The 288,358-nt window shown below is 39.3% G+C and overlaps 4 protein-coding genes across 45 annotated transcripts in view; 2 read left to right on the top strand and 2 right to left on the bottom strand.

The window, feature by feature from the left end:
• Nucleotides 1-124,159, top strand: part of RIMS2 (regulating synaptic membrane exocytosis 2) — a 437,579-nt gene extending 313,420 nt beyond the window's left edge. For 16 of the 38 annotated variants that reach the window (XM_042839675.1, XM_042839688.1, XM_042839681.1 and 13 more), the window contains 5 exons: nucleotides 117,263-117,404; nucleotides 118,291-118,403; nucleotides 119,104-119,205; nucleotides 120,670-120,809; nucleotides 121,253-124,159. In XM_042839675.1, the coding sequence (XP_042695609.1) occupies nucleotides 117,263-117,404; nucleotides 118,291-118,403; nucleotides 119,104-119,205; nucleotides 120,670-120,809; nucleotides 121,253-121,471 (716 nt within the window). In that variant the 3' untranslated portion in view covers nucleotides 121,472-124,159. Of the gene's footprint in view, nucleotides 1-359; nucleotides 393-15,675; nucleotides 15,766-24,212; nucleotides 24,255-33,369; nucleotides 33,406-37,433; nucleotides 37,535-57,067; nucleotides 57,241-75,514; nucleotides 75,757-104,553; nucleotides 104,684-117,262; nucleotides 117,405-118,290; nucleotides 118,404-119,103; nucleotides 119,206-120,669; nucleotides 120,810-121,252 lie in introns of those variants that run through there. The other 22 variants (XM_042839672.1, XM_042839670.1, XM_042839665.1 and 19 more) reach the window with 10 other exon arrangements.
• Nucleotides 124,160-153,311: 29,152 nt separating this feature from the next.
• On the top strand, nucleotides 153,312-163,638 carry LOC122155145 (dendrocyte expressed seven transmembrane protein). 2 transcript variants are annotated; one of them, XM_042808926.1, is made up of 5 exons: nucleotides 153,312-153,441; nucleotides 154,459-154,511; nucleotides 158,808-159,864; nucleotides 160,433-160,747; nucleotides 161,481-163,638. In XM_042808926.1, the coding sequence occupies exons 3-5, from the start codon at nucleotides 158,845-158,847 to the stop codon at nucleotides 161,562-161,564; spliced, it is 1,419 nt and encodes a 472-aa protein (XP_042664860.1). In that variant the 5' UTR covers nucleotides 153,312-153,441; nucleotides 154,459-154,511; nucleotides 158,808-158,844; the 3' UTR covers nucleotides 161,565-163,638. The 2 variants fall into 2 exon arrangements, with proteins under 2 accessions (XP_042664860.1, XP_042664861.1); XM_042808927.1 differs by having other exon boundaries at nucleotides 153,312-153,445.
• Nucleotides 163,639-167,733: 4,095 nt separating this feature from the next.
• On the bottom strand, nucleotides 167,734-199,370 carry DPYS (dihydropyrimidinase). Of its 3 annotated transcripts, none has more exons than XM_042808924.1 (10): nucleotides 199,020-199,369; nucleotides 195,670-195,828; nucleotides 194,026-194,205; nucleotides 193,330-193,519; nucleotides 183,458-183,614; nucleotides 182,040-182,181; nucleotides 180,874-181,016; nucleotides 171,634-171,841; nucleotides 169,361-169,462; nucleotides 167,734-167,858 (listed from the first exon to the last, which is right to left on the bottom strand). In XM_042808924.1, the coding sequence occupies exons 1-9, from the start codon at nucleotides 199,272-199,274 to the stop codon at nucleotides 169,388-169,390; spliced, it is 1,509 nt and encodes a 502-aa protein (XP_042664858.1). In that variant the 5' UTR covers nucleotides 199,275-199,369; the 3' UTR covers nucleotides 167,734-167,858; nucleotides 169,361-169,387. The 3 variants fall into 3 exon arrangements, with proteins under 3 accessions (XP_042664858.1, XP_042664857.1, XP_042664859.1); XM_042808923.1 differs by having other exon boundaries at nucleotides 169,372-169,462; XM_042808925.1 differs by lacking the exon at nucleotides 194,026-194,205 and having other exon boundaries at nucleotides 169,372-169,462; nucleotides 199,020-199,370.
• Nucleotides 199,371-205,459: 6,089 nt separating this feature from the next.
• LRP12 (LDL receptor related protein 12) lies at nucleotides 205,460-256,110 on the bottom strand. Of its 2 annotated transcripts, none has more exons than XM_042833507.1 (7): nucleotides 255,996-256,110; nucleotides 226,231-226,287; nucleotides 220,184-220,319; nucleotides 218,092-218,294; nucleotides 210,507-211,608; nucleotides 209,763-209,895; nucleotides 205,460-208,677 (listed from the first exon to the last, which is right to left on the bottom strand). In XM_042833507.1, the coding sequence occupies exons 1-7, from the start codon at nucleotides 256,072-256,074 to the stop codon at nucleotides 207,814-207,816; spliced, it is 2,574 nt and encodes an 857-aa protein (XP_042689441.1). In that variant the 5' UTR covers nucleotides 256,075-256,110; the 3' UTR covers nucleotides 205,460-207,813. The 2 variants fall into 2 exon arrangements, with proteins under 2 accessions (XP_042689441.1, XP_042689447.1); XM_042833513.1 differs by lacking the exon at nucleotides 255,996-256,110 and adding an exon at nucleotides 235,405-235,435.
• Nucleotides 256,111-288,358: the final 32,248 nt, after the last annotated feature.

The raw sequence follows: 288,358 nt of genomic DNA, 5'->3' as shown, positions 1-288,358 counted from the left end.
TTAAAATAGGAAAGGCCACAAAGATATTTCATAATTCATGCTTTACTGATACTGTTGTTATGTTGATCTTTAATGTCTCATAAAAGCACTGGTCAATGGAGACATCTTCCAAAATGTTCAGAAAAAGGACTGTAGACATGTTTTTGATAGCAAATACATTTTCACCTTTCCACTTTCAATAACTAAATGTGTTGTGCAAAATCAGTTTAAATGGTCATGTGCACTCCTTTTCTATTTTTTTTAATCCTTCTGAACATGTATATTGTATCTTTTATGAAACTTATGTTGTTTTTAACCCCTGTGCTTTGGTTCCCTTTTTTTTTGTTTCTTTTTTTTGTTTGTTTTGTTACTTTCCCTAGACAATGGAGACAAGGAGATAGAACCTTATGAAGGTCTGTACATAAAGGAGGGTTCGTTTTTCATCCGAAAGCCTTTTTGAGAGGCTGTATTGGGGAAAAATAAACCCACTGCAATTGATGTTACTTTATTGCATAGACATAGACAGAAACATTGTGATAATCTTTTTTATATTCAGACCTATGACTCATAGGTATTACGGGATTCTAGATGAAAAGAGAATGAGTGGAATTATCTGAACACCATAATCACTGAAAAGTACCTAGACATATACCCGTTTTTAAAACAAAGGATTTACACTAAACAAATAAGACTATTTCACGTTATGTTGAAGCCAGCTAATCTACATATTTGCATCTTTTTTCAGGATTAGTACTTCATGCAGATACTGACATCTAAGTACATGAGGTTATTTAACATGTTTGATGTCAAGCATACACTGAATCAAAACCACATTTTTGTTGCAAATGTAATTTATGCAATTGTTGAATTAGTAGATTTTTTTAAGAATATAGGAGTAAAAATTAATTGAATCAAGATAGTCTTTTAAAAAGAAGGGATAATACTTCCTCTTGAAATTGTAGTCCCTTGTATTTTTTTCAATTGAAACCATTTAATTTGCTTAACCGCACAGAAGATATCAATTGCAGTCCTTTGTTATATCACTGAGGGTCTTACATGTAGTATAACTGTATTTGTCTCATCAGACTTTTTAATTTAGTATTTACAATGTTTATGGTGCTTATTTCCATTTTGGAAGCAAAACTTCATGACAAGAAACTGTTTTCTCAGATCATCACACTGGTATATTCATTTCTCCGTCGTCTTACGTGTTGTGAAATGCTAATATGAAATACAGTTAGATGTGCCAGGAAATAATCACATCTAATCACCTGATATTTACTGTCATTGCTATACACGCTTTCATGTTTTACCACTTACCCTGCTCTCTGCTTAGCATATTAGACTGTGAGCTCTCCGGGGCAGTTATTGTGAAGTACTGTATATTTGTACTGTGTTTGATTAGAGAGAGTAGCAATCTTATTTACAACATAGGTTTTGTAGTGAGAAATACAATAAACACAATGAAATAATTATTTTTTATAGCATTGCTATAATTAATTTCTCTGGTAAGTACTGATGGGACTTGAGAAACTCTGTTTGTCTTTACTCAAAGACTGAGTAATATTTTTCCATACCTCTGTCTAAAGTGTTTTTTTTGGAAAATATGGGCAATGGAAAATTTTGAAATCCACAGTTAGCAGAGTTTCAAAGTGCAATGAGTGTCATGAGAGACTCAAGCCACAGTACCAAGACACATTACATATTTTATTTTACGTATATAAAGGTGTTGTTAAAAACAGAGTCCGTAGTTATCCAGCTTTCACACAGTATTCTGTGTAATTTCCTGTTGTGAATTAAGAAATCATATTCCAATTACAACGTAATTTTATTCTGAGGCCTTTTCTATCCATGTTTAGGATTTTACATTTTCTCTTAAGGTAACTAATCTTCTATAAAAAGAATAACCCTCTACAGGAACAGAACATTACCTAACTTTTAGCAACGAGAGACATAATTACAATTAATAATAGTTTTTGACTGTTGGAGAATTGCATTTTACAAAAGGTTATTTCAAGCAACTGAAGTGCAAGAAAAAAAAGCAAACACTGAAATTTGGTAGACTCAAAAACGCTGACTTGTAAAGGGGTTTATGTTATTATTTCACAAATAAATCAGTGAGTAAATCTGAAAATCTTACAGACATTTAAGTAGACCAGTATGTGTTATTATATGATCAGCTAATAATCGGAAGAGTTATCTTAGTAAGGAAGGTTGTACTAGAGAATGTCATTGTCTCAGAGAAGTAGTCCGTTCTGTTCTTAGAGAAGCACATAATTAATGTAAATGAGGGTGAGGATTTTTGTATTGCATGGAAACATGCTGGGGAGGTTAATCTTTCTGTATTTCAAAATGAAGGATGTTATTGTTGACAAAATTAAGTAAAATTATACTGATGAAAGGAGTTAATTAAATATATGTTTTAGACAAACAATTGTTAGAAGCCATTTGATTTTTGTAAAAGAACAAGAAATGCCTCTGTAGCTCCTGCATTATCCTCACTGAATTTGTATAAATTTGCATAATCTGTTATATTGCTGTGATTGCATAACATTTCTTAAAATATAGTGGAAGTGCTGGGACTCAGGTAGAAGTGAAGAAGCTATTTGTAATTCAGAAGTTCTTGTTCCAGTGCAGTATTCCATATGAGAACCTTGCTTTCAGCCATGTGACTTGAACAGGAAGGGAAGGAAGCTGCAGGAAGAAAACTCTGGGTACTTGTTTTACAGATTAGGATCAGAATTTAATGAAATTGGTTTTGAGATTTAGTTCAGTGAACTGCACATGGTTGCAGATCTTTGCTCCAGGACATTTGAATTTTCTCAATATGCCTTATTTCAAAACTCCAGAAGAGCTAGAGAAGTTTATTTTAAGAAATCTATCCAGGTAGCTATGAATGTCCATTCCTAATAGTAGAATGTTAACATCCATGCCTTCTTCTCAATTCCCTTCAATAGCAGAACATGCAGATATGATCAGCTATATTCCATTTACAGTCTTTTATCATCATACAATAGTGGCTAATTCCTTAATCAGTGCAGCTGCCACACATTCAAGTGTCAGATCAAGCTGTTCAAAGAGTCACTGTATGTATCTGAAACACAAATCAGAGAGCTGGAGCACCTCACCAATGAAGAAAGGCTGAAGGAGCTGGGTTTCTTCCATTTGGAGAAGAGAAGGCTCTCAGGAGAGTAGAGGAACAATATTATTAAATTGAACCCCATTTTAGCATTGAAATGGTTATATACTTCTTAAATGTTCTGTACTACTTATATGATAGACAGTAAGTGAATACTGTAATATTTATAACCTCTAAGTGTTATCAAGATTTTTTTCTCTCGTTTGTGGCCATATATTTCTTCTTCCTTACAGAAGAATGAACTGCTTGCTGCTAATTGAAATAGGTCAACATAAAGTGATCTTAAAAGTATTCAGTATTAGCCCTTTTGATTTGCTGTTAATTACAAGCCAAAGAGAATGTATTTCTTCCCTGAAGGAGATTTTTCCTTTTCATTCTTCAGAATAAATATAACCATTTCTTTCTTTATCTCTGTTAAAAAAAGCCCACAACATCATTCACTCAGACAAAAGACTAGAAAATTATGTCAAGCCACACAACTATGATAAAACTTGAAAGTATAAAATTGAAGTGCTAAGAAATTTAGCGAACAGTAGAGCTCAGACAGAATTTGCTGTTCTATTTATGCTCTGTGGTTCAGACTGTAATTACATGATCTCATAATAATCTGGTGTCTTGGGTAAGTTATTTCAGAGACCATTAAAGCTGGCATTAAATACTTATTAGCGGCCTCCCCTAATTTCAGATATGGGTGGCCTTATTCCAGAATAAAATTACCTACAAATGGAATTAACAGCAGTAGATGATTAACTTTAATCAGAGATAGCTGACAGCCATAACTCCTACATTTTCATGTTTTTGAAAAGAAAATAGCTGTACTGATAATTGTACTGTTGTATGGAACGTGAGTTGCTGAGATAGAGTGATAGTTAAGAAAACAGAGCTACTGTTTACTATTTTCTCTCAATCAGAACATTGTTTCCTGTGACCTGAGACATAATTTAGCAAAATGAGAAGGAATTTTACTTTGTGTTTTTTAGCAATCTATCATAGCTTGACAGAATGTGGAAAAATTACAGAGAACCTGTATTCACGCTGGTCTTAGTTCTATTCTGTTCCGCCAGCTGTGTTTTCACAGCCTTTTAAAAATACATGGCATAGTGGTAGTTTACTTTGTACGACATGATTGATCATATATATATTAAGTAGGACAGGAACCTGGACTAACTTCAGGAAGGTTAAGAACTTCATGACTGAGTCAAACTGCAGAATAAAAAATGCAGAAGTATCTTTGCGCTCACTCCCTTTTTGTGCATGTCTTTCTGTGGTACTGGCTGTGCAATGCTAATTCTTGCACAGGGTAACTCTTGCATTATGTGTACTTGACAGCAAGTGGCTGCTTTGGATGAAGCTGCCTCAAGTAGTTGATTTCTGCTGGGAATTTGCAAAAAATATACCTTTGCATTTTACTTGTGGATGCTTAGTTCACTTTCTGGGGAAGTGGCGGATTTCAGCCCCTGACTGCTGTGAAGACTATTAAAATATTTTGTTTGCATTACTACAATTTCCAGTGAAAAAATTGAGGAAATGCTACCCATAACACAAGGCTGATGATTACTTGAAAGGTTCATAAGAGCCATAAGTAATGGTTCACACTTTGCTCTTAGAATGCCAGAAGGAGGAATTAAACACTTCTGTCTTCATACCACTTGAAGGTATTAACTTCTAGGTTTGAGTCTAGCAAGGGCATAAAAAAAAAACAATGAGCAAACAGTCATACAGCTGTGCTCATGACAACCATGCCTTATTTATATGCTGGGGTACAGACGTGCCAAAACCATTTTAGTTCAATTCTCACAGAAAAATAAATTGTGGAAAGTGCTTGGCACAGCATTTATATGTGACTTTTTTTTTTATAAGAGAAGTTTGACTGTAGACATGCTATGTCTACTAAATATTTTTCAACGTGGACAAAATTTCAATTGAAATTTAAATATCATGCTTTTAACACGAAATTGCAGAACAGATATCTCGGTAGAAATTAGTTTCCATTATGTTGGCATTGATTTAATCTTTCTTAATCTTTCTCCCTATTAGCAATCACCTGCTAAAATGAGCAGTTCTAAAATTGTGATTGCATGCAAGCTAATACTGAAGTAGAATAATTCAATGATTTCTGTAGTTACTTATACAAATAATGAGATAACTGTAAAGAATCTGTAAAAAGAGTACAAAAAAGTCAATAAGAATTATAATTTGAACATTGAAGAGCTATAGTATATTACATCAATCAGAAGGTGCCTAATAACTGGCATTCAAGTGAAAGCAGGATTATGCTGCACAATTTATTCGGCTCAACTTTGTGTTATTTCTGCTGTTAACTGATATTAGGTGAGTTTTGTCATGAAAGCAATTTTTGTTTCTTCATTAATGGGATAAAACAAGTGGACCTGTGTTGCTTGTCTTTAGTCATATATATACCTTCACTGTTGTTTTCAGCTAAAACAGTGTTCTCTACGATTTAGGTATGCTCTAGGCAATGGTTTTTCTCTACCTGTAAATACTGATGGAGAAGTGCTTGTCTTTATGAATTCTGTGAAATCCAGGTGCAGAGCCAATTACCTGGAAAATTGAGGTGTTGTTTTTTTCCAACCTGGAAAAATGTTTGAATTGTTTCTCCTGCACATACTGAGGTAGTGAGTATACCCACTTGCTTAGGATTTGTACACAGTTTTAAATATGTTTTTTGAGAATGTGGACTTGGTCCTCTATTGCTATAGAAACTAAAGCAAAGCCGAGCAGTGGATGCTTGTGAACCAGTGATGTATCAATATATGTCTGCTTTCTCTGCCTTGGTATTTAATGTCTACTTTTCAGTGTTTCAGTAATTTATTAAGTAAATGACTGCATATGACTGTCATTACTTACAGAAGAAACTCACTGAAGTAGTTAGAGATGATACTAAATATAACAAAAGCATTTATTTAATCTGTAATTCACTCAGAAAATAATGTATGCTGCAGACTGAGGGTTTGTATGTTATTGTGGATGTCTTTTGTTTGATGTTCACCTCTTATTTGATCAGCTTGTAACAGAGCATGCATGTTTTTGTCTTGCTTTTTTCCCCCCTTTCATACCTTGCTTATACAAATGCAGCAGGAGATGAAGAAAACAAGCGTATTGGAGTACAGGAATCAGAGGCTGAGGCAGGTCTGTGTGACCACAAGTGCCTATCCGCTTTAGAAACATTTTCCCATGAGCATGTAGGGAACCTTTGCTGGCCAGCTTGTTTTAAAACTAAAAATCCAGAGAAAAATTTTAAGCTCAAGACAAATAAATTAAATATAGCATAGTTTATTTACCAGTTTGTGAATGCTGCAAATAGGCCAGCCTACAAAAATCATTTTACATTTTTACCCTCTGTCTGAAAGTACTCTTCTCTGTCACTACTATCAAGTTACAGCCGTAGCCAGATCTTAGACATTGTACCCTCTACTTTTCATTCATACTTTGGCAGGCAAGGAAGTCAATATTATTGTAGCATAATACTTTTTCTTCCCAAGTTTGTATATGTGGAGTGATGACGCTGAACAAAGAGTGAAAAAGGGCATTACATTGAAATTTTTAGAACAATTTGCATGATGTCCCTCATCCTGCTGGAAGACATTTCAGTCATCAGACAAAGGAAGTTAGCATGATGAGAGCTGATAGATGAAGATCAAATCAAATATGTGAATGCTGCTTGAACTCAAATGCTATGTGATTAAAATATGAGTTTACATTCAAATTCCAGAAAACACACTTCCTGTGATTTCAAAGAGAAGCAGAGATTTTTCAACCATTGTAGTTTATGCTCTTATATATTTTTCTTGATGGAAGAATCATAGAAGCATAAATGTTCAGTTGCAGATCACATCTTGGTCACATCTTGGTTAATAGGTCACATCTTGGTTTACTCTTCAAGTTAGATATCATTTTTTTCAAAAATAATTTGTATCCCTGCTGATAATTTTCTATGACATCATGTCAGCTATGACGGATGTGGAAGAGCAGCACAGATTAGCTTTTGCGGTTGTAAATATTTGAGGTAGGTCAGTGTTAAATTTAGCTGCCTAAAATTAGGAAGTGTGGTCCGTAGCTCAGAGCTCATGGAGCACAGCCCAGAGAAAGACAAGTGTAGTGCAGTTATTCCACAGTTAAGTGGAGAGAATTTGGTGCTCCTGTAGGAACCCCCAAAGATGTGAATATCTGAGCCAAAAACTCATCTAGTGCTAGCTGGTAGGGAAAGTTAGCAGTTAAGCATAAGTGTGCCTGAAATCCCATCCTGCTGAGCACTATAACTGCCTGAATCACAGATTATTTGGAATCCTATGACCAGGATCCTGCTCCCCTTGTTAGTTAATAGAAGAAAATATGAATCACCATTTTCTTCTTAAAATTGGAAATAATTACTGAGATAGGCTCATTACTTGTTCAGAAATCTGAGTGCTGCAATAATTTTAAGAGAGGGCATCTGGTAAGCAGAAAAGTTTTTTAAATTGTAGTTTGTACTAAAGCATCCAAAGTGTCCTTTAAGATCCTGGCTTTCCCTTTTTTATGTTATAGTGCAGTGTACATTCTTCTTGCTTTTGCTGTGATTTTGTCTGTAAGTGTGCATTGTTCACTCGTATGTGTGTACTGTTCACTCTGCGTTTTGTGATATTCAAACATAGTGCATGGAATTGTGCTAACATAGTTTGCAAAATATTTGTGTGTGCTGTAGTTATATTGCTCATTGTGACATCTGTTCCAGTTGTTAATCATCATTGTCTGTTTTTAATGTTATAAAGATTGTGAGGAAAAACATCAAACCCCACCTGTTAATGGGAGAAAAGGCAAGTTGTGATGGTGTCATTAGTGAATTGTGGATGTTTTTGTTTACTTTGTTTTTTGCTGCACGTTTGTGTGTTCTATAGTTCTACTAGATCAAAATCAGTAACTTAATGTATGTTCAGTTTTATTGTGTTGTTTTACTTACACTTAAAGTCATTCTTTTCAGCAGTGGTTTTAAAATCTTTCCTAGACTCAGAAGCCCAGAAATCTGTTTCTGGTGTTAGCTCTGTTGTTGAATACCACCTGGATATGTAATCAATTTGCCTATTTAGAATAAGTGGGATTGTTTTTGCACTTTTCCTCATTTAGGAATTCAGTTTGTCTTACCCTAAAAAACCAAGTATATTTCACGGATATCTACAAAACAGTCTGCGTATCACCAGGGCTGTATTCTGTTACCTTCCTTAGCTGTGTATTTTATAAGTTTGGCACAAGTTTACTAATACGGACAGAGCAGTACCATTTTTATTAGCATGTCCTACTAGAGAAAGTTTTCCACTGTTAGCAATCAACTCTATTGTCTATTTTTTTTTTTGTATTATATATTCTATTTCATGTGCTGTAGAAATAAGCTTAATGCAAAGCACTGAAATGTTGATATAGAGATATAATTTTTTATTTAAAAATAGACAAGGTTAGTTGTAATGAACAACACAGCTGCTTACTTGAAATTTTAACCAAGTTCATGCTTCTAAATTGCTGTGATAGATTTGAAAAAATGTGTTAGAATTTATCCAAGAACTTCTAAAGCAGTATATTTAGACTTAATCTCATCAATAGTGAAATATCACCTAGATAGTGCCTTGGCTTTATTAAAATTTGTATAATTACTCTTACATTTTCATCTCTACCAGGAGTCCCTGTGAGTCATAGCCCCAGCTGCACCATTTTGTGCTATACCTGGTTTTCTCTATGCTGGAATATCATAGCAGGGGGAATATAGCTCTTGGGGAAAGCTGGGCTTCAGTTTTGCCAGTGCTTATTTACTATGTTGGGAGATATATTATTTTTAATATGTTGCTTATTTTTCTCTTCCTTGCACACAGTGTAGACTGACTGTATGGGATGCCTTTGCAGAAGGGCTCAGCCCGTAAAGCATTGACTGGGGGCACATCTCTAACTCTATAGCTGTGCCAAAATAGTTCTGAATGAAGTTGAAATCTGGAAGTCAGCTGCTGTGAACATACTTCATTTTACCTACTAGACTGCTCTTTTATTTTGTGTGTGTGTTATACTTCTAACATCCAAATTCTAACCCTGGGAAAGCTGGAGGCTTTTGCCATTGACTTGGCTAGTTTCACAAAACAGTAACCAGTGATGAAGTAAAGCTAAAGGTGTTTCCATTCTTAGTTTATTTTCTACTCCTTCATCAAAACCTGAAAGACATACTTTGCAGAGTAAATTAAATCATACTAACCTGTATTAGTTTAATATGAATTTTTTTTAATTTCCCTAATGGGTTAATTTTGTTATACAACTTCCTTTGCAAGGGCTCTTTTAGTCCAAAAAAGTGGTTAGTGTCTAATATTTTATTTTGAATATTTATTACAAAAAACATGATCTTTTCAGTTTTACTCATTATTTTAGTATTTTTTATGTGTTTTGTATGACACCTTTTGATCATTTGTGTGTGTATTTCTGGTATTTCTGTCTTTTACTGCTTTAATTTCAGATACTTAAAAGATGCTATAGTTCCTGAAGCAGAATTTGAAACCTTTGGGGTTATCAGTTCCCTCATTCTAAAGAATGTTTTACATAGTTATACAATAGCTTTGTTGATATCATGGGAATCAAGAATGCTTCCAAATTTTATCTTCCAGATTAGAAGTGTCTGGAGTCTACTTGTATATTACATGTATACTGAGACAAGACCAAGCCACCATGTTGTCTCCTTTCCATGCACTGTGCTTTCCATATATGTGGGGGCCCACTGTGGGGGCACTGCAGTCCGTATGCCTGGAGGACTAGCACAGGAATTTCAAAGGATAGAAGTCCAGAGTGGCACACAGTTTAGGCACAGTCTAAGAATTTAGGTGATTGAAATGCAAACCAGGCAGAATAAAAGACCCCAATCAAAGAAGTGATCCCAAGTGAACTTGCAGTACACATGTATACATATGTTTTTTTTGAAAAACAGGCGTGTGGCCATTATGCCAGAGGGACTACCATCATGCTGGCTGATCTCAGCATCTTCTTCTATCTAACATCATTTGAGATTCCTACACTTTGCCTGATTGACTAAACAAACAGCCATGAGTCTCATGGACTCTCTATTTCCCTGGCCTGTGGAATTTAGACTTCACTAAGAGACCGTGGCAGCTTCTGAATTTAGCATGAAGAATGATACTAAATGTGTATAATGTGTGCTGTGAGTATATCTGACATATCTTTATGCATTATGAGAATGTGTTATGAGAACTTAGGGAGATTAATGCTAGATTTTAATTAAATTCTAGTTTGCACAAAGTAAGGTTTAAGTATTGTATTGAGCTATTGAGATTAGTTGTAGGAAAGCACATATCTGCGTTCATCGCTCTGGGAAAAAGTGGAATGAAAAAACCCACAGGAACACCAAACCGAAGTGATGCACCCATAAGATTCTAGAAGCTCAGCCAGAGCCAGGAGTGGGGCACCAGGAACGACACGAGACAGACCATCCCTTGACCTGTCCAATGGCTTACATGTAAGAAAAGCAGGACAGGGCTCAGGACCATTCCCAGAACCCACTGAGAAAACCTAATGTGTCCCTGATGATGAAGCAGGACCAAAACTAGCAGGTGTGGCTGGGACCATTTGCAAGAGCTTCAGTTTGAAAAAGTCCTAGAGTAAAAGAGGGGAGACTGAGGTATCTTCCAGCTTTTTGGTGAAGGGCTCTGCTGCTCATGCTTCTCAGGCAGCTCTCCCTTATCACAGGAAGGCAAATGAATTCCTCAGCTCCTCAAGTGCACTCTGTTCCCTGCCAAGAAACATGAGCATCATAATAGGCCAGAAATCGTAAGAAATAGCACTCAAATCAAAGGCTTATCTATTCAATTGGGTGGTGTAACTTGTTGGTAATAACAAACCGTATTAGAAAAAAATCCCCCCTCAAGTTTATGATTGGTCGAGTATACTATAGGTACACATTTGTAACAGAGATGTGATGATGTTTTAATTCAAGATATCGAGTAATGCTTTGTATGAATCATTGTTTTATTTCAGAATTCGCATTAAGAATTTCCATTCATGAACTCAAATTTAATATTACATGTTTTAGAGTGTATAAGCATGGAATACATGGGCAGAATAGCCTGAAAAATAAACCAAATCCCTAGACCATGTTAAACCTTGCATCCTGCACTCTGCCAGATATATTTGTAGGCTGTTCACATATCTTTGTGTGCATGGAGCACTCACTGACACTCCAGGGAATGGGAGTGCAAACTTGAACAAAGCCTATAGAAGGGAAGTGCAGAGCAGGAGCTTGTATTTTGCTCTGCTTTTATGTTGGTCGTTAATTGTAAATTGCATTATTTAAGTTAATTAATCATTAGACTGGCAATATATTTTGACTTTAATAACAACATGAAGACCATACTTAGTCTGACCAAAAATCCACCTGACCTAGTGCTTGGTCCTCAGCAGGACAGGTCAAAGTGCTGGGGGAAAGGAATATGAGCAGAACAAATAGGTAGCAATGCTTAACAGGGATTCTGGGTTCCCAGTCTCCAAGGTCTTGTGCCTGATGTCTTGCAGAAACATCAGAGGTATCTCTGTGTTATCTCCATCTCTTCCATAAGCTCTTTGCACCCCTTCTCCTGCCAAGGCATAACCCTGCAGTACTTACCCGAACAGGTCAGTCAGGAGAGCTCTATTGGGAGATATTCAGAATAAGCTTATTTTTAACAGGCCAGCAGACCAGCTCTATTGTATTCATTTCCAACGTGTTTCAGGCGTATAACCAGAAGAGGGAGCAAAACTGCCATATTTTAAAAACATCTAAGAAAATAAGAAACAAACAAGTCGTTCTCTACCCCAAACAATCCTAGAAGAAAGCCTTGATAGTGGCTTAAATATAATATCTTTGATTTATTGTAGCTAAATAGACCTTATTAAATATTAGTATATTTAATGTACCATTAATGACTGTATTTTTTTCTTCTGGTATATTTAGATTTCTGTGATGTTTCTTCATGTTTGACGATCTATGATAGCTTTTAATGTATTAACATGATATTTTGAGTTTTAGCCAGGGGTGGTCTGTGGCTGTACTAGACAGTGTGCTAACAAGTTTACTTTGTGATTTTACTTGACTGCATCTACTAGTTTTCTTTAAAATAAGCAACAGAAGATGATTATATTATTCCCCATATAGTGGGACCCGTTAGTAAGATAGTTAAAAATAAACGATGAGCCTGCTACTGGATGACTGGAATTGTTAATTGATTTTCAAATACAAATAATTAATGTATTCTTCAAGTCATTTATATCATTTATATCAAGCCATTTCATATCGAGAAAATATTTATGGAATAAAGGAAGCAGCTACAGTGCACTGCAACTTTTGTTACACTAGTAAGGATAATATGAAATATCCTTACACAGCAATATTTTTTATGAAGCCCACTTTTTTTTTTTTTCTTCAGAATATGCAGTTCAATAAGGAACATGAGAGGGAAACAATAAATAATTAAGTTGTGTAAGACTTTTTAATGCAATGCTGCATTAGTTAAACCCACACTGTGATGCTTAAATAGCCATTCATGAACAACAGATTATTTTGAAATGCTGTTAACATACCTCAGCGTTCATATCTCAGCATTCATTTGCTGTGTTGGCTCTGTTTGCGTGGAGAAAATCTTAGATGAGCTGTTGTGATGTCAGTGGTGTCAGAAGCTAAGCAATTGTGTTCTCTGGCACGGTGTAGAATGCAGGTACAATATTACCTGCAGATGTTCAAAACATTGTTTGATGTTCAAAACATGTCAGAAAAAGACTGTGAATTATGCTGTTTGTCTTTGGAAACTGCACTGTTGTCTAACTCTTGCTACAGCAAGGTTGTGGAAACTTGAGCCCTGAGACATCTGAATGTTTCCCTGATGCAGGATCAGCAGGAGGCTGCCTTTACTGCTGACTGTGTCACATGAAGCTGGCTTTGATGCCATTAACAGCACGCTAGCAGTGTAAGGTGGGATTGGATTCCTCCCAGCTGAGATGCAGTACAGCTGGGACAGTTCTTCTGTCATGACATGAAACCACTTGCTTTCCCTTGGTGGAGGTTTGTCACAGATGAGAGCATTTTTCTCATGGTGGACTCTTGAGAGGGATGGCTCCTTTTATTGTTTTAGGGACTTTATTTTGTGAACTAAAACATATAATGTGAATTTGCCTTTCCTGTAAGGAAAATGCAGTTACACTATAATTTAAATATAAGTCTAATTAATTCTTCTTACATTCTTAATGCATGAGTTAAAGGTCACAAGTAAGCACGTCAAAATGTAGTTTTTCAACTTTTGACATTTATCCCACGGGTTCACTAGGTTTTTGCTGTACTTCTTTATTTAATAAGTACTGGCCAATCCACTTCTGACTGATTTTTACAGTAGTTATCACCATACATTATTGAGAATATAATTCCTTTTTGAGCATTCATTTTATAACGTACAAAATAGAAAGTCCTGAGAATTTTTCATTTGCAGAAGAAGATACTAAATTATGTCCTTATGAAAAAGTGAAGACTATATGATAATTAAAAATCTATAAGTAGAAAAATACAGATAAAAGGGGGTTCACAGAAATAGTTGAGGCTGCAGAGAGTAAAAGCTGAGCAAATTTAATAAAAAAGGACAAATTACAAATGTAACGTGAGAAAATCTAGAAGAAAGGGTAATAGATTAAAAGGCTATTACTGTCTGTAGTGCAGAGAAAAGAAGGGAGGAGCTAGTATTTGCCTAAGAAAATCCTCTGTCATTAGCATCTTGAAATTTTGCTGCATCATCTTGTAGTTCTGCAGTTTGCAGCATCATTGTAGCTCAGCTGTAACACTGCTAGTGCTTTCCTAATCAGAAAAGATGGATATTAGCAACAATTCTTATTAGATGCTACTTTCTTACTTCTAACATAGAATATTAATATAGAATATTTAATGTAAAACATTAAACTTTAATATAGAATGTCCGTGTAATGTAAGAAATGATTGTACTGAACTCCCCTAGGAAAAAGGAAACTTCTATGCATCACTGATTAACTTATGGATAAATGTGTATTTTCATAGAGAAAAAGAAAAGATCATGTTTTTGTTAGGAAGAAGCATAAAAAAAGATTTCATTTTCACAGCTACAAAAACAACATTCCTTTTGAAGTTCAGCAATACACAGAGTACTAGAAAGGTGACAGTTTCTATTTTAGCGTGCGTATCTGTGGTGTCATAAAATCATTATCCTGAAAACTCTATTGATGTGTTACCTGAACTCTACAACTCCATCAATTTCAGAAGCCAAAGCTGCCTCTCTTTGGACAGCAGCCTGTTATAGAATAGCCACTGATGGGATGTCTACAGGATGACTGCAGATGACATTTTTATGTGCATACATTTTGAATGCTAGCTATCAGTCCTCCTCAATTAAAGAAAAAAGAAAAGAAAAGAAAAGAAAAAGAGATGCAATGAGATAATCTCACTTTAGGTCAATGTTTTATTTTAATTAATAAGATTGAAAATGTGTGGATCTGGGCAGCCTGATTTAGTGGTTGGTGACCCTGCCCATGGCAGGGGGGTTGAAACTAGATTATCACTATGGTCCTTTTCAACCCAGGCCATTCTGTGATTCTATTATTCTATCTCTATTGTATTATTCTTCATCACTGGCTATTTCTGTGATATTGTACGAGTGGTTATGACTGTGCTTAATGTCTGTGAGGAACTTTGAGTTTTGCAGAGTAAGCAGATTCACAACAGCCTAAAGCAAAAATGGAGCCTAGTGCGTTTATCAAATTGATTGGTCCCAAATTGGTTTTGATATGAGATACCAAAATGTTTCAAACCTATACTTTTATGCTAAACACCCAGTTTAATCTTAATCAAGAATATGGAATAGCATTTTTTGAGTGCAGTTAGGTTCAGAAGTGATGGTTTCAGAGTATAGGAACTGTAAGTAGGAGGAGAGTTTTTATCGAGTAACTTCATCTGCCTAAAATACCAACTGAATTTAAATCTAATCCCAGATTTAAAAAATGATTTTGACCTACATTTGGATTAAATATTTTTAAGTATTACACACAACTCAATTTATTGAACACCTTTCCAATTTAAAAACAAGCATACATGGTTGCTGGTTTGGTTTTGCCTTGTTTGTTTGAATTATACTTTTATGAAGTCTTTCATACAAAAATATTTTTGCTTGATGTCTTTTTAAATTCAGAAAAATAAGCCAGTATCCTAAGAATCTATAAAATATGCTGTATTATTTAAAATGAAAGAAATTATTTTGTAAATCACATCAACTTTTAAAATTCTAGTTGTTAAGTATAAAACCAGAATATTTGATATATATTACACCAATATTAACATAGATACTTATAGTGTATCCTTTTCTGTGTTTAAATTGTTGGCTAATCCTCTTCAACACAGACCTCTAAATAAGGAACTATTTTAAGTTTTTACTATGTTATTGATGGTATTTTGTTTAGATCAAGTTATCCCAAATGGTATTAGGGTATCTTATAACATAAGTCATATAATATTTCTGATTTTTTTTGGTTTATGCTAGAAGTTACATGGGAGGACCAGCAGAAAAAGGTGAATGGTACAATAACTGATGACAAACCATTGCCGAAAAAGAAACACCATTCTGAGCCAGGTTTGTCAGGGTTTTGAAAACCACATGAAAGCATGAGACAATAAAACCACATTTCATGCTTTTGTAATGCGTGTGCTTGATGGTTTTTTGTTTTTGTTTTTGTTTTTTTTCACTTTGGTGTGGAATTTTTAGTATGTAGAAAACAATTAGAATAGTCATGTAACTAGTTCTGTTTTAGAATAGCAAAAATAGATCTGCTTTTGTAAATAATTGTGTTAGAATGCACATGCATTAGTAAAGAAATACTCTGGCATAATAATAGTCATTAATATTAGACTTAGCTTGATTTTAAGCTTTGAATTTTGTTATGATTTATGTGTGTGTGCAAGCCTCGGGAATCCAGGTGTAAGTTATGCTGATTCTTAATTAGATTGCTGAACCAAGGTATCTACTGCATGTATGGTGGGAAAGTCATCTTGTGAAGGGTTGAAACGGAAACCTCTTTGTACCATCAAGTATGACAGAAATAATAGAAATAATGTCTTTTTTTTTTTTTTTTAGCACAAACTGTATTTTCCATATGTCTCAAGTTCTTAAATCTATCTTTCTTCTGGAACTAAAAACTTTCTTTCACCCCAAACATAAAGTGCAATTATTCAACTCTGTCTTCATTACTGCAAATGTGTAGCAATAAGAAGCAAATCTAACTGGGGTAATGATAATGCTGATGGTAATATAGTGTTGTTCTCTCTGAATCAGACAACAAAAGGTGCTAATCACAGCACTTTAGCCACTTGCAAAAGACACTGTGATGTTACAATAAAGAACACATTGCAAAGTATAGGGATGAGCACAGTAAGAATGGAAGGGAAGACTAGACAAATTGTAGGTTTCATTCTGTATTAAAATATTCATTTAAATGTTGATTCAAATGTCTTCTTAAGTGAATGGGAGTTTTTCAGTCAGAAAAGTACATAGGTACAATTCTGGGCTGCAGATCTCTTTCTGTTGGCTATAATAACTGTCTCACTCTAATAGCAACAGTTTTTGAGTCATTTAAATTAAAGTTTACATGATTGGCCACTTGTACCGCCTTCTAAGTTAATGCTGTAGTCTCAGTTTTAGTCTTTTCTACATGCTGAATACCTCTAAGTTCCCTGTTGAATCTGAGCTACTGCACATCTTAAAATTCAAGAATTAGGAGCAAAGAGGAGCAGCAAAATCCAGATTGTCTGTGTAAAGTAGGAACTGACGCATATAGCTGCAGAACGCGTTTCAGTTTCCAATTCCCTGACACTTTAATGCATCAGAGGAAGTTACAGGATAAAAAAAAGCACTGCTTGTGAGAGCCAGAAGTGAAGTGCATCTTCTTTTCCAGCTGACTTAGCCATTGCATGACAGGTTGAGCATATATTTGCAGATCTTCGCTGTAGACTTTCCAGGGCAATTTTGGCAGAATAATCTCTCTGCGTAGATTTTTTTCATCTCCATCTCCCACCTGAGGTAGGTTTAGAAATGTGGTACTCTGTTATCTAGGCAGATGGCACTTGGCACATCCATAATTATTAGCAATACTTGTTTAGAGAAAACTTCCGTGTTTTTACAAACAGGAGATTGTACTTTTCTGCCTACTCTTGAGACATTGGATAGACATAGATTCTGGAGTATGACTGAAATCTTGCAAGACTGGAAAACAGATAGCAGAATAGCAATAGAAAACAAATATGGGCATTGAAAAGCAGTCACTTACATGTTTTGTGTATCAGACCACTATCTGTGTGATTTTTTGAATCTTATTTCTTCCTCAAGAACACTGTCACTGACATCAAATACTGCAGAGAATACACAAAGTTGGTTTGGAAAGCCACAGTCACAGTTGTCAGAACTTAGAATGGATAAAGACTTGAGCAAAAATTTTGCTCTGCACTTCACAGTCCTAGGTCTTTCTGTGAAGACTGATGCCTGACAAAAGCACAGTTTGAACTTTATGTTTTCAGGAATGTCTTTCATGCACGGGTGGGTCAGTGATATGTGATGCAGAGACATCTGAGGTGGTTCTAAACACTGATGCTTTTCCAAGCAGATTCTTTCTGTTTATTAAACAAACAAACAAACAGAAACAAAACAAAAACCAGAAAAAACCACGAACAACCTACATACTGAAAAGGCAAGAGATGCAGTGGAATACCAGTGTAACACAAGCATGTGTTTCAGGCTTTACCAGAGAAGATGCTGATGAAATTCCTATATACCAGAAATCAACATGTTTTTTTAACAGTGCCTTAAAACTCATAAATTCTGAAGTAATTGGCCAGACTGTTGTTCAGTATATTACAATGAGTCAGTTTCATTTATACAAAGGTTTTGAAGGATTGGAAGAGCAAAATTGCAGAACCATAGCCAAGAGTAATATTAAAATTCAAGCCAGGGATTGAATGTCTGTGCCCTTTCTTCAGCCCACTATAGCACTCTGTGTTCTCAAGATGCAGCAGAATCGAAGAGAATGTAGAATAGCCATTTGTTCCTGTCTGGTATATTAAGCATTTCTACTTTCAGTGCCCCTGCCTCTCAACCATAATAGAAGACAAACTAAAGAGAAGTCTAGTCCTGTAATCATATTTCCTTGATCAATGGAAAAAAAAGAATGCAGGCAATTTCACATGCTTTTGCATTTTTATAAATGCTTCTTTAAGAGAACAACTTGGAAAAGTAGGCTGTGGGTTACTGAATGTCGTCTATTGGTAAAAATATGGTTGGACAAGATAATGTTTTTCTTTTTAAAAAAGCAATTATTTTCTCCTAGTATCATTATTTATCTTTTCTGAATGCAGTAAGGTTATTTAAGGAAAAAAGCACATAGTTTAGGGCACCACAGTAGTGTTACTCGTTTCTGTTTCCTATCATCTGCTGGATAATAAGCAAACAATAGGATTCACCATCCAAAGTTTGGAAAGTGAATTTAGTCTGGAAAACTGTACTTTCATCCAGAGATGATGCAGGAACTACCTACGTGTGATAGCAAGGAGAGTATTACTATTTTTACCTTATTCATACTTGTAGCTGATATACTTGACATGGATTATCTGGAAACCATCCTATGATGGTTTCATTTTTGTTGCCTTTGAGGTGGTTGTAATGTCGTCAAATATTCAGCCTTTGTCACGGGTATGTCTATTTTCTAAGCAATGGTTGAGTAACACAACCAAGGGGAAATGCTGACATATTTTAATATGATTGACCAAAAAGAGACCAGTTAATTGAAATGTATTTATACATTTCAAGATAGCAAGAAATCAAAATGAAGTTATCTTATTATTTGGATTATATTATTATATTAACATTCTCTTGTTATATTTGGATTAGGTTTTGTTGGTTTTTTTTTTTTAGACTATACTGAGCTTTTAGAGGATCTGCAATAAACACATCCTAAAATTCCAAGGTGGCACTTACTTACAAATGGAAGTCTTTGTATACTCTGACTGCCTTTCAATTGGAAGGGAATGGCTGGTTTTATCGTTGGTGGAAGTATTCCTTAACTACACACAGAAAAAAAACTTTTCAGAAATAATGTTACTGCAGTTCAGTGATTTACCTGCTGTCAGTTGAAATAGTAAATGATTAGTCAAAAATAAATCAAAACAAAATGATGGCTATTTTACAAGAAGGTTGTAGTCAAAATGGGAAGCATTAAAAACAGTGCTGGGAACTCGCTGGTTGTGAAGACAAAGTGGTGTTAAGACACTCAAAGAGGAGAGCACACAGGCATTTCATATTGTGAGTACAAGACAAATCAAAGACTATGGTTAAACAAGAATGCCTGTATAAAATTGGCTGCCTTGGAAAGGAGAGGAGCAGAGTGAAGTCAGAGATAATGACTGATAAAGAAGAAAAGTTACTAAGCAGAAGAGTTTTCAAAAAAAAGGAATTGGGAAAGGAAAAAGTTGTCCAGAGCCCTAATGCAAGGTTCTCAGTGCTCAAGTAGGGCTGAAGAAGAAAACATAGAAAAGGGTCTTATGGAGGTGCTGTGGGGCTTGAAAAGCAGTGAAGTGGGTAAAATTTATAGAAAGATTTATACATTACGTGCCATTCTGTGACACTGTTTTATCCAGTGAGAAGTGAGAAGTCCGATGGAATATGTGGTAGTAATAACCTTTCTTGCAAAATTATGAGCGTTCCCCTACTTTACAGAGGCTCCTCTTGAATGAAGTTGTATATAAAGCAAGTTATTTAAAATAAGCTTTCCAATGTATTTACTTAAAAGTTGCTTTCGTTGTTCTTCTGTACCACTTTGGAGGTCAGTATGCCTATTTGTATGAAAGTAACAAAGCTGGATTCAAGAGACAAAGATACTTTATTATGAAAAAATGGCGCTGTGTGAATTGGAATTGCAGATGTGTATGTTGCACTTTGGTGTCTCAGCCAAATTGCATGGAGTGAAGGTTTAACTGTTGTTTATGATGGGTCATAATTAGTTGAGGCAGCTTGAAAATTCCTTATAGCACATATACATTCTTTCATGTGTATGCCCTTTTCCTGTGTTTTGGAAACCACTTGGAAACCAGTCTTAACAATGTGAACTCCTGGACTACCTAATTCTGTAGGAGCTAAAACGTAATGACATAATTGGGATAAGAACAGAAGTAAAATAAGGAAATACTTAGTTCAGGATAGTTCATCTATCCTTTATATGCAATACAGAGTGAATTTGTATCCTATGCTGATAATTATCTTCTCTTGAAGTAGTATTGATGTTTGATTATCTAAATTAGCAAGAAAATCATAAAAGCTCTCTAAGTTTCTCATTTAGTTTTTCTCTCAAGACTTACAAAAAAGTAATGCAGTCTACACAGTTTCTTTTGATTTTGTAGAGTTCATGCTACTGAGAATATTTAAGATTTCTTCTAAGATGTTGCCTTCTGCCTTCTTTGCTGTTATTCTTAACTCCTGGTAGGAAAAACTCACAGCTTCCTTGTTCTTAGTGTTTTCCATACCATGTATTATATATATAGCATGTGTTAAATCTAGCCTGTAGTAGATAGTTGCCCAATTAAATGTCTTCCATCTTCCTAGTATTTTCTCTGCTTATATTTTTGAGGAAAAATATTGGCATCTGTCCAGTGTGCAGCTGTGGTTTTGTGTGTGTGAATTTGCACTTTAAGATGAAAAACTCATCTTTAACTGGTAGCTGGTCCCTTCATGAAAAAAAAAAAATCAGAAGTATGAAATGAGTTCTGTATGTATAGGAAGGATTACAGGAAAACATAATTTAATGGTATTAAATAATGTTATAGAAAAGTAATTTTATTGACACTCTAATGTAGTCAGATAGCCATTTGGCAATAATTTATACTCTTAATAATTTGGCTGTCTACTCCTCCTCTTTTTCTTGTATCCTTAGCATGTTACTGTGTAAAGAGCATCCATAAATGAGACTTTCTGAATCTGCAAGACATGAGTGTTTGTGAGGTCATCGATGCAGTGGAAGATTGTTGCTTTTAAGGAGCAGGAAAAAAAAAAAAAAAAAAAAAAAGGCTTACATCTGTTGGTCCTGTTCTGTAATTTCAAATGGGTGTTATGCTATGAAAAGTTTCAAACATACTTTTTAAAAAGAAGTTCCTAAATACTTAGGAATAGTTATCAATAACTGCCATTTCTTAAAATGAAAAGTTCTGCATCAAAGCACGATAAAATAGTTGGCATTTCTCTTGTTTTCTCGGATTTCCAGTACAAGTGACTGTCATTTATTTTAGAAGTTTATTTATTGAGAGTTTTGCTTCTAAATCTGTACACAGTACCCTTACACATATCACACTCGCCCATGAGGACGAATAATTCATCCAAATAGATGCTACCTCCACAGCAAAGCAATAACAATGCAAGTGAAGACTGACTATTGACATTAAGTATATTTAATAGTTTTTTATTTCATGATTTTGTTGGCAGATTCTAATACTTTTTTTTTTATCAACAAAGATCTAATGTAGTGGATTAAAAGCTACAGAACTAGCAAGTTTTCAAAGTGTTGCTTGGGATTTGTGGAGCACCTTCTGAATCAGGAGGAGACTGATACGCACAAGTATCACTGTGTCTAAACTAATGCATCTATTAGTACTTTCTTCTTGACATCATTAATGGAAAGATGTTTGTGCATTACCATACTACAAATCCTTCTACTTCATTAATACTTAAACAATTAATGGTCAAATTGCATACTGTCTCTGATTTTCCATTCTGGCTTCTATAGAATTATACTTCTTACACATGCGATCAATAAAAACTTAAAACTGAAAATATATTTGTAAACTTTTTTTTGTTTTGTTCGGCATTTTGGTACGTAAACATTATGCTCCTAACAAACACAGGTGATTTTCAATGTGCAGTTTTAAAAATATGCCGACATGTGTGCCTGATACGCAGCCAAATACTAATTAGTTGGTTCTGAAATCTTCAGAAGGAGTTTTACTGCTTTTCAATTGTGTCATCACTAAAATTTACTGATGTTACTAGAATGCCTTATATTAACATATCAGGATGTTTTCTGGATCTGGAATAATTGTGGTTCCAAGCAACTTTGAAAACTTCTGAAGTTTTTTCTATTTCTCCTAATTTAATGTAATGTGATGTATGTCTCAGAGATATACATTCCTGCAGATACTAAAAAAACACATAATGGTGTCAGAGACTTTATAATGCAGTATTTGACATAGAAGCAGTGCATGCTTCAAGGCTATAGATAATATAATATATATATAGATGTGAGAAAACATTTTCTGAAAAAAAAAGTAAGTTGTAATTTTTAGATGGGTTTTTGGTGATGGAAGTGAAGATTTATTTATTTAAATGGTTTAGAAATTATAACCACACTATATCAATACAGGCTGTGTAACACCAAGGACGAGTAGATCTTTTTGTTTGCTTATATGTATTTCACACTACAGATTTAATGCACTTGCACAGATAAAAATATAGTTATACACTGATACTTTTTTTTTAAGCAATAGATGACATAGCATCCTTTGTCAAAACTGTCAGCTGCTATGCTTTCACAAGATCTGTCTCACATACAACACTTACACGTGATCATCTAGTAAGCAAATTTAATTGCCTAAAAGTGCATTCTAAATATATGCTACAGTCTGCTTGTGTTTACAACAAATTTTTTGTACAGTCTTGGTATTTGATGGATGAAAATGATAACCTGCTAGCTATAGAATAAAATGGTGTAAGCATAGAACATGAGGGTTATCAGATGAAAATTAGTGTTGTCTTTCATTTCATTTTATGAATTTATATTGCTTATTCTAACTTTGCGTATTTTCAGTGGTGTCTTGATATTGACTGTAAGACGTGGATAAAAGTACGCACAGTATATTTTTAGTGATGTCTGAACTTTTCTGAAATTCTTAATCTAATATCTCCAGTGTTACTGAATTGTAAACAATGTTTAGTAACTCAGCAAACTGCAAGCTGAATTTAGATCAGGGCTTATATGGATACATACAGTATTTTTAATTCTCATGCTTTTTGTAAGAATGCATGTGTTTTGTAAGTTCATGGTAGCTTTATAGTTCTTTTTAATAATTATTATTTTTCAAGATGAATTCCTTCCATTCTTTTACTATAAATAGATGTTCAGTACAGAAAATGACACTGTCCCTCAGATTTCCTCTGTGTCTGAAATGGCAGTGTGTTTTGAATGAAGTAATACAGTAAGTAATGAGAGAGTTGTTTTAGCATTTAATTTGCATGCATTTCCAGTAACTTAGACTGCTGTGAGACGAGTAATACTTGGTTTTGAAAGAGTATCTGCTTGATACATGAGAGTTAATACCTATATGTTCTTTTTTTTTTCACATTCAATATTTTGTTCTTTATAATACCACCATTGGCAGAGTGCTACAATAACATGGTCCTTTCCAGAGTGTGTTATGTGGATCCTGAAATTTCTTCAGCTTGTATGCCCTTTTCCAAGCAATCTCTTTCTGTTTTGTTTTCCTTTTTTGATATGTGAAGTTTGATTTAGTGTGAAATAAAACTATTTAATAGTAGAATTATCTAATAATGCACTTCCATTCCGGATTTCAAACTGAATTTCAGTACTTGAAAAAAAATTAATATTTGCATTCGAGGAGCTTACATTCCAAAAAGTTGAACAGGTGTGAACACAACAGTTTCTCTCGTTAACGCACTTTTTACTATCCAGGTTTCTTTTCAGCTTCATTGCAAGGATTGACTTTGCTCTCAATGATAACATTTGTTATTTCCTCAGCTCCTATACTAACTCTATCTTTACTCTTCTTTTTCAACAACTGTAGTTTAACCACTTCTTTCTCAGCTTGCTTTCTTCTTTTGGTGTCTTTGTTTTTTTTTTCCCCCATTTACTAACTCTGCTCTGCAGACTTCTCTCTAAAACAATTTCTGGCCCTTTCCCTCAGTGTCAGTTTTAACCTTCTGAATACATCCTCTCACGCCCATCTCCTTTGTCTATGTCTGTCCATTACACGATGTGATCACAGAAGAAGCGGAATCATCAAGGAGAAGAAACTCAGGTCTGTCTCTTCTACTGCTTTTTTCTGTGCTATATTTCATTTTACCTTTCCTATAGATTCTATCCTAGCTCACCTCATTTACTTTTCACTCTTTTCTCCTCTTAGTATATTTGAGCATAAGCAAACTGTAGAAGTTTAAGACAGATCAAGATATTTATGTAATTTATATTACCCGTGAAATATGAACTCTACGAAAAACTTCAAAAGGCAACTGAGGACACATGTGCCTACCTTAAGATTTTGAACTGATTAAATTTATCTCAGTGTTTGTTTCCCATCTCCAGTATCTATATGTTAAGCCTATAAGCTTCCAGCTAGCACACGAAAACAATCTCTAATTTGTTTTATCTTCACATTTGGAAACTTCTACAGAAAATAGAAAACTCAGACATAATATTCCCAGGAAGACATAATTCGAGAACTGAATAATCTCAGAAAGTTACATTTCATGCACTGAAATCTCAAACTTAGCTTCATTGAACAAGACCCATTTTTGTTAGGAATTATTAGTGATCAAAAGCTGTTCTCTCATGGCAAAAAGTTTAAAACAGAACAGTTTGATAACAGAGTGAGAAATCAAAACATGAAAGGAAATCTCATACAGCTGTACTGGTCGTGGCTTTTCTTTTATAATGTGCGTTGTTTATATATTTTGTATCAAATATTAAACTGCCATTTATTGAATTTTCCATGCAGTACATTATATTATATATATACTCTTGCTCTGCTTGTTCAGTCATACTATGTCAGAACAACGAAATTCCCCATTTTTTAGTGGATCAAATTGACACATGAAATTTAAATTTTACACTTATTCCATCAAAGCTCTCATTTTTTTCCCTGCTGTTATCCTGATGAATAAGAGAAGCCGCTTTGATGCTCTTTAGCTTCTAAAATCTGAAAGAATTTCTGTGACTGGTCCATTAAGTTTCGGTAGGATTTAGTCAAATATTTTTTATCATTCCTCTGCTGTGGCTGGCTCCTTCAGAACTCAGTTTTACATTTGCTATCACTTTTCATGAGTTCCTAGAGTTTCTCTATGCTGCCTCTCAGAAGTTAGTTACTGTGGTCTTCAAATGTAACAAGATAGAAATCATTTAAGCTGCAAAGCAGGGGTTGACAGTGGATAAAGAGAGCAAGTGCTATTGAGAATTAAGTGATCAAGGTCTATTTTCTGTAAATCATTACTACTGGAAAGTAATAAATTCATGCTGTAGAAAGATTGGGCTTACTTGTCCCATGCTAAAGATCCATTTCTGTGAGATTATTCTGAATCTCTTTCATTACCAAAAAATAATAATAATAATAGCTTTTTTAAAAAGTTAAAAAATGAGTCACTCAGTCCTCTATTTGTTCATAATAAAGGAAAAGGAAAGTTGTGGATGCTTTTATTCAGGAATCCTGATTTATGAATCCTAGATGATTCTTGGTAAGAACAAGACCTAAAAATGGTATCTGCTGTCTCAGGAAAATATATATTTTTATGACATATATTTCTTGAACAGATTTGAGAAGACAAATCGTGTGTTGTTAACTCTTCTGGACATTCCACTTGAGATAAATTTCTGTAAAGCAGTGTTTTCCTCTTTGACAGATTTAAGCAAATACTTTAAGCTCTCGTAAAGTTAATTGTCTAGCCGAGAAATTCAGAAGCATGGTGAAAGGCATAGTTGCAAAACTTACTGCCCTTAAGCTTAAAGCAACTACCTTGCTCTGCGCATAGGAACCTGTTTTCAGATGTACATTTAGGAATGGTTCCCTGATGAACTTCCGTGCTTCACCTCAATAACATCATAGCTCCAGGTTTCGCTAAGTTTGTGCAACTGTGCACACAGCTACAGGCATGAGTGTCTTGTCAAAGACATACCTTCAGAAGATGTTTCCCCTCTGGGTTAGAATTCACTTTTAGAAGTGTTAACCTAGGATTACCCATTTGCGGGTTTTCTTCTGTAAATGGTTTTCACAGTACCAAGCTACTAAACACTGAGATGGATGAAAGGATTAGCTATTGATTGAAGGTGTTACTAGAGCTATAAATGTTGAAAAAAGCTAAATACCTGAATGTGTGACAACTGTACTGAAATAAAAATATTACTTTTTGATGGACGTTATCATCTTTCACTGCAAAAATGAGAAAATTTTATTCCTTTAAAAATATCTAGAATTTTTTAGTGGGTATGTCCTGTAAGAGTGCATGTAAAGTTCATGCTGTGTATTTCAAGAACAAAGGCAATTTCAAATTGGTAAAAAAGCAAAACATTCTTATACAAATTTTATTATAGGAAAGCACTACATGTTGATATCATCCTTAGTGATCAGTGTTTTCCTTTGCTGAATGAGGAGCTTCATAATGCAGTTTTCACAATTTGTTTCTAAAATTGGATTTTGCAAATAAAGAATGAAAGAATTTTAGTAATAAACTGGGGGCTGTTCTTTTCATCAGCATTTCTGGGGAACAAGTTGCTGATGCATCAGCAAAATGCAATGATGTTCACTGTGATCTTTAAGCATACAGAAAACATTCATGAAATGAACTTCTAAATGAGAGCTAACTTGAGTAATGGTAGCCCAGGCTGGTCACCAAGACTAGGGAGAGGCTGAGCCATGACAGGCTAAGGGCAATTAGTGTAGAAGTAGCATAACTACCACTGTCAATCATTGCTAGGTTTACTCCAGGTTCTCAAAGGTGATGCCCAGTCATTGCTGTTTTTTTGAGGCAGTGGATGGAAGTCAGGAGGTGGGGTACTGGAGACAGCTCTGGCTCTGACAGATGAGAAAAGCCAGGAAATAGAAATTCTGGTTCTTCTTTACTATCTTTGGAGCAGAACTCTCTTTCTCATAAAAGGGGCATAAGAAGGACTGACCTGAGTTTTTGCTAACCTTTGAAAATGAAATTCAAGTAGATGAAGACTATTTGTTTTCTGTTTTGTCATTTTAATGTAAGATTTGTTTTACAGTAACTTCATAGCTTGGGGCAAAACTTAGGAAAGTTGAAAACTCTAAATTGTGTGACCAAATCAGAGCTGGCAGCCCAGGACAGTGGAGAGCCAAACAGAAAAGAGCCTGGAAAATGAACTGAGGAAGCAAATGCAAAAAATGTGTACGATTGAGATAGTTTAAGAGACTAAATACAATGGAAGAGAAGGACTGTTACTTGTTTTTGTTCTTATGTGTAGTATCATGAGATGTTTTTGGAGCCTTTCAGGAGTGAGCCTACTCTTGTGTACTTTATAAATAAAATGTGACACTCCTCTATTTTTTGAGTTGTAGTCACTATTCAGTGACACACTTCCCCTTGAAGACCAGGATAAAGCTTTGTTCTATTTCCATCTCTCACATGTTGAAAAGGAATTCCTGGAAGGAATCTATAACATTTTAGTTCAAATGTGGTTAGATAACTTGTGCATCTCTGAAGGGTTCTGTGATATTTAATTTCAAGAGTTTGTTTAAAATCTCATATCTTAGATTAGACACTTTAAATGTCTGAGTTACAACTCTCTATTTGAACAGCAGAACCCAAAGGGATCGTTCAACATCAAATTCAGCTTAAAGGTATTTATTATACTAACAGATGTATTGGGTTGGAAAGCTGGGGGACTCTTTGTTCTTATTTTTATTTCTTAGAATTAACACCAGAAACTGTGAAGGCTTCAAACCCTGAAATAGCCATCTGTACTGGATTAGGAAAAAAAAAGGCTGGATTTCAGACCGGCAAAGAAAATAGTCAACATATCAGTTTATAGAATTAAAAATGAGAGCATACCAGTAAATTTGCAGTATTTTATACATTATACATGTGCAACACAGCATTTTTAGTAAAACTCTAAGAGCTGAGTTTGTAATTCTTTTGTCTTGCATGAAGGTGAACACACCAGTGTTGTTTTCATGCCTTAGCTTAAATCTTTAACCATATTTTTGTCTGTTGACACACTAATGAAGATTTCTTGCATTCTTAGGATGGCTGAAGAATCTCTATTAATAGTTTTTTGCTTTTCTGAAATCAAGCATAGTTATCTTCAAGTGTTTGTGCCTACATATTGAAATGGCTCTGTCAAAATGTGAAATATTCTGTGGTTATACTGTGAAGCATGGTTGGTGGTAGGAATTCTGAGGTGCTTGCATGCTTGGCTAAAAAAGAACGGTGACACTGGATTAGGGCTTTTCGTGATGATGATGCAGAGCTAATAGCATGGCTGATCTGAATGGAAATTTGTGAGAACAGACTATAGGAGCCACTAGCCCCACAGAGATTTTTCTTCTACATTCTCAGAATCCTATTTCATATCCTTTACAAAGAAAGGTTTTGCCACAGTTCTTGGTGGAATTGAAATGTAGTGCTTTAGCTGAAGTTCATCTTGCTGCTTCTGCTTTAGTAACACCTATTTCCATGTGGGATCTCAGTATTTTTCAAAGGCCACAAAAATGCATGTACTTGTGAGGCAGCAAGGACACACTCATAGAGTATCTTGCAAAAATCACCTTGGAAAAGGATCCATGGGTAAACATGCTATTAAAGTTTTCGTAATAATCCTAATTCTTGTTTAATAAGCATGCAAAATAGAACTTCCCAGCTTGCTTCAAAAGCCCTTTCTCCCTTATCAGCTGCACTGGTTTATCCCCAGTGATGAAGACCTTAGCTGACCCTGTCAATTTATGAGCCCATGGTTCTAGAGATTCTTTCACTTTCTAGCCCTGATCACCCTATCTTATTCAACTCTATTACTAAGCAGCACCATGTATTGTGCAAATAATAACATTGTTAGCATGGTTTCAGCATTATGATAAAAATTTGTTTAATTGGTGAAAAATGTCCCTCAACTCTCAGTCTTTGTTTAGTAATGCCAAGTTTGAAGCTATGAATTTTTTAAAAACAACAAAACCATCAAGCAGTTCCCAAATAGAAAACAGGAATGCAAAGGCATGTTCCCCCACTTGGAATCTGACTAATTGAATTGTCTTCCTCCTAGCATTCCCTTGTAAGGATGGTAATTGACACTTTGGGCTCATATAAAGCAGATCTTCTACATTTCTGTAGTTTTCAGTCACATCCTTTTCATCCAAATTGTGGAGTATAGCACAGACTTTTTGGAGACGCCTTGTTTGTTGCATCAGTATCTTCTGCACATTTGCCACACCTTGGACATAAAGCCCTGGAGAGAGGCTCAGGAAACCCTTACATCAAACATTCTTTAGCCATTGGGTAGTTGTATTTTTCACAGGTTAGACAGCCAAAATGACTAAGTTCAGGGCTAATTTCTTAGAGGTAGAACTGGAATTGAATTGCTCTGTAAACTGGAGGAAACGTAGTTCTTTGATTACAAGGCCTTTAACTGACTGCTTTTTCTGTTCAAAGCAAATAAATCCTGTTTTTGCTTCTAGGAAACAGCCTTGTTTCCTTTGCTTGCACTGATAAAAATACTATTTCAAGGAAGGTAGAAGATTGATTTTCCTGTAGTTTCACACAAAACTTTTTAAGAGAAATTTTTTCTACCACCTATGCAAAGAAGTCATGCTAGTAAGAAATCTGACTACCATTTCTAAACATACTTGTAAAGTTAGGGATCTACATATACATTTGATATTTTCTAAATAAATATAATTTATTAATTCCTACCATTTTGAAAAATCAGATTAAGTTTTTCATCACAGATCTAAAGGAATGAATTTATCAAGTCTTAAAAAATAATTGCAGATTTCATCTTGAGTCAGCAAAAAAGACAAGCAGAAACGTAAGACATTTCAAAATTGTTGTTGTCGTCGTCCTATCTTATGTCTAAAATTAAAGACAAACAAGGAGTTCTGCTTCTTCCCGAAGCAGTTGTGTTCTAATAAGATGAACATCTGTCAGAATTGAAGGTTGCAATTACTTCCATTCAAAGCAGGGAAGTTTATTTCAGAGTTCATTTCAGAACCCACTCCAAGCTCATGGAAATCTCTCTGTTCTGGATCCCAGGTAAAAGAATTATTGTTAAAGTGATCCCTGTACATCTAAAAGTCGTTGCAGGAGAGACAGTTCAAGGTAGAGCCAGACTCTAACCTTGAGTTTTGGGCCACCAATTATGAGAGAAGAAAGAAGCCCTGGAGAAAATCTGTTCAACTCAGCAACTCCTGGTGGCCTTATGGCTACAGTGAGGCTCACCCTCAACTTTCTCAAAGAAGGGAGAAAGATCCTCACTTGTGAAGCAATTGCTGAATGCTGCTACCAGTAATCATAGTTGGGGAGAAGTGTGCAGTCCCACTTCTTCTGTAGAACTGTTATTCTTTTCAGACAGTTGCGGAGATGATGACATTTTGTTCAGGGGCATTGGAGTCCCTGCTCCATGGGTCTTCTTGGGGTGAGGGTGACAAAGTGTGCTGGGGTGCTCTGGCTGTGGCACCTTTAGGTGCCCATCAGATCCTTAGATCTCACCATGTTAAGGCATATACAAGTTAATATAGCTGGTCACAGCTATTTTAGATCAGTTCTTTTAGAACCACTCTTCTATGAGTCTCTTGCCTACCATTATCTTCCCTTTGCATTCTCTTTCTTTATTTTATCTCACGGAAAGAGTATATGTACTTGCTTTGTAAACTAAGCTTAATTCAGGTGATGAAGAAAACTACTGACTGATGATAGTGATATTGAAGAAAACATCTAAATGAGAACTAAAAAGACTTAGGAGTGACTGTTGTCTTTTTCATCTTAAATCATTCACCTTGAAACATTTCTAAATCATCTCATTGGATTTTTTTTTTTTTATTTTCAGCATTTTCAAATCATTTTTGGGGGTGTTTTTTGTTTGATTGTTTGCTTTGAATTTGCGCATCTAGTAACCAGGGGAACCCAAATCATTATTTACTGTAGTTTCATTGTTCTGAACGTGCTTTGAATTCATTTAAAAGGGGGTGATTAAGCCCAGAATTGCTGTGAAGGTTTTTGCTGCTGAGAAGTTAGTATTGTTTTATTTGCTCAGTGGAAAATACTGATACTGTTCAGTTTTGCTGTTTCCCACATTGAATTGCGATCTTTCTCAATTCAGTTTTCTGTTCTTCCTAGTACTTCTTTAGAATACAATACAGTTCCTGTTTACAAATCAATTGAAACCTCAGTTTCAAGAGTGAGATCCTTCCCATAAAAGTCTGAACAATTTATTTGTTGTAGAGATTTGTAAAAAATGTCACAGCACTTTAATTACACTTTTGTAATTCAAAAATCTAATAGAATGTCATGCTTGATGAACCTATGGTATTCTTTTCTGTAAGTCAATGTGGAAATGTTTATATATATATATACTTTTAAATAGGAGGCATGATCAAGTGGATCTTGGGTGGGTTTCAAGTTTACCATATTTTGACTGTCTTCATTTTAAAAGTCATGGTTGAAAAGTCCTGTGGCCCAGTCCAATAGAAAAATGGACTAATAAGCATTTTTATAAAAGGAATTTTGCTATGTAGTATTATATTTCTGTATGATGATACTACAGCCAAAGATTTATTTTCAACTTAAGTATGAAATAAGTTGGAAGTTTTATCATCTTGCCTGTGTTCAAACTGGAGGGTATTTTAATGGCTGTGACTTAATTTTCATCTATTTTACATTACATTGAATTGTTGGTATTGCTATCAAATAGCTTTTGCCTTAAAAAGTAATATGGCAGTAGAAGACAGCATTGTACTCATAGCTTTTATATCAGTAATATAGAAAACAGCATTGTACTCACAGTTTTTTTATCAACAGTAATTAAAAAAAAAAAAAAATTGAAAAGCTTAAAATGCAAACACAACTCTCTATTTCTGCTGTTTTCATAGCAATTACCACAGTCTCCAATGTGGTATTGGCCAGACTACCCAAGGACAAATGAATGTAAAGGGCCTTATTTATATTGCTCACAAAATGGGGCAGAAAAGAATAGGGAATGGATGAGGTCTCAAGAACTCAGTGGGTATTTACTGATTTTCAGAAGTGTAGGGTTATGACTTACCATATCCTCCTCCCATTAATTTGTCTAACAGTTCCACTAGGAGTTGCCAGTAGGTAACCATCCTGATAGAACATCTCTGTTTCCTTCTTCAACTGGTAACAGCTTGTGTATTGCAAAGTGTAAAGTAATTTTGTGAGCTACTTTCAATAACCTGTAATTCTGGAAAAATACTTAATTCTAATAGTACATAGTATTTTATTTTGTGTCAGGGGGCAAGATTGCTCCATAGTCATGAGATCGTGGTAACTGAAATTAATATAATTTTGGCTTAAAGTAAGAAAAAGAAGCAGTGTGCTAAAAGTTAATATGTTTCTAATTAAAGTAAATTTCTTTTGACTTAAATTTCTTTCACATTAATTACCAAACTTGGATTTCAACTTGTAGTATTTATGTGCTGCCAAACTATTTGATAGGGATCCAATGTGTTTTCATTTCTCTGTGACAGAGGAATGCCCTGAGCCATATACAACCTTTGATAAGCATTCAGAATAATTGTTAGCATCAGTTTGTTGGATTTACGAGCATAAGCTGAGTTCTGAGGTTTGATGTTAGAGCCTTTTGCACTTCATCATGTTTTAGCTCTCAGATAAGCTACAGCAATATCATTACTAAACCTTTTAACCTGTGGAAGCTATGAGAATTGATTAAACCAAGGAAGATTTAAAGCAATTACTGAAAACCATTCTGACACATCCAATTTTTACGCTTGAACCATTAGACTGCACATCGTGCGTGTGCTGCATAAAACATACACCGCTAGGAATTTTTTTACTTTTATTGTTGTCATCCTGTCGAATGAAACTGTAAAGTAACTATGTCTGACACCTGCCTTGCTGTCTTTTGTACTGAGTGCATTAATGATTCTGGAAGCGCACAAAATAGCCATGAGTTGCCTCCAGTGAGTCCATGATAAGTGTGCACAAATGTATTCAGCAGCATGCAGTGAATATGCCTCTGGATGTAGAGCACCATATTTGGCTGGTTGACTAAACTATCAATTTAGATTAATTTGATGGTCTTTATTCATTTTTCCTTTCCAATGCATGCTTCATTGTTGTTACTTTTATTATTATTATGCATTTCCTCTCTCACCCTTTTTTTTTTGTTGTTTGTTTGTTTGTTTTGTTTTACATATTGCTTTCATTTGTTTTTAGAAGAAAAGAAAGCAGATCCAGAGAATGGGGATACAGGTAGGGAGACTTATTCAAAACATTTTTGTACTTTTGTCCTTAAGTCCTTTGATCTACGGTGTTTAAGTGAATGTGTATCCTGGAATTGGATCAAAATGTTGATTTATTTTTGTGATTTCAAAGTACATATTAGGACTTTCCTAAATGTAATTCCTTTGCTTTCTTAAGGGAGCCAGTTTAGAGGGAAAAATGGGAAGAGACCAGAATCGACTCAAGAAAGCTCTCATACACTTTATGACCTATTTTCTCCACACCAGCCCAGGCATAGAAAGTGCACAACTGCACACTGCCTCCTTCCTCTCTGCAGCAAGTTTCTGACCTCCAAAATCTCACTGTTTCTGTAGTCGTCTCTAGTTCTTGTCCCTTTGCTGGAGCCATTGCTCTGGGTAGGAAATGCAGTTGATTTTGTATGCCTCTTCTCCATGCCCATCCAAAAGTAAATCCATCATAATATTTTAAGAACTCTACTTTATTTACATACCCCAGATTTCCCTTTTATTCTCTATGTCCCAGATGCCCTATTGCACAGTGTTTTACAGGCATCTTCTCCAAATGTGTCACTATCACCTGTATCATAACAGATAGAAGAATTTAATATTTCTCACTGGAGCAGGCAATGAAAGAAGCAATGAACATAGTTCAATTTCTTAGGCTAAACTGGATAAGAAGGCCATTTTGTAGGCATTTTTGCCTCTAGATGTGGTCCTTGGGCTGTCAACTGAAGAGTCTTACCCTAGAGAATAAACAGTGTTTGACTTGAACATCCAAGAGCAACCTCTAACGCTGAGATGAATGGTTGCTTATTTCTTTGTAAAAATGTGACTGTACTGAGGTAGAAAAGCTAGACGTTAACCACATTGTTGGTAACAGCCCCTTACATTTTTTAGAAAAAAAAATAGTTTTCAGTTTTAATGAAAACGTTAATGCTCAATTAGCTGAATCGTATAAGGTTTCAAGTTAAAGCATTAAAATAATGGGTTGCATTTGAAGTTGGAGGAATGATTCTAGTGCTTGCAATGAGCTCGTGACATGTTACAGGTTTGCTGCCATAGCTGGCCTTACTCTTGGCCTTATTCTGGCATACTTGTTGGCTCCTGGCATTTTGGGATCACCTTTGCACTGTCACGTTGCTATTTTCCCTTGGGATATTCTCTTCTAACATTATGGAGTTAACATATTATGAGTCAGCGATAAACTCTCCATCAGATAGCAATTTCTCCATGCTGATGATCCTACATGTTCACAAATACTGATAACAAATAGTTCAGATTCATCTACACACACCTCCTATACAATTCCTGATTACGGGAAGGTCCTTAGTATGGGGCTGATGTTCAGGCTTGGTTATCTTCATCATGTTAGGAGTGGAAGCTTCTTAATACACCATTTAGTGGACTCTGTGGCAGTAGTTACTACTCATGCTAAATCACCCACTTAAGTTTCAGCAAAGTAGAAGCAGAACCAGACATGGCTGTAGCCCTGCATTTGCACTGCATATTGCAACAGCATGTGTGCACTGGACCATGTGTTCACAGGCTATGGCCATGAGACTCTTCCAAACTTTCTTGCTCCCATGCAGCTCACAGCTGCATCTGGCATTAATTACATGAAGATTGTCTCTGGCAGCAGTGCTGTGAAGTCTTCCTTCATGTCAGCTCTGTTCACAGCAGAAGCATAGCTGAGCTTCTACATTATGAATTTCCATAAATATGAATGCCCTCAGAATTCCCTCTTTTTGCATATAACTTTATTCATCTATTTGTTAAAGGCAGTTTCAGTAATAGATAGCAAGTTAGATTTTAACAAGCTTTTATGGGCATTGAATGGCTTTTTTTTTCCTAAGTTTTGTTGTTATTTTTTCTCTTGAGACCAAACTGAATCACCAGCTTTGCCTGTTGTGCTACAGGGGATCCTGCTTTCAATCGTATTTTGGAACAGTTGATTTTGCAGAACACGTGCAGTTGAATTTGTGGAAACCTGTCTTTCATCTACCCATAGATCATAGAAAAGAAAGAATGTTTGCTCAAGTAATTGTGAAAGTGTTAATGTGTGATCAGGAGGAGTTATTCCACCACTCCTTGTCATTTACTGCAGGTTAGCAGGCTGTCTGTGGACAGAGAATGTGATAATTTTATATGAAAAATTTGTAAGAAAAATTCACAAGACTAACTTGGTGTTGAAAAGCATTTCCTTTGTTGCATTATTGAGGAATACAAGTGGATTTTTAGCATAATTTCAGTAAAGAGTGATTTATTTCTTTATACAAAAGAAGTTAGATTATTTTACTTCAGAAATATTTCTGTTCGCTGAAGAAAAGTACCAGTTTGCAGCTCAGAGTTTCTGTTTTAAAGAGAAAATATTATATTGTTTTTAAAACCAAAGCCTTAGTAAAATAGCTGCAGCTTAAGGATAACTTGGCAGGTATTGATGAGGCACATTTAATGGTTGAGGTAAATAGCAACAGGAGAAACCAGCTATGTTTTATTTTAGGAATTTTCACCTGCAGTTGTATTTTCTGTTATATCTCTTCCTATGAAACACTACTTACTCTTTTTCATTCATTTTTATTGATTCACATCTCTCAAAGATTTATGTGAAGTCTTTTCACTCACTTTGTAAGGAATACAGAGGGAGAGCTGGAATACAGAATTCAGAAGCTGAAGGGTTTATAGATAACAGTACAGTTTAGCCCTCTTCTTGCCCTCTCCCTTCTGGATTTTCCATGGGGTATTGCAAGATGTATCTGGAAGGCCTTTTCTCCTGATAACGTGCTACTGTTGTTACATTGCACAGAAGGAAAATACAAAGCTAAGAAGCACTGCAAAGGCCCCATGGAAAGTCTCATTTTACTATTAGATCGTGACTTTAAGGTTTAGATTTTAAGTCTTATTTGCAGAGTAAACACTGGTATCTAATATTCCAGTCCTAGTTCCACAGATGACAGTAAAGATTGTTAAATGAATATGAAGTATAAAAGCTACCATTTTTGACTAATGGGATTCTGAAAATCTAATCCTAAGCAACCTTTGGGTTAAAAATACAGAAAGTTTAAGATAAATGGCAGTCTGAAAAAATAAATGAATAAGTCCTTTTTAGAATTTGGGGCATTATAACATGTTGAAGAGGAAGAGAATCAAGCGTCTGTGTGTATAGTAGATAACTATGTTTTGCTATGTTTTGTTGAACAACCTTTTTTTTTTTTTTTTTTTTTTTTACTTCTGAGCTGCTCTCTTCCTCTCATTTTTCTGTTTCTGTTTCTCACACTTCCACTTCAGCTTTGGCACTTACTTCCTTATTATTTTGCTTAGGAAATTGTGCTGTACCAATTGGCAGAAAACAGTTGGTGCCTGAGTCATATTTTAAGTACCCATCTCTACTTTGATTAATCATGTATTTGGTCCAAGAATAGTTAATCCTGAAATCATTCTTGAAGTTTTGTGTCATTAGAATGTAATACAGTGATACCACTGGATGGCTCTTTATCATTCCTTTCTATCACTTTAAAATATTTTGAGCAAAATAAGAGTGAACTTACATGGTAAACAGCAGCTCTGACAGGCCGTGGTTGTTATTTGATCAGTAATTCAGTACGAAAATGCTTGTGTCACACACAAAAAATAAAGAACTAGGACCTCCCCCCAAAATAAACACAAAGATGTTTGCATTCCTTTTTTGATTTTAATGGAAGACTGAATTTCTCTTGAATATTTTTGTAGTAAAATTCTGTTCTGTGGAAACGTTCTATTCCATTTACATCCATTTCTTCTACAATGTTGGGTTTATTTGACTTGTGCAGATAATCCAATGCTTAATAAGTCTCTGCTGAAGTACTTACTCAGATACAGTTTTCCTTCTTTTAGAAGTTTCTGGTTTTCTTCAAAATTGTAATTCAGAAAGTAAAATTATTTATGTCATAATTTAAATAAATCAGATTTCATTTCTGTTAATACTTTTATGAGAATAATGTTGATCTTGGAATTGAAGACTACTTTATTTATTTATTTATTTATTTATTTTTAACTCAACAGGTTCGATGGATATAGAAGAGAGAAACCGACAAATGAAAATGAGCAAGTACAAACAGGTAGCAGGATCAGATTCCAGGCTGGAACAAGATTATCATTCTAAGGCAAGGGAGTTTTGTTTTGAAAAGCAACAAAATATGTTAAATGTTACTTTTAGAAAATAATAGATGAATGGGAGGTAATTTCTTCAGTAGAAGATTCTTTCCTGTCTGTAATAAAATTATCGCAAGAGTGCAGTAAAATTCTTAATGCAGAATGTTCTTGATTGTTAAAATTTAAGAAAGATTAGTTAAACCAAATAAAAATGGCACTGTAATTACCTACTGGAATGAACAGTAGGGTCATGATTTAAAAGCTCAAAGAGAAGGAAGGAAGAGGTTTATTAAGTGGTACATGTAGTGAGAGTTATTGAAACCTGTCCGTGGGTTCAAAAAGGTGAACACAAGGTTATCTTGGTCTACTGAAAATGAGAAGTTATAGTGTTACTTCATTTAATAAGGGCAATGCAGCTGATGGAAAGGTGCTCTGTACATCAGCGCGGTCTTGTACACCGATTGTGGCTATGTGCCAGAATTCTGAATCGTTGTGTCGTAGTACAGCCCCAAGTATATTATCTAAAATTTCCTGCTATCTGGAACAGGGTCATGTCATATACATTGTGTTAATTAAAATAATCAAGATGTTTTCAATTTAAATTCTATTATACAAAAATAATTTAGTGTCCTGTAAAATACTTCATTAATTAAGGTCAGATTGTAAGTGAGAAACACGAGACTTCTGACCTACAAAAGCTGTTTGAGGAAGAGAAATCTCTTTCAGTCTTTATTTCCAGGATATCATTCCTTTCCTTAAAAGATCAGCAGTGATTTTAAAGCCAGCTTTTTAATATTTGAAGGCAAAATATCATTAAATCTGTTAAGTATTATTTGTTTTGCAGATAATGTAGACTAACTTACTCAAGATAAGTCCTTTTGAAAACAAAACAAAAGTGATTCATTTTTGGGAAAATAGCGGAAGTTTTTTTCAAAACCCTGACAAAATGGACAAAACTATTAATATAAACAGAATTGACAAAGCAAAACAAAAAACCACCTCTGAAACATTTTAACTCTATAGATGTGCTGCTTGATTTTTTGCATATTTTCCCCTCACTTTTTAGTACAGAAGACAGGATTTTTGATTAATGCATGGGAGGGGCTTGGAATGCTGACATGCCTAGATGCTTGCTTTGTGTTGACGTGACAAAATTATTTTCACGTGTCTATATTGTCTGCTTTGAAAAGTGTTACTTCTTCCAGGTGAGCGAGGTACTGCGAGCAGACCTCATGACTGTTATGATTGTATGTACCATAAAAATACGAATTTGTGTATTGTATGTATAATCAGACTTACTCTGCTGATTTCCCTGCTCCCTCATTGCTTGACTGAAATTTGAGTCAGAAGGAGAACTGGTATGGAGTAAAGAGAATAAATGGGCTCTGATGTGAGGAAGCTGAATAGAATATAATTACTTAATGGAGTATTTCCTACCTTATTTTATCATTTCACCCACACCATATTATTGAGTCTCACTATACATTTTCTACCATTTTTTTATTAAAAATTGACCTACAATATTATTGGAATGTATTAAAGAGGAAAATTTTAATGGATTTCTTTTATGAAAATGGTGGTTTATTGATTGCACACATCAAACAATTTGTCTCCAGAAATAAACAATTAATTTACTCTTCTGCCAAAGTGTAGTTTCAGTATTTGGAAATGAGTTATTTATTCTATCTCTGAACTCATGGAACACGGATTGTTCACCTATATGTATTAATTTAAAAAGTATTCTTAAAATTCTAGTTTTTAAGCTATGTCAGAACCATAACTCTCATTTGTTGTATGAGAGATCTGTCTTCATTTTTTCACTGCTTCAGTTTTCTTTAATTGAGCGTTTATATCATTTAGAGGCAGAAAATGAGTAAGTACAGTTTATCTACCTAATGTCTTCAGAAATTCTCCTGGAATCATGAACTAAAGCACATATGTAAAAATGCTGAGTGAAATCTCCTGTTCAATGTACTATACAGTGACTTTGACTTTTTTGTACTGTCTGCTGGCACAGCAGGTCATCATGTGTGTCATGCCTGAGAAAAATGTCAATAACTAAGCATTAGGTGACATTCAGGACAGCTAGCAAATACAATTTTTTTTTGTATTTCTGTTTTATGTCTTTCTTTATAATGAAATAAAGAGCAACTGAGTGTCCCTACATTAAGAGAGAAACACCCCTCCTTGCTGAGAAAGCAAAAGATCTAGTAGCAGCATTAGGACAATATTAAAATAGTTACCTGGTTTTGTTTTGCATCTGGAAGGCAGTACAGGAATCTTTATGTGCTGGTGTGATGTACAGTCATACATTACGAAGCTGGTGAGAAAAGTTTATTGTGATGTGTGTTCGTAGAAGCAGTTAAAATAAGAAACTGACCTTCCTTTGTGTTTTTTCTTTTCTAGTGGCTGATGTAATTGCAGATTGTATTTTTATTATTGGCATACATGGCTCATCGGTTTTTTTAAAACTAAGTCTTTTGTTTCCATAGTGTTTTGAGTGCATGAGTTTAGCAGGTCATACATGCATTGTGTAAGAGTTCTTTTCTTACATGGAAAAGTTGCTTTGGTCTGATTTTGGGACAGAATTAAGGAAATCAAAAAACATATTTGATTTTCATATAAACACATTTGCTACTGGGGAGTTATGAGAGGAAAAATAATAGGTGTATAAAGGATATGATTTTTTCTGTGAAGAAAGGCTGAGGGAACTGGGCTTATTTAGCTTGGAGAAGAGAAGGCTCCAGAGAGACCTCATTGTGGCCTTCCAATATTTGAAGGGAGAATATAAACAGGAAAGGGTATGACAAGGGTGGATAGGACAAGGGGGAATGGTTTTAAACTGAGACAGGGGAGGTTTAGGTTAGATATTAGGAGGAAGTTTTTCGCACAGAAGGTGGTGACACACTGGAACAGGTTGCCCAAGGAGGTTGTGGATGCCCCATCCCTGGAGGCATTCAAGGCCAGGCTGGATGTGGCTCTGGGCAGCCTGGTCTGGTGGTTGGCGACCCTGCACATAGCAGGGGGTAGAAACGAGATGGTCATCGTGGTCCTTTTCAACCCAGGCCATTCTATGATTCCATGATAAAAGTATTTTTGGTATTATAACAAATGGTTATTCTGAGTATTGAGTACTAGTAGAGTTGTACAGGAATAGATGCTGAAGTCTGAATTTTAGGGCTGGTGAAAGTTGACAGGTTCTGGTGACGCAGAAAAAAACACAGGAGCATGAGAGCTTTCTACTAGGGAAAAGTACAGCTGTTTGCCATATTATGATTGTGCAACATTAGCCTGTAATTTTCTTCAAGAATATTTCTAAGGCTAGTTTATTCTTTTGCATAAAAACTAGGCTTCCTAGTTCTTATGTATTCCAGCAAGATGAAATGCTGAGTAGAGGGAAGAGCCAAGATCATCATCTAGAGAGGCTGAGCCAGCAGTATACTGGGTTTGTTTTGGTCACCTTTGGTTTAGCTGGCTTTTGAAGCTGATTCCCAAACTACCTCTTACAACTTCTCTTTCTTTTTGCTTGGTGCTGCTTCCATTAGCTCTCCTGGCAGGCAAATCAATTGATGGTGCTGTAGCTGGTAACTCCTGCCGCTGGCCATTCCCATTACTGCTCAGGTTCATGAATCCCTGCTGACAGATGAAAGGAAAAAGGTGGAAGGAGTCATAGTGTGCCTGTCTTATTGCTGCCATGAGTAGGATGTGATCAGTGGGTTGACTGGGGAAAGCTGAAGGACTTTGTTATTACTGAACAAAAAGTGAGAAGATAGTTTGCAGTATGAACTCAGTGTAGATGAAGTGATACCTCCATCAACTGAAGCCCTATTATCCTCTCCAAGGGATATCAGTAATTAAAAATATTGCATGTCAGAATAAAAGAGGTTGTTTATACAGGAGTTAGAATAGAATAATGAAATGTGGTTGTTTTCTGCAGTATGAAATGTAAAACAGAGACTGGCAACTAGATGACACATTTAAATGTAAAAGTATGAGGCTCATTTTGTTTTACTGGGAGAAGACAATGACCTACAAATAGGCATACAGAAATCCAGTTATATAACTTAGTAATTAGCATATCAATTAAGGATTTAATATACTAAAGCAACAAGAAACAAAATTGGGGTATAAACAGTAGAAGACAAGATAAAATCTGAATTTTTAGCAAGCAGGTGAAGAGAATATTTAGCCAAATATAGAAAAGAGAACACCAAAAAAGGAGTAATAGAAAACACCAAGGAGAAATTTTCAACTTCTGCTTTAATGATTCATATTGATGGTAAGACTCTACATCATGAGCTACCTGTCATGCTCAGTACCTTTTAATCAATAGTCATGTTTCAAGATTTAGAATTCCAGATACTGTGCATCATAATTATATAAGCATAATTCTGTGTCTAGTGTAGGAGAGTAGTACATGACAGGGCAGAATGCTCCTTTGTGATCTTCTCAAGCCTTAGCAAGACCAAGACAAATTAGCCTGTGACAAGGAAGGCTTAAACATGTGTTCTCTTCATTTGACAAGTACAGACACAGCGAAAATGCCCTTGGAGCATGCAGGTGCCAAAACGTTGCAACTGTTCAGCCTGGGCCACTTAGATGGCCATCTTTACAGTCATAGGAGAGGAGAATAAATAAAGCTTATGGTGAATGATCTGAGGAAAAGAAAAGGAGATGGCCATGGGATGGGATGGACCATCCTTACGGACTGCCTGGGTGTGGGAATGTGCAAAAAGCAGGATCAGCAGTCTGGCTGGTGAAAAGGTTGAGTGTGAAGCAGGTCTCCTTTGCTCCCAGGCTGGTCACAATGTGCACAATTGTCCAAGAGCTGCCTTTTTCCTCCAAAAAGTGCAGTGAGTGGCTGTGGCAGTCAGGTTACCCGATTGATAGTTTGTGCTCTTCTGCGATCTCTGAGGATTTCTACTAAGCGAGATAGAGAATCTCTCTTTCTTGTAGTGCTGATAGCAGTTATACTTTCAATCAAGTATTGTATTTTAAATAATTTTAATATTTATAGAATAAACCAATGACACTGTAGTCCTTGTTCCTAGAAATACAGGATTTTAAGATTAATTACAAGACTTAAAAAGCCAGGAAGATTAAATAAATTCAGAATCCTATACTTGATCTGTATAGTCTTGGTAATGTGGGAAACATCTTGTTTCACTGATGTTTTTATTGCACTCTTGTATTTTGCTGGTGAGTTAAAAACAGCTCAGTGACATTGAATATAGATGTGGATTGGTGAAATTTCCAGCAGGTTTTTCTTTAGTGATATCCAAAATCTGAGAAATAATTTGTCTTATATAGTGGTGCCAAGCTGCCATGTTTCTCCTTCATTTAGTTCAAGCTCCCTTTTAATCTACTTTAATTTGGATGCTTTTCTAATTTATTTTTGCATCTTGAGTATCTGTGTCTCTAGCAGAGGTTTAGGGTAGTCTGACATGTTATACCACGGTCAAGACAAATACTGCATTCAGTCATCATGGTGATGGCTGCAATATAAACAGATTAAATGGACCAGTACTGGCTGCCTCGAGCTGTCTGCTGTTGCTTTGTGCTATCAGCCATTTTCTAAGTTTTTGTGTAAGCTTATTGTATGTCTGGATAACAAAGGTTAAATACATAATAAAATGTACATAATGTATGCTGTAATGCTAGGACGAATCTCAAAGAGAAAAAAAAAATGAGTCCTGAAAATAAAAAATAAAATATTCAGTTTAATTACATCAAACTGATGTATATGAAGTATTTATCAAAATGCCTATCAACAGATTTCCACCAAAAGCCAGCTTCAATGAAGTAGTTGTAGCTATTCCATTAAAAATCACATTTAAAAATCACTTGAATGCTGTCCTGACTAATTTCCAGTGAGAATAATCACTGCATTTTATCTTGAATCCTTTTATCCTTTTTGTAATAGAACATGTTTTCCTCAGAGAACTGTTTGATATAGGTCCATGAATTGCTAAACTGATTGTCTCTTTGGGTTCTGAGCAGTTATCTTTTCATAGTAAACTCAATTATTTCTGTTTATGTTTTTTTCCCCCCTCAATTTAAGCAGTAAAGTTCCGAGATGCAATTGAACTGAATAACAATTCATGTACCAAGTACTGTGACTGTGTTTTGAGTTAATTCTCTAATATGTACTGGAACTGATATTATGCAGATAATGGATGAGAAGATTCAGAGAAAACAAGAAAGAAAATTAACTGGGAAATATGTACTAAATGCTGTAGTAACATTCAAAAATGAGGGATGTGGGAAGTTAATTGAATTGCTACAATAGGCAGGAAGCCCCCAAAAATTAGAATAATAGTCCATAATAATATGCATCACATCTAGCAGCAGTTTATGCTCCTTAAGTCTGTGCCAGGCAGACTAGTTGGTAATTCATATTTGGAAGATGACATGGGCAGAGCCATTGTTCCAGCTCAGCCAGAAACATGCTTGCTAAATCCACTGCTAGGTTATTGACCTTGAGGAACCAAGGAAAGCATTTCGTTCAGTTGGAATGGATGCACCTGAAATCCCAGTGCAGTGCTGGCAAGGAGCCTGCTTAACTGCTCAGGATTCGAAATGAGAAAAAAGCAGGACCTGCCTCACAGGGGTGGTTCAGAGACCACAGCCACAGCCCGCACTTGGGTTGTCCCCCAAGCACAGGGCAGGGACAACATGCAGGAGAGCTCTGGCTGCCCCATCACCTCCCACCCCGACCTCCCTGTCTGCCACAGCTCGTGGAGCTCCGCCACCAGCACCAGCTCCAGCCGCTCCTGGCATACCTCAGGAGGGGGTTCACCCAGAGTTTGCTTTGGTCGTGTCTTTGCTTTGCTTTGATCTATTTGTATTATGAGGGTTGTTCTTCTTTGACAGCTGCCCCGGAGAAATCAGTGGTAATTTTGCCAGTTTACCAACCTTAGCCTGAAGTTCAGATTTTTGGATTTGAGGATTTTTTTGCCATCTATCATCATGCAATAAAAATGCTTTGTGTCTCCATGGGATTTGCCCAAGGCATTGCAGTTTTTTAGTTCTTTTTCTGGAGTATCTTAAATATGGAAGCTCTTGCAGTTTGTTTTAGCAGCTTTGTGGCTGCAAGCATCCATACTGCAGGTAGTACAGGTGAAGAATTTAGATGTATATGAAGCACACTAATGTTTTTCTGTAAAAGCAGACAAGGGAGTTAATCAAAGTAGGGTCAGCAACTTCAGGCTCAGAATTGAGAATTATTTCCTTTGTAAAGACTTCATGCCTTCAGCAACACTTCTGGTGAAAATTACTAAAGGTTACTAAAGGACAGAATTACCTCTGAGGCCATTCTAAATTTTGTTGGTTCTGACTTTCATTTGGAAGTAAAGTCTAAGCTTATAGGCATTAGTATTGATGTAGTGTTAGCAAATAGAATATTGTCCATAGTGATAAATAAGAAATAATATTATCCTGCTCCTACAGATGGAAGTCGTTGCTTTACCAGTGATTTCAGTGGCAGCCTAGAATAGGTGAATAATAACAAGAAAGTAAAGAAAAAAAAAAAAAGAAAAAAATAAGCCATTCTGAAAATTCAAGCCCTACTTTTGAACAAAGTAATGATGTACCCCATTCTCTTTTTATTACAGTATAAAGTAGACTGTAAAATAGTTACGTTATTGCAGCAAACTCATTTTACTAGTAGTATTCTGAGAAAGTATAACATTAAATTCAAGATAAAATTACAAATTAAGTTAAAATAAGATCTACATAAACAGAACCTCATCTTTTCCCCTAGATAAATATTGTTCCAAATCTTTGCCTTGAATATGTATATTTTCATTTAATAAGCTTGAGTATCATATGTGAAAAGCCATTTGGAAATTGTGTTTCCTCCAAAGCCAGTGTATCCTGAGAAAAAATTCATCTATCATATAGGCAACAGTTCTGTCATGTATATCTTTTGGTATATCTTTTGCCTTCAAACTATGTCAAATCTTTAAAGGGATTTCTATTAGCTTCCTTACATACAGTATCTGGAATCTATTAAATTTTACAAAAAAAAGGATGCATCACCCTGTTTTTTTTCTTCCTAGAATGACAGATGACATCAGGTGAAAAACAATTCCAGTGATCTGCGTACTTCTGCAGTTTAATCTGAAGCAAGTAGCGAATTATTAGTATCTGCACATTACTTAGCTTGCATATGATTTTCTAAAAACAAAGTCGAAAACACTGACAAGATTTTCTATGTGTAATAGAAGATAACGTCAATTCATTTCTGGTAAACAGGCTGAGTTTTAGTTTCGAGAATTCTAAAGAGGTAGCTTGGGTGTTTTTTAGGAGACAATGATAGAAATGTTTGCTTTTCCGCTCTAAGCTGGTTTGCAGTCACAAGAATTCAGAAATGCTAATGCTATGCTAAAAAAAACATCTGTAAAATCAAAAGAACGTTCAGGGTTATTAAAATTCATTCACATCAGAGATCTTCAGAAATGTTTACAAGAAGTTACTGACCCCAGGAATAGTTCCCACATAGGTAACTGCTTTGTGAAATGATTTACATTCCCTGTGCAGTTTCACTTGAATTATTTTGTCTTTGTTTTCTGGAAATGTTCCATATGAGTATCCTGCTGCTAAAGAGTTTTATGAGGTAAAGCTGAAGTTGTAGGTAATGGTGGTAGACGTTGAATATTTTCTGTGAAAGTCAATTCAAATTAGCTTTGCAAACAAGCAAAGAGCTAAATAATTATAAAATGTAGGAAGTTACATGGAAGACATTAGTGATATATATGTTTTAATTACTTCATCTTCGTGAACTGAAGTATAATGAATCAAGAAGAAAAAAGAGGGCTGAGGTTTTTTATTTTCCAGGAGCAGTCTGCATGCTCCTGATCTCCCAGCATCCTTTTATTCCCAGCCTCTCAAAATAACAGGGATGGAGGTGCTGAGGAAATACATTTTAGAGAAAAGTAATGTTTTCTAAGCAGTTTAACTTGTTGACAGGGAGAAAAGGAGATAGTGCTGCCTACATCCGATAGATTTGTTTCTCTCTTAGCTAGATACGAATTTGAAAAAAACAAAACCTAAAATGTAGACAAATGATTGGCTGAGCGTATGCATTTATTGTGTACTTGACTTGTTCAAAATGTATTGTAAGGATCAGTGAAAACAAAAGGTTAATAAAAAGTTACAGGATCTTCCCTCAAATCATACATGATTTTTGAGGCTATTCTCTTTGATTTCTGTTTATTTAAGGACTTACAAAAAGGTACATTTATATCCTATTCTTGTATAACTCATGGTCCTTAGGCACTTCTGCTTACAGGAATAAGCGCCCACCAGATGGCCCATGTGTCAAACCAGCTGTTCTGTTCAGCATGAATTCCTTCAATGGTGCTGTGTCCCAGGACAAATTTGGTGAAAGTCATGTTTCAATGTTACATAGAAAATGTTCTGTTAAAGGCACAACGCCATACTCTTGTTCTCAAACCATCAGGTTTGTTGAAATGCTTAGCAGACTTCTGGGATTAAATAAGAAAAAATGGTTGCCTCTCTATCTTTCTTATTTGCTTTTTCTTTTTTTAATGAGAGGCACGTGACTGAAAATAAATAATGGAAATGTTAAGTGAGAACTCTTTAGAATGCATATTGTTTAACTCCATTACTTGAGTTTGTACAGGAACATCTTGGAGAAGCTGAAGCTAGGTAAAATAACCAGAGACCTGAGCACTTCTTAAACCAAAGAGGACACATGCTTTATTATCCTCTTTAAAAATTAAACTGCTGCCTAGATGGCAGCACCATAGGAAATGCGAGGGCAGTGATGACACAAACGATGTATGAACCACTTGAGGAACAGAAGCGAATACAGGAAGTACATTTTGATTCTGTTTCTCCCTACTTTTGTGAAATCACCACGAGTGGAAAAAATTAATTTTTTTACAGTTGACAGTGTCCATGATGGTGCATCTGGGCACAGTGTTACGGAATACTGAAGAACTGGTGATCTCCATTAGAAATAATTTTCTTCCTATGTATAAGATGATCGTCCAAAAATTAACATGTAGCAATTAAAAACATGCTGGGAACTTTGAGAGGAGTATTACATCAAAAGTTGATTACCCACACTCACAAAGCCAGCCTTTGAGCCTCTTCCTCTAAAGTGAAGCTTAGTGACTAACTCTACGCTGTTTTAAGCAGCAGTCAAAAAATCAGGAAGTCAGGAATATGAAAGGCAATTTGGAGAGCGATTGTTTCAAGTAAATCTTAAAAATATGCTTGTTTTACTTTCCATTTTTCCTGCTTTTCTGAATTTTTTCATGTCAGAAAAGGATGACTGTTGCACATCCTTTCACCTTTAATTGTAATTAAAGGATTCCTCTTCTGAAGTTCTTATTTATTTACTTTCATATTAGGTAGACTCGTTTATTCAAGATCTTTGCTCTTCTTCACAAGTATTTGGAAATATTCTGGCTATGTGAGAGCATTCCGTGGTTTGGCTCGTCAAGGCAGGTTTAATCTGTCAGAATCAGCTAGGAGCATGGAAATGGTCATCTTACATTAATACCCAGTGTTTGTAAATTCTTCATAAAAATCTCAGTTGTCTTTCTTGATAAATAATATAAATTAATTGTCTTACTTAGTATGTATTTACCTATATGGAGTATGTCAGGCATACCACCCCAGGATGCTGACCAGTGCTAGTAACCTCCTGTTATTATAGCTTGATATATCGAGTAATGTTCCTATAGCTTGATGATTTGAAGTTGAAGCTCTCTGTGAATTGTAACTCCAAAGTAGTTTTTGATGACTTTCCTCTTTTTGGAATCTTCCACTGTGTTCAAGTGGAGGAGAATATTTGCAGCAAGAAATATGAGAGTTGTGAAAACCCCTGGTAAAACCAAATAGAAAGCAGTGGGAAACTCACTTTTCTCCCATTGAAGAGAACCACAGCAAAGTATAGGTGGAAACAACCCATGTAAAGCAGTTTGCAGTGGAATTTTGGGCAACAAAGTGCTGTGGTGGGCAAGTGCTGCCAGGTAATAAGAGCACAGCCATACTTATGTGGCTCTGGATTGAACTTTGGAGGAATTACAGTGGATAGTGGGAAAGGAAAATAGGATATGAAGCTTTCTAAGGAGGTGTAAGAGCTGGCATTTGAGCTGTGAAGAAGGGATGCTGCTCCCTGTCCCATTGCTTCCTATCTCTGTGCGAGCTTTTACCCCTGCACAGAGCTGGGACAGCTTTGGAGCAAGCAGCAAGTCTTTTTTTACCCCTGTAATGCCCCATGTGTAGGGGGGAAAGAGCAGCAGGGGCCTGAACAGGTCCTTTAGAACATGGTTAGTGGGCAGTATTGGTGGTAGGTGGACTAAATGATCTTTGGGGTCTTTTCAAACCTTAATGATTCTATTAAATATGAAATACGTGCTTGACTGTTATAAGCCTTCGATTTTCACGCCAGTGGATAAATAATCTAGAATTGCTTTTTGAGTTTTTAAAGATGACACTTAAAATTGTTCAAGGTTCCTTCACTTATTTTTACCATAAAAAGTATTTTAACCCATTGTATTTTTCATTGTCAAGACAATATTTTTAAAATATGGTAACTTCATACATCCCAGCAGAAAGTTTTCAATACCTTCTCCTTTCAAAATTAATAAAATGTCATCCTGACTTAAAGTAACTTTAAGAAAGAACACTTAATTCCCTAGACTGGATGCAGCTGTCTTTGTGAATTATCTCTGTATCAGTAGAGATCAAGATGTTCTTAATTTCAGAGTAGTTATCACTGCAGCTAAGATTAGAATTTGTCTTGATCTTCCTAACATCATAGTGCATAAAAAATAATGTAAGAATGAGAGACTGCTTAATTTTTCTAGCTGTCTGCAGGAACAGATCTTTGAAGACAGAAAAGCAGTTTAAGTTTTGTAGGCTAGTTAATTCTTAAGCTCATTGAAGGACTCAAATACTTCTTAAGCCTTACTGCTTTTATATTTACAAATATTTGCAGGTCCTGTAAGTACTCCTTGATGTAATCCCTGAACATTTTCTATTCTACTGTATTATTTTATACTGTATGCTGAGGAATTTCTTCAAAAAAATGCACCACATGAAGTAGGCAATTTTTTTTGCTTTTGTCTTACTTCCAGGTTACCTCCATCTAGACTTGCAGTTTTTCTTAAACAGTGATCCACTGGTGGTTTCTGTGTTGCTGCTGCACCTGCAGTTTCTTCTTTAGCTTCAGGATCCCCTTAGCCACAAGGATGACAGTCACTTGGGTTGGAGGGAACATCAAGAAATGTCCAGCCATAAGATTGACCTACCGAGTCCCATCGCAATAGCATGTCCCTTTGTGCCAATTCCACACATCTCCTTGGACAGGGACCCCACCACTTCCCTGGGAAGCCCATTCCGGTGCTTGACTAACTTTTCCTTGAAGTAATTTTTTCCAGTGTCCATTCTCTTCTCTTCAATTTGAGACAGTTATCCATGTCTTGTAAATGGCATCTCAGTAGGAAATGTAATGTTCTAGGCTAATGGTCTAATGAGTGCTGAGTGAACAACACTCCCCTTGATCTGTTGATTATGTTCCAGTTAATACAACATAGGCTACCTTTTTTTCTGCAGTGGCCCACCTCTCAACTTTTATCTTTCTCATTATCCGGTTTTCATTTACTAGTTTGACAGAAGGATGTGGTTTGCAACATAGCTTAGCCCCTTAGCGAAATCAGGTTCTCAAGATTCTTAGGTATGTAGGTTTTAAGACCTCCTTTTTTAAGAGTGTAATAAATGAGCATGTGTTAGTGAAATAAGTAAATAGGGGACACCAAGTCAGTAAGGGAGAGTCATGAGAACTCTTGAAATACTAGTTTTCCATTTGCTAGCTAGAAATATAGACATTGTTTTTTAACACTGCATAGAAATTAGTGGCCTCACTTTATGGGAAAGAGATTAAGCTGGTTTAAGAGGTGAGTTTTACAGACCAGGTTATAGTCAGTTCCTCTGATTAAGGAAGTAGTAGACTGAAATGTTACAAAAAATGAAGAAAAAAATACTGTGGAATTGTTAGAATTGGAATGGACCATTGAAGGTCAACTAATTCAACTCCCCTGCAATGAACAATGACTGACAGTTTCAATTGCCTAGAAACTGCATGAGTGCATAGTCCAGGGTGGAAGACTTGTAAGAATAGATTATCCTGTCACCACAGACCCTGCTACAGTATCTGTCCCCTGCTTTCTTATAGCCCCTCTTTAGATACTGAAAGGCCGCTATCAGATCTCCTCTGAGCCTTCTCTTCTCCAGGCTGAACAGCCACAGCGCCCTCAGCCTGTCCTTGTAGGAGAGGTGTTCCATCCCTTGGATCATTTGTGTGGCCCTCCTCTGGATGTGCTCCAACAGGTCCATGTCTCTCCTGTACTGAGGACCCCACATCTGGATGCAGTACTCCAGGTGAGGCCCCACCAGCGCAGAGTAGAGGGGCAGGATCACCTCCCTTGCCATGCTGGCCACGCTTCTTTTGATGCAACCTATGATACAGGTGGTGTTCTGGGCTGTGAGGGCACACTTCTGGCTTTTGTTCAGCATACCATGCAGCAGTACTCCCAGATCCCTTTCAGCAGGGCTCCATCCTTACATCCCGCAGCTTATGCTGACTGCCCAGATGCAAGACCTTGCACTTGGCTTTATTGAACCTCGTGAGGTTCTCATGGGCCGGCTGCTCGAGCCTGTATGGGTCTCTCTGGATAGCATCCCATTCCTCAGGCATGTTCTTTGCACCACACAGCTTGGTGTCATCCACAAACTTGATGAGGGTGCACTCAGTCCCAGTGATGTTAGCTGAGGAATGTGAGCACAGAGGACTGTAGGTCAGTGCCTCCCCAGGACACTCCTGTGCATCCAGCTGGGCTTGCTGGCTCAGCATTATACTGCTCCAGAGTGGTGACTCCTTGTGTGACTCTGGTCTTTCTTTTTTGGTACTTCAAGAATGTGAAGAGACATAGCTGAGCCAGAGCCAGGGGACCAAAGGGACCCTAATGCAAGACAAGATGGGGAGGCAGGGTTGAAACAGTGCCAGAAATGCAGGGCTGGGAGAGCAGGATCCAAGAATTAGGAATAAAAAGAGGGGGAAGGCTGGGCTGGGCTCCAGGACAAGGAGGCAGCAAGGAATGAGTCTGAGCTAGAACTGGTTGGAGCTCCTTATGGTGGAGTCCAAGACAGCTGCTGAGCTTACTGTATACTTAATATCAGAGCAGTGCAGGAATTGCAATCCCAGGTTAGTCTTTGACTCTGCAGAGGGCCCAAGGGCTGCTGCGTGCAGCACAGCTCCAGTGGGGCTGGTGGAGGCTGCACACTGCCTGCTGCCCAAGGCCTGGCAATGCTGTCAGGTGTGTGCCTCCAGCACAACCCTCATCTTGGCTGTACCTGTGTGCCAGATACACAGAAAGACATGTTCATGCTACATACTTGTTTGTATCCAGCACTTTGCAAAAATTACTTAGAATCTTTTATTTTATATAAATGTACTGTTAAATTTATAAGTAAGTGTTCCATTTCATTTTAAATGGCACACTTCGTTGAACAGCAATCAGCAAAGGATTTTGAAACAATCTAATAGCATTCCTTCAAATGATCTATGGTAACTAAAATTTGCAGTGCCTTTCAAGGCTGTGATCTTGAACCAGTAGCTCCAGTAAAAATTATAGAACATTTCACACAGTTGCTGTTCTCAGGCTTCTCAAAAGCTTTTGTCATCGAGGCAAAGAGCTATTGAAAACAATCCAGAGCAGTTCTTTCATCTTCTTGTAGCACAATAGACAATTGTCTGAAATGTCTTTCCAACATTTTGATCAGTAAAAGCATTGAGCAGATTTTTATGTTCCTATGGAGCTGCTAGCAAATAAAAGCTGATGACTAGGCTGTAAAAAAGAGAAAAAAAAATAATTATAAAATAGAAAGATTGGTGGAAATGACCAACGATTTCAATTGCCTGGAAACTGCACGAGTATATAGTCCAGAATGAAAGACTGGGAATAGTAGATTAAAGTAATAGGAAACATACAAACTCCTTTTGAATTAGAAGTTCCAAAGCAGTTTCTTTCAAGAAACAGTGTGAGAGTAGTTGTAACTGGATGTGACCTGCAGTCACAGAACAAGAGGCTGGGAGCCCTGCAAGGGCTATTGCATTAGGAGGCAGAGCAGGTATTTGTTTCTCAACTTTAACAATCTTGAATTCATCACTGCAGGAAAGTAATTTATTGCAGTCGCAAAGTATTGGTGCAAACACCAAGCATGTCTTTTTGTTACTGGTTCCAACTGATGATTTTATTACTATAGAGGAAAGGATTTTAAGTAACTCTCAAACTTATTTGCCTGATTCTGTAACCATGAAGTTTATTCTTTTCTTCAACACAACAAAATAAGACAAGATCATCTTACTATGAAAAATGCCAGGGTGCATTTTCATCAAGCCCTCTGCTTGCAGCACACTGCCCGCTATTGAAACATCTGCAGGCAGGGAAGTTTTACTGCACTATGGGTCATAAAGTCTGGTGTCTGGGCTGCATTATGTGAGTCTCAATTGAAGTAAGACAGACATACATTTCCAGCAAAGGGAAAGTTGGGACATAATTTTCCTCCTGCAGTAGCTGTTATTAACATAATAATAATGCTAATAATAATAACAATAAAAAGAAACAGTATTGCACAGTAGAGAGGTGTGCTTCTCTACAGAGTAGGCCTTATGATGGTCCAAGGAGGGGGGAGCACATGAAGTTCTAGTATTAGATATAGAGGTTGGTGGTCCTCCATGTAGCAGGGGGGTTGGAGCTTGATGATCATTGAGGTCCCTTCCAACCCAAGCCATTCTGTGATTCCCTTGCTGTCTCCATGTCCGTGCTTTCTACTGATGGAAACCAAAGTGTGGAGGGGAGTTGTTGGGTCAGAGGATCCAGCCTGGGTCCTGCTGTAGCCAACAACTAGCCATGAGGACATGGGTTAGTGGGCACAGTGGTCATGAGCTGACAGCTGGACTAGATGATCTTAGTGATCTCTTCCAATCTTAATGATTTGGTTATTCTATGGGGACAGCACCCTTGTGGGTGCTCCCAACTTGCTGGCTGCTGCAGCAAGATGCAGGACAAGCGGGGCAGCAGGAGGGGATGTGGCAGCTGTATTTCAGTGAGTGGATGGCACTTGATTAATAATGAATGACCTTTTCAGTCTAACAGTTGGTCTCATACAGTAGGTGACATTTTGCGTAAAAAGAATAAGTTAAAACTCAGTGGAATGAGACCAAGGAAACAAAAGAAATTTCTGAAGTTCTAATGCCTTTGGGCAACTTTAGCCACACAATAACTGAAGAAAGGATTGTGTAAAATTGTGCAAAAAAAAGTTGCATTTTACAGTCAATGAAGTGGATGGTTCATTAAAATCAATATTCACACAACATAAATGCCATTTTACTTTTGAGGCAGAGAGCAGGGCAGCAGTATGGAAACTGCCTTATATTGAATTGCAGATTCAGAAACAGATGTAAAACTGAAATACCATAATAGCTTCTATCAGACAAGCAGTATTTCCTTTTGCATTTTGTGCTGCAGGTACTGGAACTCTAACATACAATACACTTAAAATTGCAATCTGGATTTTATCTAAATCAAGTTATATGTAAGTTCAAAAGTACACTGTTGGGGTTAGAAACCAGCAAAACAATTTGACATAGACTTGATGGATGAGTTGGAGAGATTTGTTTTACTGAGGTATCTGGCAAGGTACACAATTTCGTTTCATTTTCTAGATTTTGCTGTGGCAGAATATTAACAGTTGTGAGACTGTAACTAAGAGAATGTGTAAATATTTCACAGGGCTTTCAAAAATAAATATTTTATATTAAGACACGAATATGAAAAGATGAAGTTAATTTCAATCCTAAAACATCCAGAAATAGTAAGGGCCGAATAATATTTCTATGCCCTCTGGCTCAATCTAAAATACTTTCTGAGAGATACCCCTACATATAACAGAGAAAAAAGAGGCATGGTAATAACCTGGTAATCATTTTTCCCCTTATATTTCCGGAATTACTCGCTTTTAATTTGCTTTTGTTGCCATAGCAATTCTTAAATGTCTATCACTAGGTTTTATTGCTACTTGCTGGCTTCTTAAAGAATAAAACTACAATTAGATTGTTTTATTTATGAAAATGTTTGATTTGTTTTGCACAGTACAGTTCTACAAAAAAAAAAGTATCTTTAAGAACTGGAAAGTTATTTTTCCAGATGTAGAGGTAGAGCAGAAGAAACCATAACCACAGGTTTTAGAACCTGTGAGCATGCTGCAGAATGATTCCGTGCAGTGCTGATAGCATTTGTGGCTTTGCTGCTTGTAAGTGTTTAATTTGGAAAGGCTCATTTCCACTGACTGTGTGGGGAGCTCTGCGAGGGATCTGAGGGTCAAGATCTGTCATTCTGTGGTCACCACAAGTAATTATTTGTCCCTTAATTGGGATGCAGTTAACAATTCCATGAATTATTCACATCTGATACTATGCTCATTTCCCCAGAGGATGGCCACATCAGAATTGTAGTGCTAACTGTGCTTCGTAGGGTCGCTAGCAATGGCGAGGCTGATGGGCATGGCCTCGAGCTGCCAGAGTTCAAGGAGTGTTTGGACAGCACTTTCAGACACAGTCTGAATTTTGGGTGGTCATGTGTGGAGCCAGCAGTTGGACTGGATCACCTTGTGGATCCCTTTCACCTTGGGATGTTCAGTTATTTTATGAGTACAGACACATTCCAGAAGGCACTCTGTTTTGTATTCTCCAAAAATCTGATCAGTTGCTCTTTGAAAAGAATTACTGCAAGAGAGGTTTAATGTTCCTCCATCTTTGATGGTCAGAACAGTTGTTAAATTATTGTTTTTACATTCCCAAATCAGTAAAAGTACATACCATTTTCATCAAACAAAAATATTAATGGTGTCAAAAAAAAATCTTCAATACATGTTATACCCTTTAAATGATGTAATCAGAGAGATCCTCTATGTCTTTAGGGCTGGCTGAGTGCTCTCCTACACCTTAGGGCTGAAGAAGAAAGTGGTGACAGGTCTGTAAATGAACCCAAATACTGGAAATCAGGATGGATCAGGGAGGCAACTGCAGTATTGGCAACAATTTTAGGCAGACATGCAGCCCAGGTTGAGCTTGGTCATTGCCCACAGCAGGTGTGCAGTGTAACCTGCTCGAGCATTTTTTCTTGTCTTTGGTTCATTTATCTGTCTTAAAACAGGCAAGATAACTCATTATTTCCAAGTGCAATATCCTAGCCTACCTACTAGCAGGTACTCAAATGTTATTCTGAAATGCTGCAGTCTTTCTGATTATTTCTCAGTGTCCCTTATCACTTGTAAAGCACAGAAGCAAATGATCTGTGGACTGCACATAGTATGGTTTTTCAAAAACTGTGAAGAGGATCTGAGCCCAGCATTGCTACTCCCCAGGAGTTCAAGGTTTTTTTCTTTAAATCCTGCCTGTGCTGTACATATTTTCAGACTGTCCTCATTCGATGTCAGCTTGGTGCTCATTGACAGTTTGTCCTGCGGAACTGTTTTTCTGAAAAGATTATGAATAGTAACCCACTGCATTGCTGTGTACACAGAAATGTCTGCTCATGAAGAGGAAGAGGAAAAATCTCTGCTATTTATTTTATATGCACAACGTGCAGTGCAGAGTGTCAAAGACTTAGCATTTCTTTAGAGTATACTGGTGTATCAAGAACAAATAGCCATATTTTGGTCAAATCAAACCTGGATACCTCTGCACTATTAAGCTCTGCTTAATAGTGCATATGCCTCTGCTGATGGCCAGTCACCTGCTGGTTTTGCAGTGACAGCATACGGACACAAGTGAGAACATTTGAGGCATCTATTCATTATCAGTGCAAATAATCTCTAGCTCTCTAGTCCCATTTCTTTGGTCTCACATCCATTCGGACTTCCCAGACCTGCAATACAGAAGGCCATGGGCTTTGCTTGTTTGCAGAGCTACGTCATGATGTCTTTTACTTGGATAATCTCATCTATCTATTCTTATAAAAAGAAAAGTGCTATCATTTGTCAACCAGAAGTTCTGGTAAATAGGCTAGGCCCCAAAAGAGACAGCTTTTTGTAGGCAGTGTGAAGTGCATCTGCTTCCTGGTCAATCTTTCATGAGCCCAGCAGCTGCAGGCACGTCACCAAGTCCCCACTGTGCTGTTGTGCACTGCTGAAACAGCTGGTGAGAGCACTGTGCGATGGGGCAGACGTCTTCGCTCAGGTTGGCGAAACCCTTGGAGAGCTGGATGTTTGTACAAGTTAACGTATGGATGAAACCGCAGAGCTAATCACTTCAATTGGATATCAAAGCAGAATAAAATTAATATGAAGCAAGACACTTTTTGTATTCTCTACTAGTTAAAAACTTCACTTGAAAGATTCAGACAGTCTGGTGACACAGGCAGTTTAGATGCCATCAGGGAGCATCGCCATAGCTGATCTGTGGAAGTGCCACTGACAACATCTCTGTCCCTTTCCTCTTGCAGTATCGGTCAGGGCGGGACGCTCAGCGAGGCTCAGACAACATTTCCAACAAGTCCTCAGACAGCGATGTCAGCGATGTCTCGGCAGTGTCTCGGACGAGCAGCGCTTCTCGTTTCAGCAGCACGAGCTACATGTCGGTCCAGTCAGAGCGGCCCCGGGGAAACAAGAAAATAAGGTGAGCACAGGGAGCCCTGGGGCAGCCACAGCTGTGGGGTTTCAGTAACTGAGTGCTTCAGTATTTGTGATTGAGAAGAATGTATTGCTGAAGTTGGAGTTGGCAGGAAATATGCACAATACCGCTTTAAATATCCTTTTCGTCTCATGATTTTTGAATTTATTATGGTATTTGTTTTTAGCAAAGTTTAGTCATTTTGAGTTACAATAGCATATGTTGTAGCAACAAATGTATGCTATCAGCAAGCATGCTTAGACATGCTTAGCTTTGCACTTCTTAGTAACAGTTGTTTAAAATAGTTAAGATAGCTGAAAAGAAAGCTTAGCATCAAATTACAGACAATGCCAGAGACATGATAATGTACTTTTTAAGCTAGAGCTGCTAACTGTTATAGGAGTCTGTATTAATACTACAGACCCTGGTCCAGCTCAACAGAAGGCATAAGACCACTCAGTTGTCAGCAAGGTGTGCTCAGCATGTCTGTGAGCAAAGCATCTCCTTTGCGTGCCCCTCCTGCACTGTCAGTGGAGCTTTGACTGCAGAACAAACAGAAAGTCATTTTTCTCAGCAGGTGTAACCCACCCACGTCTGTCAGCAAAATTCAATGCCAAAGATCTGTCCCCTGGAGAGAAGTAATGTATTTCATAAGATATTTTCAACATCTGTTTCTATGAGCAATGTTAGGATATTGTTTCTGTCCAATGGTTATGCTTCCTTTTATAAATGAGATGTATTGCTATGCAACTTCTATTCAAAGAGGGCCTTACAGGCTGTCCTAAGAAAACATCCCAGTGTAAAGCTTTTCTGGTGCAGGCTGGAGGGCTAGCCAGCATGTGGCTACTTAGTGGCTACTTCCACTTTTGGTTTTTGTTCTATTCCTTCTATGTTCCCTTTCTTTTGAGTCCATGCATGCTCTTCTCTGTGGCCCTAACTTTACTTTATCCTTTTCTTTTTTCCTTTTGCATGCTTTGCTCAATATTTTGTTGACTTCAGAAGGACAAGGAATATAGAGGAAAAAAAAGAGGGAGGGTTGGAAGGGGATGAACAAGATGAAATATTTCCTGAGGAGGAGGAAAAAGAGGAGGAGGAGGAAAAAGCAAAGGAGCAAGAAACTGATGAAAAAGGGGAAGGGCAAGAGGTGGCAGAGAACGGTGATCAGGAAGAAACCAAGGGCTCAGGGCAAGATGAAAAAGCTCAAGAGGATCAAGCTGAGGAAGGGAAAGAGGATGACAGGTAAAACATTTCTAGTTCTGAAGACCTACTGACCTGCTTCCTGCTGTACCTGAACCCTCCCTGCCTTCCTTTTTTTTTTCTTTCCTTTCCTTAGTTTATTGCCTGCGGTGTCTGTCACTTCTTTTGCTTTCAGCTGTGATGATTTCATGTTGAAACAAGTTTTAGTCTCAGCTTCAGTGAACTTGTTCTTCATTGCAAATGATGCAGTGCACTAACTGAATGCATCATTTTGTATGCAGCTACAGCATTTTATTTTTTAAATTGTTGTAGACTAGAGCTTGAGTTTGACTATAATAAACAATACAAACTGTGCCTCTTTATATTATCTGCTTGAATTATTGGTCATGGACAAATCCTTTGTTGAGTTACCAGTATCAAAATCATCTTTACTCTTTTTTTTTCTGGCAGTAGTAAAGGAAAGAATTTGAATTTTTTTTTGTAAACCTTTTCACATGGGCTGATAAATGTGCATGTTGATGGACAATAATTGACATGGATAAGCAGAGTTTTTCCTTTTCTTCCACTCCATATGAATAGCTGTTGTGGTTTGCTGCACTATCGAGGGGTCATGCAGCTCTGCTGCTGTATTGTGTCCAGAAGTATTTCAGCACAATCGGCTCTAATTTTATCAGATAGCATTCTAGCTTTACACATTTTACCACAATTCCTTTGAACCATGACTTCTAATTAGTGACATTTTATATTGCAAAATCCATGTAATTTGCATTATGAGAAATACAGTGTTCTTTCCTTCTTCATTTGTAAAAAAAATTGAGTTTGAGTTTTGTGAAACACATCAGAAACTCTCAGGAAAAAAATACTTTTTCCAGCAAATGCTTCACTGCCTATAGATAGCTTAATCTTGTCAAGCTGTTCTAATGCATGTTAAAGTGCTCTGCTGCATTCCACTTCCATTGCTGCATACATCCACCTGTACGTGCCTGTACATACACGCACATGCAGACACACACAGTCACTTCTTTTATTTCAAACAAATAATTACTCACATAAAGTGTTCTGATAGACTCTTCCAAACGGAGATGAATGAACCAGTTTGCCTGTGGTAGAATGGAGCAAAGGTCATAAAAAAAAAAAAGAATCAAAACGTGCAGTGTTCAATCTGGGGCAGTATGGGGAGATACTGCCACTCACTGTATATGTTGCCATCATTTCTTCACTTGTGTGAACACCTTCTAAATCTCAGCAAAAGCATCTGTTTAGAAACAGCTGTCTTTAAGACTGCCTTGGCATGCTTGCTCCAGGGACTGCTAAGCAAATCTTTTGGTAGTGTGGGTACTTTAAGGACCTTTTTCTCTCCTGAATCTCATTAAGTTTCCATTTTAGTGGGATCATGAAGTTCTGCCTTTTACAAAGCAGGTCTCTATTCCCAGTTGACAACATTCATTCAGGTTACCCTTCAGCCAAAAATGCTGCCCCTCACAGAAAATAAAGTCTTCCTTGAGAAGGAACTACTTTTTCTCTGTGCCAGCTCATCCCTCTGCCTGATGGCTGCTCTCAATCTCGAGGAAGGCAGAGAAGTCAGGATCCCTTCTTGGTATGAAACAAGGCATCTCTGCAGCTGCTCTTAACAACTTCATTTTTCCAAAAATGCTCAACACCAGTGTTGAACAGTCAGCAAAGCATCATTTAATAATTAACCATATCAATAGGTATTTGCGGTACCCAACAGAACTGAAGCAGCCATCTCATCCAACAAAGAACAGCAGACAATTACCTCCTAGACCCTGAGATTTTGGGCATCACAAAAGCTGCAGAGGAGATGGGAATTTGTATTCGCAGGCGTTGAACAGCAGTCACCTTTCCTCTGGGGAACTGGGAGGCAAAGGGGCTGCTCTCAATCACTCCATCATCAAAAGTGAGTTCTTCAAAGGCATATTGTGCCTCGATATTGTACATTTCAAAGTCACCATGCTTATACATTTTGTGAGTAATGCTAATAGTCACACTAATGGTTTCAGTCTGCTGAGATGATAGGTGGGTTCAAAGTAGCTTAAATGACCATGAAGACAGATATCCATCATGACTGCATCCCTTGCCTGTTTCATAGAGTTACTCAGTGCAATAAACTGCATTAGCTCTTAGAGCACTGGAGTACAATAAGTCAATCAATCTTTTTGGCAGCAATAGCTGCAAAGTCAGATTTTGCCTTCACTAAACCTCTTGGAACTACAAATTGGCATATGGTTGATGTACAGAAAAATCACAACTGTGCTCCTTCTTGGCAATGCATGCTAGTAAACAGAAAGCATGGATCAAGCTTCCCCTCTGCAGTTTTTAAAGACTCCTTATGTATTGTTATCTGACATCATTCTTATTCCAACTCCCTGATATCAGAAACAACCTACGTCTTCTGTGTGAGCATTTTTATTGCAAGAAATCTGCTTAAGAATGCCTCAAATCTTGACCTTCCTTAATTGTTTTCTGACTATCAATCCACCATAGTTATGTTTGCTCACATCAGCGCACAACTGCAGTCACAGAACAGGATTTCACTGTGCTACAAATACAGAATAAATAATTCAAGTACAAAATAAAAATATAGGCTGTGTTCCAAGCACAGGAGTCAAAATCACAAGATGAGAAACAGAGAGGGGACCACTGGAGAATTAGGAGATGTTCCACATGACAGGAGACAGTTACAGTACTGGGCTGGGGACATCTTGGCAGCTGGGAGCACTTGGGGGAGATATGAAAAAAGGAAATAAGTGAGTTTTGTGAATGCTTCTGGAGAGCTCTTTTCAAGCATTTGAGGCACGTAGGAAAAAAAACATCACTAAAATATCACAAGTACATGATCAGCAATGTGATAAGGAGCAACTGCTAAATACTGGAAAAGAAAAACATTGTATGTACAGCTGGAGAAAGAAAAGTGTGTCTTGTACTGATGCACAGCAAGGGGCTGAAAGGCTACAGAACTTACCTACAGTATACTTGAAGGGGTTAGGTTAGGTAAATTGTCAGGACTGGAGAAAAGCACTGCAGTAACTGGCATATGAGATGTGAGAGTGGATTCAGTATGTGAATGAACAGAAAGGGTAGAGATGTAAAATTGTAAGTATCTGCAAGTCACAAAAATGCGGACCTAATAGGAAAGTAGAATTCAAAGTGCTGTCCAAAGAGCAAGTCTAACTGACATGCACTGTCCACGTGACTGGGAAAAGGAGCAGAAAGGTCTTGGAGGGAAATAATGAATTTACTGATACTGAGTTGAGATTCGTGATTCACAGAATCACAGAATGGCCAGGGTTGGAAGGGACCTCAAGGATCACGAAACTCCAACCCCGTGTGCCACATGCAGGACCACCAACCTCCCCATTTAATACTAGACCAGGCTACCCAGGGCCCCATCCAATCTGGCCTTGAACACCTCCAGGGACGGGGCATCCACAGCCTCTCTGGGCAGCCTGTTCCAGCACCTCACCACTCTCTCTGTAAAAAACTTCCTCCTGACATCCAACCTAAATCTCCCCTCCTTCAACTTAAAACCATTTCCCCTTGTCCTGCTGTTATCTACCCTTTCAAAGAGTTTACTCCCCTCCTTTTTGTAGGCTCCCTTTAGGTATTGAAAGGCAGCAGTCAGGTCACCCCGCAGCCTTCTCTTCTCCAGGCTGAACAAGCCCAGCTCCCTCAGCCTGTGTTCGTAGGGGAGGTGCTCCAGCCCCCTGATCATCTTCATGGCTCTCCTCTGGATCCTCTCCAACAGCTCCCCGTCCTTCTTGTACTGGGGCTCCAGACCTGGACACAGTACTCCAGATGGGGCCTCACAAGAGCAGAGTAGAGGGGGACAATCACCTCCCTGTCCCTGCTGGCCACCCCTCTTCTGATGGAGCCCAGGATACCATTTGCAAGGGCACACTGCTGACTCATGTTAAGTTTTTCATCTATCAAGACCCCCAGCTCCTGTTAGTGTAGCAGAAGGAGGCAGGTGAGAAGGGAGGCAGTTTTAATTGCAGAAGCAATATTTTGATGTAGTGTTGGTAAGCAAATGTTGATTTAGGGACAGCAATATAGGGGACAGTAAATACTGCCCTGGGACCATCACAGTCATCCGGCTGAACAGAAAATTCAAGTCTACTCATGCAGATGTTAAATGGAAGATTGGAAAGAGGGCAAATTTGAGACATGGTAATAGCAAAGCAAAGGAGACCAATATAGTTCTGAAATCTTAAGATATCATTAAAGACCTTGCCAGGTGCAGTTTCAACTGAACAAACACAAGCAGTAAAATTTGTTTGTTTAGAAAGTGTTTGAAACGGGAGTGGAAAACAGGAGCTCAACAGAGTTATTTTAAACAATGTAAATATTTTTTCTTTCAATTAACACGGGTGAAAAGGAGAAAGAGGATGTGACTGTACTTGTAGAACTGATGAGAGCAAGACTAGAGGTTTGTTCTACTTTCTAAAGGGATATGTTATAGCATGTTTCTACAATTTTGGGAAAAAGACAGCGGTGATATATATATATATACATATATATATATAGGAAGGTGACACAAGAATGAAGGTTTACAGTTGAGAAAGTCAGCTGGATTGTAATTTTGCAGAATTACTCTAAGATTCAGATGAGAAGATGCAGAAAGACTCAAAGACTCAAAGAAACAGTGCAGTATGTAGTTTTAAGTAATGGGATTGTTCATACAAAAAACTTCTTTCTCTTCCTAATAGTTCTTCATGCTCTCTGTGCCCTTTCCTTTGTGGGATGTAAAGATTCATCTCAAATTCAATTTCTAGTATCTTTTGTGTCATTCAATCAAAAAAAAATCTTCAAAGAATTTAATTACGTAGGTTTTAAAACTGTTGCCTGATGACTATTTGTTCCTTGCTTTTTCACTGTATTGTAATCTTTGTATTTCAGTTTTTATGACGTGCTTCTTTTATACGTGCTTCTACTTTTATACTTTTATACGTGCTTCTACTGCGATTGCAGCTATTATCAGTTAAATGCAGTGTTTTGTAGTCTGTGCTAGCTGCTCCATAGAGGTGGAAACTAGTAATGCTTTTTGAAAATCTATATTCTGGTAAAAATATCAAAAATTGTCCAAAAGCCAACAAGCATCAAAAATCTATTTTCAGTGTGTTTGCGTTGTTTGATTTCTCAAAACGGTTTCAGAAAATTTGTAGTGATTGTTCCAACTAAACTAATGGATGAAGGAAGTTAATTGTGCCCAACGAACTAAACTAATGGATGAAATGTATTAATTGTGCCCAAACTTTCCTGCCAAATAGGCCACGTGCTTGCAATGGCTGTGAAAGCTGCATCCTGAGACCCTTTCCAAACTGCACAATACTGTACTAAGTTGCAGTGTGTGCAATCTGTGTCCAATAGTTCTAGCAATGGTTTCCTAGAAAAAAAGCGATCTGTGCTTCTGTTGGTCAGCTAAACCATACCCTTTTAGTAGGCCAGACCCTTCTTGAAGCACAAAACGGGGTTTGCAAGGTGGTAAAGCCTAGGTCATGGCCTCATTACATGGGGAAAAAGTGTGATCAAAAGCATGCTTCCTCCCAAGGGTAAGGCCCTGAGCTTGGACCCTGCCAGGCGGGGCTGCAGTCAGGAGGAGGTATGAGGCCACCAGCCTCCCCCACCACTTGGAGGGTGCACTTCTTGACTTTGCTGTAGCTCTTAGCCCAAGGTGTTTCTTAACCATCAGAAACAGTGTTCTTGCCACTCCTGGGATCAGACTGGCAAGCTGCCATACAACATAAAGGGAGGTTTAAGTTGGATATCAGGAAAAAGTTATTCACTGGAAAGCGATCAGACAATGGAACAGGCTACACCGTGCAGTGGTCGTGGCACTAAGCTGCCAGAGTTTCAGAAGTGTCTGGACGAAGCTCTCAGACATTTGCTCTTATTTTTGAGTGGTCTTGTGTTGAGCCAGGAGTTGGACTTGATCCTTGTGGGTCCCTTCCAACTTAGGATATTCTGTGATTCTATGAGTCTGACATTCACTAGCTCTTTTCAAATTCAAAATGCTTTGTTAATTTGAGAGGCTGGGGCATGTATAATGGACAGAGGCCTGAAACAACAAGCAGCAACTTAAAATCTGTGTTCTTCTAATGTAACTCTTCTGTATGCTTCTCATTAGACAACCAGATGGCTGCTTAAATACAGCTGGTCTGTGTCTCTGAAATCAAAGTACCTATTTTCTATTTTCCAGTAAGATTAGAATTATTGGGCTATACAGATTTTGTTAGCAGTTAATGACAAATGACCCTATTTCAAGTAAGGATCCAAACCCGTTGTTTTTTTTATGTAAATTTTAAAACTTAATTTAGTATTCTACATTCGAGAGATAAAAATCCATACAGTAACTGTGTCTGTAGCAATGGACACAATAATTTATTTCATGTTTTAAACTTTGGCAGATGACCTACAGAAGAAAATTATTTTTGGCTTCTGTAGAAATTATTGAAAAGGACACCATATCAATGGTTAAGAAATGAATTGTATTAGTTCATATATTGTTAGTGACATCTGTACTGAGAGCAGAATATAAACCATTTAAGAAATCTAGCAATCTCATCTGTTTTTGAGTTAGTCATCACTACCTATCAAAACCTTAGAGACCTGGTTTCCTGGAAAAGATACAAAATTTGTACAGATTTCTCTACAGATGGTAGACTTAGTTTTATCTGCTGGGAAATACTAAAATAATGAATTTGGAAGTACACATTATTAACAGGCAGAGAGTGAAAATACTTTGTCTACAGCTCAGACTTTTTGTGTTTGACAACAATACAGTATTGTTGAGAATGCTTCCATCTCCATGAAACACAACCTGCAGTTCAGCCTCCATGGTGCATCAACTCCAACCTGTGATTCAGAAAGCACTGATATACTCATGTCACTTAAGGTCATTCAAAAACAGTGCATCAGTAGGCTATAAAATATAGAAGTGCAGATGAAAAGCCCTAGAGACATGCAAGAAATAGAGATAATCAAAAGAAATAAACTGAGGATTTGAAACAAATCAAAATCACAGAGTCATAGAATGGCTTAGGTTGGAGGGGGACTTAAGGATCACCTAGATCTCATCTCCTTGCCGTGGGTACAGTTACCACCCACCAGATCATGCTGCCCAGGATCCCATCCAACCTGGCTTTGGATGCTACCAGGGATGGGGCATTTACAGCCTCTCTCAGCAGCCTGTGCCAGCACCTTACCACCCTCTGGGTAGTAATTTCTTAAAATCTAACCTAAATCTCTCCTTTTTTAGTTGAAAGTCATTCCTGCTTGTCCTATCAGACTATAAAAGATTGGTCTCCCTCCTGCTTGTAAGCTCCCTTCAAGTACTGGAAGGTCCCAGTGAGGTCTTCACAGAGCGTTCTCTTCTCCAAGCTTAGCAAGTCCAACTCCCTCAACCTTTCTTCATAGGAGAGATGCTCCAGCCCTCTGATCATCTTTGTGACCCTCCTCTGGACCTGCTCCAACAGTTCCACATTCTTCCTGTACTGGAGTTCCCAGGCCTATCTGATGTTTAGGTTGCTTGACTAAACATCTGAACATTTTGGTTCAGTACTATCACTGTACCTGCATAATAGTCATACTCAGCCTATAAAGTCCTTAAAGTGCTACCCAAACAAGCATTTTCTCCAAACATACATAGCATGTAAGTGTACATAGTTCCTCAGCAAGAAGCTGTGGCCATGGGCCTGTGCTCCATAGGTCAAGAAACCTGCAGACCTGGGTTCAGAAAGTGCATGGCAAGTTTCTTCACAACCTTTTCTTTTTCTGATGCTTTTAAGTTTTCTGTATGGTTTTCCAGTTTTCTCCGGAGGCCCAAAGTGACTCAAAGTCATTTTGTCAAAGTGACAGAAGTCAGGCAGGCAAGATCGTGATGTCCCAGATAATGTCTCTTCGGCTGAGGTAATTATGGCTTCAGATCTCTTGCTCGTGTCCATTTAGCTCTCAGTCCCAGAAGATCAATTCGGAGAGATGCTGTAGGTTTGAGAAATGTTAGCAGTGTCTATTCTGACCCTGATTTTCTGGAGTCCTCAAGCAACCTGAATTTGCAGGGGAAGACATAAATGCAGAGCTGCTTTATTGTTTAGATTCCCCCCGCCACACACGTGAGCAGTGCAGAGGGACGAGGAGTGAAGCATAGCCAGGTTGTACAGTGCTGATCAAAGCTTTTTTGACTTCCATGAGCCAAGTACAGAGGCAGCTTTAGTCAAATCCACGTTTGCCTACAGCCATTGATTTGAATAATGGCTTTTCAGGACAGCTATTTCTTCCCTGTGCATTTTGTGATCTTCTCCTATATACTCTCAGTAGCACATCCAGTCCAGTTCTTATATTACTTTCTTCCAAAGTTTTCCAGCTGTTAATGTTTTTTTCCCAATAAGAAAATAGTCCTTATAGGCAGTTTCAGTTTAGCTAAATCCTGGTTCCTCTTATCCTGAAGATGTCTTTTATCTCTATGTATTTTTGAGAATTTCTACTTTGAAATTTGATTTTTCCTCCCTTTAGGATTTAATTTTACAATATTTCTCTGATGATTTTGGGTTATGCATACACAGTGGATTTAAAATTAGGTTTATCAATTTACTGCTTGTTTTTAATTCCAGTGAACTCTTTTCATTTCTTCAAGGAATAAATCGGAGTTGTTTTAGGCAAGCTTGTGGCACAGCTGTATTTCATGACTTAGTAAGCACTGTTAATGCTGAAAAGAGAACGATCCCTCTCTTCCATCTCTTTTCCATCTCAGCTGGAAAACTGTAATTCTGTAATATGTTCAAATAAGCACATACCATTCAACCTGTAGATTAAATAGATGCAAGTTGTATTTTTCTAGAAGACACTCAATTAAATCACATTGCCCGTTGTCCGTTTCAGTTTGGAAAGTCTGTTGTTCAGCTGCTTCATATGAAACAAATGGTGAAATACGGAGTTATTTTTATTTTCAGATGTGCACACATGTTTTCTTTGAAAAGTATACATAACAACGTACATTATAATCACTGTTTTATTCACTAATTAATCATAAAAAGATATATTTTCCACGTTCAGCCCAAGCCATTTAAAAAATTCAATTCCAAAATTGTTTTCCACAAATTTCCCAGTTACAATTTCCATAAAATAAACCTGTTAATTTAGTCAGTCCAGTAGGTATTAGAGATTTATATCACAAATGACTTAATAGGATAATTTTCAGCAAAGTGATCTTCAGGAGACTAACGCAGTATAATTGCAAACCTGTAGTGTTTTTCTTTGATGTGAATTGACGTGCATTGGCTACAAGCACTGTTCCCATGGAAATATTATTTCCTGCATCACAGCTGTCCCCATAATTCTGTTTTTGTTAAATATCTCCAGGAAATTAATGAAATGAAAATGTCTACAAATGAGGAAAGAGTTCCATTAAGAATGGCATCATAATTCCTATCCTGCTTGTAAAAATCTGTAAAAAGAATTGTCAGTTGTTGTCCAGTCTGGTAAGAGATGTGTACAAGAGAATAACTCTGTCAGCAATTGAAGAATTGTTAAAATCCTTTCCCTACAGCATCACAGTACATGGCTGTGCTCCTCACTCAGCTAAGTGTAGTTTTACATTAGCAGATGCTTTATTTTCTTTAGGCATAATTGCCAGAGAACTAAGGTGAAAGGCAGGGCAGGAGTGGTACTGACTTTTCATTGGGAAAAAAAGATACCTGCAAGATCTGACAATTGATCTCAGCGTAAGTATTTAGCTGTCGTGAAGACTTTCTCTGCCAGTGTTTTTTGATCTTTCATTGGTTCATCACAGATACCTGCAAGTATTCAGCTGTAATGGAAACAAAAGTCCTCAGAAATCCTACTAATCTATCCATCCTATCTAAACTATCCATGCAGTGGATGGTATTGCTGTGTAGTGGAGTTGAAAAATGCTGTGCTTAATAATATTGCTTTCGTGAAGTGTATTTTTTTAGTAAGTGAAAAACAGAAAAAAAAATCAAGATTCTGAATAATTTTAGTCTATCAGTCATACACAGGAATGGATAGAATAGCATTTTTAAGTCTAGGAATGTAAAATGAGACAGTGGCAAAAGATGTCTAAGAGGATATGATCAGTATTTTTTGACTGTGGTGTCTGAAGAGAGCATTTTTCTTAAAGGTTGTATAAAAATCAAGTTTGAAACATTTTAACTGGACAGCAACTATGTAAGACATTTGTCTGCTTCCAAACTGAAAATACTCTTTCTCTTTGTTTTGGGCTTGGGTCTGTTGGCTATTTATATATCTTTTTTTTGTGCGTGGAGAAGATCTGTGCATTTTCCTAGTTCAGCTTTTTTCCTTGTTTCAGTCACTGCTGCCTGTTGGATTGCTTAGTATACAGAAAGTATGTGCAGTGCTGTGCTATTAAACAACAGAGGATGCCTGAAAAAGTCTTATCAAGGTTCTTTAATCTCTGGGACTTTGCAATTGTTGGTTTTTTTTGTTTGTTTTTTTCTTTTTTTTTTGCAGCAGTAACTTGGGAGAATCATAGCGTTCAGTTTAGGATCCTGTTGCACTTGAAATCTCCCATCTTAACTGAAACCTCATAAACTGTTGCCTTTCTTCTTGATCAGGTATCAAAGAAATGGGTTCTCTGAAGCATAAGATACTAAGACTGAACCAAAGATCTTGTGAAAACTGTTTCCCTACCTCCCTTCTCTGAAAATTTCCTAGGGCAGCACTCCCTTCTGGTTATGTGTCAACTCCAAAGAGATAGCTTTCCAAGCAGCACGTCACAGGCATTATATTCTGAGATAGTTTCTCTGCCAGTGTTTTTTGATCTTTCATTGGTTCATCACAGATACTTTCAAAAAATGGGGGAGAAAAACACAGGTGTGTCTGATTATCTGCTGTGGCAGGAGTCTGGAAAACCTTTATAGCAAATCTGATTCCAGAGAAAATTGCACTCCCCATTTTGAAAATGAGTGGATTTTTAACAAAGAGATCCCAATAATTCTTGCCTCAAGAAATCAAAAAGCATAATACTGCATTTTCTAGAAAGCTTTATACAAACAGCAGCTTCATACTGACTTAATGGTTTTTGTTGTTTTTGTTCTTTTTTTTTTTTTTTCCAAAAGCATTCAGAAAAAGCTTATGGGCTTGAATTTAAGAACAGTCTGAGATTTGTTATATAGTCAAGTGAGTTCAAGACTGTCCACGTCAGTAAACAAGACAGGGCCAAGCATAGTCTTAAGCACTGTTCCATGGTCACCCAAACTGTGTAAATTGCATTGTCCTTGGCACAGCTTTGTGCCAGACACACCAATGACGTGTCCCCAGTGCAGAGCAGGCACAATTCAAGAGACAGTGTGGGTCAGGCGCTTTTTGCTCTAGGAAACCTGACAAAAACATGCTTGGGAAGCATGCAGGTTAGTTGTGTGCACACAGGCTTTCAAGGTCAGAGAGGTCAGAGAGCCCACCTGACCCATGTGACACTTGAGGACATTTTTCCTTGTTCATTGGAAAACTGAAGCATCTAAAACAAGTTTCTGGCCTACCCACACAAAGATCTGACAGTGTTTCTCAGTGTCCTCAAGTGTTTTCCTGTATGTAGGGCAGTGCAGGAAGCAGTGTTCCCGTGTGAGCTTTGCTGTCATCCTGCTCTGGTTGCCTGGTTGGTCCCCACAAGCCAAGGGCAGTGCGTGGCCTGGCTGTCACATTCTCTCTGGTTGTTTTTGGGCAGGGGCTGCCTGCACCTGGACTGGTGTGATGAGGTGATTCTTGTTTGGATTCTCATGAGGGTGATTACTGCGCCATCATGCACATGGCTGGCCTAGCACAGTTTGTATAATTTTGTGGGTTTATTTTTTCCCCATGTGGATGTATATTCTTGTTGTAGAGGATTTTCTTAAGTTGAATACCTTATCAGGTATCTTGAAAACTGAATTTGTAGTGCACCTCTATTTCTTGTTTCATTTTCTCTCATAAATTTAAGACGTTGTTGAAAATGCCTAACTGTGCAATGTGTGTCTGTGTGTATGTACATAGAAAGAAAACATCACAGATGAGTCATTTCTGTTTCCTGTTAAGAGAAAAGTTTCTAGGAGTTATTAACTAAGACATCTTTTTGACAGTCCTGTTATCTTACAATGGAACATGACCTGACATATAACATCCTATTCTTTTAGGAAAAAGTTCATTTCTGGCACTGTCAAAAGGCAGCCCAAGTGGATAACTTCAATGGTGATGATACCAAGCATTTACCAGTAATCAGTGAGCGAAGGCTTGAATGGCCAAAAAGAGTTCAGAGTATGGATGAAGGAGCAGACTTGCTCAAGAGCACTGCAGATTTACTATGGAACACAATCAGCTTTTCAGACCTCTCCTAGTACCCACTTCACAGAGCGTTCCTTAGAAAGAAGAACTGAAAAAATAAATGAAGCCACTGCTATGCAATAGCTTTCTCCGGGAGCTGTTTGCAAGCTAGGAGCATAAAAAAGATGCATCTCCTTCTGCTTTTATGAAAGAAAAAAACTCAAAAAGTTGAATTAGAGCAAGTATTTTTACAATTGTACTTGGAGGGAGCAAATTGATTTTGGTGAATGAATGTCAGTATTCGCCATTTGTATGAGTATTTGCAACATCTACTCTATACTAAATTTAAATCTCTTTTTTCCTTACTTGAATCCTTTTCCCTTTCTCTTAGCAGTCACCAGTTCTATAGCTGGTATAAAGAACCTGATTAAACGAAACTAAACAAAATCCACCACAGGTGTATACAGCAAAACTTGATTCTGTGAACAAAACCCTTAGACAGAAGCAAAAGAGCCTATTTTTATAATGCATAGTGCTTTCATAGCTTACTGCCTAGTGAAATTATAGCAACTTTGTCTGCATGCCAGCCATTTTAAGCACATGAATTTCTTTAATATGTGCAATTGTAGCAAACTTTTGCATTTTAATAGAATTGTACATTTTAGGATATGACACATGAAGCACCTCAATATGGTAAATGCACATTAGACACAGGAAATGGGAACTTTCTTCCCACTGTTTTATGAGAAAAAGAATATTTCTGTTATCACTGCTCTGACATAAGACCTGTCTTCGGTGTTAATATCACTTATAAAGCAATGGCATAATTACTATTTTTCTATTATAAAATACAACAGCAGCTCACTTACTTTGTGGATAGGGAGGAAACAGCATGAAGCAGTGCCAGGGGAGGTTCATGTTGTGTGTTAGGAAAAGGTTTTTCACTGAGGAGATGGCTGGCCCTGAAAAAAGCATCCACAGGGCAATGCTCATGGCCACAAGCTGCCACAGTTCAAGGAGCAGCTTGTATCCGAATTACCTCCTGCAATATGCCAGAGCGCACTCCAGGGAGACCTGTCTCAGTTTGGACAATGATCTCACAAGTAGGGGTTGAACTGTGGGTGCTCCTTTGTGGAGCCACAAGTTGGGCTCAGTACTCTTTGTGGTCCTTTCCAACTAAGGATATTCAGTGACTCAGTGACTCTTGAAAATTATATCATTGGAATAGGTTTTCCTTCAGGCAGTAAAACTACTGATCCTCCTATCAATCTGTGGGAACAAGCTCACACATGAAGTAAGCGTTTCAATACTACTGTCTGTCTCCAAAAGGGCATTGATAAAATCTCTCCCCAGCAATCTGTTTTAGTAACTAAGTAGCTTTTAGTTTTCTACTCCTTGGCCAAATAGAGTTCTGACAGACAACACTGTGAAATTAATCATGTTTCCTTAGAAAACTTGGGTTAAAAATAGCGTTCCTGGGTAAGAGTCTTAATTTCCGCTTCTTAGAAGAATACAGCTGAAGATTCTACCTCTTCCCAACACTGTCTCTTCTAGATCTCTCTGATATTTTTAAAATGTGTGATAGCATTCAAACTGAGAATTAGTTCTTGTGGTATCTCCTCCCTGAGAATGCAAACTCTGAAGGTGTTATTTGAAAGAAAATACATCATGTGATGTTATCATTTTAGAAATCAGTTACCATAGTGTTAAAAAGCCCCAGGAATGCAGGTCCAGTCTTTTTCATTTCCCCTCTTTCCTTTATACTCTTACATATTCTAATCCACTTCAAATTTTCCAGTGTGTGTCAATGTGTACTAAGAAGAAGAGGAGTTAAAAAAGGATACAAGAATACGCATTCAGGCTCTCACTGTGTTCTGATCTTTTTTATTAGCTGTCCTGTCAAAGTCACTCTCAGCTCTGTTTTGTGCCTGTATATCTGTTGAACTGAACTTTCATTCATATTTTTCTTCATAACTTCCTTAGGAAGCACACCCATTATTTTTGGACTAGATTACAAAGACAATTCTATAAACTAGCTGTTGTGTTTTCCACTGTGTTGTGGCTTAACTCGAGGCATTTTGTGCCTTCATGTAAATGCAGCTGTCAATTAAAGACCAAAAAGCTTTCTGGGAAACTCTCAAATATCTTAAATAATGGCATCCTCGTTCCAAAAGTGACGCTTCATCCCATTTCCCCTTGAATCAGTGCAGAGATGCAATGATCCCTTTGCTTTTGAAGTACCGCATTAATTCCATAGTTTTTACAGGGGAGACCTTATCGTCCTCTGTAACTACCTGAAAATACATGCTGGCAAGGAGGAAATTGGCCTCTTCTAGGTAATAGGGATATCATGAGAGGGAGTGGCCTCAAGTTGTGCCAATGTATGTTCAGTTGGATATTAGGAAAAACTTCTTCCCTGAAAGTGTGCTCAGGCACTGGAATGGGCTCCCATGGAGGAGGTGGAGTCACTGTCCCTGGAGGACAAGAAATATGTAGACGTGCTACTAAGGAACATGGTTTAGTGGGGAAATATTGGTGGTAAGTGGATAGTTGGAATGGATGATCTTAAAGGTCTTTTCCACCCTTGGTGATTCTGTGATTCTATAAATCGATTATAGGAGCTAAATAAGCAATATAAATGTATATTTTTAAAATAGCTTTAGATTGTTATAGGTAAGAGGAAGACTGTGTCTGCGTCCAGAAAAATCCACTCCAAAGCCATTTGCTGAGAGGTGAAGTTCCAGGAATAGTCTAAGTATGTTTTTGAAAATGCATTTGGAAAGCAAAAATAATCTTTCTTAGCATTTATATAGTGGTGTTTTTACACACATACATACACACAAAGAGAACAATTTCCCATTTTCCAAAAATATTCCATTGTTTTTTTCTCTACAGATTACCTAGCACCGTATCTACTATAAACTTATTAGTGAGATGCAGTGAACAAAGTGCTAAGTTCTGTGCAAGAACTTCACTGAAATAGAAATATTCTACATATATATTATCAGTCCCACATTTGCTTAAGAGTTTCCTGGTCTGGATGTTTGTCAGGGCAAGATTTGGATATGTAGTGCTATCATCACTGCAGATCGTTTCCATGCAAAAGAAATCATCTTGTCCCTTAACTTGGAGCACTCAGAGGACAGGTCCCTCTGGAGTGTGCTCTGGCATGCTGCAGGAAGTAATTCAGATGCAAGCTGCTTATAGCCTGTAGGAACAGTCTGTGATTAAGAACAAAATGTGTTTTATCATTAAATTCCATTTTATAGGTAAATATGATGAGTCACATAGTGTCCCAAGTGTTTTATAACATATGTATATAATACATGCATTTGCTGCCAGGAAGGGAATAAAAAAATTAAAATTGGTTCATCACTGTGTAATTTTATCAAAATCATAGGATAATTTAACTGAACTCGATTACTGAAAAATCCAAGAAATGTCTGGATGTTTAGAAATGGAAGCTAAGACTTCAGACTTTCATTTAGTTTGTTCATGAATCAAGTATGTGCTTCCCTGAGGAATACAGGTTTGTGTGTTTGTATGTGAGGCAGAACACTTAGGGGGTCTACAGAACATAAATTTCCCAGGCAACATTAGGGGGTCTTTGTCTGGGTCAAGACGCACTTTAGCCTTCTGTCTGGCAGACTAAAAACTCTTTTTCAGTGTGTACCTTTTGAGCTGCAGCGTCCCCACTGGTGAATTTCTGTGCAGCGCTTGTTCAAATAGAGAAATAAAATGTTTCAGTAATGTGAGATCAAATAACCTGAGAACTTACCATTAAATAATTATTTTGCTGTAAGAGCTAAAAGTTGGGACATCAGTAAAGAAATGGAACCACTTCAGGTTTTTGACTGTTTGTGTTTTTATTCTTTAATTATTTGGTGATAAAGACACTATTGGAGGGACAGCAAATGCCCAACATCACACTGCTGCTATCTCATCTCAACAGGCAAAAGTACATAACAACTTACCACTGCCACAGATAAAGCTAAACAAACTTACAAAAGAGATCTGTAAGGAATGGAATCATCAATTAGAAGAGCATTATTTTGAAGCAGGCTTATTTTCACCCAGCCTTTTTTTTTTAAACCCTTTTTTCAGGTCAAGTGATGCTGAAAGAAAACCGTAAGAATAATACAGGAGAGCCAGGCAGTGGCTTTTCTGTAGCTTACCGATGGGTCTTGAAGACCCTTTGCTCAACTGTGGACAACACTTCTGATTCTAGCTAGTGACTATTTACCATTATAGAAAATTATAACTCTAGTTGAAGTATGAACTATAAATGACAGTTCCTGTATTTTATTTTCCTTGTGTCTCTTGCTGTGTTCAGGTAATCCCTACTTAAGCCATTTTCAGAAGCTTCTTAGCTGATAAACTAGATGATCAAGTATTCATGACCTAATTTATCAAATGTGGAGAGCAATGCTCTGAATGTATGAATATATTTCTATTCTTGCATAGTTTCTAAAAAATGTAAACAGTGGTATACTGATAAATTAATTCTTTGATATGCTTGTGCTGGTAATGTGTTTTAAGAAAACCAGTAAGTAAGAATGTGTTATCTAAAACAAAATTTTGATCAGTCACAGTGTTTGATCAATTTCATCTTCTGATCAAACAGGAACCTAGCATTAAAGCCGCTTTTTACCTCTAAAAACCAGCCCCTACCTGTGTGAATTAGCTGCTGTTACCCTCCAGTCTCCCAAAACTTTCCTTCTGAAACCTGTCCTTTTCTGTCTTCCCCTTTTTACTCTTCTGTGTCTGCGCTGTTTATCCATCCACTGGCTGATAGTGTCTTTACATCCAAAATGCAAAGCAGACAGATGGGCGCCTCAGGAAAGAACATGACTAAGAGCACCAGCATCGGTGGGGACATGTACACGCTGGAGAAGAACGACGGTAGCCAGTCGGACACGGCAGTGGGCACCGTTGGAGGAGGCAGCAAGAAGAGACGCTCCAGCATTGGCGCCAAGATGGTGGCCATCGTGGGTCTCTCGAGGAAAAGCCGTAGCACATCGCAACTCAGCCAAACTGGTAGGAACTGGATCTTTTTTTCCCCTCTGGAGTCATCACTTAAATGTGCATAATATGCATTTATTGTGGTTTATTCATTTGGCTGTCCTGTTGAAGTTGCCTGATCAACAGTATTCTAGTGAAAGAAGAAAATGCTCAAGCATTTCTTTTTAACTGGATATTCACTAAACTTGGTTTTTAGCAAAAATCCTTTCCAGGTTGGACTGAGGCTTGTATTTCCTGCTTGCTGGACCCTACTTAACAATTCCTTTGCTTCCCAGGAGCCAACTTGAGATGCTGTTCTTACATTTGTGGGAACTCTGAATGGGAGTTTGTGCATGGTCGCTGAAATGCAGTTGCAAAATTCCTTCTCTTTTGTAACATATAGAGCCTGTTTATTTCAACACGTTCTTTTCTCACATTTGAACATGCACCCTTATTTTGAAACAAAACAATTTCCATGAACCAAATGTTTTGTTGTATTTTAGTGCAGCAGTAGAGTCGTTCTATTAATTTTTAATATCTTTCTTTTCATCCTACAGGCATATTCACTATCGGTAAATATTTTCCTCATTTTTGTTTATGTCAGTTAAAATTCAATACTGAAATATTTTATCTAGGAAAAGTGGAGAGTTTTTTCTGTCTGATAGCTAAAGAAATATACAATTATACAATTTTTTAATTTCTCCTATTCCAGAGAAAATCCATATAATGCACTCTGAAAAGCTCTCATTGACAATTAAGGAATCTGTATAGGACAAGTGTATTTTATATGGAAAATTATTGCTTATATTTGAATACATATTCATATTGTATATACATATATATAAATGCAGTTAAGCATGTTAAATGTGTGCACATACATATATTTATATATTTCAAGTTATATACATGACTTTTATTATATGTTCAGTATCTAAGCAACATTATTGTCATATGGTTCAGTCTGAGTTCACAAATAGCATTCAGCCATGTGCAGTCCCATCAGGAGGTGTCTGTTCTAAGCACTGTATCAATATTTATGAGAGATTTTTTAGTTCTTTGCAAAGTTTGCATTTATTGTGAAACCAAAGTTATAAGAGTTTCAAAATGCAAGTACATGGAGCGAATTGATGTCTTGCAGTGTCATAAATTGTGGCACGTTTTGTAAGTAAATTTTTGTTCATGGAAACAGCAGAACTTAAGAGGGGATTCAGGAAGTAAGAGCTTGGAAGAGAGACAATAGTACAGAAAAGAGAAGTACAGAAAGAGAGCAGAGAAAGCTTGCATCTTACTGAATGTGGAAAGAGTCAGGAAGGAATAAGAAGCAGAGGGTTAAGAATACGGACATGGAATGCTCTGAAAATCATGTAGACACTGATGAATCCATGGTAGGCAAGTCTTTGCAGCAGTCTTCTGCTTTAACAACTCATTTGGAGGTTACTGAAATGACAGTTTCATATATGTATGTTGTTTTCTCTTAGCTCAAATGAATGGGAACATTGAAGTAATCTTTACACAGATCTGTTAAATATCATGTGGATAGTACATCAGTATATAACTGTATTAATGTACGTGGATATCAACTCATACTTATTGCTCTACATAACTAGTTCTGATCTGTTTTTATCATTTACTCTAAAAGATACTAAATGAAAGCTCTCAGCTCTCTGTGTGTTGTTCAAATATAAATCTCAGCACTAAAGAGAATCAGTAGCACTATGTAGCTGCTTAGATTTGATTTACATACCATGCTGATTTAATTTTTTGGGGTAGTACTTTTAATCTGAAGTTTCTCTGTTTTATCTGATCAATTACCCAACATCTGGTAGATACTCAAGCTAGGGAAAAACTGTGAAATGTAACTCTTTCAAAACTTCTCAAGGTCTCTTGACCCATTGAGTGTAAGAGGATATTCTGAAAAACTGGTGACTACTAAGCTGTATGTCTCCTGCAGCAGAAACCCCAAAGCCCACATGGTTCAGGCTGGCAGTTCTCCCTCAGCTGCTCCATGAGAGATACCTGCACTCAGGCCTGCGCTTGGCCCAGCAGGGCTCTACAGCCAGAGCAGCTCCTGCTGCTCCTTCTAAAAAGGCCCCTTGTGTGCAGGCTGGGTATAGGCTGCTTTGTACAGCTGTTACTGCACACATGTTCCTGGGGTGCACCCAGGCTGTCTCTGTCCTGGGACCTGGAGGGGCCTGTCTGGTGGCCATGGGGCTGCACCTCACAGGACAGGAACGTGCATCATTGAAATGGTTGGGTCATACGAGCATGTTGGTGATACAGTCAGTAAGCTGGTGGCTACATGTTGGGAGAACCTCTAACACTGTGTCTGCAGTGAGACAAGGCAGTGGTCTGTTGGGTAGGTGAGGGGCAGGTCATATCAAGAAGTTTTTGTCCTGCATGTCTTCAGCATCCATCAAGAAATTTTAAGGAGAATATTGGACGTGTTAGACAAGAATGCCGGAGGTTTAAAGCTTGCAATTACTGCATGTAATGAATTCATAAATATTGCCTAATTTATCTCATTCTGTTCCTGTTTTGTCATGGTAAGTGCCTGAACAAGGAATCGTGTTGGCACAGGCACTAATACAAGGCCTGGTATTGAAATACAGAATGTGCTGTAAACTTTCTGTGAGTAAATTTTCTAGAACTGCAAGGCAGGGGATACTCCACTTGCAAGGCACTGTTACTGTATACAAACTGGTCAAATTATAAAGGATACTTGGGTAGCTTATGAAGATATTGTACTATTTGATTAGTCAGCTATGTGTCTCCTTACTTAGCACATCAATATCGTGAGATAAATATACAGAAAGTTGTGATCATATCACAGTAACTTTTATTATATTTTTTTTTTCTCATATTAAAGTCAGTAAGTGCCTTGTAGCATCCCTGAAATTTCTTTCTAGTGTCTTGTTAGGCATACTTGTGTTTCAATCGTTTTCTTCATTCATATTTTATAACTAAATCTATGCCAGAAATTTTTGAAAATGGGTCATTGTAGCTGCTGTCATACATGTGAATCAGGCATACAATGAATGCCTTAAAAAAATCAATTTTTACTGTCATTTCAATTCAATGTTATTGCTGTTGTATGGCATAGTACCGTATATCGACACATGAAATACGTACAACCAAAAGTATTTTTTATTCTCGTCTGTATTTCTAGTGCATCCCAGTGGGAAATCTTTGGTTTTTTGAATAAAGGGTGTGTTGATTTGTTGTTATTGGTGGGATGAAAAGGAGTAGCAGTATTAATAATTATATAATTTATTATCCGTCAAAAGCATTTTGATTTCATTCAGTTATGGTTGGTGTCTATTTTATGTTGGAAGACATCTAAGGAGCATGTAGAATACATTTGAAATATGACAAAAACTTGAATAAGCAGTAGAAGCAATGCTGTATTCTCCTCAGAGATACAATAATACAGCCTTAAAATGCCTAGAAAATTGATAATCAATTAACTTTACTGAACAATTTCATCAAAGGTTATTTATAAGAGTAGAATAATAATTTAGGAAGTTGGGCTGACCTGTGTTCATTGACACAGCCACTAAGAACTGATCTTTTTTGTTGATCTTGCCAAGAGAATCCAAGTATTCAGTACATACGGGTGAAATGTTCTCAAATCCATTACATGAAAAGATCTTAAATGGTGCCCTATGAATCACTCTCCTTAAGGAAAAAGAAATAATAGAAAAAACTGCTGGCATTAACACCACAGGAATACAGAAAACAGTGAATCAAAATAGACAAGACTAATTTTCTGCTTTCCATTTTTGTTTAAGGAAGCATTGCAATTTATTTATTTGTTTGTTTGTTTGTTTATAATTTCATATTAGCTTTCCTCCGTGTTAAAATTTGTAGCAGTAGCAGTGCTAGTTGTTCTTTTCTATTATTTGACTTAATAAAAAAATTAAGTGTGAGAATATATAGCATATCTTGTAATTTACTTCAACGCAATTAAAAACAAAGCCTGTAAATCTCTGTAATTTATTTATCCTTGAAATTACGTTAATGGTTGGCTGACACAAAGGTAATTGTACTTAAGATAAGTTTTACTTAAGATGAGACTTAGTAAAATACAGGATATTGTAGAATAGATTTGGCAAGGTTAATCAGACTTGACTATTGTTCTGATTTCAGTATGTTTTCACTGCTACAAAAAATCACTGAAGGAATAATCCCCACACTTGATTCAAGATAGCATTCCTAGAAGGCTTGCAGGTTAGGAGGAGTTTATGTTATGACCTTTAGGTTTTAATTCCACAGGCATTTCTCCTGGTAGAAAATCTGTCTTCTTTTAGGTAAATAAAAGACAAAATGCGGATCCCAACTAGCATCTCAGTGGTGTTTGCTCAGCTGCTCATATCTGAAATTCAGTACTTTTCCTGCTAGACAGCCCCAAGAGAACTGATGACCAGGCTTGCATACAGGTGCAAACCTGTAGTCGGCCATTCAATTTAGATCATGAGTGAAATCTTTGTCCTCTTCTGACTATCCTGTCTTGCTTCTAACTCAAATGTACCCTCTCTGCCAGCCAGACAGGCGGATAACTTATTTAGCTGATATTAATCTCCTGACAAATGTTTTGCCTTCTTTAATTAGCTAAGTCCCACTGTGCTTATATGCTAACTCTACCTAAAAGCCTAAGCAGTTCATGTTTTCAAAAGATTTTTTAGCTGCTAGACCACACTGTGACCTATACATATGAAAACATTTCCTGTATGCACATTCAGTCACATGTACAGAGTCCTGTACATTCTCAGCATTTGAGAATGCCATGACATAGTTAGGTATCTGACTGCAATAGCTGACCTCTATTAAAATATGTGATAAAAGAGAATGCACATAATGTCATGACTTGATATGTACTAGTGCAGTAATGCCTGCAGAGAGGTGTGACCATATGTTTTGAATGGGATTTTATTTTCTGCGTGTGTCTTAAAATTATGGATTCTGTGTAGTTTATAGAGTGTTGAAACTAAGGACTGAAGTGCTGCGTTAATATGTAGAATGTCTTAGGTCTGTTGTGAACCAGCCACATAGCCCATAAACTCATTTCCTCAATTACGGGTATGACTGAAAGCAATCTGTTGGGAACATTGGTCTTTTCACATTTCTCTGTTCAAAGTTTGAATTTTTATAAAGAACAGTTTTCTACCACACGTGGTACATGTTTCCTATTAAAAAGAGTATGATTATTAACTTCCAACAGTGGAGACTGAAGGAGAAACTTCATCAATTGCCTTTCATTGTCTAAAATGAGGAAAATAGGGTGAGCAAACAACTTTCCAAATTAGAATTGGGTTGGTTTTCATAGCACATATCAGTGTTTTCTATCTCTATAATTAGCTGATGTGGCCAAAACTGCAGCTGAAATGATTATGTATTATTTTTAATTTTTTAATTTTTATTTTTGGTTTTTTTAAAAAAAGAAATCACGTAATTCAGGTGATTTGAATCAAGTCTTTTGTGTGGTATTTTATTTTCTCTCCTATTCAAGAAGCAGATTAGCACTGTTAACAAACAGCATTAATATGTAGTATCATACGTGTAACAATATTCCTGATGTATAATCTGATTTAATTTCAAAATAAGCTCATATTACTTTGATAGAAATATAGGATTAGTAGTTGACAAAGAGATTAAGGCCAATTTGTTCTACTGATTAGTTGAGACTCATGACCTGAGTCCTTTACCAAGGAGAAAGTGCCATTATAATGAACGCATTAGCATGAACATTAATCAGCTGTTACTAAATAAACTCTGGAGAGTATGCTGACAAATAAATAGACACCCGTGAGCTTTCCAATTGACTGTGGTAGAAGTAAAATAAACTCCATGGTTGTACGCATTTGCATGATAAAAAACGACTTATATTTCTAAAAATAACTTTGTTGCCAACCCTTTCCTTAAAAAGGCCACTTACTTATATTACCACTTGGTCTCATTAACAAGGGAAAAAAGCAGCAAGCTCTAAGTGAGATCAGAACATTTAGCTTGACCTTCTACAAGATTTTCACACCTTTCATAATTAGAGGTAAAAATAGAGAGAGAAATGTAGGGTGTTCTTTCTTGGTAAGAATACTGCTAAGTTGTCTGTTCTTATTCAGAGCAGAATTCTCATAAGATTCCCGCTCAAAAAAATACATATCTCGTTAGGAAAAAAAAAAAAAGTTTAAAGCTGTTTTATTTCTGTATTCACAGTAAACAAAATTTGTTCTTTCTGTTGTTGCATAAGCAAAACAGAATTTTTTTATGCTTCCTCTTGAATTAATTTAATCTGGAAATCATTTCTATTTTATGCTATAGGAGAGATATTCAGCAGAATAATTTAAGCTGTCCATAAATTTTTGTTTGAGGAATACTTTTGTAACTTCATAATCCTTTAGTTAACCTGCATGTATGAATTTTTTGTCGGATACTCTGTGTAAAAGGGCTCTGCACTCATAGAAACTAGAAAAGAAGAACTTCATAGGCAATTTTGTACTTCTCTGTGGGCAATTATTCACTTCTCAGCCAACCTGAAATGTCCAAGATACTCACCTACTTGTAGTTCCATGTATCTTTATGGTTTATATTTTAGAGAATAAGTTATTTCCAGTTAAATTAAAATTTCTAGAATTGCCAATTTCTTTACATAGCCACCTCAATGACTATATGCTTATATTGTTCTAGAATGATAATACTCATCCACATGTTGCTCCATGAAGCACCTTCATTAAACAGCACTGTGCCCTGGAGGCTGATTTATTGAGATCAGGAAGAACAAAGAGGGCTTTCATACCTTGCTCTAGGACAGGTCTCAGAACCAGGATTCTAGCACCAAAAATAAATACAACATTCATATTTATAGGTTCATTACTGCTGCATCTTTTTAGATTTAATATTTCATAGTAATATAGGATTTTATTCGGTGTACTTGAATGCAAGGAAATATTAAAGGTGCTGTAGCAAGTCATAGCTCGATATTGAATTTATGTGTCTAACAGTGCTCAGGCAATGAGCAATAACATTAGTCCTCCTTTGATAATGCAAATTTATTTCTAAGGATAGAAGACATTTCCTAAAATAATTACCTTCACATCAAAAAAATCACAAAACTGTTCCTGGAGGTAAAGCTGGTATTACAGTCATGCTTTCCAGACTAATTCTGAACAGTTCTCTGGCTTCAACTGATATCATAGAATCACAGAATCACAGGGTTGGAAACTACCTATAAGATCATCTAGTCCAAACGTCTTCTCATTACCCCATGATCAGTAACAGACCCCCACCAAGATGTCACCCCTACAGGCCCTACCCCGATCCTTACCCATAGACACTCAACTCTGTCATTCCCAACCCCAAACTCTTCAACATCAAAACAGTCTTTAATATAAAGGGCCACACCACCACCCTTCTTTCCTCACCTACCCGTTCTGAAGACCTTGTAGCCATCCATCACAGCACTCCAATCATAGGAGTGGTCCCACCATGTTGGTAATAGCAGCAAGATCATAATTAGCCTGACTCACAATCGCTTACAACTCTTCCCGCTTGTTGCTCAAGCTGTGTGCACTGGTATGTAACTTATGTGGATGCTGCAGTATTTTGAAAGTTTAGTTTTACTGCAGTCTCATATTGCCCATTTCTGCAGGCTGTCATATGCTCTACGATAAGTAAAAACTCAAACCTGTGCTCTCCATAGAGGTAGAAGTTCTAATACTTTTCAAGCACTGGAAAACATACATTTCTCATGGGAAATTAGTCAGATATTGAGAATACAGTTGTGTGCACTGGATTCCTTGTGATGATTTCCCTTGCCATGAACTGGTATATGCTTCTTAGGCATCTCCATTTTGATTGGCTTTTTCTGCCATGAACGAAGTGTAATACTGCATACAAAACTTGTATGTGCCACTAACAGAAAACTTGTATCAGATAAATTGTATTAGCAAGAGAGTAATTTAAAATTAACTAAAAGCACCACTGTTATTTACCAGCAACCATTGGATAAGGGTGCTGAGCCATCTAATTACCCTAACCACTGGCCTACAGACATGGGTCCCTTGTCAGTGCTTTATTTGGTCTTTTTTGGGTGCTGGCAAACAAAAAAAATTGTTTGCAAAGTGTGGGTCAGGCCTGTGTCAGATGGTGTGTGCCAAGTATCTCCAAGAAGGCAGGAGGTACATCAGTCTTCAGTAGCAGGAGTTGGGTTCTGTATGTCCTCCATCATGGGAACACCCTCTTGCTTGCAACACAGAACTTTCTGCTTCTCTAGAGATGTTACAAAGGAAAGCAGCGGCCAGCACTATATTTCTTCAGCACAATCCATTAACTGAAGTATGTAAATCTTAGCAGATTTGTCCCTGAGACAGAATATGCAGAACTTGCATTTTCTGAATGCTGCTGTGTAGGCTCAGTCCCTGCTGTCTTCATGTTGGCAAGAGTCAGTCAATTCTCAACATGCATAGAATCAAAATTAAAGGGAAAATTAAAATAGAAAGCTGATTTATTGGAAATCTATGCATGCTGAGGTTCTGGGCAGAATTTTCACATTTATTTCCTTGGAATGAGTTGCCAAATTTTAAATATTTTATACACTGGAACCCCAATTTAACCATTTTTTAATTCATATCTGAACTTTGCGGTCTGTACAGAGAAGTGTGACAATGACCAGGAATGATAAAAGAAGGAACAGCACTGAGAAGAAAATTATTTTTTCTGTCTTTCTGGGTGCATCCTGCTTTTTAACTGTCTTACTCGACAACACCAGGTAAAAGGAATTCTTTTTCTTTTTGATGAAATTGAAGTAAAACATAAACCACATCCTTATACCTACCAGTTACCAAATGTTTTGACAGTAAGTAATGAGAGTTCTGAAGTCATCACAGGTGCATCTAAATTTAGTGCAAACTTGAGAATCCACTTCAAGAAGGACGGTGCTGAACTGTATTTTTTTTTTGCTACAGGTTTTTATTAGGATACAATTGAGGAATTTCTAAAAGATTTTTCTTTAATGTCAGTAGGGATTCTAGTAGTGCATTTTGATTACTGCTTTAAAAAGTGATGGAATTTTCTCTAATCCTGATAAAGTTCAAATTCAGTTAAAACAGTCTCTTTCTTCTTGAGGGTACGTATGCTAAGTATTCTAGGAAATGAAAAATCATCATTGAGCACATGGCACAGGAGGAATAGAACATGCAAGTTGTTCTCAAACAGTTCTCTTTGGAATATGTTTAGGAAAAGCTGAATGGTTTCTTAAAAAATAAAAGGCAAAAATATTCCTTGTCAACTAAGTAATTCTCTATTTCAGATTTTTCTTATGTATTAACATACACTGCACTTAACGTTTGGGTTACTTGGTTCAGTTTACGATCTCTGTATACTGTGAATTACAAGACCAAAACTTAAGCTCTCATCCTACAGACTCAAAATTCATTTTTTGTATGGATAAATTTAAAGTGGAGGAAGAAAAAGGTTTAGGCAGGGTTTTTAAGATTACCCTGTTTTAAAAATGTTCTAATTTTCTTTATGAGGTTGAATAGTGGTTACAAATATTGGAAATAAATGAGTGCATGCGCTTGCTATTAAGCTCCTGACACAGAAACAATCCTCTTTTTTGCCTCAGACCTCTTTGTTTGCTAGGACCTCTAAAAGATGTGATCTGGAGGAACCCTTCAGCCATCTTGCTGCAAAATACCTTCTTCCAGCAGTTACTAAACTTTGAGTTTAACATCTTTATCTTGTCAAAGTCACATTTTCAAGTGTGAGGGGATAGGAATACCAGAAAGTGTAGAAAATCACTTGCAATTAAATGGGTAAAATACATAGTATTCCAGAGAGTTAGATTTTGCCAGGCAACAGGAACGATTATCTGAGCTGTTCTATCAGTTACTCAGCAGCTGAGGACTTTGCTGCTGTAGGAGTTACCTTTAAAGGCAGCTCTTCTCAGCTAGCTCACAAGCTGGACTCATCGTAATCAATTAATGTACTGAAAGAAGCCAGGTGCCAACAGCAGCTCCACATTAGAGGTCAAGCAGCGTGAAAATGAACACATCAGTCAATTCAGCAGCTTCTTGATGGAAATGTCTGTAAGCGCTCAGCAGAAGTCATTTGCTTGTATGCCTTTTACTCTTCCATTTAAGCAACTGCTTCCAAGCAGCTTGTTGGCAGATTATAGGAATTGTTGAACAGAACCCCACTGGGAAGAGGATTCTTTGTAATTTTGAAATGAGTTTTCTCAGATGGCTCAAGTTGGTGCCTGGCTTTTGCCACCATGCTTGTCTCTCAGTGGGGAGATGAATTTAAACATGTTCCAGTTCTGTCCATGTAGCATATTCTCAGCTTTCCTGGACTGAGAAAGAAACGTGCTGTCATTTGATTTTACCTCAGTGCCAACCTGTACTTATGTGGGGTTCAGAGATACGCAGTATATATGGAAAGGAATCTGCAAGTTTCCCACTGGTGACACCTCTTAAGTCTTACAGTCACTTAAATGTACAAAAAAAGATCATCTCTGGTCCTGAGCAGGATCTGGTGGATGGCCACACGGCTAACATATCTTAAGCTTTCTTCAGAGCAGAATCTCCTCATCCTTAAAATCTATTGGACTCCTCTCATGCCCACACTGTTTTCTGAGCAGCACACTTCTGGAGAAAGGTCAGCTAGCTGGGTCAAATCACTGACAGGCAGCTGGCTAAGAAGTAATCAGGGTGGTTACGGGTAAGTGTCCTGCCCCTTTAGCCTTCACTACTATAAATGTAGCTTAAGAAAATTGGATTCATGCAGTCATCCCTTTATGAATGGGTCTATAGAGGATTTATTAGCCTGTGCATACCCTCCATAACACCTTGTAGTTTTATACGCCTCAGATAATTTCATCTACATTTGAATGAACCAACCACAGAGATAATTAAATCAGGAGGATAAGGCAGATGGCAGAGGAACGTGCTTGTAATACTTCCATGTAAATTGTACTGCAGCCTCTATCTCCATGTTAGTTACTCTAAGCTTTATATTTTTGTATTCCATAATTGCTTTTCTTTCCTTTTATATAGAGATGTAGTCAGGACACAACCAACTGAAAGCACAGTCAGTGATCACACAGGTAAAACGTTTGAAAATCCTTGAACTGAGTTTCCATTAGCTCTTTGGCTTGCCTCTAAAAATTCTGATCTCATCCAAAAATACTTTTTAGGGAACTCCTTATCTAGTTTGGGTTAATTGTCATTCTTCCCTGTAAGAGAATTAACCGCATTTTCCAGTTCCACCTTCAGCCCACTTCTTCCTGTCTTTTCTTCACCTCTCACCTTGAGCTGTGGCACATCTGTCCAGTCTCTAAAGAGAAGTGAATACGTTTCATTGCTTTTTTGTCTTCAGCAAAGAGAGAGTTTAGATCTCACTGAAAGTAAGTAGACCTGACATGAAAGCAGATGAGAAAGCAAACATTAATACAGTTAATTCCTGGCAATGTTCATTCTAGAAAAAGGACTTAAGAATTAAAAATATTAAGAAGAACCTGTTCTATCAATTCTCATGAAAACTGAGACCTATAAGCACTGACCTTAGTACAGTATGAAAGGAAGGTACTAATAGCATTGAATATTATCAATATCAAAGGAAGTTACCAGGGTTTACGTTACTGGTTAAAACGTACGGCTCCAGGATGAAGGTATCCACATCTGTGGCTGGTAGCAGACAGCCTGCTGAGAAGATCTGCATCAAAGATGAACCACAGAGTGAAAGCAGAAGTGATCGGTGAGGATGAACTACAGCAGTAGGCAGCAAGGCAGGCTTTAATGTGACTGAAGGAGTCAAGAGGTGAAGGAAGTGGAGTATGGAGAAATTCAGCAATTATACCAGTGAAAGAAGTAAGGAGAGGACTCGATGTCACTATGTATCTGGCTGTTGGTAAGGTGTGGGAATTGGAAAGGAGGGAATCGGGGAGAACAGCAGCTGGGGAATAATATAGTTAGGGAGAAGAGCTTTTGTGAGTGAGAACTGTGTAGGACTGCTTAGGGTGGCTATGAAAATCTTGATATAGCAGAGTATGTGAGGAGCTCCAATAGAAATGCCTTTTTGTCTGGTAAGCTTTCTTCTCACCTTCCTTCTAATTGATTTTTTGTTATTGTTTGAGCTTACACTCTATGCACTAACAAATAATTAGCTTTGAGCTAATTATTTATTGTTAGTGCATCACCTGTTGTTTTGTGTTGGTTCTTTTTGTTTTTTAAATATAAAAAAGTTATAGAGGTGTTGTTTCTAAAAAATACCAATAAATGAGGGCAGAAATTGAAAAGCACTGCTTTGTTCGGACAGGAAATCAGTTTCACAGACCCACCATCAATACAATAAACAGCAACTACGAAAAGGTAGCTTTGTTAAAAATTCTATTTATTTGGAATCAGAAGTTTGGTATCAGATTTTTATCTGTCTAGATAAAAGCTGCCTTTTGAGGTGCCTTTCTGCCATTTAATTTTGTACTGAAAATCATGGAGGGAAAACAGGCAACACTTTCAAACAGATTTAGCAGCCTCAAAGAAAGCAAGCCAGATGTAAATATGTGTACAAATTTGAGGTATACACATTTCTGATACATATGTATTTGTATATAATATACAGGTATACATATTACATTCGTATATATATTTTTATTTTTCTCTGAAATTGTTCTGCAGGTAACAGTGGTGTTGGAAACTGCACCTCTCTTCTCAATGGTGCAATGATTTCACCTCTTTTACTCAGCATACTACAATTGCCTAAGCAGCTCTCTTATCTCTTTCACACTTCTCCTGCTAACTGGGACACGAACTGTGTGAGTGGTGATTGGCACAGTCCAGCCTAAAGTCGGGCTTCTGAGTTTTGAAGCTCTTTGCAGCCGTTTATTTTTATTAGGCTTGTAGGAAACTAATGTCTTTAAGGTGTCTAAAGATATTGGAACTGCAGTTGTTTAATAGGTTCACAAGTTAGCAAGGAGAAAAAAATATTCACATGGGATAGTTTTTTTTTATACGGCACAACCATAGAAGAGCCTTTTCCTTGGGGGATGTATAGAAATTGCATTTTCTGCTTTTGTAACCAGCTGCAGTACTCTGTCAGGTCGCAGCACTGGGGATTGTTGTGCTCTCAGTGCCTCCGGGCTGGATAATGAATATTGATAGTGTGTTTAAGCTCTGACATGAAGCTTTTCTCATCTTCGCTTCTCAGCCTAGACTAAGCACAGTGTTGCCAGCTGGATATGCGAAGTGGCTTGGTTGTGAAGTTTGTTGTGGTGTTTTTTGGGGGTTATCTTGTGAATCAAGCAAGCTCCCAGTTAAACTGAAAGCTACATCTCACCAAGTGAAGCTAGAAGAATTACTTCCTACCAATTAATGGCATCTTGAATATAATTAAAAAAAATCATGGAACATACAGAACTAAAACTAAATCTGGATTAACAGATTTCTCTGTTTCTAATTTCTGCAATTCTGGTGAAATCTGATTTCTATATATCTCCTCCCCTCCAACCTTGCTTGTCCCTTCTGAACGCTTGTAGCCATCAATAGCCACATTCCAGTCACTGGAATCATCCCACCAGGTTTCAGTCGTGGCAACTATACTGTGGATTTCCACTAGCATGGTGGCTTCCGAGTCCTCGTGTCTGTTTCCCAAGCTGCCATTTTGTTGGTGTAGAGGAACTTCAGCTGATCATCTGGTCTGATCACTTTCTTAGAGGATAGCTCCTTAATTCCTTTGAAGTATTTGCCTCTAGTCTTCCTGTAACCTTCATCATCATGAGATAGAGCAGTTTGAGGGCCCCTCATAGCACTTGTCCCTCTTACTTAGCTGTGCTGTCCTGTGCCTTATCATGGGCAAGCTCACTATCATTCCCTTCCCCCTTCAAATCTAGTTTAAACTGTACAGACAGTTCCTGGGCCAGAATTCTTTTCCCTCTATGGTGGACTCCATCAGCAGCCATCAGACCAGGTGCTGAGTAAACTGTCCCATGGTCGAAAAAGCCAAAGTTCCTGCTGTGGCATCAGCCTCTAAACACAGAGTACTTACTTTCACTGGATAGGATTATGACTTGATAATTGATATTGCTGCTCTCTGGAAAAAAGCAGACAACTGGCAGATAACTGGCCTGCAGTTAAAACAAACTGCAAACAGCATGGTTGTAAGTTAAACAATATCTTATAATAAGCCCCTTCCCCAGAAATAGACAGGTCCAGTCCTTATGTTCTACCATCTGCACACATTTCTTTCCTGCAGCCCTGGGTATGCTAGTTTTTCCTGTATGTTGGCAGACCCTCATGTACTCAGCAGTTAAAATAATCTTCCTTAATCGCTTCCCTAATCACCTTTCTCTCATTTTTTATCATTGCCAGTGCCCTGAACTCGTGCAACCTTCAGGATTGTTTTTCCTTTGCTTAGCTTTGTTTCTTTCTGACAAAGCTAGGTGTACAGATAATATTTAGGTTGAATAAAAATCAGGAAATTATGTTTTTTTACTGTTGGGGTAGACAGAAGCAAGGAATGTGTTATCAGTATCTATTTAGAGAGCACTTATCAGTCAATTCCTTTGCTTCATTACAAAATACAGTCTTGCACACTGTCAATCTTGTTAGATGGTCTCTCTTTTACAATTGTAGGCCTTCAGACTCAGGTTAGCTGTTTTTCAGTTGTAGCAAACAACTGCCATGCATTGACTTTTTGCCAATGAATATATATATCTGCATAGCCTATTTGGTATTGCAGTACCAAAAAATAACGTTTTACTTTCACATTAGCAATTAGCAGGAGGTATGTGGATATCTTTATGAATGTTACTGCATTTTACTTCATCTGGTCATAGTAAATGCTCAGAATTAACAAGTTCTGTTGCAAGTAATTACATAATATGGTTTTAATAATTTAGAGAAGGACTACTGTGTTTCCTTTTATCTTGTGAAGGCAAACAATACTGTATTTATTCACAGAAGTGGTGATTTGCAGTAATAAAAATACAGTATATGCATACTTACAAAACATTGTATCAGCAAGAAGAAGGCAAAAGCAGAGTGGATCCATCTCACAATACAAGTATTTGTGCCAGTGAAGGCCATGTGTTCTTTTAAAACATTTTAATATAATAAAAAACTGTTAGCATAGAGGAACGATTACAATATTACTTGCATTTGTACTGAAAATAAATTGCCAGTAGAGACAGACATTTGAGAACCGTAAAAGGAACGGGAATGCAGCTTCATTCCATTCTCAAATTCATCATTTAAAGGTTCTGAGCATGAACATTGTCTTCTGATTTTGCAGAGGTATTTAATGCAATGTTAAATAATAAATGTGTAGTCTTGGGAGTGCAGCTTTTTTAAAGAAAAGGTCACCAGAAGTATCTCAGTCACGAGGAACACAAAGCACAGATGTGTTCCTTGCTACTTACCTCCAAAACTCTTTAAGAAACCTGTTAACCTGATCTTCATATCACCATTTACCCAGATTCGTCATATTCAGCACAGATACATAACATTCATATTATTTTGCATCGGCATCATTATTTGCTAGTACAATTAATCTGCTTTTAACTGCTACCTCCCACCACCTTTCTGACTGTTCTGCAGTCAGACCCAAGAATCTCATTAGCTGATCTTTTCAAACAGGATTGTTGCAAATAATTAGATGCTGTGGCTAACTCAGTCTCCATGACTCTTGTAGACGTACAGTGAAACAGGGCAGTTGTTACAAAGGGTCTAATGCCACTTAATGAGTGACTGGAAAAAGTATCAGTAAATACTACGTCTGTTCAAGCTTGGTGGATTCAAAAGTCCCAAAGGAAGGGACTAGCCTCAACAGCCTAAGAGACCCCTTCCAGCCACATGTTGCTGCCCAGAAGACTGTCTCTCCCTATCCTTGGTCAAAGTGCTAAGTCAAATTTTGGATTTACATTGCAGTAGCTGAACCTAAACTCAAGAAGGGAAAGTTTAGATCGGATTCTTTACAGAGAGAATGGTGAGGTGCTGGAAGAGGCTGCCCAGAGAGGTTGTGGATGCCCCGTCTCTGGAGGTGTTTAAGAGCAGGTTAGATGGGTCCCTGGGCAGCCTGGTCTAGCACTGGATCTGGAGGTCGGTAGCCCTGCCTATAGCGAGGGGGGTTGGAACTTGATGATTGGCTTGGAATCCCTTCCAACCCAAGCCATTCTATGATTCTATGCCCTGAAATAAATCGAGGCTAAATTTTCTGTGTAGAAATACTTGCATTTTAAATACTGTTAATCTGGTATTATTTGCATACCTCAACAAACAGTATTTCGTACTATGATTCTCAGCAAATTTATTTCCATTTTTTTGGAAATAAATGGTATCTCAATATAGCAATGCTTTTAAAAAAATAAACAAGTTGGTTTTTAAATTTCAAACATCCTATCTTTAATTTTTACTGAGAGTTTATTGGGATTAAAAAATACAGCTTTTTCCTCCTATGTTTTCTTTCTCTTCAAAATCATAAGAAAGAAGGAAAAGTTCACAGAATAAGTTAACAGATAGCATATTGTGACTCTGTGGGCTCTCAGTAAAAACTTGAACATTTGAAAGTGAAAGATCTTTCTCTAAAAATATTCTTATGGCTTTGCTGTTTGATAGATTAGGTACAACTGATATTTGGCAGTGGAGTAATTGCCAAAAAAGGAGGCCGTTTTCAAGGTAGTCATGACATAAAACACATAATTCTTAATAATTTGAAAGTGTCTCTTTAAATTGTGTGTTTGGAGGAAAAAAAACAAAAAACAAAAAACTATCAATGATAGAATGGCCTCTTAGAAAGCAAAAAACAGCCCTGAAGTGAAGGTCACTTACTGTATGTAACCCCAGATGCAGTTAACAAGGTTTAGGACAACAGTAAGAAAGCACAAGCCAACAAAAGAAAATAAAAGTCTGAAAGCTCAGAAGAACCTTTGATAAGTATTAATTTGAGACCTGCCAGCCTGTGAGGTGTTGAGCAGAGGTTCTGTGTGCCCTTTGGTTGCCCTGCAGCTGCTGTAGGGCAGGCCTTGCAGTGCAGCCACATGGCCACTGTCCAGGACTGTCACTCCTCCTGCAGGGTCCTGTTTTCTTAGGTCCTGCTAAGAAGGGACTCAGGGAACTGGGAAAAGCAACAGCTGCCTTACTTGACACTTTAGTCAGCTAACAACTGAGCCCTATTTCCTGTAACTTGAGCTTTGTGTGCTACCTGAGCATTCAGGAGCAGACAGGAATATAACCAAACCCTCCGTGGCCTATGTAATGGAATCATTTTAACAGGAACTGATATATTTCTCTGTTAACAGTTTCACCCAATCCAAAGAAATAAATTAAATCTCTCCGAAACTGAACAGTGGTTCAACAGGTCTCAAGAGACAACCCTCACAGCGTGATCTGCTGCTACTTCCACAGTCTGTCTTCTTTACTTCCTCTTCCTGTGTATCTTACAGATTCCATCACAGGCAGTATTTCATTTGCTGACTAAAGTTCCTTTCATGACAAATTTGTCATGCTTCAAATCTTTTATTTTCTATAAAAAAAGCCCATCTTTCATACTAAATTCAAAAGGAAAACTACTGCACCTTTTATTAGTCTTCCAGCTGGCCTCTTTGTTTACCTGCATATCTCAAAAATAGAATCACAGAATCATAGAATTGCTCAGGTTGGAAAAGACCTTAAAGATCATCAAGTCCAACCATGACCTAACCATACTACCCTAATTCTAACAACCCTCTGCTAACTCATGTCCCTGAGCACCACATCCAAATGGTTTTTAAACACATTCATGGTGACTAAACCACCTCCCTGGGGAGCCTATTCCAGTGCTTAACAACCCTTTCTGTAAAGAAGTTTTTCCTGCTATCCAGACTAAACTTATCCTGGCACAACTTGAGGCCATTTTCCCTCATCCTGTCACCTGTCACCAGTGAGAAGAGACCAACCCTGCTCTCACTGTAAGCACCTGTCAGGTATTGGAAGAGAGCAGTAAGATCTCCTCTCAGCTCCTCTTCCGCACACTAAACAGCCCCAGTCCTTTTTTTCCTAGAGTGTTGATTTTGCAAATGGCCATCCAGGAGTATTTATGTCGCTGCAAACTTTCATTGGTGTCACCGACACTCCACAGGCATTAGGGTTTGTGTCTACAAGTTCCTTTACATGACTTGAGCTAGTAATTTTAAAGTTGTCCTTCTGGTTCAGCCTCTGTCATATTCCTCTTGTAAGGGTAGGGAAGAGGTGACCAGATTTGTGTTTGAGATATACCAAGCACACCCCAGAACGTCAGAAAATGTTTTTTGTTGGTCTTCTACAGCCTCACTGGGGTAGCCCAAACAACATGAAAGGGAGGATTTTTCCCTCCTGGTTGAAATTTGGAAGTGATGCTCAGTGGTTTCTCCAACTCCCATATAAAAAAATTCCTTGCACAATTCACATCCAATTCCAGAGTAAGGTATTTCCTACTTAAACATTTGTATCTTTGATTCTTATCATTTGTTGCTGTGTGCCCAAGAAGCAGTTGATCTTATTTTGGCATTTATTTACTTATCATATTCATTTAACATTTCAGTTCTATCTGCTGTGTGCTGGCTTCCTCTGATGGATCTCATTCCTTGTTTGACAAAATGTTAGACACTGTTGTTCCTTAATTTTGTCATAAAATTTTACTTATCTTTAAAGATTTTCCTACCTAGGAAATCTGAAGATTCTGTTTTTCTTCATATGGTGTTCCATAGGGAAAATTATGCTCCTTCTTTGTAATATTCTCCATTAATTATAAATTAACTTCAGATTGGTATATTTGACTTATTTCTGTCCTACAAGATGCAACACAAAGCAAGTACAGAGCCTGAGTCAAAATTTGTAAACTAAGAGAGGCATAGGTATCTGAGTTTTGGCACCCACAGCTGATTGCTGCTTTCTCAGACCACTGTCCGAACACAGGTTTTTTCAGTGCTCCAAAACCAAACCAAAATATTTTCATCACTTTTTAAAGATCAGAAATTGTTCAGAAAATGCAAAAGTTTATTTCTCGTAAAGTCATCTGAAACGGAAGGTGTGATTTAATGTTTATCTGCCTCTTGTTTTAATGCCATAGTTAAGCTCTTATGTTGTTTTTCATTTTTTATTTTTCCCAAGCAGGAAATCATAGTTATTAGGAAAAGAATATAACAAAACTGAGCAGAAAGTAAGTGCCATTATTCTGCCTTGTACATCTCTGATGCTACTCAGCTTCAGAAAGGGCACAGAGCCAGAGCAAGTATGGGGAAATGCAACAAGGGTGATGAAAAACATAGATGGAATTTTTTAGCTAAGAAAAAAAATGACTGAAGGAAATGATTGATGGCTACAGGTGACTACAAAATTATTTATTCAGTTTTCGTAATACAAGTGACAGAGAACTGCATGCAAATGCCAGGGGAAAAAAAAAAAAAAAAAAAGCCAAGAAAAGAAAGTTTTCCTTGCAGCACAAAGTTAAACTGCAGGACCTGTTCTGTGGATTATTGTATGAGCCAAATATATGCATGCTCAAAGAGAGAAAAGGCAAAATGAGGCTTGGATCTAGCCATGGCAAGAAGTACAAAAGCCTTTAACTGAGAAAGGAAAGGTTGATGAAATAGAGGGGTTTCTTACTATAAATATTTTTTTGTTTTCTTGCTCTTTTATTTCTCTCTCACATGCAGTTCTCAGGCATTGGTATTAGCCATGCTGATAGACAGGATATTGAATAATTGGGCCTTTGGTTTGTCTTGTTATGGCTATTTTCATTCTCTGGGTTGTCTGTATTTGTCTCTGGTTCCCTGTTTGGTCTGGCACATAAAAACAGGAGGCTGATGGCCATTGGCCCTTGTGGATGTCAAAAATCTGAAGTTTATGTGTGGTTTATTCAGAACAGCATTCAATACTGTGGAGGAGCATCTCTCTTTTCCTTCCTCTGACAGGTTATCCATAAGTTTATTTGGCTTTTTGCAATAGTGTGAGTAACTCATGTTAATGCTGTTTTTCATTATTCGATTTTAACAGCTTAACACTGTATTAAGATACTTCTCTTTAGTTCTATTTAAGAATAATTACCTCTCTCCTAAGAACAACATTCTAGCCATATTGTTAGCTTAATTATAAAAGATGTTATAAAAGAAAAAACGCATAATTCAGCTGATTTCTGTGTTTATCTTATAGACTTCTATGAAACCCCAAATGTAAAGTTAACATAGAGGAGGTCAGGGAGTGTCCCTCTATTACACAGGTGTAAGCAAAGCCAAGACACGGCCTCGTGACTTTAACAGACACCAGCACCAGCAGTTATCTGTGCAGTATATGTGCTTTCTGTCACATATTACACTGCAGAGCAGAATAAGATTTAAATGCCAGTTTAAAACATAATTTCATGTCACATTTGTGTTTAGAGAGCACTTTTCCCTCTTCATGCCTGCAGGACTGAAGCCACATATATACTAAGTGACCCTGAATCCAAAGATAATCCCCAAACTGACCACAAATATTAAAATTATTAAACATGGAGTGACTGACTTAGAATAGTGTGTAGAGAAAAATAGGAGATGTTTATTCACCAAACTATATGAAAAAATTACCTTAAGGCCCACAATTGTAAAATTAAGAAAAGAGTAAGCTATCTTTGACGCACTACATAACAGTCAGATGTAGAAAAGCTGTATTCAAATAACTCATTTGCATTAGTGGGTTGCTTCTATTCTAACTGAATTTTGTAGAGCTTTCTAAACAAGAATGCTGGTGCAGAATTCTGATGGAAATCTGACATTTGTTAAATCCACAAAAGATTATTTTAGAAAGTAACAATAACCAGTATTCATACAGAAAAAAAAAAAAAAAGGAATTTTAATTAACAAAATGTGTATCTATTTTATTTTGTTTCTGAAACAAAAGGAATGGGGCAGAGGGGGGAGAAATAATCAAAGAATTATTGGCTTGACTTACTGGGTTCTGAGAAGCCAGAGTTCCTGACAGATCTCTAAGTAGGAGGGAGAGTTTCTCATCTCTGTAAAACAGCTTACATACTACTTAGCTGAAGTTTATGGGAACATAGTTTAATGATTTTATTTTTTTAATAAACACTGGTTTCATTGATTCTTTTTAACATACAGTTTATATGTAAGATTATTTTGTTACTGTTGAAATATGTTAAACAGATGGGCTGTTGTCTTGATTGCTTTTTTCACTCCATCTACTCCTATACTTTCTGTGACATAAAACTGTTAGTATGGTAGAGATGCAAATGTGTGCAGATAATCGTGAAATAACATTTCTTATGCATGTCTGTGTGCATGTATTTATATATTCATGTACATACACATGTACGTTCACAGAGACAGACACATATGCATATAGGAGCAATTCCAGCGTGGTGGGCAGTAGCCTGGGCTGGGTACAGAAGGCAAGCTGCCTGTTGGATGTCTGCGAATTGGCCCATGGCTTCAGAGTGGGGAAGCCATGGACCTCGGAAGTTTTCTTAGGTTATATGTACATGTGAGAAGGTAGAGTGTGTTAGTTATTTCTGGGAAGGCTGCAGTGATGTTTTTGACAGAACTAACTGTGGAGTAGGAGAGCTCCGCATGCAGGGTGGTTTGGCAAGGCAGGAGCATGCTGCCAATGCCTGCATCTGGCCAGACCATACACGTACCACTAGCCACACACACACCCAAGAAGTGGTGGGGGTTTGACACAGGATGATCTGCAAAGTGTGAAAGGTTTATGAGAGTTTCAGGTTACTCACAGCAATTAAAACTTTACGTACAGTCTTTTGAATCATATTTGAACTCATATTTGAACTCAATACAATGTAACGTGGCTGATTTGCAGCTTTCAGACAGCTTACTTCTAAGTTATCTGTAACAGAGTGAATAATAATATAATATAATAATAATAATAATAATATATTATAATATAATAAGTTGTTTGGCAAGTAAACATTGTATTTTGTACCTGCAGTCAAATTTATGCCTGGTGGTTTGACATATCCAGTAGTGTCATATCTTAAAGAAATAAGTTTCCCCTGATCAGCCTTAAAGCACATGGGCTTGCTCACTGGCATTCAGTGCAGCTGGCACCAAATTATGCAAAGCCATACTGTGCAACTCTCTCACCATCCAGAACACTATTTTGGAAGTGATTTCTGTCCACTGTAACTACTGAACCAGGGCTTTATGGGAGGAGCACGAGTAGTTCAGGCTGATTGATACCTTGTGAGAGACTTCTTACAGTGTAGCAGTAAGTGATCAAGAGCAGTGCCTCACATTGTGCCTCAGTACAGCACTTACTCACGCAGATCTAGCTGTAGATTACCAGAACAAAAACAAGTGAAAGAGAAAAAAAGTGTTTTTCATCAGCAATGGGATTTGGGGATTCATGTGACTATATGATCATGGCTGAAGAGACACTGCTGTGACTCAAACACCATGGAAATGAGAGCAGTGTAATGACAAGAGCACACGTTCCCCAGCAGAAAAGACAAACAGTGTGAAGTATTATAAAATAAAGCTAAAATTTGAGATTTTGTCAGTTAAACATGACATCAGGAGATAAAAAATATATATTTATCTTGCTCTTTTAGATCTAAATCTAGAGCCATTTTCATTGTTCTTGCTGGATGGTGCACAAAACTGGCTCAGCCTCCAGCACTGTCTGTGGATTCCAAGTAAGGTGTTTCCTTAGCGAATTGAACACCAGGAGACGTGCAGGCGTTTGGAAGGAGGATGCTTTGCAGGTGGATGTGGTGTGTCCCTGCAGGGCTTTACGCAGCACAGCTGTGTCTGTTCTGCACTGCAGTAATGCAGAGGGATGTGGGGTAGGATGTTTCCAACAGGTTTTCGCTGCAGTGTCAAGAAAAACAGGTAACATATAGGCATAGAACTTTGCAAAATAATCCCTGCTTAATGTACATTAACCTTTTATAGGTTCTACCAAAATTAGTTACTGACTTTGCAAGATAAATGTTCCCTTCCACTGCTGACATTCAGACTCACCAAAGCTTTTGTCACTCAATGGTAATGTAATAGTCTCATGGCAGACATCTGACCAGACCTGCATTTTAGCAGCAGTCTCAGCTCTAGATGTTGCAGAGACAGGGGTCAGTGGGTGGCAGATATGTACCTTGCTTTCCCCCATTTTCTTTTTTCACTTTCACCTATCAATGGCAAAACACATTTAATCTCAGTAATTTTATTTTGTCCTGGAAAAACAAAAGCTCAGAATAACAGGGTGCTTTTCCACAGTATCTCTTGTTAGGTAACACCAGCAGATTGCTGCATCAACACAGTGCATTCATTACCTCTGCACATTCATTGTTGCAGTACACTGTGCTCCCAAACTGTTCAAGCACAGCTTTTCCGCACTGCTCTGGTCACTTAGCTGCTAAAGGCTGAATTACAGACAGAAACAAATCATGTTTCGTGAAGTTCCAGTTTCAGAAACAAATTAGATTGACCTCATGTAGGACATTTTGAGAACCTTCTATGGAGTACACAGGCAGTGGAAATAATATTTGAGAATATATGTGAATACCTGCAGCTTGTTTCTAAGCTGGTGGGTTTCATTATAAAGAGGGTTATTCTGTGCAGATTTTCTGTCTCAGAGAAAAAAAAGGTGGATTGACATCTAAGTAAAGAGCAGATAGCCTCTATGCATGCTTTATCAGGATTTTTTAACAGCTTAATATTGTTTTCTGTGGGGTTCTTACTCAAAAAAATCGGAAAACACACTTTTAAAAAAACCAACCTTAAAAGAGCATGTACATTTTTATTTCCACACTCTATTTCTCACCCTGATGAAGTATCATAAAGTGTTTTCCTGAGTACTCAAACACCTTGTGGTTTGTAGGTTACCCTGTGATCAGGAAGGTGTGAAATTACTTTAATCAAAATAGAAATACTTAGCTGTGTAAAGGCTTTCTGCTCCACTGCTGACCTCCCAGCTACCTGTGAGCTTGCTGTGCTGCATTACTGCATGCTGGGCCATTAGCAGCTCCCTTTGTAATTTAGAAAAAGTCTGATTTATTTTGTTTTGGGGGTCCTATGGTAAATATCAGAGGGGAAACCTAAATGTGTTATTTAAATAAGCACAATCAGCTTTCAAGCATAACTAATATTAGCATTAAAGCAAGAGAGATAGTTAGTTTAGTTAGTTTAGTTTTCTTGATTTCATTTATGCTCGTTAAGGCACAGTACAGAATGCAAACTGCAGGACAAGCAATCCTACTTCATTGTTTAAGAAATTAAAACTGATATCTCCATGAAAGCATCCTGTTTCTAGGGGGAAAAAAAAATGTTACTACTTCTCCTTCCACACCTTGCTAAAACTACTAGATTTTTTTTCTCAGAAATTGAAATCTGTGTTTTGGAAGAGACGTGAAAGCTGTTTCCTTTAGCTCTTCACATCTGTATGTGGTCTGAAAACATGCAAGACTTTTAAATGATCCTTTCTAGGGCTGAATTACTTACAGATAGACTTCTAGCACTGTGGAAGTCTGCTGTTCAGGCAGAGGGAACGGTAGGAGCACTTTTCTGGCACTGGGTACCAGCAAATGAGGCCAGAAGTGGGTACGCAAAACAAGCAGCACTAATAGAAGACTCTTTTGCTGATACAACCACACTTGCAGTAACAACTAGGGAATTCTCTCAGAACAGCTGTGTCAGTCAGCAAAGCTATTTTGGTAGAAATCTGTACTGTGGACCTAGCTTGATATTTAGGGTGGAGTTGACCTTCCAGTAGCAAATGCCAGAAGAAGCAGAATGGAAAAATTTTCTGTTACCACTTCAGCAGAGGGAAAAATGTGGCTGCTTGATATGGAGCACTGAGAAAATGCAAAATGTATTGACTTTTTAAAAATGCAATTTAGAAAACTAGTATTCTGATTGCTGAGGATATGATGTAAAAGTGGTCACGCTATCATGAAATGTCGAGTAGAATAGGAGATCACCGGTGGTGCAGGACTCGGCCCATGGACTGGGAACTGAGGCCTGGGAATACACAGGGATTAGAATGGCTTTCATGATGGTGTTAGTTACGATCAAGAAAACGCTAAGGCAAAACCAGCAATTTCTTGTATTTTGGGAAGCGGTAAAAACAGCCATTATCTTGTCAAGGACCAGTAGCTTTCTAGGGCCTGCCTTGTTCTTGTGCATGGCTGGACCTGCCACATTCCCCTCTGTGGGCATGAGGATGTCTGTACAGTTCTCACTTTGATAAAAGTACAGTGAGAAACAGCTTGTTAGTACATATGATAACACTGTTATACTCTGACCAGGCAGCGCTTATAATGATCTTGAAGTGTTGCTTAATGATCTTGAAGTATTGCTTAAATAAAAAATCTGGAGAATTGCGAATCCTCCAAGTTGATACCAAGGGTAAGATAATTCAACTAACTCTTTTTTGGAGCCCAGTGATGATATATATCAGTTTTGCCTTTCTGAAATGCATTGAATGCTCCATGAAGGCTGGAGGATGTGAAGACAGACCAAAACTCACTTACATAAAACTTGGCCCGGATTGCATCTCACAGGGACGTGTGGGGGCTGTCCCTTACGTTTTAAGTGGAAGCTGCTCACCCTTCTTTTAGATGACATATTACACAACAAGTTTTTGCAATTGTTGATGTCTTTGGAAAGGGATTAAAGCTTTTACATTATAAATGTAATATCTTACACCTAATAGCTGATGGGCACAGTGCAAGTTAAAGATAATTAAGATGTACAGAAGGGTAGGCAGCTGCACTGTCTTTTTTGAAGACTACTATGATTAAAGCAAACAAGTCAGCAGTCAGTGATTGAGATGGTGATGAAGAAAGGGGCAAAAACTCATTCCCAGTCCCATTCCCAGAACACCTTCTTAACTGCAGGTTTAAGGCGGTGGTAAGAAACTTTTGGTCATTTTCCCATAGTGTCAGAACCAGAGAATTCTCTTAAAAATGTGCACAGGACTTTAGGGATCCCGTTATGACAACGTATGTATTCTTTTTTGTTGCATTTGGGAGCCAGAGTAGGCAATAATAAAAGATCTTCCACACAAATAATGTTGTATTCCTCACATCCAGAAAATTATAACATCTGGGATCAGTATATAGAGCTAGCAATGGGGGGGGGGGAACACAACTTTTTTTTTTTTGAGCAAAAAAGTACTTTCTGAAGGAACTGAAGGAATTGTCAAATCATTGTTCTTCCTAAGTGTCTCCATTTAAAGTCTAATAATTTGTGTTTAGTTGGAGCACATTTGCTGAATACACCCAGTCACAATAGTCTAACTATTGGAAAAGGTGGAGAATATTTTGTTTCCATTATTATTTTTCTGGATTGGCTGTCTGTTTTTAGACCAGGCCCTGAAGATCTAGAGCCACAAATTCATGTTATGTGATTTTTTTTTTTTTTTTTTTTTTGAGATTTTCAGGGAATACAACTACTAAGCAATTGCTTTCCTGGTTCTGTAGATTAGAAACCAAAATGTTTGATGGTATGTCAAAGCCTACAAATAGAATTGCCTCAGGATAATACGTACATTTATAGCAGATGCTTGACCTTGTTCTGCTTGACCTGGATTCATGCAATGTACTGTTCTTTCAACAAATTATCGGAAATTTTTAAAAATGCCTGGAAATCTCATGCTTTATCATGATATCTAGCACTGAAATTGCTAGAGTTTGGATGCAGTTCCTTTAACGGGGCTCTTATTTATTTATAACTGGTGACAGAAAACAGTAAGTAGAAGTTAAAATGATTCTGGAGCATTTAAAGTGATTGTCTTGGTAGAAAATGATTTATATGTTATAACATTATATAAATATATATAAAATATTATACATTTTATTACACATGGCAAGGGGTCATGGGGTCTCCCAGTTCTATGCATGGCCTTGAGGCCACATCTGAATTCCCACTGAGACCACTCACTGTCAATGGAGCAGCCTGGAAGCAGTGTGCATCCCTTCCTCAAATGAAGTCAAGAATGGTTGTTCAGATGTATCAAACCACAAGAACTGACTTTTCTGCCATGTCTGACAGGGATGAAGTTGTCTGCTGTTGTTTTTATAGATAGAAAACTTTACAGTCAAGACTTTAAAAATATCTTTATTAATTACTTCTATGTGTGTTATTATTTTTGCCAATTATGTGGTAACTATATATTAGAGATTACTGTTATTATCATCATAATCATTATTGAATTTAGAGATGTTTGCTTCACAGTATTTTAGTGGTATTAAGTTGGTATTTTATACCAACTTATGTAGGGTCATCAATTAAGAGTTCCATTCAGAATACACCTGAGTGAAACATCTAGCCCAGGCAGTTTGCCCTGGCCAACATTTGGAGAGGAAGAGAGGATTCATCTTGTCCCCAAATAAGTGCTTGAAACACTTTGTGTTAGGAATACTTGATTCCAGTTTTCTTGACATGAAAATACTGTGTGTGTTGTAAAAGTAGCTGTTACTGCAGTTCACAAAAAACTCATTTTTCTCCTGTAGATTGAGTGGTCGTGAGTTCTATTACTGAATGCTGAGCTTCTGATCAGTTTTTGTTCCCTAGCAAAGCACGGGGAACAGTCTGGGGATTGTCCATGCTCTTTTGTTATTATCCAGGCACAAGTGGTGTTCTTCAAGCATGATTCAGTGAAGTATTCTGCAGGTGTGACTGTATTTATATTATTTGTGAAGAGTTCCAGTTGGCATCAAATTGTGCAGTTTGTTAGATCAAACTGAATATCCTTTACTGTTACATGGGGGGAGTTAAAGTTTGTTTGTTTGTTTGTGTGTTTTAAATAAGAAAACTCTGGGGGAAAAAAAAATATGTTTACTACCACTAGTAACATCAGTAACAAAACAGCCATGTGCAGGGTTTGGTCCTGCTTTTGCTCTGTCATGAACTAGAGGGAGGAAGAAGTTATTGATGCTGCCGAAGACTGGAGCTGTTTTTAATGATACCCAGTGCTTTAGTTTCTTACTGCTTTGTAGCTATGAGCAAATTCTGTGAATTCAGAAAATATATCCCTGTATCAGTAAAGAAATTTTAGAAGTGGAGGAGCAGTGGGACCTGGCTGTGGCTCACAGAGCTGATGGCCACGGGCTGCTGGGCCATTTGCTGGATAGGAGGCAATGGGCATAGGGCTCCCTCTGAGCACCAGGCAGCACTGCTGTGCAGTGCCGGAGCACCGGCACAGGTTGCCCCGGAGGCTGTGGGGTCTCCTCCTTGGGGATGCTCAGAAGCCGCCTGGCCACAGGTGCGGCTGGAGCAGGGGTGGGCCAGAGGAGCACAGACTCAGGCGGACGCAGGGATGGCCAGCCTCAGCCTTTTTGTGACTGATCCCGTCCCAGCTCACAGAGCCTGCGGCGGAGCAGGCCACCTGCTGCAGGTATGCCAGCGCCCAGCGATGCACGCCCAGGGGCTCCGGGTCCTCCCACAGCCGCTCTCCCCCCGCTGCCAGCGGCCCCTTCGGCGCTCGTCCGGCCCCCGCCGCTCTCTCCCTCCCTCCCCTCTCCTGCTCGACACAGCTAGGGCTGGAGTCGGGGCCGGGGTTGGGGTTGGGGTTGGGGCTGGGGCGGGGAGAAACAAAGTTTGCGGGCGGTGCCTGCGGGACGCCGCTTCTCTGTCTCCCGCCCGCCGGGCACCGCGCTCCGCCGTTGCCCGAGGCGCGCCGGGCGCTGCTCCCGCCGGCCCGCCCCCGCCTCCTCACGCCGAACGGCGGCCCCGCTGCCCGACAGCCGCGGAGGCGGCGGGGCAGAGCGGAGCTCCGCGGCGCTCAGCCCGCCCAGCGCTCCCAGGCGCGGCCCCGCCGCCCCCCGCCCGCCGCCAAGACGCCGCGCTTCTTGTACCGCGCCAAGGGCGGGTGCCGCTCGGCCAAGATGGGCCGGCAGACGGCGGCCGGCGGGCGCAGCATGCAGCGGTCGCAGAGCCGGAGCAGCCTCTCCGCCTCCTTCGAGGCGCTGGCGGTGTACTTCCCTTGCATGAACTCGCTGGAGGAGGAGGACAGAGGTGAGGGGAGCTCCGGGGCGCGCGGGGCCGGTGGGCTCCGGACGGTGACCGTGCCGGCGGATGGAGAGGGGAAAAGGAGCGCGGGGGTGCCGAGCATCACCTTGGGCATGAAGTTAATGACCAGGCGCTGGTTACATAGAAAGGGGGAAGAGGGCTTGTGTCTTTTGCGTTTTCTTCGTGGTGAAAAGAAACGACGCTATCCTCAACGGGCAGATCTCTGGGACTATGTGGGCTCGTTCGGGCGTCCCCTGTCAAAGTACACTGGCCGTGTAACCGCTCCTTGGAGGTGGCAGCACAGCGTGCAGCTCACACGAGTCCTCTCTCCGTAAAGCCAAGTCCTTCATTGGAGCGCTGCTCCCGTCCCGGGGGTTTGCTGTGGGACCAGGACTTTACAGAACAAGGAAGAGAAACGGGATTCTGCGTGTAATCGGGGGCGAGTCCGAGCTATTCAGAAACCTGTAGGGTTACAGTTACCATTGGGAACGTTGTAACAGAGTTGTGTCTGTGTTGAGGTGTAACACCAGACTCTCCCTGGGACACAACTTGCCTTTTTGTAAAGAAAACCACGTGGTGGGTCAGGTAGCTACATGTAGAAGCAAGAGTCTTCCTAGTGTTTGTCAGCAATAATTCAAGATTTTTTAATTCCGTTAAGAATAATTGCATACATTGCACCTTGCTTAGGTTGTTGGTTTTTTGTTTTTGTTTTTGTTTTTTAAGATACCTGTATTTGTGTGATACTACTAGGCACCCATCAGCTATGGGTGTATAACTGTATTCCAGACACCCTCACAGCATTGTGTCACCTTCCACATTTGTGGCCAAGCAGTGGCAAAGCTTTGTGCCCACACTTCACCTGTCTCCACTGATCTTTCCATCGCAGCAGCCCTCACAGTCTCATCCCAGAGTACCTCTCCTTCTTGATGCAGATGCTGAAGTCGGTCACTTGCCTGTCCCTGAGCTCCTGCTCAGGACACATCAGGTTGGCTCCTTCTGTAGAAACAGGGAGCTGCTCCCTGGGGCAAAACGTCCTTCTGTGCTTTGCCTATTCCCTGCTGTAAACAGGGAAGCAGACTGCAAAAAAATTGTCAGTAGGCTGCAGGAAAGGATTCAGAGGGCATTTTGCTTGATCTTCTGACTTGCTAATAAACTCTGCAGCTTAAAACACACATATTTAAAGGACTGATAGTATCATAAATGGTACTAAACATACTTAGGTGTTCTTTCAAGATTATTCTTCTGTCCATTCTAGAATTGTTGTCTTTTCAGTCCCGATTGTACAATAATTGCATCAGTCCTGTGCACACTCACAGTATCGATTTATTTTGTTCTGGCCTGTTTTCTTTACTTTTCTAGAAAAAACTTTATTGCTCAGTTGAGATTTTTGTATGTCTTAAACTGTTCACTGGTCTGAAGAAATTTGAACTTAATCAGTAGGGAATATCTGATAATTTAATGATAATTCAACTGCAATTCTTTTTAAGTTAGTGCTGGCTAGTTCATTAAGCAAGTGACAAGAGTTTACATACTGACTTTTTTACATGTTATGTTGATCTATGTTATATGATCCTTTACGGCTGTTGGGTACACTTCAAAAAGGAATTTGTTTAATGCAGATGAAAACTAGAGACACAAGTACTGTGTTATTCCTATGCAGCTGAATTTCTTCAGACATCCAGGTAACAGAGGCATGGCAGGCACAGCAGCTGAGCTTCTTTCCCTAGTGCCCTCTGGGACTATCAAGAAAAAAATGCCATGGGATTGATTTATTGCAAATCACCCCTGCCTTCAAGTTGGATTTTTTTGTCTTTGGAGTGCTTTTATGCAATTATATGTCTGTACCTCTGCTGTCCATTAATTGGAGTGGTATGTGCACTCACATGTTCACGCACTTCTCTTTTACAGTTTGATCTGTAAAAGCAAAGTGTTAAACCCACTTTATAAGTTACACAGCCTCAAGAAGTAGTTATTTCTGTGAATGACCTTCAAGAAGTAGTTATTTCCATGTATGATGGATAGGTTAAAAAAGGACAACCTGCAATGGGAGTGCTTTTACACTTCCTATTCGATCACGCTTTTAATACAAATAGAGAATCATATCTTTTGGGGCACTTATTTGTGGTACTCCCTTAAAGACTACTGTTCATTGACTGCTGAAATGAACACACTGGCCCATTGGGTATGGAAGGAAATGCGTAATTTCAAATTTGGAAGTCACTGAAACTTAATAGAGGTATTAATAGGAAGAAATTCAGAAGCCATTTTTAGAACACCATGAACAAGAAGGTACATTCGAGTGTCAGTTGATTAAAGAAGCCTTGGCATCCCAGCTGCACTGTGCTGAAGAAGCTGTGGCAAGACTGCAGTTCTCCAGCCCTGAGATGGGCACCAGCTTGCCATGAGTCAGCCAGACTTACAGTCCAGGGAGCCTTAACTCCAGGGAGCATTTCCAACCTGATGATCAGTTACATGAGTCCTTCAAATTTGTCCCTGTGTTTTTTATTTCTAAATGAGTTTATTATTCTTACCTGTGTTTAGCAAACACAGGTAAAATCTTCATCGTTGATTTACTTCTGCCTGTGCACACCCAGAATTATCACTTCATATGGTACCAGAGCAAATTAAATCTTCTACCAAAGTGTCGAGGTGTACACAGCATGTCACTTGCATACTTTGGTAGCTTCATTTATGATAAAGGGCACAGCCTGTATTGCAGAATGAGAATTGGCATCCAGTGGTGCTTGGAAAGGATTTACATATGAGACATGGTGAAGAGAGGTGTTGGGTACAGAGGGCAAATTCCAAAACAGCTCTTGAAGCATCTTAAGCCTCATATTTGGTCTCTCAATCCCTGCTCTGTTGAGATTAAAGAAAATGTTGTCAGTAAATAACTTGGGAGTTTCTACTGTACGTGTTTGTGACATCCTTTTAGATGTCCATGTAGATGTAGTACCAAGTTTTATGCACATAACAAGTTAGAAAGCAGTGGATTTGAGTTTACCAAACTTTCCTATGCTTGATTGGATAATGTGCTTGAGCAAGTGAATTCTTTTGGGTAAGAAGGACAGGTATTCTATACAGAGAAACAAAAGCAGAGGCTCTGTTTGCGTGTGGTCAGTAGAAAGCCTGTGTCTGTTTTTATGAGTGGGACTGCTAACTTGGTACTTCCTCACATTACACCATGTCTATTGTTTGCTGTAATAAATTTGTGCCGCAGTTTCCTTTTCGTACTCTATTTACATTCACTTCTGCCTGGCATTTACTCTGGGGTGGTGGAATATGCTGTTAAATGGCAGGTTGTCAGGAGTGCAGCTATGGAACTGCTGCTCATGGCAAGACCTGTGTGTAGAAATACACCCTCCAAGAGGGAGTATATTTCAATTTCATATTTTTGCCAAAACACTGAGTTTTTGAATGGTATTGGAGCTGTGAGATTCAAGGGGAAAGTCAAATGTTTTGCAGGTGTTGAAGACAATTCAAGAGATAATTTACAATAATTTAAGACACAAATTAATTCAGAAAAAAAACTGGAAAGAATCTTGGTATCCCAATATGTTAGAAAAACAAAAGGCAATTGAGAAAAAAAGCCACAGAATGTTCTTCAGCCCAAGACAATCATGCCAAAAATAGCAAGAATGAGTTGTGTTAGCTGAGAAGATACATTACAGTTCTGCATAATGATGTCTACTATAAGAGATAACATGTTGCTAGAGGGGTTCAGTGGGAACTGAAACACATTATATGCTGTTGTTTCCAGCCGACAACTATCTGGAAAACTTGCTAGAATTCAACTTGCTTGAACTGTTTAATCCCACGTAGATGCAAGCAGGAATATTGCCATTGATGCTAGTTAGTGAATGATCAAGACTGCTTTAAATGTACACTTAACTGTGTGGTTGAGCGCTGTTATTGGTTTCAGTGGCATTACTCACAGATTAATCATCTGCTCACTTGTAGAGCTGGAATAAAGCTGTACAGTTCCTGGATTCTGTTCTGTGGTTAGGCCACACTGTCCCTCCGGAGGTCCCAGTAGACAATAACAAGCAGACAATAATTTAACCAGAAATAGAAAATGGGGGAAGTAGTAACAATAAATTCATTAACGTGGTAATTATTAAAGTGAAGAGAATCCTGCACATGAAGTAGTTATGCTTTAAAATTATCCTCTTAAAAGGAATAAAGTAGTAGCAAGAATATCAGGCAGTGACGAAAATGAGAATAACTGCATCTTCTTGGGGGAATTGGCCTACTTTTTGGCCTTGCTGGTAAAGATGACCTTGTTTGTGTGCAGTGTGCATAGGCAGATTGAAAGTGGAAAATGAAGGAAAGGTGCACAGCCTTACAGAGGGGCTGTAAAAGGCAGAGCTTTAAGGACCGTAGGCTTGATTGGTGCTAACAGACCAGAGACTGTTTACTGCCTGTCTCCTGGCTCATTTGGAGGATAAATCTGTATGACATCAAAGTTTATGTCCAGTAGTTTTTTCATGCTTGCTGCTCGAGCACTGCACCAGGTCTGCCTCTCCATCCATGCTGTGGGACTGGGGTCTCCCATCCGTCCCACTCTTCTGCCTGACTCCAGGGCAGAGGCAGCACAGAAGTCATTTCCAGCAATTTGTTAGCCTTTTTTCAGTCCAGGTGGTTTTACCAGGTACTGTTTTGGTGAATGATGTAAATACTGAGGTGGATAAGACCTTTTAAATAAGAAGCATAGAAATAGCTATACTGTTGTGAGCAAAGTAAAGAAAGTGTCTGGAAAAAAGACACGTGGAATCTGGGAACTGGCTGGAAAAACTACAGAGAAAAGTGGAATAGATTGCGGAAGGATTAATGTTTGAAGTACAACCTGACTATATGATGGATATGCCCAGCAGAATTGTAATGCTGTATTTCTTCTACATTTGTTGTGTTTCTTTTCTGAGCTTTGGTTACTCAGCAGCATCTACCTGAACAGCTGACAGATGGCTCAGGCATGACTGCAGCAGCAGCCACAAAAGTACAGTATACAGCAGGTCTCATCCCTGGTGGTACTTCCATCAACCTGAAAAAGCCTTCTGACTTACATCTACATGCTGCAATTGCCATTTCTCAGTGGTAAGATCAACGGCGCAGTCAGAGCAGTGCCATGCTGGGTTGCCACCTTTGCAATTCTGGAGCTAAATGTTTAACAGCAGTAGTTTGGAAATGGGTCATTACAGTGTGAAATGTCAGAGTTCTGGGAACTGTGGTTATTTAAATAATGATATTTGCATGGTACCATTACTCATCTTAGACAAAGCTAGGAGAAAGATCTGTTTCTAATTTGTGTAATCTCAGTAGCCATCCAACTACTTGGCATCATCTATCTCATTAAGTCCTAATAGAACATGTTGAATTGTTTCAGCACACTTGGTACATCATTCAAAAACGCTGCACAGATCCTTCTGATAATGGATGTAATGACTCTTGCTGTACTAAAAATAAAAAGGATTGAGTTAAAGAATGGCATTGCTAGTATTACTACATGTTTAGAAAATATCTCTCAATTCATATAAAATAAAAATTAAGAAGCTTTTATAAGCTTCTCATTATAGAAACCCTCTTCACTGTTTCAGAAGTTGTAATGTGCTCTTGGCACTACATGGAGTAACTGTTTGCAGTGAGTGCCCAAGAATGTTCATCATCCAGGAAACTGCATGTGCATGTAAACATAATGGTGTTGTAACTCGGAACTGCAGTTTTGATGGTTTATTTTTACTCATCCTTTGTCACTGGCAAAATCAAAGGCTGGGTTTAATAATTTCTTGTGGTGAAGTTGTGTATCTACGTAGTGATTCCTAATGTAAATGTTATGTAAAATTAGAATGTAATGCTACAAAATTGCTAGGTTTACTTATTCAGAATTTTAATAGCTTAGGGATTAGGTTGATTTCCCACTGCTTTGCACTTTTTGTAGTCATGTACATTACTGTACAAGATGTACAAAGTGGATAAAAAATACTACCATTCTGTTTTGACACTTCCAGAACACACACAAAGTCAGACCTGGTAGGTTTCAATTGCCAGAACACTCGTATCACCTGCCTAAGGGAGAGTACCTAAAATACTGTTCATTCAGGTCTCTTGGTTCTTGGGGCATCGGAGTTTTCCATTGTCATGTCTTTGTGTTTGGTCTTCCAGCAGTTGTAAAAGGCTGTTGGCTGGTGGGTCCTCTGAGTACACTTGGAAAAGCTGTGGTCCTAACAGAAACAGACACAGAAACTTCTGCAACTGTGCTGGGCAGACCTAAGTGGTCACGTAGTTGTGTTTGCTGTCCTTCCTGGCCATGCAGTCAAAAAAAAAGCAAAACATAACCTTAATAGAGCTGTCCTGACCTCCTTATGAGCCAAGTAGGCAATTAAAAAAATATTAGAAATATTTTCTTTTATTTGCACATAAAATAAGAAGGTTATATTGTTATCATTTGAAAAGGGCAAGCTTAGTGTTTTGATTGTTCCATTTCAAATGTGCTTAGGTAAATATCCGTCACACAAGAGTCATATCTTTTAGTGAGATGCATGGATGTGTCATTAGTTCAGTTGGAAAGCTGTAAGGACTGAGTTAGATAGTAAAAAGATAAAGCCGAAGATTTTCCCTCTAGAGGCTGCAGTTTCTGATGTCAGTACAAGGAATATGCAGGTGCAAAAAGAAACAGAGGATAGAAGTATCTTTTCTGAAATAGTGAGGAAAGTTGGAATGTATGGAAACAGGAATTTGCTGCTTTGATTTGTACTGTAAAGTATTATACTTAAAAACATCCCCTGCCGTGTTAATGTTGCAGTCAAAATCTGTACTCAGCATCTATAAACCAGAGGAGCCAACCAAGAGTCTGCACAGCTGGTTTGCTGTTATATAGCCAGGGCCAAGTAACCAGCAGAGAAATGGAGGTGCCTGAGAGTGGCAGGAGCACCAGCAGTGCCTCCATGCTGCCAGGCAGGCTCCCTGAGATGGCTCTCAGCGAGTGGGATCTCTTATCAGGGGTAATTCCTGGTTAAGGGAATGGCTGAGCAGCAAACCTCCCTGCTGTGGTTCTGTACATGCACAGCCAGGATCTTGAGGAGCAGTACCCAGCACAGGTATTGGAAACAAGCTGAGAGCTGCCAGAGGCACCAGTTTGGTCATTTTGTATGCAGTATGCTCGCCATTGATTCTGTATAATAATACAGGGGATACAGGAATTTTAGGAACATTAAGGTAATTGCCACTACATGGTAAATATGTCTCTTGTTAACACCTCAGTCTTGTAAAAATATTACAAAAGCTTTTGTTAAAAAGCTTAAACTGATGCCCCGTGCAGGCAAAAGTAGTTTTTATTTTTTGATGCTCTTAAACATTTGCTGAAGGGTTACTTAAGTCTAGCAGGAGAATGATCATGAACAGAGCAGGAAAATTAAAGTGGCAGAATATGACTGTGAACATTGAAATATGGGAGAAAATAAAGAGTAGGTGCCTGCCGTAAACAACAGCACTGCTTTGGAGCCGGGTGTGACAAACTGGCTTCACATCATTTGGCCACAGCAAGCCAGGGGCATCTGTTCCACACTGAAAGTGTGACCAGTCTTGCTGTGAAAGGGAAGTAAAATACCAGCAAAGGATGCTGCAACTTGGTCTAAGCTTTTTATCCCATAAACAGGTGAGATTCATGGTGGCTGCTTCTTGTGTCCCAAATATGGGAATTCATCGAGAATGGAACCCAGAACCTTCTACATGCAGTACTGACCAGAAGCTCAAGCGGCAGTTTTGCAGCTGATTATTTTATTCAGTTCTCTCTTTCTTTCACTTTTTCTTAGGTACTGTCTTGTTAACCTTAATTACCCATGCTTCCATTGTGACCAGAGCCAAGAGGAGGAAACAGAAAGGCACAGGACAAGAGTGAAAAAGTATTTTTTGACTAAAAATGAAAAACTAACAATAGTTCCCAAGAAATTTAAAAAGTCTTTTCTGATCAGAAGTTGCAAGGCTCTGTCTTTTGGCAGTTACTTCCTCCCATGCTGTAGGACAGGATTTTCTATAGGACTTTGGGAGCATTATGCAGTCTCAGGCTGTTTAAGCCTAGGCTGTGTCAGACTTTGCCCAACTGGCTGCTTCCACTCTGAAGTGCATCCATACTGAGGGCAGCACTGCTTTGGGTTCCTACAGCAGGCCATTGCCATCCCAGTCTGAATTTGTCAGCGTTTTACAATCAGATATGCACAGGAAGAAGCACAAATCCTCCCTTCTTACTTAAAGTGCAAAAGAAAAGTCCCTGGTTATGGCTACTCCTGGCACTGTTCTTTGGGCTGCTTGCATCATATACTGAGGATAAACTTCATTGGGATGACTGTAACGGAACGCTTAACAAGCTGGTGGTTAGCACTGCTTTTGAGAAGCACTAAGATGGGCTCAAATACTTACATCAAGGTGATGGTGGAATCTGGGTTTCCCAGATCCTGCTTAAATTAGTAGATCCTAATTCCATGTTGGCTATTTGGAGTCTGTGGGCGATGCAAGCAAAGAAACCAGTCAGCTGTGGTGCTTAAACAAGAGCTAAATGCCTGTTTCAGTGCAGACAAGACTCAGGCCGTGCAAGAACTGTGTGTGGAATGGGACTCAGCAGCTACCCTGTCCTCTAGTCTTGGGTAGGATCAACTGTTGCTAAATAGACTTTTTTTTTAACTTGTTCTTAACATGCCCAGAGCAATTTTCCAGATACTTTTACTCTTGAAAAATGGTCACTTCAGTCTTCCTTCTGAGTTTACCTGAAAATACCAAACCAATTTCATCCAGCCTTCTTGCCGCAGTGGGAAGTGGCCTCCCAGGCACTAGAGTGTTTCTGAATCCATAGCTGCCCCATATTCCCTGCAAGTCCTGCAAGGAGATCCCATACCTGGTGGAGACCAACATAGCCAGTTGGGATCAGCTAGGGCCAGCAGTGTCTCCCAGCACTCTGCATCCAGCGCTTGCTGAGGGCGAGCTGAGGCCTTGTGCTTTCCCCCACTGGCAACAGTTTTCATCTGGCTAGATCCCTGCTCACAGAAGGTGATCCGTTCTGCTCACTGCAGATTGCAACTTGCCCCCATTTGATGTGGAAGATCATTTCACAGTGTCACATCCCTAATTTGCAAATGATTTGCACTCCAAGTTGTGGGAGCGAATAATTCCACATGTCATTTAGAAAATGTGGCCTGTGGAGTCTATTTGCAGTAACCACATTAGTTAAATTACCAGTGTGATTAACTGTAGGAATGAATGTGCTTTCATAAATGCCAGAACAATTATTTCTCATAATTCATTCCACTCCTTGCAATATGGCCATAAGATTCCGAGCTAGTGTTTTTCAGATAATATATTCCGTATTTGCTGATGAGGACATAAGAGAAATTTCTTCTTTCTAGGGCTATTAGATTATACTAATTTGGAGAACATTTCCAGTGTTCTTCATCAGAGTTGAGTAAATTGTGAGAAAAATTATTTTCAGTTTAGGTGGTCAGGAACATACTTAGCAACAAAATACTCTACTCATTCTCTTATTTCTGCATCCTTTCATTTAGGAGGTGGGGAAGTGTTAAAAACTGTGTGAAGTGAATGTGTATGTATAAATACTTCGTGTTTACAAATCCAGACTGCCACTTTACAGTGGCACCAGTTGCGTGTTTACTTCTTTGTCAGTGGCAGATGCATCCCCATGTTATTGATCTGACTAGGGAATGGCATCACCTCAGTAGGGCTCATTGAACCGTACGTTTGTTTTCAGAACTGGTTTTGTGAAATAATCTGTATTGGAAGAAAAAGAAGAACTTTTAAATATACTGTCTGTCTTCTGTACTTCTGTTCCTAGTTGCCATTTTGCTGTTAAAATCTTCAGTTCTAATTTCAAGAAACATCAACATCATGATTAGGAGTGTTAGTGCTGAAAGGTCAGATCTTTCTCTTTTGACGCTATCAGAGAGCTATGCCTTTTTCTGCTGAAAGCTTGAAAATAGTCACATAGTTTTATATTGGTCTTCCTTCAGTTCAGTATTAGAGTCGAAATTCCTGTGTACCACCTGCATTTATACTAAATTTGATCTACAGTGCACATTCAATTTCAGGCTGTAAACAAGTTGTGCCTTATCAGCTGTTGGCTTGCTTTTCTGTGAACCAGAGTACTTATTTCAGTTAAAATAATGTGGGAAAGGAATGCTGGATCAGAGGGATGCTAACAACAGCTGGTGAAACACGTGTCGCCGTGACTTGAATTGCAGTACGTGTGCCCTAATTTCTCAGTAAATTGATACACAACTTTTGTGTTGATTTTTTTCTGTGAATATTTTGCTAGGGTGAAGGCATGCAACATTTTCATTCAAATTCAGAAAAAAAATCTGCCTTGCTAATTAGTGAAGGCTACTGTAGATATCATGTAGTCAAATTCTTATTGATCTCAAACGCCCAAATCTGTGAGAGATGATAGGAAAAGTTGACAAATCATGTAAGATGGAGTCATTCCATTAAATTTGTATGATTCACATCTACAATAATGAAATGAAAATGGCCACTGTTCAACAGGACTGAACAAAAATGAATGCTAAGCCATCCTACAATTGAAGGCTAACATCCTGTAACAATACTTTAATGAAAAAAAGCATGGGGCTTCAGGAGCTGTGTCTCTTTCACATGTAACTGAAATGTAATGTACCTTCTCTACAAGACAGTGGTAAAATTTTTTTCAGGCAGTTTGTGGCAGTGTTTCTTTGACCTGAATGATTGGATTTTAGATCAACACTGGAACAGTGTTGGAAGTCAGCTGTCAGCTTTCATTAGTTTAATACAAAAATTGGAGCAGTAGACACTTGGAACACTACAACCCAATTGTTGATTTCTGCCCTTTATATTCCATATGCCATGTTAGCTTTGTGTCTTTGTATTCATTGTTTCAGATAATGGCATTTTCAGAATTAGTTGTGTCATAGTAGAAGAAATAAAAATGATTTCACTCTGTTAGGTATGAAGGTAGCTGAAGATCTAGAGTAAAATTAGAGTTTTTGTTGTTATATACATGTACTGATTAAAAGTCATCATAGAATCACAGAATCATAGAATGGCCTGGGTTGAAAAGGACCACAATGATCATCTGGTTTCAACCCCCTGCTATGTGCAGGATCACCAACCACCAGACGAGGCTGCCCAAAGCCACATCCAGCCTGGCCTTGAATGCCTTCAGGGATGGGGCATCCACAACCTCCTCGGGCAACCTGTTCCAGTGTGTCACTGCCCTCTCTGTGATAAACTTCCTCCTAGTATCTAACCTAAACCTCCCCTGTCTCAGTTTAAAACCATTCCCCCTTGTCCTGTCACCATCCACCCTTGTAAACAGCCATGTCTCCTCCTGTTTATAAGCTCCCTTCAAGTATTGGAAGGCCACAATGAAGTCTCCCTTAAATCTTCTCTTCTCCAAGCTAAACAAGCCCAGTTCCCTCATCCTTTCATCGCAGGAGAGGTGTTCCAGACCTCTGATCATCTGGACTCATTCCAAGAGCTCTGCATCTTTTTTGGACTGGAGGCCCCAGCATTTTAAGGAATGTGTAGAAGTCTTTTAATGACCAATGTGACAACAAGGCACGAATTAGCCTTTCATAATACTTATATAGAAATGTTTCATTATTGATAAATATTGAAGTGTGTCCCATTTTTTGACAAGGGGCAGTGGGTTTTCAAGATGTTTGGGGTATCTGTTTCCCATCTCACTGCAATTCCCATGTTCTTTATCCAATCTGTATCCCTGCTTACTGGATGGGCTGGGATACGGTTGTTGAATACCTCAACCCACACTGCAGTCTGTAGGACAGAATGACACCAAGTGGGACTGCTGAAGTCTACAGCCCTTTCCTCTTGCAGTATGTCCTCTTACCTAAGCCAGCCCCAGTGTTCAGAGCTCCTCCTGAGGATGTGGGCTATCAGTCAGTGTGCTGCGTTTGCAACTAAGATTAAGCTGTGCAAAGCAGATGCAAATGTGACACTAGGAGGTGGAAATAGTTTCAGACTACACTGCTGTCTTTTTTGATGCTAAATTAAAGCAGCAAGTGGAAGGAGAAGATTGGGAATATATAATAAAGAATGGGAAGGATCTTTGATTTGTTGTTTACTGTATCCTCACTAATGGATAATCGTGTCTGTAATTTGATTAAGCAGATAATGACCAATGCTTTTAAATAAAATAATTCAGCTGGATTAGAATGTTCCTCAGACACTGCATGTTTTGACATAATGGCAGCATTCTAATTGAATCACTAAGAGAAAACATACCCTAAACTGACTAGATTATGGCTATGTAAATCTGGTTACCTCCTCAGCTAGACTTGGGTTTTGTGTATGCTGTCTGCCTTGAAAAGCTGCTGGTGACAAAACAAAGGTACTTTAAAAGGCACTTATGCTGAGTGTTCCGACTGCTCGCCTGTTACAAAAATACTGATGTGTTTTAAGTGGAAGGTTCAGTGCAGGTCAGCAATCTGGCATCGACTGTTTCTGCAGCATGGAGTGGCTGTTCTCTGGACATAGCAGAGATGTGCAGGTGGCCACGGTGTGATGGAGATGTCTCTTTTGTCTCTGCAGAGGCAGGGGGCAAGAAGCTGCGGAGCACCGTCCAGAGGAGCACTGAGACAGGGCTGGCTGTGGAGATGAGAAACTGGATGACCCGCCAGGCCAGCCGGGAGTCGACGGATGGGAGCATGAACAGCTACAGCTCCGAGGGAAAGTAAGCTGCAGCCATTGCTGTGGTCACCTGACATTTCTCTGCAGTGCTGATAGATGAAAGTGAGGTGAATGCTGTAGGTCCTGTTGAGTCAGAATCTTTCCCACAAGCTTGTGTCATTGATGGGCTGCATGGAGACCAAGCCCTGAGTTTCTTCTTGTGACCAAGAGAGCCTTCCATGATTCATAAGGGCAGTGTGAGGAATGTTTCTGCAGCTCCATCAAAGACACTTGGTGGGTCAGAGACACACAATGCAGTGTGTGCAGTGCTGTGGGTTAAACACAGGAAAATTGATTTTTCTTCCGAAAGCCTCTGCCTTCAAGAGTGCCTCCTCTGTTCTGCAAAGCCAAGAATTTCTAGAGTGAGCATTTCCAGGTCCCATCCACTGGAATAAAGAATTTCTCAAAGATTCTGCTAATTAATCCTGAGTAATGGATGTGAGCAGACATATGAGGCTGTCATATGTTTTAATTGTCCTGTGTCATGGTTTTCATAGAAGCCCAAGTTAAAGACCACTGAATGGCAGGTCCAAGGCTCTGCCCAGAACAGTCTTGTTGTGGATAGATCTTTTTTACTGGTATTCACAGCACTGAACAATAGACCTTTACTGGTATATTGTTAAACTGGTACTGGTTTGAGTTGCTGCGCTGTATGCACTTGAGATGGACATTCATTTATGATTGGTCATTACAAATCTCATTAGTCTTTTGTATTTTTCTTTTAATTGGTCATGTAGAAAATTACTGTTTTCTCAAGCAGTTGCTGATCAGATTGTAAGCAGTGTTACCAAAAATATGAATGATAAAGACAAAAATCTAGAAAGCTAACCAAAACAAAAGGCAAGTTCAAGAGTATTTACTGTTGTTTTTTTTTCCAATATTTTTTTCAGTTTGATTTTCCCTGGTGTGAGGTTGGCTGCAGATAGCCAGTTCAGTGACTTTCTGGATGGGCTTGGTCCTGCCCAGCTTGTAGGGCGACAGACCTTGGCAACACCATCAATGGGTAAGCATTTGTGTCCCATAAAGGTGATATACTGAGTCTGGTAATTGGAACATAGAAATTAAATAGATTCTAATTCTTAAAACAAGGATTTTCCTTGTGATTTTTAACAACTTAGTTAAGTCTATAGTTAAGAATTATATCCTGAGCCAAAGTAGAACATAGTTGTGGATTTTCGTAAGGATATTTAAAAGTAGAAAGATGCCTTGAAAAATTCAATCCTTTATCTGTTCTTCTTCAGTATTCCATTTTTGAAATGTGGCTCTGAGACCTATTCTTTCTTTGAATTACTTGAGTAGTATTGAACAAAAATACGGATTTAGGTGCAAAGTAGTTGTAATTGTCATGCCCACAGATTCTATACATTCAGAAGTACTTTTTCATACCTTTTCGTAAACTAGAGCAAGAGTGAAATGGTTCTATGCAGTTTTACAGAGCTGCTTTGTACTAATACCCTTGCTGCCTTCATGTCTCTGAAATTCTTAAAAAAGAATGTAATTTGAAGTAGTGAGAGCAACGGAAAAGGGAGGTGAGATGTTATTGCAGGGCTCTTTCATTGTTTTATTGCATAAGTAGCAGTGAAGAGAATAGGTATTAAATTACCAAGTAGTATTCAAATCTAGATTGTACTTACTGGTGGAATTCAGAAAAGAGAAGTTGTCAAATACTCATTCTAGAATTTCTTTCTTTGTTTGCCTTCTAGGAGATATCCAGGTAGGAATGATGGACAAGAAAGGACAATTGGAAGTAGAAATTATCCGAGCCCGTGGCCTTGTTGTAAAACCAGGTTCAAAGACACTGCCAGGTAAGGAAGAAAAATCTTGGCACCATGCATGGAGTTCTACTGAAAAAAAGAGAATTCAAAAAAACTTTCCAAATTCTGAGGCTTTACAGTTCAATTTTGGTGACTATTTTTTAGCAAACTCGTGTGTCAACAAATTACAATACCATTCATTGAAATAGAGAAATATACTGAAATGGTATAAAAGCATGGAGTGCATACAAAAATAATTTTCAGCAGTACTTCAGGAGAAAAAAAAAAATAGGCTGTTCTCTGCTACCAGAAGGCACAAAAGTATTTGAGTAATTGCAAATGCATTCTTGGGAATTAGATAGAATTCCAGTGCCTAAAGGGGACCTAAAGACAACTGGAATGAGACTCTTTTTCACTATGTGAAAAAGACAGGATAAGGACAGGATAAGGTAATGTAGTGACAGGATAAGGAGCAATGACTGTAAACTAAAAGAGCATTCTCTTTTTAGATTAGATATAGGGAAAAAAAAAATTATTTAGAGAATGGTGAGGCACTGGCATAGATTGCCAGAGGTGTGGATGCCCCCTCCCTGGAAGTGTTCTAGGTCAGGTTGAACTGGGGCTTTGTGCAACCTGATCTGATGGAAGGTGTCCTGCCCGTGGCAGAGAGGTTGAAACTAGGTGTTCATTAAGGTCTTTTCCAACTCAAACCATTCTGTGGTTCTCTGGAAATAAGGTGTACACTGAAGAGGTGATATAACAATCTTGGAGATGAAGGGGGAATCAACAAGATGTGTGGAATAGGTACCTATTCTGAAAAGTAGACCACTAGGTGATACTCCTTATTTTATAATGTCATGTTCTGTGACATTCTGTGAAAAGGACAATAGGCTGATATTTTTAGTGAGCTTTTCTGCTAAAATAAAAATTGTGTCAAAGTCTTTTCTTCTCTAATTTTCACTTTGTAGATTATTTAAATTATTAACAATTTGGAGCATTGATCCAAATTTCACTGAAGTCAATGCAAGTCATTCATTTACTTAACAGACCTATTTTGCACACTGTACAGTCATATATAGGAATACAGGTTGCCCAAAGGGTTGTAGATGCCCCCTCCTTGGAAGCATTCAACAGCAGGCTGGATGGGGCTTCAAGCAAACTGGTCTAGAGGGAGATGTCCCTGCCTATAGCAGGGGGTTGGAACTAGGTGATCTTTAAGGTCCCTTCCAACCTAAACCATTCTAAGACTCTATGATTCTATGAATATCTGATTTTTCCAGGTCAAAATCTGAACTGTTTTGTTGCAAAAAAGGACATATGAAAAGAAGTAAAGAAAAAAATAATACAAGGAAAAAATAAAGAAAATACAGAGATTCTTTGCATGTTAATAAATTTTGCTCGTGGAGATTTGTTCAAACAAGTTACATATCCAGTAAAAGGTAAAATTTAGCATACGGTGATAGAATATTGCAGCTATAATGCAAAAATCTGGACTTACTTTTCTTTCTTTCTCAGCACCGTATGTAAAGGTGTATCTATTAGAAAATGGAGTCTGCATAGCCAAAAAGAAAACAAAGGTAGCAAGAAAAACGCTGGAACCGCTTTATCAGCAACTTCTATCATTTGAAGAAAGTCCCCAGGGAAAAGTTTTACAGGTAATTTGCATTGCTATTCTTAAACTGAGAACATCTCTTGTTCAGTTCTCACTGAAAAACTTACAAAAATCTTTCATGCTTCATTTGGCAAGTTTTACTGTTTCAAAGCCTTGTTGAGTACAGAAATACCAGAGTAACACTTACTGATGATTAGCAAGTAGAAAATGCTAGGAAAAAGTTAGCTATAGATTATTTTGCCTATACTATCTGTGCTTCTTATCTCACTGGGCTTTCTTTGGTATTACGGATAACTACTCAGTTACTTCCCAGCTCATTTCTGCCCTGTATCTTGGTAATATATGCTGAACTAACCTGTATCATAAGTGGAATAGTTCCATCCTTACTATATATAATTAAATAAAAGGAGGCACTTGAAGAATCAAGTAAGTTCTTGTCATTGTCACTGATTTATTTCTGTTTTTGTGTATTTCCTTTGCTAACAGATAATTGTTTGGGGAGACTATGGACGTATGGATCACAAATCCTTTATGGGAGTGGCGCAGATACTTTTGGATGAACTGGACCTGTCCAACATGGTGATTGGGTGGTTCAAACTCTTCCCCCCTTCTTCCCTAGTAGACCCAACTTTAGCTCCTCTCACCAGAAGAGCTTCCCAGTCATCTCTTGAAAGTTCAACAGGACCTTCGTATGCTCGCTCATAGCAGCTGTGAAACTGTTGTCATAGCAACCAGCGTTACAAAAAAAATAAATTACAGGTCGCAAACCCTGGTAACACTGCATGCTTAATGTTGTGTCTTCTGAGCCTGTTTCTAGGGCTACAACGCGATCCTGTGTTCTCAAGGAAGTTGCACACATTGTGCCCTACAGAAGGCCCTCAGGTGAAGGACTGAAGTCATGAAGAACTGATAGGTTTGGAGTTCAGGGACACTCAGTTTTGGTCCAATCTGAAGCCATGGACTAAACTAAAAGAATCAATCTGTTTCATGCAACAAAAGTCCTTTTCAATGGCATATCTATTTTGTTGCTCCTGTTTCTTTATCTGCCCTCCCCTCCTAAAGCTTGGTTATGCCACAGAAATGGAGTTACCCTCCCATGAAGCCATGTTACAAGTTGGTGAAATTGCAGACATTAGAAGAAAAGAAGAATGTAAAGGATGCTGGAAAAGTCAGCTGTCATTTGAAACAGTTACTTGAGATCTGAAAACTCTTCACACCAGAAAGGTTCAAGACTTAAAGTGGCAGGCTTCAAACATCCAGTTATAGATACAGTGAAACCCCAGATATGATGGACTCTGAAAAATAAAATTCTGTGGATATACTGTACTGTATGAAATTAAAGAAACTTTTTTGCATGGACACAGATTTAGCTGAACACTTAAATTATTTTCTTGGGGCTGCAACTTGCAAAAAAAAACAAAAGAATAAATCAGCCATTTTCAACAGTTTATATTATTTTTAAAAATAAATTTCACTAGTGCATGGTTTTAAAGGGAAGAGAATGCAACAGGGTGATACAAAGACACACCACGTTTATCATTCTTTAAACCAGTCATGGTCTGTATTTTTGCAGACGTATATTAAAAATAAAAAATAATTTCTATCAAATATTTAAAATTCTGTTTATGTGACAAGAAATAAGTGTAATATACTAAATTTATTTAAATGTAAAAGGTACAAGCCTTGTAAAGTTCAACATAATGTGCAAATTGTACACTTCTTTTACCTCCTCCTTTCTCTCCTTCCAGTCTCCCTTCTTCCTTTCACTCTTTTCCCCCTACACCTCCCATGATGATCATCATATTCTAAAATGGCTACCTTTTGACTTATTACTCTCTTATGCCCCATATTTGGTTTGAGGATTGCAGGTTGTTCTGCATTTCTGAATTCTTTGAGAAAAATATTGTTTAAGAACTTTTTTTTTTTCAAGCATGTTGAAAAGGATTTTGCAACATGGCTTGGGAGTACATTAATGTAATTCAGCATGTATTTGATAAAAAAAAAAAGATATTTGAACTTTTTGCAATTTATTGTACAGTGCATGGTAACTTATTTTCATTTTTTCTCACCTTCTAATTGAATTCTACAACAAAATACTGGATTCATGTGGCCATTGTAAGATGTCTTCAATAAATTTATTTTCAGCACCAGCATCATTCATTCAAGGGTTGAAGTATCATTTCTTGAAGGTTTTGGAAAGAGGAAAAATGAAGTAAATCATCGATTTTTAGGAGATAAATTTAAACAGCTTTATTTGCACTAAACCAAATTAATTGCTACAATCTTGAGATTATAAAAGCAGCAAAGATTACTAGTTCTTACAGTTCTGCTGTAACGTTCAGTTTTCATAAACTACATTTGTGTTGGCAAAGAGATAATTAGGTAATATCAGTCTGAAAATGTCAGTCTTTGGTTCGTCAATAGCCTTAAAGAAAGCTTATGGGTACCTCTCAGGCAGTTATTTGACACCATTACCAGAACCGTCATTGCAGTCAACAGATCTCCAAAATCCTGGCTTTTGTAGCAGACAGTAACTGCCATTGGGTGGTGCTGCGAGTTCAAGCTTCTCATTAAATTACATGATTTAAAGGGAATGTAACTGGCTAACATTTAATAATAAAACCTCCCTTTTTTTCTGGGTCTTTGTATGCCTTTATTACCTACTTAAGGTTTAATATTGAAACCTTGCAATAATTTTTGAAATACACATTGCATTTACCTTTCAGGCCACACAGAATTATTCTGATTTTATTTAAAAATCTATTCGTGTTTCCCATTGAGAAATTGTACATGCCTCATTAGAGGGCAAAAGTAATAATAGTATCACTTAAATTGCCTTTTACTTTGTGCAATATCATATAAGTCGAGATTGTGTCTTGTCTTCAGAGTTTGTATAATGGATCACTGTTAAGTTAATGAACAGACTGGTAAAATTATATTTATTGAAATAATTTAGACACCTGTCTACCAGCAGCAAATAAATGCTATCAACATGCAGTCTACAATATTCCCTAGGGTAAAAGAAAAATACATAACCATTTTCCTGATACTGTGAGATGCGCGCACACATTGCTGTGTTCATTGTCCTATACAAATTATTTCCAATTTTAAAATCAAGGACACGATGCATGGAAGGTTTGTACATACTTGTCATTATGCAGTATTTATTTAAAAAAAAAATTAATGTATTTTTTTTAATTTTCACACGTCTGCAACTCTACTTATGGTTTAGTCATGTAAATAGCACTATTTCAGTGATCACTGCTGTCTTGTACATACATGTTTTAAAAAGTTAAAAGGAATTACAGTCGGGGAAAAAAAAAAAAAAAGGGGCAGATTAGGGCCTGTAATGAACACCAACTAATGTAAATCGAACTCATTCTGCTGATGGTATTCAACACTTTAAATAAAACATTTTCTTTACAGAACTTGCGTGCAGCACTTTGGTTCTCTTCTCACTGTGACACCCATAAGCAATCAGACCCCACGACCTGCCCAACCCCATGACCTGCCAGACCTTGGCTGCAAGGCCATGCTCAGACTTCATTGTCACCAAGATGCTAAAGGCTGGGACTGTCCCATTTGTGAGTGGCTGCACCATGCGGGTAATTTCCAGCCTGGAAGTGGGGTGGTTGCAATCCAGGAGGCCACTTGGGATGTTGTAAACACATCTACAGCTAGGCAAGATGGCTGCTGTGTGTGGGTGGCTCTAGTCTGGCCAGGATGGAGGTGGGGATGGTGGCTTTTCTCTCTGTCAGGCAGTGTCAGCACGGACAGTGTTTGCTGGGACTCAAGCACGGCCTTTGAGTTAAGGACATGCGCCTTGGAGACTCTTGGGCACATACAGGCCAAAACCTTCTGCAGTATACTATTTTTTTTTTTTTTTTTCCCCTAAGAGGTCCTTTACTTATCTGAGACAATTCCATGATGTGGCTTGCTGTTTCTCTCATGAACTCCTCCACTTAATTTCACAGAATCAAAGTTGTAGCCCTACAGAGTTGTAGGGGTAAAAGGGACTTCTAGAGATCAGGAAGGCCAACCCCTACTACTGCAGTTCCCTGCAGCAGGTCGCACAGGAAAGTGACCAGTCTTGAATACAGTCTTCTCTCTAGAGAAGGAGACTCCACAGTCTCTCTGGACAGCCTGTTCCAGTGCTCCATCACTTTGAAAATGAAGTTCCTCCTGGTGTTAGTATGAAACTCCCCACGTTCCACTTTCTGTCTGTTGCCCTTTTTATTCTTGCCACCAAAAAGAATCCATCCCCATCAACATTTCAAACAAAGCAAAGCTATAGATCTTTTTCTTCTGTGCAGTCCTGTGAGGGGCTTTGCTCATGGCTTCCAAAGGTTGGCTCAGATGATGGATCCATGCTGTTTTTCTCAGAAAAACAGTGAAAGTACAGTGAAAAGTGTAGTCAAACACTGACACCATAGGAGTGTAGCACTTTTCTGCTTCCATGCCTTCACTGCAGGTCTTCAAGGCTTGCAAGGTGTGTGGGGCCACCACATGCTGACCAACATGCCTACACAGTTCCCAAGGCTGCCTACTGCTATCAGACATTCAATAACTGTGTAAGATTAAAGTATAAACATTCTTACATAGAAGGTTGTCTACCGAAGTTTAATCATGACACAAAAGTTAGTAAAGTATTGGTTTGGTTTTCACAGCTTTCTCACAAAGTTAAGTAATTCCATGAGGGAAGGCTGGAGTAGGTCACATTAGTTCCTTCAGCTCCTACCTCAGATTAAGACTTCCCTCGCTGTCACTCAGGCAGCAAAAGGCAGATACAGAGTTAGAGGTCCCAGATAATCTTCCAAGTGCGCCTAAGCTCTCTGTTCCCTCCTTGGTAAGCATCTACAATGAGCCTTTATCAAAAATGAACTGCAATGGGACAAAGGCAATGCACATTTTCCCAGACAAAAATGGCCCACTTTCAGGGCAGATTCATGGAAGCTGGCTCTAGCTAGCAATAAATAAATAAATAAATAAATAAAGCTTTGTGCTACTACGACCAAAGAGAAATCAGCTTTCCGGAATTATTGGCTTCATACCTGCCTATTTTAGATATCTCATTTAGAATGGAATGAACAGCTCTGGGGAGATCAATTTCTCTCCCCCTCTTCCCATTGACAACACAGGCAGAAAGAGTAATTACTTCCCTGAGCTGAATGGCTAATTTCGCAGCAGTTAGACTTAAGAGAAGTGGACCAGTCTTGACAGCCAGAAATGAGAGGAAAGACTCAGTAGTCCTTCATTAGCAAGCTCTATCTGAAGTGCCTATGGAATTATCAGGTCTAAGGGCAGCAGGCAGTCAGTTACAGATGAGGAAGGAAATAGTTGGGAATCAATTTTTTGGAACTGACGCACTGCACTGCCAGGTCACTGCTCAGCCCAGGCCCAGCAAGGAAAAGGAGCCCACACTGAGTAATTAAACCATAGAACCATAGGGCATGAACACCCAAAATATATTGGGGTTGGACTTGATGATCTTGAAGGCCTTTTCCAACCTGAGAAATTCTGTATTTGACATGATGTCATACAGAAACAAAAGAGCATTATAACTCAGCAGAAAGTGCATGAAACAGAACAGAGGAAAACACCGTCGAGTGCCTGCCCTCCATGACCACTCCTGCAATCAGTAAGTTTAAGTACCATCCAAAATGCACTGCGATCATCCAATGTTGAACTGTTGGCACAAAAACAAAATGGATAGATGGTGCTGGATGCTATTAGATTTATATACGTAGATGTTTAGGATGTCTCAGCAGTGGAAGTGGGATTGGTACCAGTAGGCTGTTCCTCTGGGATAGACTGTTTCTCCAATAGTTGTTAGAGTGGCTGGTGTGAGAGGTGTTAGTCAGTCCTCTCTAACTGCAGTGGTGGTTAGAGAACAATTAGTGGTTTAGAGATGATCTTCATCTCAAAGTAACAGCACTCACTGAAGTGAAAACAAAACGCCAACACTTACTAGGTCAAAACTCAGCAAACCATCCTGCTATGTGAATAGAGCATCCAACACATGAAGAAAAAGGCCAGAATTATGTTTGCCAGTGAATGTCAACCCAGTTTGAGTAAGAATGGATACCAAAATTACTACCCTCTTGAAGAGAATAAAAAGCAGATTTAGGGAAGACTGAGGGATAAAATATGATTGTGAAAATATCAGTATAACAATGGGAAAGATATTTTATTGATGCCCTGGCTTGTGTCTGGTTAATTAGCATTCAGCTGCAACACTTCTGAATAGTGGCAGGCAGCTGCCCTGAAGATGGGGAACAGCCAATTATCACAGGCCCCACCTCCCAGGGACCAGAGCACTGAGAGTGCTGCTGCATGGGAAGCAACTGCGTAAAGAAGCCTGGTGACATTTCAAGTTTTTTCTTATGGCCTATCACACACTGTCGATGACCCAAAGACAAAGATTTTCTTTATGTAAGAATTTTGCAGTCTGTATTCTGATTCCATACCAGCTTCTGAGATATAATTTTCTCTGTTTTGACATTCTGGCTTTAAGGTCTGCTCACTCTCAGATCTGCTAACTTGGGCTTGCAGAAGCCTTGGCAGCCATCTGCCTCAGGCATCAATGCGGGTATTTACAGCACCATATGCACAAATGAACCCTGTCCTCCACAGTGCTTGAGATGTCCAGGCACAACTGCCTGAAGGGCAGCAGCTCTGGCTCGCTAGGAGTGGCCCTGGAGTACTACGGCACTACTACATAGTTACCTTTACTCCTCACTAGCAAACACAAAAGCTGGATAAAAGATGTTTTCATATACGTATTGATGCAGTACATACATGTGGCTGTAGGAACACAACTGGAGTTAGGAAAAGCAGATCTCAGAATAAGCCAAGAAACGTTTGTGTTACATGAAGGCCAAGCCACCAAATCAACTGAAAACCAAGACTCTAATCAGTTCCCAAAACACAAGCCAGGTGCTAGGATGGACACGCTGAGTGAAGACATAGAGGTGACATTCCTGCCAGCAAATTCAGGCCAGTAAAAGCCCTGTTGGCACAGCTCTCAGCTCTGAAAGTTTCAGTAGGATGTAAAAAGAAAGATGGTCAGAGGGCTGGAGCCTCTCCTGTGAAGAAAGGAGGAGGAAACTGGGCTTATTTAGCTTGGAGAAGAGAAGATTTTAGGGAGACTTCATTGTGGCCTTAGAACACTTGAAGGGAGTTTATAAACAGGAGGAGGAATAGCTGTTTGCAAGGGTGGATGGTGACAGGACAAGGGGGAATGGTTTTAAACTGAGACAGGGGAGGTTTAGGTTAGATACTAGGAGAAGGTTTTTCAAAGAGAGGGCGGTGACACACTGGAACAGGTTGTCTGAGGAGGTTGTGGATGCCCCATCCCCAGAGGGGTTCAAGGCCAGGCTAGATGTGGCTCTGGGCAGCCTAGTCTGGTGGTTGGTGGCCCTGCACATAGCAGGGCAGTTGAAACCAAATTATCTTTGAGGCTCTTTTGAACCCAGCCTATTCTATAACTATGATGATTCTAAGAAAATGAACATCATAATCCCTATATAATCAATGAATGTACAGATGTTATAATTATGAAATATACCAGAGAGTTTGGCTAAGCAGTTATTATACCCAAAGAGAATAGATAGAATGCTTACCCATATCCTGGGCTTGCTACGAAACTCCATAGGAGCTGATCCCCAGAAGAGATCATTCCCCCCTGGTAGTCAGCTTTTAAATGGGTCTAGGTGAATTGCCTTCTCCTGTGCTCCCATGGCTGACTCATTGCTCACCTCAGGTGATCAATCAGAGGTTCAGGCCGTGATTCAGCAGTTTCCATACAATCCCCATTTAAGACTGCTAATTTCTGTGAGTTACGTATGTCCACTTCTAACCCAGGACTTCTTGTTCTGAATTTACATACTGAGGTATCAGTAAAATTCACAATATCTGTAAAGCAATTGCGTAACTAAAAACTTATTTTTGTGTAGAAATTGTTGGTTTTTTTTTTCTTTTTTACCTGATTAGGCAAAGTTTTCCATCTTTGCCTTCATCAAGATGATCCACAAACTGAGAGCAAGCCCAATCTGCCTCAGCATGACCTTTCCACGTTTAATCCATGTCTGATTTATACTTAAAATGTGAGTAGATGCCTTTGGTAACAGATTCAGAATAATCTGGCATATAGCTTTCTCTCTTCCTTCTCAGCAGCTTTGTGTTCCTAATCAGTGTTGATTAACAAACTTAATTGTGACAGCTGGGTGTCAATGCAGTTCAGCTAGCCACGCATACAGCCTCAGATGGATACTCAGGCTGTCTTTAGGCATCTAATTTAGGTGAAATTCAGAGGACCAAAATTAAGAGTCTATTTAATTGTATTCAGTGGAAAGAGACAGCAGGCCCTCTGGGAATTTCTAATTTGAGATCCTCTGGAAAGTCATTTCGAGCACCTTTCACCATCAGCTACATAGGAGGCCCAAGGCAATTCAGCTACTAAGGCAGACCATGCAAATAGTTCCTGAAATTACAGTGCTGCCCTTTGGATAAGACATAAAGGCAGAAGAATTACTGATTATTTCATTCCAAACTGACTGCTCTCAGAAATCATCTGGGAAAAATCTCTCTTCCAATACCTGAATGACAATTTAAATGCAGTGATGGCAAAAATGTAAAGAAGGGAAAAAGTTACCCTCTGATACTACTTCCTCCACCAAAGTGCTCCCTCACCCTCTCAGAATCATAGAATGGTCTGGATTGAAAAGGACCTCAAAGATCATCTAGTTTCAACTCCCCTTGGGAATGTTTTGCCAGATATTTAAACCTGTTCTTTTAATCCATGAATAAATACTTAAATAAATGCAGGAACTGTTAAGGAATAAAGGTTGAATTCAACAAGACTTCAGGAACAAAAAGCTGCTGTAACACTGTGAACAAAACTGAGATTTTGGCCCTTAACGTAAGAGGGCTGTTTCTTGCCTTCCTGAGGAGAGCCTAGGCATTACATGGAGTTAAATTAAACACTGGGGAGATGTGGAAGAGCCACAGTGCTTGCTGCCAGTACAGAACAGATGGGAGGTGTAGATGCTGGAGGGGGTTCTAGAAAGAACAACAACATGTATCCTACACACGTGCACACACACAGCCATCTACCAGAGGGATAAGAACCAACCGGCTTGCTGAGGAGCTGCTTCAGGAGCAATAAGCAATAGGACCATGGCCATTTTTAGCTTTCCCAGAAGTCTGCTGTTCTGGCCAAATATTTATCTTGCTTAAATTGGTCTTTCTTACAAGTTCATAAAAAGAAAAAAGACTCAAAACTGATTAATCACAGCAAGAATGATATGAATGAACCAAGCAAAGTAATCAAAGCCTAAGGAAAAATTAAAATCGTAATTAAAAGAAAGAAACAAAAAAACCCTACTAAATGACTTAATTCATATATCTCCATCCCTTGACTAGGTGTGGTCTAGTCTAGTTGAGCACCTGTCATTTTTTTCCATAAACATTTCAATAGTTAAAATGAATAAATCAACATGCAAGCGTTTGTTCTTTGGTTGTTTTATTTTTATGTGTTTGCTTTGCTTTGTTTTCCAGTTAAGAGCTTTCATTGACCTAGATAAAATAACTGCCCCTATGTGTACAGGGTGCAATTACCTGTGTTCCAGGGCTGAAGCTGATCTCCAAGCATCAGACACAAGCACACACTCTTCTGGAGAATTGGATTATCCTGCTCTGTTCTTCCAAGAGATACCATATCTTTTCATTTGAAGCATCTAGCAGGGTTCACTCAAACCCAGGTGGAATGAGAGGCTGTGATCCAACACAGTGACTCCCATGGTGCCCCAGGCTAGACTTAATTTTACTACAAGTCTTCAGTCTATAAGGATGCCAAATAACAGTGAAAAGAAATTTTATAAAGATCATGTTTATGAGTCTGTAACTCAGTCTGACACTCTCTTTCTTTCTCCATTTTCTTTCTTTCTCCAGTTCCCTTAAGCCGTAATGTATTGCTGGTTTTTTTTGTTTGATTGATTTTTTATCTATCTTATTATTTATTGACTACATGTTACTATTCATGCAGCTTGAGTTGTTCAAGACGAATTCTTCTCTGCAAAATGCAATAAAATATATGTATATGCAGTGTTGTTTTGGGTAGAGGCCAAGAAGAAAAAGGCAAACTGGGAGGAAACAGCTCCCAGTTCATGCAGAAAAGAAAATTCAGGGATAAGTGCCTTCCTTGCAAAGCCTCACAATGGGCCATTGTCAAATTAAGCAAAATCCCATACATCATCTCCCCTGGAAATGAACAGAACTGAATGTGTCTTAGGACGAAATATTACCCAAAGCTCTGCAGGGGGAGAAGCAAGCTGGAGGAAGCTTGCAGACATCTCCCACTATGCCTTTTCTGGAACTTTCTTTTATTGGTAGATTTCATCTCCAGGAGGCTTACTGGGAATATGAAACTCAAGATCTCCACAGATGACAGGCATGGTTCAGTTAGATGGTGATCAGCATGTAGCCAGGGCTGAGTTTGTTATCAGTGTTTTTATGTCTCAGTGAACATTAAAATGAAGACCTCAAAAGTGAATAATGAATTGCCAGTGAGGAGGAGCTGGAAGAACTCTTAGGCTCTCAAGTGATATGAAGACACCAGAAGCTGTAGGACAAGACCTGTCCTCTAATTATTTTCCATCATCACAGACTATGTTATAGTCAATGCAGCCATTTTGGTGCAGTATCTGAGAAAAGTCCTCTGCCAGATGTTCCACTCCCTTGAAAGAAAGGGACTCCACAGGGGAGAAAATAAGCTACCCATTGGTATCCCACAGATACAGAGGCACATTATACATTGAGATTAGAAGATGAGCACTTCTCCTTCAAAAGAAAAGCACTTCTGAGAAGAGTTGGATGGTGGAAGTAAAGTAGTGGTGAATTAACTTTCTAACCTGATTTTATTTTGACATAAATGTCTGATGTGCTTCCAGTTTGGAAGGAAATATCCTGTGCAATCAATAAACATGGGGGACACTTGAAAATGAGGCAAAACTTCAAACCCAGAGAAATGATGAAGAAAAGAATGTCATTGCAGCTAAGATCTTTACTTTTTTAAGTCAGTTCCAGTAATACCTGTAGCATGTCCACGTGTGGAAGGTATGGATACAGGCTAAAACTGGCACATCTGGTGCTAGGGGGATATGGGGTTGTACAGCATACTGTGCTAAAGGAGGTCTGGTTATATAAGAACTGCAGAAATCACTGCTACCCCAACAGGCTGAGACAGTTTGTAACACAAACTCTAGCCTAAAACAGCATGACATCATTTAAGAAAAATGTGAACACATGAGAAAGCTTTCTTGGAGTCCTATGGACACCAAGAGGCCAGCCAAGATCAAAGAAGTCACAACACTACACTACTATGCAGAATAGGTTAGAGAAGGAGCTGTGCCTCCTGAAGTTGCTCCAGAGACATGCAACTGAATAGGCACTGAAAGAAAAAAAAGTATGGAACACACTGAAGGTTAAAATTACCTGTTTCCAAAACATTTTATATGTGATCCCAACAGGTCCTGGGTTTCGCTTTCAAATTTACAGAGCTGGCCTACTCGGGAACAAAACTTCTGCTAGTAGGAAGGTCTCCAGCCCCACAGCCAAGACTTGGCAAGATCAAAGGCAAAAGGCTTTTGACACTTTCTGATGATGAAATTGCACACTTTATATCTCAAACAGTGGCAAATTATCAGTGATGCAACTAACCCACAGACATCGTGCTTTCAATGTCATTGGGAGCCTTTTCAAGTCTGGATGCTGTACAAGAAGATATGTTCCAGTGTGAGAGGAGACCCGTGGCTTTATACAGGGATCTCATACGGGGGTTCTGTGGCCTAGGTACACCCATGCCTTTTCACATTCATTTATTTTCCTTTGTACTCGGAGGAAGAGGAAACGATCATGGCATCCAAGCATGTTTGTGCAGATATGTTGGTGAGCAACATATTGTTGCCTTGGAGAGTAGATTTGAGCAGGTGTATTTGTAATATTACTTATTCAGCTTAATTTCAGCAGCTTTAGAGACTATACTATTTGATTTCTACGTGTGCTTCTTGTCTGGCCTTCATCTGGCTCTGCTGTTAAACTTCAGTTGAACTATTACTTAACTTGTAACTTATCTTGAACCACAGTTTATAGAAAAGATGTTGCGTAAGGAAGAAACTGGAACTTGCAAGTTAGCCTCCATGGTTTCAGCACAACCACACTCACAAAGAAAACAACAATCCAGGATCTGCACTGTCTTTTTGAAAGCAATTTTTTTGTTTCAACCTGAGGAGCCCACCCTGGAGATGACTGTCTTGGGTCTTTATATCATCAAAGTCATCAAAATTCCTGTTGACTGATGCAACTAAGACTTTGCCCTGTGGATTTCTGTTCTTTGACTTTTAAGGACTTGTCACTTATGAATGGAAAAGAAATATGCAGAAGTTTGGAGTCTTTTTTTAATTTAGTGACTGTATATGAACAACAGAAAAAGACAGTTTCTTGAATGCTTTCCCTCTAGAAAAACTCATTTCCATTAAAGCTTATCTTCATGTTTTAACAGAGAAAAGCAAGCAGGGCTCAGCACACAGTCTGGATGAACAGAGGATGCGCCAGACTCAGCAGTGGTGTAACATCCCATTGCTGGCTCCAATCCAGAGTTCAAAGAGCAGCCTTTATTTACTGTTTATTTATTTATGTGCTTTTGGTTAGGGCAAAGCACTGTAAAATACTTCCATAAAAATTTTACTACCTGCTATTAAAGCAGTGTTGACAACAGCTGTTGAGTGTAATATATTATGTATGAGAAAACACTGGATTTCTCTAGAATTTAATGAAGGTAAATAAAGTGTTGCACTGAAAGGGGCAGCTGGCTGGAGACGAGGCCACCACAGCAGCAGTCACTGAGGGTGGCAGACATGAAGGATATCTGTGCAACAGGGTGTGAGCTCTAGGTCATCCAGGGACCTCTGGAGCCTGAGAAACAGAAGGGAGATTACAGGTTTGGGTTTGCCACCCTGTGCACCAAAAGGGGGCAAGAAAACAAAAAGTAAAAGGTTATAACTCTTCTAAAGCCCTCCATTGCCTGTGTTAAAAGGTTTGGTTTCTATAATAAATTTACATTTTTATTGCTTACTGAATGTTTTTTGCTTTCCATAGCCCAGGAAAGGGAAAATACAGACTTTTCAGCACAGTTTGTTCCCTGTTAATTAGATCTGAGGGCTCTTCCTTGCCCGTGGAGAATTTGTTTAGGTTCTCTTTCTCATCCTTACAGAAACAGGATTAATACCAAAGGATTAATTTTTTCCAATGCAGATCACAACATATTTGAAGGTTTTGTTCAGTGGTTCGTCTTGCTAACACAGAAAGCTAAATCCTAAGATGTCTACAAATCACTGATGGTGCTGTCATTTCACAACATTGACCTCTGCTAATTGCAGCAACCAATTTAATTTCTCAATGATGTCTCTGTGAATCTATGAGGCAGGAGTGATTATGTACACATCCAGTGCTGGAGGGGATTTCACCTCTGGTCTTAACTTCCAATAGGTCTAGGGATCAAAAACCTGAGAAATCCAGGGATGGTATGGACATTCAGTTCATGACAGTGTAAACATTTTTCAGACTGATAACAATCTAGGCTACAACATCAGTGGCTGCCTGACCTTAATTGACTCAAAGCTTTGGTCAGAAGGCAAATCCCAAGTTGTGACTTCCAACACTGAAAATTTCAACAAACAAGTATTTTCTGATTGTGTAGAGTGTTTTGTCCCTTCCTCATCATGTTTATATGACTAAAATTGATTTCAGAACCTTTTCTTAGCAAGCTCCCTCAGAAAACAGTGAACTGAATTTCCCAGATACAAAATTAGGGCTGGCTCTATTGCCTTGGGCAGTAAAGTCTTCCCTTTATCCACTGAAGCAGTGCTAATGAAAGCATCTCCACACTGCCTCTGGATGCTGCTAGATTGTAAAACCACTTGCGATATTTCCAGAAAACATCTCAGGCAGCTTTGCACTAAAACCTTGGCTCCAGACCTCACAATGGAAATACAATGGAAATCAGTAGGACTGTTTGTGGGACAAAAAGAAGGAATTTGATGCATTCATGTATTCATTTAAGGCTAACACGTGAAACATGAGATTTCTGGATGCTGTACAGCAGCCATTTAAAATATTGCCTGCTTGTTTTCTTATTACCATAAATATCTTTTACAATATTAATGAAATTAATAGTAAGTCGGAATGTACAGACATTCAGTGAAGGAACCAAAACACTGTGCCAGGAGGGAGGGATAACAGCTTTCTTTTTCTATAAATGGGGACCAGCCACGAAAACAAAAAAATGCCAGGAGGCGAACTGGAGGAAGATTAGGAAAACAGTTCCTCCAAACCATAGCTCTGAGAAGCCTACAGCCGTGGTTTATCTCCCACATCCACATCTCATGGAACATGAGCCTGGCAGAGGGAAGGCCTGTTAGCAGCCTCCCTAGGGCTGGCTCTGTGATGGTGGCAGATGGCTGCTAGAATCCAGAAGGCTCTGTGAGGTGGCAAGGCCGGGAGCTCTCCACCATGCTGCTGGGGAGGTTTCTGTGTAGCACAGAGCTTGCAATACAGAGTATTATGCATTTACATAACAAAAATAAAGGAATTTAGCAGCTGAAAGCATGATATCTTGGTTTTAATAGGAAGGAAAACCACAGTTATGTAGTGTAGCTGAACATGTTCTGCAGGCAGACCAAAAATGTTCAGATTGCCTCTCTGAGCCAGCTATTGTGTTTTAAAGCGAGGAGATCAAGATTTATAATCTCTCCCCAGTCTTTGAAAGCTTCTTGTCCTGCAATGCCAGGGTCAGATGAAATGTAACACTTCCATAACTGGTGTTTCTCCAAAGACCATCTGAAACCAAGTCCCTGTCACTGTAATGTTTCTCATACCCCGTCTTTGACTCATCCTAGACTGATCTGTATCTTCCACCAGAGTAGTCATAGCTATCAGCAGAGACATTTTTTGAGTTCCTCTAATTGTGTTATTTGTCAGACATAACAATTAAGGAATCATTAACAGATAAATGCCACTCAGAGTCGTGCTCTGAACTTACTTCAACTTTTACCGCAGTATTTTTATGTTTACATGAAGAACAATGCTATACAGACCTTACTGAGTTCCCTTTAAGTTAGAGCTAAGTCTGTCTTACAAGTTAAAGAGTGAAAAATAGCTCAGAAGAGGTTTTAATAAGCATCTGAGCTGAGAGTTGAGGAAAGGAATGGCAAAAAGAACTCATATGAACAATTTGCCTATTCCCGTATGTATATTTTGGTATCAGGAAAAGATGAATCTCCATATTCAGACTTCCTCTTCACACACTCATCGTGTGACCCTTTGGAACAATCATTTATATCCACTATACAGTGCTTGACTACAACAGCTCTTATGTGTCTTTTAACAATAGAACCTTGGTGCAGACCCACCCTTTGACTCTGTTAACTGCATCTACAAACATCAAATCCTCCATTTTCTAACCTCTGACTGTTATCTTGACTGATCACAGGTGGCCAGTCATGTTTCAGTGAGTAAAGTTGCATTGGTATCTGAATATTAGTTAGCTATACTCACTGCTGCCTAAGCCCTACCTGAATCCACAAAGTAAGTGATGCACTGTACACATTACCAGAAGGGCATGAACCAGGAATCATTTTCAGAATATACTACCCATTTTGTTGTGTCTCCATTGTTCTGCATGTAACAATCAGATGCTCATTGGCTGGAGAGAAGCATCAGCTCAGGGCACTGCTACACAGTTGTGGAGATGTGTGCTTGAGGCACTACTTCGACAAATCCTAGAGTTACTGCAGCCTCTCTACTTACTTAATCACTCCCATTCACAGGTTCAGCCTCAAAACATACACAATTGCTTGTTCTGTGTTTTGTAGTAACGTATACATACACATCTGTAGATCCTATGGCTGAGAGCAAAAAGTCTAGAGAGCAAATGGTCCCCACCCACATCACTATGTATTCTGTTTTCATCCATCTCCCTGAACTAAACTGTGCCTGTTCAAGAAGGATACCTTAGTAGGCAGAGGCTGACAGGGAAACTCTGAGCTGCAGAGTAGAAAAGCAGCACCATCAATGCAGGACATAGCATTTTCCCATCAAGAATCACTGCACCACTGGAAAACAACTCATGTCATCTGCCTGAGCTTCTGCACAGCTACTGATGTGGTCCCACACCACATTCTTTTCTCTAAATCAGAAAGCTATGGATTTGAAAGGTGGACTATTTGGTGAATAAAGAATTGGTTGGATAGTTGTATCCAGAGAGTTGTGGTCAGCAGCTCTATGTCCAGGTGTAAGCTGTTCATGAGTAGTATTCCCCAGGGGTCCACCTTGGAACCAGTGCTCTTCAACATCTTTATCAGTGACCTAGGTAGTAGGGTTCAGTGCACTGCTGTGCCTCACACATAAGAAACATGCATCTAAGCACATTAGTGAGCTCTGCTAAAAGTTAGGCCTAACATTAATATCATTGTCTTCTATACTGAGTCCTCATGGGAAATTGGTTGATTACAATAGACTTAGGATTAGGTACTGTGAAAAAGAAATTCACACTGAATTTAGAAATAGTTGTGCAAGATCCACTGATTTTGTTGATATTTGCTCTGAGAGAGAGTGATGTGCTCGGGGGTCAAAGAAATTAGAAATCCATGACAATCCTCAGCCAGTATGCATACCATGAATTTTGCCCTCTCTCAGACATGACCTGAAACAGAAACAACACACATCAACTCTGGCTCTGATGTGACATCACAGCAAACACAAGTTGCTACCCTTGGTGGCTTAGAAGTCACTTTTGGGTCATTTACAACTGGCTGCTGTTATCATCTGCAGTAGTTGAGCATTCCTCAGCCTGTCATTAGTGTTTTGTTTGTGTGTGTGTAAAGAACTGCAGTGGAATGCCACAGCCTTAGCCTGACCATGAGATTTCACAATGCTCAGTGGCTCATACATATTCCAGGCATAAAATCTTCAACTCTCTGCCCTTGGTTTAGTCATTCGTGTATATACAGCTTCAGCAAAATTAGTGCTGTATCACAGGAACAGTCAGAATTTGAAGGATTTTTTCTCAGTAATAGTACAGAATATGTATATATGGAAGATATGCATATATGTATAGAAAGGCACAGCTTCATTTAGCAAAGCAACGTTTGCAATTTATTTATTAAAAATGCATAGAAAAACTGGAGCTGGTTTGCTTGTTGACATTCCCAGACATCCTAAGTTGGTATTGAAATGAGGCAGCAAAGGAAGTGCAAAACATCACAGAAAGTTATAACTTTTCTAAAATAGTGCATTGCAACCTCAGACCTGATATTTGAATTGTAACTTGAAATAAAGTAATTTGAAATATGGAAATAAATGCTTAAGGCATCTGAACATCCTTACGTCTTTCCTGCAGGGATGAAATGCGAGTCATAGGTTGTTATGAAAGAGTGCTGGAGTGAGCACATCGAGCACATCAAGGAAGGGAGGAAAAAGGAGAGATCAAAAAACTGAGGCTATGAAGTAACAGGGTTTTTAAATCTTTCTTTCTTTCTTGGGCACCTGCAGCCCTGCGACTATTCCGTGGGACTGTGTTCCTCCCAGTCATGCCGCTTAGATGGGATTGACTGACTGGCTTACCTCAGTTTCTATAAGAAATGAGCAAAAAATAAGCCATTATGAGTTTGTTTTCCTAGTGGCTGAGTAGAAATGTTTTTTGTTTCAGTTCTTGCACTGTCTAAGCAATTTAAAGTACTTCTTCTGCAGAGGATTACTTGGGAAAAGGCTAAGGAGCAGAGGAGAAGCTAGATGCTCTTGTAACCCTGAGGCCTGACCATTACAGCCAAGGCAGAAAGAGACATCCTAACTACAGGATTTGGACACTGTGTTGTTGTTGTGCCAAATAGTCACTGTACCCCTAAAATCAGGATGCAAAGGCAGATTTGAAGTGTCCTGCTCCTTTTGCCTCTCAGGACCTGAGGTGAGTACTGAAAGGACTTCCAGAACTGCACATACATAATGTCCAACTAATGGCTCCAAGGTGCCATTGCCCTTTTGAATGCTTGCCCTTAATTTTTAGCCCCGTAGTAGATGAAAAATATTTCATTCACAAGCGTAGGCTGGGAGCCAACTGGCTGGGGAGCAGCATTGCATAGAATGTCCTGGGAGTATGGACAAGGGTTGAATATGAGCCAGCAATGTGCAGCAAGGAAGCCAATGTATCCTCGGCTGCATTAGGCAGGATATTACCATCAGGTCAAGGTCTTCTCCCTCTCTTCAGCCCTGCTGAGACCCATATGCTCGGATGGTCCAACAGTGGCAGAAATTAAACAGAGGTTGTGGAGTCTTCATTACTGTAAATAATCAACCCCTGACTGAATGTGGCTCTGAGCAACCTGCTGTGGCTGGCTCTACATGAACAAGGGGCTGGACTAGATGTTCTCCAAAGGTATCTGTCAACTTCAAGTGCTCTTTGATTCTGTGACTTTCTAAAGATTTCGTTTTTAAATATTTTTCATTCACATTGTAGTTGCTGGGAAGCAATAAGCTTATCTGAATGTTTCAGTGACACAGCAGTAAGATACAATATGGTTCAGTGACACAGCAGTAAGATACAACATGGTTCTCTTCCAAGGGCTAGAATAATTCTAAATTTTCTAGGCTTTATAGAATGCTATGTATATTTTCACAGTCTCTTGCTGATGAACAGCTTTATTTGTATTTTAATATATGTGTTTTTCTAGAACTATATTTGGGCATTAAAATTTAGCAAGAGTTCTAAGTAAACACTTAGAAACATCCCTTGCTATTTGTCATGTTTTCCTGTTACAGAGTTCAGAGGTAAAATCACTCAGATTTTTTCAACTTTTAAGGGCAGATTCAGAACAGACCAAAGCAGTCGGAGCAAAACCATACTTATGTTTCCAGAGTGGCACAAAACTAGTCAAGCTTCACTTGTCTTTTGTACACACATACCTCACTTTTTTTTTTAGTGCACAGTTAGGAAGGTCAGTATTTTTTGAGGGACTGAGTAGTTCTAGATCCTCACCTTCACATATTCCCAAATCATTTCAGAATATGGAAATATTTCATATAACGTTAGCAGTCAGATGAGAAAACTCCCAGCTATTATCTACAGTGTCATACAAAATAATCAATGAAATAGTCTTTGTTTAGGATATTTGCAATGTAACATACTTCTGTGATCTGTATTATTTTATACTGTTAGACATATTTGAGCCACAATCAAGAAGGAAAGGACAAGTTCTTAACAGCTCTAGAGCTGACATAAAAAGAATAAAAAGACTCACAGGGCAGTTCTCAGGATACTCAAGAAATAAGTGCTGGAGGAGCATGTGCTATTTATCTTCCAAACATCAAGTCCTTCAACTATCAAAGTTAATAGACAGTCTGGATGGATGGACAACTAGATGAGTAAAAAAATGTGTGGCCAGGTTCAGAGGGCAGTTGTTAATAGGCCACACCCCGCCTGGATCCTGATAAGAAGGAGAGTGCTTCCTTCAGACTTCACATTGTTGGCTCAGAGTAACACCAACCCTTCCAGGCAGCATTTGTAGAGTTCCTTCAAATCCTAAACAGGCAGCACAATACATGTTTGAATAGAACCTAAGTCCCTTTGCTCCACTGTAGTATAAGTAGGGAGTAGCCTTCTCAGTGACTTCAAAGACAGCAGGAAATATTGAAAAGTTTTCAAAATGAAGAAACCTCTTCATCAGTGGCAACTAGCAGTGATTTATAAAACATTCTCCATCCGCATTGACAATTATCATAGAATCATAGAATCATAGAATCACAGACTCATAGAATGGCCTGAGTTGAAAAGGACCATAATCATCATCTGGTTTCAACCCCCTGCTATGTGCAGGGTCACCAACCACCAGACCAGGCTGCCCAGAGCCACATCCAGCCTGGCCTTGAATGCCTTCAGGGATGGGGCATCCACAACCTCCTCGGGCAACCTGTTGCAGTGTGTCACCACCCTCCCTCTGAAAAACTTCCTTGTGATATTTAAACTAAACCTCCCCTGTCTCAGTTTAAAACCATTCCGCCTTGTCCTATCACTATCCACCCTTGTAAACAGCCATTCCCCTCCTGTTTATAAGCTCCCTTCAAGTATTGGAAAGCCACAATGAGGTCTCCTTGGAGCCTTCTCCAAGCTAAACAAGCCCAGTTCCCTCAGCCTTTCCTCATAGAAGAAGTGCTCCAGCCTTCTGATCAACTCAGTGGCCCTCATCTGGACCCATTCCATGAGCTCCACATCCTTCTTGTACTGGGGGCCCCAGGCCTGGACGCAGTAGAATACACTTAAGACAAAACATTCTGTGCAATTGTTTCCTTGGATGGTCATATTTTGTTACCAAGACTTGTAGTCTGTTCTGTTGCTTAACTCTGCTCTGCTTGTGTTAACACAAATGACTACTTTCGTCACCAGTTGGCCAAGCTAAATGCAGAGTAAGGAAAACACATTTCCTGAGCTAATGGCAAGAACAAATAGACACAAAAGTGTATATTTACATGTTTCTCCATTGGGATACAAAGTTCAGAATAATTACCAGAAACACAGAAGATGCTGTTCTGGAGTTTTAATTAAAAACAAAAACAAAATAAAATGCACACAAAAGTTTTGAGTTCTGAAAAGAGAAATAAGTGCCATTCTTTTTGGTCATAAAGGTTAATAACTGTTATTAATGTGATGCATTTGTATCACTAAAATAATTTCTCTCAAACATTTTAAAATAATTTCTTAGATTTTAAGGAAAAAAATCCATGGGCCACTTTGTGTAGTCTTCCAAGCTTTGGTTGGCAGTTCAAAAATCTTGAAGTCAGCAGAAGTACTTAACATTTGTATAACTGAAATAATGAGGTTCTGCAAATATTACAACTTTGCAGTATATTGAAAGTCATTATTCAGTGGGGAAGGTAGCAACAACTTGACATTGGTTTTGCTCATGGCTTCATACTCATACACAGGACAGAGTATTCAGGACAGAAAGTTTTGCTGTTTTAAAAAGGGAGAAAAATCAGCGTGGCCCCATGACTTGAAGGAAATGCCCTGTGTGTGATAAGGGGTCTCTGAAAAAAGATAAAACCATGAAATGGTTCAGGACTGGAAAAGAGTGAAGGCATGGGGTGTATTTTATTGGTTTGTCTGGATATATGATTTGTTTGGAATGCCTCAAGAAAACCATAATTAATTTACTGGAAAGGTTAACATAGCGTGGTTGCGAGACATCATGTGTCTGAGCATATAACTGAAAGCTAGACTTTCTGCTAGGATGAAGGTCTGCAGTTCCAACTGCTATAAAGTTTTCCCAGAATAGGACAGTGTGGCTGAAAACCAAGTTACCTCCCAGGTAAATTCCACTGATGAAAAGATCTTGGCCTTTACTTTCGTTAGGGACATACTATGCTGTGGCACTTAAAGAAACAAAACAAACAGAAAAATTTCTCAATTAAAAATGTGAAAGGAACTAATTGTCTTAAGAGAATGAACATACAAGCTACAAGAAACAAAGATTTAGTCAACACAGACTTCAGTAGTTACAAGGTTTATTATACTGGAGCCATATTAAGCTCTCCGTGGTGTTGGTATTCTACATAAATGGTAGCAAATCAGTCTGACAAGTTTTTTTCTTTCCTAATCTGATCTTTATCGTCTACCTATTAGTTAAGTAGCTAAGATATAAATCATCTTGTGAAAATTAAGTGAAACAAGGAACATATTCACCTACTTTTGCTGAGAAGACTTGGTTGCATTTCCTCTTAGAGACATTTTGTCCAATAATATTCTAATAATATTCTAACAGAATAGATAACAGAAAGGATAAAGAAAGGAGAATGAAAGTTCTAAGTATAATTCCAATGAAGGGGAAAGATCCATCAAGAGCTCGTAGATTAGGGAAAGGAAAAGTAATTATAGTGTATTAAGTATTTTATTATTCCCATCCAATTGACTTGAACATTTACAGCAAGCCAGAAGCAAAGAAAATCTGTAATTGTTTCACAGCATTGATATTTTCTCTGGAATTGTTGAAAAGTACATAATAGTGCATTTGTCAGCTAAGATCAAGTTTTCAAGCAGCAGTTATTCATTTGAATTATAGTAGGACAGAACTTTTAAATTATAATGTAACCCACGAGTGCCCAGTCTCTTGGCTTGCCAGGGCCACATTCAGTGACTAGAAATTGTCTTGGACTGCATATATGTAGGTTGCTCCGAAAGTAACGCCTCCCACTCCTTTCAATGGAAATGACAGTAGATCCAAAGAGCATAATAACACAATTTGACAGAGCAAATTCTCAGCTACAAAACACAATTTTTCAACATAATCACCACAATTAGTTATGCATTTTTGCCAGTGATGAAAAGAGCCTGTTTGTCGCACTCATAGCAATCTGTCTCACTTCCACCACTGCTGAAACACACCACCCACCATCTCACTGTGCTCACATTCACTGTTTGGTCTTGATAACAATTAAGAAAGCACAAGTGAATGTCGATGGAAGAAGTTTTTTCCACATGGAGGAATTCAGGATCACACCTTTGCTTCACAGGCACTTCCAATTCAGATGCCATTTTGTCAGACTCCCCCTTTGTTGCCTTCCGTCACACTGCAACAATATGTAACGGAATATTGGTGGGAAGATTCACCTTCTGCTGCCCTATCACCAGTATCCACCTCTGGTGTCATGGGCCAACATAATAGAACAGAAGGTATAACTTTCAGAGCAGTCCTTGCAAAATACACAATATTGTTAATGTATAAGTAACAAAACACTTTAATTGTAAATATTTTTCTTAAAACGTTAAAAAAGAAGAGAGAGGAACAAAAATATAAAATGAGTAAGTTAATTGACCTTGTTTTTGTGAATCTGACACAGAAGTCTGGTTTGATGGCAATGGCTGCAATTCTTAGTGAGGTCTCAAGTTGTTCATAAGAGAATTTTGATGAAATTTTACCTTTCCCTTGAAGACATCCAAGGTCAGGCTGGACCAGGCTCTGAGCACCCTGATCTAGCTGTGGAATCCCTATTTGTTGCAGGGAAGTTGGACTAGATGACCTTCAAAGGTCCCTTCCAACTATAAGGATTCTATGATTCTGTCTTGCTATTTTCAAATTCCTGTATCAGAATGGAAAGCACAGCTGCGTATTCCTCACTGCTCAGAGCCACATGTTTAGCCAGTGTGTCAGCATGTGTACAGTTACGTGCCATCACAGGAGTCAGCACTGCACAGCACTGCCCTCCTCATGCCGTGTCTACAGTTGACACAGTGCTGATAGTGCACCAATGGTTTGACTACTGCTGAGCAATGCGTGTGTGCCCTGGGCTGCTCCATGGGGAACTGCCGCTGTCCTCATGGTGTGGGAAGGGGAGGCCACACTGTGAGCTGTGCTGGACCACATATGGCTTGTGGGCAGCAGGTTGGACATGCCTGATATAACCTATGTTTCAGATTTGGGGCATATCCATGACCAGCTCTCTTTGTGAGGTGCTTCTCTATTGCTGCAGGTCCTCATTGGGCAAAGAACCAGCACTGACGTCTGTGCTGCCTCTAGAAGATGAGGCTGGTGTTTCCAAAAAATCCGTATCTATCACGATTATTACCATGATCAGTAACAGTGTAATTCAACCCATTAGTAATTACTGCTCAAAACAATGTGTCTTCAAGATAACTGACTTATCTATAAATCTGCCTGCTAAGTTCTTTTTTAAACTGCTACTGGTATATGAACTGTACTGCCTGAGCACTTAGAGAAAAACTCAAAACTCAACTTCAGCTGCATAGCTGTCTTCTTCAAAGACTCATTGTTGGACATTCCTCACACTACTGTTTTATGCCAAATGCTCTATTATATAGAGCATTACATAACTGGGAATGTTTAGTCTGGGGAAGAGGAGGCTGAGGGGAAGACCTTATTGCTCTCTTCCATTACCTGAAAGGTGCTTACAGCGAGAGCGGGGTTGGTCTCTTCTCACTGGTGACAGGTGACAGGATGAGGGGAAATGGCCTCAAGTTGTGCCAGGATAAGTTTAGGTTGGATATCAGGAAAAACTCCTTTACTGAAAGGGTTGTTAAGCACTGGAATAGGCTCCCCAGGGAGGTGGTTGAGTCACCATCCCTGGATGCGTTTAAAAATCATTTGGATGTGGTGCTCAGGGATATGATTTAGCAGAGGATTGTTAGAGTTAAGGTAGTATGGTTAGGTTGTGGTTGGACTCAATGATCTTTAAGATCTTTTCCAGCCTGAGATTCTATGATTCTATTACCTGTGAAATCTTTCATGTTGCAACTTGCTGGCTGATCAAAAAATGTATGCTTCCTTCACATTTCCAAAATGCACAGAATGTTTTGTAATTCATCTAATCTTGAATGCTACCTTTGACTGATTGCAGGAAAGTAAACGGTTGATTAGTTGTTTTTTTCCTAATAAAGTACACATGTTGATGAATGCTAGTAGAAGTTGTTGTGATTACTGAAGAAAGGTTAATACACTGGGAATCTGAATGCTTCCTTCAGCAGAAGTGCAGGAGGAAATAAATCTGCTAGAACAGAAACTGCTTTTATTTGAAATCACATATTTTAACATCTAGTGGTGTGATGTGCTTTTGTTTTTTCCTTTATTAGATGTATGTTCAGGATGCCTACCTATAAAATCTTAAAAAATTAATTGCTGCAATTATTCTATTAAACTCATTCAAAACAGGCAAAGAATGGGCTTTTGATACCAAAAATTGCTGTAACTATTGGAAACTTCTTCCATTCTCTCCTCTTTGTATCCAGCTAGCAGCACTGTCCTTTATTTATTGTCATCAATAAGAAAAAAATTTTCTTCCACACATCAGACATCTGTAAGTGTCACATGGTTAATCCTCTCACTTTAATAATGAATCTGGCATCACAAATTTCTGGGTATGTCAGAAGAGAAGGTGCTGCCATATCTTTGAGTTTATGTCACTGGAAGCAGACTTTTTGCTGGTATTGTAACGTTATTTATAAATACTCATTTAACTTCTATGTTTTTATCTTCCTCTTTCTGACTAGAAGTGTCATGAGTTGCAACTCATGTATGCAGAATGTGTACCTTCCCTTTTTCTTTGTTTCCTATAATTTAATTGACTCCAGTTGGACAAACCAAATAAACTAAAAAAATCCATTACAGAAACTATAATAGCCCAACACAAATCTTTCTCATCTAGCTTTGTCATCATTCTTAGTGCAGTTCCTTCTCAAGATAGCTCTGTTTGCATTTGTATCCTCTCTGTGTCCTTGGATGTCCTGCAAACCAGGGCTCCCGATGAAGCAGAAACAGGAACATCTTTTTAGTGATGTTTCCGTTTGCAAGCCCCCCTTCTTGCAGAAGTTTCTCAGAGCCTACATGCAGAGGAGGATTTTTACAGGAAGGCTGCATTTAGGATGTAATCAATCCCTTTCTTGTTTTCTCCCACTTACTTCTTACTGAAAATAAAAGGACCGCTACCCTTTTCCACATCTATTAGGCAGCCCTACACTGTAGCTTTTTGCCCTGATTTTCTGGGGGAACTGCTGAGTAATGCTTACTCTCAGTTCCTAAATGCTTTCATCTCATATCTTTGGTTTTGAGAAGCTGAACTATGCTGTATTTTAATGGCTAGAATGTTAATATTTTTGGAGTTGATGGAGGCTTTGAATGCTGGGGAAGATGTCATGTTCTGTACAGATTCAGGATAGAGAAGAACCTGGAATGCTAGATACTAAGATCTAGTGAAATACTACCTATTTCTACAGTTCTGCAAACTTGTGTTTGTTAGGTTTGCTTTGTGGGTTTCATTCTGTACCTTTCCCTTTGATAGCAAAGCAGTTCTTTCTCATCAAAACACTATTTCCATGCTGCTTGTAGTATCATATAATCATCATACACTACAACTAACTTCATTGTATCAACCACTTCACCCCAATACCTTTTTTTTCCTTAATTTAAAGCCATTCTTTAGCTAAGCTATGTGAGAGTCAGAAAACAACAGACAGAATTTGATCTTTAGCCAAAAATAGAGAACACAAGGAAAGACTCTGAGAACAGTGATGAGTATTGTCCTGTAAGCCTTAGGCTGCCTTGGTTTTTCATGTTTAAGAAGGAACTTTCTTATTAGTCACTAACAAAACCCAATCATCCAAGACTGAAAAATAGTACTTTCTTGCAAGTTTGAAGCACGTTAGCAAAGTTATAAAACCCTTCAAAGTAATTGAGGGGTAAGGGTGGAAATATCAGACCTATTTTATGACAATGCTGCCAGATGCTTTGATAAATCTACTGTAAATTCTACTTACATTATTCTAAACAAAGATTACTATCCACTTTCTGTTCTTCGGATATTTCATTTCTTTCCTTATCTCACAGGTTCTTTTCATAGCATTCAGTAAGGAATTTATTAGTAATGTATCAGATTTCCTGGTAAGATATGGTCCAACAAATATTTTCATTACATTTTCTTTTTTTTTTTTTTTCACATAATCTTTTTCCTTTATCACTTTCACAGTCTGTTGTGAGGAGGTTTTCACTGGAGTGTTACTAGTTTCATCTATCTGAAATAGTGTATACTAGGCAAAAAATAATATGGAATAGTTTTGTATCTCATTACATGACTGTCTGAGGCAAAACTTTTTTGTGGTGCACCCTATTTGTTCTTCATTTCCTTGGAGTCGTTTAAAAGAGTCAATTATTTTGTTTGGAATACCTTTTGCTTAGGCGAAGAATATAATGAGGTATTAAGTGAACAATAAAGGGAAAACAGAAAACTGAATGAAAAATCAGAAAGATAATGAAGTTATCAATGCACAAATAGGTTGGGGTTGAATTTAAGCTGATGAAAATGATTTGGAATATATACCTGGAGAATGTGCTTTGAGTATCCCAGTTGTCTCCCAGCTAAAGCAGGAGTTTGCACTGCACATCTAGCCTACCACTGAGCTGGGAACTTGCCTAGCTACCCTCAGACCATCCCCAACACTACGGCTCAGTGGAGATTACTTCCCCTCATATTTTCTGGAATAACCTCCTGTGCAATTTTTAGCTAGTAGAAGTGACACAGCTTATTTTAAGGGCTTTTAAATAGCAGGCTTTTTAAAATGTTTTTTTAAATGTTATTTTGAAATGGATTAAAGTGAAAAGTGGTTTTAAGTTGAAGGAAAGATTTAGGTTGGATGTCAGGGGGAATTTCTTTACTATGAGAGCGGTGAGGTGCTGGAACAGGCTGCCCAGAGAGGCTGTGGATGCCCCATCCATCCCTGGAGGTGTTCAAGGCGAGATTGGATGGGGCCCTGGGCATCCTGGTCTAGTATTACATGTGGAGGTTGGTGGCCCTGCATGTGACAGGGGGGTTGGAGATTCATGCCTTCCAACCCTGGCCATTCTGTGATTCTGTGAAAATACAGTATTTGGCCAGAGTCTCTGTCCAAAACAAAGTGTGTGAATGCACCAGAGGAATTACCACAAAAGCCCAAAAGTCAGGCTTTAGTGTAAAGGGCAAAAATCTCACAAGAAGCCACGATCCCTGTAAGAATCTCTCAGTAATATTTTTATCATAGACCATATCATATAACTAACCCAGGATCTCTCACAAACCTTGCATCCTCTTTTTCAGCAGAGCTAGCTAGGCAGGTGCAGATTTTCATTATATCTATGAAATGCTATGTTATTTTAAATATTGATTTTATTATTCATTAAAAATATTTCTTCTGTCTGCAGTTGGAGATACTAGCTATTGCTGTCTGCATAATTTGTTGAGTGGCATCTCCGTCATAGAAGATAATGAAGCATAAACAATATAAAGTAACTTACAGTAGTAAAAAGAGGTACTTCCAGCTTTCATTAAAAGAAGGATGTGACAAATCTGTGCTGAGGACAGTCACTTCATGATATCTCCTGAACACTCAAGTAGTAACCCATGGGGAGGTATCAGGATTATCCTACGATCAAGCTGGGAATGTTTCTGTGGAAATCAATAGTGTATATCCAGGTGAAAACTTCCTGCTTTGCTACAGACTGTTAAGAACCTTGCCTTTAGCTCTTCCCCAGCTCACTCTACAGGGATGTTTCTTTATAGCAAGCACCAGGTTACTTTTCATAGTAACTCAAAGACATTATATCATACAAAGTCAACTTCAGCTACCAACATCAAATGAAACTTTAATCAAACTCAACAGTATTTGAATCATTTTTTTCAGTGGGCCCCATCAGAAGTGAGTTTCTGTAATCCCGGTTCACTCTGGGAACCATTTACTCCTGGCCATTAAATGGCTGGCTCCAGACATACTGCTCATCCGGCGCAGATCCGCGCACTGCAAGCAATGATCCACTGTCATTATTTCATTTCCTCTGATGCTTAGAAAAGAAAATGCAATTGCCTTATTTTAATCTAAATTTCTGCCGTAGCAGTAAAACAGAAACAATAATTAAAACCAGGAGTGAAAACAAGACCACAAATAGTTACAAATACTGATCTTTGTTTCTTTCCTGGCTCTCTGGAAGCCAGTCACAAGGAAGGACTAGTATTGCTAGCCGGTCTTCCTTAAGGAGAAGCAGGCAGAACAGAATAACAAATGGTTTAAATGTGACACGGTGTTCTCAGTTTCAAACTTGCTTTGTTCTTGCAGCACATGGATATGTCAAGGAAGAAAGTAATGTTCAGAGTCCTAAAGAAAAGCTCAAAGAAATACACTTTGTGCTTGCATATTAAAATAGTGAGAAATCCCTGAGTTACCAAAACTGTGTTAATAGCAGCATCATTATCAGCTGAAATTCATTCAGGAACTGCTAGAGCAGTAGGATCTTCAGCAATGCCATTTTTAATACTTTTTATGTGGAGGCAAATTTTGTTAGTCTTTGTCTAGTCTTTTAGAGATTAAGAAAACAAATGAGAAAATTCTTAAACCAACCTCACTTTTTTAATGCAGGCAGTGAGATTCATACTGCACCAGCAGATCGAGGGGAAGAAAGAAACCACAGCCTTTATAGTACGGTTATTCAAATTAGCAGAATGTAAGTTCTTCCCATTTCATGGTGCTCAGTACTGGAAAATATTAGCAGGGAAGTCCAGGAATCAGGCAGCCCCAGCAGCTGTTAGCAAGACAAAATGATGCTGCAGCAGAGGCTGCTGCTGTAGTTTGTGACCTTTTGGATGTGGGAATTGTAGGCTGACAGGTATCCATCTTGGTCCAAGAGGATGTGGTTCACAGCTGTACCGGTACCACAGTTTTTGAAGGTCACTGAAATATTCTGCTGCAAAGGAACTCTCCCAAAAGCGGTGACACCAGCACACTCAAGATGTGTGCTGAGAGTTGCTGCATACTGACTGTGAAAGACCAAGAAAAGCTATGAGCACTCGCATTCTTCATTTCTAGGACTCATTTGAACATGTATTGTGCCCACAGTTCCATGTTCTTGAAACAATAAAGGATGAAGAAAGGGACTCGGACAGAGATGGGTGTGTGAACATCATGCAGCTCAACAAGGCCATGATCAAGGTGCTGCAGCTGGATCAGTATTGCAGAAATTGAACAGACCAGCAAGGCAGAGTTAGAGGCTGAGCAGCAATCAGGGCAATCCCAAACATGGATACAGGTTGGGAGATGAGTAGAATGAGAACAACCCTGTGGAGAAGGACGTTGGGGTACAACTGGGGAAAATATCTGACTGTGAGCCAGCGATCTACACTTGCAGCCCAGAAAGCCAACCATATCTGGGCTGCATCAAATGAAGTGCGACCAGCAGGTTGAAGGAGGTGGTCCTATCCATTTACTCTGCTTTTGTGAGACCCCCACCATAAGTACTGCTTTCAGCTTTCAGGGCTCTAACATAAGAAGGACAGGGACCTGTCGGAGTGAGTTCAGAGGAGGTCCATGAGGATGGTTGAAGGGCTGGAGCACCTCTCCTAGGAAGATTGGCTGAAAGAGTTGGGGGTTATTTAGTTTGGAGCCTCTGGGAATACCTTATAGCTGTCTTCCTTACTATAGTAAAGGGGGCCTTTATAGAAAAGACAAAGAGGCACTCTTTAACAGTGATGGGACGAGGGAAAACGGTTTTAAACTATCAGAAGATTGAGGTTAGAATCATAAAATAGAATCATATAATGGCTTAAGTTGGAAGGTATCTTAAAGACTATTTAGTTCCAGCCCCATGCCTTGGGCAGGGTTGCGACCGGGCACAGGCTGCCCAGAGAAGTTGTGGATTCCCCAATCCCTGGAACAGCTAAACGCTAAGCTGGATGAAGCCTTGGGCAGCCTGATCTGGTGAGTGGCTAACCTGACCATGGTAGGGGATTGGAACTAGGTGATCTTTAAGGTCTATTTCAACTCAAACCACTGTTTGATTCTATTCTTTGTTGGAAAGATTTTCTGGAGTACATCTGATCCAGTGCTCCCCTCCTCAAGCAGGGTCACCATTCTATGAATCTCTAAACACCTGCTACATGCTGAATTGAAGCTAATAAGTTGGGTTAGATAGAGTCTTTGTCTGCCTTAATATGCCCTTACCTGGATCACTTTACAGAATTTTCTCTTAGATGATACTGTGAACAATATGCTCTGCTCAAAGGATAATTTAATTAATTCCTTCTATAATGAAACTTTAGAAACTTTCTCAAGTTATGGATGGTCCACTATATCTAATTATATCTCTACATTATGCATAATTTAGATGCTATAAGTATTATTCTATTTTCATCTTGCTGCCTGAGGACTTGATGAACTTGTGCAGTAGCTGCTCTTGAAGTAGCAGGGGTATGGCTGTTCTGTGGAGGGGGAGCTTGGTCATATAGTGAACCAGTGCTCTCAGTGCCTGCTGGAAAGCCAGTTATTTGTAAAATTACACGCAGAGCCATTTCTACCAAGGCCAAATAGATAATGTTCATGCCAACACTTCTGTAGTTGCCCGTTGGAATCTACGGTTCACAAATAGACTGAGGACAGGACTAAACCTGAGGTACAACCCTGGATCTCTGAATTCAGAATTTAAATGAAACTAATATCCAGTTTAGAATTCCTTAGGTCTAGCAAATAACATTTCTGCAATGGACTTAGGAGATTTCTGATAAAACCACCAGGCATATTTTATTCAAAAAATGGTTCTGAAAGTTTTAACAGAAACAATGAAGCTGTAAACGCAAGTAAGTTCTGAAAGTGGCTGTAAAAGACAATCTAAAGAAGATATTATTGGAAAGGTATCATAGGCATTTACTGAGTAGATTGTGGATAAGGATTCTCTTACTACTGTTATTGTTATTATCCATTTCAGAAGGTATAATCAGCCTTTGATTTCCTTTCAAGTAAGTCTGTAGTCTTCTTTTATCAGGTAGCTCTGATGGAAATTGAAGGAAAGGACTACCCGGTTCAGTGGATCCATCTAAGAACTGATAAGACCTGTGTGACTCATTTCAAGAGGAGAGGATGGGTGTCAAAGAATTCCTCCTCCATTACACACAAATATACACACAAAACACAGTGTTCGCAAAAAAACAGTAGTTCGTTTAAAGTAAAATTTAGAATTGCCAAAGGCTTGATTAAAGCAAAACAAAATTTTTATAGATTTTCCAGAAAGTTTTAAGAAATATGATCTTATTTAGCTACTGAATAAATCCAGAGTTAATAGAAGTCTTTGCTGTGTGTTGTGTTCCCATATCATATCATATCATATCATATCATATCATATCACACCAATCTTATCAGATCATAGAATGGCTTAGGTTGGGAGGGACCTTAAAGACCATCTGGTTCCAACCCCCTACCATGATTGATTGCCACCCATTGGATCAAGCTGCCCAGGACCCTGTCCAACCTGGCCTTGAAAGCTTCCAGGGATGGGGCATCCACAGCTTCTCTGGTCAGCCTGTGCTCCCTCTGAGTGCAAAACTCCCCTGTAACATTTAACCTAAATCTCTCCTCTTTTAGTTTAAAACCATTCACTCTTGTCCTGTCACTTTCAGAACCTGTAAAAAAATCCCTCCTGTTCATTAGCTCTGTTCAAGTACTGGAAAGCCTCAATGAGGTCTCACTGGAGCCTTCTCCAGGGTGAACAACCTCAGCTCCCTCAACTTGTTTTCAGAGGAAAGGTGCTCCAGCCCTATGCTCATCTTCATGGCCGCCTCTGGAGCTGCTCCAACAGCTCCATATCCTTCTTGTGCTGGGGGCACAATATTTATAAAGGTCTCTATAAGAACATTTCTAGAGTAAAAATACTTAGAGCTTCAAAGTTCTCTGGGCACTGAATTGCTGCAAGTTTCAATGGGAAGCACCAAAATAGCCGAGATGTTCCAGACCTAAGGAATTATTTGACATAATATTAAGACATTGAAATCTGGGACCAGAACTCATTTGCTGCTATCTATTACTCTGCCAGAAAAAAAAAGGTGGAAACTGGCACTTGCAAATTATATACTATATTCGTTCTCGTGCATAAGTAACTTCCTTATGAATCTTAGTCAAAAGTAGAGTAGTTTCAAAATTGTGGTATGCTTGACTCATCGAGGGAGGGTATGGAAAAGAAATTACTCATGTTATTTTTTGTTAGAACCCATCCCGGTTCCTCACCAAAAGCAAGAAGCACGGCACTTAGAAGATCCTTCATGTACTTTACAGGAAGGTCTGTAAGTAATACTTTAGGATAGTATCAAGTAATGGTGGATAGTAAAGATGGAGGGGGTTAGTTCTTCTAAGGTAAAAGAACTTGCTTTAAGTTAGTTGTTTCCACCTTACTGATTGGATGGTCTATTCCTAAGTTTTGTAAACAGCATAGAGCTAGGCTCTTCCTATAATACAGAGATGTAAAATACAGGGGAAGGGACTGTGTAGCCCTCCTTGACAGTGGTATTTTCTAGAGTTGTTTTCTTCCAATAGGAAAACTACCGTTTTATTTTCTGAAACTGTGCCCCTATTCCTGCCTTTGCTTTAAGAGAAGCACGTCTGTGGGTCTGCTGCATCAAGTCCTCCAAACTGTCCGCAGCAGCACCCTTGAGAAAGCATGACTTCAAACTTGTTGTTCTTTCTGTAGCTGCCCAGATTCTACAGTTGCTCGCAATACGTGCTATGTCCTGTTCTGAGCACTCAGCTCAGCCAACAAGTACCCGTGCTTACAAAGGAGAAACAGAATATTTGATACAGCTGACTTTAAATAGCTGTCTCTGAGCAGTCTGGAGGCTTTTTGTAGTAAATACAGGGAAGAAGCTCTCATAGGATGCAATTCATGTCACACAAGCATGGGCTTCTAAATCAGGTCTAAAGTTTGGCTCTGGAAAGCTGTGCTTCTCACTGACATTGACACAGGTAGTTCGGATGTGAATATTACAGTTTTGACATCTGGTGTTAGATCACATTTAACTAATTTGTAGCATCTTAAAGACCTGATGATATCTCACAAAGTTCATAATTTTCCTGATCCAGTGTTTCAAAGAAGAAAAAGATATCTTGATCAGTTATGATTTTTTACTTGTGTTGTTATGCTTTTTGATGGGGCCCTTTTTTTTGTATGTTATTGTATTTCTGTGGCTGTGTTTTTTACTCTTTCAAATTCCTAAGTGTATACATTTAATATTTCAAATGTATTTAAATCCTCACCTGTGTTTGTTGTATAAAATATGATTTACTCTCCTTCCTCCTGCAGAGGACCTAAGAATGTGAACACAAGAAATGGCAGGCTACTAAGGAAACCCTGAGGTAGTTCCATCCATCTTGATGGATTTTTGATTGGACTTCTATTTCTTTGCTGAATGCCCTGCATTAACCAAGGGAAGTAATGTGAGACGACCTCTTGTATTTTTGTCTCTTGCTAAGACTAGTTTATCATCGTATTTTTCTGATGGTATCCAAAAAAGGGAAGTAATTCTCTTACATTTCAGTGCAAGAGAATTTCCCAGCTCATCCAGGCTGGGAAAGCAGGCTGCTGACACTGCCAAAAAAGGAAATATTTGTTTTTATGTTCTTATTGTGCCCTTTTTCCTAATTCCTGTGTAAAATCCAAATTGGATTTATGAGGCAAAGAGCGCTGTGTAGCCAACACTTTACCATCAAGGAGGTGTAAGTCTCCCATTCCACCTGATCTCTCCCTTTTGTGGTGACTTGTGCTCTGAGATTGGGGCACAGCACGGCTGTCTGCACAGCCACGCTCCTACTGAACTCTTTCAAATAAAGCTGTCCTGTGGAGAGCAGTGTCTTCACTGCCAACCATAGAATCGTAGAATTGTTTGATTTGGAAGGGACCTTAGAGGTCATCTAGTCCAATTCCTGTGCAGTGAACAGGGACACCCACAGCTACATCTGTTTGCTCAGAGCCCTGTCCAGCCTCACCTGCAGTGTCTTCAGGGATTTGGTCTGCCATAGCCACTTGCTGTGTTGACTGCTATAGTTACATGGATGTTCCTTGTATTTGCAAGAGAGTATTTCTGAAACTGTTTCTACCCAGGCTATTGCTTGCTTAGGAATTACAACCAGACCTAAATTTACAATGTATGGGTGAATCACCCATGCAAACTCTTTTCTTAATATAATGGAAGAAGCTACTGTTTCCTAGAAATTTATAGTGAGAAAAAGAATCACAGAATCACAGAATGGCCAGGGTTGGAAGGGACCTCAAGGATCATGAATCTCCAACCCCCCTGTCACATGCAGGGCCACCAACCTCCACATGTAATACTAGACCAGGCTGCCCAGGGCCCCATCCAATCAGGCCTTGAACACCTCCAGGGATGGATGGGGCATCCACAGCCTCTCTGGGCAGCCTGTTCCAGTACCTCACCACTCTTCCTGTAAAGAATTTCCCCCTGACATCCAACCTAAATCTTCCCTCCCTCAACTTCAAAACATTTCCCCTTGTCCTGCTATTATCTGCCCTTTCAAAGAGTTGACTCCCCTCCTATTTGTAGGCTCCCTTTAGGTACTGAAAGGCTGCAATGAGGTCACCATGCAGCCTAACTGTTGCAGTGCAACTTAGCTATTTGTAATGGGACTTAGTAATTTAATAGCTTTCATGAAATATTTTGGGTGGTGGATATAAGTTATAAATGAAGACAGACAGCAGGGACAAACCTTATTTAGCAAAGCTTGACAAACACCATCACATCTTTAAGCCTTCTTCCTGTTTTGGCACAGATGTAACTCAGAAAAACCTGGTGCTAATCCATATAGTGGAAATTGAGCTCTGATTGCTCATCAGAATAAGGGGCTGAAGCAGGGTCAAATCAGTGGTGAAGACGACCATACTGCTTGGACAGTGACCACAAAATAACCACGGTAGGCAGGGAAACAAATCATACATGGTGTGAATAGGCATATACAACAATGACACAGCTTTAGCTGAAAGCTTGTGGCTGAGCTGGAAAAACATTTTCTAGGGATGCTCGATGCTATGCACTTATTTTTCCACTTATTTCAAATCTGTAGGCAATATCTGAAATATCACAAGCATGAACTTAAATACCTCTTAACTACATTGCCTTAATCTCAGTACATCACAAGCCTTAAGAAGCATGAACCAAATTCCTTGCTGGAAAGAATTTGTTCTCATAATTACTCCTGCCAGCATGCCATATGGTGGATGAACATCATACTTCCAGATTTGAGTAAGAACTTCCCAGCAAGGGAAACTAAAGCATAGAGGGTTTCCCCTTGGGTTCTGCAGGAAACCCAGGTTCAAAGGCAGTTTCCAGCTCCCCTCTGTGGTGCATGCCACAAGAAAACTATGGTGGAAAGACTTTGGCACTTAAAAAGAAGAAACTGCTTTTCCAGACAAATTCTTTCCTTATGCTACATTAATAAAGGTAGCAGTGCCACATCGGTACATGATATGGGACAGAAGAAAAAACTGCTTTGCTTCAGACTGCAATGAAATGAAGGCTTTGTTCCTGTCACCCTCCTGGTAGAATTCCTATCTGTGCCCAGCAGCTTTAGGAGAGTTTTCGTGGTTTATGTTTTCAAAAGAAAACAGTCCAGAAAGCTCTCAAGGTTTGTCTTTGAGCACGGGATTAGCCTCTTTCACTGAGGCACTGAGCTCACTGATTTATTTCTAACTCTGAGCCAGGAGGTTATTTTCCCTTCTGAAGCACTCACAGCTGTTCAAGAATTTTTGGTCTCCATAATTTTTTAGGCCTCCACTTTTCATCCTTTGTGTGCTTCTCCTGCACTCAATATTTACTTCTGCTGCTGATGTCCTATGGAGAAAATAGAGCACCCAGCTGAGGTGCTGAGTCACGGCTCAGCCCTGGCACTGCTGAGATCAGGGACAGGCTCTGCAGGAGTCAGGAATGCGTGCAGATTTTCCAACCTTCAGCCATCAGGCAGACACCTGAGTGTTTGCCACAGGCTCCAAAAACCGATGGATGGCTCCTATGTCATTTACCTAAAGTCTATTTAACATTGACAAGAATGAACAACAACCATACATACAAACACACAAGACTGATTGAGAACAGCAATGCTGTAAAAGAAAACGCAGATACTCTCAGTATCTTTGCATAATGTTACATAGATGCGAAAAGTTTTTGCAGTTGATTTTTTATGACTTCTAAAATCAAGAACAGAACTCCAGGTCTGTTCACTGCCAAAGGTTACCTCTCTTTGATGTACAAGAATGTGCAGCAGTGCTTAAAGATCCTGAAAAGCTGGAGCCTGGTTTCCTGTGTGCTGCCTCCTCTCCCCACTTTGCTTACACCACTTTCCCAAACACATGGGGACTTCTACATACATCTGCTGAACACTTCCTGGACAGTCATTAAGTAATTTCTCTCCTGTAAAAGAGCTATTGTGTGCTATTACTCACAGCTGAGGCCCTGGAGGGAAGCAGCCTTCCCAAGCCTGTGCCAGGGACTGAGACCACTCTGTTGCTGCCCACCTCCCATCCTTGCTGGGGTTGGGAAGCACCCAGAGTCTTCAGCATTTCTCAGGGTATCCTTCAGCACTGGGGAGGATCTGCCTGCCCTGCTCATCCCCTGCTCCTGTTGCATTCACAGCCAATGGCAACAGAAAAAAAACAAAACCGGTAAACAGTAATAAGGAGAGGAAGGGGAAAATGGCACAGTAAATGCTGGCAGAATTCATAAAGTCAAATGCCAGAAAAATACAGCATGTCTATAAAATAATTGTTTGGTTCCTGGCTACCTGCTGTGTTCAAGCTAAACAAAAGACAAAGTAATATCTTCAGGATGTATTTGTGAAGGCAACTGTTCCTTATTACAGGGTAAAATTGAAACAGTTTATTTTATTTAATTAGTATCTTATTTGTTCTAGTATGTTAAAAGGCTAATAAGCATATAAATTAGGAAAGAAAGGCACTAAAAATGTATTACAAGGAAGCAGGAAAGATGTGAATATGGAGCAAATACAGTCTCCCATCAGATTGAATTAATTTACAGTGTGGGCATGCTGTAGGCAGAGAAGAAGGTGAGAAGAATGAGCAATTAGAGTTAACCATATATGTGGGCCAATATGCTGTCCTAGGAGAGACCCAGTGAAGGAATAATGCCTCTGAGACTCGGTCTGTACTGACCTACCTCCAGCGGAAGGAGAAGCCCTCCATCCTCCTTCCTTATCTCTCACTGTTCCCCATCTCACTGCTTCCCATCTCTCTTCTCCCCATCTCACTGCTCCCCATAATCATCCCCTACACACTGGTATATGTGGAACATGTTGCCAAGAGAGGAGGTTGGATGCCCATCCCCAGAGACATTCAAGGCCAGGCTGTACAGGGCTCTGAGCATCCTGCTCTAGCTGTAAGTGTCCCGGCTCATTGCAGGGGAGTTGGACTAAATGACCTTTAAGGGTCCCTTCCAACTCTAACTGTTCTATGATTCTATGATTCTATCTATACTGAGATTCAGATTTGGGTCTCATTGGGGCAGTTCAGCTGCCACATGAGTCGGATCTGTATTTTTCGTGATGTGAAGCTGTCAATCAAATATGCCCTGTTGTCAGTACTGTGACCCCGCATCTAACAGCATTTTTGTTTTCCTTTCTTTTTAGTTCGAGCCTGTTCAGTGTCAGCAACAATCAGAAGAAAATGGGAGTATTTGCCTTGGCAGCCCAGAAAGCCTGGGGAGTGTTTGTGTCAGAAAGGAGGCTTGGCTGGAAGTACCTGATACAGCTTTTTGCCATTTGCTCTGCAGTTGGCTTCCTCTTAAGCGTTCTCCTCTTTCTTAGCATCCATGTCTCCTTGGAGCAGCAGTCCACGGGTCTCTTGCTGCTTTGTGGCCTCGTCTGGGTCTCACTCTCCAACGCTCTCTGCTTCTCCAAGCACCTGCGCTGCTTCAGTGCCCTATTCCTTCTCTCCTGTGGGCTGCGGGAGGGAAAGAATGCTCTCCTTACTGCTGGTACAGGTGTTGTGGTAGCTGGCAACATCCAAAGCATTTTCCACAACCTAAAGGTTCTGACAGACAGCATAACCTGCCATTTAGAGTATGAGAAATTTGACTTGATAAAATATTACATTGAGGCTGTAAAATGGATTTACGAGATGGCCAATCTTCCTACCAACGCACTTTCTGTGACAATAAAGCATGAGTTTACACCATCTTACTCAATTTCGGATGATACACTGAAACAAGAGCTGAATGACACAAAACAAGAAATCCAGAGAGTTGCTAACCAGATATCTTTTATGCTGAATATATTGCCCTGTATAGGCCAGAAAGTATTGCCCATAGTGGGGATTCTTTTAGTTTGTTTTGGAACTGTGCTTTTTATCAAACATTTTGTGGGCTCTCATAATGCCAAGTTTAAGAATACTTATATCACAAAACGGTTCATCACATTTGATGAGCATCAAAAGCAACAGCAAAGGCCATGCCTTCTGCCACTTAACAAAAAGGAAAGAAAGAATTACGTGACAATCCCATCTTTCAGCTTCACAAGGAAGGAGAGAAAACAGATGCAGCATTTTTTTCTCCCTGTATTTATTCATCTTTGTGTCTGGCTTCTGTTTGCTGCAGTAGATTATTTGTTTTATTGGCTAATCATTTATGTGAATAAACATCTCCAAGAATTACCAGATCTGGAGATTCAACTCAGACTTTCTCAGCAAGTAAGTACTTATCTGTACTTTATATTTCTCATTTTAACTTAGTGTTGAAAACTTTCCCTTCATTTTCAGCAGCTGCAGGAGCAGAAGCAGAGCCAATAACTGACAGTTTCTTCATGGCTTTGTAATTTATACGTTTGTTTGAAAGAGGACCATTGCCATTACAGCTACATATATAGGTGGATGCAGAAGCACTGCTCATCAAATACTGAGCCAAGGGGATGGGCATGCTCTGCTCCATGGCGTTACTCACAAAGAATGTCTCCCCAGCAGAGGATCTGAGCAGATTCATGGGGGTGGGAATAAATTAAACCACTGCAGCCAGAGCAGTTAAACATTCTTCTGGCAGAGCTACTAAAAATGTAATTGTAGGACACTGCCCCAGGAGAAATGGGGAAAATGCAGTTTGAAATATTTTTAAAATAGCTAATAAATACATTGTTATTCATAGGCACTGGATGGTTTAGACCATTAATGGACCTTAGGAAATGTGAATATCCAATAGGAGAAATATTATAAAGGAGGGAACCAGTACTATCTTCAACTCTCTTTTCCCCTTTTTCTTGTGCAGAAGAATGGTCTTATCATTGTCATGAACGAGCATATTGCAAAGAATGATCTTTTGAAGATCTCTTTGTTTAAGAATAACTGCATCCCTCAGCCAGAATTCCACCTCTCCACGACATGGCTCCAGCTTGGAATAATCATCTTCTTCTTAATCATTTTTGGGTTATCCTCTGGCCTCTTGACCCAGCTTAAAATACTTGTGTCAAATTCATTTTATCCTGACGTGGAGACAAAGCGGATACAATATTTACATGCAAAATTACTCAAGGAAAGAGCAAAGATACAACAGAAAGCTGTCAAGAATGTGTTTGCTAGAACGGTAAGCCATCAGCACAATGGAAACAATCTCCTTCTCTCAGCATCGTAGGCAGACTCCTATCCAGGAAATACCTAAAGGCTGCTTAATTTAAAGTATGTGCTGATAGACTTTAAGCAGTGCTTGCCTACACAAGGGCAGGAGACAACTTGCCTACTGGTAAAATTAGATTACAAAACTGTGTTTTTCTGCCTTTCAATTCTTATACATCAGCCACAAAATGGATACACCCCAATGGGTATGTGCTGCAAAGACTTTGAGCTCTAACAGAATTGTAGAAGAGATCTCAAGAGATCATCGAGTCCATCTTGAGGAGAAACTTGTTTTCACAAATGTCTGATAAGCATCTGCAGTACAAAGCTTATTTCTGGAATGCAGATGGCAAATACCAGGCATTTGTGAGCAGACCCTTCGTGCTGTACAACATGTTGTTATTTGGGAAAACAGAAGGTAATATATTTCTGTTTTAAAAGCACAATGGTATTGGAAATGCAAATACCATTAGGAAATAGAAATTTTCAATTGTAAAAACATTAATTCCATATCTAGACATATATATGTAGAAATGGAAAAATACACATGCAAATATTTAAGGCAAACATTTACATGCTGCTGCAGACGTGGCCGTGCTTTTTCTTTTATTCGTTTTTAATAGCTTTCAGTACTGACTATAGTGTCTGAGTGAACTGTAACTCAGAAATACTATGACCTAAAAATCATATTTCTTTATTTTCAGGTCAATTTTTGGCTCCCAATACTTAGGACAAGAGAAACCATAAGGAAGAAAGACAAGGCTGCATTAAAGGACAACATGGTGTGAACAAGACCAAGTGAAAGTTTGGATAAGGCTGGACATATGCTTTTGTTATCTGAATGAATAAATACTTAAAACTTTCCAGTAGCGAATATCAGAAGTTGTTTTCCACCTGAAAAACTGAAAAACATCAAGTATGGGGCAAAAATGACTCTGTCTCTGTGGAAGATGACCACATGAGAGAACACTTCAACAAACTGGATGTGATGGGATACACCCATGGGTGCTGATGGAGCTGGCTGTGCCATCGTGAAGCCATTCCCAATTGTCTTTGTGAGGTCATGGATGCTGGGAGAGACTCCTGAGCACTGGAAGAGAGCAAATTTTACTTCAGTCTTCAAGAAGGACAGGAAGGAGAACCTGTGAAATAACTGGTTGTTCAGCCCCACCTCAGACCCTTGAAAGGTGATGGACCCTGGAATCCATTTCTAAGACAAAAATCAGGCAGGTAACTGGGACATAGCCTGAGCATAATAAAAACTTTTTTACTTTGAAAGTGATGGTGAGATTATGGAGCCTTGGAGATGCTCAAAACACAACTGGAACAGTCCTGGGCAACTCAGAGCAGTGGAATCAGAATGCAACAACCCCAGAGATGGCTACCAGCCCCAGCCACTCTGTGACTCCCTGCCTGTCACAGAAACCTCTGCAGAAAACCTAAGGCATGCACAGCAGAAACTTGTGTTGATTTGCACAAAGCAAATGTGTGCCAACACTAGTGTGCCACTGCACAGATACTGCCACACAGCCATCCTGGTGTCGTGCGCTCAAGCAGACTAAGGCCCTGCACACACACATACCTGTGTGCTGAAGGGGAGCAGAACCACAGGCAGAGAAACATCTGCTCTTCCCTGCCTCCCTACAGCTAAGAGACCGAGAAAAATGGCACATTCTATGCATTATTTTGAATTCTAAAACAAATTCCTCTTCAGGGCCTCAAATACATTAGGGTTCATCCCAATGGCAGAACAGTATGAGGTCTGCTCCTTCTGGGCCCAGTGGTGGAGAGGTAAACACCCACTAACTGCGGTCCTTATGTTGTGCAGCTGTAAGGGTGGGTCTGCCTCTCCTGGCATTGCAGAGACACACTCCTCACTCTCTGCAGCCTCTACAAGGGCTCCCATTTGTTTCTGTCCTGTGAGCTGGAGAAGTTTGGGGATTTGTTGACCTTCAGCTTTCCCCTCTGTGTGTTGTTCAGTTCCTTCCACTGCCTGTTTATCACAGACCTCAAACACGTGGTTACATCTTTTTTCTTCTTCTCCTTAAAAAAAAAAAAAAAGAGTCTACAAGTTACATTAAAAAGACAGCATTCCATCCACAATTACTTCTGTTTTTCTTCTTTCCTACCCTCTTATTTCCTGAATTTTATTTTGGCTCTGTTCCTCTGTCCTCATAACTCACAGTCCTCTTTACCCTTTTGCCATGTTCTCTTCTGCTCCAATAGATCATACTTCCCCATGGATAAAAACCATATATTTTTTTTTCTTTCTGCTGAGTAAAAGTGAACTGTGTTTGAAATTAAGGGTTTTATTTATTCATTTATTGGTTCAATGGAAGTTTTAAACCTTTTTCCTCATAGTGGGCATTGTCTCTAGCTGCCTCTCTAGGGGCTGTCAGAAATGCATCACACCCTCAGTGCTCAGAAAAGCCTGAGGAGAGCTCTGGATTTGACTTTTGACCCCTTCATCCCTTTCCTTCCCCCAGCTCACTGCAGAGCTTAACTTTCTTTTTAAGCACCCTTCACCAGTGTAGGAACTGTTTGATTTACTGTGAAAAATCTCCCAATTGCATCAAATCTGGTTTGCAAAATTAATGAGAGGCTGCCCTGATTGTTTTGTGAATTTAATTTGAAGAGACACATTGGCTCTCCTGACCCTGACACACAGCACGAATAAGGCCATTTCCTACCAACAATTGTGTTTATGGAACTGTCCTCATTAGCACCAGGCCCTGGATTTGGCTTCCTTCATAGCTAAGAGGAAGGGTGTTTTTTGGGTTGCTTTTCCAGTTCTTATTTCACGCGGGCAGCTGGGTGTGCTGAGGCAGAGGGTGCTGGGTTTGGAGCTGCTGACACCCTCCTTGATTCATCCCTGCTCTGTCGGCATAGTGACACAGACTCCTTTGGTTTTTATCACAGTCTAAATGGCTCGGATGTTTTAAAATAAATAACAAAGGAGTAGGCAAAGTCGTTCTTTTAGTTCTGTTTTACATTGCAAATGAAGAAAGTAAGGGTCAAAGGACCACTACTCACTGCTGATGAAATAAGACCTAGGAATGAAGATGTTACTGTCGATTTAGTGAGCACGGGCCTCAAAGTATGGGACTATGCTGCTCCTGAGCACGGGAACAGCTTCCAGCCTGTGTGCCATGCCAGCCCTGCCCTCCAGCGGCCCTGCAGAGCTGCACGCCTGGCGATGCAGCTGGACTCAGCTCTGGGTGCTGCAGCAGGAGAGAAGCATTTAGTGCCCCTCAGCTCTTTGCAGGGAGCTGGGCAATAAATCTACTGTGGCCACAGATTATGAGGATGAAAGAAACATCAGGTATGCCAGATCTCCCAATCTGCTGTTCCTGCTCTCATAATCCTTATTACCAGAGAATGGGGTTCTAGAAATCCCAAATTTCTGGATGGAGAGAGTGACAAAAATATTGTTACTTTTTTTCTTTTCTTATTTAATTGGATCTTAACCTTTCTTTGCAAGAACAGAGGGAACCCAGCAGTGTCCCAGTGAGAAGTGTTAAGCTGTTCTGTGCTTCAGCCCTGGCAAAGCAGATCCTCAACTGCTCCATGCTGAGATCTGCTGCTTCAGAAAAAAATGAAAATAAAAAAGAGTTTAAGGCAGCAATGCCAGCATTCAAAGCAATCAAGATGTAGTCCATTTTGCCCAAGTGGCCAAAGGACAGAAAGAGGAGTCAATGAAATCCAATGTTTTTCTCAGTAGAGGCTGGAGAAAGTGCCTGAATGAGGCAGGAAAGCAATTATTTTACTTCCCTGGGAAAGGCCCAAGGAAACTGTGTGAGCTGCAGAACTCATCTCTAATCCAGCCTTCCAAGGCACTGGGGTGCAGCTGTTGACTTACGAAAGCAGTTATAGCACAGGCCCAGCAACAACTTTGTGCAAATATAAATTGCAGGCTGTAGATAGGATGAGGCTGTAGGACAAACAAGTCTTATAAGGTCTGGAGACCAAGGCAGGGCTGGGAGACCGCTCAGTGCTCCTTCCAGTGCTCCAGTTGATGAACTGTGCTAAAGTAAATGTGTTTTAAAATCATTTTTCTTGCTAAATTACATATTAGCAGTTCTACCATATTTGGTTCTGCTATCACTTATTACTCGTGTTCTGGAACAAGGACCTGGGTAGTTCCAAAATTATATCCCAGGGAAGATCCCACCATTACAGTGCACCCATTATAAGTGGGAAAAGAAAAATAAAAATGTAGGGATTTGGACCATGACAGACTCAACTTCTGGAGTAGTAGTGCCTGGATAATGCAGCTGACAACATTTTGGCATCACACTGATTCTCAGGGTTCATATCCTGGGGCCAGCATGAGCCATGGCAAAATAAATACTCATGAATTTCACAAACCTGATAGGCCTCAAGGATGTGGAGACAAAACAGATGCTTTGATGGAAATTCCAATTCACAGTATGCAGGTAATTTTTTTTCACATCTGCACAATATGTAAATGTCATTGCAATTGGATAGTATGCATTTGTTAAGAACAAAATCTTAAGGCTTCCCCCATAAGGAATATAAGCCATGACAGAGAGCAGAAAACACCATCATAGGGATGAAGAACTATTTGCTAATGGCACCGGGAGAAGCTCCCTCACTTCTAATCTAACAAAAATGTGTAGGAAACAGAAAAAGATACATTTTTCCATGGTTAATATACTTTCATGGCTTTAAAAGCTCAGTTTACATGATGGGTGTTTATATAACTCATAAAACTGCTTGCTGTTATCTTACTGTGAAAGCATCTGGTGTTAGAAAAATGACTAACTTAGTTCCTTCGGGTTGTGTTTTAAACCACTTTGATCTTAGTAAGGGTCCCAAGAGGAAAAAGACATTTGAAAGACCTGGACACCTACCTCCACAGTACCCAAAGGGCTAGTAGCCTTTTTCTCCTGGGTTTCATTTCTGTAATAATTGAGTCACTGTGGCCTTGAGCAACACATTTAAGCCAACGCTGGATGTTAAACATCAGTCAGCTACACATACTCAAACACTTCAGAGCTTTGAGAATTCATAGATCTCATGAGTGTACAGTCATTATATTTATTAGTCTCCCAGGTATATCATGTGATTGCAAGGCTCTAATAATTGTTAAACACTCATCTTAAAGGCTCCATGCAAATTCAAATTATCATTAAAAGTATAAATACATCTCTAGTCCCTGCTTTTTTCCCTTATTCTTCTCAAATTTCTGCTCTTCTTCCAAGGTAGCAAAAGATTAATTTAAAAGGACGGCCACATACTCTTGGTGAAACAAAACATAAGACAGGCATCCATCTTAGCAGAAAGTTTTAGTTATGAAGGGTAAATATAGGCTGGGTGGAAGGTACCTGCAAGGTTGACATCTGCACCCAAATCAGGCATACTGTATGCCTATAATAAGTGGGGTGGCACTGCAAGAAAACTATCCATCTCATCCCAAGGGAGAACAGATCTGGACAAGTTTATCTAGACTGTTTAAGATCCTGCTGTGGAAATGAATAGTGGAGGACCTCATTCTCTTTGTTGTTTACAAAGAGACTAGACATAAACTCACATACAGATCTATTTATCTACAGATCTAGAAGTCTACACAGAATGTGAATTCTACTACCTTTTAACAGTGATTGTGATAGTACTGGATACCTGGTTCTGCCATTCTGTCAAAGAGAGCTGGAGAGCTGGGAGCCTGTGCTAGCTCTTCCTAAACACACGCAATTAACCTCCATCACCTTACAAAGAAGAGTCTCCTTTGCTGTTTAGAGACAGAAGAACTACCAATGTGTTAGAGTTTGTTTCTGTTACAAGCTCATACATCATCATTTGCCTATGAATGTAGCAGGAAATATAAGACTGTCTTCCACTGTCAAATTTAAAAGAACAGTAACTATCACATGCTTTCTGTGTCTGTCTTACAAAGATGAATGTCCCCCATGTGCTTGTTTGGCTTATGGCTTGCACAGAACAGGTTACAGTGCTTCCAAATACAGGACACAAAAACCTCCATACAGGCAGTGTTCTGTTGGCCTCATTTCTCTCTTAAATATTTCTGCTGCTTAAAAATAGAGGGCTAATGCATGTAAAAATTTAAATTTAAACCTAATTCTAGGTTTCTGAAGCAAAATATGCCTATATGGGGAAACAGATTCATGCTTCTTAGAATACAGTTACTTCTCAGAGGGGAAATCAAATACATTTAAAAAGTGAGAATATATATTTTTAAATTCAAGAATCCTATCCTAGAAAACAAATGAACAGAAAACCCACAATTTGTATCATTTATATTGAGGGAAACTTCACATTTTCTGTAAAAAGATTTTCAAAAGTTCTGGTCCTCATAACCTTGATTCATAACCCTTTAAGTTAGAAGGTCTATGTCCAGAATCAATACAGTAGATGAGTTCAGCAGCACAGTTAGCATAGATTTCCATAGGTTATAATAGGAAATACTTGACCATGCCAATAAACACTTGGCTGTGTAACTGGCAGGATTGAAATCCACGTTAAACACAGAACAGGGAGATGTAGCAGCAGCTCTAAAATAGTGACAGTTCCCCCGAGTCAGTACTTTTCTGTACCTGATCCCTTTCAGGAATAGAGAAGAGGAAAAGAGAAGAATCAGCTCCAGGATCTGGTATGAGAATTCCTTGTGTCCCTAAATACAGAGATCTTTCTAATACATTAATTAGAGAATTAGGGTTCATAGGCTGTGACTGAATAATGTATGCCATGTGCTTAAAGGCTACTGTTCACTGCTTTTACTGTACAGGTTAACAGACTCCCTTTAAAGATAAATATTAAGAAATATTGCCCCCAAATTTACCCACATTTAAGAATCTACAGACCTACTGCCATATTATAATTGCAATTCATATTTTAATATTATGACATTTTCTAAAAAGTGTTTTCAAGCTCTACTAATAAAGTTTCTTTTAAAGAGAGATTGCAAGACAACTTTCATGCAGGAAGCGCAGTGTAATGTTTATTGGTTGCAGTTGTTTCACATAGGCTCTTGAGAAGCTGGTTTTGAACTAAATGTGCACTTCTTCAGTGGAGACATCAGGGTCATTTTCATCTGCTTTTATCTACAGAAAAGAAAAAGACAATATGATGTAATCTTTCAAAAGAAAATCTCTGCTTTGTAATTTGTCTCTCTGAAAGGCAATAATGGAGAATGAGTGCTAGGAGCTAGAAAAAAAATGATTATTTCTCCCTCACTCTATTGCAGCTTTAGCCTTTACTCATCTCTATCACAAAAGCTTTCTCCCTTATGACAGAGGAAAACAAATAGCATGCATTCTCTTGCCTCTCCTGATCCCCTATACAAACTTCCCTCTGAGGGAAGTTTAAAATAATAATACAATAAAATGTGGAAAAACTAATTTAGCCCTCCCACCACCGTGGGTTTGTTCCTGCCCTCACATTAATTAGCACCAAGAACAAACACATTTTATGTGATGTGAGAACTGGGGCTTTACATCCATCTACTGGCAAATCATTTCTCGTGGTAGCAACCTCAGTGTTGGTACTTATACGTACCCAAAAACTCAGCCTGCCTTTTGTCATGCTTACTACCACTCACTATACCCCTGACCCATATTAAGCAACGCCCTACAGTAGCAGACAAACATTTCAACTGCACTTGGTGTATGGCATCATCATGTTCCAGCTGTGCTGTCTGAAGTTATTTTATTATATTCTGAAGCATTTCTGCAACTTGTAAATGGTTAAAGACTGAGATGCTGTTGCCTAGCCTTTCTTGCTAGCTGCCTTATCCCATCCATATGCTGCATAGCCCTGATCCTTGCTATGTTCTTCTAAGAGTTCAACTCACTAAGCCATCTAAAAACTAGTCCAGAAAAATGAAGCTAATTGTTTTCTATTGGCTTCGCAAGAAAATCAACTCACAAAAAGATATACCAAGCACCAGAGCTTACATAGTTCAAGGAATGTCAGTAACCAAGCTGTGTATTGTGGACACTGGTAAAGAAGGAGAGGGCAATGCTGGGCATAACTATATATCCTGTTAGCAGCACTGAGCTTAATAGCAGCTCAGCTGTCCATCAGACCACAGCTGTCTTTGACTTCAGCACTTCTACTGCATGAAGACAGATACTGTCATTTCAGTACAGACTTCTCAGCTTCATTCAAACAGCTCAACTGATGGACATTTATTGTGTGTATGAAAGGAACATTAGAAAATCTGATTTTTCGCATCAAGCTGCTCCTGTGTTTCCTGTAAAGTTTCAAGCTTAACATTTACACTTTGTACTCCTGGTGCTTGAAAAGGGATGTCCTACCTGAGCTCGACTTTTCTATGAGACTTAAAATTCTCAGTTTAATGATCAAACTCCATTCTCTTCTCTCATAAGAAGTTTTGAAATTATGCTCTAATCAGAAAGGACCTCCATACGTAAGTTGCCACTCATTTTCATCAAATTCAAAGATATCACAACAGCTCCCCTTCCAAGAGAGCTCATTTCAGACAAGCCTGTCTCATGCCAGAAGGCCAGCTGCATTTTTTTTGGAATTGCAGGGAAGAATTAAGTAAAACAGTTTTCACTAATGAAGATAGGCAGTTACTTGCAGGAAGCAAACCTGAGGATTGCAGCTATTAGCTTGGTGTGACAGGTGTTGCTGAGACCACGCCTGCATATGGTTCTCTCTTAACAGGAATTGGCTGACAGACCTGAAATAAAGCATTTCAAACTTTAAAATATTATTTTTCTTCTCCTTGCAATTGCTAACTGTACATAATGAGAACAGCAATCCTGAGATAGCCCAGCTTTGTATGTCATGTTACACAATGATTTCATCAAACTTCCCTCTTACAAAGGTTTAAAACTAAACTGTTCAGTTCTCAGCTTTCATCAGGAGGTAGTTCAGTCTGTTCAGGATTCTAACAAAGCAACTCTAAAACCATTTTTCTGACAAGAAGCTGACCATGTTCCTCCTCAATTTATTTATGCTTCTCCCTTCCTTAATCTAAACAGATCTCAGAATGGAAATATCCCAGAGATTGTGGCATATAAATAATCAAGACACGCTAAAACATGATCATAAATCAGCTATCTGCAGTATTTGGTTGTTTCTGTGTGTACATTTAATATTTTTTTCATCTACTTCAGGATATCTCAGAAGAGAAGATGTACAGCTCTCCAGAAGAGCTGACTCATTGCCCATTCACAGTGTAAACTTGTTCCTCATTACTGTGTTCACATTTCCCAGTGATGCTCTTAATACAGATACGAGTAAAGCGAACATCAAGGAAACAAAGCCACTCCTGCCCTGTGTGGCTTTCTACCATACACCACCTCAGGTGCTGACTACACAGAATGTTGAGCTGGTAGAAAAATCACTTCTGAAGTAATTTCCTTAACTAAAGCACTGCTATAGTTAAGGCAAAATTCTCCCAAGCTTCGATGGGAAATAGAAACCACAAAAGTCACTGAAGTCTTAGAATTCTGTGATTGCCAAATTTCTCATAAATTTTAATTTAGTTTTGATACTGCCCTTCCTTTCACACGGGATATAAAGCTTTCCTAGCAATGCCAGGATCTGGGTTCACTAATAGTTATGCTGGAGGAAGAACTTAATTATCGTTTAGTTCTATTACTGGAAAAGGAATGCCCTAAGTCTTTTTTAGTGTAATGCCAGTACAAATCTGTTTCAGTGGCTAGCTTCTATAACCATTATATGGCATTTATATTCCACTGAAACCTAAAGGAACTAACACTGCACAACAAAGGAAGTGCAATAATCATAAGCAGCTCTCATTAACAAAATATCAATCTTCAGTGTCTAGTGGATTAAACAGACGCAGAGGCACACAGAAATTTGTGTATCATACATATCCAAAGGGTTCTCAGAAAACCCAAACATGCATCATTTATTTACCATTTATAGTTTCCATAGAAAAACTGTGTGCTCATGAAAGGGCTGCTCTGCCTATCCCTGGAAGTGTATCACACCTATTAGCTAGCAGATGGACCACCAGCTCCTGGGAGAGTATAATGTCCAAAGGAAAACCTCAATGATTTTCACCCACCTTTCACAGTCCAGCAAGACAACAGTGGGATATAATGTATAGAATCATCTCGGAAGCATTTCTAAGACTCATATTGTCAGAGACATTGATGTTTTCTAATTTAACTTCTAGATCCTGCAGTGAATTCTAATGATTCAGGTTGTGATTTTCAATTATGCTTAGTCTGGGTGCTTTTGAAAATCCTACCCATGATAAGCAACACTATGGCCTCAGAAAAATTCTTCACGAATGCTTGCATGGCAAATAGACACTGCAAATTCAGTCTGCATTTATTTTTAATTTGTTTTTCTTTAAAAAAAGTCAGAAGAAGAGCTTGAACAATAAGTTTGGTCCAGCAGAGTGTTTTGCACATGCTCAGTTTTTAACATATTCTTGCTGGAAGAAAGCTAAGTGTTCAATACTCTACAGGGCTTAACTCTAAATATTCGATCTGTTCCGCCAGTATAGGTTTTATTCCTGTGTAAAATGCCTTTGTGATTTTCAGGGAAAATAGTGGTGAAATCTAGCAAGTAGTCAGACCGCCTATTTGCAAAATATTTTGGCCAATTTTATTGCAGGTGGGATTTATTTTAAAAAGTACCTAGACTTTGTCTACAAGCTCTATAGACTATCCTGAGAGCAGGAACTAATCTATGATATTTCTCTGTAATATGAAGAACAATAAAAATTGATTCCTTAGTTTAATTTCCTCCCACCTCGGTGGATTTTGATTAGTAAGCGAAATTGCCATTGAATCCCCAAACCTCTGTTCCCAAGAGCTTGTTATCCTCATGTTCTAGGAAGCATTACAGAGATTTATTATTTTAATTAACCTCCTCCCGCTGCTTGACTCGTTCATAGACATATGGAGGAAATGGTGGACGAGAGACGTATTTGCCTTGTCCTGCTGTGACATTGAAAACTCCGTCATGATAAACCACTTTGCCTCTTGAAATTGTTGCAACAGGGACTCCATGACAGACCATTCCTTCAAACACATTGAAGTTGTTGGCCTGGTGATGTGTCTTTGCAGATATTGTCCTGGGTTTACAAAACAAAACAACCACAAAAATTACTATGACCCTTGCATTATAAAATTGTAAGGAATTGATAGAGGAAGATTTAGTAGCATTATTAAGCTATGACATTGGAGAGTACATCATGGAATAGCTGTAAAAATAGAATAGAGCATTAACATTTCATTGAACAGTAATTGCATTTCAAAAGAATAAAGAGGGAGTCAAAAGGACAGAACTTTGCAGCCCTGAAACACAAAATTTTCCACTGTAAAGAGATCAGCAAAAAAAAAAAAAAGAGACAACCAACAGGTTGTAATATTTTATTTGGATAACATGATTGAATTCTGCCTTATCAAGGAAATATCTATGCACAATAAGGTCAGAAAAAGCTCTGACCTCTTAGCTGGAATGACTTGCAATTTAAAGTTTGAAAGGTACGGCTGCAGTGTTTCAAAGATTGAAACGCACAAATAAGGCAAAGACTATTTAACTGGAAATTCAGTAGATGGTAATGAATTTTGGTAACTCCTAATTGTGAATTGGTTTCATCCAGTGACACACAGCCTAAATATCTCTATGCTGTCAAATAATAATCACACTCCTACATACCTTTTCTCCAAAGGCACTAAGCAAATATAACGTTAGATCTCAACTATATCAATCTGAGCTACAGTATTATTGCTTTGTTAATACATAGACTGCATTCTTTACCTTCAGAATTTTTCTAGCAAATTTCTCTAACCCTAACTGGCTACATGAAAGTCAGACTCAATGCTTGAGATGACACTGTATTTGGAAGTGCAGGCTGTATACACTTCCTTTACTACCTATTTTATCTACTAAGCTATTTATTATGTACTGTGTCTAAAATGGTCACAAGATTTTGAAACGTAACATCTGCTTCCAATCTTAAAATTCATTTATTCTTTTAATTTAGAAAGCTTATATTTTAGTTGCTATCTGTAATTACTGAAAGGAGGGATGTTTTTTGTTGATCATTCAGAATTTTCCATAATGAGTGTGTACGTAGTAAAAAAGCCCGTTGTGAACATGTAGCACTATTACTATTTCAGACATGAAGTCAGAGGTCCCTTGTATTCACCAATCCTATGAATACCTGTTGAACAAGTTTATCAGTAGGTATCATAACAGCCCTGCAAAGAGCTGGTGAACATCTTCCTCTGATTACATTACACATATGGGTCCAATTGATAGAACAGTAAGTAAGAACTACTATCATATAATTATCCTTAGCATTCTCTGGGCATACCTCATATCTGTTTGAAGGCAAGTGCTGAGACATAAGAAGAAAAATGGAAAAAATACTTGAGCAAATGATCAGAAAAATAAGCAAGATCCTTCAATTCAGCAAAAAAGCTGTTTAAACGTTCTAGAGCAGGACCACTGGAGGTAAACATGCCTCAAAGACATGTATGTCCTTCATTAAAATAGAAAAAACTAATAGAAGTTAGTGCATTTGAAAGAAACATCCATTCATACACGTAAAACTTGCAATATGAGAAAATAGATTTTCCAGAGCTTCTTTCAATGACAAACTTGCATAGAATTAATTTACAACTCTTCTCTCGAAACAAGACTTTGATCATGCTACCCTTTCTGAAGGTTCAGCGCAGTCTCCCTTATGGAGCTCACCAAAATTCACCTATGTTTAGGTTTTTAATGGAAGTGAAAGTTTCAGGTAGAAAGTCAGCAATGAATTAAAACAAAGACAGTATGCTTGGATCTGGAGCTCACATCTCAAACACCTTATGCAACACACTGTTCAATGCTGTATCAGCCATCTCAGTAACAAGCAGCTTGCTAGAAAGCTTGGTGAAATTCCAGTATTTGCTTGAAACTGAATGCTACTGTTCCTCAGTTAATGGCAAGAGCATCTGAAATAATTAATAATCTAAGAAAGTAGATTGACATCATAGTGAAGTAGAATGTAATGGTTACCTCCAACATCCCAAGTGATGTCTGAGACAAGATGTCATTCAATGTGAGAAAGCAGATTCTGAGTCTAGGCTTCAAAAATTTGAATGGCAATTTTTTTTTATCAATTCCATAAAATTCTCTAGTTCTTGCTATAAATTACAGAGGTTCTTGTTGCAAATAACTTTTCCTCAAATGGAAACAGAGATCAGAATGATTACTTCAGGATTTTAAATAATATTCTTTATGAAGAGGATATTGCAAAGACATCAGGCTCTGTTTTTTCTTCCTACTTATATCAGTGTTTTTATGTAATTCACTTCAGCTGGTTTTGATACATCTGCCTTGTGAACAGGTTTCAGGCAATACATTAAAAAAATGATATTCCCCAAGAACCAAAGACGAAGACTTACTTCTGAGATTGTCCTTTATTTTCAATCCAGTGCATCTATCCAACCAATTTATAGTCAAAAAGCAATTCTTCTATGGCCAAAGAGCAATTTGCAGACTTTGCAATTCAGCATGTGGTAACCTTGTACTTACTTATGTTCTATGGGAGGAAGGGCTTCTCAGCCATTCTTAGAATATAATATCTAAATCAACCAGAAACAGAAGTTTGAAACTTAGGAAAGAGCATCAGATAAGACTAATGCTCCAGTGTGAAAGGTTGTAAAGCTGTAGTGCAATATTCAAGAAAGTACAGGCAGTCCACCCAAAAGCTATGCACTTCATAAGACCTGAAGCTTTGTAAAAAGTTAGAGTTACTAGATGGCAAGTCGGACACAATCCAGGAGCATCACAAACATGTCTTAGCCCACATCAGCACCTGAAATACTGAACAGTGAGTTACAGCCAAGCAAGGAGGCCATCCACATGAAGGGAAGCAAACATGACATTAGGGTAATCTTCTACATCTCATAATACATAGGAAATGAAGCTACATTGGCTCAGTGAAGGTGGATCCATTAGATTAGAGTGAGCTCTAGGACCTAAACTTCGACTGATGTAAGGATTTTATCTGTGTAGTTTTCAAGAGGGGGGCATAAGAAGCTGAAGAACATAATTAGTTCCAGTGGAAACTGGATGCAGACCTCACATAATTTTCTTTAAATACTCTAGGCACAGGAATACAAAGGGATTCTGTAGCCAACAGCCCTTAGGCAAGAACAGGTGTTGAACACCTCATCAGAGTGGAGGGACACAGATTTTATAATTACTTAAGTGAAAACATAGTAATAAAAGGCAGCTAAAATGATCTGAATCCATTTCTGAAAACTGCTTTGCCAACAGCTCCTATAGAAAACCAACTTACGTTAAAGGAAGTACTTGAGATGTAAGCAACTTCTCTGAGTGCTTATAATGAAATGTCTTGAAACTTTTCAGAGCTGAGCCCAGTTTGCTGAGGCTAATATCAGCCTCTGCAATTTGCTCCTTCACATTACTTCAGCTGCCTTCACACTGCCATGTCGTTAACTTCCTTTCCTAAAATCTGTCAAAAATGCATTTCTGGTTCATCTTCCTGTGCTGTCCTGAGGCATTGTTCATTTATAAAGATAAGTAAACTGGACTTCGTCAAAGAGACAGTTTTACTACAAAGAAAAAGAAAGAAGTAAACAGCAGATCTATGTGGATTAAAAAGCTGAGAATCTATTTTGTATTACGTAGTTGTTATAACTGCACATACAAATTGCATCCCAAGCTGCTTACAAATATGCCTAAATAAGCAGTCTTTCAGTAGTTGTAGGAAGTGAGAGGATCTGTGGATAAAATAGAGTTGCTAGAAGGAATAGGAAGTAAATGATTAGGAGCTCTTTGTCACAGTGGCATATCTGAGGGACGGGATCTTTATTTTATGCATTCTTTTCTCTTAAGATGCACCACTTTAAGATGGGCAGAGAATGACAACAAAATGATTTTTCTGATTATGGTAAGCAACTAATTTGTCAACAACACCATCAGTCTACTCCTATCAATCACTCCAAGGGAGAACTGTCAAATTGTATGATGGGCAGGAGGGAAACGATGAGAAATTAAGCTTGCAAGAAAGGATAGAGAGGAGAATAGAAATGAGTCTATACAGTGACTAAAGCAGACCTGGGCATAGTTCCTGGAGAGAAAATGACAAGCTTATATGAGGAAAAAATGAGAAATAATCTTTTGTTTCTTGGTAACTTTGCTAAGATTCAGTTCACTAAAGAGAGCAGTTGACATTTGGTGAGACAGCAAGTTACTAGGGAAACATACATCTTGCTCTCTCATAGAGGTTTATTTTGTTACAGTTCATAGAACCACAGAGTCACTACAGTTGAAAAGATCTCCAGAGATCATCCCACTCCATGCACTGGGCAGGATCAGCTACAGCAGGTTGCTCAGGGCTGTGCCCTGACAGGCTTTGAGTATCACAAAGGATGTGGACTTCAAAATCTCTATTGGCAAACAATCTGATCTGCTTTGTACCTATACATTCTTTCTCCATGCTCCCTAGATTGGAGATCACAGGTTTTGACAGGAAGTCTGGGATTCTAGGGAAGTTGCATACATTCATGTATGTGCAGGCTTGTACTTGTGCAAAAGAATATGGAGCTACTGAAAGTGCTGGAACATGCTTGTCCTATGCATACGTATTTGTGTGCTACATTAATTCATTTTGCCTAATTCAGTCCAGATGAGATTATCCATTTGCTCAGCATTCAATATTATGATCATTCATCAAAAGAATAAGACAGACACAGCATTATTTATTCTAATCATCAATGAACATTGTTGTTTTTCTTTTCCTCTTGCACTGCATGAACAATTACAGGCAGTAGTTTGGGATAGAGTCCTTAAATGTTGTTTCTTGTCCCCGCTTAACTCTGAGGCTGAAGACTTTGACTACGAATGGGACAGTCATAAGCTGCAGATATTGGTTCTAACAAATGCAAAACATTTATCCATGAACGTATCTATATACAAGCAGAGGCAAAGGGGGAAAAAAATGCCAGCAGACTGGGCCACTATGATTTCTTGCTGATTTGCAGCCAGTGACTGTTTCCTGCAAAATGCATTAACAAACACTGGAAATGCGGGTTAGAAACCTCTAGTTATGTCATAGCTGGTAGGTTACAAAACTAACAACTTCTTTTCCTCCCTCTCTTTCTACCTCAGGTCTCCTGCATTCCCTATTACCTGGGCATCCTCTCCAGTGGCCGTGCATCTAGGACTGCAGCTGTCACCGCTGGGCTCGGCATTGAGCCCAGCTTCCTTGGTACATGCTGGGCATGCCAGAGGGCCACTCCAGAGACAAGGAGAAAGAGTTGAGAGACTACTGCCTGCATAACCCTCTACGTCTACATTCAAAAGTGACCCAACTTTTAGGCTGTACTAGCTAAGTGGGAAATCAATGGTGAGGAAAGCTTCCTAGACAGCATGCTGTTATAACAAAGTGGCTTGATAATTTAGCTGGACTCAATTAAGCCCCATATGATATTTTTTTCTACCTATGCTTTTCAAATTTTGTTCTGATCTTGCCTGCATGGCCTGACCCAGGGTAAGCAATTTGCAAGGCTCTGACAGGCTGCAGTTAGTTTATGGAGCCTTGCTAGCATCCAGGAGCTGAATATCTCTTCCAAGATTTAGCACCTTCTTTACAGGTGATGCTCAGCTCTTTCCACAGTCTGAATTGGGTACTCAGTATTTAGATTCATTGCGGAGCACTTCTGACACAAGCCCTAGAGATTTTGTATTCTTGCTTCCAAATGGCAAGGGTATCAGCTATAGAAGACACTGGCTTGCTGTCAGGTTTTTCCAGCAGTTCTCACAAAAAAATTCCTGTGTGCACTGGCTGTACTTGGGATGCTGAGGGCGTTGATGCCCACAAGGTGACTGATGTTTGGTAGCACATAGCTGCAGTAAACCAGTTGGTCCCTTCAGAATTTGTTCTAAATATGACATGAGTATAAGAAAGCTAAGAAATAAGCCTAACCTTGCAGAGCTCACAACCCATCTTTTCTAACGCAGTTTCTAATGAATTTGTACATTTCAAGTGTTTCTTTCCAATTCTGCTTGCTTTCGTGTTGAACCCCTAAAACCAGTATTTGAAAACCTTGAAATACACCAACAAATCTGGTAATTTTCATACATTTTCTGCAGAAATTACCAGCAAATCCTGCAGAAATAGGCCAGACACTGTATGATACCTGTAAATAAAGCCTCAGCAAAAGCAGCAGAGTGCTGGAAGTAGAGCCTTGAATTGCAACTGCTTCCAGTTTGCAAAGCTGTCATACTGAATTCACCAGTCTTTTACAACCTAGAAAAGGAATGTCCTGAATGCCCATATTGTACCCATCATCTTGCTATTGGGCAATGATGTGGAAGGCAAAAGGCAGCTGATTTTGCAGGAATTTAAGATTTTCTATTTTGAAAAGCTTCACTCATAAAGTGACTTCAGAATTCTCTGCCAGAATACGGTAACACCATACCAGTTCTTCACAGCAATGTTTCAGCAACTGCCAAACTATCTGAACTACTATCAGCCAGCCAGCATTTTAAGACTACAGCAATACAGCATCGAGCCAGAACGGTAAAATGACATTTTCCTATCTTGAAAGATTTAGATCTACAGATGTGAAAAATAGTTACCATCAAAACAGGAAGGAGTTTGCTAGAAAGAGGAACAAGCCTATTGTGAAATCAAAATCTAATATCCAAATGCAACAAAAGCATATGAGACTGCAGGTTGTGTAATATCTCAAATGGTTTAAGTCCGTTAGCTAGATCCTTTTTTTCTGTCTGGCTGTTTGTGCCCTCTTCAGGATTTATAGAGAAATGAATAGACGAGCTCAAAATTTATTTATACTTACCCATGGAGTTCACACAATGGTACTTGCACAGTGGCTTGTTCTCAGAAAAGCCAAAGGGATAAACAATGGGAAATGTACAGATTGGGAGGATGAATAAAAGCAAAAAGGTTGATTCAACTTGAAATCAGCTTGCTCAGTAAAAAAATACAATTTAATTTCTGAAAAACTATTTGAAGAAAAACTGCACCTTCAAAGCTGCAATGGGCAAAAGTTATAAGAGAAATATCAGGACAGTGAAGGGAGGCAGAAGGAACGGCTGGGAAGCAAAAGATAAGTAATTTTAGGAGCTGACAAAGCACCTTGAGAACAATGTCATAACTCCACTTCTAGTCCCATTTGTCCCCAGGCAGAGCAGAAGTGAACTCTAAAATAAACCTTCAGTTTTTTTTTTTTTTGTTTTTTTTTGTTTGTTTGTTTGTTTGTTTGTTTGTTTTTAAATCAGAGTTTATAGCACCACTGTCCTGAAAAAGCTCATTGCTAGGATCCAAAATATGCTTGCTTAACATGCCAGGAGGCATAATGCACATGAGCTATTTAATACCCAGCAGCAAAATCTCTCTGACCCAGCACAGGGCAGGACTCTGTGTTGATTGACACTCTTGAGACTTCTGCTGGTATTTACAGCTTTTTGTGGGACTTCTGAGTAGTTAGTTCCAAGTCCTCAATCTTTGCAACCTGAAACACAGATTGCTTTTCCGTGTCACTCTGTGTGGTTTTGCTATTCATGAGTATATTGAAATGCCTGAAATTCAGAAACCAGAAGATAAGTCTAAAGAATTGTGTATATGTAAGGTAAATCCAGGCTTAGGGCTTTTTACCTCCATTTGCTTTCTGAGCCTCAGATTTATCTACTTGTGCTTCCAAAGTTTGCTTTACAATCAGAGAAGTCTTCAAGTCTGTTTTTTAAAAACAAAGGCTGAAAATCTATTGCAATTTCTTGGTTAAAACAGCTCAAGTTTTAGGAACTCCAAACATTGTGATCTCTTGATGAAAACTGGCAATGCTGTTATCATATCCAGCACCCCAAGAAGCTCAGCTAGGATTTGTGATTGCTTTCTTATATGGATTTACTCACTATTTAAATTGACATCAGTGAAGGAATTTCAACTCAGTGAAGGGTCAGTGTATATGCTCGTGCTGCTTACTGAAGCTAAGCCTGACACCAAAGCACCTGCCTGGTACACATCCTGATCAGTTGCTGGTATGTGCAATGGCTGAATGTGGTCAGACTTTGTACTCAACTGCTTAATGCCTGCAGATTTAAGGTGACCTGCTTGGAGGTCAGACAGTGGAGGTGCACTCACACAGCCCATAGGCATCTCAGCAGATATTAGCAACTTCCAAAGGCAAGCTGCATCTGACAGCTTGCTCCCAAACCACTTTCATGTAGTTTAGACTGCTCTTATACCAAGGTTGGGCATAAGAGCCAAGTGAAACACTAGAGAGATACCTGAGATACTTACAGTAGCCTGATTATGGATTTGGCTCTTGGTGTGAATAGATCTGAAGACAGGAATCAGCTCTATTACACAGATTGTGCTGTGTTTGATTTGAGGCTCTCAGAAAGACAGTGAATGTCTTTTGAAGCATGAATGTACCATGGCATCAGGCCATGCAAGGCAAGAGATTGGCATATCTTTTGTGCTTCTGTTGCTGGTGTAACAAATTCTACTTAAGCAGACATACTGGGCACAAAGTCAGAAAGCTCCTTAAGTACAAGCACATACAGCTTGAGCTTCAGAACTAGGCTCACTTATGGCTTTACCACTGTATTTGTTCTGCTAGCTAGGAAGGAGATGTTAACAGGTCAGGACCCCACACTAATGATTCTGACCACCTCTGAATATGTTTGAAATAGCTGTAAGCTCAAAACACAAGCTTGTGATGGATCACTCTGCAGGAACACAGGCTTTTCTCCCTGCTTTTTGTGGTGGAAGGGAGCTAAACATAGTCAAGCGCTTAACAGTTACTCTAAGATCCAAAAGTGGTTATTTTTACTCTTAGGATACCATGCCCTGGTAGTATAATGTATGGATCTTGTTATTTTCATGCTTGGTCAGCAATTTGGGAGATTTTTTTAAGGCCATCTAGAGATCAAGGATCTCTACTTATAAACACTACTGTAGGAGTCAAATAAATAACTTGAAAATAATTCACACGAAGTACAGTTGAAAAAACACCATAATCTCTCCCCAGAGGTTTATTGCTACACAAATGGATTGAGGTACTTTTTTCCTGCAGAGCATCTGGATGGAAGGAAACAACTTCCACTACATACCTTGTAGCTTCAGGATCCCAAATTACGATATCTGCATCAGAACCCACAGCTATTCTTCCCTTCTTCGGATAAAGGTTAAAGATCTTTGCTGCATTTGTGCTGGTAACAGCTACAAATCTGTTTTCGTCCATTTTTCCACTGTACTGAAAGAAAGTACACAAAAGTAAACTCACTGTTTTTTAAACAAGGAATGTAAAAAACATTTGTGTTGATGAAAAGGTTGATCTCTACCAAAATCACAGCAGCACATCAATTTACTGATGAGTTTAAAAGAAATGAAAATAACTATTTGTCTCTGGTGCACACATTAAAAGGCACTTTCACCAAATATGGAATATGATGACTTTGTGTCAGTTTACCTCATAATAAAAGGGAAAAAAAGACAAATTTAAAGCTATAGTCACAGAATCACAGAATCACAGAATCACAGAATCACAGAATTGTAGGGGTTGGAAGGGACCTCCAGAGATCATCGAGTCCAACCCCCCTGCCAAAGCAGGTTCCCTACAGCAGGTCGCACAGGTAGGCATCCAAGCAGGTCTTGAACATCTCCAGAGAAGGAGACTCCACAACCCCCCTGGGCAGCCTGTTCCAGTGCTCCGTCACCTCACTGTAAAGAAGTTCTTGTGCACATTGGTGCAGAACTTCCTATGCTGCAGCTTATGTCCGTTTCCCCTTGTCCTGTCTCCACTCACCACTGAAAACAGTCTGGCCTCGCCATTCTGCCCCCCACACCTTAGATATTTATAGACCTGGATCAGGTCCCCTCTCAGTCTCCTTTTCTCAAGGCTGAACAGACCCAGATCACTCAGCCTTTCCTCATAGGAGAGATGCTCCAGGCCCTTCACCATCTTCGTGGCCCTCCGCTGGACTCTTTCCAAGAGATCCTTGTCTTTTTTGTACTGGGGAGCCCAGAACTGGACACTGGTCATAGTTCATACTCAACTGGAATCAAATTTCTTAGCTGGCTTCTGAATCTGTAGTTCTGCTGAGCAGTTTCCTCAGGAGACACAACATTTCGCAGGTATCTTGTTTTATGAAAACTGTGTTATCAGATATCCTGTGATAAATACCTTTGATAAATCTGAGAAGCTAATTATACTGAGACAGTGTATTTTGTTGGAGACACCAATTACTTCCATGTTCAGACACCTTGATTTACTTACAACGCCTTTTTCCCACACTACTGACATCCTGTCTTCCACTCCATTCAGTCCATTAGGGATTTTGGTGAAATCATCCTTTCCCAGAGCTTTCTGGCATGTGTCAAAAGTGCAGTTGTCAGTCCCTACCACAGACAGGTCATCACTGTGGAGAAACAATGTTAATTATGAATTGGAGCATGTGTCAGACAGTGTTGCATAGGAAAATCTTTTGCAAGGCTGGGTAGACACATCCAACCATCCTTCCTGCAAAGCGAAACTGAAAACATCCTGTCAGCCTGTCTTTAACCCATCCTCCAAGAGTATCTTCACAGTGACTGCCAGTTTCTCTTCCAAAAGTCCTCAGATAATACCAAGGATAGAAAAAACACTCTTAGTTATGGATATATGGATATTTGAATATGCCACAGGTGTTCCACAAATGGAACGCTATCTTTTTTTGCCCAGAGCAAAATTTCCATCCCCACTTAAAACAATTTCAGACTGTCATTCCACATATCCCATGAATCATAGAGTATCCTGAGTTGGAAAAGACTCAAAAGGGTCATCAAGCCCAACTTCTGGTTCCACACATGGCCATTCAAAATTCAATCCCTATATCTAACAGCACTAAGTGCTTCTTGAACTTTGGCAGGTTTGGTGCCACGACTACTGTTGTGGAGGGCCTGTTCCAGTGTCTGACAACCCTCTTGGTGAAGAACCTTATCCTAATCCTCAGCCTAAACCTCCCCTGACACAGATCCATGTTGTTCCCTCTAAGTTACCCCAGATTTGCACAACCATCAGCCACATTTTGTGGCTCTGAAGGACCATAGAAGCATTTGAGTTGGAAGGCACCTTCAAAGCTCATCTAGTCCAACTCCTCTGCAATAAGCAGGTACATCTACAGCTAGATCAGGTTGCTCAGAACCCCATCCAGCCTGACCTTGAATGTGTTTTGGGATAGAGCATCCACCACCTGTTCCTAATTCCTTCTGAAACAAATGTAATGAAGTGAAATATATTTATCTGCTTTCAGAAAACAGTGGGCTTAATTTTCATGTAGTATCCAAATTTCAAGTGAAACGCTGAGTTGATAGCAATGCCCAGAACCTCTAATTGTGACATCTTTTCACAAAATTTCCACCAACGTACAGCCTTGCTGTTCTCCTGTTTTACTTTTTGCTTCAGTACTAGCAAGACAAGGCTTATTGACTAAAATCAAGTGAGGACAGAAGGTCACAACAGTTCCGAGAATCAAAATCTGAGCAGTTTCTAATTTCTGTAACAATTTTTTTTTTTTAATCTTTTTTTTTTTAATCTACGGTTTCACCTTCCATTTCACCTTCCTGATAATTCTGTACCTAAAATATCTCCAGGGAAACAGACAGAATTTGCTGAGTATTTGTGCAACAGCTGTCAGTGTTTGTTCATCTGCTTACTTGGCCAGTAAGTTCATGAGGAAATCCGGAGTAGAAGGATCTGGACTGAGTGGAGGTGACATCACATGAGCTGCAGCATGAGCCCAGTCTTCATTCCAGTAGTTGGTACCATCGATGCCAAGACCAGCAGCAATAGGCTCCCCGTAAACCACCTTTCCTAAAAGCACGTAAAGCAACTGTATCATCACCAAGTTACACAAAAATGAATTTCTTGTATTTCCTCTGTTTCAGAAATTTTTGGTGGTAATATATTTGAATTTGAATGAATATTTCAAATTAAACATCAATACATGGAAGAACATAATAAACTAAGATTAACTAAGCTATAACACAGCATCTCTCTTCTGAATATTCTGCTGGTGATTTCCCAATATATTTTCTCAGAAGACCATTGCTTTGGAAAGCTTTTTAATTAAATTGTTGACAGATATATTATAATGGGTTTTACAGTGTTTTCTAGGCACTTGATTGAGATTTCAAAAGGAACGCAGTCCTGGGTTGCACTAATTATGTTCAAGATCCATGTATTTCTTTCTGTTTGATGTTCTGAAATTATTGACTATGTAACAATGTAATTTAGCATATACAGCAAACAGACCTTGCAAGATGTTATTTTTAACTTTCAGACTATAAATGCAGGCATGCTGACCAGGAAGAACAACAGAGCATCAGGTATAAATTTTAAAAATACAAAAACATTTCCAAATTAAAAACCATAAATACTTTAATTTTAAAAGTTATTTTCCAAACTTTATTTGTGTGTGGCATAGTATTCTAGGTTTCTCATATGAGGACTGCAATCTAAACAAGCTGTTAGCCGTTGGATAGAGCTAATATAATTTAAGTATTTTTTCCTCCTAGGAAACATGGGCTTGAAACCCATTAGAAGAAGGGAGATGAAACAAGATGTTTTCTTCCTTTAGGAGTTGATTCAGCCATGTTACTGTTCTGTGGGCATAGCAGATAATGCCACTAACCATGATAGTTTCCAAAACATCAGAGCAATCTGGAGCCTCATGCACCCACTCCTAGGCTGCTTGGTGCTTGTTAAAGGCAGCCTTTGCCAGATCCTGGCAAGAGTTTTCTGCTGCCCCTGCTCTTCACAGACAACAGTTACCTTTCTGTGGACCTTATATTTCACTCTAGTGACTAGGGGCAATATTTGTTAAAACTATCTCTATGTTATCTCAGCAAGAGTTCAGATGGCCACTGTTCTGTTACTAGATAGTATTCTTTTTCTGGTGTTCTGCGTGTAACTGAGGCATTTATCTTTACTACTGGAAAACAACAAAGCAAACCATTGCAATTTTTTCTCCATGCATTAAGTTCTGGTATTTTTGTAAGCTGCTACGCTTGCACAAATAGCTTCTGAGGAGCTTAGTTCTTGTCAAAACGCTTCCTACTGCAGTAGTGCCATTTCTTGACCTTTCTATGCTAGACTTGTAAAAAAAGTCACATACCATTTCTGAAGTATTAAAACCTACAGTTCTACAGTTACTTCTACAAGGTTTCAAGGCCTGCACTGGCATTACCATACTGTACATTTATTCCAAGACTACAGTAGTATGCCATGACCTACATACTTCCTCTGAGCATAATTAATTTGCTGTATCTAACTCATCATGCTCTGACATGCTGAACTGATGTTCTGATGCCTTGGCTTGGAGCATTCTAAGCTTCCAGTCCCATTTATTTGCACCACCGTAAGTTTTTTGGACTAAAAATCATGATTTAAACAGTTGTTTTTGAAAACCTTATTTTCAAAACCAAAAGCACTGAATGTGAGGCTATCCACTTAAGCAATATAGACACCCAGTGAATGAGGAGGTTTGAGCTGGATTTGTGTTTTTCTAATTCAGAGCTGCAGCAGGAGTGAGGGAGATCTTGGGCTTTCTTTGGGCAATTCTGAACACAGTATTTGAGGACAGGGTGTCACAGTATAGATATACACTCAAAAAGTCCAGCATATATACACAATGCAGGATGATGCAACAACGATGTTCACACTCTTGAAGGATATCAGACAGGCAAAAAAAAAGAGTAAAATTAGAATCTTAATTTTAGGAAAGCCAACTTCCAGCTCTTCAAAGAGTTATTCAACAAAACCCTCTGGAAATCTGTCCTGAAGGAAAAGGGAGCAGAGCAGAGCTGGTAGATCTTTAAGGAAGCTTTCTTTAGCTCTCCATCCTGAGGTATAGGAAGTCAGGAGAGGATAGCAAGAGACCTGCTGATCAAACTGGAGACCAAAAAGAAAATGCACAGGCAGTGGGAGCAGGGACAGGTAACCTGGGAGGAGTATAGGAATAGTGTAGGGACAGGTCAGGAAGGCCAAGGCCCAACTGGAACTGGACTTGGCAAGGGGCACAAAGAAGGATAAGAAAGGCTTCTATAGGTACATCACTCAGAAGGAAGGTGTTCCTCACCCAGTGAGCAATACAGGCGGGCTAATAACAATCGACAAGAAGGCTGAGATAATAACCTTTTTGCCTCAGTCTTCACTAATGACTGCTCTACATGCAATCCTCTAACAGATGGTTCAAATGATGGGAACTGAGGGAGCCAGTTCTGCTGTAAGTAAAGAACAGGCTCCTGCTGTAAGCAAAGATCAGGTTTGCAACCACTTGAGGAACCTGAATGGCTATGGGTCTTGATGAGACGCACTCCACAATCCAGAGGGAATTGGCTGATGTAGCTCTCAAGCCACTCACAATGATATTTGAAAAGTCACGGTGGTCAGGTGAAGTCCCTGGTAACTGGAAAAAAGGCAACGTCACATACATTTTTAATGGATACAAGACGAGTAGAAAGGATGACTCAGGGAACTACCGACCTGTCAGTCTTATCTCAGTGCCAGGGAAGATCATGGAGCAGATCCTCCTGGAAGCTGTGATAAGGCATACAGAAGAGAAGGATGTGATATGAGATAACCAGCATGGCTTCACCAAGTACAGGTTCTGCCTGACCAACCTTGTTACATTTTCTGATGGTGTAACTTTATCAGTGGACAAGGGAAAAACTGCAGATGTAATCTATTTGGACTTCAGCAAGGTCTTTTACATGGTCCCCCGTAGTTTCTTTCTCTTCAAATTTGAAAGATATGGTGGACTGTTTAATGAATGAGAAACTGGTTACAAGATCATAGCCAGAGAGTGGTTGTCAATGGCTCTCTGGATGGAGATCTGTGAAGAGTGGTGTCTCCCAGGGGCAGTACTGGGACCAGTGCTCTTTAATATCTTCGTCAATGATAAGAACAGTGGGACTGAGTGCACCCTCAGCAAGTTTGTGGCTGACAGCAAGCTGTGTGGTGTAGGCAATGTGCTCGAGGGACAGGATGCCATCCACAGAGACCTAGACAGGCTGGAGCAGCAGGCCCTCTTCTTCCCCTGTTCCAACATCTCCATGTCCTTCTTATGTTGGGGGCTCCGGAGCTGGACACAGTACTCCAGATGGGGTCTCACAAGAGCAGAGTAAAGAGGCAGAATCACCTCCCTCGACCTTCTGGTCACACTTCTCTTGATGCAACCCACGATACAATTGGCCCTCTGGGCTGCAAGAGCACATTGCCAGCACATGCTGAGTCTTTCATCAACTCACACCCTGAAATCCTTGTCCTCAGGGATGCTCTCAAGCCGTTCTCTGCCCAACGTGTATCTGTGCTTGGAACTGCCCTGAATCAGGTGCAGGACCTTGCACTTGGCCTTGTGAGGTTGGCATAGGCCCACCACTCAAGCCTGTCCAGGTCCCTCTGGATAGCATCCCTTCCCTCTAGCGTGTCAATTGCACTACTCAGCTTGGTGTTGTCTGCAAGCTTGCAGAGGGTGCACTGAATCCCACTGTCCACGTTGCCTACAAAGATGTTAAATAACATTGGTCCCAACACCAATCCCTTCTCTTTGCAGGAAAGTTGAACTAGATGACCTTTAAGGACCCCTTCCAACCCAAAGGCTACTATGATTCTATAACAATATATTCTATATTAACCTAGTAGACTTTTGACAGAAAAATCAATGGAAAGCAGAATGTGTCTGTGTCTGTGTCTGTGATCTCTCCTAACTGCAACAAGATGAAGAAACTTTCATACAAAGCAAACCTGAACTAAACAACATTAGGTCATAGCTAAAAATGACAAACATAATAACAGTAGAAAGGGAATATATGCTCACTTCCATAAATAATTTCTTACATTACTTCCATTATATCCAAACAAAATTACATCCTCAAATTCACAGCCATTTATACTGAGTTGATTCAAACTCATGTACCAGAGCTGATAACAATATTTCTGAAGTCAGAATTTGAACATCTCCCCTTGTTGCCATGAGACAGAAGGAGTAGAAGCAATTTCTGCAAGTGACTTTTGAGTATGAACACTGCAGCTTCAACAGACTGTATCTGAACACTTCACTGACAATTTCTTGCATTTCATTTGGACTATGACTAGTCAGACTGATGGGTGCAATAATGCAAAGATTTTGTTAAAGCAAAACCCAAATAGCAAGGGAATTCCACATTAAGGCTCTTTTAACCCAACTGGCTTCTGCCTATAGACATAAAATTGGAGTAATGCAGTAATATATTGGATCCTTCCTCTTGTTATGTCTTCCTGCATTCAATAAAAACAGTAAGCAGATAGTGTTATGTCATTTGGTCTTTCTGACACTCTGAAATAGCTGGGAAATAGCTGTAGTGACTTCTTTGTTAGACATAAAACTGACTGGAAAGAGCTACATTCACATAAATTAGTTTCAAACAAAGAAGAACACACAATTGTAATTTCTTCTAACACCTTTCAGAATTCAAAAAGAGCTACAATCTTCAGAAACAACTACTAATATTTAAAGGCTTGTAAAACTGGTCCTTGTGTGTTTGCTTCAGTAAAATTTTCAGAAGGACTTAAGATAAGGTCACATGGGGCAAAGGTACTCACTTGATCAGCAAGATCTGATAGAGGTGGGAATGCAAAGCAGAGCTTAATGGCGCAGGCACATCACTGCATTAGTTAATCTATCCACAGCCTGGACCTGAGCTGTCCTGCATGAGCTATCTAAAAAGTCTGGATTTTCAACTGCATTCTTGTGCTCTGCATCAGCTTGAGAGTCTGTACACTCACAAACATGTCCTTCCTCTCAGTAACATCTGACCTAGTCTGTAGCTGATGGTGTGAGGTATGGGATTTTTGTAAGTCTAAGCATGCTTCTTTTAATTGAATAAGTATATATTCTCGAACAGCCCACTGAGATGACAATGTACAGTTCTCAAAAAGAGATGTGGCTTTTGACCCCCTCAAATTGAGAACCAGTGAATGATTGCTTCTGTAAATAGGTTGGTAGGAACCAAAAAAGAATAAGATGGTAGTTTGAGCTCTTCCTCTCCAACACAGTCAAAATATGTAGAAATCTTGGATTTTCTGTTGAATTCAGCAGCACTATGGCTATTGCTGGTGTACATGAAAAACATGTCTACATACTACATACTACATACATACTACAGTCTGGAGACTTCCCTTGGTAACAGGTATGGCTGGAGATGAGAGCATACAGTGGACTTCAGCATGGAGGGAAGGAGAGAGAAAAACTGTCACTCATAAAATTTCCCTGAAGTTTGTTACTCTCATGTATTCGATTATTCTTAGTATTCTTTTACAACCTGGATGGCTGGTTTTAGCCTTTAAGATTTAAGCCTTATATCAATGGAATTATGCTTTCTTTCTTCAGAAAATTGGATCAGGCCTTCAGTTTCTAACTCTAAAAACAATGTTCATCTAAAAGATAGACAAAGATGAACTGGGCTCTTCTTATACTTTTGACCAGAAAAATCACCATCCCTTAGAATCTGAAAAGCATCCCAAAGAATCTGAAAACCACACTGATATCATGCCATCACCCAAAATATACATTTTCTCTCTGAATACGTATCTCAGTGAAGATAAGTCTATCCCTTTTTCGGTTGTGTGATGGAACAGCAAAGAATGTCAGTATTCCTCCAGTGTAGGCTGAGAGGAATATGCACTCACACACAGTACTTCACGCTAAGTATTTAGTAAGAAACATGAAAAATTTCACAACTGTAAGGAGCAGAAAGCTAGTATCAAAGAATGGAGAAATCATCTTGAAAAGGTGAATAAACTGTGTTAAAGTATTTTCAATGCCTTGGAGTTTCCCTCCCTACGTGTAAGAGTTTTTCAGCTTTCATATTAGAGTGGTTTTAACTTCTCCAGGTTGAATATACTTCAAATATTTGGCTTTTTACAGAATCACAGAGTGGCTGAGGCTGGAACGAACCCTTAGAGCCATCAAGTCCCACCCCTGTTCAACCAGGGACACCCAGAGCAGGGGGCCCAGGTCCATGTCTAGGAGAAGACTCCATAGCCTACAGGCAACCTGTGTCAGTGCTCCAGCACCCACACATCATAGCAGAGCTGCCTGGTGCACAGAAGGAGCCTCCTGTCTTCCAGTTTGTGCCCACTGCATCTTGCTTTGGTACTGCACACCACTGAAAGGATCCTAGTTCCACCTTCACACTGCATCCTTTCTTCAGGTATTTCAGGTATTTATAGATATTGAGATCCCCATATGTATAGATACTGATGAGATCTCAGGGAGGATCAGTTGCTCCAAGTTCAGCAGGCCCAGCTCTCTCAACCTCTCCCCACAGAGGTGCTCCAGACCCTTCAGCACCTTGGTGGCCCTCTGGTGGACTCTCTCTCCAGTATGTCCAAATGCCTCTTATACTAAGGGGTCCAGAATTGGATTCAGTTCTCCAGATATGGTCTCATAAGAGCCTAGCAGAGGGGAAGAATCATCGCCCTCCACATTCTGGCAATTCTTCACCAGTTTTATTTACATCATTTATACAGTGCTTCACAAATCTAAGTATTTTTGTCTGGAACTCTTCATTTTGCAAAATCACTTTTAGTTGAGGAATGAAAAATAATACTTACTGAAATTAACAACAACAGTAGATATCTAATTGCCAGAATTTACACAGACCAGTCTCTCTAAAACCTGCAGCTGTTATACCAATCTTTGTAGTACATTAGTGCTCTTCAGTAATTTCTTAATCAATGCTAGATTTCTTTCTCCTAAGATACATACTTCAATGAAAGCAGAAATTAATTATGAAAAAATGTGTTATACTGTGATGCATGAAGACAAGCATTTTGACAATTATGAACACAGGAAGCTACAAAATGCAATTTGCACAACAATAAGCTTAAGTAATAACAATTTATTCTTTTTACACTCTGAAGCAGCGTACTGTGATAAAGCCATTTATCATACTGGCACTGCAGTCTATTCCTACAACATATGTCAGACAGTATTTTACAGAATTTACTGACGACATTGATTTGTACTTGATTAGTGTGTTAAAAACAACACCTCTTCTCTTAGGTCTTTTACATTCACAGCCAGTGTTTTCTCTTTAATCTGAGTATTTTAACTGTTGTTACAGCTTCTTGTAGTTAACTTTGACATAAATGTCAGTGTTATGCCTATGTCTATGAATGTACAAATAACAGTACACTGATGGATAGAATTCACATCACCAGCAGCACTGTCATCTAGTGGAGAAATTTAATATAGCACAGTACAAAAAACATGCTACTAAAAAATATGTTGGTAAGATTTTTTATAAACCTGAATTACAGAAAAGTCTTACTAGAAGTCATAATCAATACATATTCCACATAAACATTCCAATTTACTTTTGCACACTGATGTCAGGCTGATTTTGGTTGTATTTTTGTCCAAGGTCTCAAACTGTGCATTTTGATATTAATAATACATGCCACTAGTGTAAAGTCGAATTCAAGAAATGAGGAAACAAATCTGTATGCATTTCACATTAGGTGAGATGAAAAGATAACAAGGACAGATAATCCATAAGAATTCAGGCCCTTCAAATCATGGGCTTCAGTCTTATCCCTTCCACTGATATAATGTCCCCACAGTGCTGTGCTTCCACAGGCACTTACAGAAGAACACGTGCAACAACCTAATTCCTACAACCTTCAGGCAGCTTTTAGTCTGCCCAACAGATGGCCAAGAGCATCAGTCAGTTCTGGCAGGCCAGAACTGATTATGAACCTTGTAGTGCATGAACTAAGAAACCCTTCTCTGGAGTGAATTTAAACTTTCGGACACTGTCAACATCACCCTGACTTCTAAGTGCCCAGTAAATACATGTCCTCATCATGTAACACCACTGTCTGTACAAATATGGCATTGTCACTGTTGCACAATTTCTCACCTAAGTAGCTGATATAGGCTTGAAAATTATAGAATCCTAGAATCATTAAGTTGGAAAAACCTGTTAAGATCACCTAGCCCAATCCTCAGTCCATCACCACCATGCCCACTAAACCATGTCCCTAAGTGCTGCGTCTACCCTTCTCTTGAAAATGCTCCATGGACAGTGACTCAGTGACTCCACCATTGCTCTGGGCAGCCTATTCCAATTTCTTATCACTCTTCTGAGAATAATTTTTTCCTAATGTCCAACCTGAACCTTTCCTGACACAACTTAAGCCCACTATACCTCATCCTATCACTAGTCACCTGTGAAAAGAGGTTGACCCCCGCCTTTCTACAACCTCCTTCAGGTACTTGCAGTGCAATAAAGTCTCCCCTGAGCCTCCTCTTCTCCAGACAAAACAATCCCAGTTCCCTCAGCTGTTGCTCATAAGATTTGTGCTCCATATCCTTCATCAGCTTCAGTGACATTCTTTGGACATACCCCATAGCCTCAAGGTTTTTCCTGTAGTGATAGGCCCAAAACTGAACATAGTTAAGTATTCAAGATGTGGCCTCACTAGGGGTGATCACCTCCCTGCTACTGCTGACTGAACTATTTCTGATACAAGCCAGGATGCCATTAGCCTTCTTAGTCACCTGGGCACATGGGTGGCTCATGTCAGCCAGCTGCTGACTGTAACTCAATGAAGGAGAATAGCAACATATCCATTACCTCAGGCTGGTCACAGTACGCTCCCCCAATCCCTGAACCTGACCTCTATTCCCAAAAACTCTGCTCAAGTGATAACTACCAGTGGCAATTGCGATAGTTGTATCCAACTTAAGTAGATGACCAGAAATTGCAGCCATGATGGATGCAACGGTTCCATCATCTAGCTCAAAGTGGTGTGGGAAACATAACACAATATAGCAAAGGGTTGATTTGCACAGTGCACCCACCTCACCACAGGGCTGGTCAGTGTCTTGACTCAAGCCAAATTTGGAAGGCACTAATATTGTTGGTATACAAACATGACTATGAGTTAATCATCTTATCCCATAGATAGTGAGCAGCCTGTTGAGCCCTCTTGCACAGTAGCTGGCTGCAAAACAGAATCTCCCTTTGAGCAGTGACACCTCTTGAGGTTATGCTTGCAGCAGATTCCTTATGCCTGGATACCAAGAGATTCCTTGCCTCAACAGATCTTCAGTAAGTGACTTATAGCCTGTAAGCTATGTAAGCTTCACTGAGATGACTGTATCTTAAATTGACTGTGCACATAACATTCTTTAGACATAAATTAGTGACCATGTCTAGGACAATGAGGAGATTCAGTTGCATCTAAGCTCCTTACTTCTTTTTGTAACATCACATTGTTTTTAATGCAGTGCTGTTCTGGCTACCTCTTCAACTGTGAAGATGTAGCATGAAGGAGAAAAAGGCTATTCTGGGGAGAAGGGAAAGTCTCAACCTCAGTAACTGTCCTGTCACAGTTCTTAGCTCCACACACACAGTTTAAAGATCCCATTGCAAGGAGTTTACCTATGCTTTCAGGGTTAAGGCAGCCCTGTAGACTGAGACACTGATGACACTCCCTTCGATGCTATGGCCAAGCATAAAGTAATTAGGACTTTTACCTTCATTTCGTGCATTGGTTATCATCCTTGCTGAAGACTTACTCATCACATGGACTACATAAAGGGGGCAGTTTATGGTATTTGCTATGATAATTGCTCTATGCGTAGCTTCAGCTTCCACATCTTCACTATGTGACAAAGCATGACCCTCAGGACCAGTTATCCCCATTGCCAGCAACTTCTTCGTGTTCTGGACATAAAAACATTTAAGAGTCAGTTTAAGTGAAACCATGGTATTGTGAACATACAGTCTGCCAAATGGATCCTAAACCAGACAACTGCAGTAAGTTTGCGAAGGAACAAGTTAGTTACAATACTATCTTTCTCAGGGAATTTATTATTGTGCTACATAGGGTCAGGCATCATGCACCTGACATGCAAATATTTGACCAAGAACTTCCCCTTCAACCAACCTCAGACTTTGCCTGATGCTTTATTTATCAGCCAAGTATACATTGCAAGTACATGTGTTATATGGAAAGTATAACTCTAATTGTGACAGAACCATTTGCTTCCCGTCTGTATTAAACCCAGTATTCCAGGTTAAAATATTTACGCCCATCACAAACATCCTTTGGGATGTAGTTCTTCGGTTCCTTGGAGTTTAAATAGGGGAAAAAAGCTTTTCTCTAGAGTGTTCAGATAACAGGACAAGTTATATTTCTGACTTCGATGGACAAAATATCAAATGCCCACCTGTGCTATTAGCTCCCCATTCTCCGCATGAACTTGAGCAATTGTTCCAAGTTCCTTACAGCAGGAGAAAGCTGAGTACAATTCATCATCACTAAGCATGTATAAATCTTTATAGGCCATAAACATCTTGAAGGAATTGACACCTTTGTCTTGAACAAGACTTTTCATTTCCTCCTTCACCTGAAAGACAGTTAGCAATTCTCACAAAACAACAATACAAAATTTTACCTGTTAACTTTCTACAAGGAAATTGGTATGAACCAACAACCAAGCTTTATTCACCCATCAAAAATATGTTCAGTTCAAACAGCCCAAGTTATATATGTGTTGACTCCGTTTAACTCCAGTGCAGATACTGGAAGGGATCTATTTTTAAGACAGTGAAGTAAAATTTTGTTCCGCTGAAAACCTTATGTTGAAAATAATACCAAAATCTATGTATTCAACTTGTAACACTTACCCATTAACTAACTTAGAATCATAGAATGGCCTGGGTTGAAAAGGACCATGAAGATCATCTAGTTTCAACCCCCCTGCCATTGGGAGGGTCACCAACCACTAGAACTTGAGCTCTCCCTTCCCAGTAAAATGATGGTGACAGTACTTCTTGCATATTTGTGGTGCTATTACAGTTTCCATGGGCTTCTTTAGAAAAATTAAAGCATTATAGTTCATCTTCTCTCTAGCAATCTGCTTGGATCTGCCCAAGAAAAGTGAAAGATTAATAAAAAATCAAAGACTTCTGTGTTGAAGCATTATCTTTACTGGAATTATCAAACAAATAAATGTCTGACACAAGACCCTAATCTGGCACAAATATGGAAGAAAAAAGCTAACCACTATGGGAAGGAACTCTACAGAATGTATAACTTTAATGAAGACTTTAAATCTTGAGGAGTGGATAGCAAATGAGAAGGGCATGGCTTATGTGTTCTGAAGGATAAAAATTAGAGGAAATACTTCATATTTTAAAATGAAATTTAATTAGTATATCCAGCTACTGATGAAAATTCTCTAAGGATCCAAAGTGGTCTTATATAATATAGGTCATGTTCAGATAGATGTCAAGATCTGAAACATTCATTTCCTTGGTAAAGCTTTTAGGCAGTTAGCAAATTTTTATACAACAATGATGATCCTTCCTTACTTAGACTCCAAATGTTTTTCTAGGTAATCTCATGTTTCAGAAATTCTTGGCTCCAACTCTGCTTTCCTTTAAGGTGATATAAGTGCAGTTACTCAGGATCAAAATTCTTCCTTTGCAAATAAAGCTAACTGCCATATTTTTCATTCATGCCCTTATTAATACACCACCACAAACGCTACCCCAAGATTTAACAGGAACACAGATTACTGAGTGTTCAGACAGAAAAGGCAAAATTTATGCAAACACCTCCTGTCCTTCTGGCTGGTCTTGACATTGCACAGCCTGCTTCCCTTTCCCTTTCCATCAAATTCATGCAATATTATTCAAACATGTAGGTTATCTGCAGACTTTTTTTCTTTTCCCAAATACATATAAAGGTGTGGACTATTCCAGTTTGTACATACAAAAACATATTAACATTCATTGTCCTCCTGAGGACTAATTCCAGGCAGGTGTGGTACAAATTCATGGAACTGAAAAATGCCTGTTCTGTGTACCTTGTCGCTCCACCAGGTAACAGCCACATGCAGTGCATAATCACAGCAAACCTTAGGGTCTGCCCAGCTTTTCCATTTATTAAAAGCTTCAATAAGAGAGCAGCCTCTCTGAGGAATGGCAAAGTCAATGATCATAGTGGTGCCTCCTGCTACAGCAGCCTGAAAACAAAAAATTAATATTTAGTAATCAGTAAGAAAAATAATACAGTGTCTCCTATGTTCTCTGATTCCTTGCGCAATGGATGAATTCACAGAGAAAGATGAGCAGCCTCAAACCCCAGCTAACTTGAGATATGCATTCTCAGAATCTATTTGGTTGAAAAAACAAACCTGTATGACACAAACACACTAAGGGATAGAGACACAGTGGAATAAATACCATAACATTTCGTTTAAAAGTTCGCTGTAAAAATCACCAAACTCTTGTCTAACACCAAAAGGATTTTAAAAGTATTTAAAAAATTTTTTTGTTGTTGTTACTGGAGGGGTATAATTGAGAAAAACTGCATAGTAGATTCCCAAAATTGTTTATAAGCTATCTGCTATTAAATGTTTTATATATGCTAAGAAGATTCAAAGTGCTTTTTAACTGATTCACTGGTAGTCACTGCCAAAAACCAAATCCTAGACTACTGGAAATTGCCAGTAAGGTAATTTATTTGCTGCAATTTCTGGTCTATTCCAAGCTAGCCAGAGAAATTCTCTCTATTGCTCTGAACAACATCCCTATGCATAACAGCTACAAGCTATTCAGATCAAAGTAAACACAGTTCATGCTGTATTACTCAGTTTCTAAATAAACCCATTTCTTCTTTCTCTAAATGACGCTTGTTTGACTTTGCCTTGCTGAAGCTCACAGATCCTTCTAAACAAAGTTCTAATATTTCTTTCAATTCAAGAAAAAATATTTGGCTTGAGCCCATGCAGGTTAAGAATTTTTTTTTTTTAATGGGTTGTTGTGTTCTGTTCAAAGGACTGCCTTCATTTAGCAATCAGAACTGAAACTGCAAATAAGTCAGTATATTTTGCAAAAAAAAAGAAGTTTGGAGAGTGACACCTTTTTGAATCAGTGATGAACACTAACTAAGGAAAAGTTGTTCAAACTACCAGTTTTTTGGTTTTTTTTTTTTCCCAACAAAATATCTTAGCTTCTTAATTGTTAATTGAGATTTAAAATTAAAGAATATTTTTAAGTTTGAAGGTAAAGAAATCCCACAGGTTCTACTCCAACCAAAGACTTTTCTTCCCAAAACATTTGTAAATGCCTTCTTTTATTCAACTGAATGGATAAGTCTTAGCTTATTATTACAGCAGTTGGAATGCAATTTTGCCTCTACGATTCTCCTGCCAAGATGCATGTTAGATGATGATCTTGGGTAAACAGCTCCGAACACTTCCCACACTTTAACCTGGGTCAAGATGGTCCACAATACCTAACTTTGTGACCTCTGATCATTGGACTGGAGCTAAAGCCTCCTGCTGGCCACCAAAGTCACTGACTGGATGTCCTGTTCTGGATATGCAATCTGTGCTATTTGGACATCCTGTTCTCTAGATGCAGTTTGTGTTTTGGAGCTCCTGTGTCCACTGCCTCCAGTACAAATAATTATTGATAAACTTAAATGCTAATTCAAATAATTCCTTTTTTTTTTTTTTTTTTTTTTTTTTTTTTTTTTTTAACCTTTCCTAATTTGGGATTTCATAGCCTAGGCATCTACATTTGAATTAATCTGAATCTTTGGATCTCCTTAGTGTAACTGGAAACACCTTCAGAAATAAGGTCTTCAGAGAGAAATAAGGGATTGTTGCAAAAGTAGTTTAAAACCCCAAGACATTGAAGTATATATTCAAGTACTGTAAATTATACAAACTAAGTATTCCAGACATCTAATCCTGTAATGCATTCGGAAGAAACCTGATTTGTGAGATCTGTGTTTCTATCAGTTTATCACAAAAAGTAACACAATGCTCAAAAACTGCTTGTGGAAGCCATTTCGATAACTAAAAAGCGTTTTGAGGCCCATATAATAACAGATTCCCCCATTTCTACCAGAACTTATCTGCTGTGATGGGCAAAATAATTTTCATCAAGCTTGTGCATAATAATTACAACCTATTTAATAAGGCACCGTAATTTCCAAACACACAGAGAAGAACAGTTATTGTGCTTAAAGTTGCATGTAAAATATTTCCATTCCAAATAACAGCAGCACTGGAAACAAATGTGTCTGGAGTTGGGAGTAGTGACAGTTGTTATTGAAAGAAACTCGGTAGTAATTTAAGGATAACAGCTCATTTGTAGTTCTCCTGTCAATGGCATCATGGAGCAAGCAAGAAAATAAATTTTCTGCTAAAGAAGAGGATCAAACTAAGCAGGACTGCAAAGCTAAAAGGCTCTTAATGGTTGTGTGCTTACTGCATCCTACCACTTGTAAAAATGAGTTAATTTAACTTATTTCAGCTATCTTAAAGAGGCAAACTAGTATTTTTCACATTAGAAAACATCAGTGAAATCCACTTCTTTAGAAAGGTTTCACTGTTGCTTTCCCCTTTTTGGCAAACCACAGTTAAGCCATCCCATGGACAGGATGTAGCAGGCTCTCTGAGGATGCTGCCTCACAGACCAGCCACTTCACAGGGCAATGTCATCTCTTCTGTGGGCAAAGAATTTCAACTTGTACAGCAAAGCACTAAGTAGCTTACGAATTTCAGGGAGCTCTCTATGAGTATTTTTCTCTATAAAGATGATGCATTGCTACTACTAATAACTGATAACTGCTAATGCAAGTAATACAACGAGATCAGATGAAAATCTGAAAGAACTCCAAGTACATAAATGGGAGAAAAGAGATAATTTTAAGAAAGAGCATTTGAACTGGTATTTGAACTCTGAGACAGTCTGGACAGAAGTGAATGACATGAAAAACTTGCATTCATGCTAACAGAGGAGAAAGATCAGGTTACCAAAGAAGTGCTCCCGGCACACTGGGGGAGTTGCACTGTTGCTTTAGTTAACCTTTGTTCTGAAAAGCATGAAGCCCATACTCCAAGGTGAGTTGCACTCGGCATGGCGACAGCCAGGGTAAATGACCATTCTTAACACTTGCCACTGGCAGCCAGCGAAGTCTTTGAAGGAACCCAAAGAACATGCTAGTGGAATGCACCTTTGGGCATCCTGACTGCTTATTACAGTGGCTGAACCAAGAAACAGCACAATTGCCTTTACTTGAGGAATGCTATTTTCTCTCCGTTAGCATTAATACTGCATAATCAGCAGACATGTTTCTTTCTGAGAAAGCTCAGGTGCACAGAAAGAAAAGCGTATGTGCACAGTGGTCACATGCACCCACCTTTGTTCCTGTATAGAAGTCATCTTTTGATGTGGTGCCCATGAAAGGGAATTGCAAGTGCGTGTGTGTATCGATGCCCCCAGGGATCACAAGCTTGTTGGTCGCATCCAGCACGGTGAGGCCACTGGGAGGCTTGGGATTTAGGTTTGGTCCCACATCCTGCACCACTCCTTCTTCCACATACACATCAGCCTCCACAGATTGGTCATCATTCACAACTCTTCCGCCCTTGATCAGAAGCCTCTGCTTTGGCATGGGGGGCTGGAAGACAGGGAATGAGGACTCGGCTCAGAAAATTGCTTTTTGCTCAGCCTACCCTTCCTGTGTTATCTGCAAATGACCCTAAACACACACAAAGTGGGGATCTTTAAACAGGAATTGAGCCTGTGGCCTTCGGCAGCTCCACCCACAGTCTTTGGGGAAGCACCAATGACTGAGGGAGTGCAGTGATCCGAAGCACACAGCCTGCCTCTGGCCAAGAGGCCTGCTTCTGGACATTTCTGCTGTTTGTTCTTTACCTAGAGATAGGAACCAGGCTTTCAGGGCAGTCCAGCTGTGTTCTCATGGTGCTCACTCCAGACCTGCCCTTTGCACTGTGCATTTTATAACATGCTGGGCAGCTGTAGAAATCTGGCTGTTCACAGGTCTGGATGCCCAAAGCTGAGCTGAGCTCTGCAGTGGCACTGAGGAAGCCAAGGGTGCCACGAGCTCTCCATGACAGCAGTCGGGGAGCCTGTGGGTGCTCCGAGGGACCAAGCTTTGCACTCACAGGTCTGCGTGCAGGGGCTGCCCAAATTCCCTCCAGGGGGCACAGGCTATGAGCGGTCTCTCCCAGCCTGCGTCCTGGAAGACACTTTGGGGAAAAGTGCGCTACCTGGGGTCCAGGTCCCTTCCCCCAGATACCACTACTCAAAGGAACAGAGCGGCCGTTGGCTGGGGCAGGATACCTGCGGGCTTTTCTGGGCGCTGCCGAGGTCTCCTCTCACCTCAGGCGGCGGAGGCGCCTGGCCATAGTCAAAGGACCACATGAAAACGATCTTCCGGCAGTTGTTGCCCTGCGCCATCATCGTGCCCGCTGCCCCGCCTCCTGCGCTGCGCTGTCCCCGCCCGCTGTCCCGCGCCCCCAACGCGCTCTGTTCCCGCACAACGGCCGGGGCGCCCCACCCTGCCCGGCGCGGCCCCGCGGGCGGCAGCGGCCGAGGGCGGCACTCATCGGCCTGCCCGGCTGCGGAGAGAGCCGCGGGGACAGGAGGCGGGGGAGCTGGGGGAGGGTTTGGGAGAAGAGCCGTCGGGAGCCCTCTGGGAAGGGCGGACTCGGCCTGGAGAGAGAGATGGGAAGGTAACAGCAAGGGGGCTAGAAAACGATCTGAAAACTTGGACTAAAATAGAAAGGGAGAATCACGGTGTAGTTATTTATAAATACTGTTACTACTTTATAATCTGCTTTGCTTTCCAGCTCCTGCTTTGTGCAGACAGGCGCTGCCTACACCACTGGAGCATTCTGTGCCCTTTGGTTCAGCTGGCACCCTCCTGTCCTCAGCACAGGGTTCTGCTGTATGATTAGCCAGAGGAGGAAGGGGGAAGACAGACCCTGGAGGAGGTTGAATTGTGGTACTTCAAGGCAGGAGCTGTTAATATTAGAATGACAGTAGAAAAAAGGCCCAGACAGGCACTGGAATGGGATAGCAGGGATGCACTTTGGATCTCTGCTGCTGCTGAAACAGCAAACCCATTTTTCCTACGCACAGATGGGCAACTAAATAGTGACTGCAAGGGGCCTGAGGTGGATGCCTCTCAGTTACAAAAGTCTTGCGTTGTGTAAACAAAGTGATGTTTGTCATGCAAGGAGAGAGGGCTGCAAAGGTTCATTGCTTGCATGCTAGTAGGTTGCAGCAGTCAAACTGCCAGGTACGCCCCAATGAATATTGAATGACTATGTCAACAAGTTAAGTATTTATTGGCATAACTTCATCCTGAGTGTCCCAACTCAGTGCCCAAATCACCAACTGAAAATAGTCACTTTCTATTTCTCCTTTGCCAATGAATATTTAGTGATTTCTAGAAAATGAGTTTCCGCATGGCAGACCTGGATAATCATCTTCATTGCTCTGGGGCTAGTGATAGTGGTGCTATCTCTGCTTTGCTCAAATCCTTATTCCAAATGGAGCCAAGGGAGATTTGAAGTCAGGCCCACCACATCACATCACTCTATGGTAAGCTTCAGGACATTCTGTTTCCTTTTTTTGTGTGCCTCGTGCAGGAATTAGCTGACATAAGTTAAGACACCTAAAGGCACAGAGTAGCATGGATCCAAAGCCTACTTTTCCCTTTTTCTGAAAGGCATCGGTTTTGAGCTCCACTTCCCCTCCTGAGATTTCTTCCTGGCTTGTTTAGGCTTTGTGGATCACGCTCTTCAGTATCTAAATCTGTAACTTCGAGCCCAGCTCAGAGCTGCAGATCATCCCACAAACTGGCAAGGTAATTGAGAGTGAAGGCCTTAATGCTGCTGTGCATAAGAAAACTGGATCTATCCCACAGGTCATTTTAAGCACATTAAATAGATAATGACATTCTGTCTAAGCAGTTCTTTTATTTAGTCCATTTGGACAAACAAGATAATCTCACATCAACGGCATTTATGGAAATTTGGTAAATATTTAATATTTGAGAGCTCATCTGTCCCTGGGCAGAATGGTCTCAAATATCACTTGTGAGATAGAAATAATTCCTATAATACTGCAGGAAGACAACTGGCCCCATATTCTTAGTTACTGCTGAGAACTTGATGCTGCAAGGAGGAGGTCCTGATTGACACTGTAACCTTCACTGACCCACAGAACATGTTACTCTTTCTGCCCTTCTCTTTGCATAGTTTAAAACAAATATTTATTCTGTAATCAGTGGATGTCTCTGCACTACACAGAGAGATTTTCTGTTAAGTAATGTTTACTCACCCTGAAATACTACATGGTAGGTTTCTCATATAAGAGACATTGCAGAAAGCCATTAATTGCAACCTTGAACTTGCATCATATGCTTATGCTTTTGTGATCTGGAGCAAAGTAAATAATCCTGGAAATGTATATACATGGAAATGTCTCATTTCAGGTGACTACCGTAGAAGTTCTATCAAAGAGCCTTCTAAGTAACTTAGGAATTAATGTGCTTTAAGATAAAGAACTCTGAAGAAAATCCAGTCCATGTCTATTACCTACCGAAAGAAAATAATTCAGCAAATTAAGGAATAGGTTTGCAAGAAACAGATAATTGAGGTTTGGAACTTTCAGAAGACCTTGAAGACATCTTCTACAAGTCATTATGATGACATAATGAATTCAAAGTCTTCTGAGACATACACACTCTTCAGCACTTTCCTAACCAGAAGATTCTTGCTGGCATTGAGCTTTAAAAAAAAAAGGAAAGAAAAGAAAAAAAAAGATGGTGATGGAAAGATGTATGTCAAAATGCAGCAGATAGAGTCCCAGGCATCTATGCAAACTGGAAGGAGCGGTCCTCGAGAGCAGCCCTGCAGAGAAGGACCTGGGAGTCCTAATGGATGAAAAGCTTAACATGAGCCAGCAGTGTGCTCTTGCAGCTCAGAAAGCAAATGGTATCCTGAGCTCCATCAGAAGGGTGGCCAGCAGGGACAGGGAGGAGTCCTCTACTCGGCTCTTGTGAGGCCCCAGCTGGAGTACTGTGTCCAGGTGTGGAGCTCTCAGCACAAGAAAGACAGGGAGCTGTTGGAGAGGAGAGCTGTCTAGAGGAGAGCCACAAGGATGATCAGGGGACTGCAGCACCTCCCCTACAAAGACAGGCTGGGCTTGTTCAGCCTGGAGAAGAGAAGGCTGCGGGGTGACCTCGTTGCAGCCTTTCAGTATCTAATGGGAGCCTACAAACGGGAGGGGAGTCAACTCTTCGAAAGGGTAAATAACAGCAGGACAAGGGGAAATGGTTTTAAGTTAAGGGAGGGAAGATTTAGGTTGGATGTCAGGGGGAAATTCTTTACAGGAAGAGTGGTGAGGTACTGGAACAGGCTGCCCAGAGAGGCTGTGGATGCCCCATCCATCCTGGAGGTGTTCAAGGCCAGACTGGATGGGACCCTGAGCAGCCTGGTCATGAAATAGGGAGGTTGGTGGCCCTGCATGTGGCAGGGGGGTTGGAGCATCATGATCCTTGAGGTCCCTTCCAACCCTGGCCATTCTGTGATTTTGTGCTTTGAGAAGGAAACTAGAGACTGACATTGAGCAGTGGAGAGGAAGTACAGCTCATGTATTATTAACTGATTAACTGTATTTTCCATTTTTAATAGCTTTCCTCCATTGAAGGAAGGCTGGATCATGAACCAGGTTTTCAATGCAAGAAAATTAACTAAAAGGATACCACTGATTTTCAGTGAATTTTACTCAATGAATTTTCTATACCTTGAGAAACACCAAAAGATTATTTCTCTATTTGACATATTTTAAGAAACAAAGATAATTGGTTACAAAGGTACAAATGGAATTGTACCACTCGGTGACACTTCAACTGTGACTTGCTGTGACAGCTGTGAAAAAGTCTGAGAATTCTGCTTCGAACTGAGATACCCAACCTTGCTAGGCAACATCTACAACATACCCCTATTTTATGGATCTTTTCCTCACTTTTTAAAACAAGCTTATTAACTTGTCCTTTGCATTTTGTATAACATCACTTGCTAAGAACATTTATTTAGATGTGTTTTGGGCTAGTATTGTCACCTACCATTGCTAATCTCCAAATACAGATACTTTGCATTATTCCTTTAGATCCTCCAGTCATTCAAAATCAAAATACACTGACTTACCTTCTCTTAATATCTTCTTGCCTCCCCTTCTACCCCTTCCTGTCCATCAGCAGTGCACATAATTGTAGCGTAGAATTCAAACATTGCAAGCAACATTCTTTCAGACTGTACCTTTTCTGTTGACTTTGACAGTGCGATGCATCTTGGTCACAGGGAGGAACTGATGCTGAGAGCTAAGTTCTTCTGCTAGATTTCATGGTGGAAAACATTAAAAACAATGATCTGTGCCAAGGTTTTTACAAAGTTCGGCTATGTTTTGTTTGTCTATCCATAAATGCCCTTTCTCAAAGTGTGAACAGCAATCACTAAATTGCTCATAGAGCTTCTTCTTTTGTTAACCCCCATCAGTTGTGGACGATGTTTTGTGCATACCTAACTTGTTAGATACTATTTTATCTTAATGAATACATTCTCTTCCCCCACCACTGTGTGACTGGGAGCAATGGAAAGCCTCAACTGGGCAAATGTACCAACAAGAAAGGAATGTTGTGCTATAAACTTACGAAGGGAGAAAATGAGTTAGAGCTCAATTTACTTGCATATAGAAAAGTTATCAACAGCAGTTAGCCAATCACTAAACAAGAAAAGAAAAAAAAAAGGAGAAGAGTTTTAAGTATCAGTCTGCTTACGTATTCCAACTTCCAGTGACTTGGCAAAGTGACAAGATTTCTCCCCCTTTCGTTCAGAACACACCCCCACTTTCAGCAATTAAACTGACACCCTGGAAGTCCTCAGTTACCAACTACTTAGTTTCAGAAACTCACAGGAGAGGAAGAAAAAAAAAGAGACAGCCAGGTCAAACAGTTTCCAAACCTCACTCACCACAGCTACATGAGATTAATGCTGTTGACTTGAAACACGTTTATGGAAAATGTACAGCACTTCCAGAAGATGACTGCAGCAGTTTCACAGCACCAGTGGAATTTAAGGCCAGAAAACATCCACATTTTGCAAATGAAGCAAAAACTGATCTTAACAGGAAAACTTGGTATTAACTTTCATCTGCAGCATGTAACATAAAGGCTCATTGAAAAGTACGTGCTCCAAATCTGAACTGTGATTCACCTAGACTGAACACAAGTTCCTGCTTTGGCTTTTGGATGGGTGATAGAACATAGCATAACAACTCATCCCCGTATTTTCTCCTGGAAATTATTTTGAAAGAAGATCTATCAGCAATACTTGTTGCACCGTACTGAAAATGGATTTGGCTTTGGTAACACTGGAGGCTCAGTCAGTCCTCTTAATATTTTAGTGCAAATCACATCACTAAAAAAAATTGCGATATGTGAAAAGAAACAATGACAGACTCCTTCCTCACCTAGAAGGCTTCACATGAGGAGAAAAATCACAGTAATTTACATTTTTCAAAGCTTTCAGCTAAAAGTGATTTATGACAGAAAATAACTTCGCAGTTAATCATGCTGAATTTTCTTCAACGTCCTAGCATTGCAGCAGATCTAAATCAGAAATAACTTGAACAAAATGATAATTCAAAGCAGCTCCTAAATAAAATTAACACGACTTCAAAAATTCTCAGTTAAAAAGTAAACCCAATCAGAATTATCACTCCCTTTAAAATCACTAAGAAAAAAAATCACTGCAACAAATGAGCCTCATACAAATATTATTTTTATTTACAAATTTCCAAATTCTCAATCAAATCCAACTTTTCAGTTTAATGTGTAGCATTTATTCTTTAAAACAAATTAAACATTGTATTCTACTTTACATCTGCATTATGGAAACCATAGGTACATGCTAGTTGGGGCATTTCATGGAACCACTTTAGATCACTTTGTGTGTGTACATAACTAAGGTATTCTATGAAGACTTTTTCTTCAAAATGTATCTGCCTCAGTGACAAACATTTCCATAACCACTTTCTAATGATAATTAGGAAGCTTTAAAAACCCAGTATTTTATACCAGGACACACTGTTCACATATATTTCGGAGTGTGTTATCGCATTCATATGCAAAATTGCCTGCTCTATAAGCAACGCCACTGAAATCATACTAAAGATTACCCACAGATTTAGATATTATTCAATGTGAATAAAAATGGCCATCGATGACTTGTACTCAGGTATGTGTAACTATGGGCCAATCTGTACCTGAACTGGTACCAGTGTGATGTGATCTGTTCTGAAACTTGAAACCGCGTGGGTTCTTATAATAAAATCTTTTACAACTGTATTGCACATAAGTTCCTCAAAAGCACAAATCTACATAACCGTGTCCTGAACTCAGAATTTACTACTACTCTTGTGAATTAAATCCACCAGATGGTAAAACTGTTTATTTTTCTCATCCCTGTATCTGTAAATGAAGAGAAGAGGGAGACGACAGAAATATACATTTTGAATCCGTTCAGTTGGCTTTTTTTTTCTGCATGTGATTTGTACTTCAGAGATGAGACTTTCAGAAAGTAAAACAAAAAGCCAGACATGGATTTATCTTTAAAAGTACCTCAAAAACATAACAAAAATTCAATTTAATTTTGATACATATTAAAACATTTTAGTCAGTTCTGCCCGACAGCATAACACGACAGAAATGCACAAGACTTTAAACATGCTTTAAAATGACATTCAACAAAGTATTTAAAATTTAATAAATAGCATACAATCACACACAAATACATTTCATACTGGATCTTTAAGCCTACTAAAAACAGACTGGCAAAGAATAAATAGAACAGTAGTTGACATTTTTGTTTTTAAAAGGTGTAGATTCTTGTTGTCGAGCCAGTAACCACATATCAACCTGCTTATCACAAAATCGGAAGTTGTGAGCTTTTTTCCACTGATCTGTTTTGCTCCAACATGAAGTATCATTTAAAAAAATACACAGAAAGGGATTTTTTTTGTTTTTTTGTTTTTTAAACAACCAGTCTGCAACCAAGTAAACCAGTTTTTAAATACAATGAATAAATAGGGAATTAGTAAAGCAAATTCAATTGCAATAAAAATGCAACACCCCAAGAAAAGAGCCATGGAAATATATAGCCATTGCAATATTAGACAATAATAGTACTTAAAGTGATAGTGCCTGTGCACTAAGCTCATTTAGAGACCTTAATATGATTTTAGTGCAAATCCCTTGAGTCCAAACAAGCTTTATACCCTTGTATTAGGGAAAGATCTACTACCAGTTGGAACTTACTCTGTAGTGTATTTGTACATATTGGATATTTTAAAAAACTAACACATAGTAATATCTTCGGCCCTTTTTCACTTCAAATTGGAAAGACTAATGACTGGGGGCTTCACGCACTATTTGGCTGTATCATATTAGATTGCCACTTGGGAAAGTCAGTGCTATGAAAGCTTTTGCTAGTTTATCTATTGTATCTACCTAAAATTCATGAATCACCGCATTTTGTTCTTCTGAAATAAAAAGAATGCTCCCGGAGAAATCTTCTCCTCCCTTTAAATAAGTTCACATTAAAATGAAATCCAAGAATATTTAGACAAAATGTTGTATAAACTCAAAGTACATATTTTGCATTAACAATCCTTACCAGCATTTAGTATATTAAGTTACAAGTATGTTGGCAATAATATAACAAAGTCAATTCCTAAAGGAAAACAATTCTGTACAAATTCACCTGTTAATATGGGGTTAAACAGGCAGCCAAATAAGTCTTGAGCAGCCATGTTTCTGTTCTGAACTACCAGGAATAGACTAAATTTGAAACTAACCGGGATAACTTCAGTTTAAAGAGTAATCTCAGGTTATACTGGATACACACATTGTGTATTCAGAGCCATTACAACGTTCTCTCTAATAGTTCCATAAAGTCATCCAGTATAAGAAATGTTTAATCAACCACACAGTCTAAAATAGTTTTAACATAATGTTGTCCTGGACTTTTTAAAACTAAAGACTAGTTTTAACTGTGAAGTACAAAACAATGACAGATATTGCTCCAACTTGTACACAATCTTTCCTAAACAACCCGTACCTAGCAGAGTAATAATGCCTCATCGTCACTAGTTTCATTTTTCACTGTTGCTTCTAAGCAAGTGTCAGGTATCTGGGCAGTGTGTACGATGCCACAGCTCTCACAGGGGCCATCTCGACTGCACGACCTTACACCATGATGTGTTGCACTGTAAGGCTGTCTAAGCCCTGGTTCTTGATCTGAGCTGAGATCAAGCAGAGGTCTTGAACAGTCATTCACGTCAAAGTCTGATGCTACATCAGAGACTGGAATTAACATTTCAACATCATCATCCTCTTCTCTTCCACTTACCCCATTATCAAGCTGTCTCAAAGGACTTTGGTTCTGATTCACTGAGCTCGATCTCCCTAACGTAAAGCGTACCCAGCGTAAGCCTTGAGTCATACGACTTAGCGCGCTCGTGAGCTGGTGGCGTGCAGGACTCGTGCCTGGGGGCTCCACGCTCGTCACCTCTCTCCCGCTCTCTGTGCCGCCACCACTGCCGCTCTGAGCAGAGGAACTCCCACACGCTCCCACTGTGGCTTCTATTGCTGTTGCAGGTGGGACTTTCTGAGGCAAGGTAGCAGCAATGCCGCCAACTGCTCCTGCTGTGTCTCTTCTCTCATTTTCTGTATCTGTATCATCAGATTCAACTGAAAATAGGCTTCTGTGAGCATTACTCCTTTCAGCTTCTCTACTAGTACTTTGGCTGGCAACATCATCTCCATCTGCTGAGACCAATGCCAGTGATCCTGAATGCCGTGACCTTGCAAAATTAAAAATTCGATTCCAAATGTTACTTGATCTGCCAGCAATAGGAAGTCTGATGGAAGTAAATCCAAGTTGAGATCGCACTGCCAGTCTCAGGTTTTCCAGAACTGAAGCCTAAATGAAAAGACAAACAACAATGAAGTGTTGGCAGTATTCTGGCACTGATCTAACAAAAGAATGAAGACAGCTATTGTGCCAAGCTACATACTATCAGCAAGGTTAAAGGTAAAGTCTTCAGTACTAGAAATTGTTGAGTCTTTACTATTAAAGATCTGGTGTGTGTAGCAAAAGGCTATTTGAAACAAAGCAGGTTTGAAAGATGCCTGGACTCTCTTTAGGAAAAAACAGTAGGACCAGGGAAATGAAAAGGAGATACACGTTCAGAAGAAAAAAGGGAATAAAAAAAGCAATGAAGTAGATAAGATTCATTTTTGCCCGAATCAAGGACCTCTAGATTAAAAGAGAAGTGAAAGAAGATACACTGTAACTTTCATATGGAATGCTGATTACAGAAAAGTAGAACCTCAGATTCAGTGCAGAATTTATATCTGTTACACACAATCTCACAAGAAGGTAAGGTAACCACTGTAGCTTTCAGACCAGAGTTCATTGTAGCGTGCCTCAAAAAGTTTGGGATTTAAAGAAGAAATTTCCCAAAAACTCCCTAGGATTTAACAGAGGTGACTATTTGTTACTGTCTAACACAGGACTGCTTAACATAGAGATTGTTAAATCTCACCTCCAACAGAGATCCTTGACATCTATGGCAAAATGTAATGAAATCAGTTCCATTCGAAATAGAAAAAAATCCTCCACTTATGATGTAGTAATGATTCTTACATGCTCACCAACATGAGCCAGCAGTAAACTTTACTGTATTAAATGCAACACATAACACAAAACCAACTCAAGTAGAGCATTATAAGAGTATTTACAACACTCTATTTTAACCAAAAGCCAGTTTTTAAAAATATATATATTAAAGGAGCTGTTTCAACAGAAATTTAGAAATGCCTGCAAAGTAAACCGTGTGGTGCTGCCATATTATGATTTTGTCCAATAGCTAATCTTTAATAGAACATATCAGTGTGAAAGGAAAAAAAGGAAATATGAAACAATACAAAGCACAGGGAAGCTAAAATAGCATGATTTTTGTGTTGTTAAATTTTAACGAGTTTGCCTGTTTTTTGAAATCTTACCTGGTTTGGTGAACAGACTGGAAAGTCTTCAACTGGTGGAATTAAACCCTGGGCAATTAATTGTCCATAAGATGGAGGAGCTTCTCTTCTTAACAGTTCAGCTTCAACCCTTGACAAATGAGTTTCAAACGATCTTTCAAAGAGAAAAGAAATTTCTTAATACATAAGATTATGATGAATATTTAATAGTAAAACTACATCTGCCTGTTATAATCCAAAATAATAACCTTCAGCAGATTAAATTTTATTTTTTTATTAGTTTAATTGAGCCTTAATTGACAAAATGTCTATTTAATTTGTTCAAAATACAGCAATTTCTTGCAGTCATTCCTATAGGTCTGTCCAGCTCATAGAAGAACAACAAAAAAAAACCCTGCAACAATAAATTCCTCAAAAGCTTTGGTTAAATATAAAAGGCATCATTAGAGATGCTTACATTGCTTTACAAAAAAAAAAAAAAAAAAATGAGGAGTGCATAATTCTGGCATGACAGAATCTACAAAAGAAGAAACATGCTCTTAAACACGAACTGAAACATTAATTTGATTCCAGAAATGCAGCTTCTCCATACTTCCTTTTGGGTATCACCTGAAAGCTTAACTCCAAATAGTTAAGTAACCATAAGAATATTTCTGTCTTCTTTCAAAAAATAAAATATTAAAAATAAAATATTTCAAGCATAACAATAAAAAGATGGAAAATAATTTAAAAATCTAAGTGCTTGAGTCCAGCTATTCTACTCACCTTCTCTCAAACATCCTGAGTGAATACAATTTACAGGTACACCCCAGTGCAATGACAAGCAGCAGTCCGCAAATAAGGCTCCCGATTACAGCTGCAGTTATTACTCTAGTAGGCACAATGACTGGGCAATTTTCTTCATCACTGCCATCACCACAGTCGTCTTGAGAATCACAAACCCAGCTCTCAAAAACACAGCGATTATTTTTACAATGAAAATTTCCTGGCTGACAGAAAAAACAATTTTTTTCATCTGAACCGTTAGGGCAATGATTCTGGTAGTTGCAGCGATCTGAACGAGGGTAGCAAACACCATTTCGAGAACATGGGAACTCGTCTCTTTGGCACATGGTGCAGTTGGTTTCATCCCTTCCATTTGGACAGTGCCAGTAGCCATCGCAGCGTTGTTGCTCTGTGTAGCAACCCCAATTTCCACCACAAGGAATTTCCCAGGGCAAACAAAAGCCATCTACTTGATAGGTGGCATTGAAACCTCTTGCAGCATTCACTTTGTCAGCACAAAAATGCACTCTTATTTGTCCTGAAGATGAAACAACGGTGAGGGGAGCATGAGAGTCAAATGCTGTTAGCACACGCAACAGCCTCCGTGGATTCTCCTCTAACCCATCATATATTTTGACATAGTCTCCAAAACCCGTACCGTCGAGTTTGAAATCAGTGAATCGCAAAATTACTTTGCGATGATCACCAGTGTCTATCAGCCAGGTGCAGTTGCTTCCAGGTGGATAGAAGTCAGGATAATTGGGAGAACTGAAAGTACCATAAAAATATTTCAACCACTGCCCACACGTTGGCACTTCACAGTCTATTTCATCTCCAAGGTCAAGACAATCGATGTTACCATCACATTTTAAAGATTCTGGAAGGCAAGTGTAAAGCTTGGTGAAGCGAGAAAGACACTGGAAATGATTGCTAGCACACGGTTGAAAGGAAGAAACTGTTGGAGGATTAGTTTTGGCACAGATTTCTTCATCAGAGTTGTCTCCGCATTCATCCATATTATTACACTTCCAAGATTCTGGAATACACTTCCCGTTAGCGCAATGAAACTGGTCACAATCACAATTTGGTTCATCAGATTTTCCTGGGGCAAAGAAAGAATAAGTTATAAAAGTTCTCTCTAGTACTTCCTATTACTCTATGGTTACATCAGGTATTTTGGAATAGCAAAACAACTGCTTTAAATCTCTGTAAATCATTACAACTTTCAGTATGCTTTAGGATAAAACATCTTTTAAGTCTGAGTCAGCATGAGCCTCATTCTTAGCTACTTTCACAGTCAAATAGCTTTAACCTGTACAGGAAAACAATGCTCTTTTATACCGACTGAGAAACTTGGCTTCTACAACAGGAGAAAAAAAAAAGTTAAAAGATTGTTTCTCTCCTCCTTCACTCCGAATACACAAACATTTTGTCCTGCAGTATCAATTACCTTCTTGTAACCTTCCCTGTAAAAGCAGATAGTCCTCTCTCCTGTTTTCATAGGCTCCTACTTTGTACCTTGCACAAAAACATCTCGTGCCATAGATCGTAACAGTTGAAGGATCACCTATTATCACCACCCTATCTCTCCTATTACTCTCTTCCCTTCCTTGCCTCTCCTCCAGCAATGAGCCTAAGCACAAAACTATGCTTTAGAAGTTAAGGATGCAAGTAATGGTACAACAAACATGCTTCAAAAAGAAAAATTCAAAAGAAAAAAAGTTAAGAGACACCTTGATTTATAAAAATATGGTATACTGGCTACTACCAGACTTAGAAACAAGATTTTTTTTTCTTCGGGATTCATTTATGAAGGCTCCATCCATATTTGAACTGAAGCATGCCTCAATTTATTTTAGCTTTGTAGCAACTTACCTGAGTGAAATATCCCTAAATCACTTAAAATCACTTCAGTTTCTAAAACTTACTGTACAGTCTGTAAAACTGGCTGTAACACAAACTGCCATTGTCAATCTACCACAAAAACATCTGCCATGCAGATGGCTCTACAAAGCAGTAAGTCTAGAAGTGATTCGGACAAATACATTCTAAATCTAAACAACAGTATACTTCGGGTTTTTTAACAAAGAATCAGGAAAGGGAGCATTACAAACTTAATGGAAAGCAGACTTCCCCAGGAGAAGCAGGTTCCACATTGCTTTACCACCAAACGGTTCATATTGGAAGGGATTTCTGGATATCACCTGTCTGTAACAAGGTTCACTGAAGTTCGATTGGGTGACTCAGGGTGCAATCAAGTATTTTCAAAGTTTTAATGCTGAACCATACAAAATGATAAGAATCCTCATATATCTAGTTCTGATTTTCCTTGCTGCAACTAATATGCTCTGATAACTGAAGTCATGTCACATCTCTGTTCTCTATTTCAGTATCTTGGAAAACATCAAAAACAAATCTGCTACCCTGAAATAGTCAATTAAAAAAAAAACCAACATGAAACATCAGCATCCAAAAGATCTCACAAGTGCTAAGGGTTTTTTAAATAAAGAACATGGGGAAAAATGGAATCAATAAGATGACAAGTGTCATGACCACTACTCAGTAATGTTCAAGTGAACAAATTCACTGATAATATGAGAGAAGAGCAAAAAACAAAAGTATGCGCTGCCAGTGATGAAGTTTTTTAAAATGCTTAACTCATTAAAACACAATAACAGATCTACCATAAATGATGAGGAGTTGGACTCATTGTGATCTCTTGAGGTTTTTTCCAACCCCTGCAATTCTGTGATATGACCATCTTGCCCTGACTCAAGCACACACAACATACACAGTATTAACATGAGAAATACTTAGGATGAACTTGGGTTGTGAATTTGAAACTTGCACATGTGAATTCCTAGATTCATCCTGACAGTCCTGTGACCATGGGGCATGGGTGGAGGGAGATACAGTATCATATGCTTAAGAACTGGTGAACTTAGCACCGATCAGCACTAACTCACTGCTTCTGTCTTGAAGAACGTGGAAAAACATTGAGTAGAAAGATAAAATATGGAAATGTAAATATTCATGGGAATACTGTAGTAATGAAACAGGAGACAAATTCAACCAAAGCTCTTCTTTTTATAGGCTTTCGAACTGCCCAGAAAAGAACTGCCTACTTGACTCTGATTTAGCATTTTTAATCAATGATCCTAAAGTCATTCCATCAGAAAAGCATTCATATGAATTAAATACCAAGTATTAATACAAAAATAGTATTAATACTTCATACAAAACCCAAGGCAGTCTGTATCCCATCAGGTTAAGGAACAAAATTGCAAGGCTAGAAGCAAGAATGCAAAGGAAAAGAGTGGATGGAGGCAAATCTGTGGTCAAAACTGCAAAGGAAAATCCTCTTTGCCTGCTCCACTGCCCCCAGGTGCCTCTCTACAACAAGAAGGCCTTAGAGGTGGAAGGCTCATCTGTGGGTGATAACAGCCCACACACACAACATAAATTGACAAAACCAAACCAGGAAAAGCATTCCCCCAACATCAAGACTACATTGTTGAAGAAGAAATGGGTATTAGTTGTAGGTGATTCCTCCTTACAGGGAACTGAAAGTCCAACATGTCGAGCAGACCCTCTTAAGAGAAGGTTGCTGTCTTTCTGGGGCTCAGGTGAGGGATCTCACCAGGAAATTATGTAGCCTGGTATGGCTGACAGACCATAGCCCCTTAGTGCTTTTCCATAACAGGGAGAGATGAAGCAGCTTCACACGTGGATCAAGGGCAATCAAGAAGGACTCGGGACAACAGCTGAATGAATTGAACGCACAGACCATCTTTTCTTCTCTGCCTCGTGTATTGGGTAAGGATACAGGAACAAATCAAAGAATCTTATCTTTAAATATCTTGTTTCATGGCTGGTGCTGTTGCCAGAACTTTGATGGTTTTTTTACAACCAAATGAGCTACAAGGCACCGAGTTTGTGGGCATGGGATGGGGCTTGCCTTTCTCAAAGGGGAGAAGGGTCCTTGGGGAAAAGCTAGAAGGGCTTAAAACTAGGTCTGAAGGGGGCAAGGGAGACAGCAAGCCTTCCCATGGTGAGTGTGGGATGACATAGCTATATTAGAGGGACAGGGTACTAGAAGGGGCCTGGAAGGACCCACTGCCTTGAGAGGTGCTACCAACATTGCAGCGTATACAAAATCCTGTGATGATGAAGCAGTAATTGCTGGGGCAACAGGAGAAGGCAATGGGGAAAATCAACAGAAATGCTTAAAAGGAATTAAGGAATTATATCTTTCAAGGAAGTGACAAGACCAGCTGCCCAGCTGAAATGCCTCTACACAAACGCAAACAGCCTGGGAAGCAAAACAGGAGTTGGAAGCTACTGTGCTACTAGAAAACATGATACAGTTGCCATATCTAAAACCTTGTGAGATGATTCCTATGACCAGAGTGTGGTTATCGATGGCTACAAGCAGTTCAGAAAGGATAAGTGACAAAGGAAGGGTGGAGGTGTTGCTATCTACCTCAGGAAGGGAATAGAACATAAATAGTGGGCCTTACAAAATTGTTATGAGCAAGTTGAAAGTCTATTGGTGGACAGATAGAGTCTGAGGCAGCAAATGGAGCCTTGTGATCAGTGTCTACAACACATCACCAGATCAGTCAAAGCCTGTCTATGAGGCCTTCTACCTGCAGCTACAGGAGGTATCACCATCAGAATCGCTTGTCCTGCTGGGGGACTTCAACCACCCAGATATCTACTGGAGAAGTAGCATGGTGAGCTGTAGGCAATCCAGGAGGATTAACGGACAAAGAAAGAGCCCTGATGTCATCTAACTGGACTTCAGAAAGGCTTTTGATATAGTACTCCACAACATCATTCTCTCCAAAATGGAAAGGTATGATTTGATGGGTGACTGTTTAATAGATGAAGAACTGGATGCAGGATCAAGTCCAGAGAATGCTAGTCGATGACTTGATTCTGAATGGATATCAGTGACAAGGGGTGTCCTCCAGGGGTCACTGCTGGGACCAATACTCTTTAATAGCTTTATCAGTGACACAGACATGGAGTCAAGTGCATCCTCATCAAGTGTGCTGACAACACCAAATTGTGGGGTGCAGTCGACACATCTGAGGGATATGCTGTGCAGAAAGACCTAGACAGGCATGAGCAGTGGGCCCAGGTGAATCTCATGAGGTTAAACAAATCCAAATGCAAGGTCTTGCACCTGGGTCATGGCAATCCCACAACAAATTCAAACGGGGATGAAAGGATTGAGCGCAGTCCTCCTGAAAAGGATCTGAGGGTACTGGTGGATGGCAGGCTGGACATGAGCCAGCAAAGTACCCTTGCAGCCTAGAAAATCAACTGTATCCTGGGCTGCATCAAAAGAAGTGCAGCTAGCAGTGTGAGGAAGGTGATCCTGCCCCTTTACTCTGCACAGGTGAGATGTCACCTGGAGTACTGTGTCCAGATGTGGTGTCCTCCGTACAGGAAAGATATGGACCCACTGGAGCTTGTCCAGAGGAGGGCCACAAAAATGACACAGAATATGGAATGCCTCCCCTATGAAGACACATTGAGAGAGCTGGGGCAGTTCAGCCTGGGGAACGGAAAGCTCAGAGGAGATCTGATAGCAGCCTTTCAGTATCTAAAGAGAGATTATAAGAAGGAAGGAGACGGAATCTTTAGCAGTGTCTCATGACAGAACAAGGGAAGTGGTTTAAAACTAAAGGAGGGGAGATTCAGATTGGTTATAAGAAAAAAGTTTCCTATGATAAGGATAGCAAAGCACTGGAACACACTGCCCAGAGAGCAGTGGATGCCCTCATGAAATGCTATTCACTGCATGAACACTAGTGAGGAAAAATCAAAAAACCTAAGTGCAGAGCAAAACCTTGGTTAGCACTGCCAGAGTCTTCACACTGGAAATGGGAAACAATCAGAAGATTATTCATCTGTGAAACATAATACTACCACCTCAAATATGAAGGATTTCTCAAGTATCTTATCAACCATATAGACCAAGATCAAACTACAGTTTCATATGGATCATTTTTAAAAACACACACACTTTCAAAAAGACCTTCAGAAACATTGCAGATTAAACATCTCTACTGAGGTGTTGAGTAATACTGAATGATGCTAACAAGAAAAAAAATCAAGTAACCTAATGAAAGAAAAAGTGTAGTGTAGAAAAAGATAAGAAAGGATTTTCAAATACTCTTATTAAGCTTGTGGCCTCCCTCCCCACCCAATCCCCACCCATATCCAAAATATTCCTCTTTTCAAAGCCCCTCCATGGCAGGCATATTGCCTTTTCTCTGAGCCAATGAGTACTGCACATAAGCCAAGCAGAAGCCAATGTCTCCCATGGAATCACAGCATGCCTGTGGGCAGTGAGCAGTTACTGAAGGATTACTCATTAGGCAGTAATTTTTTCCGTCATGTCTTTTTGTCAGACTGTAAGCAAAACTCAGATGGAACGTTGCTCTGAGAGCCAAGTCAGCAAAGACATGCCTGCACTACTCCCAAAACTACAAAAACCTGAAGCATAGAGGATACTTTATCACAGGTTCTGGGTGACAGAGAAGGATAGGGCTTCCTGGAAACTTAAAAATTTGTGAAGGAGCTCTGACAGGGCAAAGAAAGCCATTAGAAAGGCTGCAGAATACAAAACTGGAACAAACCTGGGTTACGCTAAGACACGAGCGCCTTTGTTGAAGCTTGGTGGAATACTCTTGAACTTGAACAGCAATGGATAGATATAAGAGTATGAATTGTTCTGTGTAGGAGAGGAATTGAATGTAGATATGCAGAGATTTGAAGCAGGTCAGAAAATGGAGTATAAACATGCATGAGCAAGAGAACATAAAAACATTAAAAAAACAAAGATGAATCTAATCCAATTTCTTTGATCAGGAGGACATGGAACACCATGATCATGCTATTAAGTGAAATCCTACTTCCACCTAGGGCCACAAGAAAGGTTTGAACTAGTCTTAACCAATGGCTTCTCACTCTCTCTATGGGCAACAGTTATCACAGCAAAAATCCCTCTCAGAACACTCTCAAACTACTTCCATGGGTAAGTAGACCATCTGAGCTTGAATTATCTAAGAAAAAATCATGCATGCAAAACCACAGCTGTACTTGGTTAAAGTAATTATCATTTGAATAGGATTTTATTATTTTCTAACGAGAGTATACTTTCAAAAGATGGGGAAAATATGATATACTTCCACCAGAAATTATTCTAAAAAAACCCAAATAACAACAAAATTTCTTCTCTCTCTTGACATGCTACTTAGTATTCTAGTCAAAGATTTAACAAACTACTTTTATTCTAATGAAAAAAAGTGTAAGCTATGTTAAAAACAACAACCAAGACCTCTTCCAGTTGTCTAGTATTAATTGATTTATTTCTCCAAAATGATTCATTCTGCTTACTATTGTGAATGTTGTAATTCTTGCTTTGAATATTCAATATTCATTATTTCAATAAGCTCTGAACTCACTATACAAAATGCATATACTATTTCCTACTATAAGGAAACAGTCCTTAAACCAGAAAAGAAAAAATTAAACTGTGAAATTCTATAAGGTATCATTTGAAACATACCAGCAAAATAGGCTAATCTGAAGCCTTTTCTGGAGATGCTGTCATCTGAATGAAATCTGATCCAAACATGATCCTGTGAAGAGATGTATGGTGAAGGAATGGAGGAGCCACATGCTCTATAGCCTTCAATATTCTTGTAGCTTCCAATTGTTAACCAATCTGAGCTGCATCGGCGCGATCCCTGAACATCAAAATCTTGAAAGCTGAAGGAAAAGAGAGGTCAAAATCATTTCTGAACTGGATATTACACAACCAAAATAATGAATTACTAGATATAAAAATGGAAATAAGATGAAAGCACTTTTCTGATCTGAAGTAAAAAGAATGGCTTTTGACTCCGCTAAGAATACAATTCAACCTTGAAGGCTATGGAGGACTGCAAGAATCCATTCTGTCAATTACTGCATTCCATCCGCTATTGATAAAGCTGTTTCGCTAACATAATGAATAAATAAATCTTTCATTTTAACACAAAATTTTAAATAATTATCTTCCTGAAATCGTATTTTTGAGTCTCATTCGATGACATTCATGTATTACTAAATGATTTTATATAAACCCAATTTCAGCAGAACTTTAGCTAGTGCTACACTTTTCCAATGACATGACTTGACACTGCAAGTCCAGCTAAATTGTTCAAAGGTACTTTAAGATAAGAGCTGCCCTTAGTCGCACTACTTAGTTACCCAGTGGGTATGTCATGGAAGATATTACCCGAGCTTTGACTACTGCTATATAAAGACATGCTGCCATGGTAATGAAGTGCGAAGGGCAGATAGTCCAGGCAAAGCAGGTCAGCACAGACAACAGAGCAGTAAGCCACAAATGTAATGTGAAATGTATGCTAGGAAGATGAGCGGAAGAAAACAGTGTGGGAGAAAAAAGTTTTATTAAAAATAAATGATATGAAAAATTTTAGAAAGCATCCTAATAAATGAACAGTTCTATGTACTTTGCATTGTGTTTATACGAGTTTAGTTTTTAGTAGAAAGGCTCTGAATTAAAAAGAGGTACTATAAAAGGAGTAACTGAAGGAATAACTGATGTTAAAGTAGATACTTCATAATGAAGAGCTGTTTCCTAGGTCAGCTGGTCTGTACTAGAAGCTGAAGTAAGTCTGCAGTTAATGCAGTTTCATAATTGGGAGTATGGATTGCCTATGAAGCAGTACTGGTTTGTATCTTATTGACAAAAGAAGCTCCCATTTCCCTCATGGCAGTAATGGGAATGAACAACTTTTTTCTTCTTTCCAAACGTTACAATGTACCTAAAACTATGAGGGAAGTCAGCATTTCCAAAAAACTGCAACTACCTCCATTGCTTTACTATTTATTCCCTGCCACTTTTAGGCACAGCATCAGACTTCACAGTAATGAAGCATTACAGAATTTCCCATATACTTTTTGAATGCAAGACTCTCATATTTCAGAGAAATTAAAAAGAGATCAAATAAATGAGCACACAGAAAGTTATTCTAGTCTCCACCACTCTGAAAGTATACTTGGGATGGACAGAATGAGCATGGAAATGATCCACTTCAACTTTACAACATACCATTTAATACTGACACCATTACAATATGTCACACAATATATGTTAGCATTTTGTTTATAACCTCCTAATCTTATTAAAATCTCTTATTAAAAAGTTATGACAAAAACAAAAAAAGTCTAAAAAGCCAGAATGACACCATCATTAACTTACATAAATTTAGAGAAGTATTTTTTGAAACGCATGTATTTGTTTCAGCTTTACTATTCTTCAGAAGGTTAGCTTTTGCTTCTGCACTACTAAATGGAAAGGATGCTGTTTCCATTAGCTAATAGTTCTTATTACTTTCAGCAGAACTTGTGTATTGTCATAGTTTGAAAGGAAAACATATTTTTTTCATGTACATAGAAACACAGAAAGTTCAGACAACAGATGCTACATGGCTGTGTAAGTGTAAATCAGGTAAAATGAAAGGTAAAAAAAGACAAATCACAAGTCCCACATTTACAAGAAGGATAAAGGAAATTAGTGCATACAATTGGCAGTTAAAATGTCTACTCAGTACATCAGTCCATGTGGTTAATAACAGGACCACTGTTACCTTATGGTAATGATCTCCCCTGGGTTTGCATGGATGTACCAACTACAGTTGATTCGAGCAGGATACTCAGAGGGCCACCCCGGACTTGTGATTGTCCCACTTGGAGATCGAATTTGTTCTGGAATATCTCCACAAGCTAAAAAATACATATATTGAAAACATACAGAAAATAATTAGATTGATTTTTTTTCAAATGGTTTTTAATAATATAATTGATCATCAGTACATATCACCAAAAAAAAAACAACTCACACAATCAGATGAGATACTAATAAAAACCAAACGTCTACAGTAGCTTATAGTGGACACTGGGCATAATATACCAGCTGGAAGATGATTTCCACTGTTTTAATTGCAGAAGTTTATTCTAACATCATTTTGCATACCACGTTTTACTACAAACTAATATAAACTGAATTTCACATCTTTATTCAGTAAAATACTGTTTCCCAAATTTATCTTGTACCTGCCACAGAGATTCCATTCAATTTAACTATACGTTTACGCCTTATACTGGCACATTAGAAGATTAAAAGTAATTAAAGCACAATAATCAAGTAGTTGAAAATTCCTGTCCTGTGCAGAAAAGCAATGTCTGCCCATTGTTTTAATAGCCCCTTCCAACCCTAGCATGGAAATGATCTTCACGCAAATGGTTCCCAGAGCTTGGAAGGGAAAGAACACTTACTGCAGCATACTTCACCTACAAATACTGAAAGTTAGTTTTACAAAAGATTACTTTTAAGAAGCACTTCCAAACCTACCTTTCTCATAACGGACTGGGAAGCTTATAAGACAAATTATATGCAATCAGAATAACCAAACTATTTGTATTCTCACTTATTTAATAATTATAGGAGCAGTTTTCTACAGTGGCTTTAATTCAGCTGCCTGCCATCCAAGTATGCTGAAAAGAAAAAAAAAATCTCAAAATGCGGACAAATAAAACTGTATTTGAACAGCTCACTCTCCAGTGGAAGCTTTTTCATTTTAATTTCCAGGAGACCCTATAGGTGGTGCTCGTACACCACGATATTTTGGAACATTAGTCTTGCATGAGCAGTCCGGATACACACCTTGCATATCTTTAGACAGGAAATGAAAGGACAGGCAAGAAAAATACCACAATTACAAGTTGAAATAATCATTTTTGACAGGAATGAGAGTAAAACACACACAAAAAAAGTTAAGTGTGTATAAAACATTTTGTATTAAGCTTACAGATGCTGGTACGCAATTCCAAATGCTACTTGGCTGCTACTGAAATAGTAATCAGCTTAAAATAATTACCTTCAGGTGATGTATGCTATTTGAACATTGATTTTGGATATTTACAAACTGACATACTTGATTTTGTCTGAGAACCTCTGAGGAAGCTTTTAAATTTGCCTGACAACAAACTGCAAGAGGCAACCTCATCCTAACATATCAAAATAGTCAATTTAGGAAACGTTCACTCTGTTCACCTCCAAAGCAGACTTTAAATATATATATATATGCACATATATAGCCTGTATCTGTTGAACAGAAAGCTCCAAATGCAGCTAGCAACTGTAAATTAACATGCAATTAACTTAGCAAACTTCCAGCGTTGGCTCTTTGACAGCTGTAATTTCTCAAACCAGTCCCTGCAGTAGTACCAGCAGGCAACTTTTACTTGTTGAGCAACTTCAGAAGAAATTCCATAAGGAAAACACCTGTATAATCAGCTTGGTATTTTCAGAACACTCTGAAAATTTGCATTGCACTAGTAGTCAAGATTCTCTTGTCCATGACTCCTCCCTTTTTGTTTTTCATTTGGGAAAGCTGGGGCGGGAGGAGGGGAAGGAGGAAGAAGAAAGGAAGGGCTGCAGTACCAGCTATCTCACTTTCTCCCTACGTTTTCTATACCTTCACTTACAATTTCAGTCTGTTTCCATCAAAGCTGACACTAAAGAGCTGGGGACAAAACATGAGTGAAGGTTAGCTACATGATCCCTGCATGTGCATACCTGCATGCTTGATACACATTTATGTACTGAGATCTCTTTCTTACAACTAATGAAACAAAAGAAACCTCTCATTTGCTCAAAAAATTTATAAAAGTTAAGACTGTGTGGAAGCTACAATTCAGGAGTGCTGTCATTTTGGGAGAGTAATTTCTCAGAACGACTTTAAAAATCAAGTGCCACCTTCTGAAATAAAACAGTTGTAAGAGGCACTTACTTTATTAACATAATATCAAGCCTTTATAATAATTTCTGTTCCTTTGCTTAACTAGGATATTTCTTCTAAAGCTTTTAACAAATACATGATTTATCATATTTTATTCATCTATTTGTAAACCTGAAGAACATGAGGAACACCCAGGTATCCATGGAACCAAAACATAATTCAGCTGACAGCACATGAAGTTAAACATTTTCCCACTAAACTGCAGAGATTTTGCACTTGTAATTTCAATTGCCAGTGACCTTAGGTCCTTGAAAACTACAGGAAAACAGAGTAGCTTTGGATTCATATACATAAAAAGCACTTAAAATATTTACAAAAACAACAGAATGTTAATCAGAATCAGGAAAAAAGAAATGAAGATGTAACAAAGACAGAAACCCAAAGTAAACTGTGAAGGTTGCCTTGTAGTCAAGATGAAAAGCAGCACAAGTCCAAGATGCCTTCAGCTTTCCTCATGCAGGTGGCTACCAGACTTCAGAGGTGAGACCAACTGTCTCCTGCACACGACTTTTGCGTGGGTGTCGTCTCTGCCTGCATTCCTCTTCGTTCCCCCTACACCACTGTATTTGTGCTGCAGTTCTGCTCACGCACATCCCGTTTTACATTCTTTCCTTCGTGAGCCTTTATTTTATTGACAATCTGCGATTCTGTTCGTTACTTTGTTCAGCAGATTGCAGTAATTTTATTAGGACTGAATGTTTCACATGCTGAAGTGCAAACAATGCTGCTGAGAAGATAAGCTGTGCATGTGGTTTTCTGCTCCATATAGATTTTCTTGTAGATTTTAAAAACAATCCACTTCACAAAAGGTTTCCTCGCTCCCTCTTCCTGAAATTTGTTCACTGCCCCACATTACGGAACGTGACTGTAAGTTATGTATGGGTTGTTGGCTGGTAAGTGAGAGAGTTGATGAAAATTTCAGGATACAAAATTCCAATATCAAGTTCTAACAAGAAAATAATTAAGAAAGTTATTCAAAAATTCTGTAGTAAGATCTAGAGAGGTAAAGTACCTGTAGGAACAGTTAACAACATGTCAAAGAAAAAAAAGTCACTTCAGAAAAGCAGGGAGAGGGAGATTAGGGATTTATCTTCACAGTAATGCCAGGAGATTAGTTGAAAAGATAAAAGAATTAGCTTTCAATGTGAACCACAAGATGATAAGGCATGCATTATATTGGACATGGTAAGGACATGAATGCAGTCGGATAAATGATCTGAAGGTGTTTAAAACAGCTTAGAGTAAAAAGGGAATAATGTTATGATAAAGTCTAAACCATGAATAGGGAGGATAATTATTGAATTTGTAACTCTCAGGAGCCATTGAAAGTCTTATTTGGAGAACTACAGGGGAAGAACATAGGAATCCTTGCCTCGAGGTAAGGCTGAAAAACCTTTAATTTAGAATGCCCTTTGCTCTGCAATCCAGAGACCAAACAGAGAAGTAGTAATCACTATATATATTTTTTATTTATTGTTGCAAAGAAGTTTTTTCTCCAATACAGAAAATCTTTCAAATGGAGGAATAAGATTTTGCAGTTATGACAATTATGGTGCTACACACTCGAAAGACAGACCTGAAAATATTTCTCAACTTTTCAGATTTTAAAGGCATTAACACTTGTTCAGTAGTAATAGTTTATACACGAGACAACATTCAGTTATTGCTGTTGGTAGAAGAAGCATGTCCATATATTAGAGGTGTACCTGCAACTTGGCAGATATAATATACAGCAGAAGCATAAATTCTGAAGATCACAGTTGGCCCTGCTATTAAAACATAATTTAGTGAGGTAGGTCATGTAGTTTTAGAACAGCAGCACGACAGGAAATCTACCATCAAGACAATAATTTCATTTTAAATTCCTTCCCAGGAGCAACTGTCCACAAAAATCTCCTGCTTGGTTTCAAAATCAAGTTAAAGTTGGATTTAAAAAAGATTAAAGGCCAGCTGTCTTTGGTTCTATTTTACAGAAACCCTTTGCTTAAAATTGATTTGATATATGTAAAGCTAACCAGGTATGCCTGATGAAATATATACTCTCCAAGTTCAAACACCTTTGGGAAACCCAAATTGTTTCAAATAAACCCAAAAAATCATGCAAGTCCATCCTCTCTCATTCCTGGCATAGGCACTGAAGTTGTAAGATGTACATCACACATGTATGCACACGACCATCAGGGAAATGCCAGTGTGTCTATTAATGTGCTTTCTTCATGTTTTCATTAACAGAACCCTCTATGTTATCTTACATTTTTTCAAGTTACTCTTAACGTATCTATCTTAATGTATCTGTCTTAACATATAATACAGTTTTCTAGCTGGAGGAAAAAATGTATTTTTTAGAATACAGCACCGTCAGAACTATTTCTTAAAAAATATGTTTTACTTCAAATGAAAACCCTCACTGGATCTTTTTTCTGAGGAGGTAAAGGCCCCTTTACCAGCTGTTATCTCACACCGAGATTGCGTTGTCCCTTTCTTGGCACAGCCAGTTTGTGCCTGCTGGCCAAAGGACTGAAAGCAGTCAAAAATCCATTCACTTCTTGCCCAGCAGATGCTTTTCTGCTTGTACTGTGACTTGTGACATGCCTGCTGCAGTAAATAAAAGGGTGAAGCATTGTTAAAACCTATGCAGCTTTCAGGATATCTCATACAGTACAGCAGCAATTACTCCAACAGCAAGTGCCTGTGCTGTTACTTAAGTGTGCCATAAACTACATACAATACTTGGTGCATTATTATTGTTGAAAAAACAACATTCCAGATGACGCAGCACCAGAAAGGATAGCAAAGATCTTCTGTAATTAGCCTTTTGACAGTCTTTGTGTGGCAAACAATGGAAGGTGAAAAGAAGGTTATATGGTGTAATAGAGACCATTTGCTGACAGCACATTTATCTAAAAATTGAACTGTGTACACAAACACCAATGTAAGGCTTGAACCCACACTGCAGGAATACCTGCAGCACAGTGTGCAGGCTGCTGTCAAGAAGGAATTAGCATTTTGACTTTAAAAGTGTCAAAATCACTTTGATTTCCATGGTTTAACAGCAGCTTCCCTATGAACATAATCAGGCTTCTATTCTTCTGCCCATATTTTGAGTGTCTGTATCACAGAAGTGTAAAGTGTGACCAGCAGCTCTGCTGACACTGAAGAACAAAGCACATACACTGTACCACCTACTGCCTTACTGGACATGCGGTCACACCACCAGTACCAAACAGGGGCAGCTGTAGCTGCTGCCCAGAGGCGGCCCAGGACTGAGTGACTGGAAGAGAACGAAGCAATCTTTGAGCAACATTTGCTGCCGTTTTGCCCCACATTCTCCCAACATCTCATCAGTTTCTCAGTTTCATGAGTCCTAAAATTCTTTCTTTTCTTGTATTAAATAAACTGTGCAGTCAAGTGTACAGTAGTTTCAGTTACAGCTTCAATCTAATCAGGTGAAACACATAACTCCTGGATTTATATTATTTGATAGTAGCAGTGTTCAAAATTACATTTCAATAAATTTCATTTCACAAAAAAACTTTACTGTGGAAAGAAAATATCAATTCAACTTAAACCAACTTCTCTCTTAGTTCAATGTTTGTACGGAAAAATAATTAAGCAGTCCACTAAGAAAGGCATAATCTGTTCATAAGCATGCAGGTATCAATTTTATCTTATGAGAATTTTTCCATGTTCCAGTTGCTTCATTCCTTATTACATGCTGCAAAAGGCAGTAATAATTTTTATAGCCAAATATCTCTTCATAAGATACCAGGTGGCTTTCAATATTTACTATTTAAGTCATGCATGAAATTTAAACATTACAAAAAATGACTTACCCGTTGACACTCCTGAAATATGCACATTTTCAGAATGTTCTGCAAGAGCACCATTTCCTAAAATTAAACATAATGAATAAGCTAATTTCCAAGATAAAATTTGTAAAAATTCTTCAGATACCTTTTTACAGAAGAGAAAGAACAAAACCAAAGTATTTTAATTAATATTAAGAGTTACAGGGCCCAGGTTCGTTTTATGATAGAAGTTAGAGAAAAAACTAGAGGAAAAAGTTATTATATAACAAAAATAAAAACAACCACCATTAATGCATTAAGAACAACCACTTACAATAGAAAGTTTAAGTGAGGATAGTAGCAAAACTCTGAGAAACTTCAGATATTTTAGATGGAAAATTTGGAATTATTTTTCCATCAACTGTTATGTTGTTTTCAAGAAAGGTTTATTTCAATGCACCTTCCCCATCTCCTCCTAGATAGAAGTAAATGTTATGGAAATATAGACAGCCCCAGCAAAACAAGCATCCATTTCACACTGAATGTGGCCTACACTCTTTCCCAGAAAGATATTCCAGACAAATCCAAGAACCAGCTACCCCAATGTTCACTGCATCTTTTCTCTAACCTTTATGTTTTTAAAGCCAAACCTCCCAGGCATTTCAGGAGGAGGGAGCTACTTTCATAAATAAGCTGCTCTGAACACAGGTGGTCAATCTAAAATTTGAAATGTATCAATGAGAGAAATTTTAAACCCCTCAGTCACACTTCCTCCAAGTCTCGTTCTGCTGTAGTGTGCCACATCCCACCTGTTTTTAAACAGGCAAAATCATTGGTCTACACCAGTGCAACGTACCTGCAAGACCTTGGGGTAACAAGATCCCAAAGCACATACAAAAACAAATTCCTCTTATATCAAGCTTACAAGACTGCTGACTCATTTGACCTAAACACAGATCGACGCAAGCTTCTCAACACCTCTCAGTTGCAGTGCTTACAGATAAAATGCTTCACGAGTTCCTCCCAAGGTTGACACTAAATACAAAAAGGCAATTTTTCACTTCCCAAAGAATGAAAACAATTAGAAGACTTATTATCAGAATTCATAGGATAATATTACATCTACTTTTTTTCTTTTATTTCCCAAACTAAATTTGGGCTCTTAAAGGGAAGTTTTTCTTTTCCCCATATTTTACATGCTAATTTCATTACAGATATTTACATACCAAGTTGTTTAAAAAAAAAAATTTCCCACTGTGATTCCCCTGTAAGTTCAAAAGGCAGAAAACCACAAAAATGACTTCAAATACTGCTGTATCAAGAGAGCAACTATTATCCATTAAACTGCTTGCAAAAATCAAGTGTATCTGTAATTTTAAAAAAAGCTATTAGAATCATAGAATTACTCAGGTTGGAAAAGACCTTAAAGATCACTAAGTCCAACCACAAATTGTATTCTACAAATACTTCCTCTATTTTGCACATAACTTGACGTGCCAAGGAATGCTCCTCACTGATTTCACATCTTCAGTAACACTTAGCTCTACATTTACAAAATAACACCATATTTGATACAAAGGAGCTTTATTTATAACAGATTCCACGAGAGCACATTTCCAATTGCTTTGTTTTCTATTATTGCTATCAACATAAGAAAAATGTTACTACTTCAAGATCTTTAGTTTTATGTCTTGCAAATTACGGTAGCAATTATTCACCAATTGCATACTTTCAAAGAGGGCTCATTCAGAGATAGATGCAAGGCATATACAAAAGATTCTGAAAAAATAAACTGTAAATAATAACCAAAAGCATACTAAAATGGGAACTCAAACCCAAATCCTGCACACATTCACTCAGAATTGTTAGAATAAGAACATCAGTTTGCAAAATGGAACGCTTTAATATTTTCCTTCCAAATACCTTTTGTGATCAAACAGTTTAATTCAGCACGGTGATGTTATATTTATTTTCAGGCTATCTTCTGCGTTTAGTCAGAAGCACTAACGTGTGATGACAAAGACAATGCAGATCCAAATATTATAACACCAAAGGAAGCTTTTTTATTTCATTCCCCATAACCCTTCGTTAAAAAAATAGATGAAGCTTAAAAAGTTCTCAAATTATGATTTCCTCCTTTTTCATTCGAAACTCTCCCTGAAATACTGTGTTCAGATGCTATATAAACATTATTAACTGCTGGCACCTTTATAAAATTCCTAGACAATGATCCTTACAAGAGCTCAAGAATTCTGAACTCAGCACTGCTGGGGCCACACCTTGAGTACAGTGTTCAGTATTGTGCCCCTCCCCACGAGACAGACATTGAGGCCCTGGAGTATGACCAGAGCAGGGCAATGAACAGTTGGACTGGATGATCTCGCAGGTCTTTTCCAAGCTTAGTGATTCTATGATTCCATGATAATCATGTCACACAGTTCTATATAAACTGAGTGCTCTAGAACATCAATGTACTAGATAACAGAACAGTAATTTTCATTAAAATTTGGTAGCGTTATTATCTTTGAAATTCCTTTTTGTCTACTTAATACAGCAGAATATGAGTGTATTAAAAAATTTCTTATGTCACCAATGAGCTTCCATGTTCCTTGACATTTTCAGCAGTTTGCTCCTTCAACAGGCACCTCCAGCACAAGTAATGCAAAGGCTGGCTGTGCCTGGCTGCAGACACAGCGTGCACTTGGGGCCAGAGGGAAGCACAGCGCAGCTCACATACTGAGCTACTCTGCCTGGGAGAAATCAACTCTCATTTTCAAAACCTGACTTTTTTTTTTCCCTGGTGATTCTTTTAAAAAATCATTAGTATAAACAGGATGGTATCATCTCCTTATTACATACATAAGACAAATGGACAAGAGCTATTTAATGTCACTGAAGCTTAAGACAATAAAGGCAAGACAAATTTACTCCTGTAGCTTAAGATAAGGGTAGCAACCATGTTTAAGTAAGAAAATTCAAATGAATGGGGCTCAAGATAAAAAACAAGCATTCCCTACAGGGTTTTTTGTTTGTTTGCTCATTTTTAAACCAAAATATAATCTTTGTAAAATAGGATATGAGACTTCTTAAACCCCCGTTAACAGGTTTAATGAAAGCACAGAAAATACATCTAAGAGTCTTCTAATGTGGTGCACGTTTGTTGTTACCACTGCTGACAGCAGACCTAAATGCTGACAGCAGACCTAAAAGATCACTTGACTGTAATGAAAAGCTAGCCAACTCATTATTACAGCAGTTTGACTGTTTATAGGGTATATCTGCAATCTGGAAACGTCTTCATTTGAGATACTTTTCTGTCTCAAATAACTTTAAAAGTTCCTTACATGTTCCAAGTATGGCTACAGTCTAAATACGGACCAACTACTAATTGGGATGGACTCCTCCAGAAAATCCTAGTTTCCACAGGTCACGTAGTGCCTCATATTTATTTCCATGGAAACTACAACAAATACAAAGAGCTCAATAATACTATTTGAGAGCGAAAGTTCTCAGCTACAAATCACTTTTTTTTTTTTTTTTAAACCACAGTCACCACCATTAACTGTGCATTTTCACCAGCAATGAACAAGAATCTGCACACTGTGCTCACAAAAATACTGCACTAACAGAGGTGACCCACAGTCACCGCTGCCACTGCAGAAATGCATCACTCACTGCCTCACTGTGCTCATATCCAATGTTTGGTTTCCATTACTGTTCAGCAAGCGTCAAAAGAAAAAAAAAACAAACATGACCCTTTTCTTCTGCGTGGAATCTGGAGAGGAAATCAAACTACACAGAAGATAAGAACCAGTCCTGGAAGATATCTGACTCATTAATATCATTTAATTTCAGCACAAACAGGAAAATAAATAGATGCTGGAAGATGGGGCAGGAAACAAGAAAAACATCATAGCAGTACGCCTACATCCAACACCAACAAATTGCAAAAAATTTGAAGAAAAACAACAAACCAAAGATTTAATGCCTGAAAAGCGTGCTATGATTGAAAAACATAGCTATAGGGTCCTATATACTTGACAGCCACACTGCCATGCAATGCTTGGACTAACACAGAGCCCAGCCATAGAGCTGCGGCTTTCCTTTCAGGTCTGCCCCCTGCGAGCCTCCTGCTCGATGGCATGCTCACTTAGGATATCAAATAATCACTCTAATTAAAACCTTGTTTCAATTTCAGTTTGACTAAAAGTACTAAAATGAATGCATGGTTAACTGATGAGTACTGTAAAAGCGCACCCTAAAAATCTGCAACGTGTGGATTTGTCCACTGTGATAGTGAAATTTAATTTTGTTTATTTAATTCCTCGTTTGTAAGAGGAATATTTATCTTGGGACTGAATTAAAGTCAAACAGTGTTTTACAAAAAAATTAATTTCACTGTTGAAATGAAAAACGGGGGGAAAAACATTCACAGTAGGAAACAACACACCAAACTTCTTTCTGTGGACAAATAACTCATTGATTTAGCAACAGAAGAATCACACCATCATATCTGCACTGACGCTAAATTCTCCTGTGTCAGGATTAAGCCTCTGACATTAGCTTTTACAGCCCAATTACAGCCACCTATAACTGGAATTGTGTAAGCTGAGGAGCTGCAGTAACCAAATGACTGAGGGGAAAGATCTCTTCCTAAACTACCTTGTATTGAGGCATCATGCAGTGCTTAACAGATTCCATGTAAGTAGGCTGGGCCTGATATTTCTCTTGAACTACATTTATCAGGGAGACATTATCAAATCCACTTCTTCACATCACGTACTTCCAAATGTGTTCCTTATGGTACATACTCAGCTTGCTTTAAATCAGACAACACACTTCACGGTCAAACTTCCTTTCTTCATCCTACTTCCAAGATTCCCATCCTATTCTGTATCAGAAAGAACAAGCTCGACTTATTTACAGACTTGTCAGCTGTACTAATCTGCACCAATTTGTAGTTCTAACTAACCAAATATGAACAATAACAACAGAACACAAACCTTACAACACACTTCCATAAATAAACTGTTGGTACCCTACATATCTCACCACTAAAAAGTCCTTTAACAAAGGCCCAATAGTACAGTAGTCCAAAGATAGCAACATCCTTCTAGAATTACGGGAACTGGAAACATGCATGTCTCCACAGAATTACAGCAAACTTCTTGTAAACGACCTTATGTGCCAGCACATTTTGTGCTAATGACAGGCAGCAGCCATCCCACCCCCACCTCCTGCAGATACCCAAGGACTGTTCTGCATAGTGAGCTGCACCAGACAGCAGTGAGGCTGAACTGCAGCTTTGCAAAATCTTTGGGAGAAGGGCAAAGCTTGCCTGCCTGGCTGTCACACAGCGGAGGGCATACCTGTGCTGAATTTAAAGGGAAGGCGTAATTTCTCACAGCACAGCATGGGGGAGACCAACTGAGAAGCGAGTACTACTTCCCTCCTCCAGATAAAACATGTGTTCAGCATGCAACCAAAAATACTACATTGAATTACTTGACATCCACCTCACATGCAATGTATGTGAGAAGGAAATTGTACAAGATTCGCCTGAGTCTTTCCACTCACCTACAACTTCTCATCTTTTGAACACTTTGCACTTGTATTTTTTAAACTGCTCTACATTTAGAATTAACGCTTCTGATGCAGGGATTTACCTGCATCAGGGAAATCCCAGACTGGGAGAATTCACTAAAAGCAGCCCTGCAGAGAATCACAGAATTGTAGGGGTTGGAAGGGACCTCTAAAGATCATTGAGACCAATCCCCCTGCCAAAGCAGGTTCCCTACAGCAGGTCGCACAGGTAGGCATCCAGGCAGGTCTTGAACATCTCCAGAGAAGGAGACTCCACCACCTCCCTGGGCAGCCTGTTCCAGTGCTCCGTCACCTCACTGTAAAGAAGTTCTTGCGCACATTTGTGCGGAACTTCCTATGCTGCAGCTTATGTCCGTTTCCCCTTGTCCTGTCTCCACTCACCACTGAAAAGAGACTGGCCTCACCACTATGGCCCCCACACTTCAGATATTTATAAACTTGGATCAGGTCCCCTCTCAGTCGTCTTTTCTCAAGGCTGAACAGACCCAGATCACTCAGCCTTTCTTTATAGGAGAGATGCTCCAGGCCCTTCACCATTTTCGTGGCCCTCCGCTGGACTCTTTCCAAGAGATCCCTGTCTTTTTTGTACTGAGGAGCCCAGAACTGCACGCAGTACTCCAGATGAGGCCTCACCAGGGCAGAGTAGAGGGGGAGGATCACCTCCCTTGACCTGCTGGCCACGCTCTTTTTAATGCACCCCAGAATGCCATTGGCCCTCTTGGCCACAAAGGCACACTGCTGGCTCATGGCCAACCTGTCGTCCACCAGGACACCCAGGTCCCTCTCTGCAGAGCTCCTCTCCAGCAGCTCATCCCCCAGCCTGTATTGGTGCATGCAATTATTCCTCCCTAGGTCTAAGACTGTACACTTGCTTCTGTTGCACTCATATGGTTTCTTACTGTCCAGGTCTTGCTGAATGGCAGCACGGCCTTCAGGCGTGTCAGCCAATCCTCCCAACTTTGTATCATCAGCAAACTTGCTGAGGGTGGCCACTATCCCCTCATCAAGGTCACTGATGAAGATGCTGAACAAGACCCGACCCAGCACATACCCCTGGGGGACACAACTGGTTACAGGTGTCCAGCCAAACTCTGCACCACCAACAACGACCCTCTGCGCTCTGCCAGTCAGCCAGTTCTCAACTCACCTCACTGTCCACTCATCTATCCCACACTTCCTCAGCTTTGTTATAAGGATGTCGTGGGAGACAGTATCAAATGCCTTTCTAAAATCAAGGTAGACTACATCTAACGCTCTTCCCCCATCCACCCAGCATGTGACATCATAGAAGGCCACCAGGTTGGTCAAAGACGACCTCCCAAAGAAGGACTTGGGGGTTCCAGTCCCCAAGTGTGCACTTGAAGCCCAGAAGGCCAAGAGTATCCTGGGCTGCATCAACAGGGTGGCAGCAGGCAGATGGAAGGGATTGTCCCCCTCTGCTCTACTCTTATGAGGACCCACCTGAAGCACTGTGTCCAGATCTGGGGTCCCCAGCTCAAGAAGGACGTGGAACTGCTGGAGTGGGTCCACAGGAGGCCACAAAGATGATCAGAGGGCTGGAGCACCTCTCCTTAGAAGAAAGGCTGAGGGAATTGGGATTGTTCAGCCTGGTAAAAAGAAGGCTCCAGGGAGATCTCACTGTGCCTTTCCAGTACTTAGAAGTTCATAAACAGAAGGGAGAGTGACTATTTACATGGTCTGATAGTGACAGGACAAGGAGCAACAGTTTTAAACTATACAAAGGGAGATTAGACCAGATATTAGGCAGAAATTCTTTACTCAGAGGGTGGTAATGCACTGCCAGAGCCTGCCCAGAAAGCTGTGGGTGTCCCACCCCTGTAGCCGTTCGAGGCCATAGTAGATGGGGCCCTGGGCAGCCTGAGCTGGGGGACAGCAGCCCTGCTCATGGCACAGTGATGGAACTGGATGAGCTTTAAAGTCCCTTCCAATCCAAATCATTCTGTGATCAATATTCACAACACAATACGGCTGCACAGCACACAGCAAATTCTGATCATGTGATACAGACAGTATTTTCCATAATCTCAAATGGATGCGAGGGCACAAGAGAGTTCCAAGTTGCTGTTTCACCCTTCATAATCTATAAAAGTTTCTGAGAATATTTCTGGCATCTTCTCTTCTTTTTTCCCCCCTACGCAAAACATCTCCTCCTACCACTGCAGAACTCTATTATAAAAATTCAGAATTTGCCTTCTTCAGAAGACAGGATCAGAGCTGTGTGTGAAACTTCAACATCATAAAGAAATTAAAGTTGAGCAAATAGCCAAAGTATTTGAAACTTACCCTCCCAGAACAGTTCATGAAATGAACAGTGTTATTGCTATAGGGAATGCTTCAAATTGAGGTGTGGCTGAGCTGAGAGCACACAGTCCACTGGAGCCAGGCAACATTTGCAGTGTCTCTGCACCCAGCAGCACAGCAAAGCAACAGCATTCCTAGATTCCTACAGAAACCAGTCACCATCATTACAGGTGACACCATTTCCTGCCTTCTGAAGCCACATCATCCACTAGACATGGAATCAATATGTTGGGGCACCAGTAAGCTATTTCAATTAACTAATCATGGCAAGATTAGCGATCCACAGTCACTTCCTGCCAACAGCCCCTATTACAGCTCTTTGTGTAGTACTTTGCATCTCTGACCAAAAACTTTCGTCAGATATCCAACCACAGCTTCTCTAAAAAAGGGCAGTTTAGCGTAAGCTTATACATTTTATGACAAAAGGCAACTAAAAAAGCATCATGAGAAATATCGACCCACTTCTAGGTGTTAAATGATTAATAACCCCCGTTTAGTTGAAGAACTTTCGGAAGAGTTATTGATCAACAGTTTGCTATTAATTAGTTACCTGCAGTGTTGCCGTATTTCCTACTGGACGACAGAAATTTCAGCTGGTCATTTTGTAAAATATCATTAAGCTGTGCAGTAAGGTGTTAATTACCCTTCCAGGTAAGAGAAGAATTAAATAACCATTTGTTATAATATGAAATTACGCAAGCAGCATGACAGAAGCACTGAGACAAAGCCTTACTGCTGTGCAGACATCAGCTGAAATCTACTAAAAGCAAATTGAGCAGAGTGACACGATTTATTTCAAATCTCTATAACAGAACATCTGCTACAAAGAAGATACAGTGAATATATATTTTAAATTTCAAACGGTGAAAGTAAATTGTCTTGTGAAATGAGAAAGTTGTGTATAATCCACAATGGCATAATCAATTTCTTAATTAAGGAAATAATAAAAACGACTAACAGATTAAACTATACTGAAACAGTGGCATATTTAAATGTGGTTATGACAAAAGCACAAAATAAGCACATAAAATGTCACTGTAAGGACAGTAATGCAAGGCATTTGTTTATAATAACGCTGTTACTTTATGACGTACCATTTTTATTTTAGGCCAACTGATGTAGTTTATTTAGGAAACTAACACAAGAACTAGAGAATCTATTCTGCAGTGGAATTACAGGCAACTTATATATACCTACATATATATATATATATACATATTTAACTTTTTACAGCAACCACTATCTGACTTTCTTCTAGAAGACACTAATTCACAAGACATTCCTACTACTTACGTGTACGCAGTCCCATGGGCCACATTTGAGCCAGTCCAAAGAAAGCCCTTCAGAAACGTATATGACATAAGCATTAAATCTTCAGTGTAACTTATTTTGCTCTACAAAGCTGCTCCTGCAAGGCTGCAGGACCTGTCATCACACTCCCTCATCCTACTATTTACCGCAAGAAGTGTGATCAGCTCTGGCAGCTTCAGATCTATCAGTGAGGCTCCATCTCAATGCCAGGCATGCCCTTCTGCTTCCCCACAGTCATTCAGTATGAGGAACACAAGCTCTTTTTTTTTTTTGGACTCTTAGACACAGCGTACACAATCCCAACTGTGAATATTGTCATGAGACACAAAATAAAGCACTTAGAAAAATCCATATAAACCATAATGAGTGTAGAGGCCCAGAGCCCTTTACCACTATTGCTCTTCATGCCAGTCTTTGCCAGCCAGATGATGCTGGAGCACCTCAGTACTGCCATGAGCTCCACTAGGCTGCAGTGAGTGAACATCTGGAAGATCTTGCAGGCTACAGAGCGAGCTCGCTGTAATTCCTGCTGTATAAGTGTAGCTTGGCTTCTCTGCCACCTTCCATCCTTTCTCTGTCCTTCTGGAAGCAGCAGCTTCCCGTTGCTGTCAATCAACTATGCAAACAACCAGCAGTTCAGCAGAATGCTGTTTCGGTGCAGCACAGCCCTATGCTCTGGCTGTGCCAGCAGGAGGGACTTGTACAAGAGGCAGAGCAGGAAACACTTTGGAAAGAGCTTCGCACAACTACCAAGATAACTCAAGGCTCCTTTGGAATAGGTCCTAAGAAGAGCCCAAGCAGTAGCTATAGCAACTCTGATTTAATGCTACAGGTGGAAAAAATACCATTTTGTGCCTTTTATGTAACACTGTGTACAAAAATACTTGTAAATTTCACTATAAAATATTTGAGTAGGCTGTCATTAAAACATTTTTAACTCAGGGTGTTTTAGTTCTTAATTTGCGAGGACATTTGTGTGAAGGTTTCAGCAAAAAACAGTTTAAGCTTCTCAGCTGTAGTTAGAAGAAGGGGATGGGGGGACAGAAGAGAACCTGGGTGGTTTTTTTCTTCCCTCACTCAAAAATTCCACAAACTATTTATAGACAGCTCCAATATACTTGGCAGCCAGCAGTGGAAATTGGAAATCTAACTGAGACGCTGGCTCAGCTTCAACAAGATTCCTGATTTTAAGCACATAAGTAGTTCTATTCACGTCAAACCCCATACTTCTGCTCAGCCAGGTATGAAGTAAGTCCCTTGACTGACATCGCTGCCTGTGAGCCCTACGTGCCCTCCCTCGGGGTGGTTATCTGGCACAGCACTTTGGATTAGCCACGATGAGAGCTGGAGAAAAAAAACAACCATAAAAACAATGAAATTGTTCAAAGCATAACATTATAGCTAAGTCTCAAATAACATAAAGGAGAGGAAAAGGCAGAAGGTGACAAACTAGGCATTAAAAAAAAAAGATAGGCAGGCAGTATGGTCTCTTAACTAAATTATCTTGTTGGTAAGGCTTTAACGTGGACTTCAGCACCTACTGTTAACTGATTACACCCTATCATAAATGCACATCTAACAACGTGCCCTTCTACTTGAAAACATACCACTACTGTATTACTTACAAGCCTTGAAAAGCCAGCGCCTCTGTATTTTAAACAGCTATGTTTAAAAAATAATAAAGCTCGATTATTTTACCAAAGGGCCGTTCAGAGCATTCACACACATTCAACTGCAGTAACTGTTCTTCCCCTCTGAAATCCCACTTCAGGAACTAAAAGTATTTCTCATTTAAGAAGTGCTAGACTAGAGAAAATTTTGAAGTGTGGGCTGCACAGTGTGTATACAGTAGGGGGAAAAAGCATTTCAGATTTGATTCATGCTCTCCACATGCTTCACACTTTTATCTACTATAGTTTCTTTATATTGTTGCAGCAGTAAAATACCTGGCTTAGCTTTTGCTCCATGCAGGTTTAGATTGATTTCCCTTCCAAATTCCTTGTAACAGTAGGAACAAATGGTAGCAGGCAACTGTCTGCCTACACGTACAACCAGTATATTACGAATGTAAAAAGAATAAATCCAAAAAGCATCTACAGTCAAGCAGAAGATTTCAGACATAAGATGGTAAAAGCAGAGCTTCGAGTCATATATTCTTAAGATATAGTACTGCCAGGTATCTCATCGTCTTTTGAAGACTTGGCTTCATTCTGTCTTGAAGAAGTACCAACAGAAGAAATGAAATCATTATTCAAAAACTAATACAGCAGCCATCATAAATCTAACATGCGCCTGCAAGAATGAAAGCATTATTTGCCATTACCCCAAGAATCCCTACCAGGAACCCTCAAAACATCTAAACTTCTAGTTCCAGATGACAGCATGACTCAGATTTATGACTGATTTTTTTTCCAAAAGAGCCTTAAGTAGCGTAGGAGTACATTCTGGTGGGGGAGGGAAGGCGACAAGGAGAATCACGAGGATTTTAAAGAGATGGAAAACACAGCTCCACTGCCATTTCTTTATTATAAGGCCTACATCTCATGTGACCAGCAGCTCAAAACAGAAGACAAAAATATGAGTCATTGTTCTAAAAAGTGAAGTAATAATAATAATAGTAATAGTAGCAGCCTAGGATACATCCTGACAATAATGGTCTCCAAATCCAGAAAGCAATAAGCCTGTTGGCTTCATACAATAGAACCAATTGCAAAAATTGTTTTTAAGCACTTACACAACAGATGGGCTAAGATATTACAACTCAGGCACAAATCAAGAAAGAAATTCCATATATCTGGCATATACAAAACCAGAGAACTGACAGACCTAACTGTAATTTCTGGATTAACTGTGTTCCTAATGGAATATGAGCCAGAGCTGACCAGGGAATACCAGAATTAAAGAGTACATACCCACTTACCTTCAACTCTGCCTTCACAAAGGTAAGAACAATAAATAAGAATTAGCTGCAAAACATTCCAGCTGCACCCACTGTAATTATGTAACTGAACTGAGTGCAAGCTGTTCACTAGAAAAGATGGTGAAGCACCATCACACCACATGCACATACACTAAATCATACAATACAGCATGTACAAAAATCATAAGATACAGTATGTTTACTGCATCTAGGAAAACACTCTCACGTGAAAAATAAAACAGTTTTCTTCCCTTCCTGCTGCTCATTGCTAGAAATAAACCTCTGACAACTTTTAAGACTTCATGAGTTTAGTTTTTTTTGATACAAAGAAAAAGCACTGCAGAGTTCCCAAGAGTGATTGTTTTCTTTAATTTGCAAAAAAAAAAAAAAAAAAAAAAGTTCACAGAAACCACAGACCTTGCAAATACTTGTGCTGACTTGTCTACGCAAAGTCTGCCAACTGGAGCTTTTAGCTCTCTAGCACCTATTCAGACTGAAACTGAGCTTACAAAAAAAATGGCACACAGTCTGCCCAGCTACCTTGCTATTCACAGGACAGACCCTCTGTCCCTTATTAAGGCTTCACCAAAGCAGTTAGAGAGCAGAAGTAACCCTGCACTGCACAGCTCAGCACATCACTGTTCACACAGTTTTTAACAACACGGAAAAAAACACAAGCAAGGAGGGAAGAACTCCTAACGGAACACAATCCTCGCCTGTTCCTTCAACTTCTGCAAAGCAAGGCCTTCGGTTAATTTTGCGCAAACACCCACATGCAAAATTCATTCCATTATATACTATGAATAATTTGATCTGCTCTAGTAACAGCAGATACAAATGGAGATGTCACTGAGTTCCAAGTGAACAACAACACGTAAATGAAACCATTCTCACTATTAAGAAGACATTCCGTCCACGTAGTTGTTTCTTTACAGTTGTCAGCTTCAAAATCTTAATCACTATGACAGAAAAAGATATTAATTGACTACCACCATTTTCTAGACTTGTCTGAACTATGCTGTCTATTAAATATCCTCAGGACTTAGGAAGCACAAGGGCTGAACTTGCAGAGCTTGTCAGTTGTAACACGTTGCATTCCTCAAAATGCACTGCAAATGGCTTCTATTCAAGAAGGCAGTCATTACACTGCTTAGGTAGATAGATAGATGGCCAGTAAGAGATAAAATTGATTTTCTTAGTATTTTAAATAGCCAAGGCAAACTGCTGGTACGAACACATGAACACATGTGCACCCTTCACAAGCAGGCACACCTGTGAGAGTTCTGCATGTAGCAGCCTTTCTACTTCTGTTGAAAACATGTTAGTTTGATTAAAGCAAACAACTGATAAGGGAAACATCCAGTAAAGACTATAAACTGTAAAACTTATCTTCACATGCAAGACCCATGTGCACGTCCACTACAAAACTGTTACAGCTATGTCACAAGTCTAATTCTACAGCAATAAATCTGAGAAGTTCCACGAATATCCTCGTAAGTTTGCAGCCTACACTTACTTAAAAAACAAAAACAAAACAGAATCAAATATAAATCTCCAAGATTCAAACCAGCACTTATTTCCCTCTCTCTGGAAAACAGATCTTTTTTCTCTTTTCATGTTATCTGCTTTTAATCTTGTGATTCTTGTCCTACAAGACACTGGTGCTGTACCTCACACGTTACACGACAGAGTTTAACATCTATGACTTCAGACAGCATGCAGTGTCTAACACAACATCTACAAAAAATGGATTTGAAAAAAGTTTATATTCGCTTTCACTTAGCTCATAGTATCTGTAAAACACAGTGACATACTACTAATCTTTTGCCTAACAGCACAAACAACCATTTATCACGGTTATAGCTTTATTGTGTCAGGAATAGTAAAAACAAGAAAAGCAAGTATTGCTCCTCAGAGTTCACTACCTTGTGGAAACTGTGTACATTACATTTTTACCAAGGAACAGACAATTAAAAAGCACAATACAGAAAACAATTGGAAATCTCAGCCCATGAGGTGCCAAACCTGGTTCCTGATCTCTAGGAACCACAGCAAAGGCAGTAACATTTGAGGAAAACTATGACAGCTTTGTGCATCCCATAGAAAGAGCTACTCAGGCAGTGTCAAGCACAAAAGAATGAACAGACAAACTACAGCACGTTAATAAGTGAGAAAGCTAACAGTAAAGACCTGCTGCAGATCAATAGGATAGTAAAACCAGGTGAAACAAACACCCGCTCAGAACTAACATCTTTCTTGCTTGCTTCCCTCTTGGCCCCAGATTACCCAAAGTCCAAACTCCTGCACGCCAAAGGTAAAGGTCTGGTCCCTTGGTAATCCTGGGAGGCATTCAGGATAGTCTGAATTATGTTGTTTTGGAGGTAGCTATAGAAACAGGCAGATAGCTCATGTGAAAACAATTGTAAGAAAGTAGTTGCAATATAAAGAGAGACAGTTAACATTGTCACCCCTAAATGCAATGAAAAAAGTGCACGTGACAACCAGAATGCTTTTGAGATTGCATTGAGATTGCAGGGTGCTGGATCCTCTTGCCACAGAGATTCACAGTAATTAAAAAAGATAAACAATCTTCTGCTATCACTACCTACAAACAAAAAAAAACTGTTGGGACAGTATTAGGGCTCCACAACAGCAAAACGAAGCAAAGAAATCCCTTCTATAGAGTTAAATAAGCATTTGACTTGACAGTGAGTGTAAGCAGCTGCAAGTCAGCAGAGCACAGCAAGCTTTCAAGGCAGTCATGATGCACAGAACTTTGTACAAGAGGACAAAGTTTGTTTCAAAATGCTCCAGTATATCATTTCCCTGCTATGAGAAAACATCCCCAAGATACAGAAATCAGCACTGGAATTTTTTTTTTTATTTTTTATTTTTTTTTAATACTGTTATTTCTTATAGAAATTAAATGATCACAATGAGTTGTAGGTGCTCCAGTGTACAATGAAGATTGTAAGACACTAAATGCACTTTCTGTACTTACTCTCGATAGAACCATTAAGAAGAGAGTATGGTATAAGTCACAATATCCCAAGTTTTATTACATTAACCTTAAGCCTGGAAGAAAACTCTTACATCTTTCAGTTTTATATTACTGTTCTTAATTCAGAATTTGAACTAAATCCTTCTCAAGCCATTCAAATATGTACAGATGCTCCTGTTGAGCCACATGCATGTAGTCCAGTACAGCACAATCACAATTTCAACCAGAGCACTTCACAAGAAACTGGAAATATTTGCACAGTTGATGAGATTGGCATTATTTACCTCAGAGTCAAATAAATCCAAATCTGGTGTGGCAGCTCTCTGAACCTTCATGTCTTAAATGTAAGTTCACAGCAATTTGAACAAGCAAACAGATCTCAAGTTATAGAGATGACCTGGGTCTTTCACATCCACCTAACATTACTTTTTTAATGAAAAATCCCCGCAGAGTAGGACCTGGGGGCTTGACAGCTGAAAAGCTTAACATGAGCCAGCAGTGTGCCCTTGCAGCTTGGAAAGCAAATGGTATCCTGGGCTACATCAGAAGAAGGGTGGCCACCAGGGTCAGGGAGGTGACTGTCCCCCTCTACTCGGCTCTTGTGAGGCCCCAACTGGAGTACTGTGTCCAGGTCTGGAGCTCCCAGCACAAGAAAGACAGAGAGCTGTTGGAGAGGGTCCAAAGGAAAGCCACAAAGATGATCAGGGGACTGGAGCACCTCCCCTACAAAGACGAGCTGGGGTTGTTCAGCCTGGAGAAAAGAAGGCTGTGGGGTGACCTCACTGCAGCCTTTCAGCACCTAAAGGGAGCCTACAAACGGGAGGGGAGTCAACTCTTCGAAAGGGTAAATAACAGCAGGACAAGGGGAAATGGTTTTAGGTTGAGGGAGGGAAGATTTAGGTTGGATGTCAGGGGGAAGTTCTTTACTATGAGAGCGGTGAGGTGCTGGAACAGGCTGCCCAGAGAGACTGAGGATGCCCTGTCCCTGGAGGTGTTCAAGGCCAGATTGGATGGGGCCCTGGACGGCCTGGTCTAGTATTAAATGTGGAAGTCAGTGGCCTTGCCTGTGGCAGGGGGGCTGGAGATTCATGATCCTTGAGGTCCCTTCCAACCCTGGCCATTCTGTGATTCTGTGAAGAAGCCCTGTGGAGATGAATGGCCAAAACATAAGCCACCTCTGTTATGGGAAACAGATTTCATGAATGCAGCCATACCCAATGCTCTGCAATCCCCTCAGCTCCACCACTGTGCAGGTTGGCAAACTGTGGTGTTCTCAGACTGATGCACATCCAGCTCCTTCGGCAGATACTGGAACAGGAGTTCATTCACACACGGTGCTCCCCAATCCCTGAGGACTCTGCGATACTCAGAAAGAAACCAGAGCGAGCCTCAGATTACAAGAGCTTACCAAAGGTCTCTCCCCTACTGGGAGGGAAAGGCAGAGACAGGACTGAAAATACAGCCACAAACGCTCTAGGATGGAGCTCTTATGATAAACGCAACAACAGGAAGAGAGGCTTCAACATAATGAGAGGAATGAATGCCTTGGAGAGCACAATGTGCTCTAACAAGTATTTCCAAAATCCTTATCACTATTTAGTCTGACATTCCTATTCATAATTGTCTTCCAGCATGCTATTCCTTACACCTACTCACCCTATCTCCATTTTTACCTCAACACAGCCTCTCTCCAGTTCTTCTCATTTCCCCCACATTTGACTTACAAAAGACAAACTTCCTTTCTGCTAAAAGTTTTACCAATTTGAGGCTTTTTTTCTTGCAGTCCAAATATAATATCTTAAAAAACAAAACAAAAAATTAAAGGTGTGGGAAATCTAAATGTGTTCCCGCTCGCCCTCCAGAAATCATCTGCCAGCACTACCAGGGAGGGACTCAGCACGGCTGAAGGTCAGTCCTGCATGTTGGGTAATTGCTGCCCAACCCTGCTGCCTGCCCAGCTCACAACTCAGTACTCCAAAAGCCACCTGAGTTTATCACTTCACTCGCTCTCTGTGTAACCCAGCTGAGCATCACCCTGAGACCAGCTCTCAATGAATCACAGCCTAAGAGCAAATGTATGCATCTGTACATTTCCATTAATTCCTCAGTACTTCGGACTTATTTCTAATGCATTTGGGAAAAGAGTAACAGTCCCCAAAATCCAGTTTTAATATCATAAAAATTTATACATTTTTACTTGCATTCCAACACAAATGCTTCCTGGAAAAATTACCTACTATTAAATGAGATTCCACATAGAATATAATAATTATTGAGAAAAAATGTTTTATGTTTCTTCTTCCAATGAGATGTTTCCTTCAACTGGTATGAAGGTCTCTAAGCAGCAGCAGATCCCCCACTAAGCCTTTTAAAGAAATCTGCATGCATTCACTTAAGAAGGAATAGCTTAAATACACAATGGGCTGTATTTAATATGAGCAGAAGGGGACTGGATTTTTGGGAGTGAGAGAAATCAAATGGCAGTTACATCTGTAAAACCAGACAGGGATAGGAGCTGAGGTTTTAAATAAGGTAATAACAGGAACAGCTGTTCTCAACTAGCCTCCCTTCAGCTCCACAACAAAAATTCAGCAAGTGCATCCTTCCCCAAGGATGCCGTTCATACTTAAACACTTTAGGACCACTCTTCATCCTTCATCTTCCCTCCTCTGGAGTGGTGATTTTTCTGATACAAAGCCTGCCTTCAGCATATGCGTGCTGGGCACACTGGAAGACATGCACACAATGGAGCTGCAGGCATTTCAGCCAACAAACTAGTCTGACTACACTGAAGGCAGGTTCAGATCAGTAAGCCACATTCCATTTGCCTCGCATTCCTTTAATAAGCTTGCCTTTTCCCCACACTGACTCTGCCTTATCCAAGTCCGTTCTCTCCACTACACACAAAATCAGAAGCAATGAGAAAAATGGAAAGTAGCAAACATTATTCATGAACAATTACAGCGCAGCTATTAATTTTCTGTGCTTCAATTTCTACCCTGTAAACAAGAACACTTCATGGGAATATTATTAGAGTGAGGGGTTATTAGTCTATCTTAATACTTAATCCTCAGATAATAAAGAGCTTTTAGGCAATTACACACAGTATTTTGAAAGAAAAAGTATTCTTTGAAGGTTTGTTTCCAAGCATGTCCTATCAGAAGAGCACCATAAATTTAAGTGTGAGTCAGGTTAACAGGATCCTTCAAGTCTAAGCCTACTTTTAAGAAAGTTTAGCATCAGCAAGTCGCTGCTTGATGTACAAGTGCCCTCTTAGAAAGAGGTGCCACGTGTCACATAACAGTCAACCAGACCTCAAATAGCAGCTATTTGTTGGGACATTCAAATCCATCCAATGTACAAGTGAAACTGACATGTGAAGAATGGGATGAAAAATGCTTTGGAAAATAGCTATGTGCAAAGATACTAGTATTTTATGTTAATACCGTTTACCACATTTGACAGGCAGTTGTATTCTTTCAGATGTAGCTCCTTTTCAATTTGCATGAAAAGCATTGTTACACTTGTGCATTGATGAAAGCAGATTACACCGCTTACAATTCCTTACTGGCTACTCTGCCCAATGAATAATAATAAGACACAATTTAAGAACACTGGTTTTGCTGCGCTACTGACAAAATGGAATAGGATATCACTGCAAGAGGTACAGTTCTGGGAAGTAAGTATAAAAGAAGCCTGGAATATTTCATCATAGGAGTTTCCTATTCATCTTGTATTGATAGCACGTACAAATACTGCTTTCTAAAATTAGGAAGTACTCTGAAGTTTATAAGGATTGCAAAACTGAAGAGTGCAGTTTATTTGCAATGAAGTGCATGCTGTGAAGACAGAATACTTGAAAATTCTTGCACTGTTTATACTTCACTGCTGATTGTTACCCACTTGACTATTCACTTGATTTTTTTTCTTTCTGGATCATCTACATACATCCACAGATGCTAACTACTGACCTACATGGATTCTGCCATCGTCAGTGTTGGGACACCAAGACAATATCCAGATTTTTTCTCAAGAGATCTGTACCCACTCCTGTAGTATTTCACCTAGTTCAGTCCCTAGAAAGACAACTGTTAAGCTTGCTGCAGCTGAAAGTGATGGTACAAGACGTTCCTGTTCGCCTTCCTCCTCTCAAAGAAAAAAATAACAAGAAACCAAACCAACCTGTACAGCTTTTCCAACTGGACCACCTAAAACAAAGATGAATAGCCTACGGTAATCCTGGGCAAAGTTTTCAAATGCAGCCTTTTATAAACACAAGAATCACAAGAATCACACGGTTGGAAACGACCTATAAGATCATCCAGTCCAACCGTCTCCTCATCACCATTGCCACCACTAGTACTAAACCATATCACGCAATTTTGAATTAATTTTGAATTAATTTGCATGCCAATAAAAATTCCTAAGAAGGTCTATATTTAATTTCCCTGCTAGTAATCATGAAACTGCAGGTAAAATTCTCAATTTTTTGAAAGTAGTTCACTTTGATTTGACTTTAATCCTACTGATGCCACCAGTAAAATTTACACTGATTGTAACACAGCATAGCTAAGTCAAGGCAGAGCTTGGATTAAAATTCCACACTATTTATATAAATACACACACACACACACACGTGTCTGTTTGTCTGTGTTCAAAACAATCACAAGACTTATTAGTATTTACACAGTCACACGCACGTCAGAAAAACAAAGGCTTACCTTGATTTTGTCAACTTGCCACCAGCAGAATGACAGGTGAGCCAGTGACTAACTTTGCTAAGGCAGGGCTAAGGAAACAACCAACCAAAGCAACAAGAGTCATACTGCTGCCTTACACATAAAGAAGGTAGGGTTGGCTTAGGAAACCAAGTCGGTGCATTAATGACAGAAGTTCTTAGCCTGCTTGGCACAAGGACTGCCCGTCCCTTGAGAACTTTAACTCTGAAGAATACAGTACTACTAAAAAAATAGACCTCAGCCACGCTACAACAGGAAACACTACACTCTGTATTTCTGCAGAATCGTTCCCCAGCTTAAATAGCTATGGATTTCCTTTCTAAAGAATATAGCTTGAAAAGGAAAAAGCGTAAAAATTAGGTTTCAAAGCACTAATTCTGCTGTGAAATACAGTTAAAAACTACATATACGGGTAGACATTTCACTCTATTAAAAGGCAACCTGATCAAAAAATTCAACACTTGCTCCTACACCCTTTTAAAGAAAAGCACAGAGTGTTAAAATAGCAAGAAATATGACATAGCATGGTGACAAGTAGAAGATCAATGTCAGACATAATGCCTACATGTTCAAATTTCTATTTACCTGCTTTTATGTAGTAATAAAGCATATAGCTCATTTAAGCACACATCCTTTCTCTTAATAGCAGATTTCCAGATATAGGGAGAAAAGTAGGCCCAGAACAATGCAACTCCATGAACTGCAAACAAACCCCATTATACGTCTAAATAAATTAACAAGTCTACAGACACTTCATAAATCTATCAAAGAATACAGCATTCAGTACAGGCATGAAAGAGTTGCTCAGTAAGGATCTGATGCCATGATCCTTACATACATAGCAGTAATTTACAAATTGTGTGCAACAATTCTCAACTTTAAAGCTATTCCAGCTCTCCTTCCCATTTCAATATATCATCTCCCTTGGAAAAAAATAAGCATTTGATGCAGTCATTTTACTTAAATAACACATCCTCATTTTCTCACACATGGTGTTTATTTCAAATTAAGTGCTTTAAGCAATTTATTGACTCCCAAGTGTGCAGTATGGTCAGCAAGTAGCATCTCAGATTAAAAATTAAATTCAGATTTACTTCAGCCATTAATCATATCTAAAAGCTATTGCATTTTATGGTGAATTTTTTCATACCTAAGGCTTAAAATAGCTATCCAGAATTCAGGTCCATCTCCTTTGCAAAACCACAAGCTAGGGAGAGTTCCAGAAACTCGGTGAGAGGGATTCAAATGCATGCTTATTCACTTGGTTCCAGGTATGTATTCCTGGTCTCCACTCTTTTAATTGATGTTTCAAGACAGACACACAGCTGAATCACACGATACTGATTCTAAAAAGCCAGTGTCCAGCACTAAGAGAACTTTTTGTTAGCTGGCAGTGCAGACAGGGGTGTGTCAGCTCCCCATGCATGAGTCTAACCTAACACTCCAGCAGTTCTGGCTTCAGATGGACTCATCCACAGGGATGTCATCTCACAGAGCAGCTTACAGAACTGCTGCTCCTTCAAGTCCGCATATCCCAAATACAGGACCTCCTGGTCCTGGAGAACTCCTCACAATCCCAGTGACACTGCGAACAGCTCAGGCCTCCAGGAGTCTGTGGGAAAGGCTGACCATGCTCCTCTACAGCGAAAATGGACTCCTTTTACCAAGCCATATCCATACACAGCATTAAGGCTCTGCTAGCAGCAGTAATACCCCAGACTTCCGCAACAGAAGAAGAAAAGCAGAAAGTTAGAAGTGTGGACTTAGCAAGAGCATCAGAGCTCAGTTTTGGCATGGTGGATTGCCATTTACGTTACAATTACAACACCAATGACGCTTTCCTACAGTGCACACAGATGACAGGCACACCGGATAACCACACATCCGGGATGGGAAGGAAACAGCTGAGCAGCACCTGGGCCACAGGCACTGCAAAGCGCTGGATGGGCACCACCAGGGAGGCTGGCAGCAGCCGGACTGGTGGAGCAGGCAGCGCTGGGGCACATCAGCACTACAGAAGATGAAGAGCACAAAATGCCTTGATGCCGGCATCAGAGAGAAAGAGGGATATGTGCCAGGGTCACAAAAAGAGATGATTCAAAATGCTGATAACAGCCATATGTTGAGTTACTGCAACCCTCTAAGATCTCTATTCATTTACTTATATCTTCTAAAGCACTGGTAAGAATCGAGATGTTAAAGTTTCTGTGATATCCCCTTGCCTGAGTGAACTCACAGAACCTGAGAGCTGGACCTTGGGATACCCCAGGTTCTCCTGAATTCCAACCCCTTTTCTCAACTGCTGTTAATTCCTAGAAATAACGTCTTACACTGATCAGATGTTCACTCACTCCTATAGCACACCTTACAATAAAAAACACAGTACCAAAAACAGTTCCCTTTAACCCATTTTCACAGCCTCTTAAGTAACAGCTGCCCTCCCCAACACCTTGCATCTCTGTATTAAAGAATGGCTCTGTCTCCGTTTGACTTGAGTTGAAAGGGACATTAAAGGGTCCTCTAGTCCAACCTCCCTGCAATGAAGAGGGGCACCTACAGCCAGGTCAGGGTGCTCAGAGCCCCATCCAGCCATGAACACACCTTGAAGACTTTACCTCATTGCAGCCTTTCAGTATCTAACAGAGCCTGTAAACAGGAAGAGTCAACTCTTTACAAGGGTAGATACCAGCAGGACAAGGGGAAATGGTTTTAAGTTGAAGGAGAGAAGATTTAGGTTGCATGACAGGGGGAAGTTCTTTACTAGGAGGGTGGTAAGGTGCTGGAACAGGCTGCCCAGGGAGGTTGTGGATGCCCTGTCCCTGGAGGTGTTCAAGGCCAGATTGGATGGGGCCCTGGGCAGAAGAGCAGAGTGCAGTAAACACAAGAATGCAACAAATACAAAAGCATGTTAATTAGAATTCTAGAATCATTCTCTTTGCAAAGGGGTTCCTTTAGCTACATGTGCAGGAAAACTGGGATAGCGGCTAAGGCCTTCACCTAATGCTGTGCAACAAGAGGAACATTTTTACATATAGGATTTATTTAGCACATGATGTGACCCTATTCATCAGCATTCTCAGTCTCAGGTATGACAGTACTCCTACTTGAAGCTTTCATTTTCTTTTACACCTGAAATACTCAGAATGTAATCTTATGGAACTAAAACACCCTGTAACGATAAACAAACTCATTCTTGAATTCCAGTATGCTTCACAAGGTGTAGAAAAAGATGCTAAAAAAACTCTAATGAAACTTCATACACAGCTGAAACCTAGGAGCCAACAGATGAACATGTGTTTTCCTCTCTCCAAAACCTATCAATAAAATTTCAATTTTCTGTTCTCAATTTCTTACTCCCTTTACTAAGAAGTTCTTCTGAAAGGAACAATTCCTCAATGAGCAGGATCGTTAGAAAGATGCACAGAGTAGAAAAAACTTATTACAAGTAAAACAGTATAGAGTAGATGGAAGAAAATATTTCTCACAAGAAAACTATTCTCACAAATTGTGCTTTCAGAGGGACCCGTGACACAGAGTTGGAGTACTAAAACTAAGTTACAGGAACTTTAACAGAGGGGTTTTTTTTTTTTTTTTTTTTTTTTTTTTTCTCCTAAATTTTAAACAACAACTTTTTTAGCTCACACTTTATATGCTCACACTGCTTGTTAGAGAATCATTTTCTTATCTGCTGGCTGCAACTGAATTAAAAATTCTGCTCTGAACCGCTACGCAAAGTCCTGGGGACTTCCCCTTCAAGGAGGAAATATTACAGACATGCATCAGGAGGGTGAAAATACACAACTCAGAGCCTAAAAGCAAAGTTCACACTTACTGCGGCCACATGCAGAAATGCAGCTGGTTCACTTTCATTGCTTTGCTGAAAGTTTGTTGCACACAGTAAGAGTGAGAAAGTTCAGCTCTCTCACATCAAATTTCCACCCCCCAATTATAGGTATCTGGGGAAGTACCTGGTATGTCACAAGACACTTAAGTGGAAAGTCAGATCATCCTATGACAGCTCAAACTACGAAACCAAATGTTTCTGTGTGACATTTTCCCCCTCCCCCCCTCCAAAAAAGGCTAACCTTTAGATTGTTTAATTTATTTTTGGCTTTAATTATTACTTTCTAACTCACTTTTGATCCAGAATCAAATAAGGATAAATTAGACAACCCTGTTCTTTTTTCCCCCTCTGACTGCTTCCAGAAAGTTGATCCTCACAACACCAATGAGAAAGTTATCAGCAGTTCTCTTATAACCTAAAATTCAGGCTGCTGAAATAGGGGAAAAAAAAAAAATCTCATGGATCAGTTCTAGATATATTTGCCTTGCTAGAAAGTCTTTCATCAACAGATTACCATGCAACAAAAGTTACAGTATATCCAAATGTAAAGCAGAGAAACAAGTCAGGACCAAAACCCGGAGTAAGTCCTGTGGAAGTATTTGTCTCCACCCACACGCTACACTAATTTAGTATTTAAGCACAGGTATTCACAAGAACCAGTACTGTGTATTTCAATGCAACTATCAACTTCAGTGCAATAAAACACTTGTAATGGAACAACAATGGTATCAACTCAAGTGCAGAAAACACTCAAGAGCCAGAACTACACAGCTTTTCAGAGTGCCCTATCACACAGCCTGCAGTATAAACCACTGGGAGCTTCACTTCTGCTGGCAGGATGAACACATGAACTCGGACCTCCACCATCTCTATGATATTAAATACACTGGTACCCAAGTTTGTTTTTACAACCATGTCAACTAAGTAGGATGAATCTTACCAACAGGCAGACGCCTCAGTAATAACTGGTGCTGTAAAATGTTATAGCTAGTAATTCTCAGCTGAATACGAGCACTACTGTATGAACTGTGAAATAGCAAAAAAACATATTCAAGCTTGTTAACAAATCACACTCTCACTGATGCCTCAGTGACCATCTCAGCTGTACCAGCAATCAGCATCACTATTAACTGTCTGGGACAATATAAACGGAACAGCGATGCTGGAAAATGCAGACACATCTAGAAAAGTAAAAACATACTATACATGCAGTACAGATTATAGTCATGAAAAAAAAATACCTATGGGAATGAGTTCCATGTTAAATATGAAACAATCCTTTCTGCAGCTTGAGAAACTACAATAAAAGGCAAATGTGTGCAGTACCTAACATATCAACAATACGAATTTTAAGAACTTGAGACTGAACTAGATGACCTTTTGAGGTCCCCTGCAGTCCTTGATATTCTGTGGCTCTGTGTGAGATCTGTTCATGAAACAGAAAACTGATCATAATTGCAAGTCTGAGCCAGGTCAAACAAAAAAATATATTTATTGCTTAGCTGAAAATAATGCAGGTAGTGCATACAGTACAGCTACTCGATAGTGAAAGGCAACTGGGTGAAACAAAGGAGTCCAACAGAATCACCTACAGGGCCCATCCAGCTCTAATCCAGCAGAGCACTTCCTCTCCCAGCAATGACAGGAAGAAGCTGGAGAAGCCAAGCTAATAATGTGTTTTGCTCTGGTGAGAGTAATGGAGTCAGGCGGCTTCTGTACCTGGGATCAGGACAACTGCCTTTTCCTCCAGCTGAAAGTGTTCTCATTCTGGTCATGCTTACAATCACACCAATTAGATTAAATTTGGAATTCCTTTTGGTAAGAGTTTATCTAGGTTGTTTTCTTCTTCTCCTTTCAAACTAATGTTACTTTAAATACTGCCCGTAAGACCTCTTTTGCCCGGAGAGGTTGTGGATGCCCCATCCCTGGAGGTGTTCAAGGCCAGGTTAGATGGGCCTTGGGCAGCCTGGTCTACTATTAAATGTGGAGGTTGGTGGCCCTGTCTGTGGTGTGGGGGATTGGAACTTCGTGATCCTTGAGGTTCATTCCAACCTGGGCCATTCTGTGATTCTCAGATACAGACTACAGACTTAACTGGCGCTGAGCAGCCAGATGAATGACTTGCACAACTTGACTGATAATAAACTTACCAGACAATAGAAATTTCTATGCCATTAAAGTTAGGACATTTTCCTTTCAAAGACTATGACACCATTCTAATATGCTAAACGCAGCAGTTTCGCCAATAATATGATTTACAGCTTAGCAAAATGTATTTGTCCAGCATATCACAGACATATCACTAAAAAGTGACATTCAAGAATTTAAAGTACAATAATTTATGAAGCCAAGTCATTCCTTTAGGACAGCATGTACCGGCTTCATAGTGCAACTTCTTCAGAAAATTAAATAAACGCGCTGGCAGGCTTACATGATTCAAACTATTCTTTCAAACAAGGTGAATGAACCTGAGAAATGTCTTATTCTTCCTCATGCCGTATGAGCAAACTGACACGTAACTTAAATTTGGATCCGGATCAGTGAACTTTTATAATTTAACCTGCCTGGTCTTAAAACCAAGTAAACAATGCATTATATACATGATCTCATGATAATCTCAAGCAATGTCTGTACTACAGAAACCTGGAATAGTACTAATACAGAACAAAGCATTTTAAAGCTTATGTAATAATAGCATGCTTTTTTTTTCTCCATAGGTCAAAATAACATCAATAGCATTGCAACTTCAGTAACATACAACACTGTTTCAATTACAACTTTGTGAGTAGTCATTTTCTGACTTCTAATGATTCTCAGTCAGCAGTGCTCCAAGTAAAGCCTAACCCATCCTGTAGACATGGAGAATTAAGATTGATCTGTCATGCCACCAGTTCCTACCTTGGAGTTGTTTCAGGTATACGTTCCTGTTGCTGCACTTCTATTTTATTCTCATCACATCTGCTAAAGCCAGAAGCAGTGGGAAATTTACTGACTGTACAACAGTGTTGATCACTACTAACTTGACAAAATGCAGCAAAAAGCTTGCTGTGGTTTTCTGTCAAGTGGGACAGAAATTGATGTAAACACAGTGGGATAACAGCTACAGTTAAGACAATGAAAAACCTGACTTGTAGCAAAGCGGAGGTGAACACCCACACCTCCAACCCACAGTTCAAACAGACATCCCAGCTTTTGCACTGTGTCACTTGAAAGACTTTTCATAACACAGCCTTTGCTCTTGAACCAATCTTTTCCCTGACTGGTCCTCAAAATGCTCCTGAAAATACTGTGTTAACGGTACCCATAAAATATAAACTGCTGTTCTGTCAAGGGTTAAATAAAAATCAAACAACACAGGAATTCAGTTCTCTCATCCAAACTGCTGTTTTAACAAGGAAACAAAATTCATTTGATTTCAGCTAATCAATCATCAGACTCTGTTCTGAAAAACACTGCCCTCAAGAGAACAACTTCTCAAACAATATTTTTCCCCTGAAGAAACCACTTCATGCCATATACAGTCTTGTTTTGAATGCAAGCAATTGCCATGGCCTTTGAGATACACAGAAATGTCTTCATATTTGTCCCAGCAAAAGCCATGTCAGAGTTACAAAGAGAAATGCACAGTATCGTATTTATTGGATATAAAATTCCCGAGTCAACAAGAAATAAATACTATGGCCCAATTATCCTATCAAGCTACAATTCTTGTTAGTCAGTTCTATTCCAATATTTTACACATCAGTATTCCTCCTCAAATTTTTATCATTACAGTCATCATCAGAAGGAAGGTTTGAAAAAATTTCACTAGCTACAGGGAAACAGAGAAACATTCTCCAGAGAGCTCAAGGCCCACATATCAACCTCCGTGAATTTCATATATTAATTGGTGGAAAATTCTAGGCATTATAGCTGCACAATTGCACAATGAAAGTCACCAAAATGATACACTACTGTTCTCCCAAGCACATGCTTACCCTGAATGCTGCCTCCTGCATTCAACGCCTTAACATGCAGTAACATTATGATATCTGCAAGGCTCTGCTCAGGATGAACATCTCTGTCCAGAGCTCTACTGCCAGTAGCTTCCTGATCAAATTCATGTCGGTGTTTAGTTTGGGAGAGCTAAAAGCAGTTCTACAAGAAGGCGATACGCTTTAACAGGGAATACTTCCCACTCCCATCTCCTTCTCCCCAAAAAAGTGAACAGAACAAACTGAAGAGACAATTAGAGATTGGCCTTGCTATGCAGCCAACTCCTGCATTCCTCTTGGATGCTCAGCTTGGGGACAAGAAAGTTCCCTTCCTTCAAGCAGTGAAATGGGTCAGAACATTTGTAACAAGAAGTTGTAGGGATAAACTAAACTTCAGAAGAGGCAGCACACTGGCTGAAGGCAGGCTCTGCCTTCCTTTTCCAGCAAAGGTTATTATGAATGGCAAGGCAAAAGAAATTATGCAGCCCTTGCTCTTGGTTAAACTTTGGAAAGCTTGAAGGTTCAGTGAAGATGTTACTCAGCACAATTTGTATTTGGTTGAGCTTTTTAGTAAAACAAGCAAAACCCCACAACTATCACCTTTAACAAAAGGCTGTGCTTATCGTTTAAGTGTTATATTGGAAATGCTGACAACAGCCCAAAGAATCACAAGCTGAATCTAACTACTAAACTCAAGCTGGTGAGGTTTATCACAGTAACTCTGACTTTTTCTTTTGGTTGTAGTGAAAACAACAAAAGAATTTGCACTTTATTAAAAGGCTCTACACAGAAGTTACATTCCTCAAGCACACAAACCTAAGGTCAGCTGAACATGCCCAGAGCTGAGACTTTCCCTACTGTTTCCTGCTCCACCATAGCCAAACCTTTTCCAGCTGCACTTTCACTTTACCCTTGGCTGTGTGACTTTTTAACAGCCCACATAGATATTAACACTCCCCTTCTTGCCCACACGTGTATTCACAGGATCGGTCAGCACCTTGCCTGGCTCATCCATGTGTACTCACTCAAACCATACTGGTGTCACCACTCAGGAACAGGCACCACCCAGGAACAGGCACTGTAAATGCAGTTCTACATCAAGAACCCATCTGACTTCTGCTCACCTAGACACACGTGCATCAGTGAAACAGTAACAGTAACATTCTTACAAATTCATGCTGTGCATCCATACTCAGGAGCTCACAATCCTACTCACAGCACAGACACGTGCTGGACAAGGCCTTACACAAAGACAAAACCAAGCGTCTCAGCCCGTAGGTCCACATTCCTAAGCAGCAAAATGACTCCAACTGAACCCGCTCAGCCCACGCTGGAAGCAGAAGCACTACTGAGGGACGGGCCGCCGCCCGAGCTGTGCACACAGGGCAGTGCCTGTTCCGTTCTGCTGCTCACCCGGGGCCCAGCGGCACCGCCTGCGCTCAACTTCATAACACAGCGAGCTCCAGGAGGGCCCACGGGCAGCTCCTCCGTGCAGCATCTGGCGTTTGACCTATTATGTCACCGTGCTACTTACGTACTGCACAACATAAGCACATTCACTGGCGCGTTTATTAAGTGCTTTTCACTAGCAGCTTTGTTTAAAGAGGAGTTTGCGATCGTGCCAAAACGGCACTACGTGTACCAAGCGAGAAGGCTGAACAAAAGCTCCCGGGAGATCCATCCCCGGCCGTGCGGCGCGGCCTGGCGCAGGGTGCCACGCTTCCCGGAGCCCACCGCCCGTCAGCGCTGCGAGGGTGCGCGCGTTCGTGCGGTCGCGCACCAACTCCGGAGTTCCCGGCCACTTACATCTGCGGAACATTAAAACGGGGGCGGCCGGGACACGTCCCAGCGTCCGCTCGCAGGACCTCCCTGAGGAGATTACCACCCCCACCGGAACGAAGAAATAAAATTAAAGCCGCGAACGGCGCAACGGTAGGGGAATGAAGGGGGGGGGGGGGTTGGAGGAGGGGGCGGGGAAGCGCTCCGGGCCGAGCGCCGGGACCGGGCCGCGGGCAGAAAGGCCGCTTTGTTCGCCGTGCCCGCGGCGGGCGGCCCGGAGCCGGGGGCGGAGGGGTGGCGTCACGCCGGTACGTACCGCAGCAGGAGACGACGAGGAGCACGAGCTGCGCGAACCTCCAAGCCGGGAAGCGTTCTGCGCTTCCCCGCGGGGCCATGCCACCAGCCCGCGGCACAGCGACGAGAGCACGACCCGCCGCCGCCCCCCAAACGCAGCCGGAGCCGCCGCCGCCGCCGCGAGAGGGGCCGGGCAGAGCCCCGTCCCGCGCCCGCCGGAGCTGCCGCCTGGGGAGCGCTAGCGGCCCGCGCTCGCGCGCCTCTGCCTCCCGCCCGCCCGCGGAGCCATGAGCCGCCGCCGGCCTCGGCCTCCTTCCCCCGCGCCGTGCCGCGCCGCTTCCTCCTCCCCGGCTGCGCTCCGCCGCGGCTGCGCACTGGCGGCCCGAGCGCATGCACTCGCTCCCGGCAGCCGCGGGCCGGGCGGGCGGAGCGGCGGCCCCAGACGGCGGAGGGGGGGGGGACGGGCGGGCGTCCTGTCCCCGCCCCGCCTCTCTCTCCTCCTCCTACAGCCGCCGCCGGGTTTCGGTTGGCTTTCGGCTGTCTCGGAGCCGCCGCCGCCGCCGCCGCCGCCACCGCCGCCGCCACCCAGCCGGAGCCGCGTCCTCGGGGCGGGCTTGTGACAGAGCCGAGCTGAGGCGCGGGGACGCCGGGCAGCTGCTAATGCTCAGCTGCGAAGTGCGTTTATGAGCGAGACCTGGAACTGGTGTGCGAGCTGAAACGTAACTGCTGTAAATGCACAGCATCCGACACTGCCGACCCCCAAACCGAGCCTCATGACACTGTAAATGTCTGTGTGTGGTTACCAGCCCTGCACCCACTGATGACATTACTTTCTTGTTCCACAGTTACTTGGCGCTCTCAGATACTTGAGTATCAAAAACAAAGTGAGATTCACAGTGCGATTTCTATATTTATCGTGAACCCTGTAGTGTGTGTTGCAGACTTGGAGAAGTGTTTATTGCCTGAAGTCTTCTCAGTTCTACGGTGTGAACTGATTCATTTGAAAAGTAAGAAATTACCATTCCTGACAAGAACAAAAACCACTGGCACAAGTAGGGCTCCATCCGTACGTCTTGAGAACAGATGTCTGGTGTCAGAGCAGAGCTCTTGTTCCACAGAAGGTGATGGCTGTGGAGAGTGCTTTATACTATTTTTCCTGATTCCATTCTTCATTCACTCTTCTCTGATTTCTCCCATGTTTACTTCTCAACCCCTACCTTATTTTGGAAGGAAGTACACTGGGAGGAGTGTCTTTCTGGGGGACAGGAAATAGGCAGCTTTAAGGATGAGCATCTTGAAGAAGATGATGTGTCAGTGATAGTCACCAAAGAAGGAAGGCAAACCAGACCAGCCTGACGCTGGGAAGCTGTGGCTCAGGAACTCCCCGAATTAGAGATGATATCATCAAGTTTAATGGCCCTCAGTGGAATAGGCTTTGGTAAATTCATCAAGTGAGCAATGTGCTTGTTCACCTCTCAGAAGCCAAAAAAAAAAAAAAAAAAAAAACACTTTGAAGGAAACATAACCTTTATTTACAGGTTTATACAAATGAGTAAAGTATTCACAATGTCTTTGCCATCAAACTCCTTTTCTTTTTCTACTTGCAAGTTTGAACAACTTCTTCAGTGAAATCTCAGATGTCCTGTTTTCCACCCAGTGTATCCGTGCCTCTTTTTGTTGATTGTCAACCACAAGGCAGTGGAAGGATGCTCAGGAAGTCTGATCTGTAGACTCTGAGAAAGATACTGCTGCCCCCACGAACAGACACGACCCAGACCCCACGCACACATGCAGACCTTGGACCCTCCCACAGTAATTGCAGCTCTGGGTGCAAGTCCTTACTGGAGCTCGTTAAACTCTCTGCTGCAGGGATAGGTCAACTTTGAACAAACAAATCAGCATCACGTGACCCATAACCTTTCTCTGCTCCTCCCAAAGTTATTTTTGTCTGCCTAGTTAAACCCAATTTCAGCCACCCAATTGTGTGTTACTGAGAGATGTGATACGATATGATTCCATAGACTTCTGTTGCACAACAAAGAAGACATTAATTATCTTTTCAGATTAAATGCTGTTCCAAAGATCCCTGTTGGCAAAACTGTTTTCAGTCACTCACACAAATAAGTGGTTACCCTTTATCATATACCCACGTTGATCATTCATGGCAGCAGAGAGCAAAACACAAACCTCTGGAATAATTTGCTTAATTTTAACATTGTCCTCAAAGATGCACAGCAGTTTTTTTCAAAAGACTCCTGCTGCAGTACTAAACAAGCCTGGCAAGCAAAAGGTGAGATACTGATGTAATGAGCTAAGGAGAAACTTCTGCAGCAGCAGTTTGCCTGCTTACAAGGTGACCTGGATTTTTCAACTCCAGGGAGGAGAATGTGTTAGTAGGTCCAGACAAAAGGCTTATGATGTCAAACAACACCTTTCCATGTAGCCCCCTTTGGAAGCTCACCAAATCTATGAACTTTAACACTGAAAGATTTCCTTCCTGGCACAGTTATCTGTGAAAAAAATCTTACTGCTACTTTGCTGCTCCTTCTGTTGGCCTCTGCCAAGAGCTGTCTGTCTTAATCTCTTTGATGTTTAGGGGGAATGGTATCATTTTCCCTGTGTCAGAAAAGTGCTTAGTAAATTGTATCTATATACAGAGAATTCTAATTATGACTGCATGGATTTTTTTTACTCTAATCTGAAGATTACTAATAAAATTTTATCAGTAGAATTAATTTCTAAGCTAGCACAAAAGTTGACAGTGTCTTTTCCTTTGGCATTTTAAGGCAGGTGAAGATAAATTATCCTGAAATTGCACACGTGATTCACCTTGAACTAAACCCAGACTGTAGTAACAGTCAATTGTTCTTTTGCTTGAAGCTCAAGGTTGGCATGTGAAGCAACCAAAGCAGCTTGACTAAGAATTACCAGCAACTCACTGATTCTATCTGTGCTGCTTTTTCCCATGTAGCTCTACTTTCAACATTGTTTTCTTGTCAGTGATGAGCTTTTCACAGCCACTTCACCTTTACTTATCGCCTATCTTCTTTCCATCCTTGCTCTTTTTTTTTCTCTTCATATCCCTTCCTCACCAGTACTGCCTTTTGTTTGTCCATTTAGACTATGCTGTTAGCAAGTGCCACCCACAGATCTAACATCAGTTTTATGAGCATTGTAAAAGTTCTCCCCAGTTCATTCCTTTCTCCCTACTCGTCCTCTGACTGTGAAATGGCAGGAGACAATCTCACAGCGTGCCTATAACACCAAGTCCTGTTCGGGCTCATTTGAAACCATTTTAATACACAACAAAATGGGGGACAGTCCAAGATGTTGAGTAGATCTTGGCCAAATGAAATAAGAGTAGCTTTCCTTTTACCCATCTCATTACTTTTTGCCCATAATCTCTCTTCAGGTGAGCTCATAAGAAATAGTGATATTTTCAGTACAAGATTTTAATTTTGGTTAAGACCTCTACTGTGTCTGAAGTTTCTTCATCTGATATTTGAAGAACAACTCAAATATACTATCATAAAAGGCACATCACTGGAATTCTAAATATTACTTTATGATATTATTTTTTTCTAAATCATTTATTTACAATATTAAAGTAGAAAAGAGTGGGCAGCGGAAGAAGTGGGTCTCTCTCTCTCAGATCTGCATTTATTTTGCAGCACACTGTATGAAGACAGGCACAAAAATGACTTACTTCATCTATTCAGTGATTGTTTCTTTACATAAACAAATATTTGTTTGCCTAACAGTTATTTAATCCGTACTAACTAACTTGATTTTTATTCAACATTAATTTCAGCACTAGACCATAACCACCTCAAGTCTGGAGTGCCCTACATGAATGACTTCACTGCAAAGTGATGAAAGACAATAGAAGAAGGTGCCAGAAATGTCTGGATCAAGTCCATTGTGTTAAAAATATATTGCATACATCAGAATCCGATTGCATTGTGCTCTTGTACGTACTGGTATTGCTGTTGCATGCTGGAAAAAAATACATCAAATGCCTTCTGTGATCATTTACTTCCCTGGTATTTATAATTACAATCACTGTGCTGTTTTGAGGCCAATCAAGAATATTGGCCTATTTTGCTAAGGACTGTATAAACATTGGGCATTTTGTACACTGGGCAGTGGAAAACAGTCCAGCTAACTGTCTCAGCTAACTGCAAAGGAAGTACGTCTGCAACCCCTGACAGTATAGCTGCATCATTATGGCCTTGCACCCAAATTGATTCTATAGGGCATGTTAGTATCGGTACTGTGCCCCCTTGTCCCTACGATTCACATCAGTTTTTTTCAAAATGTTGCAGAGCACTTGGAATAAGTGAGGGCTCTTTCCCCTGCTTTATCACCTGAGGACTATGGGTCTGTAGGCAGCTTGTGAGCTCTTTCGCCTAAAGTCTGAACATTGCTGCTGGATTTCCAGCAGCAGAAAGGGATTTGTATACCAACAAGTTTTAAGAACTACCTGCCAATTTTCTTAGCTAACTTAAAAGGAATTAATGTCTCTAATGTAACAGTCGTTGTTTTATCTTGTATGTCATATGAATTTAGACGCTCATACACATATCAGATATTATGCTTTAAATATTATTACAAGTGTGTTATGTTCAGCTAACTGTCTAGATTGAGTGGTGAGTTGTAGTTGCAGGCTCCGTACTCTCCCTGACAATAATAGCACTTTTGTCATATGCTGCATGAATGGCTGCTGAGTAATTAGTTTTAGATATTTCTGGCAAAGCTGCCCAAGCTTGTTCATTTACGTTGCTGCTGCAAGGACAATCCAATGGAAGTGACTTCTGTTTGGAATAAGCCTTGTGAGAAAGCGTGACCTAATGCAGCCTGCAATTACAGCACACAACATAGTGCTTAAATGAGTACCTACAACCTGCAGTAAAACTTCTTTCCTTATTGTCACTTAGGGCAGCTGAACTCTTGTGGGACTTTGGAGCTCAGTGGCAGGCAAATACCAAGAAGCATAGGGATACCCTCGTTCCTCTGTTGGTATCCTTAATACCAGACCCATGAGTGGCATAAGAATGACTGTGTTAACATTATTTTGCTACAGGATGTAGTACTATGTACTAAATAAGCAGCTGTGATTATCTAAACTGGTGGAACAACATAAAAAAATAACAGAGCCTGTAGTCACACCACATCTGAGAAGAAAATCTTGTCTTTCATTGGATTTAGCTTCTCAGGAATAAGGAAGAATCTGCTTGCTGATACCTGAAAAAAGCTTCTGTCAGTATTCTGTCACTAAAATCTCTTATAAAAACATGTTTTGTTGTTGTTGTTGTTGTTTTAACATCTATACATATTACTCTAGAAAATATCATCAAAAAGCTGTGTGCACACATGCGTGCGTGAAAGGATAGCACCTGAGCTTGAGGTCTGGACACTAGGTAAAACAGTTTATAGGCAAAACTGTTTATATAACAATTAAGTAATTTGGAGTAATTAACCAGTCACAGAAAGTGTGCAACTTTGCATCAGATTCACAGAATTCATAGAATCACAGAATGAAGATCCAAACTATTAGTGCTATTTCAGTTTTAGAGCAGACAAACCTGAGGACCAAGGGAAGAAGGAAGAAAGAAGAACTGAATATTCCAAAGGAGAGAAAAAGCCAAGACAGAAGACTTAATGATTAAAAAGAACATAAAAAAATCTCCTCAATACAGACAGAACATTTCATAAACAGCTTTCAAAACCTAAGAGGCTAATTAGCTACTGTACAAGGAGCTATTAGAAAGAGTACATCTTTTTGTGTTGCATTTTTCATTTTCTAAGTTCAATTTATTTTTTCTTACACACAATTTTGGAAGCAATTATTTTTTCAAGCCGCATACTGACACTGGTAATATTCTTATTTTTAATTAGGTTAAATTAGAACCTGCACATGCATCATGTCCCCACTGCTCTGTTAAGACAGAGAGATGAAGTCTGAAATTGTGATCTACTTTTAATACAATCCAAGAAGAAAAAAAAAGCGGAGTAAACTCCAGTTTTGTATTGGTAACTATGCTCTGCAGGCAGACAGTTCTGGAAGAAAATGCAGCCAATCTGATGTGTTAATATTTTGCTCAAAGAGATTTTTTTTCTTCTTTTGTTGAGTCCAGTTAATCTTTAGCCACAGTTCCAGATCATCCCTTTGTTGTGCACACCCTTGACACCCAGGTGAAGGACTTCAAGTTGGAGGGCAGAACTTCAAGCACAGGAGCTCTGCGTTGCTTTATTGCACTTCAGAGTGTAGTCGTACTCTGATTCCAATATGTGGTAAAAGTGATTTCTACAGTTCTCCAGAACCCAAACTGAAGTATGTTGTTTTTCTTTCACAGTAGCTGGATTGCTCTTTTAATATTCTTAACAGATTTTGCTTGGCTTAGCCGTACCTAATGCCGTCTCACAGATATGAGTTACAATTTGGGGAATAGCAGACAGTGCATGGTTTTAGAGAGCACTGGTTGTGACTGCTCTGCAAAACAGCTGGTAGTTTCAGAGGGAGGAAGTTCCCCAACAAGGACCCAACAAGGCATTCAGAGAGGGATTACATTACTTTGTTGTTACTCCTCTTTTCCACTTTTCCATTCAGTAAGAACCAATGTTGAGAATCATAACTTGGGTTGTAACACAAGTGAAATTGATTTGGCAGGACTAAGCCTATTCTTAATTCGTAAAGAGATGATACTTCTTAGGTGAGGGTTAGTGAGAGCTGTCAGTCACATCACCTAACTGTAGCCCCTGAAATAAACCACAGGTTAGCCAAAGATAAGGAGAGGGCTTCCAAGATGCTCTCAGTTGCTTACTACAGACACAGTAATTGACTGTTTGAGCAAAAGCCTTTGAACGAGTATTACGTGTTTCCACTTAAACTTCTGAGCATGAATTATTAGGTGAAAGGTCCAAAATGATAGCAGGCATACATAAACATGTATATAAATATGTGCTATATTCTAATTCAGAAATTTATAATTTACATTATAATACACATCATTTCAAATCTGGGCACCTTAATATAATAGTGCCAATTCCAAACAGTCTAGGAGTCATTCTGGGTCTTGGGCCTCCTCTCCAAATCACATGGTTATTTAAAAATCATGAGACTCTCAGTAAGACTTTGTGTATGACTTGACTCATAATACTTGGCAATGCCATCACAAACTCACCCATTTTAGCTAAGTCGAACACCTTGTGGTAATATGTTAAGAGTGCCAGGGATCTGTAAAGATCTACAAGACCCCAGGATGAATGTGAACATTTTAACTATGAAGTGTGTGCAAAACAAACACGTAAAGTAGAACTAAAGGCAGGTGTTTTTTTATGTTTGGTTGGTTGCTTTTTAGTTTGTTTCCATTTGCAAAGGCATTTTTTAGATCCTACTAGTCTACCCTGACCAAACTAGCTTTAATTTAAATCCATGATATAAACATACCTTTATTTGTATATTTGGACCAGTATGAAACTGCAGAGAAGATACAGAAATTACACTTCAGGACTATTTAAAACACAAGAAAACATGAAGAGAAGGCTAAGATTATGACATCTAGATTTTGTAACCCTCTCTTCAGAGAACATACAGTACATTTTACATCTGGTCAGTGGAGCTACAGGAGTAAAATATGGCCTAAGTGTTTGCATTCCATTTACATCTTTCTGTATGCCTGCTTTAAGTGAGAGCAGGAGATCCATTGTAAGTGAGAGCAGGAGTTGATTTATACTGTAGTTTTCCACTGTGCCAGACAGTTTTGTGCTTCAATTTTCCCTTTCAAGCTTTAGTCCTACTATGTAACATTGCTTATTTATCGTAAATGATGTTTTCGATATATTATTGTCTGGCTTGTAGAAATCTTTGACACACCCCAGGTGAGTACTGTAATGTTGTTTGTGGCAGTATTCAGAGATTTTAGAGCTAGAGGCTGTATCACAAACTGCAGGAATTAGCATTGTTCCCTGAATGAAACGAAGCTCTACTAATATCAGAGTTTCCTGAAACCATGCTTGGATTTAGCTCCAAATTTTCCATTTGTGAAAAGTTCAACCATTTGCTGAAGTTTTGCTTCTCTGGAAACAGACAGCTGGCTTTTACTCCCTGGAAAAAAATGATTACAACTAATAGACAAAAGGTTCTGTTTGTTTCGAAACAGCTGCTTCTAATCTACCTTGGATTTCCTCTAGTATTACAGTATCAAGGAGGATGTGAGCAAACAAACAAGAGGACAATGAGATCCTGAAGGGCAGATTTCCAACACCAGAAAATCCACTTGTAGTGGATTCAAATGTAAACTGATGCAATAGCAATGTAGCTCACTGCAGTCATTTATTATATTGTCCTTTAGCTCCAAATGTACAGAATATTTTTTCTACTGAGCCTGCATAATTGCATTGCAGGAGATACCTAGGACTCATGGAAATTCTGGCAGCTGGGATCATTGCCTTCTGAACTAGCATGTGAGGCTCTTAAAATTCAGGAAAGCATCGTTATTTTTCACAGTGTTCATATTTTAGTTGTTTATTCACTACTGTCCAGGGCAAAAGGATAAAGACAAAGGCTCTGTCAATAATGAAGCCTTCATCATTATCTGCAATCCTGTCCCTGATGGCTGCTCCATGTCACAGAAACCCAGCTAGCTGACAGTGAACACCCGTCCCTCATTTCATTCCCTAGTGCCACCCTCTCCATTCATTGTGGATCTAGAGCTGGAAGGATAAAACTGAGAGGAAGCCAGTATTTCCTCACACTTAATCTGTGTGTCCTGAGACAGTATACACTCTGGCCATGCTGTTAATCTCTAAATCCCCTAAACAGATAATACTTTCTACAGAAGCTGCTGTAGACACTGAGAAGAAGATAAAACTCACTTGGTTGCTACCTTGGAAGACTTCAGCTTCCCAGGCTGAACATGAACATAAAGCAGGAACAAATCCCTGTCTTGGTCTAGCAATTTCTTCCTGTGTGAAGAGATAAAACCTGCTGAAAATAGGAGCCGAACCATGAAACTTCATTCCAGCAATCTGGGATGTCGAGAGACCTACCAAGACAACTTTCAGCTTTGTTGCTGCTTGCAGGGACTTTGCTGGTTTCCCCTGGGCTTGGCACCAGCCCAGCACCTCTTGCTCGGAGGAGTAAGGTGTCCCTGACAAAGGAAAGGCCATTAAAATCTCCACATATTGTGGCAACTTTCCAGTGAGCTCTAGAGTTCTGCTCATCAGTTACTTATTTTCTGCTCTTTAAACCAGCACCACGGAGAAGTGAAACGTATCACATAGCTTCTGGTTTGCCGCCAACTACGTGACCCATTAAAAAAACCCAGGTGAAATTCTCACTCTGAGTACAGACAGCTCTGCACAGGATGGTCCATTCTGCCTGTAAGACCTTTGACAATCTGTAGCATTTAGATTTTGACAGAAGGAAATAGGAAAGGGAGGTCAAGAATAATTCAAGATTGGAGTGCTGTTGACAGGACTTCTCCAGGAGCTGGCACAAAGATCTTGTTTGACAGAAGGCTATATTGAGAGATAACATTATGAGTGTGCCACAGTTAGTTTCAGTGTTCTGGAAAAAAAACCCAACAAAAAAACAACCAAAATCTTATTGAGTCTAGTTTCCAAGGTAAAGAATGAGATAGCACTCATCTTTTCCGTGTAAGCTGAGAAGATGTGGATGGTGGATGTCCCACAGCAGGAATGCATGGTGCCAAGGACTCTGATTTCAAGAATACCTTAAAATGTACGGTAAACTCAATTAAAGAACCGTGTCCATAGAAGACAAGTACAGTCATGAAATGGATGTCAAGAAATTCATTGCAACTTATTGCAACTCATTAATAGAAAGTCTATTTATCTGCATTCTTAAAAACAAACAAACAAACAAACAAAAAAACTGAGGGCAGCACAAAAGCAAAAGACACATCTGTGAAGTAAGGATTCATGAAGAGGAGATATGCAAATACCCTGCACTGAGATAAGGCCTCTGATTCATTTTAATGCAGCCATCAAGCTTCATCTCCTGGGAAATGCTCCATGTATAGACTTGCACCAAGCACCTGGAAATCTCTGGAGTGAAATTTATAGCTGCTAGTGCAAATTGTTTGCAAATTAGGTTTCACTGGAACTTCAAGCTTTCCCCCTCCCCTCTGGCCTTCCTTTTTTCCTCTCCAAGAAAACCCCCCAGCCCACAAAAGGAACATACAAACATTTTTTATTTTTTATACACATATAAATGATGCATGCATATACCTATGAAGGAAAAAAAAGTACTTTGAATTGCAGTGCATTCAAAAGTGAATATAATTCAGCAACAGATTCACCTTACAGCCTTTATTCTGTTGTTCGCTACACAGCATTCTCCAGATAACAAATGACTATTTATTCTCTTACTGCTCTTAGATGGCCAGCACAAAATATTCCTAGTGTCAAATGGTTTATTTTTTAAACCTGTTGCTTATCTGTTCAAGACATGTTGTTTGGAAGCTGTATGTGTAGAGTAGAAACCCCTTGACTAACAATTATAATTAAGTAATGAAGATTATGTCACTATATCTGGCGATCTGGCAGGTAAGGGAATACATTAAGAAACAGAATATATAAAGATGAACAAGTCTAGAAGATATGGATCCCATAGTCTTCTGAGAATTAACTAATAAAATTACTGAATGACTTGTAATTATATTTTGTACTCTAAGGGAGTGCCAGAAACATGTCTGAGGAATTGGGAATGAAAAGATGGATTGATGAAAACTATTGTTATATATAAAGAAATACTAGTAATTACAATTTGCTAAACATATCTTGAACTATAATAAACTTAATTAAGGTAATAAATAAGAAAATCCACATGTACCTACACTGGTGAGGATTAAAAATAAGGAGTCAGTGGACACAGATGCAGAGACATATGACACTTGAATATTTTAGTGCGGATTTTGATCAGGTGAGTTTTGATACAGCTATAAAATCTCATAGGACTTAAAAGCTTTGGAGAGGTGACCAGTCCTGTATTCAGCAGCAACAGGAGTTTCCTTCTTCAGTTTGATACTACACTGGTAACAAGTACAATTATGTAGTTAAATACAGCAAAAGCCTTCATTTAAAAGAAAAAGAAGAAAAAGACTTCAGTCCAATTTTGATATAAACATTCAAGAAAACTTTCCAATTACCTTGAAATAGCATGGGCAGAATTCTAGATGAATTTGAAGTCAATAACAAAATACCCATGAACTCCTGGGGGAGCAGACAGTATTTCAAGCAATTTTATTCAACACATATTTTTATATTTTTATATTGCATCTACTGCCATGGTCTCTAGGTATGTTGTAAGGGATTAGGGACACAGCTCCCACCACATGTGGTCGCTCAGCTGCTCTCCTGGGGCAGGTGTTCATGTGTGCCAAGTGGCATGCTTTGTTCTGGAAGTGAAATGGGAATACCCTGCCAGATAACTTGATTGGTTCTTTACCGAAACACTGCAATGCATGTGAATGCAGGAGATGAAGTGCAGCTGGAATCAGGCACACATGCCATGTGGCAACCATCCGGAATTGGCCACTGCAGGGAGCTATACAGTTATGCCAGTGTGGCTGGCAAGGAAAATGTCTGAGCCCATACCCATACACCTCCTCAGCACAGTGACTGTGCATGCACTTAAATCCTGGTGTGGGCTGTACTAGCAACCAGCGGCTGCAACGAAAAGGGAATTTACAATCACATTTCACTTTCATAGCATTACACTGTCAGTCTTACAGTGCCAGGTTATCTGACCTATATTTCATCCTCTCCAAAGTAGCTTAACTTGTGAGAATATCCCTCTGAACATTTTTTAATTCAGCTCCTTAGCTGGTACTGATTGTACTGCAGGAGCTCTGAGTTCTGCCACAGGTGGAATGACTTCTTACATTTCTTTAGCTAGCTCAGTAAACAGTCATTTAAGAGTAATTACCAACAAATTAAAAAGTTGAGTTACACGTTACAGAAATACGGAGGGGTTGTATACAGTGTCTTAGTCAGGAAAATAGCCTTCAAAACAAGACATCATCAAAGACTGGTAAATTGAAAGTGTAAAACAGCTGTTAGATAACCAATTTACCTATTCATCTGCTGTCATAATAAAAAAATGAACAACAAAACAACAACAAAACCCAAAGTACTGCTGTAGCTGCTCACTGATGTAATGCAGAAGATAGAATTTCAGCAATTAGATGTTATAAAATGAAATACAGTAAATACACATAGAGAAAATAATAATACATATGTATAAATATAAATAAAATAAATAAAATGCCAGTTTCTGGATTTCAATGGATACCAGTTTCTTAATTTCAATAGACTCTAAAGGCATGCAAATGAAAATCTCTCAATGCTTTTATTGTACTTATTGTTTAAATGTTGAACTTAGAGATTACCTTGCTGGTTCTATACAGCACTAAAATAACAGATCCGTCATCTTATATTTTGCAAATTTGTAGAGTGCTGGTAATAGCTCTGATGTAGACTGTCCTTGAATTCTGTTTTTCATTGATCTTAATACAAAGGAAGAAGGTGCATTTTGTTCCACTGTAGCAGACATTTTAGAAAAGAGTTAACAGACTGAATAGTCAACAGAGCTTCATTATGAATGTAAGAATATTAAACACCATCATATTTAGTTGTTACAATTATTAAAACGCTTGGCTTGTGTGTCATGAACTCCCTGCAGGGTAACCCAAGTTCAGCATTATGTAAACAACAGCAGTTTTCTTAGCAGGGGAATATCTAACGTCAAACCATGAAAATATTCAGTGTAAAAGAACAAACAGGATTGTTCCCTCCAATCTGTTAACATACTGTGTTTTAAAAGTCAAGATTTTCCATACTAGCAGCTACAGTGAAATCCTACTTAGCATATTAAAGTAATAGATAACTGCAGTATCACAGGCATAACTCAGTCTGTTGACTACTATGGATAGCTCTTCCACTTGCAAAAATTTCTGTGTTATAAATACACGATGGCAACAGTCCCAGAATTAAAATATTATCAGAATGACACCGTAGCAAGGATTTTAATTTAAATTCTGTCACAGAATATGAAAACTTCCTTCTATAAACAGTAATAGGTTGTATGCTTCCAGCCTACAAATAATAATTAAAAAATGTTTTTAAATGTAGTTCATCAGTATTATTACCAAGTCAGACATTTGCTTCAATTCTTCTTTCAGTGTTTTCCTGTGTTCTGTTCAACTGAGGTCTCTTTCCTTCTGTAAGGAACCTTCACACTCACACCTACTGTAAACTTTGTGGCAGTAAGTGATCCGATTGCGCTTTTAGAAATTGGAATCTAAAGGACTTTCGCATAAAATCAGATAGCTCATGCTCCTGCTTTTTGTGCCACGGATAGTTCTGATATGTGAGCAGCAGTGCTCCATGCCACAGCTCTGCCTCTGAGCTGGGACAGCCACATTTCTTCCTAGACTTGCTGTTCATATTTTTCTTAATCCACCTGTGAAAATGAGTATTCTTTTCATTTTGAGGGGATACACTGTATAATGTGAATATAAATAAACGTTCACAAATTCAGCAAACACATCAATTGGAGCAGTTAGGATCATACTTATGCTTTCTGCTGGAACTAAAAGTATGATAGCATACACACGAAAAAAACAAAGAAATATTCTCTGTTGAAGCTATGGAGTTTTAGGAAAAAGATATTTGTGCTAGTGTGTTGGAAGAAGCCTGTGTCTGTCATTTGCAGAACACCTAGAGAGCGCCCAGAAACAGGCCAGCATCCTTTGTCAAGGGGCAAGGGAAGGAGCAATTAAATTAATTAAATCTGCAGCTGAAGGCTGCAAGGCTGAATCCCCAGGAATGAGAGGCTGGCAGAGATGTGCTGCAGCTGCTGCTAGGGGCACACGGGCAGGGCGGTGGGTGATGAGGATGTGGCTGTAGGCAAGGAGCAGGCTGAGCTCCCGAGGGGAAGCTCGCTGGGAACGATGGCTTAGGAAATGTGAGGAAGTAGACTGTAGGCTGCCATGTGGTCACAGGCTGTCTGCACAAGCAGGACGCTGTGTGGATTTCTCTGTAAATAAACTGAATTTTCCTAAAGAGAGGCCTTATTGTAAAATTCCATTTCCCCTCCCAGCAGAGTAATTGGGAGCAGCTCTGAATACCGGCTGAGCGCTCAAGTCAGAAAGCAACAAGATAAAGCTTTGAGCCTGGTACAAATGTTACTAAAAGAATCTTTTCAAGCCTATTCTGGAACACTACAAAACTGACTTCTCCTCCAGCATTAGTCCCAACATTCGCTGCCACTGTTCTCAGAGGTTCCTTTCTTATTGCAAGTATGTGAAAGGCATAAACACGAGATAGCTGCTTCCACACAGGAGCTGCCTTTCATGCCTGTCAGTTTCAGAACAAAGTCCAACTGCAGATGATGTGGGAAAACCAACCCTAAAAAACAGGAAATTGATTGCAAAGAAGTGGGAGGAGGCACCCAAGGAACAGTTATCTCTTAATAAGGTTTATTTATATTTCAGTATGGAAGTCATATACTGGCATTGGTTGTTTTTAAAGGGCTTGCATTTGGGAAGGTAGAAGAATGAAGAATAATGGCAGATCCCAACTAAGTAATTGCTAGGCTCCTTATCAGTTTGCTTCCTTCAGCTCTCAACCCACCCAAATTGTCCCTGCAAAACTACTGACAGCATGCAAAAGCATAACACTTCTGTAATACCTCAGCACGCAATTAGCCTGGGGAACTTACAGGATGGCATGTTTTTGCCTTATGATAAAACCCAGTACATTGCTAAAGGAATATTATTGTTATTCAATAAACCTGTGTGTCTTTGTGCTTTATTCCAAGATTAAGCAACCTATCATGCCACACTCAAAAGAGTACATTATCACCTGAACGCATGGGGATTTAACAGGAGAAAAGATCTCACTCTACACATGTGAGCACTGTGTAACTTTACCAATCATAGGGAGATTAGTCCCCATTACTTAGGGCGGTTTATGTTCTCAAATGTTTCAATCAATGGATGTGTCTTCAGTATTGGTAGAATTGGTCAATAATACAAAATTTATTTGCACTGTATGTTCAATTGTTACGTGAAAGTATATTTAATTACTGAAAGGGTTCTTTAAAAACAACTATGTTTTAAGTCTGGGAGACTAGGATATGATAGATAGCATATACTCAAACTAAATAAAAGTAACATTTGCACTGTGAATTATTTTCTTTTCCCTCTTGCTGGGAACATTCCCTCCATCCCTGCAAGTAACCATAAATCTTTTTCTGTAATGCTCTGCTAGCTTTAATAAGTACAGCACAGTAGCCAGTGCTGGTTTTCACTTACTGTAGCTGAATGTTAAGCAGCACTGCAAAATGTTAAGTTGCAAGATAACTGACTAGTTTTATTAAGACTCTTTAGGGAGATTGAGAATTAACAATGCTTCTCACCTCCTTCTTCACACTCCAATAGAAAAAATGCTAATTTACTATTAACGTAGTCACAGCTGTCTCCCATTCCATTTTCTCCGTTTCACAATTCGGGCAGGAACATATGTGCTGGCAGTGTGTGTCTTTGATAGAAAAACAGTTAGAATTCCTTTCAGCAAAGATTCTGCTCACAATACTTCATGCAAGAGAGAGAGAAAACTGCAATATTTGGGATATAAAGAAACATGCATTGGAACTACAGTACCTTTGCTTGTGATCTTGTTGATAACATCCTGGTGCTTTATGGCCAAGTCCTAATTAGAGCTGTCTACCACCTTACCCCTGAAAAACAAAAGATGAATTTAATTCTCTTAACACTGACAGTGGCATTACGCACTGTGTGGGTGTGCTTGTGCTGCTGGATTGAATTCCTTGCAGGAGTCCTAGTCTCTGCTCACCCATACTGCCCAGATGTTGTAGCTGCAAGGAGGCAGGCAGGCAGTTTCATAGCACCTTGCTGGATTCCAGTTTGCAGACCAGCCCTCTGAGATACCTAGTGCCCCCTCCCTGTGCCTGTGCCCAGTGCTGTGTGTCATGGAGCAGCTGTCCTCTCTTCACATCCCTTGTAACTTCAGAGGAGGCATTGAGGGTGAGCTCTGTGTTCCTCCTAGTGCTGTGGTTCAGATGCAGCGGATCTGTCCTATGTTCACATGCACAGATCAGGAAACCATCTCATCAGAACATGAAACTTCCATGTGAAATTTGTTCATTCCATTGAAAAGGATTATCAGTCTGGAGCAGTTTTGCAGGTTTACCTTCCTATCACAAGCTGGACAAGATCCTTTTCAAAGAGACTGTCACTAAGCCAAATGACTCACCATCAAAACCAGTTCAGAAGACCCAAGGTGAGACCTTCCTTTCCAGCCCTGTCTGTGGCCACTGCAGGGACAGTTTCCCTCTACGTCTTAGCAAATCAAGGCTAAGATGCCCTTCAGCTGAAGGCTGAGTGGTGGCAATGCCATGTGGAGTTCATATGGCAAGAAAAAGCCATGAAATATGAGACATCTGAAATGTGAACATCTATGCCAAGTTTCTGTGGCTGATTTTTGCCTACTCCTGCTAACCTGCCTGTAATCAGAAAAGACAAATTTCTGCATGTTTGTGGTTTCTGCAGCCCCTAGCAACCATGCCTCCTGGCAGCCTCCATAAGGGAGAGTTCACATCCAAAGGATGGGGTGAAGCAGAGCAGCTGGGTCTTCTTGAGATCTGAGTGAGCAATAGGCCCCACTAAGTATATGGTCAAGCACCTGGTTGCCGAAATAAATTTTAAAGAATTTTCAGGACAAGAAGGAGAGAGAAGGATGAGATTTTTACCTTTTGGGTATAAGAACCTCAAAAAGAACAATTAAAAAGCACACATTCCTGTGTGTCCCTCAGTGGGACTGATGCATTTTCTATGTGACGTAAAAGACAGTTTTTTCTTCTACCACTAATTAAACAGATTTGCCTTGTTTTGCTTAGCTGAGTCGAAAGACTGATCTCAAAACAGGCAGGCTTTTTCTGTTAGCGTTTCAGCTCAGATCATGGCCTGTCTCAACATCTTCATCTCCCAGGGTGCAGCATGCGTTCTGTTTGCTAGGGGAACAGAGGTCTGAAAGCATCTGCTTTGTGTTTTTTTTTTATAGGAGTTGTCTCCTGGCAGAAAGAAGAGAGGACTCTTTCCTCCTCTTGAGGTTTTGTGGACACTATGGGCTGTGTCAGAAGTGGCAGGACAAGTAGTCTCACCACTGCATTCTGGTTTCCTTATTCTAAAACTGCCATAAGTAAATGAGACACTGGCCCATCTTTGTCTGGAGACTTTGGCCAAATACTTTGCAAACTCTAAAGTGCTTGCAAGCCTGTAAAATACCTTGGGACTGCTCCAAAGTCAAATAACGTCAAGATAAGGTGACAGATTGCATCTAAGTCTGTATGTGCTTGTCCATTTGCTGCATGAGCTAAGTGGCCAATAAAGCTGTAGCAATAGCAAAGAAGAGATATAAGTGCTAACATTTATATGTAGAAGGGAGGGCATTCTGTAAAATTCTAAGGGAACACACTCAGCTTTGCTACTTGTGCAGTCACACCCCAAAAATAAATAAAAGATAATAATAAATAACGGTGGTTGTGCCTGATGTGTAGGAGTGTGTGGCGGAGTACATGGTCCTAGCAGCAGCTGGTGGTGTCTCATCACCCAGTGCCACTTCTGCCCAGTGATGGCTCTCCAGAGCTGTGGACGCAGTATGTAGTGGGCAGAAAAAGGCTGGCAGGTGCCACAACCACCGTTATTTTCTTTTGATGCTTGAGAAAAGGTTAATGTAGGTGAGCTGGGAGTAGGCATTGTATGGCCTTCCAGATGCAAGTCTGAAGTGACTGACTGTCAGCCATGAGGCAGCATGGTCATGCTGAGACTGAGCCATGTGGTGATGGGCCAGCCTGAAGGGTCAGACTGCTCATATCCCAGTTGACATGGGCACAAAACAATGACGTGCCAGAGACCAATTCATCACAGTGTCAGCCTGGAGAACTGGTGTTACCACGACACATAGCAAGCACTGATGTACTTGTGTTTCAGGCTGTGTACACAGCAGTCCTACTGTCTCCCAAAACTAATGAATGTTTAATTTGGTTAATGCCTGAATACAAATTTCTACAAGGCTTCTAGAATGTGGGCAAATATTAAATAGCATCTGCCCCCCAAGATGCACATGCAATTGTTTCATCTTACACATAAAACAAACACAAACTGAGTATGTTAGCAGGCTTTAGCTAGCTGGTTTGTAACATCACCTTTCCTCAGATACAATAAGTAATTTCACTGGGATTCAAACTTTTCTGGCACAAAATAAACATTTAATTGCTTGCACATATTCTGCTTTTAACTGATGACTCTGTTCCTGTCAGAATACTATAAAGGCAAACAGTTTCAGTTTTCTGCAAATCTCAAACTCTACCAGTTTATGAGACTGGAGATACATTATTCTAGCAAGCTTAAAAATAATGTTACTTATGCTAAAAGCACTGAAACTTGATTTGATGACATACAGATACATTGTCAATGCCTGTATTTTTCCTGTATTGAAGGCTGATGTCATTCCTTAACCATATTTACGATGTTATTCCATCTTATTATCATTTTTGAAATGTCTATTTTAAATATGTTGGGCTGCTAGATCACTGAAGTGAAATAGTAACTTTTAAATAAGCAACAAAATAATTTTAAGAACACGTTGAGAAACAAATGAAGCTACAAATGAGTTTCTGCTGTGACTGTAATTCAATTTCTCATTAAGTGTGATCAGCTCTTCCTCTCTTGGTGGGGAGTGTGATAGACAGAACCTGTCATTTGCTCAACTACCAGATGTAGGGTTGGTGGGGCAGTTTGTTTTCTGGTGATGACTGCTTTGGTTCATCAAATATATTAGGGCAGAGTAATTGACTATTTACAAAAACAGTGAATTATAGCACTGATGGTCCTTTCTCCAGCATTACTGAGGACACATCATCAAGACTGCCTGTTCCTAATTCCTTTCATTCTAAAGCAGATGTAGAAGACAGCAAAGCCTTAATTCCTCTACCTCAAGCTATGAGATAATTAAATGTGCAACAAGTAAAATCCCTCTCTGCTGGATAGGTAAGGGCAGTGGAAGGGCCAAAGGTGGGAAAAAGTTGCCCAAGAGCTGGGCAGTCGAGCCACTTCTTAGCATCAAACCCTATCAGTCATAAAACAAATCACCTTTGTATTCCTTTGCCAATTCCTTTTCTTGTAGAGTTTCAGAGAACCCGATGTCCTACAGCAACAAGAGCCAGATTGCAAGTCAAGACTTGTTTATTGGGGCCATTTCTCAGGAAGGCTTTCAGCACTGTCTGAAATGGTTTTCTTGTACGCCTGTGGGTAGGTATTTTCCATCCATGGAAGAAAATGCAGAACTGGCCCTAAGAGCAGAAAATGTACAAACTGTACTTGAAAGGATGCAGCTTAGTGACTGATGGAAAATTTTCTTCTGTTAAAGTCATAGAATCCATAAAGGAAGGGATCTTTAAAGGTTGTTTAGTACAACTCCCCTGCAATGAACAGGGATGTCACAGCTAGATCAGGTTGCCCAGGCCCTTATCCAGCCTCACCTTGAAAGTCTTCAGGGATGGGGCATCAATCACATCTCTGGGCAACCTGTTCCAGTGCATCATGACCCTCACTATAAAAATTTTTTTCAGTATGTCCAACCTAAATCTACCCTCTTTGAGCTTGAAGCCGTTTCCCCTTGTTCTATCAGAGCAGAGCTTGCTGAAAAAGTCCCTTCTTTCCTTAGCTCTCCTTTAAATACTGAAGGGCTGCTATCAAGTCACCTCAGAGCCTTCTCTTCTCCAGACTGAACAGCCACAGCTCTCTCAGCCTGTCCTCGTAGGGGAGGTGTTCCATCCCTTGCATCATTTTTGCGGTCCCCCTCTGGATGCCTCATGGACCCCAACAGGTCCATGTCTCTCAAAAATATAGCGTGCATTCCATAAAACACGTTTTAAGGATACCAGTTCGGATCTTCTTGGCTTCAGTGGAGAAGGGAGGATTCAGAAGAGATTCAGGAGGAGAAGGCAATGCAATGTAAGATGTGACTGCAGTAGGGGAGCGCACTATAGATGGAATCTGCCTTGTAACACAATTGATAGCATGATGCAAAGTGAGATAAGGCAAACAGAATCTGTTTGGAATGTTCTAGGAGGGAAAAGAAAACTCAAAATGGCATGATGAAGAGGAAGGCCAGCTTCAGATGGATGTAGAGGTGGCTGTGTTTAGCTCATGCCAGAGGGAATATATATAAAGCTCAAGAAGCTCAAGCTGTAGGAACACTAACACAGTCAGGATAGGAGATTAGGAGCACCTATAAATAAGTAATGATCTAAGAACTGCCTAATAGGATGTGAAGTGTGAAGTGAGAGCTTGATTCCAATTCAGTTGGAAAACTTTAAGATTACGGTTATAACTCCAAAATCCACTTTAAAACTGAAGTGCAAATGGAGCAGTAGATTATTCATGTCCTTCTTTTCTGCATTCCACATCTTCCACTGTGCTGCCCATGACTGTTAGTTCACTTTTGATATGTCCTTCTTGCCCAACAATGATTCTTCCTTTCCATCATCTTTCTTCCTAATTTTTCCAGACTCTTTCCTTCTTCCTGATTTTTCTAGCTTCCTGCTATTATTTTTTATCTACTTCCCCTATTCCCTTGCTTAGTTCCATGTCCCTTTTTATCAGCACAGTTCTACTGATAGCTTAGAGTTAAAATCCATATGTTGGATTTGCCACTGACTACAGTGCAGCTCCTTTCATTTCAGCAGCATTTCATTAGCACGATGCTAAAACAGCAGCACAAGCAGGGCAGGGAATTGAAATCCTACATTTACAAAGGTGAAAATCACACATTCAGTAAGGCTCAAAGGAAGGTGAAATAGTGAATCAGCCCTGCATCATGCCCATACACATGTGGAGATGTCTCCTCTCTTAGTCATATCTCCAGCATATTGGGCCAACGTGCAAGAAGCAGCCAAGATACTGCTTGCAGCAGGGAGGACATGAACAGCACCATGAGACAGAAAGAGCAACTGACTTCACTTACTGGCTGTGCCAAACCTTTTCCAGAACACATCTCAAGCTGCAGCACTGCATTAGAATCAGGGAGTAATTCAGGACATCCTTCACTGTGAGCAGGGCTAACAAATGTCTGGGTTTTGCCCAGCCTGTGTTCTTTTCCAACCCAAAAGATATTTCTGGGTGAATTTCTGGCACATTGAAGCCATTCAGTGGTAAAATTATTGGTCCTATTTTACTTCGCTGTCACAAAGTGACATTGGACTGTTTCTTCTCTTGGTGGCTGATACATGGCAAAGAGGTCGCATCCTCTGTGATCAACAGTACAGATCCTAATTGTGATGCTCAAAATTATCAGTCAAAATTTTCCTTTGGACAAAAGACCAAAAGCTAACTGAGAGGAAAATGACAACTGTCCAGCTATAAACAGGGGATGTGTGTGCAGCTGGCCCAAGGATGACCCCAACCTAGTGTTCAGGCCATCCAATAGCTCTGGGAAATCCCACAGCCCCACTTCCATTTGTATGATGTCATTCTGATGCAGGGACTCCCTTGAACTATTCTAAAGCTAAATGCAGATCAATGAAGATTGGTCAACATGCTGTAACATCTTCACAGATGGTACAAAAATAAAAGCATTATAATCACTGTGCATGCCCTGCACAATCACAGCACATATGTAAACTTTAGGGTAAGTTGAGGCAACTGCTCAAAGGAGTCTGCCTGCGGCTCAGTGGCAAGCTCTACCTGCCACCAATGGTCACAGAGTGATAAGGGGCAGCTACAAAGCTGAGGACCAAGGGCAAAACCCATGAAAAACTTTAAATATATTCAGCAAAGTACATAAAGATATCGGAAAAAAATATTTTCCAAAAGAGCACTGGACTGGGCTGCCAAGGGAGGTGATGGAGTCACCGTCCCTGGCAGTGTTCAAGAAACGTTTAGATGTTGTACTGAGGGACATGGTTTAGTGGGGAAAGATTGATGGTAGGTGGGCAGTTGGAGTGGATGATCTTGGAAGCCTTTTCCTTGACGATTCTATGATGCAATGATTTTTTTTTTTTTTCTACCATCAGCATTTTTTTTTCTGGTTGTGTTACAAATGTTGCTCAGAATTTTCAGTACAATCACTGTAAAGCAAAATGTGTCAATATACAACATAGTAGGAACTGTGGATAAGTAGAATTTCTACATAAATGAATCTTCTGGAAAAAATGTGATTTTTGTCCTCTTCTTTGACTGTGATCATTTGCACCAGCAGTTACAACATTTAAAACAATGTACTTCTTTTGATCAGTATTTTGTGCTAGACATGACTCTGTCAAAAAACAGTATTTAAATTCATAGGATTACAGAATGGTCTGGGTTGGAAAGGACATTAAAGACCACTCAGTTCCAAGCCCCATGCCACGGGCAGGACTGCCACCCAGCAGATCAGGCTGCCAGGGCCCATCCAACCTGGCCTTGATTGCCTCCTGGGATGGAATGTCCACAGCTTCTCTGGGCAGCCTCTCCCTGGGCTCTCATAGTGAGGAATTTCTTCCTTATATCCAATCTAGATCTATACACACTTTTAGTTTCAATTAAGCATTCAGTTTTCAAGCCCAGCTACTTAAATTTAATTGTACAAATTAGATTGAGTTCAGCGAAACTTCTTACTAGCCTTAGTCAATTAGCATCAGTGATGATGGTAAGTATCAGATAGCAGTTCCATCAAAATTATCCAGATTTTTCACTAATTAAAAATGCCTATGGTTGTTTCAGTGCTTTTATTTCTGAATGCTAAAAGCAATGGAGAAGAGACATTTGCAGAACTATGGGGGCTGCTCTGAAAGTAACGTCCCCTAATTCATCATGTCAGTCCACGACTTCACAGGCAAATGTTGGCGGCATTTGGCAGTTGAGGATGAACCTTCCCAGCAGTATTTTGTTACGTCGCCACATGACAGATGGCAGCAGAGGGGCAGTCTGACAAAATGGTGTCTGACGTGGAAGTGTGCATGAGGGAGAAGTCTGTCACTGAATTCCTCCATATGAAAAAAATGGTGCCCACTGACATTCACTGATGCTTGCTGAATGTTGATGGAGACCAAATACTGGATGTGAGCACAGTGAGGTGGTGGGTGATGTGTTTCAGCAGTGGTGACAGTGGGTCACCTCAGCTGGTGCAGATTTTTGGGTGCTACATGCAGGCTCTTGTTCATGGTTGGTAAAAATACATAGATAATGTGGTGACTATATTGAAAATAGCATTTTGTAGCTGAGAATTTGCTCTGTAAAACAGTAATATTGTACTCTTTGTATCTGTTGTAGTTTCCATGGAAATAAATAATAAATAGGAGGCATTAGTTTTGGAGTGAGGTACGTATTACTCAGTACTTCATATGCAGTAGGCTACTGTCCATCAGTTTACTCTTTTATTAATAATTACCATGTGCACAATTAGAGTTGAAATTTTATCTCTACATTGGCAGCTTTGTCTTAGGCTTAATAAAGTGATTTACAAAAGGCCTATAGCAAATCATCAGTGTAAAAGTCTCCTGTGCCCTCAGTTCAGTGAGATTATTTTTAAAACCTTGAGAGCTTTTGTTGGTTGGCTGTGAGAGGGTGTAGGAGGACAGGACCAAGTGTACAATTTTGGAGAATGCAGCTGCCATTAGTTAAGCACAGAGTATGAATTAATGTGTCTGAGCTGCTGAAAATGTTCAGAGCCTTTAGAAATAAACCTTCAATTTTATATCAGTCAATTTAAATACATTAGTTTTAAGATTTATTTTTCCATTTTTCATCAGAGCAAGTGAAGATATTTTATGCATTTGCATATAGAAAAACACTGGATTATTTTAAATACATTATAAATATATATTCCATATAAAAGCTATCTTCAGAAAGCATAGAGAGGCAAAAACAGCCCAAATTAAATATGTCTGCACAACCTCTTGCATATTCATTACATGCAGGCTTTTTTGAACACTTACTTTCAATACAATTGCCTATGGAATATTTTAAACCTGTTTTCACTAGGAAAACCTCCCTGTTACATAGGAATAACCACCCTAAAATAAGCAACAGACATTTTGCAAGTCACCCTAGCAGTTTGAACATGCTGTCATTCTCCCAGCTGTTTCTTGCTCTTTGTGTGAATTGGAATCATCCCCATTCTAAAGGTAGAAAAATCCAGGGATCCTCCCTTTCCCTGCTTGCTCCCAGTCTGGGCAGTAGATTCAGTCCCTCTCGGCTACATTTCAAAATATCCAGCTGAAGCAGAGCTGGAGAATAGTTCTTGTCACCTGAAAAGCTGTGGAGCAAGACAGGAAAATGATGAGCAGCTTGGGACAATAATACCTCCAGTGAGTGCAGCCCAGCTGGACAAGGATGGCTGCCCACAGCCTCGCTTACTCCAGCAAAACAGTATTTTTGCTGACATGGCTGCTACCAATTCCCAGAACAGAATCCTGGAGCGCTGAGCTGTTTCATTGTTTCTGTTTTTTTTTTTCTTCTGTTTTTAACTTTGTCTATTGCTGGAGTCTTTGCCGGTATGAAGCACAAAATGACAGTGAAATATCAAGAGATTTAAGATCTAGAGCTGACATTAGACCTTTTGCCTTGAAGAGAATTTTGAAGAGATTACCTTGTGGATCATAGGTCTGCATTTAATAATCAATCCTTCTAAGAAGCAGTGATTAAGATGTGAATCATAAGTCTGTTCTTAATAGTAAAACCTTTAAAAAAAAAAAAAACAAAAAACCCCCCAAAAACAAAAAATCCCTCCAAAACAGAAATCTGCTCCTGAGGCAAATCTAATGATTTACTTCTCATACTTCGACATGATGGGTAGTCAGTTTCCTCCTGTATCGACTCCTCAGAGTGCATGTGCCTCATTCGATTACTGCTGTAAAGGTACGGTTTGCATAGGCCTGTGCTGTAAGTATCATCTCAGAAATATTGCAGTTCCCACACTTGAAATTGCCCTCTTGGCAAAATTTTTGGTCCATGTTTAATCTTTTAATCAAAGAGCTAGAAATCACAAACGTGGCATCATTTTTTACCCCAGTGATTTGAGTGATTAGATTTCATATAGGCAGGCATACCACAAATCCTTTCATATTTCTAATATTAATGTTCTTTACAGTCAATAACTTCACCTTCCACAAGTCTGAATCATTATATTCACCTCTTCATAAAGAATGACTCAAACTAGATAGTATGGCTTGATGCCTGCATTAAGAAGGTAGACAACCCTTGTTCTTCCATCATAACAATTTATTCAAGACATACACGAACAACTTGGAATAAATCTTTAGTTCTTCCCATCTGACCTTGATCACAAGACATTAAAAAAAGAAAGAAAGAAAGAAAGAAAGAAAGAAAGAAAGAAAGAAAGAAAGAAAGAAAGAAAGAAAGAAAGAAAGAAAGAAAGAAATATAACTTGCTAAGCAGCTACTATTCTGTGACCCATTATAATAATTTTCAGCTTGGCTAATGTTGGTTGCTCACCTTGAATGTACATTTCCACTGCTCCAACAGACACCATATCCTCTGGGAATTGCAGCTTCTTTTTAAGTAAGACAAAAATTCTCATTCAGGTTTTCTACAAATTCCTTCCTTCCTTGACTGCTGCAAGAAGAAACGCTTTTGCAAAATAAAATATGAGAGTGCCAGTTCTCCTGTTTCATCCTGCCAACCTTTCAGTCATTTCTATGAAACAGAAATTTGATCTCTACAGCCTACCCTTTTTTTTGTGCCTTCTTTGGAGCTGGCCAGCAAGCTGAGTAAATTAACATAAATGGCAAAAGAAGCTGGACATCTGGGGAATGACACCAAATTCATTTTACATAAACTTCCAAGTAACCAGATGGCAAATGATTCAAAGGCCTATCTTCAAGAACCAGCTGTATAGTCCAGTTACCAGACTGGTGTTACAAGTCAGCTTTTTCATCAAGAATTACACCTACAACTTTGCCAATGACCTTCTGTTAAAAATAAGTTAAAATAAGAATTGCCAATACTACAGGGAATTTATAAGGAGGTTACCTGGCAATGCAGTATAGGCCATCAGTAGTTAATTATATAAAGATAGTACATAACAAGACACTGACTACTACAATGTACGTATCTTACTCACCTATGCAGTCTGGATCTTCAAAACAGATTAATGTTAATTAAATGGTCCATCAAGCTGAAGTGTGCAAAATCAATGAGCACTGACAGCAGTGTAATAGAGATAAATCTAAGACAGTGCCAGTCTTAGGAGGAGAAGTTTAGACATTACATTCAAGCTATGGCACCCAGACTTCAATTTGGACTCCCTCACAAATTTAGCATTTGCTTTCTTAACTTCGTATATGGGGACCAGCTTTCAATGTCAATGGTTTCCAGACTGATACAACAACACATCTCTAGTGATCTTACACATAACTAGGCTGATTTGATTTTCCCCCAGAGGTTAGATGAGGTGGGACTTTTATAAAGGGGTCTTCATGCTAAAGATTTCTGCTGATCATATACACTCAAGTCAGTGACTTTTGACTAAGCAGCACCCATTGCTTGGCAAATTGTTATTTCAGTTCTCTTTACAGAATATGCACAATTAATTAGCACTGTTTTTATGGCATAACATTGTTCCTAAAGAATGGATTTTGGTCCTTCTGGAACTTTCCCTCCTTGGTCTTTGTTTTAAAAAATACAATAAAATACCTTCATTCTTGAAACAAAATAATGTTTTAAATCAAAATGCCACAGAGTATGAACTCCGTACTTTATGAAATGTGAGAATATTCATTTATTTCTATTTAATACCAATCTGACCTAGAAATTCTAACAGTTTCTTTTTCCTCAGAACTTCTTGACAGCAAGATGTCAAAACAAAGAGAGGACTATGTAGTGTTCCTAAACCAGGTGCTGTCCAATATCAGCTCTTCTTTCTGCAGCAGTCTTCTTCCAGACACAAGGCTGTGGCATAAACACAGACCAGAGCATCCCCTGGTATTGTATTGAGACAGCTATGTGACAGAGTGAATTATAATCAGTGTGGATTTTGGGTTACTTTTCTTCCACTGACACTTCCCAATCAGAACGACTAGAAATTGTCTGGAAGCTTTGAAAGATTTCAAGAACAAAAACTTTTCATGGAGACTTTTCTCTGTCAGGTCTCTAATCCAGGTTCAGAACCTGTCCCTTTGATGGAATGACTACCATCAGCTAGAGGGGAAGAGAAACCATCTCTTAAAAACAAGCATATCTGAAACTCCTACCATGCTAGCTCATCCCTCTGCTCCTGATTATGCACTGCCTAGAAGGCGATGAGCTCACCTGACATCTTTCCTGAGGGCACATACAGAATCTCCTTCCTCTGTCCAGTTGTCTATGCTCACAGAACACAATCATCTCTGAGGGCTGATTTCCTCAAGGACAATGAACTCAAAAGTGATAAAGATGGGAATTCACATCTGTATATGATTGCACAAAGGCAGTATGATTTCATTTCCATGACACACCAACGAGCAAGGCAATTTTTAGATACTAGTCCATCAACACAATTTACTACAGTCAAATCTGAGAGAAACAATAGCCAGCTAATTTCAACTGACTGCTTTGGTAGCCAATACAAAATTTTAAACATCTTTTTTCAAGAAAAACAACTCAATAAGGTGTTAGAGGAGAATTTATACAGGTACCTGAACATTGAGGAAAGATGTAGTAGCACATTGTAGACAAAATAATGAGAATAAATTATTTGAGTAATTCAATCCTATCAACTGCACGATACACGACAAGCAGTTCTCTGTCATTGACATAAAAGCCTGATCTAGTTTGTGTACCCAACATTTCATGGTGCCGTCACTGTCTTTTGGGAATTTCTTTTTCTTTCTTTGTCTTCCAGAGCATCTTTTCTTCCTTTTAGGACGTACAGAGACTCCCATGACTGTTCATTCAGATTTTCTAAACTCCAGTATTTTGATCTTAGTTTTGTTCCATGAGCAGACTAAATTCCAAAACATTTTGAGAAATTGTTTGAAATACTGTGGAGAAATAAAGTCTTTCTTTTCCCCTCAAACCAGAATAAAAATTTTCAGCATTTCTATGTTGACGCATTTCATCTTCCCGCATTGAAATGAAATGAAAATATTTTATTGAAAACCACATGACATTGCAGCTGTCACGACTCTGGAGTGCCTTGTGAGACCTGACGTTTTAGAGCTTCTCTTCCTGCCTAAGCCTTGGGCAGCCTTTCCCATAGCACAGGATCGCTGTGCCAGTGTGCCATGATGCTTCATGAGCAAGATGCACGGGAAGCTCAAATCACGGAGTAGAGGAACATCACACAACATCTGCACAAATCCTCAAAATCATCCTTAACACACGGAGGTTGAAATGACTTCATATAAAAGTTTTAGTGCAGTTCAAAAGATTTTAATTTAGATCAGATGTATTCAAGGCAAAGTTATTTTTAGGTTCCTTAAAAAATGAAATAGTTTCATTTGAAAAGGCATGGCTTTGAGGAGAAATGCTGCTTTGGCTATTCCTCTACTATGGAAATATGATCCTGGGAACAGCACTTGCTTAACAGGCGCCCAAACATCCACATGTCTGGAAGGAAAATTTCCGTAACAGGTTTGCCTCTAAAGCCCACTCTGCCTCGGCTGAACATGGCAGCAAGACCAAACCGAAACTTCTCTATTTACCCTGAAAGGTCACAAAAGCCTACACCTGAGTAGAGGTGTCAAGATTCTTTGTGCATGAGGCTTATTTTGACTCAACAGTTCTCAGGTTCACTGAAAAACTACAGCACAGATTCGCCCTGAGTTCCCAACTTTGGTAGCTTGTGATGGTTCAGAAGGCCAAAGGCGACTGTGACTATGTTTAACTGAGGCAATAAATGGCAGTAATGGAAATTATTACTTAGGGCAGTCCAGGGTGAAGTTGAAAATTCTTGTCTGCAATCCAGTAACATTTTTTCTGTCTGTATCAGATGATGAGTGCCACTTCTGCCCATTTCTATTATTCAGAGACATGTTTAGAGCATGCATCCAGTGCAGCCGTGGCTTCCAGCACACCTGCAGCTGTCAGCAGCCTAGATGCCAGTGCAGAGTTAGCTGCTGGTACTCATTTGTTTCTAAGGAGGACCTCAGTTGTATGACTGGGAGGCAGGAAGGAAAGGGGAATGCTGCTGCTGTGGGGGGTACACACAAGTATCTGGGTGGTTGGAGGTCTCCAGGAGAGCAGGGGGGACAGAAAGGGCAGCACGGGATGTGGGGCAGTGCGGGTGGCAAAGGAGGTGGGGAGGCCCGGCCCAGGGAGGTTTGAAAGGAGAGAGTTTGCTACTTTTCCTCTTTGCTCAGTCACATCTGGAAAACAAATCACAGGGGCAACTAAAGGCTGAACTTAACCAACAGCACTGTGGTACAGCCACTGAAATTGCTGGGAAGCAGAGTGCTGTAAATCCAAAAGAACCAGGCTCCCCACAGCCAGCCAGCTCCCATCAGAGCAGCACCAAGCCCAGGTTGCTGCCTGCCTGCCTGCCTGCTCTCCCTGCTGCACTGGGAAGAAACTGTCTGAGCTATTCACACTCACAAAATACCGAATTAAGATCCTTGCAGCTCCTAGGAATAACAACAGGATATAATCCTCAGGATATGAAGCTGAAACATGATCATCTACGCAATATACACATTCCTGGACAAGCGTAATCTTGCCTCCTGAAGACAAGGATCTTTTCCTGAACTTCCTGAACCCGCAGACTGTTGCACTGGGCCTGTAAATGCTTCGTGTCTCACTGCGCTGCCAAACTACGGGGCGGGTGGGAACCCAGAGGTTAATCATGGCTCTTGAAATGAATAACTGTTTTACTGATGGCATGGTGCTTTGGGAAATAGATAATTATCTACTAGTATGCATATTAAATTACTGACTAGTTTGCATATTATTATGAGAATTATCATTGCATATTACATTATCTGTTGCTTTAATTATAAAAACATTTATGGTGACAGAAGATTTACTGAAATAACTTATCCTGAAACTAGCATTATTTTACGATGCCCAAGAGATGAAAAGTACACAGCAGAATTCAGGCTTCCCTCTGGCCTCATTTCTTCCTTTATTGGACTCAGAAGTTTGTGAGTAGGAAACAAACTTTCTGAACGACCAGGCCATGGAGAGTATTTTATAGCAATGGGAAGTTTCATTTTCTTTATGACAGTCTTTTTCTGGTGCTGGCATTTTAACTATATTTGAAATTTCCATAGCACTTTCCGCCTTCAAGTATGACTCTAATTGAGAGGGTATGTTATTAGTAAAATAATATTTTGTTTTAAAGGACAAAAACATTTTGAGATGGGTCAAAATGGCTTACACTAAAAGCTTATAAAGTTTTGATTGTTCATTTCAAAGAAGTCTGTGTGGAAAATTATTTATTATTGAAACACAATTAACTTACTAATGAAATGGAAAAAAAAATTAAAAGAAACCTCTTAGAAGAAACATCACTCTCTTTAAGTCTCTAATATTTTCTGCAATGAGAGCCCTGCATTCTAACCTACTCATATGTTATCTGTCAGAAATAAACAAGAGATAAATGATGATATTTTGACTAAAGCTCAAAGATGGGCTCATCAAAGTTTGGAATTGTCTTTTCATTGGATATTTTAACAACTCTACAAGTTTAAATAAATATTAAAATTTCCCCCAGCCCAAAATATGTCAAAAAATAAAACCGTTTTGAATACACTGAAGTAAATTTATGGAAGAGTTACTGTCTTCCATAAGTTAAAATTATAAAAATTAAATTGAAGCAATTCTGCCTTATTGAGTCATTTCAATGTGCTCCTGAAGAATGCTTTACTGCTTTGATCAGAAAACCACTCTTATTGAAACCTTCTAGGAGCCAATGTATTTAATAAGCAAGAAACTTGTACTCAGTGAAGAAAATGCTGGAGATTTCCATGCCTTGCTAGTATGACATCCAGAGTTTATCCAAAGTTTGGAGTAACAGCACCAGTTTGTCTATCTTTGATAACAGCATTGCTGAGCTTTGGAAAAAAGCAGGTTCTCAGCTGTTTGATTTGTACAAATTTGTAAATGTAAAGTGAAGTAAGTTTCTGTAGAAAGAATTTCAGTTAGCTGTGATTACCAGCAAAAATGTCAGCAACTTAAGTCCATTCTGGGGTGACCTACAAAGACACCGAACCCACACAAAGTCTTGTATTTCTTTGGAAGCAGGCTTTGTTCTCAGAAATGTTGACTCTCCCCTGGCAGGGTATAACTTTCTAATCTCTTTCTGAACCAGTTTAAATGTGCTAAGAACGCCCCTTAATTTTAAGAAATAATTCTTTATCCTAAAAAGATGAGAAGATTCAGGTGTCAGCCTCTAGGGACCCATGAAAACATGTTATTATATTCAGAAAAAGTATCCATAATCTTACACACAGAGAAAAAGCCTTAGAAGGGATTAGGAAATACCAGTGTTCTTTGCCAGTAAGTACATAATTCATTCAATTTAGTTACTGCTAATCTTTTTCCTTTACTTTTTTAGAACTGACCTGATGTGTCAAATTTACATACATTTCAATAGGAGCACATTTTCTAGTCATACAGAAAAAGATTAGCTATATACTGTGGTCCTTAAGAGTTGCAAACTGCTTTTAAATCCTACAAAGCAATAGTTTATAACTACGCTAAGTGTTCTTATATAATTGCTAATAAGAACATTAGCACTCTTCCTACACGAGAAGTATCAATTAATCTTTTATATTAAAGTAACTTTAAGTTAATGTGTCATTACATCAACAGTGCTGATTTTAAAAAGTTTCTTCCTGTGTATACTTAAAAAAAAAAAAGAGACTGAAATAATTTTTGTTTTATTTCAATGTCGCTATGCATATGTTCATCATTATTAAGCTTTTTAAAATCTCCAAACAGTCTCACCAGGGGATCGACAGTAAATCAATCCATCGCTTTCAAGGAAGTGTTATCTTTTGGGGTCTCTGCAGCAACCACTGCAGGAAATCCCTGCTTAAAAAATTAAAAAGGAAATAATAAAGAAAAGGTTTTCTGTTAAACAAAGAACAACTGAAAGCTGGCTTGCCACGTGATTAAGGACTTGTGCTATGGTTAGAAAACCCAGACTCAATTCTTGTATTTACCAATTCACTTCATGTTTCTGTGCCATAACTCAGCATTTGTCAGATGAAAGGAAAACACTTTGCTACTTAAGCAGCTAATATGTTGGAGAAGGTCTCTTCCTCCCTGTGATTCTGTACTGTTGCTACACAACAGCATCCTGGTGTGACTGGAGATTAGGCACTATGGCAGCAAGCAGTAAGACCCCCGCAGA

This window comes from Centrocercus urophasianus, unplaced genomic scaffold, assembly GCF_019232065.1.
Source record: "Centrocercus urophasianus isolate 14NV4802_14NV808 unplaced genomic scaffold, USGS_Curo_1.0 seq_11, whole genome shotgun sequence".
Classification (NCBI taxonomy): domain Eukaryota; kingdom Metazoa; phylum Chordata; class Aves; order Galliformes; family Phasianidae; genus Centrocercus; species Centrocercus urophasianus.
Note: the sequence above shows the minus strand (reverse complement) of the source record. Positions and strands in the feature narration are given on the sequence as shown.

Bases quoted from the DNA above. Each gene is read 5' to 3' on its own strand.
- LOC122155145 (XM_042808926.1), top strand. From the start codon at position 158,845: ATGGGAGTATTTGCCTTGGCAGCCCAGAAAGCCTGGGGAGTGTTTGTG. The intron at 159,865-160,432 runs GTAAGTACTTAT...TTTCTTGTGCAG, and splicing joins AACTCAGACTTTCTCAGCAA to AAGAATGGTCTTATCATTGT. The intron at 160,748-161,480 runs GTAAGCCATCAG...CTTTATTTTCAG, and splicing joins AGAATGTGTTTGCTAGAACG to GTCAATTTTTGGCTCCCAAT.
- DPYS (XM_042808924.1), bottom strand. From the start codon at position 199,274: ATGCCAAAGCAGAGGCTTCTGATCAAGGGCGGAAGAGTTGTGAATGAT. The intron at 195,829-199,019 runs GTGGGTGCATGT...TTTTGTTTTCAG, and splicing joins ACTTCTATACAGGAACAAAG to GCTGCTGTAGCAGGAGGCAC. The intron at 171,842-180,873 runs GTATGTAGTGGA...TTGTAAACCCAG, and splicing joins TGGGATCCTGAAGCTACAAG to GACAATATCTGCAAAGACAC.
- LRP12 (XM_042833507.1), bottom strand. From the start codon at position 256,074: ATGGCCCCGCGGGGAAGCGCAGAACGCTTCCCGGCTTGGAGGTTCGCG. The intron at 211,609-218,091 runs GTATGTTTCAAA...TCTTTGCCCCAG, and splicing joins CAGATTAGCCTATTTTGCTG to GAAAATCTGATGAACCAAAT. The intron at 208,678-209,762 runs GTAAGATTTCAA...CTTTTCATTTAG, and splicing joins CAGTCTGTTCACCAAACCAG to GCTTCAGTTCTGGAAAACCT.